The sequence below is a fragment of the Hyperolius riggenbachi genome, chromosome 7 (assembly GCF_040937935.1).
Source record: "Hyperolius riggenbachi isolate aHypRig1 chromosome 7, aHypRig1.pri, whole genome shotgun sequence".
Taxonomy (NCBI): Eukaryota; Metazoa; Chordata; class Amphibia; order Anura; family Hyperoliidae; genus Hyperolius; species Hyperolius riggenbachi.
In genome coordinates this window covers 61,590,170-61,878,527 of record NC_090652.1, presented here as the reverse complement: position 1 = coordinate 61,878,527, position 288,358 = coordinate 61,590,170, and the positions used below count along the sequence as shown (strand labels likewise).

The 288,358-nt window shown below is 45.4% G+C and overlaps 3 protein-coding genes and 1 long non-coding RNA gene across 14 annotated transcripts; 2 read left to right on the top strand and 2 right to left on the bottom strand.

The window, feature by feature from the left end:
- Nucleotides 1-54,736: 54,736 nt before the first annotated feature.
- Nucleotides 54,737-115,622, bottom strand: LOC137524322 (3-oxoacyl-[acyl-carrier-protein] reductase FabG-like). 3 transcript variants are annotated; one of them, XM_068244053.1, is made up of 8 exons: nt 115,589-115,622; nt 96,062-96,232; nt 95,381-95,559; nt 74,702-74,795; nt 62,981-63,050; nt 58,993-59,029; nt 56,560-56,623; nt 54,737-54,935 (listed from the first exon to the last, which is right to left on the bottom strand). In XM_068244053.1, exons 1-8 carry the CDS (start codon nt 115,610-115,612, stop codon nt 54,777-54,779), a joined length of 798 nt encoding a protein of 265 aa, XP_068100154.1. In that variant the 5' UTR covers nt 115,613-115,622; the 3' UTR covers nt 54,737-54,776. The 3 variants fall into 3 exon arrangements, with proteins under 3 accessions (XP_068100154.1, XP_068100155.1, XP_068100153.1); XM_068244054.1 differs by lacking the exon at nt 115,589-115,622 and adding an exon at nt 111,874-111,916; XM_068244052.1 differs by lacking the exon at nt 115,589-115,622 and adding an exon at nt 98,679-98,729.
- Nucleotides 111,879-126,013, top strand: LOC137524325 (uncharacterized). The gene is made up of 3 exons (XR_011022657.1): nt 111,879-112,108; nt 121,231-121,414; nt 125,822-126,013. It is a non-coding gene; the product is annotated as an uncharacterized lncRNA (long non-coding RNA).
- On the bottom strand, nt 121,192-155,822 carry LOC137524324 (3-oxoacyl-[acyl-carrier-protein] reductase FabG-like). 2 transcript variants are annotated; one of them, XM_068244055.1, is made up of 8 exons: nt 155,708-155,822; nt 137,170-137,340; nt 132,140-132,318; nt 127,608-127,701; nt 125,838-125,907; nt 123,437-123,473; nt 122,489-122,552; nt 121,192-121,391 (listed from the first exon to the last, which is right to left on the bottom strand). In XM_068244055.1, exons 1-8 carry the CDS (start codon nt 155,726-155,728, stop codon nt 121,236-121,238), a joined length of 792 nt encoding a protein of 263 aa, XP_068100156.1. In that variant the 5' UTR covers nt 155,729-155,822; the 3' UTR covers nt 121,192-121,235. The 2 variants fall into 2 exon arrangements, with proteins under 2 accessions (XP_068100156.1, XP_068100157.1); XM_068244056.1 differs by lacking the exon at nt 155,708-155,822 and adding an exon at nt 139,525-139,547.
- Nucleotides 155,823-155,954: 132 nt separating this feature from the next.
- On the top strand, nt 155,955-279,894 carry LOC137524320 (uncharacterized). Of its 8 annotated transcripts, none has more exons than XM_068244045.1 (23): nt 155,955-155,973; nt 160,951-161,166; nt 169,034-169,074; nt 174,160-174,188; nt 177,109-177,177; nt 178,392-178,457; nt 186,862-186,957; nt 187,040-187,117; nt 188,486-188,735; nt 191,035-191,226; nt 215,794-215,822; nt 222,198-222,254; nt 231,586-231,657; nt 232,543-232,611; nt 237,925-238,008; nt 238,088-238,153; nt 240,502-240,585; nt 240,665-240,730; nt 245,859-245,942; nt 246,022-246,087; nt 262,888-262,971; nt 263,051-263,116; nt 278,511-279,894. In XM_068244045.1, exons 3-23 carry the CDS (start codon nt 169,056-169,058, stop codon nt 278,574-278,576), a joined length of 1,692 nt encoding a protein of 563 aa, XP_068100146.1. In that variant the 5' UTR covers nt 155,955-155,973; nt 160,951-161,166; nt 169,034-169,055; the 3' UTR covers nt 278,577-279,894. The 8 variants fall into 8 exon arrangements, with proteins under 8 accessions (XP_068100146.1, XP_068100145.1, XP_068100147.1 ...); XM_068244044.1 differs by lacking the exon at nt 155,955-155,973 and adding an exon at nt 160,203-160,227; XM_068244046.1 differs by lacking the exon at nt 155,955-155,973 and adding an exon at nt 161,326-161,565 and having other exon boundaries at nt 160,798-161,166.
- Nucleotides 279,895-288,358: the final 8,464 nt, after the last annotated feature.

Sequence of the window (288,358 nt, the reverse complement as noted above, 5' to 3'; positions counted from 1 at the left end):
AGGTGCAAGTTGTGTGAAATTGGATTACTTACCATCCAATTGCGTTTTACTCGAGGAATGCATTCCGATGCCCACTTTATCAACATCCTGCCGCTTACGCTTGGACACTGGAACCTCCTTGCTTTTGGTAGCTGGTGGTGTGGTAAGACAGAGTATAAACATTACTACAAAATACAAGGTGTGTAGATACAGGTTGCACATGCGGGCAGAGGCTGGACATGCGGGCAGAGGCTGGACATGCGGGCAGAGGCTGCACATGCGGGCAGAGGCTGGACATGCGGGCAGAGGCTGGACATGCGGGCAGAGGCTGCACATGCGGGCAGAGGCTGGACATGCGGGCAGAGGCTGGACATGCGGGCAGAGGCTGGACATGCGGGCAGAGGCTGCACATGCGGGCAGAGGCTGGACATGCGGGCAGAGGCTGGACATGCGGGCAGAGGCTGGACATGCGGGCAGAGGCTGGACATGCGGGCAGAGTCTGCACATGCGGGCAGAGGCTGCACATGCGGGCAGAGGCTGGACATGCGGGCAGAGGCTGGACATGCGGGCAGAGGCTGGACATGCGGGCAGAGGCTGGACATGCGGGCAGAGGCTGGACATGCGGGCAGAGGCTGGACATGCGGGCAGAGCCTGGACATGCGGGCAGAGGCTGGACATGCGGGCAGAGGCTGGACATGCGGGCAGAGGCTGCACATGCGGGCAGAGGCTGCACATGCGGGCAGAGGCTGGACATGCGGACAGAGGCTGGACATGCGGGCAGAGGCAAATATAGAACAGGGATTGTCCAACAAACCACAACATACAGATTCTCACCTCCACTTGTATGCACAACAGAGACTTTGTCCTGTGTAGATGATACCCTCACACGTGTCTCTACCTGTTGTTTCCCTACAATGAAGTGGGTAAACAGAAAATTAAGAATTTGGTGCTGAAAGATAAAAAACAGCAATATACTTTTGTCACAACAAACATTATTATTGGTCACTGAATGATTGAACGCACCTTTCTTTATTTCCTTGCAAATTTCCTTCAGGCGCTCCTTCTCTCTTTTCAAATCAAACCAGCGTTTTTGCAACGCTTCTTTGCTCTTGTGCATACCAAACTTTGCATACAACTCCTGTTGTACTAGTTTTATGATGAGATTTTTATGGCTATTTGGGTGGGCAACCTGAGTGTACAGACAATCATAGTCCTCCATGTCAAACCTTTTCACCAACACCAACACCTGCTCCTTGGGCATGGCATCTGCCCGCCAACATGAAGACCACTCATCTGTAGAGTCGCTGGTGTCATTGTCTTGAGGATGACGTCTCGACTTGCGCCGCTGTGCGCGGACATCTTCAGAGCACACCGAGAGTACATCACTATCCTCCACTTCAACAGACTTTGCTTTCTTCTTGGAGGGACGTACCTTTGTGTGCCTTTCACTTGTTGGTGGTGCTTGCCCTGCTGCTGATGCCGTTCTACCAGCTCAAAGGGATGGTTCAGGCACAGTGTGTGCTGGAAGATTTCCTGCTTTTTCTTGAATTTCAGCAGCAGCACCTCCGTTCGTTGCTGCCTCCGTTGGTTCGGCCGGAGGACTTGTCACATGCAGACAGAGGCCAGGTGCGCTGGCAGGGTCTCCAGCGGGTGCAGGAGAGACCATATCTGGTGTGTGCTGCACGGATGGCAACGGATGCTCCATGTCCCCCTCAGACGCCATTTTGCCTCCTTTCCGCCTTCGTCCTCGAGCTGGGCTTTCACAGGAACTGGAAGTGACGTCACGCGTGACGCACGCTTGCATTACGATCGGATTGCCGGCCCACAAACACCCACATTTATGCAAAATGGTACAGGGACGGACTACGAATCGACGGCATAAACGAATATAGAATCGATCTGAACAGCCATCAAGCCTACCAATGGCTCGATTAGATGGATAAAGAGAGATAATATCAAACATGTTCGATCACTAGTCGTTCGTTTTTGGGGTCTATTAATCGAAACTATAATGAGATTATGACTATTTTCACATACGTTTTCAACACTCGATTCGTTTACCGAACGAATCGAAGGTTTAAACGAAGGCAAAAACGAACCGTGTATTCCCAGCATAAGAGCAGCTTCTATTTGCAATGGAACGGTGATACATATTTTCAATACATACAGTTAATTCAGGACAATGCAGTGGGTTTTAGGACCCGTTCCAGGGTAGGTTCTATACTTTTTGCTGCCTGAAGCAATACATTGTGAAGACGCCCCTCGACGTGTGTGTGCAAAGTCAGACCGGAGGGGAGAGACACATCAAACTGTGCATTTAAAGAGAAACCGTAACCAATAATTAAACTTCATCCCAATCAGTAGCTAATACCCCCTTTCCTATGAGAAATCTTTTCCTTTTCACAAACGGATCATCAGGGAGCTCTGCATGGCTGATATTGTGGTGAAACCCATCCCACAGTGTGATGTCAGGACCATGGTTCTCCTCTAGGCAGGGTCAGACTGGGCCACAGTAGTACAGTTTTTTCCCCCCGGTGGGCCCCGCCTCCAGGTCTTGGGTGGGGGTGGGCCCGTGGGGGTGGGGGGGGTGGGCCCGTGGGGGTGGGGGGGGTGGGCCCCCCCCTGGGCCCCCCCCCCCCCTCCTTGTCTGACAGAGCTCCAATTGCTGCCTGCAGCACAAAAATTCTCTTCTCAGTGCTGTAATCACTCATGCTGAGAGCAGTGGCGTAGCTAAGGAGCTGTAGGCCTCCATGCAAATTTTACATTGGGGCCCCCAAGCACTCTATACATAACAATTGATACGACGCACCAAACCCTGCCAATGGCAACTACCGTGTCAGAGGTGCAAGAAGGGAATGGGGAACAGCTTGTTAATGATTACCACTGTTCAAAGTATCTATAGAAGTGATTATTATGAGCACAGGACCAATAGAGAGGTAATACTGTAGTTGAGGGAGGGCCCTTCGGGGCCCCTTTGGCCCAAGGGCCCCGACTAGCAACCTCTGCAACCTCTGTGGTCGCAACCTCTGCAAAGTAGGACATTACTTTATATTGAAGGAGGGGACTCTATGCAAAGTTTTGCTGGGCAGCAGTGTCTCTGAATTACACTGCTGCTAAGATCATGTACATTTGGCCCTGTCCATAATACATCATGACCACGCCCACCTTCCGGTGCATGGTCACGCTCTTTTTTTTACCGCAATCATGGGATGTGTGGGCCCCAGGTTGAAATTTCTTTGGTGGGCCCCCAGTGTCCCAGTCTGACCCTGCCTCTAGGTTTCTCATTCCATGTTCATCACACCTCTAGGTTACTCATTCCATGTCCATCACTCCTCTAGGTGATTCTTTCCATGTCCATCACACCTCTAGGTTATTCACAGGGCCGGCCCTAGACTTTTTGCCGCCTGAGGCAAACTTCGAAAAAATTGCCGCCCCCCCAGCCTTGGGTGCGGGGGGCCGGCCTCTGAGCTAGAGGGGTAGTGGGCAGAAGGGGGGTATTAGGCCTAGCGGCACAATACAGTGGGCGGCGTTGCAGGAAGTGACGTCAGTGGAGCGCACTCTGGAACCGGAAGAGGTGAGTGATCCCCGCCCGTCCCTCTTACTTTCGGCTGCTATGTAACCATTTAAAGCTGGAGGTGGAGCGCAGATCGGGGGACCCAGGCGAGGGAGGGGGGGTCTGAGCCCCCTCCCCGCCACTAGGCCCAATACCCCCTTTCTGGCCGCTACCCCTCCAGCTCGGCGGCCGGCCCCCGCACCCATGGACGGGCGGTTGCCGCCCCTTAGAAGTTTGAACATGCTTCACTTTTTTATATGTTTCACTGCTAGATTAGTGGTTAGTTTCTCTCCTATGGGGCACGTCACCGCCGTTGGAGAGTCTATTAGGGATAATTTGTGCACAACTTATGCTGAAGCTAACGCCCCCCTTTACTGTACCTGTTTTGAATGCAAGGTGTGTAACCTGCCCGTTATTCGAGCTCTGCATACTTGTGCAGGTAGTCAATTCAGGTGCAGCGTCTGTTTGGAAGCGCTGCCATTTCCTTCTGCTGTACAAAATTTAAGTATACTTTAGGCTAGCTGCCTCCAGGGGTGTCAGCTTGCATTCAAATTTTAGAATTTAGATTAGTGTTAGCACATAATTTGCATCTGATTTGTATTCAAGGTGTGTATTTAGCCCCAAGGGGCTGGGCACATCTCTGGAGCTTTCACTTCACTTGCAGCCTGTGAGCGCTGCCCATTGCTTGCTGTCTTCTGAACAAATGTGTATACCATTTATGGCTAGCTGCACCAGGTAAGGATTATGATTTTAATTTTAGACTAGCTAGGGTTCACTGTTGGATATGTTTCACTGTTGACTATATTTCACTGTTACATTAGTTTGAGGTTTTAACCTTTTTTTTTTCTTTTCTTTTTTTTGGACAATTTTAATTGTTTGAACATGCTTCACTTTTTTATATGTTTCACTGCTAGATTAGTGGTTAGTTTCTCTCCTATGGGGCACGTCACCGCCGTTGGAGAGTCTATTAGGGATAATTTGTGCACAACTTATGCTGAAGCTAACGCCCCCCTTTACTGTACCTGTTTTGAATGCAAGGTGTGTAACCTGCCCGTTATTCGAGCTCTGCATACTTGTGCAGGTAGTCAATTCAGGTGCAGCGTCTGTTTGGAAGCGCTGCCATTTCCTTCTGCATCACACCTCTAGGTTACTCATTCCATGTCCATCACTCCTCTAGGTGATTCTTTCCATGTCCATCACACCTCTAGGTTATTCACAGGGCCGGCCCTAGACTTTTTGCCGCCTGAGGCAAACTTTGAAAAAATTGCCGCCCCCCCCAGCCTTGGGTGCGGGGGGCCGGCCTCTGAGCTAGAGGGGTAGTGGGCAGAAGGGGGGTATTAGGCCTAGCGGCACAATACAGTGGGCGGCGTTGCAGGAAGTGACGTCAGTGGAGCGCACTCTGGAACCGGAAGAGGTGAGTGATCCCCGCCCGTCCCTCTTACTTTCGGCTGCTATGTAACCATTTAAAGCTGGAGGTGGAGCGCAGATCGGGGGACCCAGGCGAGGGAGGGGGGGTCTGAGCCCCCTCCCCGCCACTAGGCCCAATACCCCCTTTCTGGCCGCTACCCCTCCAGCTCGGCGGCCGGCCCCCGCACCCATGGACGGGCGGTTGCCGCCCCTTAGAAGTGCCGCCTGAGGCAAAAGTTTCACCCCGCCTCATGAGCGGGCCGGCCCTGGTTAATCATTCCATGTCCATCACACCTCTAGGTTGCTCATTCCATGTTCATTACACCTCTAGGTGATTCTTTCCATGTCCATCACACCTCTAGGTTATTCATTCAATGTCCATCACACCTCTAGGTGATTCATTCAATGTCCATCACACCTCTAGGTGATTCATTGCATGTTCATCACACCTCTAGGTCATTCATTCCATATCCATCACACCTCTAGGTTACTCATTCCATGTTCATCACACCTCTAGGTCATTCATTCCATATCCAACTCACCTCTAGATGATCCATAAAATGTCCATCACACCTCTAGGTAATTCATTCTATATCCATCATACCTCTAGGTTACACATTCCATGTTCATCACACCTCTAGGTCATTCATCTAGGTCCTTCATTCCATGTCCATCACACCTCTAGGTTACTCATTCCATGTCTATCACACCTCTAGGTGATTCATTCCATGTCCATCACACCTCTAGGTTACTCATTCCATGTCCGTCACACCTCTAGGTAATTCATTCCATGTCCGTCACACCTCTAGGTAATTCATTCCATGTCCGTCACACCTCTAGGTTATCCATTCCATGTCCATCACACCTCTAGGTGGTTCATTCCATGTCCATCATACCTCTAGGTGGTTCATTCCATGTCAGTTACATCTCTTGGTTACTCATTCCATGTCCATCACACCTCTAGGTGATTCATTCCATGTCCATCACACCTCTAGGTTATCCATTCCATGTCCATCACACCTCTAGGTGGTTCATTCCATATCCATCATACTTCTAGGTGGTTCATTCCATGTCAGTTACATCTCTAGGTTAGTCATTTCATTTTCATCACACCTCTTGGTGACTCATTCTATCTATGCCCATCACACCGCTGTCAGGCTTGTCTTGTCAACTGCTTTAGGTCAGGCTGTATGCCCATATGCCTGACTTATAGCCCAGCCCATAACACCTGTGCAAACTCCTATCTAATATAATACTACAATACCCTGCAGGTAGATGTAGCATACAGACTGACAGATAGAATTCACTAAACAAAGCAGTATGAGAATACAAAGCACAATATACTCAAATATAGTCACCTGAGGCCTGAAGGTTGAAGCTGTCCAGATGACAGCCAGGTGATAACAGACTGTAGAGGATAAGTAGTAGGTAGATCAATCACTTTACAGATACGTAGTCAGTTCAAAGCCAGAGTCAGTCCAGGCAGTTCATGGAAGTGCTTTAAACATGCAGGGGTCGATCCAGGCGGCTATCAGGGAAGTCCAGGAACAAGCTGAGTTGGCAATAGGTAATCCAATCTAGAGGTAAGCTTGATCAGGATACAGGCAAAGTCGGCAACAAGATCAATGAGATGTGAGCGCAATCTCAGCAACAAGCCCAGCATAGGCTATCATGGGCCAAGACTGAGAGCGCTCACCAAACTTAAATACAAGGGCTAACCAATCAGAAAGTAAAGGAATCTAAAGTAACCAATAGACACTCAGCGTGTCAGCTAATCATCTGGCACGCAGTACACACACGTTGTCACTGTTTACATTGGCGGAGGGCGTACTGGGAACGCGTCCTCCGCCTGTCCAATGAGAGCTGTGCAGCCTCCTCCGCTCCAGTGAAATCAGCGGCCCGCCAAGACCCAAAAGTCGGAGCCGCAGCTCGGGTCTCGGCATTTCGCCGCTAACGTGCGTCGCTAACGTGCGCTGCTTACAACCTCTAGGTAACTTCATTCCATGTCCATCACACCTCTAGGTCATTCATTCCGTGTCCATCACACCTCTAGGTGATTTATTCTATGTCCATCACACCTCTAGGTGATTCATTCCATGTCCATCACACCTCTAGGTCATTCATTCCATGTCCATCACACCTCTAGGTGATTCATTCCATGTCCATCACACCTCTAGGTGGTTCATTCCTTGTCCATCACACCTCTAGGTGATTTATTCCTTGTCCATCAAACCTCTAGGTTACTCATTCCATGCCCATCTCACCTCTAGGTCATTCATTCCATGTCCATCACACCTCTAGGTGATTCAGTCCATGTCCATCACACCTCTAGGTGATTCATTCCTTGTCCATCACACCTCTAGGTCATTCATTCCATGTCCATCACACCTCTAGGTGATTCATTCCATGTCCATCACACCTCTAGGTGATTCATTCCATGTCCATCACACCTCTAGGTGATTCATTCCATGTCCATCACACCTCTAGGTGATTCATTCCATGTCCATTACACCTCTAGGTTACTCATTCGATGCCCATCACACCTCTAGGTGATTCATTCCTTGTCCATCACACCTCTAGGTGATTCATTCCTTGTCCATCACACCTCTAGGTGATTCATTCCATGTCCATCACACCTCTAGGTGATTCATTCCATGTCCATCACACCTCTAGGTGATTCATTCCATGTCCATCACACCTCTAGGTTACTCATTCCATGTCCATCACACCTATAGGTTATTGATTCCATGTCCATCACACCTCTAGGCCAGGGGTGTCTTGCAGTTTGATCACAAACATTGACATCTGTTTCTGCCTATTTGTCTTTAATTCATTGTTGCTGTGCGGTTTCTATTACCAATGCATATATTGCATTAAATTATCTGCTTTGACAAACTGAAATCTTCCTTTATCTGGCCTTATGTTTCCCTTTTACAACCTTCCCGTTTTGTTTGTACTTTGTACTCCCATGTTTATTTACCTTCTTAAATGGAGTTCTATAATCCTTTCCATTGTTTCAAATGACAGCTGTCTTGCGGGGGTCATATTTCCTGTCAAGTCAAGCAGCTGCATCAGTTCCTTGTGGGCCCTTTTCCACTGGCTACGATCGACTTCAAAAAGTGGATATCAGCTGTTTTGCCAATTGCTAGAGCAATTGCGGTGGTAATTTCCCACTACTGCGTGTTGCTTTTTCCCTGCAATTCTCGCCATAATCGTGCTCCTTTCCTTTCGCTATATGGTGCAGTAGCAGGTAGTAGAAATTGTGGGTTACGCGATCGCAAAGCAGGGTAATTGCAGTTGCGATTATGCTTCTCAGTGGAAAAGGGCCCTAAGTGTCTTTTAAAGTGCCTATACACCTAGAGATGATGGGTAGATCGACAAAGAGAAAGAACTCTTGGATCGAATCTGAGAGAGCTCTCTTGGCTGCCCATACAACACATGCCAATTCCCGATTCCAGCATGAAATATTTCCTTCCTGTCCCCAGCCACATCCCCCAAAATGTTTTATGTGCCTCCCGGTGCCCTTGCATTTAAATTTTACATCATGTTGTCTCTCTGTGTGTACGCTCTGTATTTCCACATTGGTGCCCCACGTGGATGTCGAGATTTTAGCAAGTGGGTAAATACAGCGTGGACATTCGGGGGCGGTGAGATAGATAAAGTATAAGTGCACAGACATCGGAGCACATAGAACATTTAAGGGGACAGCGGCAAGGGTTTCCGTCGTGTTCGTCGTTGGATATTATCGTACACTGGATATTACCGACCACGTCACCCCGAGATTTCCCAGCATGTCCATTTTAAACATTCAATGAACACTGACCCAAAATCAGTTGAATCGTCGATCAGACATGCTGGTGACGGGACCGATTTTCCCCCAGTTCAATAGTAATTATCAAATTGCATGGTCAATCGGCATCCAAGTCGCCTCCTATATAGCCACCATCAGGGTTGCTCTCCAAATTCGCGAATTTTAATTCTACCCATGATCACGGGTAGATTTTCATGGTTGCCAAATTCGAGTTCGAATAGCGATCCTGCTCCCAAATTCGAATTTTCCCGAATAGTGCCTCTCGAATTCGGCCGTGATCACGGGTTTTAACCTATGATCACGAATTCGGATTTAGCTACCGTCGCCCAAAACCCGCTGACTTTAAGGGTTAATTGCAAAGCCCCCTTAAATGCCAGAATCACCAAATTTGAAGGTTATGTTAAGAAGAAAAGTGGGAGCAAGGGGAAACATTTTTTTTTTCAAAAAGGCCTTATACTTTTTGATAAAATCGATTTTAAAAGTTCAAAGAAAAAAACGATACATTTAAATGCCAGTCAATGACAGATCGTGTGAAATATTTCCCAGCAGTTAATAGCATAGGCCCCTTACATCCTAGCAACACCACATTTGCAGGTTATATTAAAAAGATAGTGGGAAACAATATATTTTTTTTTTTTATTAACATTTTTATTTTTGGGGAATGTTCTGAGTGTGGGAAATCTGAAAAAAATGGTGTGGGGTCCCCCCTCCCAAGCCTCTGTAACCCCTTGTCTCCCATGCAGGCTGGGATAGCCAGAATGCGGAGCCCCGGCCGACTGGGGCTTCACACACTGAGCTATACCAGCCCACATGGTCCATGGTATGGGGGGGCTCCGGGGGTGAGTGGCGGCCAAGCCCCCCCTACCCCCCCCCCCAAGAACCCCTTGTCCAATCCATGGACAAGGGGCTCTTCCCCACTTCCAGTGCCCCAGGAGGAGGTGAGGGCGACGACTCCCGGTCATGGTGGCATCTGGGAGTACCCTTTAAGAAGGGGACCCCAGATGCCCACCGACCTCCCAGGAGAAATGAGAATAGGAGTACAAAGTACCCCTTACCCATTTCCACAAAGGGTTAAATGAAATAAAAACACAACCACGAGAAAAGTATTTTAGTAATCTTAATTAACCAGAAATACTTACCTGTACCTTTAAAAAAATGTTCCCACGGCAATATCCTCTGTAAATGATCCAACGTATAAAGTATCCTCTATCTTGCGATCTTCAATTAAGTTGATTGAAGATCTCCCACGGCAATTAGCTATACTATACCTTAGAATGTGTCCTGCCGACATATAGCACCAGCTCCCACTGTCCTCCCCGCCTCCTAACCTGTCACCCTCACCTAGGCTGGCACCCGGTGCACCCATGGGTGCCAGCCTAGGTGAGGGTGACAGGTGCAGGCAGGTGGGGAGAGACCGCGGGAGCTGGCAGCTACGCGTCTGCACAGCCCCGCATTCTAATTTATAGTAACCGGCTCATCAATGAGCTGGTTCTTTTTGTATTGAATCAAATTAATTGGTTCAGAGCTGATTCATTTGATTCAATACAAAAAGAACCGGCTCATTGATGAGCTGGTTACTATACCTTAGAATGCGGGGCTGTGCAGACGCGTAGCTGCCAGCTCCCGCGGTCTCTCCCCATCTGCCTGCACCTGTCACCCTCACCTAGGCTGGCACCCATGGGTGCACCGGGTGCCAGCCTAGGTGAGGGTGACAGGTAAGGAGGCGGGGAGGACAGCGGGAGCTGGCGCTATACGTCGGCAGGGCGCATTCAAGGATACTGTATACGTTGGATCAATTACCGAGGATATTGCCGTGGGAACATTTTTTTAAAGGTACAGGTAAGTATTTCTGGTTAATTAAGATTATTAAAATACTATTCTCGTGGTTTTGTTTTTATTTCATTTAACCCATTGTGGAAATAAATAAGGGGTACTTTGTACCCCTATACTCATTTCTCCTGGGAGGGGGGTGGGCATCTGGGGTTCCCTTCTTAAAGGGGACTCCCAGATGCCCCCATGAACCCCCCTCCTGGGAGTCATCGCCCCCACCTCCTCCTGGGGCACCAGAGGTGGGGAAGAGCCCCTTGTCCATGGATTGGACAAGGGGCTCTGGGGGGGAGGGGGAAGCTTGGCCGCCCCTCTCCCCCCGGAGCCCCCCCCCCATACCATGGACCATGCGGGCTGGTATAGCTCAGGGTGCAAAGCCCCAATCCGCCGGGGCTTCGCATTCTGGTTATCCAAGCCTGCATGGGGAAAAGGGGTTACAGAGACTCGGGAGGGGGGACCCCACACCCTTTTTTTTAGATTTCCAACACTTAGAACATTCCCCAAAAATAAAAATGTTTATTTTTTTTTTTTAAATATTGTTTCCCACTGTCTTTTTAACATAACCTGCAAATTTAGTGTTGCTAGGATCATAGGATGTAAGGGGCCTTTGCTATTAACTGCTGGGAAATATTTCCCACGATCTGTCATTGACCGGCATTTAAATGTATCATTTTTTTTCTTTGAACTTTTAAAATCGATTTTCTCAAAAAGTATAAGGTCTTTTGGAAAAAAAAAATGTTTCCCCTTGCTCCCACTTTTCTTCTTAACATAACCTGCAAATTTGGTGATTCTGGCATTTAAGGGGGCTTTGCAATTAACCCTTAAATTCGGCGGGTTTTGAATCACGAATTTGTGATCATGGCCAAAATTTCCCCTGACCCGGATCTGAATGAATGCACCCGAATCAAATTTGAGTCCATTCAAATCAGGCGAATCCGAATTTGACCCAGACCCGAATTCGAATGTACTCGAATAGAATTTGGGTACATTTGAGCATCACTGGCCACCATTAGCCCTCTTTCAGGCAGACAGCTGACAGGTGGTGAATTCACCACCTATCAGCAGCTCTCCTGCACTGGCCAGACACTTGTTAGTGCTCTGTACTGCCGCTAGACAGACAAGCCCCCCCCCTCCCCCGCCATAGAGTATGAGCACAACCATACTCATGTTGCAGTTCTGTGCCACTGGGTAACACCACTGCGTATCAGCACTTGACATGTGTGGTGTTAAAACCGCTGCAGTCAGCTGCAATGAAATTAGACCCGAATTGCACTGGCAAGAAAACAAGATCTACTTACCTGGTACTTCCTCCAGCCCCTGGCAGCCTATCTGACCCTTGCCGCAGCTCCGGTGTCTCGGGATCCCCTCCATTGCAGATGCCGACCTCTCCAGATCTGCATCTACTGCGCCTGCGTGAGCATGCAGCTGCGCCACTCATGATCATGTTCACTTGGTCAGGAGCGTTTTACACAGACGCAGAACACTCCAGAAGACGTGAGCACAATTACGAGCAGCACAGCTGCACGCTCACGCAGGCGCAGTAGATGCCGATCTGGAGAGGTCGGCATCTGCAACGGAGGAGATCCCAGGACACCAGAGCTGCGGCAAGGGTCAAATAGGCTACTATGGGCTAGAGGAAGCCACAGGTAAGTAGATCACATTTTTTATTTTAGGTCGGATGTATCCTTTAACTGCTCAGCAAACGTGCAGTCCAATCATCTGTCTGAAAGTGCTGTAATATGTACGAACAGAGGCGCCAAGCAGAGTAAAACAATGTTCTAAAAATGATAAAAAGAGGGAAGTCGAGGTGGACTTACCTCCCTCTGGTAGTGGACATATACTCAAATGCAGAGTAAAAAATATACAATTTATTCACAGCTCCATAAAATCGCAACGCGTTTCGCGGTCAACAATCCCGCTTCATCAGGCAGTACAGGAGCATATAAAACTGGTTCAGGTCCATAAAGCGTGTGAGGGCCTCAGAGGGGGCAGGGGCTGCTTCCCCTATTGTCCTTAGCTACTCCACTGAGTGTTGCTTTCCATGTGTTGCTGAATTGTGATGGCAGGAACTCTTTGCTAGTGAACAGTTCCTGTGTAGTGAGTGACCTTGAGGCTATTTCCAGGTCGGCGTGGTCCATCAGTACTGCGCAGGTGCCGGCCCAGCGGCACACATCCTTGATCATGCACCCATGGCCGGGTGCACTCTGCGCATGTGCACAACAATAGCCATTGTGCTCCCAACGATCAAGGATGTGTGCCAGTGCTGCTCAAAAGGATTCCAGATATCCGGGTAGATCCGGATATCCAAACTTTTTAGGCCTATCCGACCAGATCCGGATAGCTGTTCCAGTATCCGGATAGCTATCTGCGGATAGTTGGCTGGGCTATGCGGATATCCGCGGATATCTGGACCATTGAAATACTGTATGAAGTCCAGGACATCATGGGAGCCAACCAGAGGGCTCCCAGCAGAAGCACCAGCAACCAATCACTGAGGGGAACCCTGGCCAGCCCCACCTGACCTCATTGAGCCAATCAGAGGCCTCCCAGCCTAAGTCCTGGCACCCAATCACAGAAAGGAACACTGGCCAGCCCCCCTTGTATAATAAGGAGGGCTACCATGATGAGACAGATTGTCCTGGCTTGCTGAATGCTTCCTGAGAGACATGCTCCTGCTCCATTGCTGGTGCCCTACAAAGGGCCGTACACAGTTATAAACCTAAAGCTGTTCAGTGATTAACCTCTTCACTATTACTACAGTATTCTTAAATCATTCATTTGCTTGATTGATGTCATAAATGTGACATTTAGAGTGTGTGCTGCTAGCTTAGGAAGGGCTGTACACACAGTGATAAGCTGTTCAGTGATTAACCCCTTCACTATCACTACAGTATTCTTAAATCATTCATTTGCTTGATTGATGTCATAAATGTGACATTTAGAGTGTATGCTGCAGTGCTGCTGAAGCTGCTATGTGTTTGTGTGTGTGCTGTGCACACACCAGGCCAGCTGCTGCTTGCCACGTGCAAACACGTGCAAAGGGCAAACACGTGCAAACACGTGCAAAGTGCAAACATGTGCAAACACGTGCAAACACGTGCAAAGTGCAAACACGTGCAAACACGTGCAAACACGTGCAACACATGCAAGCACGTGCAAAGTGCAAACACGTGCAAACACGCGCAAAGTGCAAAAACGTGCAACGTGCAAACACGTGCAAACACGTGCAAAGTGCAAACACGTGCAAAGTGCAAACACGTGCAAACACGTGCAAAGTGCAAACAGGTGCATACACGTGTAAAGTGCAAACACGTGCAAACACGTGCAAGCTGCAAACACGTGCAAACACGTGCAAACTGCAAACACGTGCAAACACGTGCAAACTGCAAACACGTGCTAAGTGCAAACACGTGCAAAGTGCAAACACGTGCAAAGTGCAAACACGTGCAAACATGTGCAAAGTGCCACTTTGCACTTGGCACTTTGCACGTGTTTGCAGGTGTTTGCACTTTGCACGTGTTTGCACATTTTTGCACATGTTTGCATGTGTTGGCACTTCACACTTTGCACATGGCACTTTGCATTTGGCACTTGGCCCTTTGCATTTGGCACTTTGCACTTGGCCCTTTGCACTTGGAACTTTGCATTTGGCACTTTGCATTTGGCACTTGGCCCTTTGCATTTGGCCCTTTGCATTTAGCACTTGGCCCTTTGCACTTGGCCTTTTGCATTTGGCACTTGACCCTTTGCACTTGGCACCCTGCATTTGGCACTTGGCCCTTTGCACTTGGCACTTTGCATTTGGCACTTGGCCCTTTGCATTTGGCACTTGGCCCTTTGCATTTGGCACTTGGCCCTTTGCACTTGGCCCTTTGCATTTGGCACTTGGCCCTTTGCACTTGGCACTTTGCATTTGGCACTTGGCCCTTTGCGTTTGGCACTTGGCCCTTTGCACTTGGCACTTTGCATTTGGCACTTGGCCCTTTGCACTTTGACAGCCATTTTTTTTTTGGGGGGGGGGGATTTTAAGTCCCCACATCATCAATTAGTGTTTTCCTTTCAAAATTAATGATGCTACATGCCTCATATACCCTAAAAAACCCTTTTGCATTTGGCACTTGGCCCTTTGCATTTGGCACTTGGCCCTTTGCATATAGCACTTGGTCCTTTGCACTTGACCCTTTGCATTTGGCACTTGGCCCTTTGCATTTGGCACTTGGTCCTTTGCACTTGGCACCCTGCATTTGGCACTTGGCCCTTTGCACTTGGCACTTTGCCCTTTGCATTTGGCACTTGGCCCTTTGCACTTGGCCCTTTGCATTTGGCACTTGGCCCTTTGCACTTGGCACTTGGCCCTTTGCGTTTGGCACTTGGCCCTTTGCACTTGGCACTTGGCCCTTTGCACTTGGCCCTTTGCACTTTGACAGCCATTTTTTTTTTTGGGGGGGGGGATTTTAAGTCCCCACATCATCAATTAGTGTTTTCCTTTCAAAAATAATGATGCTACATGCCTCATATACCCTAAAAAACGCTTTTGCATTTGGCACTTGGCCCTTTGCATTTGGCACTTGGCCCTTTGCATTTAGCACTTTTCCCTTTGCACTTGACCCTTTGCATTTGGCACTTGGCCCTTTGCATTTGGCACTTGGCCCTTTGCACTTGGCCCTTTGCATTTGGCACTTGGCCCTTTGCGTTTGGCACTTGGACCTTTGCACTTGGCGCTTTGCATTTGGCACTTGGCCCTTTGCATTTGGCACTTGGCCCTTTGCATTTGGCACTTGGCCCTTTGCACTTGGCCCTTTGCATTTGGCACTTGGCCCTTTGCACTTGGCACTTTGCATTTGGCACTTGGCCCTTTGCGTTTGGCACTTGGCCCTTTGCACTTGGCACTTTGCATTTGGCACTTGGCCCTTTGCACTTTGACAGCCATTTTTTTTTGGGGGGGGGGGATTTTAAGTCCCCACATCATCAATTAGTGTTTTCCTTTCAAAATTAATGATGCTACATGCCTCATATACCCTAAAAAACCCTTTTGCATTTGGCACTTGGCCCTTTGCATTTGGCACTTGGCCCTTTGCATATAGCACTTGGTCCTTTGCACTTGACCCTTTGCATTTGGCACTTGGCCCTTTGCATTTGGCACCCTGCATTTGGCACTTGGCCCTTTGCACTTGGCACTTTGCCCTTTGCATTTGGCACTTGGCCCTTTGCACTTGGCCCTTTGCACTTGGCCCTTTGCATTTGGCACTTGGCCCTTTGCACTTGGCACTTGGCCCTTTGCGTTTGGCACTTGGCCCTTTGCACTTGGCACTTGGCCCTTTGCACTTGGCCCTTTGCACTTTGACAGCCATTTTTTTGGGGGGGGGATTTTAAGTCCCCACATCATCAATTAGTGTTTTCCTTTCAAAAATAATGATGCTACATGCCTCATATACCCTAAAAAACGCTTTTGCATTTGGCACTTGGCCCTTTGCATTTGGCACTTGGCCCTTTGCATTTAGCACTTTTCCCTTTGCACTTGACCCTTTGCATTTGGCACTTGGCCCTTTGCATTTGGCACTTGGCCCTTTGCACTTGGCCCTTTGCATTTGGCACTTGGCCCTTTGCGTTTGGCACTTGGACCTTTGCACTTGGCGCTTTGCATTTGGCACTTGGCCCTTTGCACTTTGACAGCCATTTTTTTTTGGGAGGGGGGGATTTTAAGTCCCCACATCATCAATTAGTGCTTTCCTTTCAAAAATAATGATGCTACATGTCTCATATACCCTAAAAAACTTTTTTAAAGCAATTTAAAGGCCACTACCGGTTTTCCATCCGGATATCCGAATTCGGTGGATACTAAGGTCAGATTTTCGACCCGGATGGGAAAATTTTATATCCAGATATCCGACCTGGATTGGATAGAGGGGTATCCGGATCCGAATTAGTTCCAGATAGTGAAAAGTGGTATCCGAGCAGCACTGATGTGTGCAACTGAGCCAGAGCCTGCGCACTACTGATGGACCTCGCCGACCCAGAAGTAGCCCCGAGGTCACAACACAGGGACTGTTCACCAGTGAACAGTGTTTGCCATCACTATTACTGAACACCGGCAACTGGAAAGTAGAGATGTCGTGAACATCACATTTTGGGTTCGGGAACGCCGAACTCGAACTTCCATAAAAGGTGGAGTTAGCGCACACCGCCATAGACTTCAATGGGCAGGCAAATTTTAGAACCTACAGGGATTCTTTCTGGCCACAAAAGTGATGGAAAAGTTGTTTCAAGGGATCTAACACCTGGACTGTGGCATGCCAGAGGGGGATCCATGGCAAAAGTCCCACCAAAAATTACAGAGTTGATGCTGAGTTGTGTTTAAAGGACAGAAATCACAGTACATTACTAAATTTGAGGAATAAAGGGCTGCTTTAAAATGTCCGGAGTATGGGCTGTGGAGTGTCACACACACAGAGATATGCAATAGTACTATCAGAATACAATAAAAAATAATGCACTGGAGTAGTACTGTGCCTGCAACTTAATGAGGCTAGCAACAGCAGTAGTGTGATGTTGTGGACACAGCTCTGTGTGTCAGTGTAGGTTGTGGAGTGTCTCACACACACACACACACACACACACACACACACACACACACACACACACAAAACACAACAGGAGAACGCACACACACACACACACACACACACACACAAAACACAACAGGAGAACGATGTAGCAGCTCTCAAAATGGCTATTTGGGGTTCTTTCACAGCAAATCAGTCAGCGAGGAACAAGAAAACAGGCCTAGATAACTTTCCCTATCTGCTGCAGCAATGCTCTGTCCCTTCCTCTCACTACAGCAGCCACAGACTAAATCCAAAATGCATTTTTAAAAGGAAGTGGGGGATCCAGGAGGGGGTGCTAGCTGATTGGCTGCCATGTGTCTGCTGACTGTGAGGTAAGGGGTCAAAGTTTAGCTCAATGATGATGTATAGGGAGCAGGTCAAACACGCCACGTGTTCGCCGTCCGACGAGGGCACAAACAGCTGATATGCGACGGGAACTGTCCGCCGGCGAACTGCTTGGGCCATCTCTATTGGCAAGGCATTATGACAGTGAGATCTTGTGAGGGTGATTCCACTACAGTGCTTTCCGTTTGAAGAAATATCAACTGCACTGCCTGCAGCAACTTCGGAGCAAATGGAGGAATTCAGGCAGGTAAAAGAAATAATAATAATGATATCTTCAAATCGCTGCTAAAAATTAGTTTGAAAAGGTTTAAAAAAATGTCAAATGTTTAGTGTTTGCAATTTGTGATGGCTAGTGGATTCTGTCCCTAAAACTCTGAATCCCACATATAAATATCCCCCCAAAAAACATGTCAGAAATGTTTACTGTAACACAAGATTGTTTGGTAGAAACGTATTAACATCAGGTAAGAGATCAAAGATTATCGTTATTAAAGGACCACTATCGCAAAAAACATAACATTTAAAATGCATGTAAACACATACAAATAAGAAGTACTGTATATACTCAAGTATAAGTCTAGAAATGTAGGTCTTATTTTCTTCATAAAAGTATAAGGATACACAAGTCACGGGCAGCACTGAGCACACTGAGTAATGTGTGTACTAGTGACATTCCTATTCGCAGCACTTTACCCAATGGTAAGTGATACTTTGAGGAAAGGAAATGCCAAGAAAACACAGGTCTGAAAGTCCTGGCCGCAACAATTAACAAGGAAAGGGGCGGGAGGGGGGGAGCTTTAGTTATTGGCTGCACTTAAAGGGCAGGAGGGATTAATAACTGCAATACTGTATGCAGTGCACTAATAACCCCTCCTGAGCCTTAAGTGCAGCCACTAACTTTGCTGGGTAGACTTATACTTGAGTCAATTAAAAATTCCAGCTTAAGAGGGTTGAAAATTTAGGTTGACTTATACACGAGGTCAACTTGTATTCGAGTATTTAAGGAACATTTCTTTCAGAATAAAATGAGCTATAAATTACTTTTCTCCTATGTTGCTGTAACTTACAGTAGGTAGTAGAAATCTGACCAAACTGACAGGTTTTGGACTAGACCATCTCCTCATGGGGATTCTTAGGGTTTTGGTTAGTTTCAAAAGCACTCAGTGAATGAGTAAATGGCATTTGCACTGTCCAACTGACAAAAAAGAGTGCAGTGAGCAGGGAGGCTGGCCATCATCATCATATAAATCCTTTTCAGGGAATGTCTTGATAAAGAACCAATGCCTTGCTGAGAATTCCCCATGAGGAGATGGACTAGTCCAAAACAGGTCGGTTCTGTCAGACTTCTTTTACCTGTCGTAAGTAACAGCAACACAGGAAAAAAGTAATTTATGGCTCATTTCACTCTGGAAGAAACAGACTTCTTATTTTTATATGTTTGCATATATTTAAAATTTTACAGTTTTTTCATGATAGTGGTCCTTTAAATTTTATTTATAAAGCCCTAACATATTACACAGTGCTGTACAATAGATAGGGGAGAAATTTAGACGTTAAACAATGCTATGCAGAGATATTGCAGCATTAAACAATGGTACACAAAATAGTGGGGACAATAAACAATGGTGTGCAGATTGCAAGGTATGGATAAATATAGAACACAAATCACTAAGTCCATATGGTGGAGGAGAAGAGCACACGGGGAGGAGGGCTGTTAAGCTTGGAGGTGTATTCTCCACAGTCAGCATGCAACACATAAGCTGACGTGAAGGAGGTACACACACTAGCACAAGGAATCAGGATATCCCCAGTTTAGTGGAGGAGAGGACTGACTCCAATAGGAGATTGTGGTGCACAGAGCCGGTGCAGATCCGAACAGCCACAAACAACACTTTCGTAATAACGTCTCAGCGCAAAGTAGCGCTGAGCGCATAAACCAGGACTGAGGAGATCAGGACAGGTAGACAGAATGAACGCTTGCTTAACTAGCCACTACTTAGTGACAGCAAGCGTCCACAATAAAACAGACTGGAATGAGGTAGCCAATGCGTTTGCAGCGATGGCGTGCCTCACCAAGACAGGACAGGATAGTCAGGAAATAGCAGGATCAAGATAGATGAACGTAACACAGATAAATATACAATAAGTATGATTTCCTAGCGTATTACAATTACAGCTATCAATGAAACTATTTGTAACGTCTGACTAACATATGTATATATCGGCAATGAACCGATATATGACATAAGCAGGAACTCTGACTAAGACTGGAGTAATACAGGGAACAGGACTCAGAAGGATTCGCTATCTCTTCGCAGAGATGAACGCAATCCACAAACAGGACCAGAAACAGGATATCTAGCTCAGCGTGCTGTAACGCTGACTAACGGAACACAGGATATAAACAGTTCGTGTACGTATATATCAGCGACACTGATGTATTAACGTAACACGAATACAAGGAAAATAATAAACGTGCAAGTATGTGTATATATTGGCGATGAACCAATATATGACACAAGACAAGCAAAGTAACAACTTCTAGAAACAAGAGCAGAACTAGGAGGACTCGCTGACCCCTTCGCAGGAGTCAGCGCAGTCCACACGGACTAGGAACGAGGTGGGGCACGGGCAGAGTAACAGACAGGATCTGAGACTATGGTAGCCCATGAGGCATTGCAGGAAGCAGTTCTTTATACTGAGGTCATCCAATGGGAGCAGACCTGCAGATTCCCACACAAGTGAATGGTAATTAATCACAGGCTGATAGCAGGAAAAGGCAGACAATGATATGCAGCCTGCAGGAAAGGGATTGCCCCTCCATTGCAGCAGACAATGTTTGTTTACACAAAAGCATATTAAACTGTCATTAACTTCAGAGCGACTGCAGATGGAATCAGCAACTAGTTTAAGTGCAAACCAAACTATGCAAGCAAATGCATGTAATGACATTAGAACTGCTTGGTTTGCAATACCACTGCAGTCGGCAGTAAACGCTGCAGAAGCGATCATAACAGTACCCCCTCCCTTAAACGCGGCCTCTGGACGCCTATAAAAACTGACATATTTCTCCTGAACCACCCAAACCAAAAAATCAGAAGTGGGAAATCCAGCAAACTGATCTGACTGAAAATTCATGAAGGTCGGATCAGCCCGACAAAACCAAATTCCCGAATCAGTCTCACCAAAACTAGACCAATTGGAACCAGAACCTACCGAACCATGCCCGTCAGCACTACAAGCCTCAGTGTGACACCCATCAGAACCACGACTTCCAGAAAATAACCCCAAGAAACTCTCTGAGCGATACCCACCGCCTTCCAAGGACTGTCCAAAAACGCCAAAGCCTTTGCAATGCCCACCGGAACTGTCCTTACCAACACAAAACCCACTGTTGAACCAGACCAAGGTACCAGGACAAGTTTCCTCAGAGATCTCCCAGAACACTTGGAAGCTCCAAAGAGATCCCCACAGGTCAGAACGCCCCTTAGGCTCACATGGAGAACTATCAAGAACCCCTATGGAACCCAGGGCAACTCCAGAGTCAGGGTCACAAGGACAAACATCAAGATCAGGGCTTTTAGGGACCAGAACCATCTCCGGGCATGCAGGCCAACCGGCAACATCAGAACATGTCTCCACTAGGGAAGCACGTGAGCACGCTAACACAGACACATCTGGGCACTCTGGCATATGAAGCACATCTGGGCACACCGGCACAAGAGAAACCTCTGGGCATGTCAAGGAACTGCGAACCTCAAAGTCAGTCAAGACAGGACCGAAACCAGAACTGGGCAAAAAAAATTCATCATGACTAGACTTCACAGTTACTGGATTCTCACTAAAAACTGCAGGATCAGACTTAGATGTCGCTGATTCCAGCAGGGTTATTAACAAATCATGTTCAGGGGCATTTACAAGACAGGGCAAATCTTCTGATGTATGCACTGAACTAGACAGGGTCCCCATAGCTTCTTCTGGACTAGACAGAGACTCATCAAATACACTGGATTGGAGCTCATGAAGGGCTGCAAAACAAGTCAGTATTGCAGCAATCCCCACTGAACTAGGCAAAACTGAGAAACTCACTGGACAGGAAGGGGACTCTGGAACTACTGCCACACCGGGCAGAAAACCAGAATTTTCCAGGATACAGGGCTGGGTTTCAGAAACACTCATTAACCCGGACTGAAATTCTGAGATTTCTACTATTTTTTCCAGCGAGTCAGAATTATCCATGTTACAGGGCAAGACTTCTGAAACATTCAGAGGACAGGGCTGGAGTTCCTCACTGTTACAACACTGGAGAGGGACTCAACAATATTGGTTAAATCAGACTGTGTACAGGGCAAGGTATCTAACACACTTGCTGACGAGGACAATATTTCAATGGCTTCTGCTTTGCTGGGCAGAAATTCATCAAGTTTTATTAGAGCAGACTGTAATTCCAAAACAGCTGCTAGACAAGTGAATATTACTGCAACACCAACTGAGGTAAGCAGTGCCTCAGACTCCTCTGCTAGAGGGTTTGAAGTATCCAAAGTACTGGGTGAAGCATAAGACTCTGCAACCACAGCTTCACTGGACAGGATCACTGAACAGTCCATATTGCAGGGCAAAACCATGGAAGCACCTGCTGGACAGCATAATGATTCTGTGACCTGAGTTTTATTGGAGAAATCTACTGCACAATTCATGGTACAGGGCAAATTTACTGGAACATTTTCTGAACAAGGTAATAATTCTACGATTTCAGGTTCACATAGCAGATGCTCTGAGCTATTCACGAAACTAGAGCGAGGTGTAGAGACAGGAAGATCAAGACACAACGTTTGTGCATCTGAAGCACTATTCAATTGTAAAATTGGAAAATTCAGATGCTGGGGTTCTGAGGTTTCTAGACAGGATTGCTGGGACTCAGAAACTAATGTAGTGCATCTATTGGCATCTGCTGGATCAGACAGGAGTTGAACTTTATTAACACAGGTAAATTCTACAGAAGTGTTTGCAGAGGCAGGCAAAGATTTTCTAATATCTGTTTCACTGAACAAAGACTCATGAGTACTGGCTATGCTGGACTCAGAAGTCAGCAGGACCTCTGGATTCTCTGCTGAGAAATTTGTGCAGGGCAAAGTTAAGAAAGTATCAGTGGCTTCTGTTTTACTGGGAAGTAACACTGAGTTATCCATGGTACAGGGTGGAGTTACAGGAACATTCACAAGACATGGCAGGGACTCAGTAACTGGAGAAGTGGGACAGTCTCCAATTGACAGTGTGTCTTCCCTGGTATCAACTGATTGAATCGCATAAAAATCGTCCAAAATCATCTTCCACACATCGATCAATGGAGCCACAAAGTCATACCCACACACACCAGTTTTTATTAGGTTATAGGCAGACTTAATGCATGCATTCAATACTAATTCACTTTTTGCACTGTAAAACTGACAAAATGAACTTGCATCTTTCTTCCATTCATAGACCAGGGCTTCCATCTCTCCTTTCTCAAATGGAGGATCCCATGCATATTTAACAGCTGAGCATTCCGGCTGATCATAGTTTGCAAATGTGTTAGTGGCAGAAACATACATTGGGTTATTTAGCAGGTGATTGGCCGATTTCTTATTCCTAAGGATCTCCAATACCTGTAGCAAGTGTTGAACTGTAGTGTATGCAAATTTCCCTTGCTGCACCAATAAATTGATCTGTTCAATACTCTGTAATATATCTTCATAATCATATTCAGATAATTCATTTAAACAAGAACTTTTATTTTCCCTGGCTAGCAATGAAAGTTCATTAGTAGTTTCATAGGTCCATTTGACTCCCCTGAATGGTGACTGAATTTCATTATCTGCTACTGGCGGAGTCTCATTACAGATCTGATGCGCAGTCGCCAAGGGCAACGACTCCGCTGATTGTAACGCTTTTCTTTTGGAGCGTTTACGTTTGGCTTTAGACCCTGCTGCCTTAGCAGAAGAAAAGTTATCAGAACAATTATCTGCTTGCTGATTATTTTTGTAGGCAGTAGAAGGAGCAGCTGATTGACAAGCTGCCAGGAGCTTATCAAAAGGGCTAGGCAAATCGGTTTTGCGCAGCCAGTTATGGATCACAAATGCTAGAAATTCCAGTGGTCTCTCTTTTAAATTGGTATGATCCAAGACATCGTAGGCCCACTGAAACAATCTTCCCTTAAATAAAACATAAACTAGCTGGGGGGCCCACGTTGAAACAGGAGTAGCCTGGAGCTCGGGATTGGCCAGGAACCTGGTACATTCAGAAAAAAACTCATTTTCTGTTTCAGAATTGAGTTTCTCAAATTTCTTAAAGGAACAGGAACCATAACAAACAGTGTCATTTTTGCTGGGAACCCCCCCCCCCCCCCCCCCCACAATGGGGATTGGTAATGGGGCTACCATAATGTTAAGCTTGGAGGTGTATTCTCCACAGTCAGCATGCAACACATAAGCTGACGTGAAGGAGGTACACACACTAGCACAAGGAATCAGGATATCCCCAGTTTAGTGGAGGAGAGGACTGACTCCAATAGGAGATTGTGGTGCACAGAGCCGGTGCAGATCCGAACAGCCACAAACAACACTTTCGTAATAACGTCTCAGCGCAAAGTAGCGCTGAGCGCATAAACCAGGACTGAGGAGATCAGGACAGGTAGACAGAATGAACGCTTGCTTAACTAGCCACTACTTAGTGACAGCAAGCGTCCACAATAAAACAGACTGGAATGAGGTAGCCAATGCGTTTGCAGCGATGGCGTGCCTCACCAAGACAGGACAGGATAGTCAGGAAATAGCAGGATCAAGATAGATGAACGTAACACAGATAAATATACAAAAAGTATGATTTCCTAGCGTATTACAATTACAGCTATCAATGAAACTATTTGTAACGTCTGACTAACATATGTATATATCGGCAATGAACCGATATATGACATAAGCAGGAACTCTGACTAAGACTGGAGTAATACAGGGAACAGGACTCAGAAGGATTCGCTATCTCTTCGCAGAGATGAACGCAATCCACAAACAGGACCAGAAACAGGATAACTAGCTCAGCGTGCTGGAACGCTGACTAACGGAACACAGGATATAAACAGTTCGTGTACGTATATATCAGCGACACTGATGTATCAACGTAACACGAATACAAGGAAAATAATAAACGTGCAAGTATGCGTATATATTGGCGATGAACCAATATATGACACAAGACAAGCAAAGTAACAACTTCTAGAAACAAGAGCAGAACTAGGAGGACTCGCTGACCCCTTCGCAGGAGTCAGCGCAGTCCACACGGACTAGGAATGAGGTGGGGCACGGGCAGAGTAACAGACAGGATCTGAGACTATGGTAGCCCATGAGGCATTGCAGGAAGCAGTTCTTTATACTGAGGTCATCCAATGGGAGCAGACCTGCAGATTCCCACACAAGTGAATGGTAATTAATCACAGGCTGATAGCAGGAAAAGGCAGACAATGATATGCAGCCTGCAGGAAAGGGATTGCCCCTCCATTGCAGCAGACAGTGTTTGTTTACACAAAAGCATATTAAACTGTCATTAACTTCAGAGCGACTGCAGATGGAATCAGCAACTAGTTTAAGTGCAAACCAAACTATGCAAGCAAATGCATGTTGTCACGGACGGTTGCGGGGCCGCAGGCGCGTCCTGGAACCGCCCGTGAAGAAAAAGCAATCGCACTTGATTCCCTGCATCGATTGCGCTTCAAATCGGTACAATCTGGGTTGAGTGTGTAGGGACAGCTGAAGTCCTTTTCTTAGCAAAGAGAGCACCATCCTAAAGGCTGGATGGCTCTTTTGATATGCTAATGAGCCTGAGCCTAATCTGCCCCAGAGAGTCCCTGGCTTCAAGCTGTGCTGATGGCCCATCCATCAGGTATAAGGTGACAAGCACCATGGCAGAAGCAATCTAGTTGGGCTAAAAGCCAGACCCACTGGCTCATTCCCAGCAGGGGAGGCGACACCTCGCTGGCTGCTCCAAACTTCAAAGAGCCTTTGCCTGGGAATAACCTGAGTCTCATAGCAAATCCATAACTTCCCAGATCTGTCATATTTCTGGGGCTCCTGAGATGGCAGCTTCGCCAAACGTGGGGGAAGTGTAGCATGAGCCCCGGTGCTGGTTCTGAGGAAGTTTCAGAACATTCTGAGGTAAGGACTGCCAGTTAGGCAGTTTGAAAGTGCCTGATGATACCACAGGGGTCCCACCCCTCATGTCTGGTATCAGGGCGCTGGGTAAATCGAGACAGACCTGAAAATGTTAATAAATCTGCCCTGACCTGTACGGTTCTGTGAGATAGAGCCCATATATGGGTAGATATGATTTCTAGCCCCAGTACAAGGGGAGGGCTCATCTCATCTTCTAAGGGGGTGTATGGCTCCCCGCCCTCACTCCCTCCTACTGAAGCAGGGGCATAAGAATGGCTGAGGACCCAAACTCAGGGTCCTCCACACTGAAACATCTTGAGCTCATCAGATGCCAGCTTGAGGATATGCTGGCATCCACCTGGTCTGAACTCTGAACTTTGATTGAAATCCAGAACTGATTTTTCCCACCAAAAGGACATCTTTCCAGGAACTAAGTATTTTTCTCCCTTCTTTTATTTTTCATACTGGCTATTACTGTTTTAATAATTGTTGATTTTAATAATCGTCTGTATATATTAATTATTTATATTGCGTGAATAAACGACTTTCTCCAAGTCATTCACTGTCTGCTACCCTGCTTATCAGCACACACAGAACTGATCCCGGGTCTCTGAAGATACGCTACTGTTTGTTTGTTGTTGGCTAGACAGAATATCGTGTGTTTAACCGTTTTATTCGCAGGACTAGTCAGTTAGTGGGCTCCACGGTCCCATGATAACCGCGGTGGTGGCAGTTTACTCTGAACCAGTGGGTGACGTTGTAATTACCCGTGTCTCACAGGCTCCCTTCTGAGTTGTCTGCGGCTAAGTCTTAACGGTTCCTGCGCATTGACTGCGACCAGAGTTCGCACGATCTGTGCGCTGGCACCGTTTAGAAGGCTAAGGGCGGTCAGCCACTAGGGCTCCTGTGACAGTGTTAGGCAGCGGTTGGGACCTGTGTTGTGCTGAAAGTATCTGCGATAGCGCTAGCGCTATCGAGAAATGAACTAATTCGTTGGTGTAGCTGGAAGGCAATATATTTTTTATATATACAGAGAGACTGTGTAGCCAGTACCCCTCCCCAAAAGTTTTATTTTATTTGGTGTGGAAATGTCCGGGAACTACAAGAAAATGTGCCTGGCGGACCTGCAAAATCTTTGCCAAGAGAGAGGCATTGATGTCGGCCGCAAGAAACAAGGGGACCTGGTAACGGAATTGTTTCAATGGGATAACCAGCAACTGCAGGAGCTGGATGTGTCTGCTGAGGTAGACGCTGACCCATCTGACTCAAGGCAAGGGGAACCAGAGACTGAGACTCCTGACCGTACAGAGGTTGTGCATCCTGAGGGCCCTGCATCAACAGTTACGCAGGAGAATGTCAGTGTGGACCCCAATCCCAGAGTTTCTGAAAGTACTCGCCTGGAACCGGCCAGTACTGGACTGTCCGTTTGTACTGATCCGCTAATGCAGCAGGCATTACAAAAGCTGATGGACACTGACCTGGACAAGTACCTGCAGTACATGCGTGAAGAGCGCCAAATGCGGGAGGAACGGGAGCGGCAAGCTGCTGCTGCTGCTGAACGCCACGCAGAGAGGGATGCCGCTGAGCGAGAGCGGGAGCGCCAACGACAGCATGAGCTAAACATGGCAAAAGTGCAACAGGCCAGCCGGAGTTCACCGCCCAGCCTCCCTGCTGAAGGAGCTGCACCACCCGTAAGTGCAAAATTTAAATTTGCTAATATCGAGAAAGACACAGACATTGACTTGTTTTTGCGATCTTTCGAAAAAGCATGCCGTCAGTATCGTCTGTCCCAAGACCAGTGGGCCAGACATCTGACACCTTTGCTGCGCTACAAAGCGCTTGATGCTTTCGCAGAATTGCCTGCGGAAAAGGATAATGATTATGCTGCTATAAAAGACGCTATCATTACTAAGTACCAGCTGACGCCAGAAGCCTATCGGAAAAAGTTCAGGGCCTGGCAGAAAAAGTCTTCTGATTCGTACCGAGATGTGGTCAGCAGCTTGCTCACCACACTCCGCCAGTGGACGCTAGGCCTCACCAAAGGGTCTTATGGCGTCCTGGAGGACTTGATAGTCCTCGAACAATTTCTGAACATTTGCCCTGCTGATGTACGACAGTTTGTGTTAGAACGCAGGCCGGCTTCAGCCACTGTCGCTGCAGACCTTGCTGAGACTTTTGCAACTACCCGGGTGGCTGATACCCGCAGAACTGTCCCATCCAGCTGGAGAGGAGGTCAGCCCAATGCCTCGGCAGACCCTCCTGCCCCTGTGAGCCGTCCGCCACAGAGGCCACCCAGCGCAGCTGCTGCACCCAGGCCTGCAGCGCCTGGAGAGGTCACCTGTCACTACTGCCGCCAGCCCGGACACATGAAATTCGACTGTCCGGAGCGGAGACAGACACCACCAGCACCTGGATCATCTGCATCACCTGCACCTCACCCACAGCAGAGGGAACCCGCCAGCGAACCACAGCCTGGATCATCAGATTTTGTCCTGTTTGCCCGCGGAAAGGAAATCCGCGACCGAACCGACCAGCAGCAACTTGTTAGAGTGAACGGCAAAGTTGTCACCGGATTTCGAGACACCGGAGCTGACATCACGTTAGTTCACTCACATCTTGTGCCAAAGGAGAGCATCAGCTCCAGCCGATCCCTTGCCCTTACTGGAGTAGAGGGCACCCTTTTTCACATAGCCCACGCGACAGTGAAGCTGGATTGGGGATTAGGGATCCACGAAAGGGTTGTTGGGGTTATGAAGGATCTCCCAGTCCCTGTGTTGCTGGGGACTGATTTGGGCAAGCTTGTGCCCTACTATGAACCTGCCACGACCGCCTTGTCGCTCACGGGAGGAGACGGACTCTCCACCCACCACCAGGTACTTTATACACTTGGGGGAGCACCAGGGGGAGGCGGGTTGAATGTGCCCAGTTCAAGGGTACCAGGTTCAATAGTGCCTGCTTCAAAGGCACCTGAGTTTGATGTACAGACTGTCTGTTGTAATGATGCTGTAACTGTACCTGAGTTTACTGTACAACCTGTCTGTAATGAAAAAATGTCTATACCTGTCAATGTCATTACTGCATGCAATGATGATTTGAGTAATGTCCGTCTGTGCCATTCTGACAGTGTACCTGTGCTAGCAGTACCGCGCAGCTGCACTGCTCAGAACCCGAGCTCAGAACAGGTGGAGGGGGTTCCGGCCTCCTCCCCCTCCTCTGACCACAGGGATGAGACCTTTCAGCCGCTGGCCTCGTGTGACATGAGCCAGTTGGCTGAAACTGACAGCGCCGTATTCTCAGCCGCACTACAAAGTGACCCAAGCCTGAAGGTGCTCAGGCAGCAAGCCGCTGAGCCCCTCGCAGACGGGGCCGCTTTCAAGGTGTACTGGGAAGGTGGGAGACTGTACAGTGAGTCTGTACAGCCCCCTACAGGTAGATCCCACGCGAATACCAAATGGCTTGTGGTCCCGAGTGCGTTCAGGGGACATGTGCTGAAATCCGCACATGGTAATCCTCTGACAGGGCACTCAGGGGTCCGCAAGACACTTGCCGGTATTCGGAAACAGTTTTATTGGCCCCGGATGAACAGGGATGTAGCAAACTACTGCAGAGCATGTGCCGTCTGTCAGGAGCTGGGAAGGTCCAGGGATCCCCGCGGGGTTCCCTTAGGTCCACAGCCACTTAGCAGGGGAACCCCGCGTGGACTGGCTGTTGACCTAACCAACCCACTGCCCGTTGTCAGCAGTCCCGGCAGGCACCACGTCCGACTGCAGTGGCGCAAACGCCCTGTCCAGAACGGTCCATGTCGGGTCAACCCTGAGGGTAGCAGACCGCGCCCGGTCCCGGGAAACCGAGCCACAGGCTCCAATAGGTTTTCCCGCCGCACCGGCAACCCGAGACCCGTCAGCCAGGTTGGCCGACACGCAGCGGGCAGCCGACCCCAGAACGCCAACGGGGAACTAGATCAGATCTCGCAGGTTAGCGGCAACGACACACATCTTGCTGATGAATGTCTATCTGCCTTCTCCCCAGGGAGGGCTGTCACGGACGGTTGCGGGGCCGCAGGCGCGTCCTGGAACCGCCCGTGAAGAAAAAGCAATCGCACTCGATTCCCTGCATCGATTGCGCTTCAAATCGGTACAATCTGGGTTGAGTGTGTAGGGACAGCTGAAGTCCTTTTCTTAGCAAAGAGAGCACCATCCTAAAGGCTGGATGGCTCTTTTGATATGCTAATGAGCCTGAGCCTAATCTGCCCCAGAGAGTCCCTGGCTTCAAGCTGTGCTGATGGCCCATCCATCAGGTATAAGGTGACAAGCACCATGGCAGAAGCAATCTAGTTGGGCTAAAAGCCAGACCCACTGGCTCATTCCCAGCAGGGGAGGCGACACCTCGCTGGCTGCTCCAAACTTCAAAGAGCCTTTGCCTGGGAATAACCTGAGTCTCATAGCAAATCCATAACTTCCCAGATCTGTCATATTTCTGGGGCTCCTGAGATGGCAGCTTCGCCAAACGTGGGGGAAGTGTAGCATGAGCCCCGGTGCTGGTTCTGAGGAAGTTTCAGAACATTCTGAGGTAAGGACTGCCAGTTAGGCAGTTTGAAAGTGCCTGATGATACCACAGGGGTCCCACCCCTCATGTCTGGTATCAGGGCGCTGGGTAAATCGAGACAGACCTGAAAATGTTAATAAATCTGCCCTGACCTGTACGGTTCTGTGAGATAGAGCCCATATATGGGTAGATATGATTTCTAGCCCCAGTACAAGGGGAGGGCTCATCTCATCTTCTAAGGGGGTGTATGGCTCCCCGCCCTCACTCCCTCCTACTGAAGCAGGGGCATAAGAATGGCTGAGGACCCAAACTCAGGGTCCTCCACACTGAAACATCTTGAGCTCATCAGATGCCAGCTTGAGGATATGCTGGCATCCACCTGGTCTGAACTCTGAACTTTGATTGAAATCCAGAACTGATTTTTCCCACCAAAAGGACATCTTTCCAGGAACTAAGTATTTTTCTCCCTTCTTTTATTTTTCATACTGGCTATTACTGTTTTAATAATTGTTGATTTTAATAATCGTCTGTATATATTAATTATTTATATTGCGTGAATAAACGACTTTCTCCAAGTCATTCACTGTCTGCTACCCTGCTTATCAGCACACACAGAACTGATCCCGGGTCTCTGAAGATACGCTACTGTTTGTTTGTTGTTGGCTAGACAGAATATCGTGTGTTTAACCGTTTTATTCGCAGGACTAGTCAGTTAGTGGGCTCCACGGTCCCATGATAACCACGGTGGTGGCAGTTTACTCTGAACCAGTGGGTGACGTTGTAATTACCCGTGTCTCACAGGCTCCCTTCTGAGTTGTCTGCGGCTAAGTCTTAACGGTTCCTGCGCATTGACTGCGACCAGAGTTCGCACGATCTGTGCGCTGGCACCGTTTAGAAGGCTAAGGGCGGTCAGCCACTAGGGCTCCTGTGACACATGTAATGACATCAGAACTGCTTGGTTTGCAATACCACTGCAGTCGGCAGTAAACGCTGCAGAAGCGATCATAACAAGGGCCCTGCCAATAGACTTACAATCTAATGTGACTTCCTGAACTACAAAACATAGCTGCAGGCCTTCCACATGGCCCTGTCCACTGCCATATAAAACTACTGCTTTGCTTTCAGGCTTCCAACCCTTGTCACTTTTCTGCCAGTTTTTTACTTCCTCCTCAACCCTATCACTACCCCCCCCCCCCCCCCATGAGAAAAGTTTTTCCATTAGACGCGACATCCCTCTTCTTCCCTCCCCTTCTACCTCTCTCTCTGCCCTCCCACCACCCACCAGACTCTTCCCTCAGCACCGCCACATAAGATGCAGTTGCCACTCTGCTCTTCTCTCATGTTCACCTGCCAAAACCTCCCCATTCCACCTCTTCCCCTCAGACATGCTCCACACCTTCTCCTCTGCTCTGGCCCGGCACTACCCACTCTGTTCAAGCTTGACTGCCATCCAAATGATAGTGCTTGATGAAGGTATTAAATGAAGACCATGTGGCTGCTTTACATATCTGAGAGACTAAAGTGGAGGCTTTCTCTGCCCAGGAAGAAGATATTGTTCTTGTGGAATGAGATGACTAAATTTGATCTAGCATAAGCGAAAGCAATTTCTGTGTTACCAATTCTGCTGCATCTGTCAGAATTCTAGCGATTTTATTTATGCAGGAAAAGCTGTCATATGTGTATGGTTTAAATTTTAACGTGCTATGCAAAATTTCATTGTAAACTGTAAAGTTAGAGTACTTTTTTTAAAATATTGCTCGCTGACATCTCAGCAAATTCCAAGCAGTGAATCTCAGAATTGGATTATTCTAGTTACAAAAAGCCAGAACATTCTTGTTTATGTTAGTGCATGGCCTTGACATTTGAAAAGAGGCTTCTGTGTAAAGACTGGGATCAAGTTAAACTCACATTACTGCAGTAATAATATATGCACATTTTCTTAATTATTACACATAGATTTATTAATCTAAATATTAATAATCAATACAGTCCTTCTAAAGAAAGAAATAATTATTGTTAAACCCTATATATTAGAATTTAATATTTTGAAATATATTTTAAAAAGCTGGATTCTGCAGTGAAAGTTTCAAAATACATTAGCTGTTTTCCACAAAGTTGCTTAGACTATAATTGTTCTTTGGAATGTCAATAATAAGTTCTAAAGTTTTTGTGTTGTCCTGTATTTAGGACAAATGATGCCACCTGGCGCTTTAATAGTCTTATAAAATTAATTTTATTTGTTATGAAATGCTGACCTCTGCCGGTGGACATTATTATATTTATTTTATAAGAAAGACAAATATATAGAACATGATTTTATATTATTGAGATTTAATATGCAATTATTTCTTATATGATTGTTTTAAGAATAATTATATAATAAGCTTTATTTTTAAATAAGTATATTAGAAGCCCTTTATGTTTCAATAAGTCTTAAATTGCTGAAGGCTCTTACAGATCTGTGTACAGTGTTATAGGGTCAACTTGACCTTGGAAAGTACAGACACATTCCAAAAACTAATTAGCAGAAGGGGATATTATCAGAAAAGCATCATGAATGACATTGTTTAGTCTCATTGTCTGGGGCAGCCAGAAGACAAGATGGCTGGTGACGTCCATTTTTCATTAACTGCGTCAGAAATGACCCGATTAGAATTTGTAAACATTGCAAACCTATGTAGATTCTCACAGTTAAGATAATTAAGGTATTGAAAACAAAAAAAAAAGTGTTATGGGTATTTTTTAAATGTCAAAGATAGCGAGCTACGCATGGAAGCTTTAGCCAATCAGAACCTGGGATTCAGGGAAATTCCAGATTAGGCAGCCATATTGCTTCCTATCCCGATAAAAGTAGAAGCTGAAAGCTCATAGTTTGCAGAAGCCCAACAATCTCCTGAGAAGACACATGAGGCAAAGCTACCTTCCCACACGTGGTTCTAGATGCTGAAGAGATGACAGAGAAGGGGTAATGTGCTTAATATTCTGGTGATTTACTTTATTAATTTTTCAGCATTAAGTTTTGTTAAGATGTTAGCAAGAAATTTTTTTAGAAGCTATTTTTTATGCTATTTTTTTTAAGAAGATTACTACAAGTTTTACACAGCTACTACATACATAGCTATTGATACAGATGAGACTACTTTTGATCTTATTCTACATAACACAACTGTTCTATTCTTTTTTGAATGTACTTAGAAGATTGATGATCGCTTGGCTCTAAAGCCTTGATGAGATGGAATACTGTTAGAAGGAAACACTACTTGGAACTGTTCATTTTTTGTATATATGCTATATGATAAGCAAATACAATTTTTTATATAAAATCGCGTACTGAGTGCTCTGATTCATTTCAAGGTACACCGTCAATCTATAATTACTGTTATAGATGGTTCAGACCCCACTATGCCGGATTTATGTGATAGCAACGCTTTAACCTCCTTGCCGGTCTAAAAAATCCGGCAAGGAGGCAGCGCCGCACATTTTTTTTTTTTTTTTTTTTAAATCATGTAGCGAGCCAAGGGCTCGCTACATGATAGCCGCTAAGCGGCGGCATCCCCCCACCCACTCCGATCGCCTTCGGCGATCAGAGTATGCAGGGAATCCCGTTGAGAACGGGATTTCCTGCAGGGCTTCCCCGGTCGCCATGGCGACGGGGCGGGATGACGTCACCGACGTCATGGACGTCGGGACGTCATAGGGAATCCCGATCCGCCCCTCAACGCTGCCTGGCACTGATTGGCCAGGCAGCGCAGGGCTCTGGGGCGGGGGGGAGCGACTCGGCGCGGCGGATTGGCGGCGAGCGGCGGCGATCGGAAGTTACAAGCAGCTAGCAAAGTGCTAGCTGCTTGTAACAAAAAAAAATTATGCAAATCGGCCCAGCGGGGCCTGAGATATCCTCCTGCGCAGGTTACCCCGAGCTGAGCTCGGGATAACCGGCAAGGAGGTTAAGGGCTGGTCCTATACTGAGTTAGCAATCATGAAAAAGGCAAGAACCGCTCAGGTTTTTGACACATCCTTCCCTGGAAGAACACTGAGGTCTGCATGTGTGAGTGAACAATTTAATTTATTGCTGCACTCCCGGTCCCTTTTAGGTTGGGGGCAGCACTGGCCAACCTATACTGAGGGTACTGACCGCAGTGGCCAACCTACCTATACTGTGGGCAACTGTACCTGGTTGACCGATACTGGGGCAACTGTACCTAGCTACCAATACTGGGGGCACCTATACCTGGCTACCTACCTAAACTGTTTTTGGGGGGGCTCACCACAGCTATAACGATCATTCCAATCCGAGGGGGGGGGTATTCTCACAAGTTTGCCTCAGGCAGCAAAAAGTCTACAACCTAGAGCCCTGGTGCAGGTGCAGCAAGGCTGTGCTCCTGCCAGAAGAGGAGCATGGCCCTGATGTGCAGGAGGGTCCCAGGCAATAGCAAAAGACCAGATCCAGGATTCAGAGGCTTCCCTCTCCATGGGTAAGTATTTACTTTTTTCTTCATTTCTACTCCTCGGGTTCTTTAATTGGCCAGTGAGTATATAATGCAAGTGCTTCCATCACATCCCCTGAAATCCCAATATCTAAAATAATGAATGTGCTGTCGCTCAATTAGGGGTCATGAGGGCAGCCTGACACCATCCCTCTGGGCCTTTTTGCTGACACCATTTCTGCAGCCCCTACAGACATTCTCTGCCACCATATGCTCTTAAAGGGAAGATCTGAGCAAAAAAATTAAAAAAAAAGTTTCACTTACCTGGGGCTTCCTCCAGCCACTGGCAGCCAATATGTCCCTTGCCTCAGTTCTGGTGTCCCCTGATCCACCCTGTTGCAGATGCCGACTGCGCCACGCTGCCTTGGATTATTCTCACGTGGTATGGAGTGTGCTGTGCAGGTGCAGTACTTCAATGCCAGACCACATGAGCCCAACCACGAGCCGTGCTCATGCAGGCACAGAAGGTGCCAAACTGGTGGGGGCATCTGCAATGGAGGGGACCCCGGGACACCAGAGCTGCGGCGAGGGACATATCGGCTGCCAGGGCTGGAGGAAGCCCCGGGTAAGTAGAACTTGTTTTTTGTTTTGTCCCGGATCTTCCCTTTAAGCCTCGTACACGTATGAGGCATGTCACTTGGTAGGGACTTAGACTCGATCACTCGAGCAACACTGCATGGCCGACACTGTACAGGGGGATGGGGAAGAAAGCTGATGCAGCAGCCTCAGTGCTTGGCAGAATTGATTCACTAGCAGTGTTGCTTGCAAATTTTTGCATCGAGGTGGAAAAAGTAAACAAATCTGTAATTTTACCATGAAAAGTCGTGAAAAGCATCTTCCGAATCCCCTGCTCTTCCATTAGCGGTATACATGCCGCTGGCAGAAACAACGCCACTTTATACACACACCATGCTGGTGGCGTGTCTACTGCTAATGGAATAGTGGTGGATTCGGAAGACAAATGGGCACCCCAACACAGGACAGGTAATATTAAATTGCACGCACGGGGGGTACATTTATACACGAGGGGGGCAGCAGTGAGGCGGCAGATGAGGCAGACTCAGCCTGCAGTGTATGGCAGTAGAGATGGCCCAAACTGTTCGCCGGTGAGCAGTATTCTGCGAACATCCGTTTGCATTTGCAGTGAATAGTGAAGATTTGGCATGTTCGATTTGCCCCCTATACATCATCATTGAGTTAAACTTTGACCCCTTACCTCACAGTCAGCAGACACATTATAGCCAATCAGATTACACCCCCTCCTGCATCCTCCACACCCGTACCAAAAAGCAGTTGCGGTGGCCATATAGGATTAATTCTCTGCTGGCTGCTGACTGTTAGTGAGAGCAGGGAGATACTTGCTGCAGATAGGTAGGGAAAGCATTAGGTAGGCCTGTGTTCTTGTTCCTCACTTGCTGGGAAAGCACTCCAAACAGCCCTATTGAGGATTAACACATCGGTCTCCTGTGATTTTTTTGTGTGTGTGACACTCCACAGCCCACTGACACCCAGAGCTGTGTGCACACTACTGCTGTTGCCTCATTAAGTTGCCGGCACAGAACCACTCCAATGCATTATTATATCACTGTATTCTGATAGTACTATTGCATTTCTCTGTGTGAGACACTCCCACAGCCCACTGACACCCAGAGCCGTGCATAATGTGATTCCTGCCCTATAGGGATTAAAACCCAACTTTGCGTCAACTCTGTAATATATGGTGGGACTTTTGGTGTGGATACCCCTCCGGCATGCCACAGTCCAGCTGTTAGACCTCTTGAAACAACATTTTCATCACTTTTGTGGCCAGAAACAGTCTTTGTAGGTTTTAAAATTCGCCTGCCCATTGAAGTCTATGGCGGTTGGCCAGATTCCCCTTCTGGTATCAAACATTTTCGGTAGTTCGCGTTCGCTGTTCGCGAGCGGAAAATTCTGTTTGCGACATCTCTAATGGGCAGATGACATTTCTCTGTCTAATCATATTCAATTAGAGAGAGATTTGTCTCTTGGTCAAATCTGCCCATCATCGCTAGATGTATGGCTAGCTTTATTTTCCTGTACTCTGGTAGGAAGTGCATGAATAGAATGTATTATTATTTGAGCACCCACTCGCACTGTCCAGCTGGACCAGTGTCTCCTAGCTGGCTACGCAAAGGGAGATGCAAGGGGAGATCCCTTCTGGCATTTTGTATAGATTGTATATATACGTTTCTCCTAATAACCATCTATAGGCAGTCAGAAAAAAAAATATTCAGTAGGTAGGACAAAGATTCTTATATGTCACACTTATACTGTTGGTAATATTTTAACTATGTTCTAAGTACACACAATTCCTTCGGAACCTGGTGTACATTTATAGACATCCATTTAGCAGGGAGTGGTTAAAGCATAAATGTTTCTATGTCTGTTAAAAAAAATATATTGGCCAAAACTATCGTAAAACCATACAGCAGATGGTTTACAAGCTCAGTTGGTTGTCAGGAGGTACATGATCGATGTATGCACTGATCCCATCCCTGGAGCTATCTGAGCTTTTTCTAAAACCAGATGAAGAATCTCAGATAAAGAAACTCAGATAGAGAGCCTTAGATGGATTCTTCCTCCATGGAATTTGTTTTATATTTTTGAGAACTGACGATCTCTCTTCAGTTCATCAAAGCAGGTAGAAAATACTCATAGAAAAGCTCTATTTACCGACACTAACCCCCCCCCCCCCCCCCCCCCAAAAAAAAAAAATATATATATATATTTTTGATGGGAGGGTTTACTTGTTGGGGAGTTGAGTGTCGCTGCAAGTTGTGGGAGATTTTTTTTAGCAAAAAGAGTTGTCAGGATGTGGACGAATCTAACCAATATGGAACTCTGTACTCTATACAGTGCTGCAGAAGATGTCAGTGCCACTGGCTTCTGCAACAGCAGACTGTCCTGCATGATTGATTAATGACTCTAATCAGGATAAATAATCAATAGTCTAGGGCACTCTGGTATTACAGCAGCCAGTGCACATGGCTACTAATGACAGGCAACTTCTGAAGCACTAAACACATCCTGCCACCTCTCCCTGCTAATGTCCCAGCTGCCGCACAGCAATCATTCTCTCTACTCGCCCTGCTGCTCTGCACATTCACTCCCTGCAGGCTGTGTGTAGAGAGCAAGGAGACAGGTTGCCCATGGGACAGGAAGGGGAGGGTTGCTACATCTAGTGCAGGAAGTAGTACAGTCCTCTGCACTGCCTGCTGCTATTTTACCGAATGTTGCTAAACTATGAGAAAAGGTCCCAAGTGGAAAAACACAGTAAGACCTGAAACCCACTGCAAATCGCAATCGCTAGCGTTTCGTATGAGCAGTTTGTAAGTGATTCCTTGAGCGTTTTAGGGGGCAATTTTAAAAAGTGTATCAACTTGCCAGCGGTTGTGTAGCGATTAGCGTTTTAAAGTCTGATTGGTCTTTTATATCAATTTTAATTTTGTTACAGTGTACATTATCAAAACGCTAGCGAACTCGCTCTGTGCAAGTTGTGATGAGCGATTACGCCAGCGATTATATACTTTACATTGAAGCGCAAACACTAACAAAATGCTGCATGTCCTGCATTTACGATTTTGCTAATCGCAATCGCTTCTGTGGAATTTGCACCGTCCATTTACATTGGCAGAGCGTTTTGGGAAATCGCTAGTGATTTCTCACGCTCCCTAAACGCTCAGAAAATCGCTCTAGTGGGTTCCAGCCCTAACTGAGCACCACAGTGGCACCCCTAGCCATGGCAACACCCGGTGCTATGAGCACCCGCAGCCTTATGGTAGGTACGCCACTGGTCACCCTACAACATCGCAAAGGCTGAGTGAGCCTGAGTGAACTTTTGACCTTTTTAATAATGTGAATATCTCAAAACAGTTTCATGTCTGTAAGTTGTTGTACGGGGGCTGGGTGATGGTATTGTTTTGGAAATAATAAGTGCTATTATCTTCAAAATAAAAGCAGCAATCTTAATTTTTGCAGCACAAATGGGCACAAACTTAGCACTAACCAAGCATGATGGAATTTTTATTTGTGCTGATTGTCGGGAAGACATCTTTACAAAGCCTCATAGGAACTGGGAGATCGGTGGGAGAAAGCTCTCAAATGTTAGATAGTTTGAGGGACTAAATAGTTCACTGTCCTCGAAGCCACTGCCGAAAAATGTGAGTGCTCTAAATCTGTAATTATAATAGTGTCTTCCTTATTAAGATTTTGTAATGAAAATTATATTTTATTGGGTTAGGGAGTTTTTTTTTTGTTTCATTAGTGTTTTGCAATAGTTGATCTTGCACAATAAAATCAGATATTCATCCTAATAATTAATCTTATACAGTAAAAACAAATAGTTTTTGTGCTTATTTATGCATTCATTTACTTTGTATGTGTTTTATTATGCATTTATACAATGGTGACATTTCCTGGATGTCACATGCCTCTCATAGTGCCACCGTTACCGCAGAATTCTGCTAATTTTTTTGCCTGCTATAAATAATTTCAGCAGGTGATTTCAAACCAAATCACTATCTCACAAGATCACTATCTCAATTTTTATTTTGTGTAGAGCACTTAATAGCTGACCCAATCTCTGCCCCTTCCTTGCACATGGGGATTGTCAACCAAATGCAAATAATTACACATTGATGCAGGATTAAGGATTTTTTTATGCAGCTTGAAAATGGACCAATCAGATTAAGTTGAGGTGAGATTTGACTGCGCCATTTTCAAGCTCCATAAATCTTTCTATATTCCTTCCTATACCATGTCAGAGCAGGGCTAACATTGCAATCCGTATTGACACACACACACTCGCACGCACGCACGCACGCACACACACTATGTTTCATAAGTAGTGAAGGCAAAGTCTCCTTCCTGTAACCTGGTAGCTGTTTCACCCAGTTGCTAGGACAGTGTCTGATTTGTCTTTTGCTAGTTCCTATATACTAACATTGCCTATCGTCAGTGAATAGAAGTTAGGATTTCTGTGAATGAGCAGAGCTTATGCATTCCTAACAGTTGGGTAAAAGTCTTAATAGTTCGGAGGAGGCCTCACCTTCCCTATCTAAAAGCATAGTACCCGGGTAAAGGGGAGTGGTAAGAGCTGCAGAGCATTACTGAAAAAGTCAGCACTAGCTGTTTTTTAATGACTTTGGTTGGTGGCAACTTAGAGATTAACCACTTCAGCCTGTGGGTCTTTTTACCTTAAGAACGGAAGCAATTTTCCCCATACATTCACCAACAACTTTATCACTACTCATCACACCAAAATTAACTATAAATATAGTTATAAATATAATATTTGAAATAATGGTGTATCAATAATCACAAGCCCTTTATTGACAAAATAATAGTAATATACCCTAATTGCATACATATAACAAATGCTCAGACCCAAAAGGTAACTAGTTATTTGTTCACTTTTTTTCTTAATTTTTTTTTGTAGCGATGGGGAGGGTGGGGGTTAATTAGGTTTTATTTAAATATGTAATGTCTTTATTTTATTTATTTTGTTTTACTTTTAGGCCATTAGGTGGCAATAAGCACTATCCTGGTTATTGCCAGGAGGTGCTCAATCTTTTTTTTTTTTTTTACAACATCTTACTTTTAGTTATGAATCAACATGCCTGGTGATTGAATTGGGGCTTCGATTGGCTCAGGGGAACACTCGTTCCCCTTCTCCAATCAATCCCCTGTAATAGCCATCGGGAATGAGCTGCGTGCGATGGACTAATATATCCGTCCAGATTGCCATGAAGCAGCTCCTGCTAAACAGATATATTAGTCCAGTTGTCTTTATGTGATTAAAAGTAGCAATTGCTTTTTCTTTTTTTTTGGTTGGGAGGTTTGACACAGGGGTTCATCAGGTCTTTTCACAATACAGAATAGTATGCCTGCAAAACTTTATTTACTCACACTTTGTCCATATATTTGAAACCTGAAACTAGCAAATCCCTAAACATCCCCATTACTGATAAAGAAATAACTAAAATATCACAAAACCTAAAGTGAAACTAAGCTCTGAGAACTTCCTGTCTACTCTACAAGACTAGCCACAGCATGATAACCTTTGTGAACAAAAAAAAAATATTACATTACATGGAAGTCCTAAAAAAAATTGAAGTTTTACTAGGTTTCACTTTTGCAGAATCTAGGATAAAGACAAGAAATAGAGCGCACTACCAGTGGTAGGAAAGGCAGTGATGCCTGGAGTAATCTCACCTTAGAATGTTGCTGGCAAACCTGTACAGGTTTGTCCAGTGGCTGCACATGTGTCCCTCTGGCTGGGGACCAGCCTTGGCAGTGTCCAGATTCTGCCCCATAGGAAGGCGGGGTGTAAATCTGCAGTTGTGTCTTTGCAGGTCACTGGATGGTGTGTGTGCAAGTTCTGCACTATGTGGCCACACCACAGACTATGGCAGGTTGCACTATTGAAAAATGTTATGCAGTAATGGGGATGTCCAAAGCTCCCTGTTGCGCTGCGTGACTGTATAAACAGCTCACAGCAGGCAATTGGGAGTAGTGATTAACACTTGCCAATGTAGCAGTGCATGTAAGAAAGGATATGGTGGCTGCCATGTTGTATAACAAGGTAACAAGCTTGTTCCACATTCCAAACTTGTATTATTATCTTTGTATTTATTTTTTACATAGCTTTCCTACACAATGTGAGAGTTATTCAAAAACAGTAGAGTCCCGATTAACTCAACAAACGAGCCGTCTCAACCAACCAGCACAAATCAGTGACAGGCTCGGTCTTAATATGGACGAATGGGGGGGAAGGGTCATGGGAATCTGCCCCCCCTATTCGGTCGTACGGCGGTGGCCATGTTTCTGAAGACTGCCAAAGCTCTTTGGAAACCCCCACCTGCATGGCCGTGGTCGCACCCAACTTGGCAGCCACCAATCAGGCCAAAGCTGGGGGTAGGTCATGGCCATGAAGGCGGGCATGGCTCGAGATTTTCAAGGCATGGGACAAATTATCAGCTCCTCTCCCAGCCTGACTTAAGGTGCTCATATATCTAGGTATGTATGGGGCAGATCGACCAAGAGACAGATCTCTCTCTGATCTAATTTGATCAGAGAGAATTCAATGGCTCCCCATACACCATAGGCCGATTTCTGATCAGTTTCAGCATGAAATCTATCAGGTATCAGTTAATGTGTCCACCCACCTGGTTTACATTCAATTCTCACCTGTTCCAGCTGCTGCTGCTGTACAGCTGCTCCCAGTCTTGTCTTGTCTGCTGCTTCCCCATGAGTACACCCCATGATTTCCATGTATAGCACTGGCAGCAGAGAAGCAGTGAAGAACAGGAACAGCTAGACAGACGCAGCAGCTGGAGCAGTTGAGCTGTAAATGTATGGGTACCTGGGGGGGGGGGGGGACACTAACATTTGGGGGGACAGTGGCCTGGGGCTCCATCGCGTTTGTTGGTTGCCACGGTATTGCACTCCATTACCTCCACACACCCGATCAACCACGTCAGTCCATGAATTCACAGCATGTTCGATCAATACATTTGACCAATTTCTGCCCAAAATCAGCCAAAATCCTTGATCTTTGCTTGTTGCCGCACCTACTTGATAAAATTATATATATATACTAGCTGATGTCTTGGCGTTGCCCGGGTATGTATTTGGCTGGTGTTGGCTCTGTCCACTTTTTCTAACCCCTAACACACATTTACTCAATGACCTAGTTTGTGAGCTTAGCGGTCTTTGGCATCAATAATTCGCATTGAAATGAAACAAATCTGAAAAGGGGCTCTGTCCCCTTTTCTGAATTAGACCCCAGTCACCCAATGACCAACTGTTCCAGGTTTGAGGCTTGTGCCAGTAACAGTGCAAGAATGAAATATCCCCCTTGAAAAGCAATAGGTGAATTTTGATCAGCTTTTTTGGTTATGGGGATAAAAAGTATCTTATATGTTGTTCCAGGTAATTTGTTGCGTGATTGAGTAACAAACATCCAAACTTTCACATTTATAATATTAGTGAAATATATACAGTGGTTTGCAACAGTATTCGGCCCCCTTGAAGTTTGCCACATTTTGTCACATTACTGCCACAAACATGCATCAATTTTATTGGAATTCCATGTGAAAGACCAATACAAAGTGGTGTACATGTGAGAGGTGGATCGAAAATCATACATTATTCCAAACATTTTTTGCAAATAAATAACTGCAAAGTGGGGTGTGCGTAATTTTTTGGCCCCCTGAGTCAATACTTTGTAGAACCACCTTTTGCTGCAATTACAGCTGCCAGTCTTTTAGGGTATGTCTCTACCAGCTTTGTACATCTAGAGACTGAAATCCTTGCCCATTCTTCTTTTCAAAACAGCTCCAGCTCAGTCAGATTAGATGGACAGCGTTTGTGAACAGCAGTTTTCAGATCTTGCCACAGATTCTCGATTGGATTTAGATCTGGACTTTGACTGGGCTATTCTAACACATAGATATGTTTTGTTTTAAACCATTCCATTGTTGCCCTGGCATTATGTTTAGGGTCATTGTCCTGCTGGAAGGTGAACCTCCGCCCCAGTTTCAAGTCTTTTGCAGTCTCTAAGAGGTTTTCTTCCAAGTTTGCCCTGTATTTGGCTCCATCCATCTTCCCATCAACTCTGACCAGCTTCCCTGTACCTGCTGAAGAGATGCACCCCCCAAGCATGATGCTGCCACCACCATATTTGACAGTGGGGATGGTGTGTTCAGAGTGATGTGCAGTGTTAGTTTTCTGCCACACATAGCGTTTTGCATTTTGGCCAAAAAGTTCCATTTTGCTCTCATCTGACCAGAGCACCTTCTTCCACATGGTTGCTGTGTCCCCCACATGGCTTGTGGCAAACTGCAAACAGGACTTCTTATGCTTTCTGTTAACAATGCCTTTCTTCTTGCCACTCTTCCATAAAGGCCAACTTTGTACAGTGCATGACTAATAGTTGTCCTATGGACAGAGTCTCCCACCTGAGCTTTAGATCTCTGCAGCTCGTCCAGAGTCACCATGGGCCTCTTGACTGCATTTCTGATCAGCGCTCTCCTTGTTCGGCCTGTGAGTTTAGGTGGATGGCCTTGTCTTGGTAGGTGTACAGTTGTGCCATACTCCTTCCATTTCTGAATGATCGCTTGAACAGTGCTCCGTGGGATGTTCAAGGCTTTGGAAATCTTTTTGTAGCCTAAGCCTGTGTAGCAGGTAGAAAGAGGGGGGATCTATTTATTTTTATTTTTATATTATTACCTGGTCAGCAGCTTTAAATAGAGGCGCTGCTGACACAGGTTTGTTAAGTAAGGGCATTTTTCCCTTAGTTGTAATGTGTAATGTGTGGGTAGGCAGAGCTGATGGCTGAGGGAAGGTTGCTAAGCAACCAGACACACAAGCAGGGGAGCCGTTAGGAAAGATATAACAGCTTTCTGAGGGGTTGAGTGGGCAGTTGGAGCGGACAGGAGAAGGGGAAAGATGCAGCAGGCACAGCTTAGGAGAAGCAGGCCAGACACTGCATCAGACGACATTTTGGGAAGAAAATAATGCGCTTAGATGATTCTTCCATCCTCCACAGACAGCCATCAGTCCTGTAAAGCTGACAAGGAGTGGGAAAGCCAGGAGAGAGATTTCAGACAGAGGAAAGAGAGCCAGACAGATGATAGCCAGTGATTCTTGACACTGAAGTGCTGGAAAAGAAATCGTTCAAGATGACACGTATGAAATATGATCAATGTGTTGACAAATCAACATGTCACAAGAAAGATTTGTAAACATTTTTAATTACAGTAAATTTGGCTCTGGTAATATCCCCCACTTCTGAAGCGTAGTGTTAGGAGGCTGAGAATTCAGAATTATCCTCCCTACTGTGATGAATATAATCTCACTTGTATTTTATTTTGATTTTTATAAGTGGCCTTAATGGTTGCTGTAATGGGAAAACAGTTGTGTTATGGAAGGCAGAAACTGCATATTACCCATATACTAGGCCTGAGACTAAGATAGTGAGATTGAGAGGAAAATGAATCTGCTTAAGGAAATGAGCTACTGTCCTGTCCGCTAGAGGCTTATCTTAACCTTTTATAGCTTACTGACTTTACCAAAGTAATAAATGCAAGAAGCCATTTTGTTTTGGTTATTTTATGTGTGGTGCACAAGATAGTGCGAAGTTATATTGGAAGAAATACTTACCTATGGGAAGAGTGGTCCGACTAGATTCCTGTAAAAGAAAGGAGAAATGATTAATATGTCCATTTACCAGTAGTGTTAAAAGATTTAGAAGAAGTACCTGTTAATAGACTGTTTTTCTGGCAATAGACTGGTCCTGCAAAAGAACAGAAGAGATTACATACAGGAGCGGCAGAAGCTGAGATTTATAAAGAAACTGTTGTGTTTTTATTTTTCTGCTGTTTTTTGGGCAAGCATATTGAGTAGTTTTGCTCATAGGAACAAGTGACGGAGTTATTTTCTTATTATTTAATTCTAGTAACCTTATTAATTTACTAAGAATTTAGTAATTCACTAACCAATTTTATTTCTTTTATTATTTATTATTCACTTATTAACCAACCAATTTATTAACTTCTAAACATCTAACTTATACATTTATTATTCTGGCTTTTCCTAAGAAACGGCTGAACTATTGAATAAGAAAAATAGCCAGAATAATTGATCAGACTGAGAACAAAAAAAACAAGAGTACTCTATTTACTATTGAGTTATCAAAGATTTTGCTGATCAGCAAACTTAGAGGTTAAAGTACTATATAATGGTTTTGTCAGTGAAGCATTAAACTGAAATTACTTTAGTACTCAGGGTTTAGGAAATCCAAATAAGGTCCATTTTTCATTAAAGTGGGTGGGAACGCTGAGAAAATACTTACCGGGTGGGAAGGTTATGTGTTATTGTTAACCAGTTGTTTTCCTCCTAGCTTCCGGAAGTGTTCTATAGAAAGAAGACCAGAAGATAATAAGAAGACCGTGATATTAGAGATTGTGTTGTTTGTAATTCTCATTGGTTACATGGAGTAGAAAATGTATTTTTATCTTTTATTTTGAATAAAACTTTTGAATTTTACAACCTGCATTGGTGTTTGTGGAGTTCTCCTTCAGTTGGCGGTTTGAAACCGTTTACACCTGCTTTAAATTTCTTAATAACTTAATCCCTGACCTGTCTTGTGTGTTCTTTGGACTTCACGGCATTGTTGCTCCCAATATTCTCTTAGACAACCTCTGAGGCCCTCACAGAGCAGCTGTATTTGTACTGACATTAGATTACACACAGGTGCTCTTTATTTCGTCATTAGCACTCATCAGGCAATGTCTATAGGCAACTGACTGACTATGACAAAATGTGGAAAACTTCAAGGATGCCGAATACTTTTGCAACCCACTGTATACACACACACACACACACACACACACATATATATATATATCAGCTTTTATTTACATTTGAGCAAAAAGTGTCCAGTCCAAAATTAGTCATACCCCTCTCAATAATCAATACAAAAGCCTTTATTGGCTTTTGCCGCAATCAAACAATTCCTATAATTGCAGGCCAGCTTTTTGCATGTCCCCACAGGTATTTTTGCCCATTCATCTTTTGCAATGAGCTCCAAATATTTCAGGTTGGAGGGTCTTCTTGCCATCACCCTGATCTCTAGCTCTGCCTCTTTCCACAGATTCTCAATTGGATTCAAGTCAGTGGCTGGGCCTCTCCAAAACGTTAATGTTGTTGTCTGATAAACATTTCATCACCACGTTTGCTGTGCGTTTCGGGTCATTGTCAAGCTGAAATGTCCACTGGTGCCCAAGGCCAAGTTTCTCTGCTGACTGCCGAATGTTCTCATTGAGAATTCTCATGTATTGCTCTTTTTTCATGGTGCCGTTTTCTGTGATTAGGTTCCCTGGTGAGGAAGGTTAGGTTAGGTTCCCTGGTGAGGAGGGTTAGGTTAGGTTTCCTGGTGAGGAAATGTGTTCTTTGCATTGTGCTTGTGTTGTAGTATGGGAATTATGCAATGCACATGCACAGAATTAGTTAGCTTCAAGTGCACACATTTTCCCATGTTAAAAAACATTTAATCACTGCTACCGACTCGAGTAACACACTCAGTTCTAACGTGTGAAGGAGAATCTAGCGAATGTTCTAATTGCAGGCAATTCACTTCGGACCAAACAAATAGTCTAATTATTATTATTGTAAGTGCATACATAAAGGTGTGATATTGTTACCGGGATAGTTTAGATTATTACAACCAACACCCTCTGTAACTTGTTTTAGCTCAGAATGTGATCGTATAACAAATAAAAAAAATAGAAAATTGTGTGCTGGTGCTGAAGTCTTTGGGCACTTCCATACAGTGAACATTTAAAACAGGGGTGAAGGTGCCCAATGCATAAAAAAATGATCTCAAACAGAGAAGTAATTATACCTCTCTTGAAGAATTTGGACCACTTTATAGAAAAAATGTATTTTATTTGAGCACATTAAACTGACAATGCGTTTTGCTGGTGCTTGCCTACTTCCTCGGGTAAGTGAAAAAACAGGTGCCTTAACTGCTATGGCTGTGTAGCAATGTAGTTTAGAATTTGCTTTTCTGAATCTTACACGATTCTGCACCATTGGGCTTCTGGAGTCCTTTTGTTTTTCAGATGATAAAGTCCTGGCACAGTGGTTTGCAGGAGAATCGCGTGTGCCCATGATCGCGCATCCCAGCTTGGATCGCCGCTGGGAGACTGTTAGATGGCGAAACCGCCGTCTTTTAACAGGGTACAGCGCTGGGATCTATGGCAGCGCTGTACAGGGGACAGCCGTGTGACACTGGGTGGCACAAAAGTGATCCGCTGTCATAGCCTGAAGCCTATGGCAGCCGATCACGCTGATTGGCTGGCTGTAGGAGGGGGGGGATGGCAAAATAAAAAAAAAATAGTAAAAAAATTACAAAATAAAATAAAAAATATTTATTAAAAAAAAATTAAACATCTGGGGAGTAATCAGACCCCACCAATAGAGAACTCTGTTGGTGAGGAGAAAAGTAAGGGGGGGGGGGGGGGGGGGGGGGGGGGAGGAATCACTTATGTGCTGAGTTGTACGGCCCTTAAGGCTGCAGTGGCCCTTTTTGTGATAAATAGCCTGCTCTTTAGGGGGGGGGGGGGGGGGGTTATAAGCATGTGCTCCTCAAGAGGTTAAAAACACTTAAAAAAAAAAATCACACATAGCATTACATTAGTGAGAGATTTTCAAATCACTGGCACTTAGAAAAAGCACTTGAAGTGTAAACCAACCCTTAAGAAGGGTTAAAGTGTAATTGAACTAGAGCTTGGGTGTAAAAACACATATTTACCTAAGAAATGATTATCTTAAAGAGACTCTGAAGCGAGAATAAATCTCGCTTCAGAGCTCATAGTTAGCAGGGGCATGTGTGCCCCTGCTAAACCGCCGCATACGTGCCGCTAAACGGGGGTCGCTTCACCCCCAAACCCCCCCACTGCGACACTTGGTCGCAGGCTTGGTCGCTCCTGGAGGCAGGGCTAACGGCTGCAGCCCTGCCTCCAGTCGCGTCTGTCAGCGGCGCATCGCCGCCTCTCCCCCGCCCCTCTCAGTGAAGGAAGATTGAGAGGGGCGGGGGAGAGGCGGAGATACGCGCTGACAGACGCGCGTGGGGCAGGGCTGCGGCAGTTAGCCCTGCCCCAACCAGGAAGCGCTCCCCCGCATTACGGAGGGGATTTGGGGGGGACAGGGACCCTCGTTAAGCCGTGGGATATCGGCGGTTTAGCAGGGGCACACGTGCCCCTGTATATATGAGGTCTGAAGCGAGATTTATTCTCGCTTCAGACTCTCTTTAAATATTATTTAGTATTTATATAGCGTCAACATCTTCCGCAGCGCTGCACAGAGCCTATATATTGTCTTGTCACTAACTGTCCCTCAGAGGACCTCACAATCTAATGAGAAGCCCCACCGCAAGCACTGTCACCGTGCCTGCATCACTCTTCCCTCTAAGGTCCTGGAATGCAGAGCGGCAGCGGAGCAATCTGATCCCACACTGAGCCCAGCTGGTATTGAGTGCTGAGATGATGTGGAGTGATACACACTCCAACCGCATCATCCAGAACTACATTTACTAGTCGGCTTGGTCGGGAGTGGGAGATTTGTATTGTAACCGTATCTGCTGCACTACAGACTGGAGATCGGAACTGGAGATCGGGACTGGACTGTCCTTTTGACCTATACATTTTATCCCACTATTGGCACCTCGGTACCCCATTTACTGTAGTCGGCCCTTCACCATGTAGTCTGAAAAAAGTGGCCCTGCATTACCATGAAGTTGGACATCACTGATCTACATCAATCCTTCAGATTTTAAGCCTCTGGCAGGGCCCTCCCTCTAGTGTGTTTCCACTACAAAGGACTGAAGCAGAGTATTTTAACCAAATACATTGAACTACTGTTACCAAATACATTTGCATGATCTTGTTTTGTGTTGTTGTGAGTTCCTTGATGTCCTACCTTGTATGTAAACCCCATGTATTTATTGTGCAGCGCTGCATAATATGTTGGAGCTCTATAAAAACAATAACATAACTCATACAGACAGGCTGTAAAATCACACTCACATCACACCCCTGTTCCTTCTCACATTCCTTGCTCCAGTCAACCAGTGTCAATGTTTGTATAGGTGTAGATTACACACTTTGTAGCAAGCTACTGTTACAACTAACTAGCGGTAACACCTAATGAAGTTGCGTAAACCAACTAAAATGTTTTAGTGCTCAATAAATACTTCAAATGAGGTCAAATAGTTTCTCATACATAATTTATTAGAAACGGTTTACTGGTTTTTATTACAGTTAGGAATGTGAGCTACCGTAGGATGCAATAAAAGTCCAGCAACCTAAAGATAGAAATACATCTAGCGATGATGGGCAGCTTAAGAGACAGGTCTAGTTCTCATCAAATCTTATCTGTCAGCTGCCTATACACCGCAGGCCAATTCCAGATCCATTGCGGGATTCAGCCTAGTGACACAACCTTGTCGCTCTCCCCTTAATGTAATATGTGTCCCACCCCCTCAGTGCCCCTGTGTGAATACGGGCACCGTAGGGAATATTACATGGGGGTTCCGTCACGTTCATCTCAATGTCACAAGCCGCTACCACTGAACGCCTGATCGAGGATGCCAGCCCAAACATCTTGCCGCATGTCTGACAGTTACATGCGACCAATTTCAGCTCAAAATTGGTTGCATCATTGATTGGGAATGCTCTTGGCAGCACCGATTGTAATCCAATTTGATTATAATAACCAAATCAGATGGTCGATTGGCCACCAAGTCCTTTGATATATGGCAACCTTAAAGCAGTCCTAAATGTCCGCTCTAAAAGATACGCAACAGCATAATAACATTTAACCTCCTTGGCGGTTATCCTGAGCTAGGGACGGGGTGGAAAACCACAGCTAAGAGCGGTAATCCTGACCTCTGCTCGAGGTAGCTGCCGGAGGCTCTATGCAGAGCAATGGCGCACCGGGAGCATTTCTACATACCTCCCAGGGATCCTGACGTCGGCCGGCATTCTTCTTCCTCTCCTCCAGGGCTCTGCTTCCTGCTGGTGAGATTGCCGGCTGACGTCATGACGACAGCTGGCAATCTCACTTTAGAGTTGCAGTGCCACCCGGAGGATGGAGGCATAACTGCAGCGCTGGAGCCAGGGAGGCGAGTGGTTACTGGAACAGCTGCAGATCTCGCTGGCAGCATGATTTTTTCCAGGTTTTAGGGTCTGAAAGGATGCAAAAAAATTGCACTGCTTTTAGACCCTAAAATCCAGAAAGAATCATAACGCCAAGGGGGTTAAACAAAAACATTTCTTTGTTACGGCTGAAACAAACCCTGCACTGTTTCTACTTCCTGCTTTCATGGAGGCAGACATATTGTTAATATCCTGTGCTTCCAAATTGGCTTATCTGCCATCTCTGCCACAGCACTCATGTGAAACAGGCGAGAGATCACATTACAACTTGTGATTATGCACAGATTAGGGGAAATTAGACAGGCTAAACCCTCTAAATAAATACAGGGTACCTTTATATCTGTTTCCTTCTGTCCTGTGGAAGAGTTCAGGTCCCCTTTAAGACAGATCATTTTCTCTACCTGCCAATAGAGATGGCCCAAATGGTTCGCCGGCGAACAGTTTCCAAGGAACATCAGCTGTTCGCGGGCGCTGCGGGTAGCGAACAGATAGGGCTGTTCAATCTGACCCCTATGCCTCGTCATTGGACTAAACTTTGACCCCCTACATCATAGTCAGCAGACACATGGCAGCCAATCAGACTACACTCACCCACGGACTCCCCCCCCCCCCCCTATAAAAACGCAGCAGCGCTTGCCTTGTTCTCAGTCTGGTGCTGCTGCTGTAGTGAGTGGAAGGGAGAGACATTGCTGTAGAGACGGGGTCGGTAACTAGGCGCTTCTGTTTATTGCTGAAAGCACCCTAGATCAAAAGTGAGTGTGTGTGTGTGTGTGTGTGTGTGTGTGTGTGTGTGTGCTTGCGCGCGCGCGCGTGTGTGTGTGTGTGTGTGTGTAGGAGTTACTCACACGTTTGTAGTGACTTTACTGATCCACAACCATTATTGTTACAAGATGAAGGTGCTAAGGATGTTACACCAACACCATAACATATGTCTGAGTTAGGCATCACTGCACATATGGACGTAAGGTGTGAGGATGATGATGAACTACCTGTGGTTGGTGCAGTTTTGGAAGTGTCTGATACAAGCAAAGCTATGGATGATGATGATGTGTGCAATGTGCAGGGATGTCACGTGGAGCCCGGAAAACAAGACGAACAGGGGGGACAGTTCAGAGGGGGAGACAGAGATGAGGAGGAGATGAGTTGATGTAAGCAGCAGGGGGAGCTCGTCACAAACAGCTTGTAGCAGTGTCCGACAACATGTATTGCCACCTAGGGTAAGCCAGCCAACACACCCTTCAACACCAGTTGCTACTGTCACCACCAAAATGCCATCATCCCAGAGCTCACCAGTGTGGCATTTTTTTGTGTCTCTGCCTCAGATTACAGCGATGCCATCAGTAATCTCTGCCACCAAAAACTGAGTTGTGGAAAAAGCAACACCCAATTAGGGACAAGTGCCTTATGAAGGCACTTAATGTCCCATCATAAACATCAATGGGATGAGCACATGCGGAAAAAGCAGCACACAAACGCAAAGTCACTCTCCGCCTCCTCTTCCTCCTCCGGGTGCAGCATCCTGAGCTATACCAGCCCGCATAATCCATGGTATGGGGGGGGGGGGGGGGGCTCCAGGAGAGAGGGGCAGCCAAGCGGTGACCATCCCTACTAGAGAGAGAGAGAGAGAGAGAGAGAGATATGAATCTACCTGGCTATCTGGGGTTCTCTTTGGACAACTGTTGAACACAAAATACAAGGCCATGTCTTTCTACATATCTGTAAGCAGTGGCTGCATGGTGTGATGGTTAAGGGCGCTGCCTCTGACACAGGAGACCAGAGTTTGAATCTTGTCTCTGTCTGTTCAGTAAGCCAGCACCTATTCAGTAGGAGACCTTAGGCAAGTCTTCCTAACGCTGCTATCTTGTCTAATTTTTCTCTTGGATTGAGCATAAATGGTAAATGCTAGGCCAGTTTCAGTTAGTACTGTTGTGGTACAGCGGTTAAGGTACTTGCCCACCACAAAGTGAGATCTGGGTTCAATTCTCAGCTATGGTATGTAAACTGGCTTTTGAAATAATATAATTCTCTGGCAGATGAGACCCTCCTCCCTCTGGTAGGAGGGTGGAGGGAGTCCTAAAATAGGGATCTGTGTGAAACCTAGATGTTAGCCTGGGACATTTGATATGTATTTCACTCAATCAGGTGTGCCTCCAGGTATTAGAGCCTTCGAAACAGGTTTTCTATCATTTTTCTAGGCGTTAGAATTTTTTCTATTTTTCAAAGTTCGCCTCAGCATTGAAGTCTATTGCGGTTCGCAAACTTTTTCGCGAACTGAACCTTTCGCGGAGGTTCGATAACCGAAAATCGGAGGTTTGCGACATCTCTATTGTTGTGTCATTGAACTACCTCAGCCCGACCGTATGGGCTGGAAAACCGCCATCGCCTGCACTCTCGCCAACGTGTATACGAGCACGGCCATTACTACACAAACATTGCCGCTGAGAGGACTGACATTTTATGTCCTGAGAGTGTCAACTAATGACAACCCTATGCGGCTGTTTGCGGCGGTGCATTAAACAGTCAGTTTGATGTGTCAGTGTGAAGCAGTACACTACTTACACTACCTGATTGATATATATACACACGCAAGATGTTTTAAAGCATTTTATGCCTCCAATTTAGCATTGCAATGTGATTTCTGCCCTTTAGTGATTGTAACCTTACTCTACGTCAAATACGTAATTTTCTGAGGGACTTTTGTTGTGTATCCCACTCCGGCATGCCCCCCTCCAGGTTTTAGACCCCTTGAAACAACTTTTCCATCACTTTTGTGGCTAGAAATAGTCCCTGTATGTTTTAAAATTCGCCTGCCCATTGAAGTCTATGGTGGTTCACCTGGTTCGCGCAAACTTGAACTTTTGCTGAAGTTCACATTCGCACTTCGCGAACCCAAAATCTGAAGTTTGAGCCATCTCTCCCTGCCGACACAGTGATGGTCTTACAAGCAACTCAATTTTTTTGAGTATAACAACTTGTAACATAAATTTGCGTCACCAGCTAATGGATGTAGCAACGGTTCCATTGTAAGCAAAAGTCTAATTACTGTATGCTCTACTGTATGCGTTGCATCGCACTGTAATGTGGGATATGACTTTTCAACACCATTGGTGTGCGATTTTATTTTTCAGGATGACCACTGCAACGGGTATAGTGAGAAAGTACCCTAAAAGATCAGAATTTAGTGTGAGTTTAGAAGCAAGGTTACTAGCTTCCATCTGCTGCAGCGGCCATTATGCTGCCTTCGCTCTTCCACTAAAAGTTGTTGCCAAGTCTATGGTGACTTTACGCTTTTACGCACCATGGCAGCATGTTAAATTGGAAACTGGAAGACTAACACCACCTCCACCCAGAGAAAAGTTCAGCAGCGACCATTCTTCCTCTGCCAAATGAAGAAGTTTGAAATGGTCCAGGAACTGCAGACAAGTTTCCCCACTGCCACCGTTCAATCTGTCCTCTATTCCTCCATCCTGGTCTGGTACACCAACTCCTCCACCAGGGACAAATACAAACTACACAGGGTCATCAGGTCAGCCGAGAAGATCATTGGGAGACCTGTCCCCTTTCTTGACCTCCTTCAAAACTCAAAACTGCGCTCCAGAGCTTTGAGGATTGCCATCGACCCCTCACACCCTGGCCTCCGCTTCTTCAGTTGGCTGCCATTAGGCTGCATGTTTTGCGCTATCTCCACCAGAACTTCAAGGCACAGGGACTCCTTTTTTCCGCTTTGCTGTCAACCTGTTGAACTCCCTCCATGCCCTCCCACCTCCAGCGCCAACCCCCCTCACTTTCTCCCCACCAAAGCTGCAGCCGACAGACTGTTAGACGGTCTAGTGAAATTTAGTTGTTTTTGTAATGCATCTTGTTTTCACTGCCGTTTGTTGTTAATCGTGCTTTGTGGCATTACCTATCTATATGCCTACTTCATTCTGAGCTATTGCAGTGCCAAACCCAATGTCGGGCACAACATTGGTAAATAAGAATGATTCTGAATCTGAAACACAAATATGTCCTAACTGCTTTAACCTAATACCATCCTACAGTGCCCCTTAGGGGCTCCCCGCCTCTATAATTTATAAATAGTCTACCACTCCTTACAATGTAACATCTTCCCTCATTTCACATTCCTTTATTAGAGTTCGGCTACATATTTCATATGACTGCCCAAACTGAAAACTGAACCAATATTTGTAAATCAATTATGCAGCCAAATAACCAACACCCCCTCTCAGAAAGAAAAACAAAATATACAGATAGTCAACAGATTAAAATGTCTTTACTAGGGGGTAGGGCAGAGTTATCGTGGACACATGGCATGGCGGCCCCCATCCACAGGCATGGCGACCCCGGTGATGAAGGAAGCAGCGTCTGATGCCAGGAAAGCAATGGTTTTGGCCACTTCATCCACATTGCCGGGACGTCCCAGAGCATGGGTCTCCTTGCAGTGCTCCAGGAACTGGAAGAGGAGAGAATAGAGCTAAACCAACAATGATGAGATAACACACTATGGCCTCAATTCACTAAGCTTATCTCCTGTCTTTAATAACTCTTCTAGAGCTGTTACCATGGTGATAAGGCATGTAGTATTCAGGAAACATTTTACCTCAGGCAAGCCTAAAGTTAACTCTTCTGTCTTTAAATTAACTCTCCAATACTTAAAATAACTCCAGAGTTAAAGACAGGCTGTTAATTAACTGCGTGTGAAAATAACTACAGCGGAGGTAAATTAACTACAGAGGAGGTAAATTAACTACAGAGGAGGTAAATTAACTACAGGAGAGGTAACTTAAGGAATGAAGAGGTAAGATAACTCTCTCACGTGTGGAGGTAAGTTTTCTCTTGCTTTATTATCTCTAGCATGATCTTAGTGAATTGAGGCCAAAGTTTCACGAAATACAAAAAGGGGGCACAGCCCTGAAGCTCAAAAAACTTCACGCAGATTTTGCAAAAAAAAAAAAAAAATTAAGAAGATACTTGCTACATAAATTCATAGCCTCCTTATGCTGGGTACACACTATGCGTTTTTTCGGTCGACTTTCCATCCGAACAATTTCCAATTCGATTCTGTTATCTTTTCTTATTTATTTCCATTCACTTCTATGAAAAATCGATCAGAAAAACGATCGACAACAAGATCGGACATGTCGGAAATGATCTATCTAACCATCTAACACAACATTGTATGGTGTGTACCTAACATTAGAAACCTCCAGCAGTATCAAGGCTCCTTTCTAATCAGTCTGAAGCCAAAATAAGCCATCAGTAGTAAGGTGTGGATTCCCCTGACAGAGCAATCAGTTTTTTCCATCAACATTTTTGGATCCATTTAATTCATCTTAATCTTTAGACCGTAAACTCGCAAGGGCAGGGCTCTCTCCCCTTTTGTGTCTAGGAAATCATTATACATTTTATTCATCATGTTACGTTTATCACTGTCATTACCAATTCTGAATCTTGGATTCTGTATAGTTTTTGTATTTTGTCACCAACTATGTATTTTGTATATTGGTGTACACCATTATTGTATTATAATGTACCCCATGTTCGTTTCTTACTTTGTACTGCGCCACAGAATATGTTGGCGCTTTATAAATCAATAATGATAAAAAATATGATTGCATTGGTTGGTTAGTAGATTTTCTGTCCATTAGTGGTCGCAAATGATCATTTCCGGTCGTTTATACGAAGAATCGTTGATAAACAAACATTCAGCAAATTGTATAGTTACTGGCCACGTTTAGACTGGTGTTCTTTTGAAAGCATTTAATCTTACCCATCATGGCATAATTTACAATCTCTCTCCTCCCTGCTGCCTTGAGCACTAGCATGAATACATGGGAGTGAGGAGAGAAATGGAGACCAAGGAAACCAGCAGACACTGCAATTTGTGCCATGACATGTAAATCTAAACACTCCGCCAGGTGCTTCTCTGCACCACTCTACATGGGGTCTCAGGCAATAGTGGGAGGAGGGGGCGTTTGTGAGAATATATGGGTGGGAAAGAAGAGGTAGAAGTTTTATAAGTACTCTAGGTCCAGTTAATTCATTCACAGACCAGTAACCTTCTGTGAGTGACCCACCTCTTGGTATTTTTCTTCGCTCATACCAGCCCTTTTATGGACCTCTGTGATGATCACCCCTGGGCTGCAAGTGGAAAAAAAATGTCATGAACTAGAATACTCCAAGAAATACACATTTGTATTGGTGACTCAAAAGTTACTTGTAGGCTTGGCCAAGGCAATCTCTTCTAACTGCCGCCCCACCCTGTTTGAATTTAACACTGAGCAGGAGACAGAAGCCATTCTTACAGGAAGAGGTTGTGTCATGTGACATTTTAAGCTACAGCAGCTCCTATTCTCTTTCATTGCTGGTCACATCATACAATTACTTCCTGTGGGAATATCAGTGTGCAAACTCAGCATCAGTCAGCTTGGCAGTTCTATTGGCTGCAAAACATGCAGCTCTACAAGAAGCAAAGAGAGATAGGAGGCAAACAAATCTTGTGATGGCTGCAGCTTTTAAAATGATATATATTACAAATGTATATTTATAAATTTATGAAACTGTGGAAGATCCAGGTGGACTGGTGATCTCATTGGCTCCAGTAATATCTGGATAACGCACCTGAAACAAGGATATGGCTAATCCACTGTTTGTTCCCAAACCCACTTCAATCCCCATCCCTAATTGTGCCCATCTCAGGGGTTTCTCCTACAATCCCTACAAAGGCATACATTTTTTTATATGTCTTCTTTACCCAGAAAGTTTACTTATAGCCTATTTACAGGCCAATCTTTCCTAAGGAAGTGAAGTTTGTCTTCACACAACGTGCCAAGCCCAACTGCTCGACCTTGCAGTTTACTGTATTGAATTACTAGTGTATTGCATTTTGTGTGCCTAGGCATCTGTTTTATAGTGTTTACCACAACAGGTTTTGTAACACTGTCTCACACAAAGAGGTCTGCAAAATATTGTTGATCTATGCAATCTTATACATTATGGACCAGACAATTTGGTTCCTTTAAGGATAAAAGTCATTTTGTATTGTGGTTTGTTGATTTTTTTTTTTTACAAGATAATAAAATTGAGATGTTATGCTTGACTGTTATATGATCATTTTATGGGTGGGGCGGGTCTCTGTCCCAGGCACAGCAGCAAGTGGATCGGTAACCCAACTCTTCGAGAACCACATATCTTCTTCCTCCTTTCCATTGCATTGGTAACAGCACCCCTTGTGGTGACATGCATTTATCTCAGAAAGGCGAGTTACTCCTGCTGAGAAGGGGAGGGAAAGAAAACATTTCTTGCTACCTATACTGTGGGAGGAGAGTGGTGGGCAAATACTGGCTGGCTAGTGTACTGGTTAAGGGCTCTGCCTCTGACACAGGAGACCAGGGTTCGAATCTCGGCTCTCCTGTTCAGTAACTTAACACCTCTTCAGTAGGAGACCTTTGGCAAATCTCCTTAACACTATAGAGCACATCCTAGTGGCTGCAGCTCTGGTGCTTTGAGTCCACCAGGAGAAAAGTGTGATATAAATGTTTTGTGTCTGTCTTTGTCTTCTATACAGAGGGATGGGAGAGGGGGGGGGGACTAACTGGCTACCTATGCAGTAGGAGGGGAGAGGCACCCTGGCTACCTATATGGAATCACAGGTTACCTATACTGTGGGAGGGGAGGGGTTCTCTGGCTGCCTATACAATGGAGAAGGTGGCTCTTTCGCTGCACATACATAAGGGAGGGGGACTCTGTGGCTACCTATATGAGGGGGCTATCTGACTCGCTATATGAGGGGTCGGCTGTCAGGCTACATATGCTGGGAGATGGGGTGGCATCTGCATCTAGCTACTTAATACTGGAGGCTTCTCTGGCTACCTATACTGGGGGGGCTGCATCTGGCTGCCGCATTGCAGTGTACTCGAGTCTATGGGGGGCAATTTTTATATCCTCACCTTGGGAGCTACTGTATGTAGCCTAGAATCTGCCCTGCATATGATTCAGTGGTTAGCACGGTGGCATAGTGGTTAGTTCTCTAACCTTGCAGAGGTGGGTTCCTGGTTCAAATGTCAGCCTTGGCACCATCTGCACAGAGTTTGTATGTTCTCCCCGTGTCTGTGTCTGCTAAATAAATAAATACAATTGAATATGCTAACAATAACCTGTCCCCTGTAAACTCCCATAGACCGCCCTATTTGTCTACTATTTTTGAACGGGAGGAGAGGAAATTTACAAAAGCATACATATTAAAATCTAGGTGAGACCCTATTAGGTCAAACAAAAGAATATGCGGCCAATCCAATCAGACTTCAGTCAGTACCATCTGTTCTCCATGCTTGATCAGGGTCTATGGCTAAACGTATTAGAGGCAGAGGATCAACAGGACAGCCAGGCAATTTGCATTGTTTAAATGGATAAAAATATGTCATCCTCTTATTCGCAGTCATTTCAGGTCCTATTTAATTTTTTGAGGTCCTATCAGATTTAATTACTACAGGTGAAGTCACTGTACTCACCAGACAGCATTGACCCGAACCTGTTTACTGGCCAGTTCTAAAAAGGAAAAGTATACAGAAACATGAGTGTTATTGATAAAGTATGGAATCCTAAAAACAGACCAAATGCAGAACTTGGCATCAAGAGTTGATCATTAAAATGATTTGATTGCTGCATATGGTACTTGTAAAGAGTTTAATACACATCCCAATCAATGGCTTTGCCCAGGTTGGAATTAATGACTTTATTAATCTCTAATTGTATAAAAATACTTTCTGTGGGAGATGGCAAAGGTGGGACCCCAAGTCAGCTCACAGGAACCTGTACTGAAAGCCTGGCAGTATTGCATATGTTCTTCCATTTCCCTAGTGCCAAGCAAGGTGGAATCAACTCTTAGAATGAAAATTAGAAATAACCAGAATGCCAGCACTGGAATTTGGGGACCTTGAGGGCTGGGAGACAAAGGTGTGGAAAGTAAATGGGAAAAGCAACATTATCCTCCAAGGCAAGAGCATTCTGTCGAATGTAGCTGGATTTCTAAAACTGAATTCTAAGTATCAGCCATGAACATGTGACATAAAATAGCTTTTATTCAGCTGCAAAGCAAAATAAACAGCTTTTGAACTTTGCTGCCTAGTCTTATCAGGATTGTGTACACTTATGTTTACTCTTCAGGAGGGCAAGGGCTGAATTCAACTGCTCTGTGGCTGTCTCACCATGCACGAATAATTATCATTTTTTTTTAACCCTTGCAATGTTAAAAATAAAAAGGGACCTCTGACAACAAGTTATTAATAAGACTGGTTCTTTATGTACATATGTCTAGCTCATCATGTCTCATGTCAGTTTGAGTACCATTTAACAAAAGAGGGATTAAGAGACAGAGTACATGAGTGAGGATAGATAGATAGATAGATAGATAGATAGATAGATAGATAGATAGATAGATAGTTTGATACTTTGGGCTTGATTCAGTAAACCGTGCTAAGTGTTAGCACGCCTGTGAAAAGCCCTATATCACGCCTAAAGTTAGTTTAGGCATGATAAATTTACATGTAAAGACTTTGGGCGTGATAACTAGGGTGCTAACTGGGTTAGCACCCTTTACTAAATTCACATCACGCGCAAAGTCCCGTGCGCAAAACTGTGCGCGCGCACCGCAAAAACAGTGCACCCAATGCGCCTATAAGGTCGCATATAACGTCGCACCATGTGACGTTAAAGTCGCACCCAATGCAACATTATAGGCGCATCGGGTGCACCGTTTTCGTCGCACCGCGATGCGACATTTCGCGCAAACCGCGCTGTGCGCACGCAAAGTTTTCAGTGTGGGACTTTGCGTGCGATGTGAATTTAGTAAACGGTGCTAACCCAGTTAGCACCCTAGTTATCACGCCCAAAGTCTTTAGGTGTGCTAACTGGGTTAGCACCGTTTACTGAATCAAGCCCTTTGTTTTCATATTATAAAGCACCAAAGTTCATGTGTTAAACATTTGAGTTTACCCATTTCTAATTTTTTGTTTGCATGTTCGTTTTTTTTCCTGCGAAAGAATGTAATAAATCATTTTCTGTCTTGTCCATTTTTTCTGTCCTGTCCATTTCTCTAACCTAATACAAACATACATCCATATCAATATATGCAACATGGCCATCTTATCAGGCTGGTTTCACACTGTACATTGGCGTTAGAGATGCGGTGCGTTGCGTTGCGCCCACCACACCGCCAAAAACAAGCCTTCAAGGAACACCCAGTTCCTTGCTTGCGGTCACTTCCTACTTCGGGTATGTGGAAGTGCGCAGAAGCATACTGTGAAAATACACATATGCACATGCGCATTGCCAACATTTAAAAAAAACCTGCGCTGCCATAGACTACCATGACTTCTGGGCTGCCACAGATCGCCACAGGAGCTGCGCCGTAACGTAGGCTTGCGCTAGCGTTAAATCGGGCACTTCCGGTGCAGTGTACTGCAATGTGGGATGTATGAACTTCCCCATAGACTTTCATTAGGCTGCGGTAGCAGTGCGGCAATTTGCCACAACGCACCACGCCACTGTGAAAGGCCCCTCACATTGAGGCTACTTTTACACTGCAAATTGCAATTCCGATTTGCGATTCCAGTATTCACTGGATGCTAGCAACACAAGAAGAAAAACACAGAAAAAATACAGCATGCAGGACTTTCTTTTTTATCGCATCAAAAATCAGAATTGCATGAAAAATTAGCTCGGAATCACATGTAGTGTAAATGAGCCCGAAAGATGGGTTATCGCGCACTTACTCTGATGCGACTTTGACCCAGTTCCTGCATCACAGTACCTGGATAACCTGAGTGGAAATGGGCATCTCCCTGCATGCTCTGATGGTAGTTGCCATTCTTGTACCCCAACTTTGTAAACATAACATTCAAAGCATTAACCGGTACTTATCCGTTAGCCGGGAGCATCCGGCAGGTGGCGCTAATTACTATTCCCCCTCCATGCCGACATGGATAGTAGGGAAAGATGTAACTCTGGTGGAGTTTTGTCGCCACCTAGAGGATGCGCCCTGCTAATGGATAAGTACCCATTAACCTCCCTGGCGGTTTGTTAAAATCCGCCAGGGGGCAGCAAATACCTTTTTTTTTAATTTTTTTTTTTTCATGTAGCGAGACAATGTCTCGCTACATGATCCCCCCAGCCCCTCCGATCGCCGCCGGCGAACGGAGATCAAGAGATCCCGTTCAAAGAACGGGATCTCTTGGAGGGCTTCCCCCGTCGCCATGGTGACGGGCGGGATGACGTCACCGACGTCGTGACATCAAAGGGGAATCCGATCCACCCCACAGCGCTGCCTGGCACTGATTGGCCAGGCAGCGCACGGGGTCTGGGGGGGGGGGGGGCGGCTGCGGCGACGGGTATAGCGGCGAATCGGCGGGTAGCGGCGGCAATCGGAGGCTACACGCAGCTAGCAAAGTGCTAGCTGCGTGTAACAAAAAAAAAAAAATTATGCAAATCGGCAAAGCAAGGCCTGAGCGGTGCCTCCCGGCGGCATAGCCCGAGCTCAGCTCGGGCTTACCGCCAGGGAGGTTAACCATATCTAATCATTCAGCTATATATCACCATTCAGCTCCTGGTTTGTGCTGAAAAGTTCAAAGGATCATTACTTCTGTTTGCTTTTCAGCGCAACTAAGCAGATTTGTCAATGCTGCTGTTTCTAATTCAGTCTTAAAATTAAGTCCCTAAACTGAAAATAAAAATATGAGATTCAGTTCTATGTTCCATTTAACCTTAATAAAACACATACAATTAATTATCTCATAGGTTTATTTTCAGGTTTGCCTCAATCCATTTTGATTATATCCTTTGCTAAACCCTCTCATAGCTGAGCAGGCCTTCGACAAGCGCCAGAGAATACCATTCATTTTCAGGAGGGTCCCAGCGCTGGAAAGTAGCGCTGCTCCTTACGAGTAGCTACATCCTCTTGGCCACTCGTAATCAATATTTTAATTAGATTGGACTGCCTGTGGCCGAGGGGGAGGGGTTAACTTACCCAGGCGCGGATGGAAGGATGCATGGAAGTGACGTGGAGTGCAATGAGGGACGCAAATGGAGCGCATCGGTGCCTGGGTACGTTAACCCCCCTCAACGGCGGGCAGCCTGATCTAATTTACATTTCGATTACAAGTGGCTACAAGGATGTAACTACTCGTAATGAGCAACCCTACTGGAAAAGATGGACGGGGGACGAGGACGAGGGAAACCTCTTTAAGATCCAGAGGCATCCTCCTCCTTGGGTAAGTACCCCCTAGGGGCACTTTTTTCCCCTACAGGTGTACTTCAATCTCTTTAGACCACATCCTCTCTTATTACACACATACACAACACCTGATATGCTTAAATCCAATTAGCTTTCAAGTTTATATAGCTTGGAGGTAGAATCTGTGCATGAAACTAATGATACTCACTTTATAATTGTGCACACAGTGTAATGGTTTGGCGTTGGATCACCAACTGTATATGGCTTACCTAGGGCAGCACATCTAGTCATGTGATCTACAGCAGCCTTGGACATGCAGTACGCCATGACACCCGGAAACTGCAAGACAAAAGGGGAGCTTTTAGACAACTTTCAGGGGAATCCTGCCTAATGTTCTTCAACGATGTTCTTTACGTAACAAATAGACTTGACTGGCAACTCTACAAACATTAGCACAAGTGTGACAAAAGGACTATCAGGAATGAGTCTGGTGTAGTATGTCTGAAAAAAAAATCAAAAATCAAAAGGCAAATATAAAAAAATTACAGATGCATATAGGTCCTGCAATGGGGAAGAGTCTGTTCAGGGGCTTATCTGGGTAATAAAGAACCTATGGCAAAAACTGAACTTGTGCCCCCCCAGTCAGAGCCATCTTCCCCTCTAAAAACAGCCTCCTTTCCTGTGTACATGTGTTATGGTTGCAGTGTGTTGGCTCGGGATATTGCTGAAATTACTTTTTTCTTCTTATTCCCTCTGTCCTCTTTTCTAACACAAAGCCAAGTGAGCTCTACATGCATAAAAAGTAGCCATGTTCCCCATATAACAGAATTAATCTGATCTGAGTGATGGGGAGACACAGGGGCAGGCATGGCGGTGCAGCACAGGAGGAGACGTGGCACCCATGTTGCTGCGGCACCCATGGCATGAGCCATGCTTGCACCCCTCTAGATACGCCTCTGAGTCTGTTTTAGAAGGGACAGAACTGTACTGTTTCAGTTGGTTTATGCAGTAATAAATTATTGCAACTTTTTTGCATAAGTGGTCAATTATAATTATTTTTTAAGTTTCTGTATATACAAAGGTTGCTCAAAAAGTCATATGAAGGATTTAACCCATTTTCATGCAAGACCTACAAGAGATCTTAAAGGGGAACTTCAGCCTAAACAAACGTACTGTCATTAAGTTACATTAGTTATGTTAATTACAATAGATAGGTAATATAATTTTTTACCCACCCGGTTTTAAAAGAACAGGCAAATGTTTGTGATTCATGGGGGCTGCCATCTTTGTCATGGGGGCAGCCATCTTTTTGGTTGAAAGGAGGTGACGAGGAGCATAGGACACAGTTCCAACTGTCCTTTGTCCTGATAACCCCTCCCAGCTGCATGTGCTAGGCTTCAAATGTCAAATTAAAAATGTAAAAAAAAAAATAATTGCACCAAAACAGCAGAACGAGAACAACAACATCAGAAATCCCATCATGCTTTGCACAGCATCAGGGGAAAAAAGCCCGGGCAGTTTTCTTCTGTGCAGCTAAAAATGAGGCTTGTATAAGAGAAACAAAGTTCTGATGCTGTGAAACTGTTAAAGAAACACCAGGCCTTTTCAGTACTGCTGAGTCGATTTTTAGTCTGGACGTTCACTTTAAAGAAAAGATTGTGCCTCCCTCCCAAAAAGCCCAAAACCATATTCTGACAACCAGGCCTAACAATAAATGTGCCACTAAATGTCCAAAAGGTTTACAATAAAAAAGCATATAAATAATTATTATAACAGCACCAAACAACACATTTGTGGGCGTAACCCTCTTCTTCGGTAGAAAAGAATGATAAAACCAAGAGCCAATATGGTGTAAGTGCAAGTATTGGACACCATAACGACGATAAATGTATAGGCAGGTGGGGAGGATAAACCCAACCCCATTTGGATGAAAGAAATGCTCTCAGTAGTGTTAATAGGTAGCACCCCTCCACCAAGAGTGGCAAGGTATTTTCAACGAAGCATAACAAAGGCATCAATTAAAGCATAAAAACTGTTTAAAATGGGAGGTAAGGGAAGGCATCCGGTTTGCAATTAGCATCTCAAAGTATAATTCATATCTTGCTATTAACTGATGAAGCAGGTCAGTCCGATGAAACATGTTGCAGTATCCTTCATCTGGTGAGGTAAGTCCACCCTTACCTTCCTTTAAGCAGTTTTTAACCTTTTGGGCACCTCTGTTATCCTTCATGAATATACTCTTTTCTTAAGTGTGCTTCAATTCTTTAGTTTTGGCTTTCCATACATCTCCATGTACCGGTACTTGAAATAGAGTTAATTAAGCCTAGGAACTCTTATTATGTTACCTAATGCTTCTTATTATTTTACCTGATTAACTGCATATCAGAAGAGCCAAAACACACCTAAGAAAGTACTTGTTTTGCTCTCTAGGTAACTCTAGGTATGCTTTAATGTATTGTGAAACTTTCAGATGGTAACTGATAATGTGTGCCCTGTTAAAATTGTAATCCTGTTACAGCTGTGGGTGTTATCACTTCTACCTGTCTAGTTTATACAAGTGTTCATATACTCTAGCTCTGTTAATACTTCCACATTCTAAAAGCCTACGTATTTCTCCAATATCTCGAATAACAAGTCAGGATATTTTTTCTTAAAAGTGTCACCCAGTTATATCATTTGGGTACATGAAAAAAAGGGCGCCAGGAAAAAAAAGGGCCCAGCTGGATAACGAATTGGTGCTGGTGGATAATTAAATCTGAAGAACGATAAACATCGCTAACGTAATTGGTTAACGATATATATCATTTTAAAACAGATGGGAGAGAATAACAAAAATATATTAACGTTAAAAATTGTTACGTAATTCAACAATACAGCTTATCCCAACCCTACTCTCACACAGAACCTTCCCCTGGTGATGCCTAACCACCCCTCTCCCGGTGGTGCCCAACCCCCCCGGTAGTGCCTAAACCTAACCACCCCCCCGCGTGGTGCCTAACCCCCCCCCCCGCGTGGTGCCTAACCCTAACCACCCCCCTGCAGCGACCCCCTTACACACATAGAAACAATAATAGCTATGATAACGTAAAATTTGTACATACAAATGAAATAATATGATAAAAACTATAATGTTGCAAGCTTCTAAATTGATAACATATTTCAAAGACTTAAATGTTCTAATGTTGTTAACAATATTTATCTGGCACCCTTTTTTCCCGCTTTGGGCGCCGTATTAACAATGAATGCATAAGAGTCCATGGCGGCGCCCTTTTCGTCCACTAGCCACCAGCACCCTTTTTTCCTGCTTCCTATCATTTCTTTTTTTTTCCCCAATTGTCCCTTGTTTACAGTGCCCTGGGAGGAAATGTACAAGCAAATCCACTCTGCGTAACATTATCTATAACACTAACACACAGGACATAACTTTTGGACAAAAGAAAGTAGGATAACTATATGGGTGACAATGATTAGGGAACCATTTTTATTTATTAAATGTTATGATAGTCAAGTTGCAATAGAGCAAATGTGGTCCATGTGTAAGATGGTGAAACATAAATAGGTTTATTGCTATATGACCCAATTTAAAGGGAACCTAAAGTGAGAGAAATAGGGAGGCTGCGGCCATCTTCATTCCTTAAAGTGAGTCTAAAGCGGATTTAAAACAAAAAACAGACACTTACCCAAGGAGAGGGAAGGCTCTGGGTTCTACAGAGCCTTCCTTGTCTCCTGACGGTGTCCTCATTCCCCCTCAGGTTTCCTTATTTGAATCTCCCACCGCGGGAGACTTCAGCAGTCTTCAGAAGCACTCGGGCTCCTGAAGACTCTGTACTGCGCACACACACAAGTGCTCGAGAGAGGGCCCTCACACATGCACAGTAAGGAGCAGCCAGTTTTTGGGAGCCCGAGTGCTTCCCCTCATGTGTACATAGTTAGTTTGGTTGACAAAAGACATCCGTCTATCACCTTCTACCAGGAAAACAAAACATTCCTGTCCTGAACCTGCACATATTCCACCTCTCATCAATCTCTTAGTTGAACAGGTTTTGGCAGTTCTTGGAAAAGATAGTTGGCCCAAGTTAGTTAGAAAGACTGGTCTGACTGAATGGTGAACAGAAGCAGCTACAGAGGAGGAAGTAGTGATTGATGTACAGCCTATTGTGAAATTAATTTGTTATGTAATCATAATTAGAATATGCAGTTTCACATTGATTTGTGATTGTGAAATACTTGTCTGTTTCTCATGTCCTTTGACATCAATGCATTTGGAAAAAAATAAATAATCAAATGCATGCCCATAGATGTTCAAACGCATGCTAAACAATGCGAAAATGTGTTCAAAATAAATTGAAAATTCTGCAAACATAATTTTAATTGATTGCGAAAATTACATGAATTCAAGATTACATGCAAAACTGTAATTACGACCAAGAAGGAGGATTGAGACAGAGTAAATATTCATCATGATCAACACTATACAGTAAATGTAAAGTCATGCACCTTGGACGTACCAAGGGTAGAGAACCATTAACTCCTGAAAACTAAACATTAGCTTACCTGGTAATTTAATTTTAAGTAACCCTCCAGGACAGGTATACATCGAGATTTGGCCCCTCCCAGGAAACAGGAAACATCCACAAGCCTCTCTATAAATAAAAAACTTTGTCAGGTATCCGGCAGTATTAAATAAAGAAACATTCCAACAGGTCTTAACTACCTGACACCTAACCATTAACATAGTGTCCCACATACATTTATATATATAATTCATATCTCTACATTTTAACACTATTTATCATACAGAAAAAAGTTGGGGTGGGTTACCCCACCTGTCCTGGAGGGTTACTTAAAATTAAATTACCAGGTAAGCTAATGTTTAGTTTTTTCCATTAACCCTCCAGGACAGGTATACATCGAGATGATTCTCAAGTAAACACTAACCTTAGGGTGGGCTGACTGCCTCCAAGACTTTTCTTCCAAAGTCTTGGTCTGATGAAGATATCCGATCCAATCTGTAATGCCGCATGAACGTTCCCAAGTTCTTCCACGTTGCTGCCTTACAGATTTCCAGAGGAGAAGCACCAGCTCTGAAGGCCCAAGTTGTTGCTGTCCCTCTAGTAGAATGAGCTTTTAGATCTTTCGGAGGAGCCGTTTCCATTACTTTATAGGCTTCCATAATACACAATTTGATCCAGTTAGCTATCGTTCTTTTCGAAGCCCTCTGCCCCACTAGTTTTCCCGTGAAATTTACAAAAAGGGCTTCAGTTTTCCTTAAACTCTCTACTCTCTGCAGATAATCTTTAAGTATTTGTCTTACATCCAATAAGTGTCGTTGTTTCTCATTATCATTTGTTGGATTCGGATAAAAAGATGGTAGTATAATTTCCTGTGACCGGTAGAAAATATCACCCACTTTCGGAATAAATTCTGAACTGGTTCTAAGGACTACCCTATCGTTATAAAAAATACAATAGGGCTCCCTACAGGATAAGGCCTCAAGTTCACTCACCCTCCTTGCTGAGGTGATTGCTACTAAAAAAATAGTTTTGAAAGTTAACAAACGTAAATTCATGTTACTGGCACAGTCAAAAGGAGGCTTCGTTAAAGCCTTCAAAACCAAAGATAGATCCCACTTCGGGAATGGTTTAACAGCAATTGGTCTATTCCTCTCTATTGATTTGACAAAACGAGCGATCAAAGGATGGCCAGCCAATTGTCTGTCCAAAAAAACAGAAAGTGCTGAAATTTGTACCTTAATCGTACTTAAGGCCAATTTCTTATCAACTCCATTCTGGAGAAATTCTAAAACAGTAGCAACTTCATTAGACCTAAATCCTGACTGTTCCTTCCATAAATTATAAGTTTTCCAATATTTCAAGTATATTGCTCTAGTGTTCTTTTTACGACTCTTGATCAGAGTATCTACTACCTTATTTGAAAGTCCGTAGGTTTTTAGAATGCGCTCTTCAGTAACCAGGCTGTTAACTTCCATTTGTTGATGTCTGGAACAACCTGTTTCTGAATCAAAATTAAATTGTCTAGAAAAGGAAGTAGTATCGGCTCCGCCACTTTTAATTTCAGAAGCAGAGGATACCACGACCTTCGTGGCCAGTTTGGAGCAATAAGAATCACCTTTGTTCTGGATATTGCTTTCTCAATACCAACGGTAACAGATTCAGAGGAGGGAATGCAAATGCTAGATTGAAATCCCACGTCTGTGACAAAGCATCCACTGCCGTTGGATTGTCTTTGGCGTTCAGGGAAAAAAACTGACGACACTTTGTATTTTCCCTGTTGGCAAACAGATCTATGACAGGCGTCCCCCACACAGATGTTATCCACTGATATACTTCGGGGTTCAATTGCCATTCTGCATTCGACAGCTGTTTTCGACTTAGTAGATCTGCTAGTATATTCATGGACCCCTTCAAGTGAATTGCTGTAATTGACAACAGCGTCTGTTCCGCTATGTCCAGTATTTCTAATGCCAGGGTCAATAGCTTGTGTGACCTCGTTCCCCCCTGGCGATTTATATACGCCACAACTGTGGAATTGTCCGTCCTTATCTGAACATGTTTGAATGCTATTAAGTGTTGAGATGCTATCAGAGCCAACTTCACTGCCATCAATTCCCTGTAGTTTGAAGACTGATTTTTCATATGATGTTGCCAAAGACCCTGTGTTTTGAAATTCTGAACATGGGCCCCCCAACCTAATAGGCTTGCATCTGTGGTCAAAACTACCTGTGTTGGAAACTGCCAAGGTCTGCCCTGTGATAGCGAGTGGGGAACAGTCCACCAATCTAGACTTTCCTTTACTGGCACTGGAATCTGTACCAACTGATCCAAAGTCTCGACTGTCTTGCTCCAATTTTTCAAGACCCAACTTTGTAGGATTCGTGAATGCTTCATTGCCCATTGTACTGCTGGTGCCACTGAGTTTAACAGTCCCAGGAGTCTCATTGCATCCCTTATCGAGATGACATCCAATTTTTTGAAATTTTCCACCTGCTGTATTACCTTCGCAAGCTTTTGCTCTGGTAAGAACATCTTCTGTTCTATTGAGTTTATCATAAATCCCAGAAAAAGAATATTCTGAGTGGGCTCTAACTGTGATTTTTCCAAGCTTACAATCCATCCTGCTTGCTGGAGTTCCCTCACCACTATTTCTCTGTGGAGCAATAATGTTTGCTTTGATTCTGCCATCACCAGAAGATCGTCCAAATAGGGAACAATCATAATACCCCTTTTGTGCAGATGTGAGATCAGCTCGGCAATCACCTTGGTGAAAATTCTCGGAGCGGACTTTATGCCAAAGGGGAGGCAACGGAATTGGTAATGAGTCACCATGGAGTTTTCTTTCACTGCGAACCTTAGAAATCTTTGGGATTTCAGTTCGATTGGGACATGCCAATAGGCGTCCTTGAGATCGATACTGAGCATGAAGCAATTGGCTGTCAGCAGATTTCTCAGTGAATAAATTGATTCCATTCTGAATGTCTGATGCTTTATAAAAGGATTGAGTGGCTTGAGATTCAGAATAAGACGATACTTGCCCGACGGTTTTTTCACTAGGAAGATTTTTGAATAAAACCCCTTTCCCTGCTCCAGAACTGGCACCAGAGTGACCACCTCTCTTGCTAACATATCTTGTAGAATGCAAGATATGGCTCTCTGTTCTTCGTTTGACCTTAACTGTTTTGTCACTATGAACTTTGATGGAGGTCTTTGTTGGAATACAATATGGTATCCCAACTCGATCAGATTGAGAATGAATGGACTGGTCGCAAATTTCTGCCACTGCGGAAGGAAGGAGCCCAACCTTCCTCCCACAGCTTCTTCGCTGTCACTGCTGCTTTCTTGTAGTGGAGTCTGAACCGCCAAACAATGCATTTGGCTTGTTCTGCTCGCGCGAGAAGGACCAGGGTTTACGTCTGTTTTGGGGTCTAGTTTTATTCTCTTGTCGGTTCTTTCGAAAAAACTGTTTCCCCTGTCTAAATTGCCTTTTCTTAGGGAATCCCTTCTTTTTATCTGATGTCCTTTCAAGGATTTCATCCAACTGGGGACCAAACAACAGGTCACCTGAGAATGGAATGGTACATAACTTGTTTTTAGAAACATTACTCCCCTCCCAGGTTTTGACCCAGATGTTTCTTCTAGCCACGTTAGACAATGCTGCCGCTCTTGCGGTCAAACGGATAGACTCCGTTGCCGCATCTATAATGAAGTTTATAGCTTTAAACATTACGGTAAATGAATTTAAAATAATTTCTTTACTTGACCCCATTTTAATATGATGCATTACTTGATGCATCCATAAATCTAGTGTACGGCCTACACATGCAGTAGCAGCAGCAGGACGGAAATTTGCGCAGATAGCTGACCAGGTCTTCTTTAAAGCAAACTCAGCTTTTTTATCTGATTGCTCTTTTAGAAAACCTAGATCCTCAAAGGACAACTCATTCTCCTTGTGGACCTGCGAAAAGGCTGCATCCAACTTAGGGCATTTATCCCACTGTTTACAGTCCTCTTCTGCAAAAGGGAACCTTCTTTTAAAGCATCTTGACAAAAAGACCTTCCTATCGGGGTTCTTCCACTGACTATTAATCAATTGTTTAGTAGATGAATGTACTGGAAAAACCATCGGTTTCTCCCCTTCCATGCCCGCATATAATGCATCATGCGTGGACACTGAAGAAGGAGCGTCATCCTTCAAACCTAAAGAATCGTAAATTGCTTTTAATAATTCGTCTGTCTCATTAGCAGAAAATCTAAATTTAGACATTTTAATCTGATCTTTTCCAGACAAGTCCTCATCAGAGTCACACTGACAAAACAGGACGATTTGTTTTAGCGGATGCTTTCCTATGTCCTGTTACAGGTGGTGTAGATTCTTCCATAGGTCTATCAGCAGCTCCGTCAGCAGGCACTGCTGTTTGATCTATGGGATAGTTAGGCAAAGCAGTAGGTGACTGAGTAATGACTACTGGTTGCTGTACAATTGGCTGTGGCACCGTAGCAGCTGACGATATGGTCCCAGAAGCAGACGGTACTTGTGCAATAACAATAGGTGGAGGGTTAACAGAAGATTGAGCCGACATGGATTCTCTAAATACTTTCATTGACTCTGCCATCTCTTTGCGAACCATTCTAAGGAAATCTTTATAAGCCACAGCCGACTCTTCATTTAAAACACGAGTTGCACACTGCTGACATAATAACTTATTCCACGGCACTGGCAGCTTCACATTACAAGAGGGACAGCGTTTTTTAGGCCTGGCAGTATCTGATGCTTCAGTAGCAGTAGCAGATGGAGCCGAGGATGAAGCTGCAGTGCTCTGTAATACAATAACACAATACAGATATTGTTTTAACTGCCCTGCAGCCAAAGTAATCATAATTCACCACAGTGTGAGGCAACTTCCCACAAGAAGCTATTCACCAAACAATTCCCCATAACACAGCCAGTACAGTGAGCCTTAGAAGAGAAGCCTTCACACAAACAACAGTTTTACATGTGATACCATAAGATACCTTAGTATCCGGCTTAGGCTCATGTGCCCTGGGATCCTCCTGAGCAGCCTGCTGGCCTCCGCTCGTCCCAGATGCTGGCTGTGCCTCCATGCTGCGTCTGTACGAGTGCCCAGACGCGGGGAACGCTGCGCATTCTTCACTCCGGCGGGCGGAAATGACGACACAGGCGGAAGTAACCCATCCGCCATGTTGGATACTGGCACGCTGCGCCCACTCGGCCTCCGCCTTCCCCGCAGCGTGCTCTCATCATTCCAGCCGGCGGCGCCTGCCAAACCAGAAGCTACCACAGCCATCTCTCTCCCCAGACCCTCCACAGCGGCTTATAGAGAGAGGTAAGCGGCTGGCAGCAGATAACATTGCCTAATGATCCTCACCTGCCCCCGCAGCACCAACAGTCCCTAGCCCCCCAGGCTCTCCAGGACATGCAGCGCAGGTATAGAGAGACCTGTCCCTGGAACAGGAAACATCCATACTGCCGGATACCTGACAAAGTTTTTTATTTATAGAGAGGCTTGTGGATGTTTCCTGTTTCCTGGGAGGGGCCAAATCTCGATGTATACCTGTCCTGGAGGGTTAATGGAAAAAAATCAATACCGGTTTATACATTTTTAATGACTGCCACCTGTAGCGATCGGATGCGATTGCTAGGGTGAAAGTTTTGGGCCCCAATGCTCTACAGATGTAACTCTCTGCCTTTGCCTAGCGATGCATCTGTACAGCTCTATGGCCCAAGAACTGTCACCCTAACGAACACATCCGATCGCTACGGACACGCAGGCGGGGGATAACGGTCCGCCACATGCTTAGCTATAGGTAAAATATGGCATATGGGGTATTGTTTTAACGGGAAGGGCCAAAAAAATCACTTTTATGTGTTTTATAACTGTGGGAGGTGTCATGTGAAAATTAAGAAGGGGGAAACATGGAAAAAAATTGTATTTTTTGCATTTACACCTAATTTTTTCTCATAAAATGACTATAAAATAAAATAGATTTCAGAGAAAAATATTACCTAAAGAAAGCCAATATATATCACTAAAATGGCATAAGTAATTAAAAAGTTACAGCTGTATCAAATTACACATTTGGGGTTGGAGGCACCCAAATATAATGAAAACGCTCTATGCAAGTAGAAAGTATTAAAAATAATTTTAAAAACAGAGGTGCCTTACCTCTTATATAGTAAAATATTGTTATTGTAGTACTATTGTACTGACGACAATGCATTTCAAGGGCCTCTGCCTGCTTCCTCTGGTCAGTTAAAAAAAAATTAAAGTTCAAGTTTCAGTAGCAAAGTTGGTCTATTGCAGGACCTGATAGAGACAAGCTTCCAACATTTCCCCCCAGCCAGGGGCGTAACTAGTTCCCACCGGGCCCTTCCTGCAGGAATTCTGAGCGCCCCCTCTTAACCCCCCTCCCCCCGGGGCCCACTGGGGGCCATTTAGTGGGGCTGGAGGGATCTCAGCATGAGGGGAAAGCCATGCTGCACTTCGGCGGGGAGGGGGGACGGTCCCCCCCCTCCCTCACCTCGGGCTCTTCCCTCCAGCATTGAATACTGGGGATGCAGGCGGCGGGGCAGTGGCAGATACATACCTTCTGTGCACTCCAGCGTTTACACAGGAAGTCTCGTCAAAGGCTAGAGAGAGGAATCTCTAGCCTTTGACGCGACTTCCTGTGTAAACAGAAGTCGCATCAGACACTAGAGGGAGAAATGTCCACGCTGGAGCGCACGGAAGGTATGTATAAGTTGTATGGTGTGTGTTAAGCCCAATCTACACGATACAATTCTTTATACGATCCGATTAAATCCGTCATGTCCGATTGGGATTCGATTCGATTCAATTTAGATTTGCCATTGTTTTGCAATGGCAAATCGAATTGAATCAAATCGAATCCTGATCGGACATGTTGGATTAAATCGGATCGTAAATAGAATCGAAATCGAATCGTATAAAGAATCGTATCGTGTAGATTGGGATTTAGAGTGACAATTTAATAATATACACCTTAGCAATTTTCCCAGAGTTTCCAATCAATTTTATCATAATTGGGGACAGATTGAACATAGGTGTGTGGTACATTGGTCATATTTTTTAAATGTTACAATCAGAAAAATTGACTGCAATTCTTGAATTGAACAGATATTTTAAAAAAATGTATGGTGTGTGGCCACCTTTAGACTTTATATTGGTAGACCTACAACTGTGAAGGATTTGAGTAGAGAGACTGCCCAGTTCCCTGAACCATCCCCTGGAGCGGGGACGGCACATACGTTGGTTTCGAGGATTTACAACCCAATTTTGTGAGTATTCTTACAATTTATTCTGTCACCATTTGAATTACCCAATGATACTGCACCATTTGGCTCCTGGTTCTTCCTTACTGTATAGGCAACAGGAGCTAATCTGATGAGGGAACCTCAGGGACCTACCACAATTGGAGGAAGGACATGTCACTCACCGATCTCTGGCCAGTTATGCTGGAGACATTCACAATGTTTCCCTTTGTCTTGATGAGATGAGGTGTTGCCAACTGAGAGAGGTAAAACAGGGACCTGAACAATAAAGAGAAATCGTATTTTTTGTTAGTATTCATTTATCCTGCACTATAAAAGAGAACTTACTTCACAGCTGCACTAATGTCCTTGTTGTTTTTTATATTTACATTATAAGACAAATGCTTATAGGATAGCTGAACCCCGGCAAAGCAACCGGAGGTACGCACAGAGGCAGTGGTGTAGAGTCATAAAACAAGTGAGGCCATCATGATCTTCATACCCATAAGTGAATACCTCCCAACTTTTTTAGATGAGAAAGAGGGACACTTAAGCCACACCTCTAATCACACCCCCTGTCACACCCCTAGTCACGCATACCATAAAGATTCCATAAGAAAAATATGTTTTATAATTCAAACCACACTGGTCCTTTCTATTCTGGTTCATTTTCCTTCATATTAACATTTTACAATTAGTAATATATCAATTTAAAGGATGGGAATAAAGTTTAGAGTCAGGGCCTGTTTCCACTACACGCAGATTCTGAGTGCAGAAAAACTGACTCCAATGAATGCCTATGGGCCTGTATCCACTAAACGCAATTTTTCTGATGCAGATTTCCCATAGGTATTCATTGGAGTCAGTTTTCTGCATCCAGAATCCGCATGTAGTGGAAATAAGCCCTAAATCAAACACATACATAGAAAGAGGTACAAAGTCCTAAAAGAGGGACAAATGAGGACAGAGGGACAGGGTTCCCAAAGAGGGACTGTCTCTCCAAAAGAGGGACAGTTGCAGGGATGTAACTAGAAATCACTGGGGCCCCCTGCAAAACTTTGGATGGGGCCCCCCAGCTGTCGATGATGGAAGGGGGGGGGGGGCGCTGATGGTAGTCCGAGAAAAGGGATGGGGCAGTCGGGCCCCCATCCCCGCTGCTATCTGTGCCTGCTGCTACCTCTTCCTGCACTGTGCCCCCTCCTACACCTAAAAATGGCCCTGAAGGGCCCTAGAGCCAGCCCCCCCCCCCCCCTCAGTCTTCCTCCCCCCCTAGGGCCCCCCTGCAGCTGCATCCCTTGCAGGGGCTATTGTTACGTCCCTGGACAGTTGGGAGCTATGCAAGTGTAGCCACAAAAACACCATATCTGAAGTGTAATCCCCTGTATCGCAGGAAGGGAAAGTTAAAGGGAATCCGAGGTGAGAGGGGTATGGAGGCTGCCATATTTATTGCCTTTTCAACAATACCAGTTGCCTAGCAACCCTGCTTATTCTGTGTCTCTAATACTTTTAGCCACAGACCCTGAACAAGCATGCAGATCAGGTGCTCTGACTCGGCTGACTCAGGTTTCACTGGATGACTCATATGTAGGGATGGTCAGAAATGCTGATTTCTAATTCTGCAGAAATTCCGATTTCCACCAATGCCGATTAATGATACCGCAGATTTCCGATCGGTCTCCAATTTCTGAGTTCCAATTTCCAGGCAGTGGTTTTTTTTGGGTCATTTGTTTACCAATTCTTTAAATGGCCAAATACTTTCTGCATTCTCTGATTGGTCCAGTGCTTCCGAGTTCTGTGACTGGGCTAAAATTATTGCATTGCAGTAATGCGGTATTTCGGCAGAAATTCATTTTCTGTGCTCCATTCCCGATCGGAAATTTGGGTTTCCGAACGGAAATTCGGAAATTTCAATTTCGCAAAATCCGAATGAGCATCCCAACTCATATGCTTGTTCCAGGGTTTTGACTCAGATACTACTTATGCCAGAAGACTAACAGGGGTGCCAGGCAACTGGCATTGTTTACAAGGAAATATATATGGCGGCCCCCATATCCCTCTCACCTCGCATTCCCTTTAATAGTTAGGGCCCCAAAACAGCTCAGCCCCCTCCGCCCGTCTGCGATCTCCTGGGCTCCTCCCCTCTAGTTATGCCCCCTGCACAGAGGTATGTTCATGCTTTATCCACATACCTTTAGGCAGGGTCAGTTCCTCTTCCCTTAGGGCCCGTTTCCACTATCGCGAATTCGCATGCGTTTGCCGCATAGCCAATACAAGTGGATGGGACTGTTTCCACTTGTCAGGACTTCTGAGCGTTTTCTTCCGAGGGTAAAAATTCGCATGGCAGAGCCATCAGAATTCGCATACCGCATACCGCTATGCAGGTGTATGCGAATTTTCATGTGAATTCACGTGGAATCAATGGAATAGCACACAGGCACTGCCATGGTTATATTCGCATACAGCGTCATTCATGCGAATTCGCATGAAAATTCGCATACACCCGCATGTGAAATTCGCATCCGCATGCAAATTTTTACCACGGCAATTCGCACCGCACAAGTGGAAATGGGCCCTTAAAGCAAATTCCCATGTCCTCCTCGCCCTTTACCACCGCTGCCCGGGACCCACGCTCCTCTTCATATTTATTTCCTTTTAAACAATACCAGTTGCCTGGCAGCACCGCTGATCTTACATGCATCGGTAGTGTCTGAATCACACACCTGAAAAAAGCATGTGGCAAATGCAGTTAGACTTCAGTCAAAAACATCTGATCTGCATACTTGTTCAGGGTATATGGCTGTATATATTAAAGGCAGAGGATCCGCAGGACAGCCAGGCAGTTCGTATTGTTTAATCACTTCACCCCATAGGGGTTTTCACCCTAACGGACAAAAGCAATTTTTACCTGTCAGTGCTCCTCCCTTTTATTCGCCAATAACATTATTACTACTTATCACAACAAAATGATCTATATCTTGTTTTTTTCGCCACCAATTAGGCTTTCTGTGGGTAGTACATTTTGCTAAGAATTTTTTTTATTGTAAATGCATTTTAACGGGAAAAAATAAGAAATGTATAGTTTTAAAATAAAATGTTCTCCTGTGGATAAAATCTACACATTCCATTTGCCCAATTGTCCCGATTATGAAACCGTTTAAATTATGTCCTTATCACAATGTATGGCGACAATATATTATTTGGAAATATAAGTGTTATTTTTCTGGCTTTTTTCTTGTTTTTGTTTTTTTGTCCGGTCCATAATTACAAACCCCTATGTAGTAAAGTTATAGTAATATTCGCTCATGAAATATAGATTAAAAAAGCGTCCCTAAGGCAACTATTTATGTAATTTTGTTTTTAAACTGATTTTTTGTTAAGTGTTTTTTTTTTGGGGGGGGGGGCTTTGGAAGTGTAAGTTATTAATTAATAATGTGTATAAGTGTATGCGTATGTATGTGCTTGTACGTGTAATTTAACTTTTTGGTGTTTTTTTTGACGCTAGCGAACACTCCTGTTTTATAGGAAGTGTTCACTTTTTTTACATTTAACTAAACCGTGACTCTTTCCTGTTTTATGAATGGTCGTGGCCGCTGATCGCGGTCATGTCCATTCATTCCAGGCATTGCGATTGGGTAGAGGACCGCTCTGTCCTTTTCCCCAATTTCAGATCGCGGTGTCCTGGCAGTTAACAGTGGCGGGGGATGCGCGTACACGTGCAGAGCGGTGGTGGGAGCAATCGACTTATTAAAAAGTCCTGGAACCGTTAACAGGCTTAAACAGGACGTTTTAATAATAAAGCCCGTCATAAAGTGGTTCAAAAGGAATAAATATGGCAGCCTGCATATCCCTCTCACTTCTGGTGTCCTTTAATATGAAGAATGGCTTTGAATGTAATGGAAGGTGGTGGACTGTTTTGATGAATCAGCATATTCTAAAGAAGATACGTTCATGCCAATTAACAGCTCACACAGCACAGGAGTTTCATAAACACGCCACTCCCTAGTCTAAAAGTAGTTATATAATTCTTGCCCATGGCACTTTCAAGACTTTTTGGCAAGGTACAAAGCAATGTTTTACAGTGAGACTTACAGTAATTGAAAACTAAGTAGATGAAACAATTTTATCTGTCCTCCTACCTCTAAAAATGACTGTTAGATATCCCACCACCATTTTATGTTATGTTTACAAAAGCACATTTAAAGGATACCCGAAGTGACATGTGACATGATGAGATAGACATGTGTATGTACAGTGCAGGGGCGTAGCAATAGGGGGTGCAGAGGTAGCGACCGCATCGGGGCCCTTGGGCCAGAGGGGCCCTCCCTCAACTACAGTATTAGCTGTCTATTGATCCTGTGCTCATAAAAATCACTTCTAAAGATACTTTGAATAGTGGTAATCATTAACAAACTGTTCCCCATCCCCTTCTTGCACCTCTGACACTGTAGTTGCCATTGGCATGTTTTGGTGCGCCGTATTAATTAATTGTTATGTATAGAGTGCTTGGGGGGGTCCCATTGTAAAACTTGCATCGGGGCCCAAAGCTCCTTAGCTACGCCACTGGACAGTGCCTAGCACACAAATAACTATGTTGTGTTCCTTTTTTTCTTTCTCTGTCTGAAAGAGTTAAATACCACCTCCCCCCCTCCCCCGTCTTGCTGCTTTGGCACTGACTGAGACCAGCTGGACCCAAGGAACATATGCAATCAGCTTTGCATGCTGCCATGCAAAATTCAGAAATGCATATGCCCAGAAAAATCTTGGCAACAGCTGCTAAAAACAGCCACACGAGCCATACAGAGAGCGTGGACTGACAGGTGTGTATCTGGGTAATACAGCACCTAGGCTATGGCAAAAACTGAAATTACCCCTCTCTAATACCACTGTCCTCCCACTCCGATCCTAACCTTCCCCTCTCCACTCCTAACACTAACCTCCCACTCCGATCCTAACCTTCCCATCTCCACTCCTAACACTATCCTCCCACTGCGATCCTAACCTTCCCTCTCCACTCCTAACACTAACCTCCCACTGTGATCCTAACCTTCCCCTCTCCACTCCTACCCTCCTAACAACAACCTCCCACTCAAATCCTAACCTTCCCCTCTCCACTCCTAACACTATCCTCCCACTGCGATCCTAACCTTTCCATCTCCACTCCTAACACTATCCTCCCACTGCGATCCTAACCTTCCCTCTCCACTCCTAACACTAACCTCCCACTGTGATCCTAACCTTCCCCTCTCCACTCCTACCCTCCTAACAACAACCTCCCACTCAAATCCTAACCTTCCCCTCTCCACTCCTAACACTATCCTCCCACTGCGATCCTAACCTTCCCATCTCCACTCCTAACACTATCCTCCCACTGCGATCCTAACCTTCCCTCTCCACTCTTAACACTAACCTCCCACTGCGATCCTAATCTTCCCCTCTCCACTCCTACCCTCCTAACAACAACCTCCCACTCAAATCCTAACCTTCCCCTCTCCACTCCTAACACTAACCTCCTACTCCGACCCTAACCTTCCCCTCTTCACTCCTAGCATTAACCTCCCAGTCCGATCCTAACCTTACCCTCTCCACTCCTAACACTAACCTCCCACTCCGATCCTAACCTCCCCCTCTCCACTACTAACACTAACCTCCCCCTCTCCACTACTAACACTAACCTCCCACTCTGATCCTAACCTTCCCCTCTCCACTCCTAACATTGACCTTCCACTCAGATCCTAACCTTCCCCTCTCCACTCCTAACACTAACCTCCCACTCTGATCCTAACCTTACCTTCTCTACTCCTAACACTAACCTCCCACTCCAATCCTAACCTTCCCCTCCTAACACTAACCTCCCACTCTGATCCTAATCTTACCTTCTCTACTCCTAACACTAACCTCCCACTCCGATCCTAACCTTCCCCTCCTAACACTAACCTCCCACTGTGATCCTAACCTTCCCCTCTTCACCCCTAGCACTAACCTCCCACTCTGATCCTAACCTTCCCCTCTCCACTCCTAACACTAACCTCCCACTGCGATCCTAACCTTCCCCTCTCCACTCCTAACACTAACCTCCTACTCCAATTCAAACCTTCCCCTCTCCACTCCTAACACTAACCTCCCACTCCGATCCTAACCTTCCCCTCTTCACTCCTAGCACTAACCTCCCACTCCAATCCTAACCTTCCCTCTCCACTCCTAACACTAACCTCCCACTGTGATCCTAACTTTCCCCTCTTCACTCCTAGCACTAACCTCCCACTCAGATCCTAATCTTACCCTCTCCACTCCTAACACTAACCTCCCACTCTGATCCTAACCTTCCCCTCTCCACTCCTAACACTAACCTCCCACTCCGATCCTAACTTCCCCTCTCCACTCCTAACACTAACCTCCCACTCCGATCCTAATCTTCCCCTCTCCACTCCTAACACTAACCTCCCACTCCGATCCTAATCTTCCCCTCTCCACTCCTAGCACTAACCCACTCTGATCCTAACCTTCCCCTCTCCACTCCTCCTACCCTCCTAACAACAACCTCCCACTCTGATCCTAACTTCCCCTCTCCACTCCTAACACTAACCTCCCACTCCGATCCTAATCTTCCCCTCTAGACTCCTAACACTAACCTCCCACTCCGATCCTAATCTTCCCCTCTCCACTCCTAACACTAACCTCCCACTCCGATCCTAACCTTCCCATCTTCACTCCTAACATTAACCTCCCACTGCGATCCTAACCTTCCCTCTCCACTCCTAACACTAACTTCTGACTGCCATTCTAACCTTTCCCTCTCCACTCCTAACATTAACCTCTGACTGCCATTCTAACCTTCCCTTCTCCACTCCTAATACTAACCTCCTACTGCAATCCTAACCTTTCCCTCTCCACTCCTACCCTCCTAACACTAACCTCCCACTCCGATCCTAACCTTCCCCTCTCCACTCCTACCCTCCTAACACTAACCTCCCACTCCGATCCTAACCTTCCCCTCTCTACTCCTACCCTCCTAACACTAACCTCCCACTCCGATCCTAACCTTCCCCTCTCCACTCCTAACACTAACCTCCTACTCCGATCCTAACCTTCCCCTCCTAACACTAACCTCCCACTCTGATCCTAACCTTACCTTCTCTACTCCTAACACTAACCTCCCACTCCAATCCTAACCTTCCCCTCCTAATACTAACCTCCCACTCTGATCCTAATCTTACCTTCTCTACTCCTAACACTAACCTCCCACTCTGATCCTAACCTTCCCCTCCTAATACTAACCTCCCACTCTGATCCTAACCTTACCTTCTCTACTTCTAACACTAACCTCCCACTCCAATCCTAACCTTCCCCTCCTAACACTAACCTCCCACTCTGATCCTAACCTTACCTTCTCTACTCCTAACACTAACCGTTACCCTCACTATTACAGCTAATTCATTTAAGCACCTAATATGGATTAAGACCATACAGGGCCCTAGGAAGACCAATTAATTTGCTAGGTTCCTCAGGATAAACAAATAGTAAGGTGTGTCAAGATAAAATAATCAAATAGCCAAGTATGTCTAATATACATAAATTAGGTAGCCATGTCTGTCCAAATATCAGAATAATCTGATCTGAGGTCCAAGTGACAGGGAGTCACATGGGCAGGCATGGCAGCACAGCATGGGGCAGACATGCTGTGGTTCCCATGGTACGAGCCACACCTGCGCCCCTCTAGATACGCCACCTTGCACAGATGGACTTTGCATGAGTCCTGGAGCCCGGAAAAGTAACTGTACATGTTTTACTTTGGACAGGTTGAAAGAAAATAATTTTAAAGAGACACTGAAGCAAAAAAAAATTCGTTGTATAATGGATTTGTACGTGTAACACAGCTAAGAAATAAAACATTAAGAGCAGAGACATGAGTCTAATATTGTTTCCAGTACAGGAAGAGTTAAACTCCACTTGTTATCTATGCAAAACAGCTATTGAGCTCCACAACTTTCAAAGTCGCAGAGAGCTCTGTCTTTTGAAGCTTGTTATTTCAAATGTCAGTCAATGTATTTTCTTTTTCTCTCCAGAGGACAGTTGAAAAGTTCACTGGCCTGCTCTGTAAAATCATTTAGAATGCTGAATTGTGTGTAAACTGCAAATATTAGAAAATGATGCAATGTTATAAAAAACATTATATGACTGAAAATAAAAATATGATAATATGTTCTTTGCTACTAATGTTCAAGTAATTATCCATACTACACAACCAATTCATTATATCATATTTTTTTTTGTTTTGTTTCAGTGTCTCTTTAACCATTTCAGCCCGCAGACATTTTTCACCTTATGCATCAGAGCAATTTTCACTTCCCATTCATTCGCTAATAACTTTATCACTACTTATCACAATGTATTGATCTATATCTTGTTTTTTCCGCCACTAATTAGGCTTTCTTTGGGTGGTACATTTTGCTAAAAATTTTTTCTTTTAAATGCATTTTAACAGGATTAATAAGAAAAAAATGGAAAAAAATCATTATTTCTCAGTTTTCAGCCATATAGCTTTATAGCTTTAAAATAATCCATGCTACCATCCTACTAATATAATAAATGGGAAAGTTCGGATGTTTGGATGTTTGTTACTCGATCACGCAAAAACGGCTGAACGGATTTGAATGAAATTTGGCACACACATAGTACATTACCTGGAATAAAGTATAGGATACTTTTTATTCCCATAACCAAAAAAAGACAAATACAAATTTCACTAGAACTGCAGACATTCTTACACTGTTACACTGGAGGTGTGTTTAGCTTCTAAGGGTAACAAATGGTTAATTTGCATATATTCAGCAGTGATGCACTGGGAGACATCTCAAGCTCACTCCAACCTGAATTATCGCAAATTATTTCTGTTTTAAAGAGAGTCTGAAGTGAAAATAAATCTCGCTTCAGACCTCATAGATAGCAGGGGCATGTGTGCCCCTGCTAAACCGCCGCTATCCCGCGGCTTAACGGGGGTCTCTTCACGTAAAGCGGGGGAGCGCTTCTGCATTGGGGCAGGGCTAACTGCCTCAGCCCTGCCCCATGCGCGTCTGTCAGACGCGTATCTCCGCCTCTCCCCCGCCCCTCTCAGTCTTCCTTCACTGAGAGGGGCGGGGGAGAGGCGGCGATGCACGTCTGATAGACGCGACTGGAGGCAGGGCTGCAGCCGTTAGCCCTGCCTCCAGGAAGGGAAGATTTACGACCAAGACTACGACCAAGTCTTGGAGGGGTGGGTTTGGAGGTGAAGGGACCCCCGTTTAGCGGCGCGATAGCGGCGGTTTAGCAGGGGCACACATGCCCCTGCTAAGTATGAGCTCTGAAGCGAGATTTATTCTCGCTTCAGAGTCTCTTTAAGAAAGCAAACTTTTGTTTTTCATAACATCTTAGTAAGGGGGCTTTTAGGACCATTATAGTCCCTTACACACTTCAATGAGTTCTGGGTCACCATGAGCTTGCTGGTTAATCTGTACCTCTCGGTGTTACAAGCCCTACTGCATAGAGCCAAATATATGCCATGCACTGATGAGAATCAAACAATCCAAAACAGTCTGTATGCTTGTTGGATTATTATGGCTCTGTACAAATTAACAAGCTGACACATCATTGCATTCCAGCGGTTCTGGAGGTGTGTTTAGCTTCTAAGTGTAATAATGGTTAATTTGCATATATTCAGCAGTGATGCACTGGGAGACATCTCAAACTCACTCCAACCTGAATTATTGCACATTCTTTCTGTTTTAAGAAAGCAAACTTTTGTTTTTCTTACACTGTTAGTGGTAGGGTTCTCAAACTTTGCACAGTTGGTCGTTGAGTGACTAGGATTATTATTCAGAAAAGTGGTTGGAGCCTATAAAAGCCAATCAAAATTCACCTATTGATTTTCAAGGGGAATATTTACATTTCTGCCATTCTTGCACTGTTAATGGCACAAGCCTCAAACCTGGTATAGTTGATCATTGGGTGACTGGGGTTCAATTTCAGAAAGGGGGTGGAGCCACAAATAGCCAATCAGATTTGTTTCATTCCAATGAAAATTATTCATGCCAAAGACCACAAAGCTCACAAACTTGGTCATTGAGTAATTGAGTAATTGTGTGTTAGGGTTAGGAAAAGTGGGCGCAGCCAACACCAGCCAAATACATAATCGGGCAATGCTGGGTCATCAGTAGGCGGAGACAAATACAAATTTCACTGAGAAAATGTAAACTGCAGCAATTCTTACACTATTAATTGTAGGGTTCTAAAACTTTGCACAGTTGGTCACTGGGTGACTGGGATTAATATTCAGAAAAGTGGGTGGGGCCTACAAAAACCAATCACAATTCACCTATTAATCTTTAAGGGGAATATTTAATTGATGCCATTCTTGCACTGTTAATCACCTGTACCTGGTACAGTTGGCCATTGGGTGATTGGGGTTCAAATTCAGAAAAAGGGGTGGAGCCACAGCCAATCAGATTTATTTTATTTCAATGCAAATTATTGATGCCAAAGACTGCAAAGTTTACAAACTTGGTCATTAAGTAATTTTGTGTTAGGGTTAGAAAAAGTGGGCGGCGCCAACACCAGCCAAATACATACCTGGGCAATGCCGAGTCATCAGTGGGCGGAGACAAACACAAATTTCACTGGGAAAATGTAAACTGCAGCCATTCTTAAACTATTAATTGTAGGGTTCTAAAACTTTGCACAGTTGGTCACTGGGTGACTGGGATTAATATTCAGAAAAGTGGGTGAGCCTACAAAAACCAATCACAATTCACCTATTGATTTTCAAGGCAAATATTTAATTGCTGCCATTTTTGCACTGTTAATGGCACAAGCCTCAAACCTGGTACAGTTGATCATTGGGTGACTGGGGTTAAATATTTAGAAAAGGGGTGGGGCCACAAACAGTGAATCAGATGTGTTTCATTTCCATGAAAATTATTCATGCCAAAGACCACAAATCTCACAAACTTGGGCATTGACTATTGACAATTGTGTGTTAGGGTTAGAAAAAGTGGCCACAGCCAACAGCAGCCAAATACATACCCGGGAAACATTAGTGGGTGGAGAAAAATACAAATTTCACTGCCAGAATGTAAACTGCAGCCATTCTTACACTGTCTGTCAATGGCAGGGTTCTTAAACTTTGCACAGTTGGTCACTGGGTGACTGGGATTAATATTCAGAAAAGTGGGTGGAGCCTACAAAAGCTAATCAAAATTCACCTATTGATTTTCAAAGGAGTGGAGCCACAGCCAGTTAGATTTATTTCATTTCAATGCCAATTATTGATGCCAAAGACCGCAAAGCTCACAAACTAGGTCATCATTGAGTAATTGTGTGTTAGGATTAGAAAAAGTGGGCAGAGCTAACACTAGCCAATCACATACCTGGGCAACGCCGGGCGACCAGCTAGTAATTAAATACTATGTCTTTTATTTGCCCGTTTGTCTCGGTTATGACACCATTTAAATTTTGTCCCTATCACAATGTATGGCGCCAATATTTTATTTGGAAATAAAGGTGCATTTTTTTCCATTTTGCATCCATCCCTATTTACAAGCTTATAATTTAAAAAATGTTTAAAGTATACCCCCTTCAAATGCATATTTAAAAAGTTCAGACCCTTAGGTAACTATTTATGTCTTTTTTTTTGTCATTTTTTTCCCATTAAAAATTTTATTTGGGTAATATTTTGGTGTGGGAAATAAACAGTTAATTTTTAATGTAATTTTTACGTGTAGAAAGACTAAAGCCTCTTGTAAGAGCGCTTCGGTTTTTGTGCTGGGGACACAAATCGGTGATCGGGAACCATGTTCCCGTTCACTGATCCCAGGGCTACCGGGGGACACCACGGGGGCACGTCCACGGCGAAGCGTGGCACCGCAGCAGAGCAGCCGCCTGGACGTGAGCATACGTCCGGGCGGCAGAAATGGTTAAATTAGGCCCCAGAGTTGTACTATAAAAAAATCTTACACACATCACCTACAGTGGGTTGCAAAAGTATCCAGCCCCCTTGAAGTTTTCCACATTTTGTCATTTTACTGCCACAAACATGAATCAATTTTATTGGAATTCCACATGAAAGACCAACATAAAGTGGTGTACACGTGAGAGGTGGAACGAAAATCATACATGATCCCAAATTTTTTTTACAAATAAATAACTGCAAAGTGATGTGTGCATAATTCTTCGGCCCCCTTTGATCTGAGTGCAGTCAGTTGCCTCTAGACATTGCCTGATGAGTGCTAATGACTAAATAGAGTGCGCCTGTGTGTAATCTAATGTCAGTACAAATACAGCTGCTCTGTGAGGGCCTCAGAGGTTGTCTAAGAGAATATTGGGAACGACAACACAGTGAAGTCCAAAGAACACACAAGACAGGTCAGGGATCAAGTTATTGAGAAATTTAAAGCAGGCTTAGGCTACAAAAAGATTTCCAAAGCCTTGAACATCCCACGGAGCACTGTTAAAGCGATCATTCAGAAATGGAAGGAGTATGGCACAACTGTAAACCTACCAAGACAAGGCCATCCACCTAAACTCACAGGCCGAGCAAGGAGAGCGCTGATCAGAAATGCAGTCAAGAGGCCCATGGTGACTCTGGACGAGCTGCAGAGATCTACAGCTCAGGTGGGAGACTCTGTCCATAGGACAACTATTAGTCATGCACTGTACAAAGTTGGCCTTTATGGAAGAGTGGCAAGAAGAAAGGCATTGTTAACAGAAAAGCATAAGAAGTCCCGTTTGCAGTTTGCCACAAGCCATGTGGGGGACACAGCAACCATGTGGAAGAAGGTGCTCTGGCCAGATGAGTCCAAAATGGAACTTTTTGGCCAAAATGCAAAACGCTATGTGTGGCGGAAAACTAACACTGCACATCACTCTGAACACACCATCCCCACTGTCAAATATGGTGGTGGCAGCATCATGCTCGGGGGGTGCAGCTCTTCAGCAGGGACAGGGAAGCTGGTCAGAGTTGATGGGAAGATGAATGGAGCCAAATACAGGGCAAACTTGGAAGAAAACCTATTGGAAACTGCAAAAGCACTTGAGACTGGGGCAGAGGTTCACCTTCCAGCAAGACAATGACCCTAAACATAAAGCCAGGGCAACAATGGAATGGTTTAAAACAAAACATATCCATGTACGTTCACACTTGCGGTTTTGCAAAAACCGCACCGGATGTCCGGACCGCACCGGAGCCGGATCGGACCTGAACCGTACGGTTCCTGTCCGGATCCGGTCCGGATCCGGTCCGGTTGCATACGGTTTCCGTGCGGTATGAACACGGTTGCGGTCCGGATCTGGATTCTTAAAGAGATAACAACCTGTATAAATACCTGGGGTTCTGGGAGGTCAGCAGAAGCTCTGGGGTCATTGTTGGAGACAGCTGGACGTGTGGAGACCATCCTTGGATACAGAGACAGCAGTTGGGACCATGGATCCAGTCATTTTTTACGCTTATTACCTGGGAATTCTCTCCTTCCTGTTGTTTACCTACTACTATGTGGGGAGAAGGCGTGCTCCTCGCAGGAGATGGTGGGTGCACCCTCTACTAGCCAGGAGGCAGAGGAAGGGAGAGTTCCAGGCCCTCTACCGGGACCTCAGACGACACCCACAGAAGTTCTACAGCTACACTCGGATGTCTATTCCCCTGTAAGTATATAGGCCTAAATACACCAACCCCCACCATTCCTAAACACCCCACCCTCACCCCCACAACACCTCATCCCTGTATACCTAGCTAAACACACCACCCTGACCCCCACACCCCTGTATACCTAGCTATACACTACACCCCCACCCTCCACAACACTCCCAAACCTCTGTAAACACACCTCCCCCATCCTCCACCCAACACCTTGTCCCACAACATACTTTACAGCTTCTTCCTTTACATCTCCTGACAGGTTTGATACCCTTTTGGAGATGGTGAAGGATGACCTTAGGAAGAAGGATACCACGTTCAGGAGAGCAGTCACACCACAAGAACAACTACTCATCACACTGAGGTATGTAAAAACAAATTTTTTTATTGCAAAAACAACCACTTTCCAACATGGAAACATTCTTCCAACATGGAAGACAAAAAAATAACATATCTATGGTATAGCCCGGTCTGTTTTAAGGAACACCAACCACCAACTTTGTGCTGGAAGAGTTGCAGGGCATAGCTGCCCAAGTGTCTTTCGGGGACACCAGTCCCTAATATTAAAGTGCTTCAAAAACCTAACCACTGGCACAGGACCCTCTGAGCCATGGATGAAGGACACAGGTCAGTGAAAAGGCTAGGCCTCTCACCGACCAGTCAAGGTGTCCTTCATCCATGGCTCCAAGGGTCTTGTGCAAGTGATTAGGAACAAGAACAAAGTGAGGAGCAAGAGGAACCGATGGCAGAGGTGCATGACTACAGGTGCAGTGCAACAGGCACAAGGTTGTGACCCAGGTAGTGTCTTTCGGGGACACCAGGCCCTAATAAATTGAAGTGCTTTAAAAACCTAACCACTGGCACATGACCCTCTGAGCCATGGATGAAGGACACAGGGCAGTGAAAAGGCTAGGCCTCTCACCGACCAGTCAAGGTGTCCTTCATCCATGGCTCCAAGGGTCTTGTGCAAGTGGTTAGGAACAAGAACAAAGTGAGGAGCAAGGGGAACCGATGGCAGAGGTGCATGACTACAGGTGCAGTGCAACAGGCACAAGGTTGTGACCCAGGTAGTGTCTTTCGGGGACACCAGGCCCTAATAAATTGAAGTGCTTTAAAAACCTAACCACTGGCACATGACCCTCTGAGCCATGGATGAAGGACACAGGGCAGTGAAAAGGCTAGGCCTCTCACCGACCAGTCAAGGTGTCCTTCATCCATGGCTCCAAGGGTCTTGTGCAAGTGGTTAGGAACAAGAACAAAGTGAGGAGCAAGAGGAACCGATGGCAGAGGTGCATGACTACAGGTGCAGTGCAACAGGCACAAGGTTGTGACCCAGGTAGTGTCTTTCGGGGACACCAGGCCCTAAAATTGAAGTGCTTCAAAAACCTAACCACTGGCACATGACCCTCTGAGCCATGGATGAAGGACACAGGGCAGTGAAAAGGCTAGGCCTCTCACCGACCAGTCAAGGTGTCCTTCATCCATGGCTCCAAGGGTCTTGTGCAAGTGGTTAGGAACAAGAACAAAGTGAGGAGCAAGAGGAACCGATGGCAGAGGTGCATGACTACAGGTGCAGTGCAACAGGCACAAGGTTGTGACCCAGGTAGTGTCTTTCGGGGACACCAGGCCCTAAATTATTAGTGCTTCTAAAACCTAACGACTGGCACAGGACCCTCTGAGCCATGGATGAAGGACACAGGTCAGTGAAAAGGCTAGGCCTCTCACCGACCAGTGAAGGTGTCCTTCACCCATGGCTCCAAGGGTCTTGTGCAAGTGATTAGGATCAACAAAGTAAGGAACAAGAGGAATCAAAGGCACAGGTGCAGGACTACAGGTGCAGTGCAACAGGCACAAGGTTGTGACCCAGGTAGTGTCTTTCGGGGACACCAGGCCCTAAATTATTAGTGCTTCTAAAACCTAACGACTGGCACAGGACCCTCTGAGCCATGGATGAAGGACACAGGTCAGTGAAAAGGCTAGGCCTCTCACCGACCAGTGAAGGTGTCCTTCACCCATGGCTCCAAGGGTCTTGTGCAAGTGATTAGGATCAACAAAGTAAGGAACAAGAGGAATCAAAGGCACAGGTGCAGGACTACAGGTGCAGTGCAACAGGCACAAGGTTGTGACCCAGGTAGTGTCTTTCGGGGACACCAGGCCCTAAAGTTCAAGTCCAGCAAAACCAAAAGTTAAAAAGCCCTGTGATGGTATCCTTCCTCCGAGGATCGGAGGTATTCAGAGGAGCATGTCCAGGAACAATTTGACTTTTTTTTTCAAATTGTATCGGCACCACTACTAGAAAAGGTGGGAGTTGCTGCCTGGAAATCTGGACTCTCTTGGGTGCTGGTCGTGGATGAGCTGGACCCTGACAGCGGTGGCCCATATTGACTGCCTCTGTAGCCGGTGTACATCTGTGATGATTGCCAGGTGGGCACCGCTGTTGGTTGTGGGGGTCTAAAAATTGGTGGTTGCAATAATGGCGTGTCCATGTGCTGTTTAATCACCTCCAGCAAATTGGAATGGCACGCCATCAGGTTTTGTGAAGGCACCTTTTCAAGATATGGTATTAGAGACATCACAGTGTGAAAACACGGGTGTGCCTGCAATTTCAGTAGTTCCTTGCTTTGTTGATGCATTTGCTGCATCATGTTCTGCAGCTGGCCCACCGACTGATGATGCTGCGCACGCAGTTGGTCGATTTCTCCTCTGTGCATCTCATGCATCATTTTAAGCTCGTCCCTGTAGTGCCCATGTACAGCGTCGAGCTCACATTGCAGTGTAGTGATGTGGGACTTGTACTGCTCCATGATATGGCCCCTGTCCTCATCTTGCAACTGCCGGGTTATGAGAGTTTGGTGGCTCTGAAGAATCCCGAGAAGTCCGGAGACAGCCCCGGACATCTCGGACTCTGTCTCTCTCCTTGTTGGGGGGAGGGTACCTCGACGCCTCACTGGTGTGGTGGTCCTCACTGGTGGTGTGGCAGCATCTTCCCGTCCTCTGGCCTGTGTCGGGGTTGCCCTGCGCGCTGGTTGTGCTGCAGTCTCTCGGTGCTCCTCACTTTGTTCTTGTTCCCCTGGAGCTTCCATAGCGGTCGATTGTGGAGGTTCAGCTTCTTCCACACTCGGTCCTGCAACCTCAACATCCAAGCTCTCTTCTGCCAAGTCATCATCAAAGGACGGAGTTGTGATTAAGGACTCCCTCCTCCTACTCCTCGCCTCGGGGCAATAGGTTACATCGGCGACGTCATCATCCACCAAGCTCTCCTCACTGCTGAACCGTGCCTCCTGGGTCGGTTCCTCTTGCTCCAAATTGTCTTCAGTCCTGTAGATAAAAAAAATATTTATTGGTGTGCCAAACAGCATGTGGCGTCAATTCACAGAGCTAGCAAACACTAGCAATCACTTTATCACCCGTTTCTACCCAACATTTGATAAAGCTTGTGAGAAAAGTTCGCTAGCCATGAGAATTGAGGCCATAGCAATACATGGCCGAAGTCATGGTAAATGAGCTCTCAGTTCCTGCCCACAGTAGTGGTACTTACAGTCTAGGTTCCAGGCTTGCATTGATGAAAGACAATTGCTTGGCAAATTGGTAGTCTTTTTGTCGCCTTCCCCCGCCACTGCCACTTCGTTCGGCAAGTTTTTTCTTCCGTAGCCATTTCACATATGCATCCCGTATATTGCGCCACCTTGTCTTGTACCTTTCTCCTGTAACGACATGAAAAATTGATTTCGATTATTTCTCTTGTAGGTACATCGCAACTGGACAAACATATACATCGCTACATGTCACATTTCGTATTGGGAAGAGCACGGTGGCAGGCATCGTCGTGAGGACTTCGAGGATCCTTTGGACGCGACTGAGGGCCAGATACATGCCTGTGCCGGACACCACGAAATGGGAGGAGATCGCCCAGGGCTTCTGGACCGAGTGCAAGTTTCCTAATTGTGTTGGCGCACTGGATGGGAAACACATCCGGATTCAGAAACCCGTGGGGAGTGGCAGCCATTATTTCAACTATAAAAAATACTTCAGCATTGTTCTAATGGCAGTGGCAGATGCGGACTACAAGTTTGTGTACGTGGATGTGGGGTCGTACGGTAGTTCCAATGACTCTGGAATTTTCCAGCGTACGACCCTTTGCCGGCTGATGGAGGAAGGCAGACTGCGTCTCCCCCGTGATAGACCCTGGCCTGGGACAAGGGCACCGGCCTACCCCTATGTGTTTGTGGGGGACGAGGCCTTCGCCCTGTCCGACCATGTAATGCGTCCGTACCCAGACAGGGGACTTGATGCCAGCCAGCTACACTTCAATGCTCGGTTGAGCCGTGCAAGGAGAATGGTGGAGTGCACATTTGGGATCCTGGTGTCAAAGTGGAGGGTGTTCCACACGCCCATGCTGCTGAAACCGGGCAACGCAGTTGTCGTGGTGAAGGCAGCATGCATCCTCCACAACTTTGTGCGGCAGGAGGAAAGAGAGACTCCGGAACCCCCGAATGTGCTTCCACTAATGCCCCTGCGGAGGTATGCAACCAGGCCAAGGGTAGTGTCACTGCGGAACAGGGACCAACTGAGACTTTATTTTACCACACCACCTGGACGAGGGTGAATGTTTGGTTTTTAATATGTTTTGTTGAAATGTGTTTATTTTGGAGTTTCAAGTTTGAGTGATTTTAAATGTATTAATTTTTTACAATAAATTGATGTATAATAATTGGTCATTGTGTATGTTTTATGTGCACAGGTGGGGTACATCGCAGGTGGGTGGGATACATCACAGGTGGGTGGGATACATCACAGGTGGGTGGGATACAGCACAGGTGGGTGGGATACAGCACAGGTGGGGTACAGGTGGGTGGGATACATCACAGGTGGGATACATCACAGGTGGGGTAGAGGTGGGTGGGATACATCACAGGTGGGGTAGAGGTGGGTGGGATACATCACAGGTGGGGTAGAGGTGGGTGGGATACATCACAGGTGGGGTACAGGTGGGTGGGATACATCACAGGTGGGGTAGAGGTGGGTGGGATACATCACAGGTGGGGTACAGGTGGGTGGGATACATCACAGGTGGGGTAGAGGTGGGTGGGATACATCACAGGTGGGGTACAGGTGGGTGGGATACATCACAGGTGGGGTAGAGGTGGGTGGGATACATCACAGGTGGGGTACAGGTGGGTGGGATACATCACAGGTGGGGTACAGGTGGGTGGGATACATCACAGGTGGGTGGGATACATCACAGGTGGGTGGGATACATCACAGGTGGGATACATCACAGGTGGGATACATCACAGGTGGGGTACAGGTGGGTGGGATACATCACAGGTGGGGTAGAGGTGGGTGGGATACATCACAGGTGGGGTACAGGTGGGTGTGATACATCACAGGTGGGGTAGAGGTGGGTGGGATACATCACAGGTGGGTGGGATACATCACAGGTGGGTGGGATACATCACAGGTGGGATACATCACAGGTGGGATACATCACAGGTGGGATACATCACAGGTGGGATACATCACAGGTGGGGTACAGGTGGGTGGGATACATCACAGGTGGGTGGGATACAGCACAGGTGGGGTACAGGTGGGTGGGATACATCACAGGTGGGGTAGAGGTGGGTGGGATACATCACAGGTGGGTGGGATACATCACAGGTGGGATACATCACAGGTGGGATACATCACAGGTGGGATACATCACAGGTGGGATACATCACAGGTGGGGTACAGGTGGGTGGGATACATCACAGGTGGGTGGGATACAGCACAGGTGGGGTACAGGTGGGTGGGATACATCACAGGTGGGGTAGAGGTGGGTGGGATACATCACAGGTGGGGTACTGGTGGGTGGGATACATCACAGGTGGGATACATCACAGGTGGGGTACAGGTGGGTGTGATACATCACAGGTGGGGTACAGGTGGGTGGGGAACAGGTGGGTGGGCCACGGGTGGGTGGGCAACACGTGGGTGACACAAATCCATAGCAAAAGTTGAATACATCACAAGCTTAAACCACAAGCCCCCCCCCCAAAAAACTTCTAGTCAACATACCCTCTGTGCCTTGCTGTCTCTTGCTCAAGTTCTCAAAGTCCTCCACATACAGCTTGGCAATTTTTTTCCACAGGCCTCTGCATTTTTTGATGTTGCTGTGGTCCGCATCCCCCTTGTCCCACAGGGCTGGTACCTGCTGCACCTGTAGGATGAGGTCTTCTGATGTGTAGGGCCTCACCCCCTCGCTATCAGACAGATCCTGCTCCATATTGCTGCCAAAGAGCTCCAGCATGAAGTCACTGCTGCTCCACTCTGTGAACGCTGGTGCCATGTGGTCCCCATCCAAAATGGCCACCATACCATAGAGTCTGCATAGGAAGTGTGGTACAACATCCGTTTTTTATAGCCAGTGTGTTATGCGCTCTCCGGTTCTCATTGGTTTCCATTGGCCGGATGCAACATTCCGGCTCCGGTCCGGATACGTCAGCCGGACCAGCCGGACCAAAAAATAGCGCATGTTGGAACGGACGCCGGAGTCCGGATCCGGTCCGGCTCCGGTCCGGACGAAACGGACGCATGTGAACGGTCGCATAGACTTTCATTGCTATGCCGTGCGTCCGTTTCGTCCGGTCCGCATGCGGTCCGGCTCCGGCACGGCTCCGGCACGGCGATTCCGGATAGCAACCGCTAATGTGAACCGGGCCGAATGGCCCAGTCAAAGTCCAGATCTAAATCCAATCGAGAATCTGTGGCAAGATCTGAAAACTGCTGTTCACAAACGCTGTCCATCTAATCTGACTGAGCTGGAGCTGTTTTGCAAAGAAGAATGGGCAAGGATTTCAGTCTCTAGATGTGCAAAGCTGGTAGAGACATACCCTAAAAGACTGGCAGCTGTAATTGCAGCAAAAGGTGGTTCTACAAAGTATTGACTCAGGGGGTCGAATAATTACGCACACCCCACTGATTTGTAAAACATGTTTGGAATCATGTATGATTTTCGTTCCACATCTCACGTGTACACCACTTTGTATTGGTCTTGCACGTGGAATTCCAATAAAATTGATGCATGTTTGTGGCAGTAATGTGACAAAATGTGGAAAACTTTAAGGGGGCCGAATACTTTTGCAACCCACTGTATGTTCTCTGGAAAACCAATCCTAGCTGCACAGTGCAGGTGACAGTTACCTCCCCCCCACCTCTTACTCACCGAACATTAACATTCATCTGGTGGTCATAGTCCTTTAGCGTGGTTCCCTCCAGTGTTCCATTTACTAGGATACCCCCACTATTCACCAGAACATCCAGCTGTCCATAGTGTCCAACCGTCTCCTCTACTATGCGCTGGAGGACCGCCTCATCTGTCAGCTCGCCGGGAACCAAGAGGGGCTGCAGGGAGGAGACACCATATCAAGATCAATTGACAGATTCCCAAAGTACAGTTTATTTGTTCTGAAAGCTGCTATTGCATTTTATTGCACAGCTGCTGTATTTATATATCAAAATCTATCTAGTGATCACGTCTCAGCTTTTTCTGCTTCAGCTCAGTACAGCTCAGTTTTGTCAGTTTGCTAATGTCTACTAAATGTATCTGACAAAGGAATGTGAACAAAAGATAATGTTATCACATATTTGGATGCAACCAGAAGCTTTCCACTGAAGAAGTAAGTGCTGTGTTTAACTGTTTGAATGCTGTTCTGCTACAATTTGTTTGTGGTAGTAGATTTTATGCTGTAAATAATCTTTTAGAGCAGAGAGGCAATGCTGAGTTTCACACCACTTTCACAAACAAACACAGAGACGTTGAGCAGCCTCCACTGACTGAGCCACACACAGAAGATGAGAGGCCACAAATGGCTGGATAAACAGAGAACCAATTTGTAGGCATCACCTTTTGACCAGAGGCCTCCTCGCAGCGCTGCGCCGTCTCCTGCAGCTTCTCCAGGTTTCTTCCATTCAGAGCCAGTCGGGCACCGAGGCGGGAGAAGAGAATAGCAGTGCCGGCCCCAATCCCAGAACTGGCCCCGGTCACCAGGCACACCTTCCCCTGCAGAGCCACCACCTAAGAGATGAGAACAGTCATGTGACATTGCAGAAAAACAAACACAGCCAATATAAAGTAGTATGTTCATAGTAAAGGTTGGTGTGAAGCGCAGAATAAAGGTTGTAATTATAAATCAGGGTCACCCACAACTGGCGTCTACTGTATAGGCAGGTGAGGAGACCCGGGTTTTGCTTTTTAGGGGAGGAGGGATCTCCCCAGTTTACACGCAGCTTATCAACTGACTACTGGTTGATCTTACACTTCTTGTGCTTGGTTGCCTTTTTATATAATGTAAAATCTTCCTTCAACCTGATTTACATTCTTACATTTACCCCAGGTGGCAACATCTTTAATCTTGCCAGGTGATCTCTGCCGAATGTTTGTTTACTGAAAGCTCTTAAGCCGTCAGAACACATAACCGGTCTCCCAGAATGCTTTGGGAGTTGGCATAAGACTTCCACATAGCTAAAGATCTGAGGCCACTGGAAGGGCGAGGTTACATACCAATTTATAGCATTATATAGATATAGGAAGTGCTTTGGATGCTAAACCCAATGATTGTTACCCCAAAAGTGGGTATCCTAAATCATTTTCTGCATCCTACTATTCCTCACTACAGTGCCTCATTAAAATTGAGAGGTAAAGGTGGACTTGCCTCTCAAAAATGAGACTACTGACAGTGGTTCTCACACACATTTTTATTTTTAACAACAACTTGCAAGCATTTCAGTTGTCTAACCGCCACTTCATCAGGCAAAAGTGCAAAAAAAAGGGGTATCTACAATGCATTAGTACTGGGCCCAGCGTCTCTACGCTGCCATATTCAACATAGGGGTGGGGCTAGCTGCCAGAACCTGACTGAGGCCTAGTGCACACCAGAGCGGTTCGGTTGCATTTTTCGGAACGCTTGCGGTTGAGGAAACGCTTGGGTAATGTATTTTAATGGGCTGGTGCACACCAGAGCGGGTCGGTTTTAGCTGAAATGCAAACTCCCAGGCTGCAGCATTTTTTTGGGTTTCTTAGGCGTTTCTGCCTCCAATGTTAAGTATAGAAAAAAACGCAAAATGCTTGATAAAACGCCAGATCAGAGGGGTTTTCCAGGCGTTTTTGTTACAGTAGCTGTTCAGTAGCAGCTTTACTGTAACAATATCTGTAATCTGCTACACAAAAACGCTACCAAAAATGCTTCACTTTAGGTACAAAACGCTACACAAAACCGCAAAACGCTTCATAATAATAAGAAAAAAACGTTTCAAAATCCGCTAGCATTTGCGGATCTGCGGTTTTTGGTGTGCACTAGGCTTGAGTCCGGGCTCTGGTGAATTATTTCACAGATGTGTGCCAGGACACGGTGACAAGGGGTGACCCTTCTTTATCTCTCCTCACAAGGAACCTACCCTAGATAGGAATAATTCTGATATACAGACTATGCTATGATCTGTTTTTTCTTTTTCTTTCAATCATTGGTTCCCCTCCGGAGCGGAGTTGATTTTATGGGTAAAGCTCTGGTCTATCTGGACGTGTATGCACGTTCAGTGTTTCCGCGGCGAGGGGGCGCGCCCGCCGCTCGTTACCAGCGGCCTTCACACAGTGGAGATTAGGGAAAGGAAAAAAAAAAAAAAATGAACTACTCCGGCAAACTCTGGATAGTGATATTAGTGATATCTAGGGTGGCCATCCGTCCGGATTTCCGCCGGACAGTCCGGTTTTTGGACCTGTGGTACCTGCCAATAAGAAATCTGCCAATAAGATTGCATTTGTGGGGAAATCTTCTGCCAATAACATTGCATTTGTGGGGAAATCTTCTGCCAATAACATTGCATTTGTGGGGAAATCTGATGCCAATAAGATTGCATTTTGTAGGGAAATCTGCCAGTGAGATTGCATTTGCGGGGAAATCTGCCAGTGAGATTGCATTTGTGGGGAAATCTGACAGTGAGATTGCATTTGTGGGGAAATCTGCCAGTGAGATTGCATTTGTGGGGAAATCTGACAGTGAGATTGCATTTGTGGGGAAATCTGCCAGTGAGATTGCATTTGTGGGGAAATCTGCCAGTGAGATTGCATTTGTGGGGAAATCTGCCAGTGAGATTGCATTTGTGGGGAAATCTGCCAGTGAGATTGCATTTGCGGGGAAATCTGCCAATGAGATTGCATTTTGTGGGGAAATCTGCCAGTGAGATTGCATTTGTGGGGAAATCTGCCAATGAGATTGCATTTGTGGGGAAATCTGCCAATGAGATTGCATTTGTGGGGAATTCTGCCAATGAGATTGCATTTTGTGGGGAAATCTGCCAATGAGATTGCATTTGCGGGGAAATCTGCCAATGAGACTGCATTTGCGGGGAAATCTGCCAACGAGATTGCATTTGTGGGGAAATCTTCTGCCAATGAGATTGCATTTGCGGGGAAATCTGCCAATGAGATTGCATTTTGTGGGGAAATCTTCTGCCAACGAGATTACATTTTGTAGGGAAATCTTCCGCCAACGAGATTGCATTTTGTGGTCGGCCGGCCCTCCACCATGTGGACTATTGTGCGCCACTGTCCTCGGTAAGATGTCCTTTTTAGGGTGTGATGTCCTCCTTTTTGGGGTTCTGCAAGTGGCCACCCTAGTGAGATCTAGTGGCAAAATAGTAAAAACACACTAAAGGCAAATATTAATTAAAAATTAATAAAATGAATCCCTTCATGGGTGGGTTTTATTTATACTTTTTTTCTTGCGTTTCCTTAAAAAATGCATAGAAAATAAAGTAAATCGATAAAAAAAAAAAACGATTAGAAAATCGATGGCCAGTAAATCTGTAGCAAAAATTAATTGTGTATTCCCAGCATTAGAGGTAGAGGATCAGCAGGATCAGCATGCCTAAGGCCTCTTTTCCACAGGCAGTTGAACTGAGTACTTAGCAAGCAGTTACCAGGCAACAGTTAGGGCCTGTTTCCACTACACGCAGGTTCTGCATGCAGAAAACTGACTCCAATGAATGCCTATGGGAAATCTGCATCAGAAAAATCGCGTTCAGTGGAAACAGTCCCATAGGCATTCATTGGAGTCAGTTTTCTGCAAGCAGAATCTGTGTGTAGTGGAAACAGGCCCTTAGCTGTTACCAGGCTGCAGTAAGCAGTTGCCAGGCAGCAGCAGGCAGTTGTGAGAGTTTGTGAGGCATTTCACTGCCTATCAACTGCGTGTGGAAAAGAGGCCTAAAGGCCACTAGTTTCCACTAGGAGCAGTGCAATGCGGCTACATAGCTGCATCGCCGCAGGAAGTGACGTCAGTGGAGCACACGTTGGAACGAGGAAGAGGTGAGTGATCCCCGCCCGTTGCCTCTTATAGCTGCAGCCAGCGACGTAACTTTTTAAAGCTGGAGGGGAGCGGAGGACGGGGGACCCAGGCGAGGGAGGGGGGGGGGTCCGACCCCCCTCCCTGCCGCTAGGCCCAATACCCCCTTCCTGCCCGCTATCCCCTCCAGCTCGGGCGGCCCCCCACACCCACGGACCGGCGGGTGCCGCCCCCCCCAGAAGTGCCACCTGAGGCAAAAGTTTCACCCCGCCTCATGGGCGGGCCGGCCCTGGATGCGGCTAGGTTGCCCCATTCACATAACTTTAGTAGTGGAAACCGGCCCTAAGAATGATCAATAAGATGCAAATAATCAGTGGCGTAGCCATAGGGATTGCAGGGGTTGCGGCCACACTGGGGCCTTTGAGCCAGAGGGGCCCCATAGGGTTCCTCCCTCAACAGCAGTTTTAGCTCTTTATTGGTCCTGTGCTGCTAATAATCAATTTCATAGATGGTTTGAATGATAGTGATCATTAGCAAACCGATCCCCATCCCCTTCTTGCACCTCTGGCACTGTGGTTGTCCTTGGCAGGTTTTGGTGCGTCGTATCAATTGTTATGTACAGAGTGCTTGTGGGGCCCAATGTAAAATTTGTATGGGGCCCATTTGTCCTTAGCTACGCCACTGCAAATAATGTCTCCTTGCATTCAAATTTTATGTAAATCATATGCAGCTTGATATTAGAACAATTGAGAATAATTTAAGGCCTCCTTTCCATGGACTGTTGAACTGTGTGCTCAGCAAGCAGGTACCAGGCAGCAGTGAGCAGTTATCAAGCAGCAGTGAGCAGTTGCCAGGCAGCAGTGAGAAGTTGTGAGAGTTTGAGAGGCATTTTACTGCCTACAGGGTTTGTACTCTTTACTGCCCAAGGCCACTGTCACCAGCCCCCTCCCTCCCCCCTTCAGTATAGGTAACGAGATGACCCCTTATCTCCTTTCCCCCCCAGTACAGTTAACCAGAGGACTCCCTTAATCCCTCCTTTTCCCACCCCCCTTTCAGTATAGGTAGCCAGCAGCCAACAGTTTCACTCATTTCTCTGCTTGTCTCCAGTACAGAAGCTTCCTCTTCCTTTCCGTCTCCAATGCTGCCCAGGTCCATAGCCACCAGCCACAATGCAAACATGCACAGAGAGCAAGATGGCTGCTGCACAGGAGGCTAGCTGCAGAGTCCTGCGTTCAGGCGCTCACCTGATCTCCCTGCATTGCAGCATTTACAAGCTTGCATATGCTGCACCAGTTTAGCCTGCTGCTTTGGTGCCCTTACTCCTGTGGTGCACTAGACCATGGCCTAAATCCGGCCCTGACTGCCTATCAACAGTCCGTGGAAAAGAGGCCTTATTGGGTCAAGCTGCATAACATTTACAAGAAATTTGAATGCAAGGCAAATTATTTCCTTTGCATTCATCATCCCTATACACCACAGTGTCCCCTATCTGGTGCGTCCTGATCCATCATGGAAACATCGCCTAGTATTTGTATACTCTTTTTACTTCCAACATAAAATAGTGCAATAGGTAATACTGCACTACTATTTCTTTCCCACAGGTTTTTTTTTGTAAAGTTAATTTTTACAACATCTATTGATGTGTATGCGTGTGTCCATTTCCACAATGCAAGCAGGGCCGGAGCTACCATAGGAAAAAATGGGCAATTGCCCCAGGACCCCAGAGCCTGTAGGAGCCCCCATGGTGCCCCTCCCCCATCTCAACTGTTGCTCCCCAGAGACTCTGCAGAGTCTGTTAAGTTGGGAGTTGATTGGGGGAGGGACAGCAGCCAGCTCAGGAGCCCAGGAGGGAGATTTGGCTGCAACAAAGGGCCTCTAATGATGTTTTTTTGTCGGGCGTGCCTGTTGGGGGGCCCCCAGGCTAATCTTGCCCTAGGGCCCAATTGTTACTTGAACCGGCCCTGAATGCAAGGACATCTGCACAATAATAGGAAATACAGGAACTCTTAAAGAGAACCTGTACTGAGTAAAAATATTTAAAATAAACACATGAGGTAACTTCAAATGAACATTACATAGTTACCTTGCCATCAGTTCCTCTCAGAAGCTCACCAATTTCTTCTGACAATAATCCCTTCCAGTTCTGACAATATTTTGTCAGATCTGAAATATATCAGTTGCTGTCAATAAAATATCAGTTGCTGTCAGTTATAGCTGAGAGGAAAACTCATGTACCAGGTAATGTCCATGTTTCCCTATGGCTCAAGTGGGCGATGTTACAGTTTAACTGTGTGCTGACCAGAAAGCTGTTATGGGTAATGGCCATTTTCAAAATGGAGGACGGAGAATTACCTTGATCACAGTGAACAAACAGGAAGCGGGAGAGGAGAAAGACACTGAGGAGTAGACACTGAGGAGTAGACTACATAGAAGGTAAGTATGACTTGTGTATGCTTATTTTGACTTTTCATTTTCAGTTCAGGTTTTCTTTAAGCTAGGAGCACACATGTATAATATGTATAATAATAATAATAATAATAATAATAATCCTAACATTTGCTTTTCTCCTGTCGGATTCAAAGCGCTCAAGAGATGCAGCCACTAAGGGAGCGTTCAAGAGGCCACCCTGCAGTGTTAGGTAGTCTTGCCCAAGGAATACTTACTGGATAGGTACTGATTCAAACCCTGGTCTCCCATATCAAAGGCAGAGCCCTTAATCAGTAGTACTGAATTGAGTTGCACTTTACACACATTCAGAATAACACATGCGCAACCCTACCTGATGACAGTCTATGGGCGACACTGTAAAATGCAGCTATTTGGGATTTGCAATGTAACATTTTTAAAATGCAGAGATGAAAGCTATTAAAGATGTTTACTTACCCGGGGCTTCCTCCAGGCCCCATAAGCATGGATGTGTCCCTCGTCCTCCTCTCCTGTGCCTCTTTAAAGAGACTCCGTAACAAAGATTGCATCCTGTTTTTTATCATCCTACAAGTTCCAAAAGCTATTCTAATGTGTTCTGACTTACTGCAGCACGTTCTACTATCACCATCTCTGTAATAAATCAACTTATATCTCTCTTGTCAGACTTGTCAGCCTGTGTCTGGAAGGCTGCCAAGTTCTTCAGTGTTGTGGTTCTGTGATGCATCTCCCCCCTCCAGGCCCCTCTCTGCACACTGCTGTGTATTATTTAGATTAGGGCAGATTCTCTCTGCTCTATTATCTTTTACAAGCTGGATAAATCCTCCTCTGAGCTGGCTGGGCTTTCACATACTGAGGAATTACATACAGGCAGAGCTGTCTGCACTCTGTAGGAAGAAACAGCCTGACACTTTAGTGGAAGATAGCTGCAGGGGGAAAGAAACACACAAATGATCTCTTGAGATTCAAAAGGAAGGATGTATACAGCCTGCTTGTGTATGAATGTATTTTCTATGTGTGGACATACTGTACATCAACCTACTTCCTGTTTTGGTGGCCATTTTCTTTGTTTATAAACAAACTTTTTAAAACTGTTTTTAACCACTTTTAATGCGGCGGGGAGCGGCGAAATTGTGACAGAGGGTAATAGGAGATGTCCCCTAACGCACTGGTATGTTTACTTTTGTGCGATTTTAACAATACAGATTCTCTTTAAGCCTCAATCTTTTCTGGTATTCATCTCAGTCGAGCCCAGTCTTGTTAAGGGGTTATGCTGCCACCTAGTGGCCAGACCAGATATTATCACAGGAAATGTTTATAGAGGTCATCACAGGAAGTACTTTGTTGTTGTAACCTCTTTGCGTCTTACAAGACTAGCAGCATGAATAAAGCAGCTCCGAGTTGATTTACAATCTGCACCTTCTCTGCATTATTGAACTAACAGAAACATGGTGTCAGAAGTCTGAAACACACACACCATCCAATCATCCAGCTGGAAAAGAAACCTTCAGTATACAGAATAGAACTCAGTATTCAAGCAACCATGTATGCAAACACAATACCTCCACCATCTGAGATGAAGATGTCTGGTGACCTGGCTACCAAGTGGGAAACTTTCAAAGCTGAATTTCAGGACTTTATGTTAGCTTCCGGACTGCATGAGAAACCGGCAGAGGTACAGGCAGCCACTTTGAGGCGTGCAATGGGAAGTGAGTGCAGACACATATCGCTTTAATCTGAATTTGAATGAGGAACAGCAAAAGAGCGCTACTGCTATCTTGGATGCCCTGGAGGGGCATTTTAAGCCAAGAAAAATTGTCATCTTTGAGTGCTTTGTTTTTGGATCCCTCAAGCAGGAAGAAGGTGAGACAATTGACGGTTTTGTAACTAGATTAAGGGAGAAAGCAGCCACATGTGATTATGGACAGTTAAAAGATGACTTGATGAGAGACAGGCTGGTGTTAGGTATTGCTGATGAAAACACACACCGTCGCTTGTTAAGAGAAAGGACACTTACTCTGGCATCTGCCATTGATATTTGCCGAGCTGAAGAGCAAACAAACTTGCGAATGAAAGTGCTGACGCAGGCCAGAGTGGATGACAGTATTAATGCTACCGTTTCCCAAAAGCCAGTGCGTCAAAGCAACACAAAGCCAAGCACAGCACGATATCCTAACTGGAGCAAATTGCAGATGATATAAAAATAGTGGGTTGTGGAGACTCACTAGAGAAGGCCACTCGCGACCTTGATGCTAACATGATTGCTCTTATGAACCGCTGCAGAGAAGTGAAGCTTAGACTGAGCATCAAGAAGCTACAGTTTAAACTAAATTAAGTTTGCTTTCATGGTCACATTCTATCAGCAGAGGGGTTGAAGCCAGATCCTGAGAAGGTAAGGGCAATAAAAGACATGCCTGCTCCAACCGATTCCAAGGGAGTACAAAGGTTTATCGGATTTGTCACCTACCTGTCAAAATTCATGCCACGTCTCTCTGAGGTTTGTGAGCCTTTGCGCAGGCTTGTGAATAAAGACACGCTATGGCACTGGCTGCCAAAGCACTAGGAAGCAATTGATGAAATCAAGCGACTAGTCTCCACAGTGCCAGTACTAAGATACTATGACATTAGCAAGCCAATTACAGTTTAAAGTGACTCCAGTCAGAATGGCCTCGGCTGCTGCCTATTGCAGGATGGACAACCGGTAGCATTTGCTTCCAGAGCTCTCACCCCAACCGAGCAGAATTATGCTCAGATCGAGAAAGAATGCCTAAGCATTGTGTTTGCTTGACACCATTTCCATAGCTACTTGTACGGTCGGGAAAAGATCACTGTTGCAACCGATCACAAACCACTAGGCGCAATATTCAACAAACCTTTGCTTAGCGCTCCAAAACAACTTCAAAGCATGCTACTCTCACTTCAAAAGTAGGCTCTGGCGGTAACCTACAAACCAGGCCCATATATGTATGTGAGTGACACTCTGAGCAGAGCCACACCACGCTTGCATCCAGCAGACGCACCTCATGTTCAGCATTCAGTCTGCAGCTTGCACAGTGAAGAACTTGACATAGAGTGCATAAACCAGGCTGACCATTTGTCACGCATCAGCGTCTGTCACAGATCAGAGAGTCCACCGAGCAAGATGAAAACCTCAAGATCCTTAAATCAGTTGTGCTCAATGAATGGCCTGATACAAGGGCAGAGACACCTGTTGCTATCAGAGAGTATTGGGCCTACCGGGATAAAATAAGCCTACAGGATGGAGTGTTCTTCAAGGGGCAACATATTATCATCCCAAAGCAACTACATGTAGAGATGCTACAACGCATTCATTGGAGCCACATTGGTGGCAAGGCATGCTTCAGACAGGCTCGAGAAACACTGTTTTGGCCGAATATGCATGGGGAGATTAAAGACTATGTAGGGCAGTGCACTGTATGCAACGAATATGCACACAAACAACAAAAAGAGACTATGATGTCACATCCCCTCCCTACACGGCCATGGCAAATTTTGAGCATGGAAATATTCAACTACGCTGGCAAGGATTTTCTGCTGATCGTTGACCACTATTCAGACTTTTGGGAAATAGAACTATTGCCAGACCTGTCAGCAGGCACAACCATTAAAAAGATGTAAGGATCAACTTGCCAGATATGGCCAACCTGACCGAGTTTGCTTGTGCTATGTTCGCCAGGTTCGCTCAGGAATGGGGTTTTGAGCATGTTACATCGTCTCCAATGTACCCTAAAGCTAATGGCAAAGCAGAATCGGCAGTGAAGATTGTCAAAAGCCTGTGCAGGCGAGCGAAACGTGCAGGGGATGACCCATGGAAATCGATCTTACTTTGGAGGAATACACCAACAGCTGGCATGGACACTAGCCCTGCACAACGTCTAATGGCCCGCAGGCTGAAAACTATCCCAGTGACTGATGCACTGCTGGAGCCATGTGTTGCTGTAGAGGTACCCAGAAAAACAAAAGACAAGTGGCAAAACATACCTATGATAAAACAGCCAGGGACCTTCCTGCACTAAATGTGGGACAAAACATAAGATTGAAGCCTCTTCCAGGTGACAGGACCAGACTATGGAGATTAGGAACTTGTCTCTAACAAACAGCTCCTCGCTCTTATCTGGTTGAGGTGGAGGGTACACTGTACAGGCGCAACCGAGTAGACCTCAGACCAGCAGAGTCTAGTCCTACTAAGCTTACAGGAACAGAGCCCAGTGAAACGCCAAGACCAGAAATGCCAATGGAGGCCACAGAGGAGGCAACAGTGGAAGTTCAGCCGGAACGTTTGCCTGAAACTGACTGCACATTGGCCTCTCAGTCTGAGGGCACACCTGAGATCCCACGCTACACACGTAGCGGCAGGCGAATCCGGCCACCGACAAGACTTGACCTTTAAACAATTGTAAACAGTCATGTTTAGCTACCGTTGAGCATTTACATACTGTACATGCATATTGGTATGTACAGTGGACTAAATAACCTTCCTATTTGAATGCTTAAAAGTTTGTTTTAAAGTATGATAGATATATATATATAGATATATATATATATATATATATATAGATATATATATATATATATATATATAGATATATATATATATATATATATATATATATATATATATATATATATATATATATATATATATATATATATATATATAGTTAGAAAAGGGGGATGTTAAGGGGTTATGCTGCCACCTAGTGGCAGACCAGATATCACAGGAAATGTTTATAGATGTCATCACAGGAAGCACATTGCTGTTGTAACCAGAGTCGGGACAAGGTCCTCCAGCACCCAAGGCTGAGACACCAACGTGCGCCCCTCCATCCCTCCACCCCAGCCATCACACACTGATTGCTATTAGACTAAGAGGCGCCACAGGGCCCCCAACACCTTAATCTCTAGTTATCTGGCTTGCAGTCACTTCCATGTATCTCCTTTTCTTATTTCTTTCTGCTTCAAACACAATTAGGAATGACAGCTGAATGAATTGTGCACCCCTTCCTACACTGCGCCCTGAGGCTGGAGCCTCTCCAGCCTATGCCTCGGCCCGGCCCTGGTTGTAACCTCTTTGCTTCTTACAAGACTAGCAGCATGAATAAAGCAACTCTGAGTTCATTTACAATCTGCACCATCTCTGCATTATTGAACTAACAGAAACAAGTCTGACTCAGTGACGTCAGCCGGGGTCTTCTGCGCTTGCGCAAAAAGGTTTGTGCATGCGCAGAAGGCCCCCCGCTGACGTCACTGGGCCAAATACCGGAGCTGATTGCTGCTTAACGGAGGCACTCAGGAGGACGGCAAGGGACGCATCGGTGCTTATAGGGCTGGAGGAAACCCAAGGTAAGTAAAAATCTTTAATATTTGTGGTCTCTGGCATGGGCATAACAATAGGGGACGCAGCCCCTGCTCTCGCAGGGGGGGGGCCCAGCCCCTCTGGGCCCGCTCAGGGCCATTTTTGTGAGCTGGAGGGGTCGCAGCATGAGGAGAGAGCTTAAATAGTGCGTATACAGGCGGCGGGCAGATACATACCTTCCTTGCATTCCAGCGCGGATGTTTCTCCCTCTAGTGTCTGACTCTACTTCCTGTTTATACAGGAAGTCACGTCAGAAGCTACAGAGAGGAGCATCCGTGGAACGGAAGGAAGGTATGTATCTGCCGCTGCCCCGCCTCCTGCATACACACCGTTCAATGCTGGAGGTGAGTACAGAGCCCGAGGTGAGGCAACCCCTCCAGCCCCCAAAACTGCCCTGAGCGGGCCTGGGGGAGGGGGGCCCGCTCAGAATTTCTGCAGGGGGGCCTGGCGATTCCTAGTTACACCCCTGGTCTCTGGTACACGTTAACTGCTTGCCGACCGCTCCACACCAATTGGCGTGAACGCAGCGGCAGCCCTAGGACCACTCCACGATTGGCGTGAATGGCTGCGGGCTGAGATAGCAGGCAATCATGCATGCATTCCCCACTGGCATGATGGAGCTACGCACGCCGCCAGTCTCCCAATGGCTATCGCCGCTTGGAGACTGTTAGATGGCGAAAAGATCTATGGCTGTGTGACACGGCTGCCCCTCTGGGAGACAGGAGAGTGATCTGCTCTCATAGGGTGAAGCCTGTGGCAGCCGATCGCTGTCATTGGCTGGCTGGGGGAGGGAGTATAAAAAAAAATATATATGGAGAGCTCTGTTGGTGGGCAGAAAAGGAGGGGGTAATCACTTGTGTGCTGCTGAATTGTACCAGCCCTGCAGGAAGCCCTTAAAGCTGCAGTGGCCTTATTTGTAAAAAAATGGCCTGGTCAGGTCACTAGGGAGGTTTAACGCCGTGGTGAGGTTAAGCTTATTTCTGCGTACTTTATAAGAATTTGTATACACTGCTTTCATATGGTTGAAGAAAAAAAAAAGATGCACGCATTTCGGATGTGTTTTTTACAAAATAAATAGGATACTGTATTTTTCTCCATTGAAAATACTTCAAACGCATCAAAAACGCATGAAAAATGAAATCGCAAAACAAGATCTCATACAAAAATGCAGAACCAAAATAGCAGAAACCCACATGGCAGAACACTGTTGTATGCCGCACAGACAAGTGTGCTCGTAGTCAAAAGCCACGTATACACATTAGATAAATATCAGTCTGAACCCCGGTAAGCAACGTCACATGACAGATGCCAACAAACTACCGATATCGGAAGTTGGTCATGATCCATCCTGTTGGAGTTTTTCGACCGACAATTGTTCATCAAAGGTAGTGTGTACAGTTAATTAACCAATGTATAATGATCTTGTTGTGTACAGCGCACGCACCACAGCTCATGTTTGTACAGATATCGATCATTTCAATTAACCTCCCTGACGGTAAGCCGCCGGATAGCTCTATGCAGAGTATAGCACACAGCGGCCATTTTTACTCACCTCCCGGGGATCCAGACTTCAGTAGCCGTTCTCCTTTCTGTCCTTCGAGGCTCTGAATCACTCTGATGAGATCACCGTCAGTGAGCTCATTACAAAGTTACAGCGCCACCTGGAGGACAGAGGGAAAATTGCCGCGCTGAAGCTCAGGGAGATGAGTGAGTGCTGGGGCTGCTGCTGGCTTGTCTGAAACGTGCTGAAAAGACCCTAAAATCTAGAAATAATCATATCATCAGGGAGGTTAAAACACAAATGAAGTGAACTGGATATGAAGGTTGCCATATTTGATTCCTTTTAAAACAATACCAGTTGCCTGGCAGCCCTGCTGGACTATTTGGCAGCAGTAGTGTCTGAATCACACCAGAAACAAGCTTATCTTGTCAGATATAACAATAATGTCAGAAACACATGTTTTCTCAAAGTCTATGGCTAAAAGGATTAGAGGCAGAGGATTAGCGGGATAGCCAGGCAACTGGTATTGCTTAAAAGGAAATAAATATGGCAGCCTCCATATAACTCTCCCCTTCCACATTATCTGTCAGTTTCTTCTTTCTTGGATCGTTCATGTGTGTATACAGGTCGGCTGTTTAACCACCCTGGCGTTCTGATTAAATCGCCAGGGTGGCTGCGGGAGGGTTTTTTTTAAATAAAAAAAAAACTATTTCATGCAGCCAACTGAAAGTTGGCTGCATGAAAGCCCACTAGAGGGCGCTCCGGAGGCGATCTTCCGATCGCCTCCGGTGGCAAGAGATAACACGGAAGGCCGCAATGAGCGGCCCTCCGTGTTTCGCTTCCCTCGTCGCCATGGCGACGAGCGGAGTGACGTCATGGACGTCAGCCGACGTCCTGACGTCAGCCGCCTCCGATCCAGCCCTTAGCGCTGGCCGGAACTGTTTGTTCCGGCTACGCTGGGCTCGGGCGGCTGGGGGGACCCTCTTTCGCCGCTGCACGCGGCGGATCGCCGCGCTGCAGCGGCGATCAGGCAGCACACGCGGCTGGCAAAGTGCCGGCTGCGTGTGCTGCTTTTTATTTGGTTAAAATCGGCCCAGCAGGGCCTGAGCGGCAGCCTCTGGCGGTGTTGGACGAGCTGAGCTCGTCCAGACCGCTCAGCAGGTTAAGACTGTGAATTTTTGCCAATCGATCACATGATATGTGATACGTACCAATAGACCCTGAACAAGCATGCAGATCAGATGTCTATGACAAATCTGACAAAATTAGCTGCATGCATGTTTCAGGTGTGTGCATCTTGCATGCAACATTTTTTTGAGCGTTCCTAGCAGCATCCAGAGACAAATCTCAAATACAATAGCAGAAAAATTAAGCCACACTGGCACAAATACGATTTGTGATTTGCAGTGTAAAATAGCCTTAAAGAGAACCCGAGGTGGCCTTGTATTACGTTAGTGGGGCACAGAGGCTGGTTGGGCACACTAACACCAGCCTCTGTTTCCCCATCGTGTGTCTCAAAGACCCCCCTGCTCGCCGCTATACTCCCCGCAGTGCTGGCAACACGCAGCGTGTCGCCAGCACAATGTTTACTCTAGCGCTGTCTGTCAGCGCCGCTCCCACGCCTCCTCCGCATTGCCGCTACCCGCCCTCGTCCCTTCCCTCCAATCAGCGGGAGGGAAGGGACGAGGGCGGGTAGCGGCGATGCGGAGGAGGCGGCGGAGCGGCGCTGACAGACAGCGCTAGAGTAAACATTGTGCTGGCGACACGCTGCGTGTCGCCAGTACTGCGGGGGTATAGCGGCGAGCAGGGGGGTCTTTGAGACACACGATGGGGCAACAGAGACTGGTGTTAGTGTGACCAACCAGCCTCTGTGCCCCACTTACGTAATACAATGCCACCTCGGGTTCTCTTTAAAAAGGAACCCCAGAACCTATGGAAGCTGCCATATTTATTTCCTTTTAAACAATACCAGTTGCCTGGCAGCCCTGCTGATCTTTCTGGTCAGTGGGCTCTAAATCACACACCTGAAACATGCATGCAGCTAATCTTGTCAGATTTGTCATAGACATCTGATCTGCATGCTTGTTCAGGGTCTATTGGTACGTAGACACTTGCGACTATGGTCGTTTGAAACAGCAGCTTAACAATCAGTCTGCCGACAATCGGGGAAAGAACTTTCCCAAATGATCATTAAGTACAACGACGAACAAACGATAACAGCACGATGAGACAATCCAACAGGACAGATCATATTGAACGACAACCGTTACAAAACTATAGAGTGTACAGTTATCTGCCGAGAACTATCGTTACAAAGGCCAATGCGCCTGCGTTGGGTTTTGGCCAGCTTCCATACTTCCTGTGTAGTGCGTCCTGTAAAGATTGTTACATTACAAATTTCAAATAAACTTTATTTACAAGTTAACTATCATATATTTGTTTCTATTGTAACCTCATGTTAGTGCTTCTTTTTTATATATAAATATGTACGCAACATTTCCCTCTGATCGTTCTTTTCTGCAAGAACAATCGTTAAAATGCGTATGATGATTGCTGCATCCCATTGTTGCATTGCAATCGTTCCAATATTGTTCGTCTGGTAACTATCGTTCCTTGTAAACGATCGTTATCGCAAGTGTGTACGTAGCATACGACTTATAGTATTAGAGGCAGAATATAAAGCAGGACAGCCAGGCAACTGGTATTGCTTTAAAGGAAATAAACATGTCAGCCTCCATATCTCTCTTACCTCCGGTTGTTTTACTTGCACACATGCCTGAGCAGATGCAATGCCTGAGGGGGGAAGACAGTGACGTTGCTGTCAGCCTCCCCGCTGGAGGATCCTGTCCCAGCCCTGGCCGTCAGTGTGTGACCCATATGGATTATACAGCGCCTGTGTATAATGAAGGGAGCCCTTGTGTGTGCCTGTCTTGTAGCACACTGTGCAGTATATCCCGTATACAGCAGAGCACAGGGGTAATGAGGCTGCTGTGTCTGTACATTGCAGCAGAGTATATGCAGACTCGCACACTATTACACATCACACACGTATATCGTTACACACGCTCGCTGCTCACTTGCTCCTGCTGTGCTGCCATGTTTGCTTGGCTGAAGTCCACTCCAGGCTTTTTTTTTTCCATAAAACTTTATTGACAGAAGGCAAACACACAAGCACATTGTTAACTCTTCCAGTTCTGAAACGTGTCCAGGCAGAGACATTTTTCATATCATGAGAGATATTTACTTTTTCCTCAGCAATCCGCCCCCTCTATCTCTATATTTGTTGTGGTACTGAAACGACACTTGTGAGAGGTAAGGCCTAGCGCAAACCAAAACCGCTAGCAGATCTGCAAAACGCTAGAGGTTTTTGAAGCAGATTTCAGAGCGATTCTAGGCAAGTTTAGGTTCTATTCACACCTGCGTTTTCAAAACACCGGCAATTTTTGGCAGTGTTTTGCAGGAGTGATTTTTCTGCGATTTCACGCAGAAAAATCACTGAACAAGTGCTGCAATTTTGGCGCAATCGCGATTTGTGCTTCTATAGCACTGAAATGCGATCGCCGGGAAATCGCCTGAAAATGGTGCAGGCTACGCGTTTGCGTTTGGCGTTTTAGCCCGTTTTTGGACGATTTGCGGCGATTAGCGCAAATCGCCCAAGTAACGGGCCCATAGGGTTTCATCACTTTTAAAAAGCGCTAGCGTTTGAGCGTTTTGCCGAAATCGCGGGAAAACGCTCTAGTGTGAATGGGGCCTTAGAGACGTTTTCTAAACATGCCTATCGGTTTTTGGAGTGTTTTTGTGTAGCAGATTGCAAATATTGTTACAGTAAAAGCTGTTACTGAACAGCTCCTGTAACCAAAAACGCCTGGAAAACCGCTCTGATCTGGCGTTTTCCAGAGTGGTTTGAGCTTTCCCTATACTTTATATTGAGGCAGAAACGCTTCTGCAAACCGCAAAAGTGCTGCAGGACCCACGTTTGCGGTTTGCTAAAAACCTCAAACCGCTGGTGTGCACCATCCCTTTTAGATACATTAGCCAAGCGTTTTCCAAGGTGGAAGCAGTTTGCGGATCGCTTCAAAAACCGCTCTGTGTGCACTGGGCCTGAGAGTGATATGGAGACTGTCATATTTATTTCCAGTTGCCTGGCAGTGCTGCTGATCCTCTGTCTCTAAGGCTGGGTGCACGCATAACAGAGCGTGAAAGGTCGCGTTTTCTGTCATGTGCGTTTTTGTTTTTCTTGGTGTGTGTGGGTGCGATTTTAGTGTTTTGTTTTTTTTTTGTTTGTGCTTTTGCATTTGCGTTTTTTTTTCTCACATATGCGTTTTATTTATTTATTGTATTTATAAAGCGCCAACATATTATGCAGGGCTGGACATTAGTTTAGGTTACAGACAATATTTCTTTTTCTAGCCTTTTTACGCATTTGCGGTTCGCATATATAAAATGCATATGAGTATTGTATGCATTTTCCATGCATTTTTGAATTGTGTTTTACGAAAAAACATTAAGAAGACAACAAGAAGCGGAAATACATCAGAAAACATTTTTTTTAAACGCATATAAAAACGCATGAAAAAACGGAACGCAGTACATTGCGTTCCCATTGACTTTCATTATGTGCGTTTTTGATGCATGCATTTGAACACTATGCAACAAAACCAACGTTTTCAAAAATGCATGTTTCAAAAGGAAATACAAAATGCATTTTTGCGTTTTTCATATGCGTTTTTTCATGCGGCTCATAGACTTATTTAGCGGCATTAGCCCATTAATGGCAAAAACGCAGCATTTTCCGGAACGCTAGCGTTTCTGCTAAGTGTGCACCTAGCCTAATACTTTTAGCCATAGACCCTGAACAAGCATGCAGCAGATCATGTACTCTGGCATTAATGTGCGCTGTGGAAGATGCCGGTAAGATGCTATATCGGTACTAAATAATAACAAATAATGAGGGCCCATTTCCACTATCGCGAATTCGCATGCGTTTTCCGCATGCAAATTCGCATAGCAATACAAGTGAATGGGACTGTTTCCACTTGTCAGGATTCCTTTGCGTTTTTCTGTGCAGAAAAAAATTTGCATGGCAGAGCCATCAGAATTCGCATACCACATACCGCTATGCGAATCACATACAATGTATTTAATAGGAAATTCGCATGAGGTTTGGGTATGCGAATTTTCATGTGAATTCGCATGCGAATTTGCATAGAAACAATGGAAAAGCACACCAGCACTGCCATGGTTAAATTCGCATACATCGTCATCCATGCGAATTCGCATGAAAATTTGCGTGAAAATCCGCATGCAGCCTGAGTCAGCTGTTGCATAATCAGTGATTAGCTTTATAAACTCACTTAAGGCTCATACACACATCAGACCATAGTCTTTGAAAAATTAAAGATCACAGACCAATCTTACCCCCTTCCATGTAGTATGAGATCCATACTATACACAGTCTTTTCTATGGAGCTGAACTCCTCATCAGACAGAAATCTTTGCAAGATGCTGCACACACAGATGCTGTACAGACACAAAAGATCAGTATCTGCAAAAGATCTGTTCCTGCCAAAAATCCATTCCTGCAAAATGCATTCAAAGCCTATGATATCTGCAGATCTCATACACACCTTGTTTAATGGACCATCATCTGCAGATCAGACAATTATCTGCCGAACTGAAGATCCATTCTGGTGGATCTGATCTGCAGATAATTGTCCGTTAAACAAGGTGTGTATGAGATCTGCAGATATCATAGCCTATGAATGCATTTTGCAGGAAAGGATCTTTTGCAGGAAAGGATCTTTTGCAGGAACTGATCTTTTGCAGATACTGATCTGTTGAATGTGTACAGTATCTTTGTGTGCAGCATCTTGCAAAGATTTTTATCTGATGGAGAGTTCAGCTCCATAGAATAGACTGTGTAGGTATGGCTCTCATACTACATGGAAGGGGGTAAAATTGGTCTGTGATCTTTCATTTTCCAAAGACTTTTATCTGACGTGTGTACCCACCTTTAGGCTTCTTGCACACAGGGACGTTACAGGCGCACGTTAGTGCAGCCTGTAACGCTCCCCCAATGCACAGCAATGTAACACAAGTGGGCTGTTCACACTGCCCACGTTGCGTTACATTGTAACGCAGCAAAGTGCTGCATGCTGTGCGTTCTACGCGGCTAAGCCGCGTTAGACTGTTTGCACATGCTCAGTCATGTTGGGGAGGAGGGGAGAGCGGCCGGGCACATGGCTAATTAATATTCACTGCACTCAGTGACGTGCAGTGTTTACTTCCTGGAGCGGCCGCTCTGTGCGGCGATTGGCCGGGCGGGACCATGTGATGCCGCATGCGTCCAAGAGTGCGCATCACGGACGCCAGAGTGAGCTGCACAACGCGGCTCGCTCCGACGTCCACACCAGAGAGCACCAGGCATTGCATTAGGGGCACGTTATGTGCCCTATAACGTCCCCTAAGCGTAACGTCCTGGTGTGTAACTAGCCTTAGCCCTGTGCTAAATTTCAGTTCAGCTCCTACCAAAAAATAAAGGAGGAAGTTGAATTATAAGCCTGTCTTAGTACTTTTCCCTTTTGAAAGCGCAGCCTATAGTGATTATTCAGCTATGAATTAGCTCTTGTTGGCGCCTGTCCTATCACACACACTGTGCAGTATATACCATATACAGCAGAGCACAGGGATAATGAGGCTGTTGTGTGTATACATTGCAGTAGAGTATATGCAATCTCGCACAGTTATATATCACACACATACAGTATATCGTTACATACGGTCGCTGCTCACTTGCTCCTGCTGCTGTGCTGCCATGTTTGCTCGGCTGTTGCCCGCTCTAGTTTTTTTTTTTTTTCCTGCTTTATTAATAGGCAGCAAAACGAACAAGCAGTTAGTTAACTTTTCTATTTAGTTCCGAAGGGGTCATTGTTACACAAGTCTTTTGGGCAGTGAACACATTATTATGGTAGGGAATACACTTGCAGGGTCATTTTCCCCTGCGCTTTCCAGGTCTCCGTAGGCTTTTGCGTTCGCTTTTTCCACTAACGTTTTTATGTAATCGTTTGCGTGTTTGCGGCAGCATGTACTGTATGCAATGTGAGCGTTGTGTGGGATAAAGCAGAAAGCTGTGAGATGTATGTGTGGAAGAACACAAAAGTAAAATGCGAACGAACCAAGGGCGTAGGGCCCGTGGTCGCAGCGGTCGCCTTGGCGACCGGGCCCGGCTCCTGAGGAGGCGGGGGAGGGGCCCGGGGGGCCCATCTCCGTTTGGAGGGCCATGCGGCCCGTGCGCGCTGGTAGGGGGGAGCCGCAGCCGCGGGGAGGGCAGCCCGACCTCTCCCTCCCTTCCTCTCCCCGGGCCCCCCCCCCCCCCTCAGATGCAGAGTGAGCGGCTCACGGAAGCGCTGTAGGCAGAACTCACCTCCCTGCGTTCCACTCGCCGCTGATCTCCTCTCTGGCTGGCTCTGCATAGATGTTGTTACACACGCAGCTTCCGGCTAAACAGGAAGCTGCGTGTGTAAGCATCTATGCAGAGCCAGCCAGAGAGGAGATCAGCGGCGATTGGAACCAGGGACGGAGGTGAGTTCTGCTTACAGCGCTTCCGTGAACCGCTCACTCTGCATCTGGGGGGGGGGGGGGGGCCCGGGGAGAGGAAGGGAGGGAGAGGTCGGGCTGCCCTCCCCGCGGCCCCCCCTCCATTATGGGGACGGGGCACCTACCTACCTGCCCTATCCTGGGGGGCAGCTACCTAATCTATCCTGGGGGGCAGCTACCTAATCTATCCTGGGGGGCACCTACCTAATCTAACCTATACTGGGGGGCACCTACCTAATCTATCCTGGGGGGCAGCTACCTAATCTAACCTAATCCTGGGGGGCAGCTACCTAATCTATCCTGGGGGGCAGCTACCTAATCTATCCTGGGGGGCACCTACCTAATCTATTCTGGGGGGCACCTACCTAATCTAACCTATACTGGGGGGCACCTACCTAATCTATCCTGGGGGGCAGCTACCTAATCTATCCTGGGGGGCAGCTACCTAATCTAACCTATACTGGGGGGCACCTACCTAATCTATCCTGGGGGCAGCTACCTAATCTATCCTGGGGGGCAGCTACCTAATCCTGGGGGGCAGCTAGCTAATCTATCCTGGGGGGCAGCTACCTAATCTATCCTGGGGGGCAGCTACCTAATCTATCCTGGGGGGCAGCAACCTAATCTATCCTGGGGGGCAGCTACCTAATCTAACCTATACTGGGGGGCACCTACCTAATCTAACCTATACTGGGGGGCACCTACCTAATCTATCCTGGGGGGCAGCTACCTAATCTATCCTGGGGGGCAGCTACCTAATCTATCCTGGGGGGAAGCTACCTAATCTATCCTGGGGGGCAGCTACCTAATCTAACCTATACTGGGGGGCACCTACCTAATCTATCCTGGGGGCAGCTACCTAATCTATCCTGGGGGGCAGCTACCTAATCTATCCTGGGGGGCAGCTACCTAATCTAACCTAATCCTGGGGGGCAGCTACCTAATCTATCCTGGGGGGCAGCTACCTAATCTATCCTGGGGGGAAGCTACCTAATCTATCCTGGGGGGCAGCTACCTAATCTAACCTATACTGGGGGGCACCTACCTAATCTATCCTGGGGGCAGCTACCTAATCTATCCTGGGGGGCAGCTACCTAATCTAACCTATACTGGGGGGCACCTACCTAATCTAACCTATACTGGGGGGCACCGACCTAATCTAATTTATACTGGGGGCACCTACCTATCTAACCTATACTGGGGGCACTTACTTATCTAACCTGTATTGGGGGCACCTAGCTAGCCTATACAGGTGGCAACTAAACTGGCTACCTATATTGGAGGCACCTACCTAACTAACCTATACTGGGGGCACCTACCTATCTAACCTATGCTGGGGGCAACTATTCTGGCTACCTATATTAGAGGCACCCACCTAGCTAACCTGTACTGGGGGCACCTATCTATCTAACTTATACCGGCGGCGCCTGCCTATCTCACCTATACCGGGGGCAACTATACTGGCTTACCTATGCCTGACTACCTATACTGGGGGTACCTATAGCTGGCTATAGGGATTTTGATATGTGTGTGCATCCGTCGGGTGTTGCCGGGGGAGGGGGGGCTGTTGTTGCCGGGGGGGGGGGGGGGGCACATCCAGATTCCGCATCGGGGCCCAGAGGTTTGTAGCTACGCCACTGGAACGAACGGTCAAGCGTTTCCCGCGTGAGGCTATTGACTTCTATTGACGCTGTCAGGAAGAGCAGCATGGCTGGATTTACTGCAGTTTACAGCCTTACAAGTGGGGGATGAAGGGGGCTAACATAAACATGATGCATAGATACTGTAAGTCAGTTACTACAGATGTTTCCCTACAAGATACATGGGCTGCTCGGCTGGTATGTCCTTTAGTTCAGAAGTGATGGAATGAGTATGGCCGCAATGAATAATTATAGGCCATACATGAGAATTGTGGCAACCTGAGCTAAAAGTATGGCGGGTTGTTTGATTGTCCCTCTGTGAGGTAGAGGGGATGCTGATTGGTCAAGGAATTACTGCATAAAGGTGGTATTGTGAGGTGGGTGCTAATTGGTCGGCACAGGTGTGAGGAGAATTCTGCCAGGTGTTGCTGGGGTCAAACATTGTTGCAGCAGCCAATAGCAGACAACTAAGATGTATAGAAGTAGGTCCGTCGGCAGGCTGAGCTGCCTTTGTTCCAGAAGCGGGCTGGGTGAACACTGCGCCCGCCATTCCCTGTGCGATAAGCAGATTTTGTTGTGGTCAAATCTTTACTGGTCGATATCACGCCCGGAAGGTGTGGACGATTTTTATGTTGGGGTCCTTCTGGAGTTGTTTTCGTTTTAGGTGGTCCGAACCGTAGTGGTGGATCATATGATGAGTTGTTTTATGTTTGTTTATAATAAAGTTATCTTTTATTGAGTCATTTATGGACCTCAACTATTTTAATAAGTTAAACAATAAAGATGGCCACGGTCATAAAATGCCAGCCTGGGGTGTCCTGTGTCCTTTATTAGTGTTGCTTTCAGTTCCATGGCAAAAGATAATGTAAGTGAAGAAAGACCTCTGCTTGTTTTCCTAAAGGCTGGTTTCACACCAGGATGTTGCGTTTTAGGGGACGTTATGGTCGCACAACGTGCCCCTAACGCAACGCCTGGTGCTCTCTGCTTTGGACGTCAGAGTGAGCTGCGTTGTGCAGCTCACTCTGGCGTCCGTGATGCCATGATGTGCACTCTTGGACGCATGCGGCATCACATGGTCCCGCCGGCCAATCGCCGTACAGAGCGGCCTCTCCAGGAAATAAACACTGCACGTCACTGAGTGCAGTGAATATTAATTAGCCATGTGCCCGGCCTCTCTCCGCTCCTCCCCAACGTTACTGAGCATGTGCAAACAGTCTAACGCGGCTCTGCCGCCTACAAACTACTGCATGCAGTACGTTATATTATGGCGCAGCGTTACACTGTAACGCAACGTGGGCACTGTGAACAGCCCATTGATTTTTCATTGCTGTACGGTGGGGTGCGTTACAGGCTGCTCTAACGTGCGCCTGTAACGTCCCACTGTGAAACCAGCCTAAAGGAATACTGTAGGGGGGGTCGGGGGAAAATGAGTTGAACTTACCCAGGGCTTCTACTGGTCCCTCGCAGACATCCTGTGCCCGCGCAGCCACTCACCGGTGCTCCGGCCCCGCCTCTGGTTCACTCCTAGAATTTCAGACTTTAAAGTCTGAAAACCACTGCGCCTGTGTTGCCGTGTCCTCGCTCCCGCTGCTGTCACCAGGAGCGCACTGCGCAGACACAGACCATACTGGGCATGCGCAGTACCCTTCTAGTGACATCAGCGGGAGCGAGGACATGGCAACGTAGGCGCAGTGGTTTTCAGACATTCAGGAAATGCTGTTGAAAACAAAGAAAATCCTGAGTATCTCCCATGAGGAGATAGACTAGTCCAAATCCTACTGATTCTGTCAGTTTGTAACTGCTTACTTTTTTTGCTGGAGTGGCCCTTTTGTAAAAAAAAAAAAAAAAAAACAACAGAAAAAGAAAAAACAGTTTAACTTATCCGGGGCTTCTTGCAGCCCCCTACAGTCATCCTGTGCCTGCGCCATCTAGTGTCGCTACTGCACCTGCATGGCCTACTGTTGCGCCCATCCTGATTGTGTTCCTGTTACCGGGAGCATTCTGAGCATGCGTGGAAGCGATTACCCCATACTGAGCATGCACAGACCGCTGCCATGCACAGAGACACGACAAGGAGGTGCGTGGCCGGCAAGCTTTTAGGGGGTCACCACTGCTGACGCGACACATGAACTGCAGGGGGTTACAAGAAGCCCCATGTAAGTTGCTGTATTTTTCACCTTATAAGACGCACCAAAAAACGCTCCTTTTATATGCATTTCTGTGTTGAGAACGTGTAAACATGTAGGCACATTTTTTGATATCAATCCAAAAACTGCATGGGCTTTATTCCTCCACTTTTGGGAGGGAAAAAGTACATCTTATAAGGTGAAAAATATGGTAAAATGCTTTTTTTCCCCCAAGGCTTTAGAGTTCCTTTAACGTATTAGAGGCAAAGGACCAGCCGGATAGCCAGGCAGTGTGCATTTTTTAAAAGGAAACAAACATGTCAGCCTCCATATCCCTTTCACCCCGAGTTCTCTTTAAAGTCATTGGGAGTCGTTAATAAAAGAAAGACCCGGGTGAGTAATCTCTCATTTACACTCTGCTCGTGACTCTGCATATGTAAGATAGGAGGGAGGCACTTGAGGAGGGGAGCGAGCTGCCTTTCCATCATCAGGCGCCTGTAAGCACATGCCTACACTGCCTTCTGGTAAATCCGGCCCTGCTGTAGAAGCTCCCTGGGTCCTCCTCGCCCCTTCCAGTGCTCTCGGGGACCCCCTGGAAGATCCCGGTCCTGGTCTTTTTCATGCACAAATGCGGCAGCACTTGACATGGGTTGTCCTGTTGCATTGTATTTAATTGAGCAGGACACAATGGTGGATTGTTTGTGATGTTTGCACTTTTCTGATGAAGGGGACCCTGCGTGGCCCCCGAAACAATTGTCATTTCGTGTTTGACACATGCACTGCCGAACAAATAGCTTGAACTTGCAAAGGGTGTGCTAACGGTTAGCTAACCAGCTTCTGGACTTTCTCGAACCCTAGATGTGAGTCCAAAGTGGCCTGTCTGACATTTGTGAATACAAACCTTTTTCCCTTGTAGCACCTCCCCATGCTGCACCTGCAACTCTGATATGTAGGTGCTTTAAGTCCCATGGGGGGGGGGGGGCGACGACACTTTACAAATATTATTATTATTACATATAATGGAGATGAAACGTTCTTGATCGGACAATCTATTTTATTGTCATAACAACAGATCCACTACGGGCTCATGGCATGGCGGCCCCCATCCACTGGCAGAGTGACCCCGGTGATGAACGAGGCAGCATCGGACGCCAAGAATGCGATGGCTTGGGCCACTTCCTCCACGGTTCCCACACGTCCCAGGGCATGTGAGCGCTGTGCACTCTCCAGCATCTGGAAGAGGAATACACTAGAGTGTGAGCTGTCCATTATACATTATCATTTGTCACATAAGCACCATTACCAGCTGGTCTCACATGGCCCTTGCCCCATCATCCAAGTTTCCCCTCTTTAGCCCTGATTCAATAAACTTTCTCCTAACTTTACTCATGGAGGACGTTCACTTATCATATCTACAAAATACATTAGCCCCTATTTGATTAAAGAGGACCTGAAATCTTGCACAGGACACAGGGGAAACAGACAGAGATGCACCCTGTGTGTTTTTAGAGAGAAGAGCCTGTCTAATCCCCCCTCCTCTTCAAGTAGTCACAAGTGTAATTTGATCTCTCAGCTATGTCAGCACAGAATTTCAGCAGTCCTCAGCAGACACAGCTAATATGTAAACGCAGGATGCCAACCCTTTTGATAGTACTTTCCCACCTACTTTTTGGTGCTTTTTCAATTGCAAAGTTATTTTAAAGAGACAATGAAAGATAATCTTCTAAGTGAAAACTCTGAATACAGCAGGGATGACCAACTCCACATCCAGGGGCATAACTAGAAATCACGGGGTGCAGTGGCATAGCAATAGGGGGTGCAGAGGTTGCAATTGCATCAGGGCCAATGGGCCAGAGGGGCCCTCCCTCAACCACAGTATTAGCTCTTTATTGATCCTGTCCTGATAATAATCACATCTAGAGATGCTTTGAATATTAGGTATTATTAATACACTGCTCCCCATGTCCTTATTGCACCTCTGACACTGTGGCTGTCCTTGATTGGTTTTGGTGAGCCGTATTAATTGTTATGTATATAGCACTTGGGGGGCCCCATGTAAAACTTGCACCGGGGCCCACAGCTTCTTAGCTACGCCACTGACTGGGTGAACACTTTGGGTAAGCCTCCCCCACCCCTCACAAAGCCACTTGCCCCCATCCCTCCCCCCTCCCCAGTCCAGCTGCCTATGGCGTCCCATGCCTTTCTGCAGTGGCACCCAAGCTTCAGAAATGTCCTGCCTCTCACTCACTCACAACAAATATACCATAAGCAGAAAGACGAGGTCCCCGTTTCACCAATCATAAACAAGGACCATCCTCCATCCAACCCACCTTCTGGTACTGCTCTTCATTCAAACCAGCCCGTTTCTGCAGCTCTGTGATGATCAGCCCTGGGCTGCAAGAGAACAACGTATGTCAACTGGTCAGTAATAACACATATTGGGGGAGGGAGGTTCTAAGAGCCCAAGGCCCATATGCAGTAAACTTTTTTCTCCTGAGTTTTCTCCTAGGTGATATTTTTAGTCAATATCCCCATCCCCCAATGTATAGGATCAGGTTGTGAGCCATTGGGAGGGACAGTTAAGTGACAAGGCTGTCCCCTGTACATTGTTTATTGTGTTTTTTCCCTTTATTTCAGCCTGCCAGCTCCGATCGCAGCTGGCGACGGATCCCAGCTCTGTTTATCCGCAGGCAACACACGAGTGAGAGAATCCTGCCCGTCGCACTTTGATGCCAGTCGGCGTTAGGCGGTCCCCAGAGAGCCATGCTCCGACCGCCAATCTGGGTTAGGTGGTTGGGAGCTGGTTAAACCACCAGCAAGCAAACAAATAATCAAAATAATTTTGATAGTACTATTTCACCTTCTTTTTGATACTTTTTCCATTGAAAACTGCTAAAAAAAATATTTTAAATTGAAGATGAAAAAGTATGTCCTAGGAGAAAGCTCAGGAGAAAAGGGGAATTGAATAAGGGCCCATGGGCCATTTGTAATTGACTTTTTCTCCTGAGTTTTCTCCTAGGAGATTATTGTTCATCTTAGATTTAAAATAACTTTTTTTATCACTTGGAAAAAGAACCGAAAAGTAGATGAAAAAGTACTCTCAAAATTATTTTGAGTATTTGTTTGCTTGCTGGTGGCTTAAAGGGTATTTTATTGCAGAGTCAAAAATTATCATCTAGGAGAAAATTCAGGAGAAGAAGTGAATTGCATATGGGCCTTTTGTCTATTGTCTCAGTTTGCTAAATGGTGCAGCTAATAATATGGTTCTAGAGACTCACCAGACAGCATTGACCCGAACCTGCTTACCGCCCAGCTCTGGAAGACAGACACAAGAATGAAGGTTAGTATATTTCACCTGCCTGGGGGAATATATATTTTTCCTTCTAATCATCAAATCTATATAAACCTCTTTTTATTGTTTATTTCCTGAACAAATATATTTTTAACAGCCCTTGCTGTGTACGTGTTAAAGGAATACTGTAGGGGTCGGGGAAAATGAGTTGAACTTACCCGGGGCTTCTAATGGTCCCCCGCAGACATCCTGTGCCCGCGCAGCCACTCACCGATGCTCCGGCCCGCCTCTGGTTCACTTCTGGAATTTCAGACTTCAAAGTCGGAAAACCACTGTGCCTGCGTTGCCGTGTCCTCCCTCCCACTGACGTCACCAGGAGTGCATATCACAAGCCCAGTATGGTCTGTGTCTGCGCAGTACGCTCCTGGTGACATCAGCAGAACGAGGACACGGCAACGTAGGCGCAGTGGTTTTCAGACTTTAAAGTCTGAAATTCCAGAAGTGAACCGGAGGCGGGGCCGGAGCATCGGTGAGTGGCTGCGCAGGCACAGGATGTCTGCGGGGGACCATTAGAAGCCCCAGGTAAGTTCAACTCATTTCCCCGATACCCCTACAGTATTCCTTTAAATCCACTAAAATTTACTATGGTGATACACTATATTTAACGGTAAAACAAAAAGGAGACTACTGAATTCTGAACACTAATTCTCAGCTAAGTTTTTAGAAAATATAATCCGACTTGGCAATGTGTTTTGTTTAAAAACAAGAATGAAAATGTGAATTTAGCTGCAATGGTTCTGTATCATTTTAGTGCTGGAGCTATCAGTACAATACAGTACAGTATACTAAGAGCTGCCAAAAGTTTATTATTTTACTAAGCCCTCCCACCCCTAACCCAGAACTCTCAAATATAGAGTACAATGTCCTACCAACCCCCCAACATAACTCTTTCACCCCTGCACAAAAATAAAATATCCTTGTCTAGTAGTAGCAAATAAACCCGACCCCACCAGAAAATGATATATACACACATATATACCCCACATTCAAAAATAAGTAATTTATACTCTACTACTTATTACCACCTCTGGAACCTAACCTTAAAGCGGAACTGAAAATCCTAAAAAAAAAACAAAGCGTTTCACTTACCTGGGGCTTCCCCAAGCCCCCAGCAGCCGTCCAGTTCCGCGCTGGTCCTCCATGATCCTCCATTCTCCCACCGCCAGCTAGTTTCGTTAACGTCGACTTGTAAGTCGACGGCAACTGTGCCTGCATGCCCCAGGCTACGCGTAGCTAACTTTACCTGCTATAGCGTCCTGCGCTACTAGTGCTAATAGCGCAGGACGTTATACCTGGCGGGAGCGTAAAGAAAGCTACGCGTAGCCCGGGGCACCCAGACACAGTTGCTGTCAACTTACATGTCGACGGTTACAAAACTGATGGTGGGAGAACGAAGGATCGTAGAGGACCAGCTTGGGACAGGGCGGCTGTTGGGGGCTTGGGGAAGACCCAGGTAAGTGAAACGGTTTGGTTTTTTAGGATCTTCAGTTCCGCTTTAAGGGTTCCACTTCTGACACAGGAGACCAGGGTTCAAATCTTGGCTCTTCCTGTTCAAGTAAGCCAGCATTCAGTAAGGAGACCTTGGGCAAGACTCCATAACACTAGAATTGCCTATAGAGTGCACCCTAGTAGCTGCAGCTCTAGCATTTTAAGTCAGTCAATCATGATTTTCTCAATATAATTATTCTGAAGATCGATGTTTACATTAAAAAAAAAAAGCTCAGTGAAGAATTAAGCATGGTGGTATGGTAATGGTGATCATTCATTCAAAGTGTGCATCAAAGACACTGTTACCAACACAAACTATATTATTATGGTTTGGCTTTTTTAATGCCGTAAAGGTATGGAACGCCTTTAAAGAAAACCAGAGACATTAAAAAAGAAAGATTTGATACTTACCCTGGGCTTCCTCCAGACCCATAAGCACACTGGAGTCCCTCACCGTTTTCCCGCGTGTCTCTGTTCAGCGGCAATCAGCTCCGGTAACTGGCTAAGTCGCGTCCTTCTGCGCATGTCCCGACCTCCGCAAGAGGACAGCAAGGGACTCGGCGGTACTTATGGGGCTGTAGGAAACCCTGGGTAAGCATCAAATTTTTCTTTATTTTAATGTCTGATACACTTTAACCAAACACAGATCCAGTGCCGAAATACCCCAATGCCAGATCTAACCGCTGAGCTTTTATACACATATCCCTTTGCAACAAGTGCCAGGAAAGATACGTGCTTCTTACAACAGGTAGGTAATCTTTTTTATGGGCACACTTGTGCAATGTATGTGCAGCCTTGAAGTGTATTGTTATTTTTATCTTAGGCCACAGCATGCTTACCAAGGGAGACACATCTTGTCAGGTGATCTACTGCGGATTTGGAGATGCAATAGGCCAAAGCTCCTGGTATCTGGAGAAGAAATGAGGAGAATATAGACTGTTACACAAGACTATCCTTACAATAGCTCCCAACTATCTCTTTTTCAGAGGGACAGTCCCTGTTTCTACCCCTGCTGTATCCTTATTTGTCTTTCTATTATGATTGATGTGCAGAAAAATGCAAATTGTAATTTACACTTGGAAAAAAGTATAATTGATTCAAAACTTTATTTCCATCCTTTAAATTGGTATATTTCTTAATTTCAAATGTTAAAGAGTACTTCCAGCGTATAACAGAGAGCCTGTGCAATGAAATGCTTTCTATTGTTGCTGCAAGGATTGGCGGGTGGTAGGGTCAGTCTCTCACCTGCTCACCCGTAATTCATTTATGATAGAAACTCCACCCCCTCCAGCAGTAAGACAGCCGCAGCCATGTTTCCTGAAGTCTTCTTCCACCCACCTGCTTGCCATGCGTTGCCCCTAGCTCAGCAGCAGGGCCGGGCCGAGGCATAGGCTGGAGAGGCTCCAGCCTCAGGGCGCAGTGTAGGAAGGGGCGCAGAATTCATTCAGCTGTCATTCCTAATTGTGTTTGAAGCAGAAAGAAATAAAAAAAGGGGCTAGATAGCAGTGACTGCAAGCCAGATAACTAGATATTAAGGTGTTGGGGAGGTTGTGGGCCCTGTGGCCCTCTTAGTCTAATAGCAATCAGTGTGTGACGGTTGGGGTGGGAGGGATGGAGGGGCGCACTTTGCTGTCTCAGCCTTGGGTGCTGGAGGACCTTGTCCCAGCTCTGCTCAGCAGCTACCAATTAGGCCACAACTGATGGGCTGGGCAGGGCCACGGCAGGCAGGTGGGGGTGGCCACAGAGCTTTAGAAGACTTCAGAAAAATAATGCCATGCCGGCTTTGCTGAGGAGGGAGCAGGGTTTTTGTCATAGATGAATTACGGCCAGCAGACCCTCACAACAAAGGTCCGTGATTGCCTTGAGGGTTTAGGCACCCTCCTACCACCTACAGCTCTCACTCTGCCCATTCAGCAACAGCCCTTACAGCAGGGGCCAGATAGAGGTCTCCTTCACCTATTGGCAACCTTCAGCATTTACTACATGGGCTCCGTATGCTCACTGACAGCCCTTATTACAGGGGCTGGATGTATATGCAGCCTAGTTATTCTCCAGCAGTTCTCATCCTCACTTTCCCCTCATGCAAAAACACATAATGCTTCTCATAGCATAATACAGTTTATTCAAAATGTTAACTGGTTAAAACACTTACAAACTTGTGGCTAGACACAAAGCTCAGAATATTAGAATGGTCTCTCCCCAGTGTGCTGCTCTGGATCAGCGCTCTAGCATTCGCCTCCGCTCGTATCCTCCTTGCTCCTTTCTCCACACTGCCACCACCAGACTCCTCCTACTAGTGCACATAGGACCTACCTACGCGTTTCGTGCATCAGTACTTGTCAGGTGCTCTGAACTAGTGCTTGAACCTCCCCCCCTATATTACCCCTCTCCCTACAATTCTTCCAAAAGGAAAAATATCCATCATCCCAAGTGAGGCTACGGGAGAGCTCCAGCTTCACAGTAATCATAAGACATACTTTATTTATGGCACAGTTATGCATTACCAAATCTACTTTTTGCTCAAAAAAGCTGAATACTTGAAAATATCTTACCCTGTTTTAGTAAGGAAAAGAACTGTACTCCACAATGGCAGACTAAGTCTCACTCACCGATCTCATGCCCACAACGCTGGACACATTAACAATGTTTCCTTTGGTCTTGACAAGATGAGGTATGCACAGCTGAGATAGGTGAAGGAGGGACCTACAGAAAAAACAAATGGGGGAGTTATTTTACTGCTGCACCCATTCCCTCTCCCTGAGCGTTTTAACTACTTAACGACCACTCCACGCCAATTGCCGTGAACGCGGCGGCAGCCCCAGGACCGCCTAACGCCGATTGGCGTGCAGTACTGGGGGCGTGTTTTGCAGGAGATTGCGCATGCCGCTGCGCACACTTCTCCGCTTGAATGACGGAGCTTCAGTCCGCCATCAGTCTCCCAGCGGCCATCGCTGCTAGGAGACTGTTAGATGGTTAAACCGCCATCTATTTACTCGGTACAGTGCTGCAATCTATGGCAGCGCTGTACTAGGGACAGCCGTGTGGCGGCTGTCCCCCTGGGCGGCAGGGAAATGATCTGCTGTCATAGGCTGAAGCCTATGACAGCCGATCGCACTGATTGGCTGGCGGGGGGAGAGAGGAATACAAAATCAAAACAAAAATGTTATTTAAAAAAAAAAAAAAATGAAGACATAAATATTTATAAAAAAATAAAAATAAACATCCTGGGAGCGATCATAGCCCACCAACAGAGAGCTCTGTTGGTGGGCAGAAAAGGATGGGGGGGAAATCACATGTGTGCTGAGTTGTGCGGCCCTGCAGCGAGCCCTTTAAGCTGCAGTGGCCTTAATTTAAAAAAATAGCCTGGTCACTAGGGGGTTTCAGACCGTGGTCCTCAAATGGTTAATCACTTAGCCTGAGTGTATATTCCGCTTCTAAAACTAAAATATAAAAATAATTAAAAAAAACAGGAAGGGACCATTAGACGTTTGGATCTTAAGAGACGCTCAGTCCTGTGGAAAACTTCTTAATCTCCTCACACTCTTAAATCCTCCTTACTTTTCATCTCATGAGAAAGAACCCCTCACAGCATGATACAGTTAAAAGCAATAAATGTTATACAAAAAATTGCAATCACGTGCCAGTAGGAAAGTTTTCCACATAGGGTTTTATGTTGGGCCCTCCCTCATGCATTTCCTGGGTTAGGCATCTTAGTGGCGTCCGCCCTCACCTCTCTTTAAAACTTCCTCTGTGAAGCAATGTTACTTCCTGATAGCCACATTAACTCCACAGAGGTGGAGGGGTGCACCTTCTGTAGGCCTGCCTCCTCTTGGCTATTCTGTGCCCCACTGTAAGGCCCGCTTCACATTAACTTTTGCCAACGGAACCGCACAAAAAATGCTTCAGGCCCTAATCTCCCAAACCGTTTTGCTCAGCGGAATGGAAACGGAAGGTTTTGCACCGCAATAAGAACCAATGAAAACAAGCGTTTTACAACACACTGGCTGTAAAATGGACCGTTTTCACCGGATCCAGATGGCCGGATCCGTATGGCCGGTTCCATTGAAAAGGGCAAATGAGAACTGAGCCTTACTCTCCCGTCCTTATGGACTGCCTAACTATAACCTCATGCCTAGTGGCTATCTGTAGCCCTGCCGTAAATTCCACAGACATGCCATCTATGAAATGACCTGAGCCATGCCCAAAAGGCATACTTTTACAGATATTCAGCCTCATGCAGAAAGGGAAAAAAACAACAGATTCATGAAAAATCCTCATTTTTTCTTCATAAAATGACTCACAAATACAGTGGAACCTTGGTTTGCAAGCATTATTCATTCCAGAAACATGCTTGTAATCCAAAGCACTCTTATGTCAAAGCGAATTTCCCCATAAGAATTAATGGAAACTCAGCTGATTCGTTCCACGATCCAAAAACAGTTATAGTAAAATAGTATAAAATAAAAATGTTACTAGGTATAACTAACAGCATCATTGCCATCTGTTGGGCTCACCCCAGCATTTTTTAGGGGAGAAGCTTTACCAAGGAACTTATCCAATGACACTTACTTTTGGCGATTTCATGGAAATGTGACATTGTACAGTCCCTACACTCAGATTAAGTACAATCCTGCAGTGCCAAGGAGAGAAGAACCGCCGGCTCAGTTGTGATGATGTGACACATGGATATTTTTTTTTTTGCTTGTATAGTATATCAAGTCAAAATTTCACAATATTTTTTGCTTGTATTGCAAAGTACTACATTGTACTACTACCAATGCAGGGCCGGGCCGAGGCATAGGCTGGAGAGGCTCCAGCCTCAGGGCGCAGTGTAAGAGGGGCGCAGAATTCATTCAGCTGTCATTCCTAATTGTGTTTGAAGCAGAAAGAAATAAGGAAAGGGGATACATAGCAGTGACTGCAAGCCAGATAACTAGATATTAAGGTGTTGGGGAGGTTGTGGGCCCTGTGGTGCCTCTTAGTCTAATAGCAATCAGTGTGTGACGGCTGGGGTGGGAGGGATGGAGGGGCGCACTTTGGTGTCTCAGCCTTGGGTGCTGGAGGACCTTGTCCCTGCTCTGTACCAATGTATTTCATTCTGAAATCTGTTCCTAGTGTGTGGCACACATCAGATACATTCCTATCAGATTTGACCTGACAGGCATCTGACAGAAATCTATCTGATGGTCAAATCTGCTGCAATTCTATAAGTGTATGGCCACCTTAACTTTACTCTTCTTATGATTGCCTATGAACTCCTGGATCACCCCTGATCAATGTACTGTATAATAGCAAATGAGTTTTCTTGTGATGAGTCGCCATCTTGTGGTGATATGGTGATAAAGACAGAAGAAAAAAAAGGACTTCGGACTGTGATGTTCTTTAACACAAGTAATTTTGCTAACTGTTAATAAAGATTAACAAATTTGCACATTTTTGCCCAATAGTAAAAATAAACTCTTTTGAGCAAATAATAAAAACAAAATCAAACAGACGGTTTTTCAATTCATTGGCAGCTGTATGGCAATTTGTGGTTTTGAATTTGCCATTGAGTCCATATCCATTTTATGTTCAGAAGAAAGCTGCATATCAGTATTTAGCAATTTTTCTGTTCCATTGTAATTATTATTGCCTCAAGATGTACAGCCCTCATTTGGTATTTATTTCAGGGTCATCCAGTATGGTGTCTTTGGGCTTTCTTACCTTGCCTGTGGGGTCACTCTGGGATCCATTGCCATAGTGACTGTCCATCTTCTGCTACCAAAATAGTTTTGACCCATTGAGGCATGGCCTCCGCAAGACCTCTAAATTTGTTTTGCACCAAGACACTTGCAGAAAGATCCTTATATGTCTAGGTGGGAGGTAGGGTCTCCATGATTCAGACATGTTGTTCCGCAGATATTTGTTCAGATTAAGATTCAACTCTGAGAAATCAGAGGTAAAAATTATGTGGTTCATTAGATCAGGCCACATTGTTTGATGGGCCAGTTCTGAAGTTTGCATGCATTTTGTAGGTGTTTTTAGCAGTGGTCAGCATGGGCAATCTGAAGGCAATATGCAATTCACATTTTTCACCTGAGTTTTCTCCTTGGTAATATTTTCACAGCATGTCAATAAAATGCCCTTTAAACCACCAGCAAGCAACACAATGCTAAAAATTATTCTGAGATTACATTTTTGTATATTTTTCAATTACAAAGTGCTGAAAAGTTATTTTGAAGAGAAGATGAAAAATTATCTCCTATGAGAAAAATATAATTGCATATGGGCCTGGATCTCTTTACCAAGGCAGAATAAGATCATTGGGTTGTCCTTCCTTGGGCCACTTCTGGCAGGTACTAATTGCTATATGCTGGGGATACCTTCTTCCCTTCCCCAAGATTTAAAGTGGGACTCTACTCCCAAAACTAAAATTTTAGTTAGTATTGTAAAGGTGCATAGAACATTTAAAAGCATTCCCTGTATGTAAAAATGTTTACTTTCACTGCAGAGAGCAGTACAGACTTGCCTATCTCTAGTCAATTAGCAAATGTAATTATTGCCAGCTAGGAGACACTCTCTGTCTGTGTCTTCACACTGCCCTCTCCTTCATCCTTCTGCTGAATAGACAGGCCCTGGCAACAGCCGAATCAGCAGAAAAAGAGAGGGGCAGAGTGAAGACACATGCAGAGAGGTTCTTGCCAACAATTATCACATTTTCCAATTAGCCAGAGGTCTGGAAGCCTGTACTGCTTTCTGCAGCGACAATACATGTTTTTACATACAGGAAATGATTGGGAATGTTTTCAAATGTTCTTTTATGTACCTAATGGTAGTAATTAGAATTTTAGTTTTGTGAGTATAATCCCATTTTAATATTTTGGAAACCCAGTGATTTAGTCATCACAATTTGGCTTCTATTAAAGTTGCTCAGATCCTGAGGCTTGACCAGTTTCCTAGTTCGTAACCAGAATATTAATGACTTTCATGAAGTGACTATTCCTTTACCACCTACAATATTCCACCCACTCATTTTAGAGGTGCCATTGTAACAAGATACATTAATTAAAGTTATTAACTATTTGTCAGGGGTTTTAGAAGTTGTGACTGACCAGTGCACATTGCAAGCCTCCTCTAAGTTTAGATGTGCCCTTCTCCTTACCGTACATTAGTGTTCATTAAACGGTCATAATCCTGCAGTGTGGTGTTCTCCAAGGTCCCTATGGACAACATGCCACTGTTGTTTACTAGCACATCCAGTTGTCCATAATGTTCTACAGTCTTCTTTACTATTTGTTGGACTACAGCTTCATCTGTCAGATCTCCAGGGACCAAGAGGGGCTGTGAGATGGATAGACCACATCAGAATTAGTTTCAGATAATAGAGAAGGAAATACAGAAGATGAGACAGCATGCATACACTGGATTTATTCTGATATCTGCTCTAGATGGCCCGAACCTCTGATTTTAGGTTCGCCAACCTACCGCAAAAGTTCGGTTCGCGCGAACTTTTGCGAACTGCCATAGACTTCAATGGGGAGGCGAACTTGAAAAATTAGAAAAAATTATGGGGAGGGGAGGAGGATAAGGAAGTCTGTCGAGCAGAAATACCTATTTTTAGGCAGGAATTCGTTTGGTGAGGAAAAACAAATTGCATTCCATAGAATTCTGCGGCATTCCACATTTTTCCGTGGAAATTCCGCCATAGTGGTATAGCAATCACCAAATTCCGTCCGGAATCACAGAATTTTTAATTCCACGGACGGAATCCAGCGACCATCCCTAGCAGGAATGGTTGCATAGCCACCTAGCTTTTCATCCTTCCCAGGCCATGTAGTTGAAGAGATGAGTGAACTGTGACACCACACTTAAAAAACAAACAAAAAAACAGCAAACAGAGAAGCTTCCCCATATTGGAGCATTGGATTTGGTAGTTGTAAGACACAAGTAAGCTTTAGGTTAGCAGGAATGGTTGCATGGCCACCTAGCTTTTCATCCTTCCCAGGCCAACTAGGCTGGATTCAGCCTGTAGTGTTGGTAGTATAGTGGTGAGCATAGCTGCCCTCCAAGCAGTTGACCTGGGTTTGATTCCTGGCCAAGGTATGTTACCGTGCTTTTGACATCCTACACATCCCTGGAAGACAAGATCCTCCGGAGGAGGAGGGAGAAGCTATTGTGGGGTGCTATATAAGGTATAACAAAGAGCAAGCTAACAAGCCTACAACAGCCTAACTAAGCTTTCCCTAGCAGAGTCTGTCAGCAGCTGTCCCTTAACTAATTACTGTAGGCAGACGAGTGAGTAAAACAGCCGGAGAACCTTGCCTTTTATAACGCAGGGTGGGGCTCTAGGAGTGAGTGTAGCCTGATTGGCTACAATGTGCCTGCTGACTGTGATGTAGAGGGTCAAAGTTGACTCTAATGGAGCATTGTGGTGGCGAACCGAACTTTCGCAAAAGTTCGCCTTCACTGGCGAACGCGAACCACCTAAAGTTCGCCTGGAACCGTTCGCGGGAGAACCGTTTGGGCCATCTCTAATCTGCTCCACCTATGGTTTTTATCATAATACACAAAATATTTGTGGATTCTATTGGGCTCCTTCAGGGTTCCTAAAAAGAGTTAGGCCTCTTTCCCACCAGGACGTTGCGTTTTAGGGGACATTATGGTCGCATAACGTGCCCCTAACGCAACGCCTGGTGGTGTGTTGGAGGAGGACGCCAGAGTGAGCCGCGTGGTCTCCGTGGCGCTGATTGGCTGGCGGGACCACGTGATGCGACAGCCAATCAGCGACCGCTCCAGGAAGACAACACTGCAAGTGCAGTGAATATTAAGTAGCCATGTGCCTGGCTACATTAGCGGACTCTCCCCACCTCCTCTCCGGCAGCATATATATAAAAAAAAAACATTACTGAGCATGTGCACACAGTCTAATGTGGCTAAAGCCGCATAGAACGTACTGCATGCTGCACTTTCCCAGAACGTGCATCGTTACACTGTAACGCAACTTGGGCACTGTGAACAGCCCGTTGATTTTTCATGACTGTGAGTTGGGCTGCGTTACAGGCTGCTCTAACGTGCGCCTGTAACGTCCCACTGTGAAAGCAGCCTAAAAGAACAAAAGATCAAAACAGTTTACTTTACAGATAAAAATGATATTAGAAAATGGAAGTCTACAGAACATAAGGGTATAGGCCCATTTGCATTTAACTTTCTCTTTCTAAGTTTTCTCCCAGGTGATATTTTTAAACTTGTCAATAAAATGCCTTTTAAGCCACCAAAAAGCGATAAAATACTTTTAAATAAATTATTTTATAAATAAATAAATACAATTATTTTAGTAGTACTTTTTCACTTAATTTTTGTTACTTTTTCAGTTGAAATGTGTTAGAGAGTTATTTTAAATATAAGATGAAAAATTATCTCCCAGGAGAAAAAGTGAATTGCATATGGGCCTGTATTGATGGATTAAAGAGAGTCTGAAGCGAGAATAAATCTCGCTTCAGCTCATATATATAGCAGGGGCATGTGTGCCCCTGCTAAAACGCCGCTATCCCGCAGCTTAAAGAGAATCTGTACTCTAATATTCTTACAATAAAAAGCATACCATTCTATTCATTATTTTCTCCTGGGCCCCTCTGTGCTGTTTCTGCCACTCTCTGCTGCAATCCTGGCTTGTAATTAACAGTTTTAGGCAGTGTTTACAAACAAACTAACCAGCTTCTAATAGGCTCAGCTAAGCATAGTGTGTGAGTCATTCACAGTGTGCAGGGGGCCTGCAGAGGGTGTGTATCGCTTCTACCAATCACAAGCAGCCCTGCACATTCCACACAATCAAGCCTTAGCCCACAAACAGGACAGAGGAAAGATACATTGATTTATTACAGAGACAGTGCAGTTAGGAAAGACTGCAGTAAGCCAGAGCAGATAAGAACAGGCATAGGAACTTATAGGATAGAAGAACTAAGGCTGACAAATTTGTTACAGAGTCTCTTTAACGGGGGTCCCTTCACCCCCAAATCCCCTCCGTACAGCGGGGGAGCGCTTCCGCATTGGGGCAGGGCTAACCGCCGCAGCCCTGCCCCACGCGCGTCTATCAGACGCGTATCTCCACTTCTCCCCCGCCCCTCTCAGTCTTCCTTCACTGAGAGGGGCGAGGGAGAGGCGGTGATGCGCCGCTGATAGACGCGACTGGAGGCAGGGCTGCGGCCGTTAGCTCTGCCTCCAGGAGGAGCAAAATCTACGACCAAGTTGGTCGTAGATTTTGCAGGGGTGGGTTTGGGGGTGAAGGGACCCCCATTTAGCCGTGGGATAGCGGCGTTTTAGCAGGGGCTATAAGCTCTGAAGCGAGATTTATTCTCGCTTCAGAGTCTCTTTAAGAGGAAGTGAAAAGGAGGCAAATGAAAATAGGAAAGCACAAGTAAAAAAGAAGAAGAAAGATGTGTTTATTTTACACTTTATTATAAATAGGTAGGGGGTTAAAAGTTACCCTTTTGTCTATTTAGCTTGGAAGAGGTGGACATCGGGTCTCTTTATCATACCAGATTGCAGCATAAGGCTACCATCAAGGCCTACACCAGCAGTAACCTCCCATATCATGAGGTGGGATTGATCTCAGCATCCTTTTATTGGATAAGGGTAAATTTCGAAGTGGGTAGAGGAATTCTTGTTCCCTTTTTGAGATTGTCCCAAAATATTATGGACTCTTTGGGTTGGTATTGCTCAGCGAGCGGTGACTCATGTGGATGATCTTAACAATCCTTGGATTTTAAAAGCCTGCATTGGAGACAACGGGCTAATGGTGTTTGGGTGCGGGTTTATGCACTGTTTTCTTTTTTACTTAAAGAGTAACTGTCAGGCTGCAAAAGCTAATTTAAACCTCTATTCTCCTGTGTTAAACAGTTTAGAAGGAAGCCAAAAAGGCAATACTGAAGTTAAAAATCTCTCTTACTTTGATGTTTGCTGAATAGCAATCCTCTTTATTCCCAAGCTCCTAAGGAGGCCGGCAGGCCGCATAACAGATACTGCAGAGCATGCTGGGTCGGCTTCTTCTCCCTACTGCACTCCCTTGGTCCTCCCCTTCATTTCCCTATCCCACCCTAAGGCCTGGAACCCACTGAAAACCGCAAACGCAAAACGCAACCGCTAGCGTTTTGTCTGAGCGGTTTGCAAGCGGATTCATGCGTGTTTTTGGTTGTGTTTTGCAACATTGTATTTTTTTCCCCAGCGGGTGCCTAGCGTTTTGCGTTTTTATCCTGATTGGTCCTGTGAATTATTTTTCATTTTGTTACAGTGTGCTGAACCGCAAAACGCTAGCAAAACCGCTCAGTTTAGGTTTTGCTGAGCGTTTCCGCTAGCGGTTCAATACTTTACATTGAAGCGCTAACGCTCCCAAAATGCTGCACGTCCTGCGTTTGCGTTTCTGAGAAACGCAAACGCTCCTGTGGAAGTTGCCCCATCCATTAACATTAGCCCAGCGTTTTGGCAAACTGCTAGCGTATCGCAGTGCTGCCAAAACGCTGCCAAAAGCGCTCCTGTGGGTTCCAGCCCTAAGGCTGCTTTCACAGTGGGAAGTTACAGGCTCATGTTACAGCAGCTTGTAACTTGCAACCTAACTCACAGCACTGAAAAATCAATGTGCTGTTCACAGTGCACATGTTCCATTAGAGTATACTGCACGAGTCCGCTATTGTTCCTAGCCACATGACTAATTAATATTCACTGCACATTAGTGTTGTCTGGATCATGAACAATTAGGATCTTTGATCCAGATCTTTTTTGAGAGTCGAATCATCAGGAAGCAGGGTAAGGGAGGATATTACGTCACAATTGGCTTCATACAAGACAGTCAAACATGGAACCTGCCATGAGCTGTCAGGAGAATCAATCCCTGCAAATACTATATAAAAATTCTATGAAATCCAAACGTGGACAGTGAAATGCATATGTAATGTAAGTACAGCCAATATTTAGCTACTGATATGTGGTTTTTTTTCTCTGAGACCTTATACCTAACAGCTCCTCTTTAAGTAAAAAAAAATTCTCATCCCTCTTTTTTCACTTCTATCCATGCCCATGGCTACACACTAACAAACTGCTGTCAAAACTTACACCACTGACCCGTTCACTGCTGGGCCTCCACATATATTCACAGCATTTTTAAATGTCTATGGAAACCGGGTTAAAGTCAGACCCTACCTTCTTGCCTGAGGCCTCCTCGCAGCGCTGTGCCGTCTCTTGCAGCTTCTCCAGGTTTCTTCCATTCAGAGCAAGTCGGGCGTCAAGGCGGGAGAAGAGAAAAGCAGTGCCGGCCCCAATCCCAGAGCTGGCCCCTGTCACCAGGCACACCTTCCCAAGCAAAGCCACCATCTGGGAGAGAACAGAGATGCCCACATTACTCCAGCCCAGCATCAGTCATGGGGTTTCTCAGTCCCCAAATAGTTTCAAAGCTTGCCGGAAGTACTCAAATCCCAGAGTACTTCTGAAGATGGGTTTATCCATGCTGTGGATGAATGAGCCCGGACTTGCATGTGGGCAGTTCCTGAAGCTTGCCAGAAGTACTCAGGTCTCAGAGTACCTCTGAGGTATCCATACTGTGAGTACCTCCGAGGTATTCATACTGTGGATACATGAGCCCAGACTCGCATGTGGGCAGTTCCCGAGGTTGCCAGAAGTACTCAGGTCTCAGACTACCTCCGAGGTTGGGTGTATCCATACTGTGGATGCATGAGCCCAGACTCACATATGGGCAGTTCCCGAAGGTTGCCAGAAGTACTCAGGTCTCAGACTACCTCCGAGGTTGGGTGTATCCATACTGTGGATGCATGAGCCCAGACTCGAATATGCGCAGTTCCCGCAGGTTGCTAGAAGTACTCAGGTCTCAGACTACCTCCGAGGTTGGGTGTATCCATACTGTGGATGCATGAGCCCAGACTCGCATATGGGCAGTTCCTGAGGTTGTCAGAAGTACTCAGGTTTCAGACTACCGCCGAGGTTGGGTGTATCCATACTGTGCATATGCGAGCCGAATATTTATACATTACCTGTCCTGTCCTGTGTCGCAGTGATGTCACACGGGTGCCAGTGTGCTATGCGTCAGCAATGTTATGGGAACAGTGGTGGTTTCGAAAGAGGACGGGTAACGCGACACAGGACAGGTAATGTATAAATGCACATACACATACTGTACATAATATACATACATAAACAGCACTGGGAGTTTCGTCATTTGTCCCGATATTGTTTGCCGATACCTCCACACACGCAACCGACCATGATGGTCCGACATCTTCCAGCATGTCTGACCAAATAATGCAACCAATCTCATCCCGAAATTGGTTGCATTGTCGGTTGTGCATGCACTTGGCGGCACCGATTTTTTTCCGATTATGATATTCGGAATAAGATGGTTGATCGGCTGCCAAGTCGCTTGATGTATAAATCATATTTGATGTACAATCATATTTGAAACTGTATACCAGGCGTTAGGCAGGGTCACACTTGCAGAATAACAAACGTATGGGTTTTTCTGCTGCTGCGTTTGTGCGGTTTTAAATGTGTTTGCATTTTTCGATGCATTTTTAATGCGTTCTGTACCATTTGAATGCATTATTAGCAAATGTCATATTGTTCATAAACCCATGCGATAAAGAAGTGCAAGTACTGAATGCAAAGAAAGCGCACTGCAAAAACACACAAATGCAGTGGCCCCATAGAGATACATTATGTGCATTTTTGCATTTAAATATTTATATAGCGCCAACATATTACGCAGCGCTGTACAGAATATATTGTCTTGTCACTAACTGTCCCTCAGAGGAGCTCACAATCTAATCCCCACCATAGTCCTATGTCTATGTATGTATCGTGTAGTGTATGTGTCATAGTGTAGGGCCAATTTTAGGGGGGGGGGATTAACGTATCGGTATGTTTTTGGGGTGTAGGAGGAAACCAGAGTGCCCGGAGGAAACCCACACAGACACGGGGAGAACATACAAACTCCTTGCAGATGTTGACCTGGCTGGGATTCGAACTGGGGACCCAGCTCTGCAAGGCAAGAGCGCTAACCACTACGCCACCGTGCTGCCCAAAATGCATGCATTTTTCCCAAGTGTGACCCTGTCTTGTGTATTTGGGCTCATTGCTGGAAATGGGCAATAAGATGTAAACAGGTTTGGCTTGCAAGCAGAATTTATGTAAAGACGTAGCTTGAAATTTGTCCAATCAGGTTCACTTCCTGGTGCAACTGACTGGCCCAGTTAGGCCTCTTTTCCACGAACTGTTGATAGGCAGTGAAATGCCTCTCAAACTCTCACAACTGCTCACTGCTGCCTGGTAACTGCTTGTTGCTGCATGATAACTGCTTACTTCTGCCTGGTAACTGCTTGCTGAGCACACAGCTCAACAGTTTGAGGAAAAGAGGCCTTAAAATCTGCACACAATTTGCATGAAATTTACATGCAATCCAGAATTATTTGCCTCTCACTGACCATCTTTCCTGTTTGCACAAGGTAGGGAAATCTGATGAGTAAACAGGAGAATATAATAAAACACCTGTGTCTGATTAAGATCTCTTTTCCACAGACAGTTGAACTGTGTGCTCAGCAAGCAGTTACCAGGCAGCAGTGAGCAGTTACCTGGCAGCACTGAGCAGTTACCAGGCCGCAGTGAACATCAGTAGCAAGCAGTTGTGAGAAATGGAGAGGCATTTCACTGCCCATCAACTGCCCATTGAAAAGAGGCCAAAAAAAGATCAGGAGACAAGACAGCAGCAAAGTTCAGCTCTCACCATTTCTTATGTAGTGTAGGTATAAAGAGAACCACCCTCCTCGGTTAGGTCTCCCCAATTCCCTTTTTCCATCAGCACACAGATCGTTTAATGTACTCTGTGGGTTTCCTTCCAATACAAATAGCTGAGATGTGGCCAGTTGCAGAGTGAGAGCACATGACCACTGCACACAGATTTGGCATCACAAGTGTGTTTATATACGCTGACCATAAGTCCCGCTTTACCCGGGATAGGTCCCGGATTCGAGGTCCCCTGTCCCAGGCTGCATGAGGTTCCCGGAAACGTCCCACTTTTAGCCGCGGGATGTCCTGGCCTCGGGACTCTGGCCACCTTCCATTGCATTAACTGGCCGCGGCATCTATTGGACAGTTCATCGCCCGCAGCCCCGCTCCAGCCTGCATAGTCTTCTGGCAGGCAGAGCGGGGCTACGGGAAGATGGCGCCTGAAGCCCTGTACTGGAGACTATTTGTGTCTCCCGTACAGGGCTTCGGGCGCCATCTTCCCATAGCCCTGCTATTCCATTCAGCTTGGGAGATATGCAGGAGCAAGATCGTCTGGGGAGCTGCACACCAGAGGCAGGCCGGGAGAGGAGACTTCTGTCAGGTGAGTAAATTCCTTTTTTTGCAGGTAAAATGTTGCCTACATTGCGTTATTTTCTGCTGAAATGTTGCCCAAATTGCGTTATTTTCTGCTGAAATGTTGCCCAAATTGCGTTTGTTTTCTGCTGAAATGTTGCCCAAATTGCGTTTACTTTCTGGTGAAATGTTGCCCACATTGCGTTTTTTTTCTGGTGAAATGTTGCCCACATTGCGTTTTATTTTCTGGTGTCTGGGGTAACTGTTGCTGCATTTATTATTTAATGGTTATTTAATGGTCATAGTTGGCTATATTTCTTGCTTTGGGATTACGGTTAAGCTCCGCCCATACAATGTCATGGTCACGCCCCCCAATCCCCTACGCCCATTTTTCGGCCCCCCCGCCCCCCAGTCCCACCTTCCCGCCCCAGGTTGGACCCAGCAAAATCTGGTCACTGTAGGTTAACATTGATGTGTTGGTTTCGTAACTTTGCACCTGTTTGTTATAGTTAGGGATTACTTACAAGGGAGTGTTGTGCTGGATTTCTTTGTAGTGCTGTTTATTAGGCTATCAGGTCTTGTATCTGTTTTGTACAGTACTATGGAAGATGCAAATCAAAATAATAACAGTAATAACACTTGTGGTTTCTATGCTGTTTATTCTGGTGACACTCTCAAGCATTTGTTCACTACAATAATGGTCGTCTGGCTTTGGCCCGGTGCACACCAAAACCCGCTAGCAGATTCGCAAAATGCTAGCAGATTTTGAAACGCTTTTTCTTATTTTTCTGTAGCGTTTCAGCTAGCATTTTGCGGTTTTGTGTAGCAGTTTTGGTGTAGTAGATTTCATATATTGTTACAGTAAAGCTGTTACTGAACAGCTTCTGTAACAAAAACGCCTGCAAAACCGCTCTGAACTGCCATTTTTCAGAGCGGTTTGCGGTTTTCCTATACTTTACATTGGAGGCAGAAACGCCTCCGCAATCCAAAAAATGCCTCACCCCGGGAGTATGCGTTTCAGTAAAACGCCTCCCGCTCTGGTGTGAACCACCCCATTGAGATACATTGACCAGGCGTATCCGCAGCCGCAAACGGCTGCAAAAACGCCACAAAATTACGCTCGGTGTGCACCAGCCCTTTGTGTGCATTTTCTGCATTGTGTACTCCTGTGTCACGGCTTGGGTTCCTATTGGAGGAAGCTAACAGAGGCGGGGAGCGGCAGGGGGAGCCTGGAATCCAGGCGGAGATGCTATGAGGCTGACTGACAGACTCACATAAATAACGCCAGCTAGCGACAAGCAGATTGTCTTGTCGCTAGGCTTGCAATCTTTTAAGGGAGACAGCAGAAGGGAGGGGCTGGCAGCAGTGATGCAATGACCCTGAGGCATGTCATTGGGCACATGACATGCCTCTGGGACTTAGGCCTCCTTCCTACGGACCGCTGATAGGCAGTGAAATGCCTCTCAAACTCTCTCAACTGCTCACTTCTGCCTAGTAACTGCTCACAGCTGCCTGGTAACTGCTTGCTGAGCACACCGTTCAGCAGTACGTGGAAAGGAGGCCTTATTAGGATTGTCCTATGCCACCTCAGGTTCTGAGAAACTATGTTACTCAATGGGTTAGTTCACACTTAAAGGGGAACTGAAGAGAGAGGTATATGGAGGCTGCCATGTTTATTTCCTTTTAATCAATACCAGTTGCCTGGCAGCCCTGCTGATCCTCTGCCTCTAATACTATTAGCCATAGCCTGTGAACAAGCATGCACCAGATCAGGTGTTTCAGACTTTAACCACTTGAGGACCTAGGGCTTTCTACCCCTTAAGGACCGGCCACTTTTTTTCCATTCAGACCACTGCAGCTTTCACGGTTTATTGCTCGCTCATACAACCTACCACCTAAATGAATTTTGGCTCCTTTTCTTGTCACTAATACAGCTTTCTTTTGGGGCTATTTGATTGCTCCTGCGATTTTTACTTTTTATTATATTCATCAAAAAAGACATGAATTTTGGCAAAAAAATGATTTTTTTAACTTTCTGTGCTGACATTTTTCAAATAAAGTAAAATTTCTGTATACATGCAGCGCGAAAAATGTGGACAAACATGTTTTTGATTAAAAAAAACCCATTCAGTGTATATTTATTGGTTTGGGTAAAAGTTATAGCGTTTACAAACTATGGTGCAAAAAGTGAATTTTCCCATTTTCAAGCATCTATGACTTTTCTGACCCCCTGTCATGTTTCATGAGGGGCTAGAATTCCAGGATAGTATAAATACCCCCCAAATGACCCCATTTTGGAAAGAAGACATCCCAAAGTATTCACTGAGAGGCATAGTGAGTTCATAGAAGATATTATTTTTTGTCACAAGTAAGCGGAAAATGACACTTTGTGAGAAAAAAAAAAAAAAAAAAAGTTTCCATTTCTTCTAACTTGCGACAAAAAAAAAATGAAATCTGCCACGGACTCACCATGCCCCTCTCTGAATACCTTGAAGGGTCTACTTTCCAAAATGGGATCATTTGTGGGGTGTGTTTACTGTCCTGACATTTTGGGGGGTGCTAAATTGTAAGCACCCCTGTAAAGCCTAAAGGTGCTCATTGGACTTTGGACCCCTTAGCGCAGTTAGGCTGCAAAAAAGTGCCACACATGTGGTATTGCCGTACTCAGGAGAAGTAGTATAATGTGTTTTGGGGTGTATTTTTACACATACCCATGCTGGGTGGGAGAAATATCTCTGTAAATGACAATTTGTTAATTTTTTTTACACACAATTGTCCATTTACAGAGATATTTCTCCCACTCAGCATGGGTATGTGTAAAAATACACCACAAAACACATTATACTACTTCTCCTGAGTACGGCGATACCACATGTGTGGCACTTTTTTGCACCCTAACTGCGCTAAAGGGCCCAAAGTCCAATGAGTACCTTTAGGATTTCACAGGTCATTTTGAGAAATTTCGTTTCAAGACTACTCCTCGCGGTTTAGGGCCCCTAAAATGCCAGGGCAGTATAGGAACCCCACAAATGACCCCATTTTAGAAAGAAGACACCCCAAGGTATTCCGTTAGTAGTATGGCGAGTTCATAGAAGATTTTATTTTTTGTCACAAGTTAGCGGAAAATGACACTTTGTGAAAAAACACAATTAAAATCAATTTCCGCTAACTTTTGACAAAAAATAAAATCTTCTATGAACTCACCATACTCCTAACGGAATACCTTGGGGTGTCTTCTTTCTAAAATGGGGTCATTTGTGGGGTTCCTATACTGCATTTTAGGGGCCCTAAACCGTGAGGAGTAGTCTTGAAACGAAATTTCTCAAAATGACCTGTGAAATCCTAAAGGTACTCATTGGACTTTGGGCCCTTTAGCGCAGTTAGGGTGCAAAAAAGTGCCACACATGTGGTATCGCCATACTCGGGAGAAGTAGTACAATGTGTTTTGAGGTGTATTTTTACACATACCCATGCTGGGTGGGAGAAATACCTCTGTAAATGGACAATTGTGTGTAAAAAAATCAAAAGATTGTCATTTACAGAGGTATTTCTCCCACCCAGCATGGGTATGTGTAAAAATACACCCCAAAACACATTGTACTACTTCTCCCGAGTACGGCGATACCACATGTGTGGCACTTTTTTGCACCCTAACTGCACTAAGGGGCATAAAGTCCAATGAGTACCTTTAGGATTTCACAGGTCATTTTTGTTTCAAGACTACTCCTCACGGTTTAGGGCCCCTAAAATGCCAGGGCAGTATAGGAACCCCACTAATGACCCCATTTTAGAAAGAAGACACCCCAAGGTATTCCGTTAGGAGTATGGTGAGTTCATAGAAGTTTTTATTTTTTTGTCACAAGTTAGCGGAAATTGATTTTAATAGTTTTTTTTCACAAAGTGTCATTTTCCGCTAACTTGTGACAAAAAATAAAATCTTCTATGAACTCACCATACTCCGTACGGAATACCTTTGGGTGTCTTCTTTCTAGAATGGGGTCATTTGTGGGGTTCCTATACTGCCCTGGCATTTTAGGGGCCCTAAACCGTAAAGAGTAGTCTTGAAACCAAATGTCGCAAAATGACCTGTGAAATCCTAAAGTTACTCATTGGACTTTGGGCCCCTTAGCGTACTTAGGGTGTAAAAAAGTGCCACACATGTGGTACTGCTGTACTCAGGAGAAGTAGTATAATGCGTTTTGGGGTGTATTTTTACACATACCCATGCTAAGTGGGAGAAATATCTCTGTAAATGACAATTGTTTGATTTTTTTACACACAATTGTCCATTTACATAGAAATTTCTCCCACCCAGCATGGGTATGTGTAAAAATACACCCTCAAAACACATTATACTACTTTTCCTGAGTACGGCGGTACCACATGTGTGACACTTTTTTGCAGCCTAGGTGCGCTAAGGGGCCCAACGTCCTATTCACAGGTCATTTTGAAGCATTTGTTTTCTAGACTACTCCTCGCGGTTTAGGGCCCCTAAAATGCCAGGGCAGTATAGGAACCCCACAAGTGACCCCATTTTAGAAAGAAGACACCCCAAGGTATTCCGTTAGGTGTATGGCGAGTTCATAGAAGATTTTATTTTTTGTCACAAGTTAGTGAAAAATGACACTTTGTGAAAAAAAAACAATAAAAATTAATTTCCGCTAACTTTTGACAAAAAATAAAATCTTCTATGAACTCGTCATACACCTAACAGAATACCTTGGGGTGTCTTTTTTTTCTAAAATGGGGTCACTTGTGGGGTTCCTATACCGCCCTGGCATTTTACAGGCCCAAAACCGTGAGTAGTCTGGAAACCAAATGTCTCAAAATGACTGTTCAGGGGTATAAGCATCTGCAAATTTTGATGACAGGTGGTCTATGAGGGGGCGAATTTTGTGGAACCGGTCATAAGCAGGGTGGCCTTTTAGATGACAGGTTGTATTGGGCCTGATCTGATGGATAGGAGTGCTAGGGGGGTGACAGGAGGTGATTGATGGGTGTCTCAGGGGGTGGTTAGAGGGGAAAATAGATGCAATCAATGCACTGGGGAGGTGATCGGAAGGGGGTCTGAGGGTTTGGCCGAGTGATCAGGAGCCCACACGGGGCAAATTGGGGCCTGATCTGATGGGTAGGTGTGCTAGGGGGTGACAGGAGGTGATTGATGGGTGTCTCAAGGTGTGATTAGAGGGGGGAATAGATGCAAGCAATGCACTGGCGAGGTGATCAGGGCTGGGGTCTGAGGGCATTCTGAGGGTGTGGGCGGGTGATTGAGTGCCCTAGGGGCAGATAGGGGTCTAATTTGATAGGTAGCAGTGACAGGGGGTGATTGATGGGTAATTAGTGGGTGTTTAGGGTAGAGAATAGATGGAAACACTGCGCTTGGGTGGTGATCTGATGTCGGATCTGCGGGCGATCTATTGGTGTGGGTGGGTGATCAGTTTGCCCGCAAGGGGCAGGTTAGGGGCTGATTGATGGGTGGCAGTGACAGCGGGTGATTGATGGGTGGCAGTGACAGGGGGTGATTGATGGGTGGCAGTGACAGGGGGTGATTGATGGGTGATTGATAGGTGATTGACAGGTAATCAGTGGGTTATTACAGGGGAGAACAGATGTAAATATTGCACTGGCGAATTGATAAGGGGGGGTCTGAGGGCAATCTGAGCGTGTAGGCGGGCGATTGGGTGCCCGCAAGGGGCAGATTAGGGTCTGATCTGATGGGTAACAGTGACAGGTGGTGATAGGGGGTGATTGATGGGTAATTAGTGGGTGTTTAGAGGAGAGAATAGATAGAATCACTGCGCTTGGGTGGTGATCTGATGTCGGATCTGCGGGCGATCTATTGGTGTGGGTGGGTGATCAGTTTGCCCGCAAGGGGCAGGTTAGGGGCTGATTGTTGGGTGGCAGTGACAGGGGGTGATTGATGGGTGATAGGTGATTGGCAGGTGATTGACAGGTGATCAGTGGGTTATTACAGGGAAGGACAGATGTAAATATTGCACTGGCGAATTGATAAGGGGGGGTCTGAGGGCAATCTGAGCGTGTAGGCGGGCGATTGGGTGCCCGCAAGGGGCAGATTAGGGTCTGATCTGATGGGTAACAGTGACAGGTGGTGATAGGGGGTGATTGATGAGTGATTGATGGGTAATTAGTGGGTGTTTCGAGGAGAGAATAGATGGAAACACTGCGCTTGGGTGGTGATCTGATGTCGGATCTGCGGGCGATCTATTGGTGTGGGTGGGTGATCAGATTGCCCGCAAGGGGCAGGTTAGGGGCTGATTGTTGGGTGGCAGTGACAGGGGGTGATTGATGGGTGATAGGTGATTGGCAGGTGATTGACAGGTGATCAGTGGGTTATTACAGGGAAGGACAGATGTAATTAATGCACTGGCGAATTGATAAGGGGGGGGGGGGGTCAGAGGGCAATCTGAGCGTGTAGGCGGGTGATTGGGTGCCCGCAAGGGGCAGATTAGGGTCTGATCTGATAGGTAACAGTGACAGGTGGTGATAGGGGGTGATTGATGGGTGATTGATGGGTAATTAGTGGGTGTTTAGAGGAGAGAATAGATGTAAACAATGGATTTGGGAGGTGATCTGATGTCGGATCTGTGGGCGATCTATTGGTGTGGGGGGGTGATCAGATTGCCCGCAAGGGGCAGGTTAGGGGCTGATTGATGGGTGGCAGTGAAAGGGGGTGATTGACGGGTGATTGACGGGTGATTGACAGGTGATTGACAGGTGATCAGGGGGATAGATGCATACAGTAAACAGGGGGGGGTGGTCTGGGGGGGGTGGTCTGGGGAGAATCTGAGGGGTGGGGGGTGATCAGGAGGGGGCAGGGAGCAGGGGGGGGGGGGATAAAAAAAAAATAGCGTTGACAGATAGTGACAGGGAGTGATTGATGGGTGATTAGGGGGGTGATTGGGTGCAAACAGGGGTCTGGGGGGTGGGCAGGGGGGGGGGGGGGGTCTGATGGGTGCTGTGGGCGATCTGGGGCAGGGGGGGGAGAAATCAGTGTGCTTGGGTGCAGACTAGGGTGGCAGCAGCCTGCCCTGGTGGTCCCTCGGACACTGGGATCACCAGGGCAGGAGGCAGCCTGTATAATACACTTTGTAAACATTACAAAGTGTATTATACACTTTGTATGCGGCGATCGCGGGGTTAACATCCCGCCGGCGCTTCCGTATAGCCGGCGGGATGTTGCGGCGAGCGAGCGGTGACAGGCGCCGGCGGAGGATCGCGTCACGGATGACGCGATCGCTCCGCCCATGCCCTTAAATGGACCGCCGCCTCTGTGGGTGAGCTGGTCCTTAAGGGCTCCACTTCCCGGCCGCCTCTGTGCGTTAGGCGGTCGGGAAGTGGTTAAAGTCAGATCTGACAAGACTAGCTGCATGCTTGTTTCTGGTGTTATTAAGATACTACTGCAGAGAAATAGACCAGCAGGACTGCCAGGCAACTGGTATTGATGAAAAGGAAATAAATATGGCAGCCTCCGTATACCTCTTACTTCAGTTCCCCTTTAAAGGATAACTGAAGTGAGAATGATATGGAGGCTGCCATTTCCTTTTAGACCTCTTTTCAACTGACTGTTAATAGGCAGTGAAATACCTATCAAACTCTCACTGCTGCCTGGTAACTGCTTGCTGAGCACACAGCTCAACAGTCCGTGGAAAAGAGGCCTTAAAGGGAACCAAAACTGAGGAGGATATGGATTTTTTTCCTTTTAAAATAATACCAGTTGCCTGAATCGCCGGCTGATCCTGTGTCTCGAATACTTTCAGCCACAGCCCCTGAACAAGCATGCAGATCAGGTGCTTTGACTGAAGTCAGATGGGATTAGCTGCATGCTTGTTTCAGGTGTGTGATTCAGCCACTGCTGTAGCTAAAGAGATCAGCAGGACTGCCAGGCAACTGGTATTGATTAACAGGAAACATTCATATCCCTCTCAGTTTAGGTTTCCTTTAACCAATACCAGTTGCTTCGTTGTCCTGCTGATGCTCTGCCTCTCAAGGCCCATTTCCACTTGTGCGGTGGGAATCGCCGCAGAAAAAATTTGCATGCGGATACAAATTTCGCATGCGGTTGTATGCGAATTTTCATGGGAATTCGCATACGATTTCACATGGATGACTATGTATGTGAATTTAACCATGGCAGTGCCTGTGTGCTTTTCCATTGTTTTTATGCAAAATCGTATGTGAATTTGCATGAATATTCACATACTAAAACCGCATGCAAATTTCCTATTAAATACATTGTATGCGAATCGCATAGCGGTATGCAGTATGCAAATTCTGATGGCTCTGCCATGCAGATTTGTTCTGCACAGAAAAACGCTCAGAAATCCTGACAAGTGGAAACAGTCCCATTCACTTGTATTGTCTATGCGAATCTGCATGCAGATTCGCTCTAGTGGAAACTGGCCCTAATACTTTTAAGCCTCCTTTCCACGAACTGTTGAGCTGTGTGCTCAGCAAGCAGTTACCAGGCAGAAGTAAGCAGCTATCATGCAGCAAGAAGCAGTTAGCAGGCAGCAGTGAGCGTTTGAGAGGCATTTCACTGCCTATCGACAGTTCTTGGAAAGGAGGCCTTAGCCATAGACCCTGAACAAGCATGCAGCAGATCAGGTGTTTCTGATGTTATTGTCAGATCTGATAAGATTAGCTGCATGCTTGTTTCTGTTATTCAGACACTACTGCAGTCAAATAGACTAACAGGGCTGCCAGGCAACCTTGTATAGTTAAGAGGAAATAAATATGGCAACCTCCATATTCTTCTCACAACAGATGTGTCTGCAGGGGGGGGGGGGGGGGGGGGGGGAACTGACAGCAGTGCAGCATTATTCCACACACTGGGCTCTATTCACAATAAGCAGTTTGGTAAAACATTTTTGGAGGTAAAATACCTCATGCGGTATTTTAAACTTTTTTTTTTCCAAATTCACAAAAGACAAAAAACAAATTGCCTCAATTCACTGAGCCCTGCTCGGTAAGTGTCACTTACCAGCCTTCTAGCAGGGCAGCAGGCAGGGAGCTGTGTGTGTGACTCACAGGTTTTCCAGACTGTGCATACTGTCATCCCTTTAGGTGTGCTGCAGCCACCAGCGGAAGCTCTTCTGTATGCTAGAATACAAATATGCACATCTAAAGGGATGCAGGGATGCCGGCAGAGTAGTAGCTTGTCTCTGCATTGATACACTGAAAGTCCCACCGGCATCCCGATCGCATCCAATCAGTGTGAGAAGCAGGCTGTGTGGCTCTCCCTATTGGCTGCCAGGCTCTCCCCAAAGGCTGTCTGTCAAGTTACCGCACAGAGACAGCAGGGGGAGTGCAGGTTATCGGCTGCTGTGGGCTGGAGAAATTTACTGAACACTTTTGGCTGGTAAATGAAGTGTACAAATCTTTGTGAATTGACATTTCTTGCCATTTCCCAACGTAATTACCGCATAAGTCAGTAATTTACCTCACTAGTCGGAAACTGATTTTTTTTTATTTTTTATTTTTTTTTATTTTATTTTTTTGTGGTAACAAGTATAGTGAATTGTAACTTGGGAAGGTGATCAGAAAAATCAGCTGTTTTGAGCATTACACTGTGCCTTATTTACACTCTGCTCAAGACTTTACATAGGTAAGGCAGGAGGGAGGCACTTTAGAAAGGGAGCGAGCCGCCTTTCCATAATCGGGCACCTGTAGGCATGTGCCTTATGGTAAATCCAGCCTTGCACACATCCAATTTTGATTGACCAATTTTACCAAATCCATGTAGTATGAGGGCCAGCAGACTTTAAATAATATGAACAGAAGGGGCTCTATTCACAATAAGCAGTTTGGTAAAATGCCTCATGCGGTATTTTACACTTTTTTTTCCCAAATTCACAAACGTTTTCTCCCATTAGGCATTAGTTCGGTAATTTACTGAACAAACATGCCTCAATTCACTAAGCCCTGGTTGGTAAGTGTCACCAGCGTGCAGCAGGGCAGCAGCAGGCAGGGAGCTGTGTGTGTGACTCGGAAATTTTCCAGGTTGTGCATACTGTCATCCCTTTAGACGTGCTGCAGCCACCAGGGGGAGCTCTTCTGTGTGGTACAATACAAATATGCACATCTAAAGTGGTGCAGGGAAGCCGGCAGAGTTGTCAGCTTGTCTCTGCATTGATACACTGAAAGACCCATCGGCATCCCTATGGCATCCAATCAAAGGCTGCCTGGCTCTCCCCAGAGGCTGTCTGTCAGGTTACCACACAGAGACAGCAGGGGAAGAGCCAGTTATTGGCTGCTGTGGGCTGGAGAAAATACCGAACACTTTTGGCCGGTAAATGACGTGGAAATATTTGTGAATGGTAATTAACGCACAAGTCGGTAATTTACCTCACTAGTCTGGAACTGTAATTTTTTTTGCAGTAACAGGTTTAGTGAATTGTAACTTGGGAAGGTGATCGGTAAAATCAGCTATTTTGAGGATTACCAAATGCGGTAATGCTTTGTAAATAGAGCCCGAAGTGTTGGTAAATGCTTGTGTTACATGGAGGTGGTAAAATTGGTCAGTGATTGGCCAATCATAATTGAAAGGGTGCACCAGGCTTTAGCCTCCCATGTGAGAGAGGCCTTGAGCCACAGGTTTCGAACTCCAGGCCTGGAGGGCCAGATCATTGCCAGTGTTTAGGAAGGATGGACTGAGAGAGGAATGGGTTCTACCTGATGGACCACAACTGTCCTGATTCAGACCCATCAATTCATTTGAACTGTATCAAAAATATGAGGACCTCGGCAAGCGAAAGACCGGTTTGACATCCCTGCCTTAAGCCAAGTACACACATGTGAGGACTGTCACCCATTGGGGATCAGGAAACAATCCCTTGGGTGACCATTGGGGGGGAAAGATGCTTTACAGACACACCCCTAGACTTGAGGCTAGTGATGTTTTCTGTTGCTAAGGGGGGGAAGGAGGGGCAGAACAGCTTCAATTGAGTTGTGTGGTTAATATAGCATCGCTACTGGATGGATCCTTAATGATGCCCAAGTAATATTTATCGGTAGACACATAACAATCGTCATCTTAAACTGTAGTTATCGTCCGTTTCAGCCTCCGGTTATCACGTGTGTACGTAGCATTACTTCGCTATCAGCAGCTACAGAGATAATGATGCCAGCTGATGTGTACACTGGGGATAGTCAATGAGATGCACATCATTTGGAGTTGATGTGGCATTATGCCAATTTTTTATGCAAATTTATGCAGCTTTAAAATGGACCAATCAAATTTTACCTCAGCAGGATTTGATTGGTTCATCTTAAAGCTGCATGCATATTCCTGCATTGCTCAAAATGATCTGCGTCTCATTGACCATCACTAGTGTACACATCCCCAGCATACAGCCAGACTTTGATTGGCCAAGTTTACCTCTTCCAAGTATTATGAGATCTCACCTGCACAATCTGTTTGCAGTATTCAAAATCTGTTGGTCCTTCTGGTACATGACGGTTGTACAATTGTCAGTGATTGGCCAATCAAAATTGTGTGTATGCACCTTAATCATGCAGCTTCCAAGCTGCATGAAATTTACATTAAAAATGTTGTTGTTGTTGTTTTTTAATCTCATTGATGAACCCCACTCAACACAAAAGAAGGGAATATTTTTTAAGGAGACGCTGCACAAGAGAAGAGCTTGAATTCCAACTTTCTATGGAAATTTTAACTGACTTGAAACTGAGCCAATGAAGCCCAGTAGCAGGTGAATAATGAGCTGGCAAATTAACCAGCAGATGCTGAGCTTGATGGACACAGCAATGTAACTGAATGATGGGTTCAAGATGTCCACTCAGATGCATGGAAACAATAAACAGGTAATTTCTCAGCCCCTGATTGGATGTTTGGCCTTGGTGATACAATGCTCCTCTGCTTTCTGTTCACGTTAAAGGATACCTGAGCATTTGTAAATTGTAAAAACGGGAGGAGCAGGCATGTGCAGGAAGCAGTCCTCATGCCCACTGCACCCCCCGTTCTCCTCTGTCACTCTCCGTTATCTCCTAGAAGCTATTTCCGTGTCGGCCAGGTTGGTGAGCAGTATGCAGACACGTGTCCTTGCACGTGTGCACCATGTAGTCGTGCACATGGGCAAAGCACTCCCGGCCACAGGCGTGCTATCAAGGATGAGTGACATATCTGGAGGGATGCAGGCGTGGCTTGTGCCATGGGTGCCACAGCACCCATGGGTGCCATACATGCCACCCCTGTCACCATTGCACAGCCACTTGTACCTCCCTGTGGTCTCCGACGCCTTTCTTTTAATCAGACCTTAGATCAATGGCAAACGTAGAGAGGCAGAGCAGTGCACACATTGTGGGCTAGGCATTTCAAATGCGGAAATGATGTCATTGGTCACTTCCTGCATGTGAAGTGTATGGGTCCGGATGCCCTGTTCCGCCTCTCTCCGGTCGCTAAGATGCTACAAAACAGTGCATTGTGGGGATTTTCCATCTGCACCTGGCAATTGTATTGATTCTGGCTTCCATGTACATTTCATGCAGCATGTCACTTGGCCAACAAATTCATTTCCTGTGATCTAAACAGGCCTAGTTCCAATCTGCATACAATTTGTATTCCGGTATAGTTAGCATCTCACTCACCATCTGCTCTTTGGATCTGCATCAGAAAGACGTTTTGCTGATTGCAATGCACACAGCTATAACATGTAAATCGCGGTGCTCATTTCCCACCAGCGTGTTTTGTTTTTTACAGAATCACAATTGTGAGCTGCGCAATTCTCACTGCGATCGCGCTCCATTCCTGGCAGCTATACGGCGCAATCATGGGTAATGGAAATTGTGGGTTGCGCAACAGCAGTGCGATTGTGGTTGTGATTGCGCTTCCCAGTGGAAAAAGGCCCTTAGGCTATGTTCACTGTGGTGTGTTATAATAGCTTGCCGCACTGCAATGTACCACCTATGCGGTGTTCACAGTGCAGTTTGTTGCAGTTGGGCCCTAGGGCAAAATTAGCCTGGGGGCCCCCCAACAGATACTTCCTGACCAAAAAGCGTCATTAGAGGCCCTTTGTTGCAGCCAAATTTCCCTCCTGGGCCCAAGAGCTGGCTGCTGACCCTCCCCCAATCACCTCCCAACTTAACAGACTCTGCAGAGTCCCTGGGGAGCAACAGTTAAGATGGGGGAGGGACACCTTGGGGGCCCCTACAGGCTCTGGGGCCCTGGGGCAATTGCCCATTTTTTCCTATGGTAGCTCCGGCCCCGAGTAGCACGTGCAGCATCATAACACACTACAAGCTTGCAGAATGTTCCCACAAAACACATTAACAGTGAAACATATTTCACGCAAAACAGAGCCCCAGGACTTTATGCCGATCGGCGTTAGGCGGTCCTGGGGCTGCCGCCACGCCCACATTGGCATGACGCGGTCAGCTACAGGTTAAAGAGAACCCGAGGTGTGTTTAAAGGGAACCAGAGAGGATGACACATACATACCTGGGGCTTTCTCCAGCCCCATACGCACGGATCGCTCCCACGCCGCCGTCCTCCGCTGCCTGGATCCGCCTCCACCGGGTCCCGTCATTGCCGCGAGTCGGCGAGTCGACCGGCGGACGCGGCCGATTCTCCGCATCACAGGGTGCTCTCTCCATACAGGTACGCATGTGGCTGCTTACTGCGCAGCCGCATGCGTACGTGTATGGAGGGAGCCCCTGTGATGCGGACAATTGGCCGCGTCCGCCGGAAGTGACGGGCCCGGTACCGGCGGATCCAGGAAGCTGAGGACGGCGGCGTGGGAGCGATTCAGGCTTATGGGGCTGGAAGAAGCCCCAGGTATGTATGAAATGTTTTCCTTTTTTCACCCCCCGTTCCTCTCTGGTTCCCTTTAAAGAATGTTATCTGCATACAGAGGCTGGATCTGCCTATACAGCCCAGCCTCTGTTGCTATCCCAAACCCCACTAAGGTCCCCCTGCACTCTGCAATCCTCATAAATCACAGCCATGCTGTGATGCTTTGTTTACATCTGTAGTGTCAGTCTCAGCTGCTCCCCGCCTCCTGCATAGCTCCGGTCCCTGCCCCTGTCCCTTCCCTCCAATCAGCAGGGAGGGAAGGGATGCAGGCGGGGACCGGAGTTCTGCAGGAGGCGGGGAGAGCAGCAGACTGACACTATAGAGATAAACACAACCAGCTCTGACAAGCTGTTTGTCAGCAGCGTGGCTGTGATTTATGAGGGATTGCAGAGTGCAGGGGGAGCTTAGGGGGGTTTGGTATAGCAACAGAGGCTGGGCTGTATAGGCAGATCCAGCCTCTGTATGCAGATAATATACTTCAAACCCACCTCGGGTTCTCTTTAAGACATGCCCCTGACACACACCCCTAGTCATGCCCCACTACACCCCTAGTCACACATACCATAAAGAATGTATAAGCAAAATATGTTGTTTTATAATTCAAATAACACTGGTGATTTTTATCATCACTGCTAGCAGATCCGCAAACGCTAGCAGTTTTTGAAGCAGATTTTCAGAGCGATTCTAGGCATGTTTAGAGAGATTTTGTAAACATGCCTAGCGTTTTTAGAGCATTTTTGTGTAGATTTTATATTTTGTTACAGAAGCTGTTCAGTTAGAGCTTTACTGTAACAAAAACGCTTGGAAAACCGCTCTGAACTAGCGGTTTTCACAGCAGTTTTCCACTTTCCTATATTTAGGCCTCTTTCACAGTGTGACGTTAAAGCCGCACATTACAAAATGTTTCAACGCCGACTAACGCACAGTCTTTTTGACCTTCACAGTGCACACGTTGCGTTTGTGTGTAACGTGTAGTGTTATTAGAAAGTGCTGCCTGCTGTGCGTTATACACGTTATTAGCTGCGTTGGACTGTTTGCACATGTTCAGTAATGACTTGGAAGCCTACTTTTCATTGCCTGCTGTATGCTCTACTGTATGCGACAATAACGGGGCATGAAATTGCGTTGCACCTTTGAGGCGGCTGCATCAAACTGTAACGTCCTACCATGAAAGAGGCCTTAACATTGAGGCAGAAACGTCTCAGAAATCTAAAAAATTTTGCACTTGGGGGAAAAACGAACCGCTCTGGTGTGCACCAGCCCATTGACATACATTAGCCAAGCAGTTTCCCATCCGCAAGCGTATTAAAAAACGCTCTGAACTGTCTTGGTGTGCACCAGCTCTAAGATATACTGTATATAAAATATATCAATTTAAAGGCCAAGATTAAAGTTTAGAGTGAGTTAAATACATTTGTCAACAGACAAATGCAAATATTTATATACATCTTTGCATCAGTCCTGAAAGAGGGACAAAAAAGAGGAAGAAAGAGGGACAGAGGGATTGGGTTCCAAAAGAGGGACAGTTAGGAGCTATGATCTCACTTGTTCCTGGTGTGCAGCCATGTGGATTCCTGCCCAGTGTAACCTCTGAGTTCTCACAAATGCTACAAGCAGAACTTTTTGGCTGTGCTTCCTCTGTGAGTCAGGATCTGACAGAAGAAAGTTCATAGTTCAGCCACCACCCAGTGCTTGCTGCATGGAGGTCATGTGACTACGTCTCTGCTCAAACAATGACAACAAGCCCAGCATTATACAACTGGGGCAGGCTTCACACGACTGTGAAATAAACATTGGATTTTACAACCAGTGTAAGAGCCCTTCTCCACTGCACAGCTGAATCGCAAAACGCTAGTGACTTTTAAATCGCTAGGGTTGCTACTTTATCATAGAAATCATGAGAAATATTTTCCACTATAGTGATTCGATTTGCAAATCACAATTGCTTTGTGGAGCGATTTTTAAGGGCCCCTTTCCACTAGCAATCGCTAGCAATTGCGCTAAATGATAGCGATTGCGATTCAGCAAGTCCCTAATTTTTTTTACGCGGTTGCAATTTTGCTATGCTTAGCAAAATTGCAGTAAAAATCGCTCCTCAGAGCGATTACGCTTTTGTAAAAATCGAATTGCGGTACTGTAAAATACCTACAGCGATTCCTATGTTATTTAGTAGCAAACAATTTCTGTACCGTGTTAGCCAAACTAATTATATAGGTAGAAAAAACAATGTTTTGTAAAAAATACCCTTTTAATGGCTAACTGATAGAGTTAAATAATGCAAGCTTTCTGGGATCTAGTCCCCTTCTTCAGGCATATTTCCGGATGTTAGCTGTAGTAAAACACTGATGCTGTTTGTGGGGAGTCTGCTGGATACAGTGTGCACTGTGCAGAGAGGAGGCCACCAATCCTCCCAGCCAGTGATGTGTGCTGTGTGACAGCTGGGAACAGTGTGCAGAGAGGAGGAGGCCACCAACCCTCCCAGCCAGAGATGTGTGCTGTGTGACCGCTGGGAATTAGTGTTGTCCGGATCATGAACGATTCGGATCTTTGAGCCGAATCTATTTTGTGAGTCGAATCATCCGAATCATCAAAATGAGTGATTCGGATCGCAGAGGGGGCGGGGCCAGGAGCGACACGCCCCCTCTCAGCGGGCAGCGGGGTCCTGGAAGCAAAGCAGAGATGGATCGCTCTGTTGAAGGGGAGGCAGCCTTGCACAGCCACAGGTAGATGAGAGAGAGGGGACATGGGTGCTACTGCCAGATATGTGTAGAGCACATGACACATACTGAATATAATGTGCTGCTCAGTGCAGTTTCTAGGCTAAAATGCACCCAGGGCGAGGGTGTAAAAATTGTGCCCCCCCCCGGTATAGGAAGCCAGCTATAGCCCCCCCCCCCCCCCTTCCCCGAGTATAGGTGGCCAGGCATAAGTAAGCCAGTAAAGTTGCCCCCAGTATAGGATAGCCAGGTAGTTGCCTCCAGTATAGGTAGCCAGTATAGTTTCCTCCAGTATATGTTAGATAGGCAGGCACCCCCCCCTACCCGGTATAAGTTAGATAAGTAGGTGCCCCCAGTACAGGTTAGCTAGGTAGGTGCCTCCAATATAGGTAGCCAGTATAGTTGCCCCCAGCATAGGTTAGATAGGTAGGTACCCCCAGTATAGGTTAGTTAGGTAGGTGCCCCCAGTATAGGTAGCCAGTATAGTTGCCACCTGTGTAGGCTAGCTAGGTAGGTAGGTGCCCCCAATACAGGTTAGATAAGTGCCCCCAATACAGGTTAGACAGGTAGCTTCCCCCCAGTATAGGTTAGATTAGGTAGCTGCCCCTTAGTATAGGTTAGATTAGGTAGGTGCCCCCAGTATAGGTTAGGTTAGGTAGGTGCCCCCAGTATAGATTAGATAGGTAGCTGCCCCCCAGCATAGGTTAGATAGGTAGCTGCCCCCCAGCATAGGTTAGATAGGTAGCTGCCCCCCAGTATAGGTTAGACAGGTAGCTGCCCCCCAGTGTAGATTAGATAGGTAGCTGCCCCCCAGCATAGGTTAGATAGGTAGCTGCCCCCCAGTATAGGTTAGACAGGTAGCTGCCCCCCAGTACAGGTTAGATTAGGTAGGTGCCCCCCAGTATAGGTTAGATAGGTAGCTGCCCCCCAGTACAGGTTAGATAGGTAGCTGCCCCCAGTACAGGTTAGATTAGGTAGGTGCCCCCCAGTATAGGATAGATAGGTAGCTTGCCCAGTATAGGTTAAGTAGGTAGGTGCCCCCTCATAATGGCGGAGGGGGGAGCCAGAGCCGCGGTGAGGGCAGCCCGACCTCTCCCTCCCTCTCCCCGGGCCGCCCTCCATGCTCCCCCCTCGGACTGCAAGCAGCAGAGTTAGCACGCAGGGAAGAGCTGCTGTACACAGTTGTTATTCACCTCCCTGGATCCGATCGCCGCTCCCGCCCTGCTGGTCTCCTCTCTGCCTAGCCGCTGATACACACGCGGCTGCTTCCTGTGTAAACAGGACGCAGCGACAGCGTGTGTATCAGCGGCTACATTGCAGAGAGGAGACCAGCAGGGCGGGAGCGGCGATCGGATCCAGGGAGGTGAGTAACAACTGTGTACAGCAGCGCTTCCCTGCGCGCTAACTCTGCTGCCTGCAGTCCGAGGGGGGAGCATGGAGGGGGGCCCGGGGAGAGGGAGGGAGAGGTCGTAGTGTTGTCCGGATCATGAACGATTCAGATCTTTGAGCCGAATCTATTTTGTGAGTCAAATCATCCGAATCATCAAAATGAGTGATTCGGATCGCAAAAGGGGCGGGGCCAGGAGCAACGCGCCCCCCTCTCAGCGGGCAGCGGGGTCCTGGAAGCAGAGCAGAGATGGATCGCTCTGTTGGAGGGGAGCCAGCCTTGCAGGGACAGGTAGATGAGAGAGAAGAGACATGGGTGCCACTGCCAGATATGTGTAGAGCACACGTACTGGCTGTAATGTGCTGCTCATTATAGGCTGTCTGTTCGTAGTTGTGCACAGTGAACACATGGGAAGCTTTTGGCTCAGCTTAGCACAGCTCAGTAACTTTGCAGGTACTGTGATTGCTGTGCAATATGATCCTCCTGCACTCGGCTCTAAACAGCTGCACTTCTGGGAATGCTTTGGGGAATGCTTTCTTTCACTGTGCGAGGTTTGCTTTCAAAGTATACAGATGAAAATATAGGTGAAATATATGTAAAGCATATGATTGCAGCATGTGGGTATTGTGTGCAAACAAACATTTCTGCTCTCTGCTCGTCCCTCCTCCCTTCTCTGTCCACTCCCTGCCCTCTGTCCATCTTCTCCCCTTCTCTGTGTGTCCACCCCCTTTCCCTTCTCCTGTCCAGCTAGTCATTTCACCCCCAATGCTTCCCTTGTAAAATGATCCGAGATTCGGATCAAAGATCCGGATCTTTTCAATGATCCGATTCGAATCATCCGGATCATTGAAAAGATCCGAACTTCGCATCTCTAAGAGGTCGGGCTGCCCTCACCGCGGCTCTGGCTCCCACGCTATCACAGCGCTCCCCTCCCCCCCCTTCCTCTGCGCCCAGGGCAGCGGCACGGGCCGCACGGCCCTAGAAACGGCCCTGGTGCTGCTCATTATAGGCTGTTCCGTAGTTGAGCACAGTGAACACATTGGAAACTTTTGGCACAGCTCAGTAACGTTACAGGCAGCATGCTGGGCTAGGACAGGGGCACTGTGATTGCTGTGCAATATGATCCTCCTGCACTGCTCTAAACAGCTGCACTTTACTTCTGGGAATGCTTTGGGGAATGAGAGTTGGGAGAATACAGATGCACATATAGGTGAAATATATGTAAAGCATATGATTGCAGCATGTGGGTATTACGTGCAAACATTTCTGCTCTCTGCTCGTTCCTCCTCCCTTCTCTGTCCACTCCCTGCCCTCTGTCCATCTTCTCCCCTTCTCTGAGGCAGGGAACACACTTGCAGGGCCGTTTTCCCCTGCGTTTCCCAGGTTTCCGTCGGGTTTTGCGGTCGCGTCTAACGCGTGCGTTTTTCCGCGTGCGTTTCTGCGTTTGCATGGCATGTAGTGTCATGCGATGTGCAGAAAAAAGCAGAAAACTGTGCGGGTACAGAACGCGGAAAAAAAACGCGAACGCAAACGCGCACAAACGCATGCGGCGCAGCGTTTCCCGAGCTAGGCTATTATTTTCAATAGGCTTTAAAATCGCGCAAAAACGCATGTAGTGTGTTACCTGCCGGAGTGTCCACCCCCTTCTCCTGTCCTGCTAGTCATTTCACCCCCAAATGCTTCCTTTGTCAAATGATCCGAGATTCGAATCAAAGATCCGGATCTTTTCAATGATCCGATTCGAATTATCCGGATCATTGAAAAGATCCGAACTTCGCATCTCTACAGGGAATCTTTGATCCGAATCTATTTTATGAGTCGATCATCCGAATCATCAAAATGAACGATTCGGATCGCAAAAGGGGCGGGGCCAGGAGCGACACGCCCCCTCTCAGCGGGCAGCGGGGTCCTGGAAGCAGGGATCGCTCTGTTGCAGGGGAGGCAGCCTTGCAGGGAGACAGGTAGATGAGAGAGAGGGGACATGGGTGCCACTGCCAGATATGTGTAGAGCACACATACTGGCTATAACGTGCTGCCCATTATAGGCTGGCTGTTCCGTAGTGCTGCACAGTGAACACATTGGAAGCTTTTGGCACAGCTCAGTAACTTTGCAGACAGTGTGATTGAAAGGCAATATAATCCTCCTGCACTCGGCACTAAACAGCTGCACTTATCTTCTGGGAATGCTTTCTTTCACTGTGCGACCTTTTCTTTCAAAGTGTACAGATTAACATATAGGTGAAATATATGTAAAGCATATGACTTCAGCATGTGGGTATTACGTGCAAACATTTCTGCTCTCTGCTCGTCCCTCCTCCCTTCTCTGTCCACTCCCTGCCCTCTGTCCATCTTCTCCCCTTCTCTGTGTGTCCACTCCCTCCCCTTCTCCTGTCCACAGACCTGTCCTGCTGTTCATTTCACCCCCGAATGCTTCCGGTAGTAAAATGATCCGAGATTCGGATCAAAGATCCGGATCTCTTCAATGATCCGATTCGAATCATCCGGATCATTGAAAAGATCCGAACTTCCCATCTCTAGTGCTGTGTGACTGTTTGCTGGGAATAGTGTGCAGAGAAGAAGGAAGGGGAGGAGGAGGAGGGAGGTTCTTTCTCTATCTCTCTGTCTTTAGATCTCCTTTCACTTTCTGTATCAGTCACTCTGCTGCACCCTTTCCTCCCCTGCAGGAGACACAGTGACAGCACCTCTGGCTGCAGCATGGACATAGAAGTGACACAGAGTAACATACTTGTCACCCTTCCTGCCCCCTGCATCGCCTGAAAGTGAAACCGACCGTAGACGTCCAGCTACAACCAGACGAGCGACATCCAGTAACCGAGGGACAGCACAGAAGCAGTTTATAGTCACAGAGCAGCTGCCAGCCTAGGAAGGACATCCTGCAGGTGAGAAACCACATCCTGCAATTAAGAGATATTAGAGATACAAAGAGGTGACATCCTGCAAGCAAGAGACTGCAGAGAGACAGCTATAGTGTGACAGATATAGAGTGAGAGGTGACATCTTTTAGGTGATTGCAGAAACACTAATGTGACATTATACAGTTATACAGCAGGAGCAAGACTGAGAAGTAACAGAGGCAACAGAGTAACATCCTGCAGTTAAGAGACAAGAAAAGTGACATCCTGCAAACAAAAGACCGCAGAGAGAACCAGTGACACCCTGCAAGTAGTGACCTCAGAGACACAGAAGTGACACCCTACACGTAAGAGACAGCAGACACACAGAAGTGACATCCTGCCAACAAAAGACCGCAGAGAGAGCCAGTGACACCCTGGATGCTGGTAAGAGACCACAGAAGAGAAGTGACACCCTGCAGGTAAGAGACTGCAGAGACACAGAAGTGACACCCTGCAGGTAAGAGACTGCAGAGACACAGAAGTGACACACTACAGGTAAGAGACTGCAGAGACACCGAAGTGACACCCTGCAGGTAAGAGACTGCAGAGACACAGAAGTGACACACTACAGGTAAGAGACTGCAGAGACACAGAAGTGACACCCTGCAGGTAAGAGACTGCAGAGACACAGAAGTGACACACTACAGGTAAGAGACTCCAGAGGTGACATCCTGCAGGTAAGCCCAGTGGCGTAACTAGAAATCGCTGCCCCCTCAAGCAAACATTTGGTTTGTCCTCTCTGTGCCCCCCCCCCCCCCTATACTGTGTGGTGTGTGTGTGTGTGTATATATATATATATATATATATATATATATATATATATATATATATATATATATATATATATATATATATATATATATATATATATATAACGTAGTGTTGCAGCACACAGCTCTTCTTTATTTAGAGCAAAAAGCACAATGTACAAGCAGACAGTTTTGGTCATCCCCGACCTTTCTCAATGCTAACACAAAATAAATGAACCAAATCAATATATACCTGACAGGCAGGGAGTGACATGTTAATATGGGGCTACGCCCAATAACAAGAAAATCACATATAATAGTGTGGGACCACGCCCAATAACAAACAAAGTGTTATGTTCCACACTTAGCTCAAAAAAATGATAAAGTCCATAGTCCAATCCAGCATCTGTGTCCAATCGTTCCATCACATGATCTGAAATTTACAGAAACAAGTGGAGGTCAAAATCTTTATTTAGACCCTCAGGGTGTAAACATTTTAATTTATGAATCCACATAACCTCCCTTTGTCTAAGGAGGAGAACTCTGTCTCCCCCACGTCTCGGTTTAGGTTGATGGTCAATGACCATGAATCTTATGTCAGTGTCACGATGAACTGCATTACGCCAATGTTTGGCTACTGGCAGGTCAGAGGTCTTACTCCGGACAGAACTCCTATGTTGTGAGATACGATCACGTACCTTCTGTGTGGTTTCACCCACATAAAACAAGCCACAAGGGCAAATCAATAGATACACAACATAGGAGCTCTGGCAGGTCAAGAAATGTCTTATCTTAAAATCTCCACCAAACTAGTGCCCTTGATGAGATAGATACATTCACTGCATGATAAGCAAGGATAGCAACCCACACGTTTAATGGCAGTGAGTGAAGTGGTGTGTTTAGGAGGAAAAGACCAATCCGCTCTGACCAATTCGCTGCCTATAGTCGCGTTGCGCCTATATGCAGGGATCGGTGGGGAGCGGAATTCAGGAATCTCAGGATAAGTGCTACTCAAAATGTGCTAGTGTCTTTTTATGCATGAAAGTACTTTATTGGACAATCCATGATATTGGCACACAAAAGGTAACCGAGGACCCAAATCACACACTTGGTCAGTCACAGATTCAGATGGACATGAAATCCTTTGTAATTCGTTCTGTATCAGTGTGGAGGGATACCCCCGCTGTGAGAGTTTTCCAACCATCTGCTGTCTTCTGTGCTCAATAATGTTAGAATCCGACACAATGCGGTTAACCCTCAATAATTGACTCCGGGTAACCGAGCGGAAGACAGCGGGTGGGTGGAAGCTCTCATAGCGGAGAAGTTGGTTGCGGTCAGTGGACTTCTGGTAGAAATCTGAGACCAAGGTATTGTTTTGTACTTTGTAGTATCGAGGAAATTGATCTCCAACGGATCATATGTCAAATCAAATTTGATGTTCTCGTGTGACCGATTAAGATCATCACCAAAGGTCAGCAGGGATCCAATGTCGCCCCGCCAAACGGCAAAAATGTCATCAATGAAGCGCCACCACACACCACAGTGTGTGGTGAATGCCACATTGTTGTAGACATACGTATTTTCAAAATGGTGCATGAACACACCTGCAAACGACGGAGCGACATTGGATCCCATAGCTGTACCTCGTCGTAGGAGAAAAAAAAGTCCTCTTTAAAAAGAAAATAATTATTGTCAAGAACAAAGTGGAGAAGAGTCTCAAAGTCTTTTTGCTGTTCAGTGTATTCACCACTAGTTCTGACAAGGTCAATGCATGCCTCGATCCCCTCCCTTTGTGGAATGGATGTGTATAAAGACCGTACATCCCAACTGACTAACCATATTTGCTCAGCAGGGTTCAAAGTTAAATTGGACACCTTGTGGAGAAAATCAGAGGTGTCCCTAAGATAAGACCTTGTTTGTTTGACCAAGGGGGACAACACTCGATCCAATAGGGTGGCACAGGGTGTGAAGACAGACCCTATGCCAGCCACTATCGGTCGACCAGGGGGCTGTGTAGGATGTTTATGTACTTTTGGCAAAGTATATAAAACCGGTACAATAGGATGTTGTACAAAGAGGTAATCGCTTAAATCTCTGGTGATTACCTGACTATACACTGCCTTATCTAAAATCGCTCTTAACATCGTTTTAAGCCGAGGGGCGGGGTCACCTGGTAATTTACTATAGACATTTGTATCCGCAAGTTGTGACAAAATTTCTGTCTCATAGTCCTTAGTGTTCATAATTACCAGGGCCCCGCCCTTATCAGCAGGTTTCAAAACAATGTCTCTCCGTTCTTTTAAACCATGTAAAGCAGATCTTTCTCCAGTAGTTAAATTATTGCAAGTATAGTCACTGCGTTCAGAGTGTAACAAACGTTCAAGATCCTTAGTGGTTTTATCAATAAACATTTCCACCCCAGTATAGGTGGTAGGCGGCACAAAACGACTCTTGGGAAATATATTAAACTGCTTGCAATTCAAACTACAACTGGAGACAGTCTTAGTGACACCAGGACGGAGTAGAAAGTGTGCTTTGAGTCTCACTTGTCTAAAAAGTCTGTAAATGTCCTGTTTCAGTGTAAAAGTATCCATAGTGGCCTTAGGGGCGAACCCCAGCCCTTTATTTAGGACACATACCTCGTCCTGGGTCAACTCGGCATCGGAGAGATTCATGATGGCGTCTATCGGCGTTGACTCCGTGTCACCCGGCGGTCTGGCAACTGCTGTGACGGTGGTGGGGCGGAAGCGACCTCTCCGGTGTTTCCCGCCCGGCACGGTGGATATGTCGCGTCCTCTGCGGCGGCGGTGGCTTTGACGTGGACCCCGGCCTAAAAAATGACTCGGTGCTGGCGAGGAAGATCCTGAGGACGGGACGGAAGGCGAGGATGGAGCGCGCTCTGCTCGTGACGTGCGCCAGTAACGCCCACCTGATGCGGTCCAATAGTAAACCTCGTTCCTCCGATAGTCTTCCTGGTCACGTTCAAGTTTACTGCGTTTGCGTTCTTGGATGGTAGCACGTAGCTCCTTTAGAGTTTTATCCAAGCGCTCTTTAGTAGTTGTAAACTCCTCAGCAGGTAACGAGTCACAGAGTTCCGCTTCAATAGTGATAGCGCGGTCGTGTAGTACAGGTAACTCCTTTTGTATATGAGATATGGTGAGCGTCATTAAATCAAATGAGCATTTATTAAGGATCTGGGCAAAGCGTAACTGATATTCCTCGGATTCAGCACACAAAGTAGGAACAAGTCTTACCCGGAGACCCCGTGGGATCTGTTTCACCCGGTGATATTCAGCTAACGTGATGCTGTGTAGTTCCAGAGCCAGTTCACGTTTCAACACTTTCTCCCAAGCACGGGTATTAACCGTAGGGGTCTTTTGTGTTAGAAAGTCCCGAGATCCTAATACTTCGCCATGTATCTTAGATGTCTCCTCATCAGTATAGGAGAATACACCGGTGATAGGAACGGTGGAGGCGGTATCCATGTATCACACTTGCAGCACGCTGTCCTGGGACAAAGTAATGTAAAGTCCAATGGAGGTCAGCAGCTGTCACAGTGAACCCTCAAAAGGGTGGGTGTGCACGCAGCCAGGGGTGCCCAATCCCCTCAAGTATATAGAAAAAAGACGTAGGGTTGCAGCACACAACTCTTCTTTATTTAGACAGAGCAAAAAGCACAATGTACAAGCAGACAGTTTCGGTCGTCCCCGACCTTTCTCAATGCTAACACAAAATAAATGAACCAATTCAATATATACCTGACAGGCAGGAAGTGACATGTTAATATGGGGCTACGCCCAATAACAAGGAAATCACATATAATAGTGTGAGACCACGCCCAATAACAAACAGAAAGTGTTATGTTCCACACTTAGCTCAAAAAAATGATAGTCCATAGTCCAATCCAGCATCTGTGTCCAATCGTTCCATCACATGATCTGAAATTTACAGAAACAAGTGGAGGTCAAAATCTTTATTTAGACCCTCAGGGTGTAAACATTTTAATTTATGAATCCACATAACCTCCCTTTGTCTAAGGAGGAGAACGAGGCAAGTGTGATACATGGATACCGCCTCCACCGTTCCTATCACCGGTGTATTCTCCTATACTGATGAGGAGACATCTAAGATACATGGCGAAGTATTAGGATCTCGGGACTTTCTAACACAAAAGACCCCTACGGTTAATACCCGTGCTTGGGAGAAAGTGTTGAAACGTGAACTGGCTCTGGAACTACACAGCATCACGTTAGCTGAATATCACCGGGTGAAACAGATCCCACGGGGTCTCCGGGTGAGACTTGTTCCTACTTTGTGTGCTGAATCCGAGGAGTATAAGTCACGCTTTGCCCAGATCCTTAATAAATGCTCATTTGATTTAATGACGCTCACCATATCTCATATACAAAAGGAGTTACCTGTACTACACGACCGCGCTATCACTATTGAAGCGGAACTCCGTGACTCCTTACCTGCTGAGGAGTTTACAACTACTAAAGAGCGCTTGGATAAAACTCTAAAGGAGCTACGTGCTACCATCCAAGAACGCAAACGCAGTAAACTTGAACGTGACCAGGAAGACTATCGGAGGAACGAGGTTTACTATTGGACCGCATCAGGTGGGCGTTACTGGCGCACGTCATATATATATATATATGTATATATATATATTCTCTTACAGTATAGGTAGTCAGGTATTGGTGCACCCAGGAAAGGTAGCAAGTTATAGGTGCCCCAGTATAGGTTAGCCAGATATAGATGCCCCCAGTATAGGTTAGTCAGATATAGGTGCCTCCAGTATAGGTTTGTCAGATATAGGTGCCTCCAGTATAGGTTAGCCAGGCATAAGTGCCCCAGTATAGGTTAGCCAGCTATAGGTGCCCCCAGAATAGCTAAGCCAGCTATCGGTGCCCCAGTATAGGTAGCCTGGAGGGGGGAGCAGCAGGCACACAGCGGCGAGGAGGGGGGGACCTGATTCCCCCCCCCCCCCCCTCTCACCTAGGGCCCCCACTTTAGCGCTCCTGGCTCCCCCCTCCAGAAATGAGCTCAGCAGCATTAAGCTACTCACCTCTTCCTGGTTCCAGACAATGGAGCCCTGCATGACGCTGGTCTTCTACATCTCCAATTCCACTAACTCTACTTCCACATCAGCGGCACTGGAGACGTAGAAGACCGGCATCACACAGAGCTACGTCACCTGGAACCAGAAAGAAATGAGTTCCCTGCCCGCTGCTGCTGGGGGGGGGGGGGGGGGGGGGGGACATGTAGTGCTGAAAGGGGGCTCTAGGTGGGGGTGGTGGGGGGGGGGGGGGTCAGGCCCCACTCTCCCCTGCTGTGTTCCTCCTGCCCCTAAAAAGGGCCCTGGGTGGGCCCCCCTCAGACTTCTTCCCCCACAGGCCCCCCAGTAGCTGCATCCACTGCAGGGGCGATTGTTACGCCCCTGGGTAAGGCCTTTTTTCCACAGGTAGCTGAGGATGGTCTCCTGCTCCCGTTAACCAGCTGGGGCTTGCTACTGCTTGCAACAGGCAGGGGGCATGCAGTCCCCCCCATGTAGTTGCATCTGCCTATGCTCAGACACGACACTAGTCTCTCTCTTTTTTTTTTTTTTTGCTGCCAGTTAATACTGCCACATGTTAAATGTGACACGCACTGTTACCAAACACTGCTATTGGGCTGCATGTAATTGCAGATGAATGAAACTTGTGGCCAGCATAAGGGGAGGGGGTGAACTGCTCAATAAATGTGCAGTTCAGCCATCCATGGAAAAGAGGTCTAAATGCTCCTACCCACGTCGCAAATTTTTGCACATTTTCTCTGATGGCATTTTTTTTTTGGCTTTGTTTTTTTGAGCGAAGAGTGATCGTTCCATCATCTGGTGACTTGGGTACGTGAGCGTGATTACATGAACGACATATTGTAACATTCAGCGATGACCGTCACGACGGATTGGATCTTTAAAGTGTACCAGAGCTGAAGAACATACAAAGATTTATACAAACCTGGGGCTTCCTCCAGCCTCATCCACTCGGATTGCTCCCAGGCCGCCATCCTCCGCTGCCCACAGCTTCGGTAACTGGGTCCCCTCACTTCTGTCAGTCAGCTCCAGTCTACGCCGGAGAAGTGCGCCCTCTACGTATCTCTGTTGGAGAGATATGCAAACAGCGCACTTCTTCTGCGTAGACTGGAGCCAACTGATGTAAGTGACGTGACCCGGTTCCCTGGGCTGCGGGCAGGGGAGGATGGCGGCGTGGGAGCAATCTGAGCGGTTGGGGCTGGAGGAAGCCCCAGGTTTGTATAAAACTTTTTTTTATGTTGTGCAGCTCTGAGTCCCTTTTAAGATTCCAATGACTCCCACACAAAGTACCGCAATCGTCAGGAGTGCTGATAGGCCCAGACAATCAAAGCAGCTGCTTGGGGCCTCACCCATAGCGGGGTTCTCCCATGCTGCCAGGGTAAGCCTATCTGTGACATGTATGGCTGTCGATGCCTATGCTACTATGGCTACCAATATTGGAACAGCAGACAGGAAATGACAGTTCATGATTCTTAAAGCACGATTGTCACCATAAAAATGACTCTGAGGAGGAAGGCGGGTAATGAATACACAATTAGCAAGAGGAGAAAAAAAAGTGAGGGAGGAAATGTCAGGATTAGCTTTATTCAAAGGTGGCCAGGATGGAAAGTCTAGAATAGTATTCTCTTTCCTTCATAAAATTCACAGGAATCATAAGGTGGACGGCACAATACATTTGTTATGTAAGTAGAACTAGTATACTATTTATCTACTTGTATTTGTGTTTTTTTTTTTTTTATTTCTAGGTTAGCATGGGTGTCACTTATTCAGATCTTTAACAGCCTTCACGGTCAGTTTGTATGTCCTCCCTGTGTGGGAATTTTCACATCCCAAAAACTTACCGTTGTCATTTTTGTTTACTCCAACATTGGCTGATAAGAAGAGTAGATTGTGACCATGTCGAGGGACAGTTGGTGACCTGAACTGTTCATTGTATTCTGAAAGGTGAAGCAGAACAGTGTTCAGTGCTATAATAAGAATGGTAATGGTAGCCTGTTCATGTGAGTCTTCTGTGTTTCATTACTGACAGCGTCACTTCTGGAGCTTAGGAGATGGAGAAGGCTGAAAAAGGTCAGTGATTGTCTCCTGTCTGTGAACTCTTATCAGTATTTCTAAACATGACAGTATAGCTGGCCATACACTAGGCCGATTCCCCGCTGAATGACAGCAGATTCGATCACTGGGATCGAATCTGCTGTCAAATCGTTAACGTTAACGCTAAATTTCGATCTATTTCTTCCCGAAATAGATCGGTCCCGTCGATTGCTCCATGCGGGAAATTACCGTCGATCGCCCGCGGGTAGGGAGCGCGTCGCTAGCGGTGGTCGAGTGCCCGACAACCGACACAATACAGCTGCAATACATTACCTGATCCGCTGGCGCGACTCCCCAGGTCTCCGCTGTCTTCTTCTCCGCGCTGGTCTCCGAGTCCGGCAGGCTTCACTTCCTCCTGTCCCGGCAGGAAGTTTAAACAGTAGAGGGCACTCTACTGTTTAAACTTCCCCCAGAAGTGAATCCTGCCGGACCCGGAGACCAGAGCGGAGAAGAAGACAGCAGAGACTGGGGGGAGTCGTGCCGGCCGGAGCAGGTAATGTATGCGGGGGGGGGGGGGGGGGAGCAGCGGCAGCACCAACACCACCACAGATTGTGAACGGTTTCAGGCTGAATTCGATTCACAATCTGTTTGCAGTAAAGGCAGCCATACGATCCCTCTCTGATCAGATTCGATCAGAGAGGGATCTATCTGTTGGTCGAATCTGATGGCAAATCGACAAGTGTATGGCTACCTTTAGTGTCCCTTTTGTTTAGCCTTTTACACATGCTAAATAATCATTGGCTAACCACTTCAGCCCACGGGTTGTTTTCACCTTATGGGCGAGAGGAGTTTTCCCATTTCAGCGCTCCTCCCTTTCATTCCCAAATAACTTTATCACCACTTATCACAAAATGATTTATACCTTATTTTTTTCGCCGCCAATTAGGCTTTCTTTGGGTGGTACATTATGCTAAGAATTTGTATTTTTATTTTATTCTAAATGCATTTTAATGGGAATAAGGGGAAAAAATCATTATTTCTCAGTTTTCTCAGGCCATTATAGTTTTAAAATAAAACGTAAAAGTGGGGATAAAAGCCACACATTTTATTTGCCCATTTGTCCCAATTATTGCAACGTTTAAAGGGATACTGTAAGGGGTCAGGGGAAAATGAGCTGAACTTACCCGGGTCTTCTAATGGTCCCCCACAGACATCCTGTGCCCGCGCAGCCACTCACAGATGCTCCGGCCCCGCCTCCGGTTCACTTCTGGAATTTCTGACTTTAAAGTCAGAAAACCACTGCGCCTGCGTTGCCGTGTCCTCGATCCCACTGATGTCATCAAGAGCGCACAGCGCAGGCCCAGTATGGCCTGTGTCTGCGCAGTACACTCCTGGTGACATCAGCGGGAGCGAGGACACGGCAACGCAGGCAAGTGGTTTTCTGACTTTAAAGTCAGAAATTCCAGAAGTGAACCGGAGGCGGGGCTGGAGCATTGGGAAGTGGCTGCGCCAACACAGGATGTCTACGGGGGACCATTAGAAGCCCCGGGTAAGTTCAGCTCATTTTCCCCTGACCCCCCCTACAGTATCCCTTTAAATTATATCCATAGTACAATGTATGGTGACAATATTTTTTTATTTGGAAATAAAGGTGCATTTTTTTCAGTTTTACATCCATCACTAATCACAAGCCCATAATTTAATAATAATATAGTCGCTTGACATGCATATGAAAAAAAAAATTATTCCCTTTCGTATGTAGGTGTAATTGTCATATTTGGCCACAAGATGTCCTCACGCATTATTTCCTATAAGCCCGCTGTGTGCCTATGTATGTATGTATGTATGTATGTATGTATGTATGTATGTACTTATCTATCTATCCTCTACTTGAGCTATGTATTGTGCCAAAAACAATTCCAGGCATGACCCATGCTTGGCAAAATAAAGTTAAGCTAAATAGGAAGTATTGCGTATTACTTCAGAAGTGACGCAGGTGTCTCATTGATGCCAGCGATCACGGGGGCCCATTCATTAATCTAATGATCGGCTACAGGAACGAGCGGGCGGGAGGCATCGCGGCTCACTATTTGAGAATGATCATTGTTTTTGAACAAAAATAGTGATCATTTTCGCCGCTGGACAAGAATGGATTGGCTCAGGGGACTTTTGTCACCTGCCACCAATCTCCCCCCCCCCCGTTGCCGGGACCATCGTGATTGCGGGCTTCCGCCTGCACGATCGTGCACGCAGCACCCCAAACTGCAGGGACGTTTAGTCTCGCGTCCCTGTGACTGTAACCCCAGCAGCCACGGACGTGAGACTCGCGGCCAAAGTGCCTAAGACTATTGTTTTTAACCCTCTGATGTGTGTACAGCTGCTCCCCTATGTCATTTAGTGATGGAATGTGGCTGATGGCTGAATGATGAATGAGTGCATAGCCTTGTCTTCTTTCTTCTCCCACAGTTGCTGCCCATTGTGCTTCCTCCCCTCTCCATACAGCAGCACATGCTGATCAGCTTGGCTATACAATGCTCAGAACTGTCACTCTAATTAACGATTCTAAAGGGCAACTTTAAAGTGCCACTATCAGGAAAAATAGTTACATTTAAAATATATGAAAATACATAAAAATATTCCATGTGAAAAAAAAAAAAAAAAACACATACAGAAAGTACTTTTCTTCCAGAGTAAAATGTGCTATAAATTACTTTTCTGCTATGTTGCTGTCACTTAAAATGGGAAGTAGAAATCTGACAGAACTGGCAGGTTTTGGACTAGCCCATCTCCTCATGGGGGATACTTTGGCCCCTTTTACACTTAATCATTTGATCTCAGTTATAACTGAAAGAAAAGCGATTTTTTTTTTTTTAAAGTAATGCCCATGTTCTTATGGCAAGGTTCACAATATATGCGGTTTAACTGAAATTTTTGCCCAATGCTCTGCAATGGAAAAAACACGTACCAACGCATACTAACACATACCAATGTATTAAGCGTAAAAAGGTCCCTGGGTTTTTGTTTTATGTTTTCTAAAGCACTTAGTGAACGGCAGTTGCTCAGTCCAACTGCCAGAATAGTGTGCAAAAAGGTAGGGAAGGTAGCCTGCATCTTTGTGTAGATCCTTTCCAGGGACAATGTCCCATGAAGAGATGGACTAGTCGAAAACTTGTCAGTTCTGTCAGATTTCTGCTAACTGTTGTAAGTGAAAGCAACATAGAAAAGTAATTTATAGCTCATTTTACTCTGTAAGAAACATACTTCTTATTTGTATGTGTTTACATGTATTTTACATTAAAAAATTTTTTTGCGATAATGGTCTTTTAACTGAGCATGTGTACAAGCCCACGTAGACCACATTTATTGGTAGTCCCCGAGCTTTTGAAAATTGATTTTAAAAAAATTCAAAGGAAAACAAATGGCTTTTAAACTGGTAAAATTACATTTTGCTGCAATACACTGAGGGCACAGTAGGGACAGTGGTGATACAGTGGGGAGGGGCAGAGGTGGCACAGAGGGAGACAAAGGCACGGGAACAGTAGTGACACAAAGGGGGACACTGAAGGCACAAAGGAGGACACTGGAGGCACAGAGGTGACACAGAGGAGGACACTGGGGACACAGAGGAGGACACTGGAGATACAGAGATGACACTGGAGGCACAAAGGAGGACACTGGAGGCGTAGAGATGACACAGGGGACACTGGAGGCACAGAGATGACAGGGGACACTGGAGGCACAGGGGTGACACAGAGGAAGACACTGGAGATACAGAGATGACACTGGAGGCACACAGGTGACACAGAGGACACTGGAGGCATAGAGATGACACGGGACACTGGAGGCATAGAAATGACACAGGGGACACTGGAGGCACTGAAGTGACATAATGTAGGACATTGGAGGCACAGAGGTGACACAGTGGAGGACACTGGAGGCACAGATGTAACACAGGACACTGGAGGAACAGAGGGGACACAGAGGAAGACACTGGAGGCACACTGGTAGCACAGAGGACACTGGAGGCATAGAGATGACACGGGACACTGGAGGCATAGAAATGACACAGGGGACACTGGAGGCACTGAAGTGACATAATGTAGGACATTGGAGGCACAGAGGTGACACAGAGGAGGACACTGGAGGCACAGATGTGACATGGGACACTGGAGGAACAGAGGGGACACAGAGGAAGACACTGGAGGCACAGTGGTAGCACAGAGAACACTGGAGGCACAGAGGTGACACGAGACACTGGGGGCGCAGCAGAGGCACAGAGGTGACACAGGAAACACTGGAGGCACAGAGGTGACACAGTGGAGGACACTGGAGGCACAGATGTGACACAGGACACTGGAGGAACAGAGGTGACACAGTGGAGGACACTGGAGGCACAGATGTGACACGGGACACTGGAGGAACAGAGGGGACACAGGACGACACTGGAGGCACAGTGGTAACACAGGGAACACTGGAGGCACAGAGGTGACACGAGACACTGGAGGCGCAGCAGAGGCACAGGTGACACAGGGAACACTGGAGGCACAGAGGTGATACAGTGGAGGACACTGGAGGCAAAGAGGTGACACAGGGAACACTGGAGGCACAGAGGTGACAAGGGACACTGGAGGTGCAGAGGTGACACAGTGGAGGAGACTGGAGGCACAGAGGAGGACACTAAAGGCACAGGGGGGTATAGAGGAAGTACAGGGGACAGACATGACACAGTGTTTCAACTTATGGACATATTCAGGTTAAGAACAAACCTACAGTCCCTATCTCGTTTGTTAACTGGGGAGTACCTGTACGTTGTACCAGTCATTCCCTACTGTGGATAACAACATTGCAGCACCCTATCACAGACACACTGTATATATGTGTTCTGTTTGAGTACTCCATAGTTGTTTAAATGCTTTCCAAACAGTACCTAAAAATACTTCTTTTAGTTTGTCTATGTGATTTAGCATTTCTACAAACTTTCTAATCCCAAAACTTTACTTTAACACATTGACTGTAACTATCTGTGTATCCTCTGAGGTTCAAATATCATATACTCAGAACCTAGGCCCTTATTATACATTCTAAATTATAATTGTTTCTTTCTTTATATTCCATTGCAGGAAGACCGGGCCCGAACCCACTTCCCTACGTGAGTACCTGTCTCTGCATACATTGTGCAGGCCCTGTGCTGCAGCTAGGTGTAAACAATGTGCTCTTGTGTTATTTTTCACCTTCTAGGCCTCAGGTGTCAACACAAGGCCCTTGGGCCAAATGCAGCTGTCCTTGACAATTTATGTGGCCCGTCAGAGCTTCCAATGTCCATCATTGTATGCCACAAGAGAAAGGCAGCATACTATCTTCCCATAAAAATGAGCTCACCGTTGACAAGGTTTCTGACTGAAACATTGTCAGTTTAAGCCGAGGTGCAGCAATAACCTTCGGCATACTGTAGGTGGAAATAGCTGATCCCAGTCGGGTGTGTTTTACTGCGCAGGCGCAAGTCGCCTGTGCCTGCTCAGTAGAGTGGACCCGCCTGGGAGGGGCTAATCGGGCTATTTCCTCCTACTTTCGAGCCGAGAGCCTCAACAGCGCCCCTGCTGGAACCAGAAAAGGTAAATATTGCACAGCCTGACATTGTGGGCTGCATCAAGACCGCCGTGGGGCAGAGGAGAACGGGGGAAGCCTTGATAGGATCCAGAGGCTTTCCCCTACCGAGGCGAGTACCCCCCCGGGTCTTTTTTTTTTTTTTTTTTTTTTTTAGTACAGAGTCTCTTTAATTATTCATGTATTATAATAATAATAATTTAGTCCGTGTTTGTCCTTTTTTAAAATCTTTCCTCCTGAAAATAATGCCTGGTCTCCCAGAATGCTCTGGAAGGAGAATTCCACCTAACTAAACAGCCTAGGATAAGCATCACTAGAAGGGAGGGGCTACATACCAATCTATAGCTATAGGAAGAGTTTCTGATGCTGAAACCAGGATAATGAATTTAAAAGTGGTTATCCGGAATAATTTACTGCATTGTACTATGTGTCACTACAGTGCCTTCTTAATGTGAAGTTTATTGTAAATATGGGTTATTCTCAAAATGTTATTTGCAGGTATGAACAGGACACTGATGCATAGATATACAGGAATGCAGCATTGACTTGCTTTCACAGCAGCTTACACAAGTACATCTCAAGGTGGCCACATACGATACAATAAAATCATCCGATTTCCCATTTTTATTCGCTAAAAGTTGATTGGGAATGGTGGATTTTTCTGATCACTTTTTATGAAAATTGAGTGTTGTGTGGTAGATTGTCAATTTATTAATATACACACCCTAGCAATTCTCTCAGTTCCCAATCATTTTTATCATAATTGGGGAACAATTGAACGTAGGTGTGTGGTACATTGGTCATATTTTTGAAATGTTACAATCAGTCAGAAAAATTGATTGCAGTTCTTGAATTGAAGAGAGATTTAAAAAATTGTATGGTGTGTGGCCACCTTAAAGGGAACCTGAGACAAAGCACCCTCATGTATTTTACCATATATATCAGTGGGAACATTAAAGAAAACACCTACCCTGCTCTCTGTTTTATTCTGCACTGCACAGCTTGTTTCTTATCAGACCTGATAAAATCCCTGACTGAGCATTCAGTCTGGCTTTGCTCAGGAATATTTATAGCTCAGTCTGTCTTCTCTAGTGTCTTTTCAAGTCCAAGCCTGTGCCCTGCTGGCTCTGCTCAGGAATCATTATAGCTGAGTCATTATAGCAAAGCCAGACTGAATGCTCAGTCGGGGATTTTATCAGGTCTGATAAGAAACAAGCTGTGCAGTGCAGAATGAAACAGAGAGCAGGATAGGCGTTTTCTCTAATGTTCCCACTGATATATATGGTAAAATACATGAGGGTGCTTCGTCTCTGGTTCACTTTAACAGTTCACAGTACAAATTGTCCCATGTTTGGGAAAACAGTCTAATGATCCTGCCCCAGTCTAGGGTCATTTATTCAAGCCATTAACTTTCTAGTGATGTGGACAGGGTTGTAACTAGAGGGGAGCAGCACCTGCGATCACAGGGGGGCCCAGAGCTGTGGGGGCCCTAACTACTAACCTTCCCCTTCTCCCATACAGGGGACTATACTCCAGACAGGCCTGGATTTTCATCACAGGAGCCTATAGGCGCAGATGTCCAGGCATCTTAGACTCCGCCCTCCATGAATCTATAAACCCCACCTAACCGCACTGCAACTGTGCTGGCTGGCCCAGCTGTCACTTCTCCTTTATTTCCCTTGCCTTTTATAGGTAGCTACAGGCGCCCCTTAGTATTAGACAGCCAGAAGTACCCTCAGTATTAAGTAGATAGAGGTGCCCCTAAGTATTGGGTAGCTAGAGGAACCTCCGTATTAAGTAGCCAGAGGTGCCCCTGACTGAATGGAGATCTCATCTGTGGAAAGAGCAGGGTCAGTAACCTCTCATTTAAACTCTCAGCAGGACTCTGCATAGGGAAGGAGAGAGGGAGACGCTCAGAGAGGAGAGTTAGACGCCTTTCCACCATCAGGCGCCTGTAGGCACATGCCTACAGTGCCTTATAGTAAATCCGGCTTTGACTTCAGATCAGGTGTTTTGTGGCAACACTTATTATGGGTGTGAAGATCATAAAGGCCACACTTGTTTTATGACTCCTGTGAGATGGGCCCCCAGGCCGTGAAGGTTGGGAAGGGGATGTGACCATTAGGGGCCCCATCAAAGTTTTGCTGGGGGCCCCATGAACTATAGTTACGCTGCTGGATGTGGGAGTAAGCAAGCAGTACACAAACACGGGGAAAACCTATACACTCCACACAGATCTAGTGCCCTGCTGGGGGTTCCCAACCTGAGACTTCTGAGCCATAAGGATGAACTGTTCACCTCTTAGCCGCTGTGCTGAACATGGGTAATATTAACATGAGACCTATAAATATCTGAGAAGAGCTAAGAACATTAGCCATTTTAATGTTGTTTATGTATCTTTCTATGTTCTTTTTTTGTTTGTTTGTTTTTTTTTTAACCTCGATTTCTGTTTTTTTGTTCTGTAGATCTGCATCATAGTTCTGTTTCCAGTCTGGTTTTTCTACTTTAACAATGAGAACACCCTGCTGTATTCTGTGAGTATTGCCAGACGGTTCGGAGCAAATATACACCGTACACAGAATAGTAAACCCAATCTGTTCTTATAGGGTTTTATCCCCATACTGCTCCTTCAGCAACGTGGGGAAGCCTGAATGGAGGTGGCCACTAATGGTCCAATATCTAGCAAAAAATTATTTGTATTAGATAAATAATCTCTGTTGATGGGCACAATCATATCTATCTATCTATCTATCTATCTATCTATCTATCTATCTATCTATATATATATATATATATATATATATTATATATAATATTTTTTTTTTTCTTGTTGGTTGTGACAGATAGGAGGCAAAGATTGCTTCGTTGATGGTGTAGTGAACAATTTCACTTCCGATCAGGATTATATGATTGCTCAAACGATTTTTCGCTAGACATTGGATCGTTAGTGGCCACCTTTAGGGCCCGTTTCCACTACAGCGAATCTGCGTTTCCTGCATGCAGATTCGCATAACCAATACAAGTGGATGGGACTGTTTCCACTTGTCAGGATTTCTGAGCGTTTTTCTGTGCAGAAAAAATCTGCACGGCAGAGCCCTCAGAATTCGCATACCGGATACCGTTATGCGATTCGCATACAATGTATTTAATAGGAAATTTGTATGCGGTTTTGCATAGAAACAATGTAAAAGCACACAGACACTGCCATGGTTAAATTCACATATATAGTCATCCATGTGAAATTGTATGCAAATTCGCAGGAAAATTTGCATACAACCGCATGCGAAATTCGCATCCTCATGCATATTTTTTCGGCGACGATTCCCACCGCACAAGTGGAAACGGGCCCCTGGCAACTAAACTCCAAACTGAGCACACAGAGTACTGTTGGTAGGCTGCAATTTCATTTTAATCTGACGGGGCGTAAGTCCTCTCTGATCAATGTGTTAGACTTTCGATCCCCTTTAGCACTACGCTGCACCACATAATTTCGTTTGCGTTTGTGCATTGTGGCCCGCAGATAAAGCATGAAAGCCAGCGCAGCCCCCCTCTGATGGGTCGAGGAGGAGGTGACCCCACCAGTACAGCCTGCAGTGATGATGCACGTCCATTACCCCCCCCCCCACCCCCTTTTCCTGTGCACAGGGGATTTTAGTTAGTGAAAAATTCCCTTTTTAAAGTTTTAACACACACACACTTCCTCCTCTATGTCACACTGACTAATACACTGTTCTCTTCTTACCTACAGATTAGTGTGGTAACTGTGTCTGTCCTGGAAGGGGCACTGTTCTGTGAATGGATTCACCACAGATTTGTAAGTATATCTTCATAGTGATGGTAGCCCCAGAGTAAGTGCACCCAAATATAGAGATACAACTCTAAAGGTAGCCATACACTGGTCGATTTGCCATCAGATCGACCAACAGATAGATCCCTCTCTGATCGAATCTGATCAGAGAGGGATCGTATGGCTGCCCTTACTGCAAACAGGTTGTGAATAGATTTCAGCAAGAAACTGATCACAATCTGTGAAGCTGCCGCTGCCGCCGCCTCCTGCATACATTACCTGATCCGGCCGGCATGACTCCCCCGGTCTTCGCTGTCTTCTTCTCCGCGCTGATCTCCGGGTCCGGCTGGCTTCACTGAACTTCCTGCCGGGGGAAGTTTAAACAGCAGAGGGCGCTCTACTGTTTAAACTTCCTGCCGGGACAGGAAGTTCAGTGAAGCCAGCCGGACCCGGAGATCAGCGCGGAGAAGAAGACAGCGAAGACCGGGGGAGTCGCGCCGGCCGGAGCAGGTAATGTATTGACACTAGCGTTGGTCTTCGGGCATTCGAACGCCGCTATCGATGCACTCCCGACCCGCCGGCGATCGAGCAAAATGTTCCGCACGGACGGATCGACGGGAATGCATGGGAACGATTGATTTCGGACGGAAATCGATTGTTCTGTCAGCATTTGCGCAACGATTTCACAGCAGATTCGATCACAGTGATCGAATCTGCTGTATATCGGCAGGAAAATCGTTAGGTGTAGGGGCCCCTTTAGACAATCAACAAAAGGTGTCATGATATGACATGAGGACTGTCCATGAACAGGGAGCAGACATGGAATCCAATGATGAACACTTTATTCTAAAGCATTTGTCTGCAAAGTTACATCCCGCAGAGTAGCATACAGCTTTCACCCAGCTGTCTCACACCAAACTGACTTTTTCTCCCTCTCTACCAGACAATAAATTAGGATTGTCAACAAACACACCTCAAATGTAATCAAGTGATAAGGACAAGGCCAGTCTGCTAACACACAACAGAACAATAGTATATCCCCCACCCGACTCCAGTAACACAATCAATGCAGAGTCTAATCACAGCAAACAAACAATGCAGGAACAAAATACATTAAACAAAAAAATACAGTTATTACATATCATACATCACATTTCTCCCTGCATACACTACTGGACCCCCAGGTGAACCCATTAGTTGGGCGAGACTGAGGTACAGGTACGTGGCAAATCTGTCCACCCGCTCCTTCTCAATCTAGGTGGGAGTTCATAATTAATTGTTCTCGCTTTTGTATATGCCAGTTCAACTTTGACTCGATGTCCACATACAATTTGTCTATTCAATCCAACTACAGCCCTTGCTGCATCTTCTGGATTCTCAAACTCCACGAAAGCGAATCCAGGTGGACTCCTCGCAACCCAGATATTGCGCACAGGTCCATAGCAGCCAAACACTCGCCCCAACTCCCACTTGCTGCTTTGTCTTCCTAAGTGTCCAATGTACACTTTGGAATTAAACAAAAATTACAGTTATTGCATATCATACATCACACAAGGCACCCAGAAAATAAACTGTATAAGACTTGTCACAAAATCCCCCTTGGTCTAAAAGGTTTCTATACCCTGTTCCTGAGTTCTTGCCCAGGATTGTAGCTCCTACCACTTGAGTCAGTGGGGTATCATCTAGAGAGTGACCAACCGCTATGACCATCCGCTATGACCAACATTATAGGGGAGAGGAAAGATGGGCTTCCACCCTTAAGTCCAAGAAGGCAGCCTGAATAGGGTGAGTATAATATAATTCATCCTTATACCATCTGAGGTACCAGGACCAGCTCCTGGGGCATTTCACAGTTTCCTTTCCTCCAATATAGAGATGTCACTTTCGGAAGCTTAGGACGTGCTGCAAACTTTGTGGAGATTTGTGGACATTTGAGGAGCTCATCATTTTGGCCTTGACGAACATTTGCAATGGAGCTGGTCTCCCCTTTTGCTGCTATAACAACCCTCCCTCTACAGGGAGAGCTTCTCCTAAATCGCGACATCCCGATTCTCAAAAGAACACCACAACTGCAGCAGTAAACTGCTACCCACACTAAGCCACCACCCACAACTGCACCGGGCTCACCAAGCCACGATGCGCAGGCAGTGCTGCTCATCCAGATTCCGGATATCTGGGTAACCCGGATGTCTGACCATTTTTCAGCTATCTGATTCGGATTCAGATACCGAATTTCTGTAGAAATCCGGATAGCTATCTGCAGATAGTTGACAGGCAATGCGGATAGCCACAAAAATCCGACTATTGAGATAGCAGATGACGTCCTGGAGCCAATCGGAGGGCTCCCAGGGGCTCTCAGCAAAAGCCCTAGCAACCAATCACAGAAGGGAACCCTGGCCAGCCCCAGCTGACCTCATTGAGCCAATCAGAGGGCTCCCAGACTAAACCCTGGCACCCAATCACAGAAAGGAACCCTGGCCAGGCCCCCCTGTATTATAAGGACTAGGAGGGCTGCTATTATGAGAAATATCATCCCTTGCTTGTGAATGCTCACTGGGAGACATGCTCCAGTGCTGCTGGCCTAGCAAGTGCTGTATACAGAGATAAACCTAAAGCTGTTCAGTGATTAACCCCTTCACTATCACTACACTATTGTTATTTTGTTAATTAGCTTGATTTCATTGTGTGACAGAGTGTGTGCTGCATGGCTGCTGCTGCAGCTGCTATGTGTCTGTGTGAGCTGTGCACAGACCAGGCCAGCTGCTGCCTGCTGGCCAGCTAGCCTTAGCTACAGTATAGATTAGGTTAGGTTAGGGAATAGGATTACTGTGTTATTGTGTAGTTAGTACTGCAGTCAGTGCTAGTAGTTGTTAGAGTAGTAGTACTACTGTGTTAGATTACTACAGAACTGCTGTGCTGCTGAGCAGTGCCAGTGTGACAGTTAGTGTCTTCTCCTCTGCTGTCTGACTGTCACTTGGCACGTGGCACTTTGCATGTGCAAAGTGCCACGTGTCGAGTGCCAAGTGCCACTTTGCACGTGCCACGTCCGGCATGCTCCTGGCAGATGTTACACCTGCTGCATTGCCCTGCTCCTGTTGCCTTTGCTGCTCCCACCACCGCCAGGGTGCCACAGGCCACTGATGCTGTGCTAATACCACCTATATTTAAAGGGAACCTTAAGTCAGGGGGAAAAATGAGTTTAACTCACCTGGGGCTTCCCTCAGCCCCCTACAGCTGATCGGTGCCCACGCAGCCCCGCTCCGATGCTCCTAGACACGCCGGCGGCGACTTCCGGTTTCGCCGGCACCAGCCGACAGGCATGGGAACGCGAGTGATTCTTCGCATTCCCAGCCACAATAGCACCCTCTATACTGCTATTGCGGCCTTCATGCCGCAATAGCAGCATAGGGGGTGCTATTGTGGCTGGGAACGCGAAGAGTCACAAGCGTTCCTATGCCTGTCGGCTGGTGCCGGCGAAACCGGAAGTCGCCGCCTGCGGGTCCAGGAGCATCGGAGCGGGGCTGCGAGGGCACCGATGAGCTGCAGGGGGCTGAGGGAAGCCCCAGGTGACTTAAACTCATTTTTTCCCCTGACTTAAAGAGAACCCGAGGTGGCTTTGTATAACGTTAGTGGGGCACAGAGGCTGGTTGGGCACACTAACACCAGCCTCTGTTGCCCCATGGTGTGTGTCAAAGACCCCCCTGCTCGCCGCTATCCTTCCCGCAGTGCTGGCGACACGCAGCGCGTCGCCAGCACAATGTTTACCCTAGCGCTGTCTGTCAGCGCCGCTCCCCCGCCTCCTCCGCATCGCCGCTACCCGCCCTCGTCCCTTCCCTCCAATCAGCGTGAGGGAAGGGACGAGGGCGGGTAGCGGCGATGCGGAGGAGGCGGCGGAGCGGCGCTGACAGACAGCGCTAGGGTAAACATTGTGCTGGCGACACGCTGCGTGTCGCCAGCATTGCGGGGGTATAGCGGCGAGCAGGGGGGTCTTTGACACACACCATGGGGCAACAGAGGCTGGTGTTAGTGTGACCAACCAGCCTCTGTGCCCCACTAACGTTATACAAAGCCACCTCGGGTTCTCTTTAAGTATCCCTTTAACCCAAAACACAATTGCTGCGTAATTTTTTGGAGGTGTCTGGGCTGAAAACTGCCATGTCCCAGTTGTGCGGTTGTACTTTGGACACAATGTGGGCTGCACGACCACTGTCTGGAACCTAGTCCTGATGTTAATTGACAGCCATTTTTTGGGGGGGGATTTTAAGTCCCCACATCATCAATTAATGTTCCCCTTTAAAAATAATGATGCTACATGCCTCATTTACCCTAAAAAAACATTTTTAAAGCAATTTAAAGGCCACTTCCAGTTTTTCTATCCAGATATCCGAATTTGCCCGGATATCCCGGATACTGGGGTCAGATATCTGATTCAGATTCTGTTTGGAAAATTTTGAACTCTGATATCCGACCTGGATCGGATATCTGGGTATCCGGATTTTGAAAAGGGGTATCCTAGCAGCACTGCCCGCAGGTTCTTCCAGGTCTGAGCATAGTTACTAGAGGTGGGACGAATCCATGTTTTCTTTGAATCAGAATCTATATCTCGAATCTAATATCTTGAACCTTTCGAATCTCAGGAATCCTGTACATAAGAATTGTGTGATCCGTGGTATAGTCTCCACCAGTATAGGTAGCCTGGCATAGATGTGCACAGTATAGGTAGCTTTGTAAAGGTGCCTTCAGTATAGGTAGCTAGGTAAAGGTGCCTTCAGTATAGGTAGCTAGGTAAAGGTGCCTTCAGTATAGGTAGTTAGGTAAAGGTGCCTTCAGTATAGGTAGTTAGGTAAAGGTGCCTTCAGTATAGGTAGTTAGGTAAAGGTGCCTTCAGTATAGGTAGTTAGGTAAAGGTGCCTTCAGTATAGGTAGTTAGGTAAAGGTGCCTTCAGTATAGGTAGTTAGGTAAAGATGCCTTCAGTATAGGTAGTTAGGTAAAGGTGCCTTCAGTATAGGTAGTTAGGTAAAGGTGCCTTCAGTATAGGTAGTTAGGTAAAGGTGCCTTCAGTATAGGTAGTTAGGTAAAGGTGCCTTCAGTATAGGTAGCTAGGTAAAGGTGCCTTCAGTATAGGTAGCTAGGTATAGGTGCCTTCAGTACAAGTACCCCCGCTGGGCTCCTGCACTTCCTCCCCCCCCAATAGATAAAAGCATTGGCTCACCTGTCCAGCGTGGAGCGCAGACCTCTCTCTCACTACTCTGTTCCCCTAGCGACCAGATTTTTCTGATGAAGCGATTAGCAAAAACCGATCACTAGGGTAACAGAGGAGTAAGAGAGCTCCACGCTGGATGTGTGAGCCAATGTTTTTATCTATGCGGAGGAGAGGTGGGGGAGCCGCGGATGGGCGGGGATGCAGCGTCGGGATTCAGCTAGCAGCAAATGGATTCAAATCCACAAATCTCAAATATTTTAATATGAGGGATTTGTGGATTTGACAGATTCGTCGTCACCCCTCTAATAGTTACAATTTTCGGTTAGTATATAGGAGGTGTTGCTGTTCAAATCTAGGTTTCCTTGTTCAGAAAACCAGATAGTGCCGTGCCAACAGTACTTCAGAATCATCACTTGCAGAGAGAGTCATGGAGCTGCATTTCACATCGGCTTCGCATGAATGTAATACTTCCTCCTTCCAAGCCGCAAGGAGGAAGTATCAGGATCATGTGACGTGTGACGTGGAATGAACCTCCGTGACGCCCTCTGCATGTGGTGGTTCTGGGTTCTGAAGTATTGTAGGCACGGCACTATCTCTGGGGTTCTGAATTTGAAACGCACACGCACACACACGCTGCTTGCTAACTGTGCATGTCAGCTGGCCACAGTGTGTCTATGCCATTCATAATTCTATCCTTTGTTTAGTACCGTATATAAGATCATAACTTATGACTGTTGAAGTTCCCTCAACTGTCAGGTTAAGTGAATGGATGTCCACACTATAGATAGATGGGCCTAGAAGGGGCCATACCTGCTTTTCCAATTACAAGGGGCTCTCCCACCTCTTGTAGGATTCTTCCATTCTCTGACTGTAGAATGCAGCAAAAGCATAAAGAATCCACCAAGCCCAGAGGTGAGACACATGCAATCCACTTTCTCCTAGTTGATATTTCCACACCATGTTATAAAATGTCTTTTAATTAAGCACCTTAGCGGTATGGACGAGCTCAGCTCGTCCATTACCGCCAGACGGTGCCGCTCAGGCCCTGCTGGGCCGATTTTGATAAAATAAAAAGCAGCACACACAGCCGGCACTTTGCCAGCCGAGTGTGCTGCCTGATCGCCGCCGCTCTGCGGTGATCCGCCGCGAGCAGCGGCGAAAGAGGGTCCCCCCAGCCGCCCGAGCCCTGCGCAGCCGGAACAAATAGTTCCGGCCAGCGCTAAGGGCTGGATCAGAGGCGGCTGACGTCAGGACGTCGAGGAAAGCCAAACAAGGAAGGCTGCTCATTGCAGCCTTCCTTGTTACTTATGCTTGCCGGAGGCGATCGGAAGAACGCCTCCGGAGCGCCCTCTAGTGGGCTTTCATGCAGCCAACTTTCAGTTGGCTGCATGAAATAGTTTTTTTTTTAAATTAAAAAAAACCCTCCCACAGCCGCCCTGGCGATCTCAATAGAACGCCAGGGCCACCAGCAAGCAAGGAAAGGACTTTTCACCAACATTTGGGTACTTTTTTCAGTTGTAAAATTAAAAAAAAATTATCTTACAGAGAACATGAAAATTATCCCCTAGGAGATAAATCAGGAGAAAAAGATAATTGCATATGGGCCCAAAAGTGTCAAAATGACTTGGCCACCAGGATTTCCGCCTGTCTCAAGCCTTAGACTAAGTGCACACATAACAGAAACGATAGCGCTGCGGAAAACGCTGCATTTTTGCCGCTAATGGAAGTCTATGGGCCGCAGGAAAAAAAGCATATAAAAATGCAAATGCGTTTTCAAGCCTGCGTTTTTAAAAACGCAGGTTTTGCTGCATAATCATAAATGCACATAATGAAAGTCAATAGGAATGCAATGGTATGCGTTTTTCATGCGTTTTTATTTGCGTTTTTCCCCCAAAATATATATTTTTTTTTTTTGCTGTATTTCCACTTCCTGTTGTCTTCTTAGTGATTTGCATAAATGGAAATATAAAAACACATGGAAAACGCATATATTTAAACCGCAAATGCATTAAACCGCATGCAAAACACTCGGAAAACGCATTACAAACACACCAAAAACGGACAATAAACGCACACAACACTAACTATGGACCGAGGTGATTGAAATCTACGCCCTGCTTTGGTGGTTACCTGGCTGGCAGGTAGTGCGCATCCGTCGTTTTCGTCGCACTCACCGCTGAATCCCTGCCGTGTTGCGTCGCAGCTCACTTGTGAGCCGGTCAGGAGCCGATATCATTGGCTCCTGGCTGTGTTTATCAATGTAGGCAACTCCCATTGGCTTACATTGATAGACCTGGTCAGGAGCCAATGAAAGCGGCTCCTGACCGGCTCACATGACTCTGCCGTCATGAGAAACCCCAGCGTATGGCGGTTGCAGCGGGTATATGCGGCGATTCGTCAGGATTCCGTCAGTATTGTACCAGCGGTCTCTGGTCCTTAAGGGGGCAGAGACCGTTGGTACTTAAGTGGTTGACATAAAACACAGCCTTTCAGGTTATGTTATGTGTGCACCCAGCCAAAAGGTGAATCGGCCCTCTGGAATATCAGTTGTGTGCATACTATTTAAAGAAAATCTGTAATGAAAAAAACTCCCCTAGGGGGTACTCACCTCGGGTGGGGGAAGCCTCCGGATCCTATTGAGGCTTCCCCCGTCCTCCTCGGTCCCACGGCGACGGCGAAAATCCTCCTGGAGCGGCAACGATGTAAATATTTACCTCCCAGGCTCCAGCACAGGCGCAGTATCCGCTCTTCCCACGGAGATAGGCGAAAATAGCCAATCTCCATCGGGCCGCTCTACTGCACAGGCGCAAGTCTCCTGCGCAGTAGAGTAGACCCGATGGAGATAGGCTATTTTCACCTATCTCCGTAAGAAGAGCCGCAACAGCGCCCCCGCTGGAGCCTGGAAAGGTAAATATTGAACAGGCTGTCGGATTTGTCGCCTGTGCGCTCCGGGGGCTGCAGTGAGACCTCCGTGGGACACAGGAGGACGGGGGAAGCCTCAATAGGGTCCAGAGGCTTCCCCCTACTGAGGTGAGTGCCCCCCAGGGGAACTTTTTTTCAGTACAGGTTTTCTTTAACATTTTATTATCATGTTGTAGTATGGTGATATGCCTAGTGATGGGGGTACTACTATTCATGTTTTTTGTGTCTGTATTTGTTCATAGGACCTTGTAATGTTGGCTGCAGTATTCAGTACTCTGAGTAATAATCATGTTGTTTTATTGCAGACGTCCTTCCTTTACTTGGCGTTCGGTGGGGTCCTGGTGATTGCATTAGAAATAGGCTTTGTACATGAAAATATGCAGATCTCAGTACTTGTATTGGTAAGTGTATGTTGTATAACACTGTAGTCATAGCCTGTATAACCTGTATACTTATCCCAGCCTCCTCTGTGTCACTGGACAGGTGATTTTGGTCCCATTATCCACCGGAAGTGTCATCTACATATTACACCTCAACATCCAAACAGAAAAGAGCAGCTCTGTGAGTACACTGTGTGGGAAAATATGGCAGATCTTTCTAAATTGTTGAAAACATCTATTGATCAAAGGTGAGGGGGGTAGGAGCAGTGCTGCTCGGATACCCCTTTTCAAAATCCGGATTGGATTCGGATCCGGATACCCAGATATCCGATCCGGCTCGGATATCCGAGTTCAAACTTTTCTGATCCGAATCGGATATCCGACCTCAGTATACGGGGTATCCGGGCGGATTCGGATATCTGGATAGAAAAACCGGAAGTGCCCTTTAAATTGTTTTAAAAACGTGTTTTAGGGTAAATGAGGCATGTAGCATCATTCTTTTTTAAAGGGAAACACTAATTGATGATGTGGGGACTTATAGTCCCCCCCCCCCCAAAAAAAAAATGGCTGTCAATTAACATCAGGACTAGGTTCCAGACAGTGGTCGTGCAGTCCACATTGTGACCAAAGTCCAACCGCACAACTGGTACATGGCAGTTTTCAGCCCAGACACCTCCAAAAAATTACGCAGCAATTGTGTTTTGGGTTAAATATAGATGGTATCAGCACAGCAGCAGTGGCCTGTGGCACCCTGGCAGTGGGAGCAGCAAAGGCAGCAGGAGCAGGGTAATGCAGCAGCAGGTATAACGTCTGCCAGGAGCATGCCGGACGTGGCACTTGGCAGTGGCACTTTGCATGTAGCACTTTGCACGTGGCACTTTGCAGGTGGCACTTTGCACGTGGCAGGTGGCACTTTGCACGTGGTTATTGGCCAGGTCTTCTAAATCCAAGTGGAAAGGGCTCATGAAAAGACTATCTAGTAATAGATCAGCATGATCCACTCGGTGAATCTTGTTTTTGAAGGTGCTGGGCGTTCAGCCTGGTTCACATCAATGTAGAAAGTGTAGCAGGCCTCTGTACTGTCAAGGGGCCTATCACCAATGGTACTTCAAGGTGATGTGCTGGAACCGTCCCCTGGAGTGCATGGGGAGATTTCAATGCAATCGCCAAAGGGTTCCGCACCATCAAGGTATAAAATAGCTCTTTATTCATATCTTCACATAAAACAATTAAAAGAACATCAAAAGTGCCGGGTCTTAACACATCATGATGCACAGTGTTTCAGACTGTCAAGCTTGAAGAAGGCCGGTCAGTCCGAAACGCCGTGCGTCGCGATGTGTTAAGACCCAGCACTTTTGATGTCCTTTTTAATTGTTTTTATGTGAAGATTTGAATAAAGAGCTATTTTATACCTTGATGGTGCGGAACCCTTTGGCGATAACAGTAGCAAGCCTGTAAGATGTAAAAGCCAGATATGAAATAGTGACTTGTTATTTGCGTTTCTTCTGCGGCTTTCCATTAACGGGCTTGTTTTCCTGACACTGGGCAGTCTCAGGTGATCGGGATCTTCTCGCGGAGCTGGAAGGATGAGTATGATTGGTTGATGGTGGAGCTCAGTAAAGTCGGGAAGGTGCTTCCATTCTACATCTCCAACTCTAACTACCGGGACTTTCAAACACTGGTCTCTCAATGCACCTTCGCCATCTTGTATCACTCCAAGACCCGGGGGCGGGTGAACGTCACTGACGTCACTGATTCTTTGTATGATGAGGAGGTCAACTACTTGTCGGAAGCACTAGGTAAGAGCGCATATACAAGATTATTCCATGCAAGATCACTACATGGTTATCTAGGTATAAAAAAAACTTACATCTATAGAGTACAACCTCTTTAGGCTTCCCTTGTGGCTTTTATCTTTCTAACTGGATCAAAGTATCACCTTCCTACACCTAGCAATCATACAGTACCTATAATTGTCCTTCAAAGTAAGGAAGTCACCCAAACCCTTTTAAATGCAAGTATGGAGATTTGCCATATTAACATCCAATGGTAAGATATTCTACATCTTAACCATTCTTACTGTAGAAAACTCCTTCTTTTTTTATACAGATATTAAAATCTCCTCTCCACCATACATAGTTCCCATTATTTTCTCCTATGTACAGACCTAGGGATAATTAAGTCAACTCAAAAAACCTTGTACACACACTAGATTGAATTCAGTCCATCTCGGCTAAGAGTCTAGCATGTGAACAGGTGCCCCTCCCACCCATCTAAGAGGTCACTTAAAGTGAACCTTAAGCCGGAAAAAAAATGAGTTTTACTCACCTGGGGCTTCCCTCAGCCCCCTGCAGCTGATCGGTGCCCTTGCCGTGTCCCTCTGATCCTCCCGTCCCCGCCGGCGGCTACTTCCAGTTTCGCCGTCACCGTCCATCAGGCTGGGAACGCGAGTGATTCTTCGCGTTCCCAGCAACAATATCTCCCCCTATGCTGCTATTGCGGCAAGGAAGGCCGCAATAGCAGCATAGGGGGCAGTATTGTGACTGGGAACGCGAAGAATCACTCGCGTTCCCAGCCTGACGGCCGGTGACGGCGAAACCGGTAGTGGCCGCCGGCGGGGACGGGAGGATCGAAGGGACACGGCAGGGGCTGAGGGAAGCCCCAGGTGAGTAAAACTTTTTTTTTCCGGCTTAAGGTTCACTTTGAAGCTCTAACGCACTGGGTCTTTAAACAGCAGAAATGGTATTGGAGTCCTTTGATCCACTACTGCACTCCAAACACAAAACAGGAGCAGCACTCAAATGGCCAGGGTGTAGAAGCATGCAGGGATTCACCTGTGTATCAGCAGGTCAGACAGAATCCACTTCAATCCAGCACAGCTCTTTTACAAAGCCACTTTATAATATATATACTATAAATGCTGCACGAGTGGCAGCATTTTAATGGAACGTTGTACTCTGGTTTGCCTGAGCAACATGCCTTGATCTTTATCCATCCAAAGTGCTATGAGATACCCTATGCTGTAGTAGAGAAGGGTAGACAACTTATGAATGGTTTCCCAAATGTACAGAAATAAGTAAACTTTGCCTCTGTCACAAAGTTATCTAAAAGACATGTCTATAAAGTGATGTCACTGAATTGATGACTTATCCCATCAACCTCTTATGCTCCTCAAGTTTTACTGCTATTTGTCAGTCCCTCCACTGGCTGCCAATAACATAACATCCCTATCTTATAAACTATTCTAAATGCATCCCTTCCTCACAACATAAATAGGAGGTTGGAGTATGCCCCAACCCGATCCTGGTTTTATTAATGTTAAATCCTCTTGGCTAAAAGCTAGACTCACTTATTGTTTACACTTTCTACCCTTATGAGCTGGGGGCAGGGCTCTCTCCCTTTTTTTACCATTGTTGTAGGTTTTCTTGACCACTTCCGGACCAGCCTAATTTAAATATACACCGTTTGGGACCTGTTAACCCTGCCAAGGCATAGATTTCGATCTCCGCACCACGTGCTCCCACCCCTACCCGTCGCTGAAGCCCACTCGCCCCCCCTGTTGCTATGATAGATTTCGATCTCTGCACCACGCGCTCCCACCCCTACCCTTCCCTGAAGCCCACTCGTCCCCCTGTTGCTATGACGGCAGAGCTCAGTGAGCCGGTCAGGAGCGGATTTCATTGGCTCCTGACCCTGTGATCACTGGAAGCCAATCACATTGGCTCACAGTGATCACAGGGTCAGGAGCCAATGACATAGGCTCCTGACCTGCTCACGGAGCTCTGCTGTCATAGCAACTGCAGGCTGGGTGGGCTTCAGCGACGGGAGAGAGATGGGTTCCGGAAGTGATGTTGGTGAGCCCCGTTATTTGTGCCAGCAGTGTCTGTTCCTTAAGGGGCCAGAGACTGCTGGTACTCAAGTGGTTAAACAATTGTCTTTGTCAGCCATTGTCATATGTTTGTTTTATCTGTGTATGATGCTTCCATGTTTGTAACTTTGTATAATAATTGAACCAGGGAAGATATCAGACTATATAAAATACTAATAATAAGTACAGTAGAACGTATGCTGGAAATCTCTTTGGCATCTCCTCCTCAGGTCAGGAGAAGGTGCTGGTTGTGGTAGATGACTTGGATGACAGCAGTCATGGAACAAAGAACAACATCCTTCAAAGCCAACCCACCATTCGGAACAAAACTCGAGACCTCTATCTTTTCACCAGAGACCAGAAGCAAGACAAGCAGCGGGTAACAGAGAAGCTGCAGCCCATCCTCCAGTCATTAAACAGAGGTACTGCAAAGTCTCTACCTAGTGCCAGCCTAAAGTACATACTTTAAATTGCTGTCATCAAAAATGATTGTAAGAGCCTGAGCCCACTGACGCAGTTGTCCACTTTTTAGTTACACATGTTACAGATGCTGAAAAGCGGACAGAAGCGGACACAACTGCGTTAGTGGGCTCAGGCCCTTAGAGATTATTTGGGGTGATCATTTGGGAGTGAGTGCTGCACTGATACGTTGCTCAGTTCCTGGCCAAGCACTAGCAGCATGTTCTGTGAAGGAGGAGGGATGATGCAAGTGGCACCACACTTTGAGAACGTCAAAAGAACAATTGATATCTAACATAATGGTTTACTAGTGATCTTGTCAGTAAGGTTAGGGGCCACCTGTGCAGACTCCAGATCTTCAGCCAAGATGATCACAAAACAAGAAAATCCTGAGCAATTACTTCTCAATAAGATATCAGTTGGTGAGCAGCAATCATTTAATCACTGTTACTATCCAAAGGATTCCAGCAGAAATATGAAAAACCTATTAATTTACAGCTAAAATTAAACATTACGTGGGTTCTCTTCTGGTAAAAAGTTTTAACCATTTGTTGGGTCTTTAACTTCCAAGTCTTCCCCCCCCAAGACCCAGAAGCTGGCGCTTCCAGCACATAGCCCTGCCCTGCCCTGTTATAGCTGAGCACCATGGCGTTCTCTGTATTGTACAGAGTGCCACAGAAGCACCACGGCACTCGCCAGCGAGAAGGTGGGGCTACACGTCTGAAGCTTCTGGGGCTCGTGGGGAGACTTGTAAGCTAAATACTCAGCAAGTGTCTTTAAAGCAGCAGTGTCAGCCATATTATGCAAGGAAAAAAACACATATATAAGTAGATAACTACTTGCTCTACTGACATAACATATGTATTGTACTGTCCACATTTTGATTCCAGAGAATTTTACATAGTAAATAAAGAGAATTTGGTTCCTGGCATTTGCCATATTGTTTCCACCGTCTGAAGCCAAACCTGATGTCATTTTCTCCCCCTTTTTTTCCTCCTTGAATCTGCTCTGTCATAGCTAGCTCGCTTTGTAAACATGTGAGCACAGGCATGGATCAGATTTCAGCAGCTTCACACTGAACTGCCCTCAGTCAATCGGTGAGGAGCAGAAATGTGGGAGGGGTGATATGACGCTTCCTTCTCGTTGGCACTGTACCACATGCTCTATCTGTCCGGCTGACAGATGAGATTTATTACAGCAGAATCATTTCTGATTAGGTTGGAGTGCTTGCAATGCAGGTAAGGTTGCAGGCTGCATAATGAACACAGAGCAGTGGGTAAATGGAATTTGATTTTGTTGCAGACAATACCTCTTTATGTATCAGTTGTACGACTCCCCTTGCTAATCTTTGTTGTTATACAAAGCTATGCAGCGGTCAGTCCCTGGCTGCTCCTTCTGAACCAAATTGATAAAAATCGCTTTCTTACCCAATCCACATCTGATGAAAAGGACAACAGACATGGGAGGGATCCATATCCAAAGGCTGCCATACTTATTTCCTTTTATACAATACCAGTTACCTGGCAGCCCTGCTGATCCTCTGCCTTTTATAAAATACCAGTTTCCTGGCTGTCCTGCTGATCCTCCGTCTCTAATAGTTTAGCCTAATAGTTTAGCCATAGACCCTAAACAAGTAGGCAGATGTTTGGCTGGATATGTTGCATGCTTGTTTCAGGTGTGTGTTTGACACTTCTGATGCAGTATTCCCTCCCTTATTTCCTCACAGGAGAGATGATGGGATGGGGAGGAGTCTGGACAGCTCATAGACTGACTGTTCTGTCAGCCAAGCATCATCCATCTTTGATACAGGAATATGGAAAACTGTGCTTTGCAAATTTTATCCAAAATGCAAGAAACAAAATATGAAGCTGAAGAGAGTCTGAAGCCATCTAAAAATCATGTTTTTATTACACATTTATCTTTAGCAATATCACCATTGCTAAAACACCGCATTCCCGTGGCAGAAAGATGTAATTAAACCCCCAAATCCCCGGGGCAAAATGCGGGGAGCGCTTCCTTGTAGAAGCAGAGCTTTGTGCAGTAGCTCTGCCTCTACTCGCGTCAATCTCCGCCCCTTTTAGTCTTCTTTCACTGAGAGGGGCGGGGGAGAGGCAGCAATCAGTGGGAATTGACGCTAATGGAGGCAGAGCTACAGCGCTGCCTTCCCGGGCAGCAAAATCCACGACTTGGAAAGTCGTGAAATTTTGCCCCGGTATTTTGGGGGTTTAATGACATTGTTCTGCTGCGGGAATGCGACATTTTAGCACTGCTGATAATTGCTAACAGGGGTGCTCATCCTGGTTCCGGATATCCGGGTGACCCCGGATATCCGAACATTTTTTACGCTCTCCGGATTCTGGATTTCTACAGAAATCCGGATAGCTATCTGCGGATATTTGGCCGCATAACCCGGATATCCGTGGATATCCGGATCCGAAATACTGTAACTAAGGAGATGACGTCCTGGAGCCAATCAGAGGGCTCCCAGCCTAAACCCTGGCACCCAATCACAGAAAGGAACACTGGCCAGCCCCCCTGTATATAAGGAGGGCTGCCACGATGAGACATATCGTCTTAGCTTGCTGACTGCTCACTGAAAGAAATGCTCCAGTGCTGGTGGTCTAGCAAGGGGGCTGTACACAGTTATAAACCTAAAGCTGTTCAGTGATTAACCCCTTCACTACTATCACTACACTATTGTTAAATCGGTAATTAGCTTGATTGATGTCATACTGTGACAGTCAGTGTGTGTTCCAGTGCTGCTGGGCCAAGGGCTGTACACAGTGATAAGCTGTTCAGTGATTAACCCCTTCACTATCACTACCAGGGGCAAATGCAGGATTTTTAAGGGGGGGATTCCTGAAAGGTCCAGAAGCACTTATGTCCTCGAGTGCTTCCGAATACATGTGGTTCCATACTGCCCATGCATAAAAGTGCGCTGGCGTATTACGGAGCTGCCTATCTTTGGAAGTACTCAAGGACACGAGTATTTCTGAGGGCTTCTGGTAGCAGCAAATTTGAACGGGGTACAGCGCTGGAACAACTCCCCGAGAGAGGAACGGCAGATAGACTTAGTTTGGACAATTCAGTGGAATATGCCACATAGTGTCACATAGTGCAAGCGATACCCATATGATGCAGGGATATATGCATCTGCGGAAGATGGCAGCGCTATATAAATACTAAATAATCATATTTTGCCTCACCAGGATTGCACTTTTATTTAGCTTTCCTGTATGACAAGAAGACACAGCCAGCACTAGGGGAAGAGGGAAACAAAGGTGAATGAAGGAGGCTGGTGCCCACCAAGAGTGCTTCTGAGCGTTTTTCAAATCAACAGTGATTTGAAAAGCGCTTGGCTAATGTTACCCTATGACAGTGTTCTCACAGCAGCGTTGTGACTTTTTTAAAATCGCACGTATACTGCATGTAGCATGTTTTTGAGCGATTCATTCAAAAATCGCTCTGAAAATCGCTTCACAAAATCACACTCACAAATTGCTAGCGATTGCTATTGTCATTTTGGCGTTGCACTAGCCCAGAGAGAGGAGTGGAGAAATTGAGAATAGCCTGAGATGGAGCAAAGAACTTATCTGTATTGCAGTCCCACATCAGACAGGTTACTTGCCTGTAATCGGACTCCTGTCCCTGCCAGTCTCCCACACAAGTCAGAAAGAAGCCCTCCTGGAGTCTAGGGACTGTCAAAAACTTTTCAACCTGTTTAACACCTTATCCACACATGGTGTCATTATAACAATGGGGAGAGACCAGACAGATGTTTGCCCACAGACCCTGAGTCCAGGCAAGCTCTGCATCATGCTGTGCATATTTACCAGCTTGCCTGCCCTCTTATTGCATCATGTCTGACACTTCTGTGCTGTGGAGAGTCTGGGACTCCAGAATCAACATTCTCTCACTGCAGGCTGTATCTTCTTGTAGGGGAAGCTCGGCTGCCTCTCTCATTCTATTAGCTGGAGGGAGGCACCAGAAGTAAGAAGGGAGGGAGAATGAGGCTGTTTACATTATGGCTCGCTTCCCTGGCTGAATACGCAGCTCAGTGCAGGGGGGGTGTTCCAGACACCCGGAATAGCCCCCTCCGTTCGCCAGTGACTACACTATTGTTAAATCGTTAATTAGCTTGATTGATGTCACTGTATGTTAGTCAGTGTGTGCTGCAAGCAGCTGCTATGTATCTGTGTGGGCTTTGCACAGACCAAGCCAGCTGCTGCCTGCTGGCCAGCTATTAGCCTTAGGTATAGGTTAGATAGGTTAGGGATTAGGGGATAGGAGGATTACTGTGTTATTGTGTAGTTAGTACTGTAGTACTGCAGTCAGTGTGCTAGTAGTTGTTAGAGTAGTAGTACTACTGTGTTAGCTTTCTACAGAACTGCTGTGCTGTGAGCAGTGCCAGTGTGACAGTTAGTGTGCACTAGTGTCTTCTCCTCTGCTGTCTGACTGTCACTCAGCACGTGGCACTTGGCATGTGTCACGTGGCACTTGTCATGTGACACTTGGCAAGTGCCACGTGACACTTGGCAAGTGACACGTGCTAAGTGCCAATTGCCACGTGCCACGTCCGGCATGCTCCTGGCACACGTTACACCTGCTGCTGCTGCAATGCCCTGCTCCTGCTGCCTGTGCAGCTCCCACCACCAGGCCAGGGTGCCACAGGCCACTGATACCACCTATATTTAACCCAAAACACAATTGCTGCATAATTTTTTGGAGGTGTCTTGGCTGAAAACTGTCATGTCCCAGTTGTGCGGTTGGACCGCTGTCTGGAACCTAGGCCTAATGTTAATTGACAGCCTTTTTGGGGGGGGGGGGATTTTAAGTCCCCACATCATCCAATTAGTGTTTCCCTTTAAAAAATAATGATGCTACATGCCTCATTTACCTTAAAAACATTTTTAAAGCAATTTAAAGGGCACTTCGGGCGAATCCGGCCGGTTAGCCCGGATAATGTGTTCGGATATCCGCATCAACGCGGATATCTAAACGTTAGGATTTGGATATCCGGATCCGGATATCTGGGTATCCGGATCCGGATCAATTCGGATTTTAAAAAGTGGTATCCGAGCACCCCTGATTGCTAAAGATAAATGTCTAATAAAAAGATGATTTTTAGAAGGCTTCAGACTCTCTTTAAAGCGGTATCGTCACCATAAAAATCAAATTTCAACAGCAACTGGTCTGAGTGTATTCTATATATATATATATATATATATATATATATATATATATATATATATATATATATATATATATATATATATATATATATATATATATATATATATATAAAATCGTGTGTGTGTGCGTGCGTGCGTGCGTGCGTGCGTGCGCCGCGATCACGCGAAAGCGGCTTGACCGATTTGAACGAAACTTGGTACACAGATCCCTTACTACCTGGGATGATATGTTCTGGGGGTCTCGTGGCCTCCCTGCACACCTGGGCGGAGCTACAAACAGCAAATCAGATTCCACCCATTCAAGTCAATGGAAAAAATGTAAAAGGCTGCCATTCTCACAGTAATCGAGCCACAGTCCCCACACTTTGCACAGTTGGTCACTTGGTGACCGAGGTTACAAATCCTGGAAAAGTGGGCGGAGCATAAAACAGCCGATCAAATTTCAGCCGTTCATTTTAATTGGGAAAATGTAAACTGCAGCCATTCTTACACTGTTAATTGCAGGGTTCTCAAACTTGCCACAGTTGGTCACTGGGTGAATGAGATTAAGATTCAAGAAAGTGGGTGGAGCCTACAACAGCCAATCAAAATTCACCTATTGATTTTCAAGGGGAATATTTAAACTGCTGCTATTCTTACACTTTTAATGGCAGAGGCTTCAAACTTGCTACAGTCGGTCATTGGGTGACTGGGGTCAAAGTTCACTAAAGGGGCGGGGCCACATACAGCCAATCAGATTTCCTTGGTTGATAAACTGCTTCCATTCACACATTTTTGATGCCTAGAACCTGACAGCTCACAAACTTGGTCATTGAGTGACTCTGTGTCAAGGTTACAAAAAGTGGGCGGAGCCAAAATAACTTTTACTGGGAAAATATAAACGGCAGCCATTCTTACACCGTTAATGGCAGGGTTCTCAAACTTTGCACAGTTGGTCATTGGGTCACAGATTAAGATTTTGGAAGGTGGGTGGAGCCTACAACAGCCAATAAAAATTCCCCCTTCGATTTTCAAAGGGAATATTTCATCTGCTACCATTCTCTTATACTGGTAAAAGCAGATGCCTCAAACCTGGTATAGTTGGTCACTGGGTGACTAGGGTCCAAATTCAGGAAGGGGGCGGAGCCACAAACAGCCAGATTTGTTTATTTTTCAATGGGAATATACAAAGTATTGATACCAAGGACCCCAAAGCTGATAAACTTGATAACTGAGTGACTGTATGTCAAGGTTAGAAAAAGTGGGCGGTGCCAACAACTAAATTTTTAACATGGCAGGGTTCCCAAACTTTACACAATTGGCCACTGGGATTTTCAAGGGGAATATTCACATTGCTACCATTCTTACACTGTTAGTGGCAGAGGCCTCAAACCTGATACAGTCAGTCATTGGGTGACTGGGGTCCAAACTAAAGGGGTGACTAAAAGTCACTAAAGGGGGTGGAGCCAAAAACAGCCAATCAGATTTGTTAGATTGCTATCAGCCATTCTGTTATTGGCAGGGTTCTCAAACTTGACACAGTTGGCCACTGGGTGACTGAGACTAATATTCAGGAAAGTAGGTGGAGCCTACAGCAGCCAATCAAAATTCACCTTTTGATTTTCAAGGGGAATATTTACTTTGCTGCCATTCATGCACTCTTAATGGCAGAGGCCTAACATCTGCTACAGTCAGTCACTGAGAGACTGAAATTTAAATTCTGAAGGGAGCTGGCCAAAAACAGCCAATCAGATTTGTTTAATTTCAATGGTAAAATGCAACTTATTGATGCCAAGAACCCCAAAGCTCATAAACTTGGTCATTAAGTGACTGTATGTCAAAATTAGAAATAGTGGGCAGAGCCAAAAACAACTAACTTTTTACATGGGGAAATGTAAACTGCAGCTTTTCTTACACTGTTAATGGCAGGGTTCTCAAACTTCACACAGTTGGTCACTGGGTGACTAGGATTAATATTCGGAAAAGTAGGTGGAGCCTACAAGAGCCAATCAAAATTCACCTATTGATTTTCAAGGGGAATATTGAAACTGCAGCCATTCTCACACTGTTAATAGCAGAGGCCTCAAACCTGCTACAGTCAGTCGTTAGGTGTTTGGGGTTCAAATTCAGTAAAGGGACGTAGCCAAAAACAGCCAGATTTCTTTGCTGGACAAACTGCTTCCATTAGCACAATTTTGATGCCAGGAACCCAAAAGCTCACAAACTTGGTCATTGAGTAGTGACTGTGTGTTAAGGCTACAAAAAGTGGGTGGAGTTAAAAACAGATTTTTCTGGGAAATTGTAAACTGCAGCCCTTCTTCACTGTTAATGGCAGGGTTCTCAAACTTAGCATAGCTGGTTACTGGGTGACTGGGATTAATAATCAGGAAAGTGGGTGGAGCCTAAAAATGCCAAATTAAAAATCACATGTCGCTTTTCAAGGAGAATATTAAAATTGCTGCCATTGTTGCACTGTTAATGGCACAAGCCTCAAACCTGGTACAGTTGGTCATTGGGTCACTGAGGTTCAAATTCAGAAAAGGGGACAGAGCCACAAACAGTGAATCAGATTTGTTTCATTTCATGGGAAAATACAAATTATTGATGCCAAGGACCCCAAAACTCACAAACTTGGGCATTGAGTAGTGACTTTGTGTCCAGGTTACAAAAAGTGGGCAGAGCCAAAAACAAATTTCACTGGGAAAGTGTAAACTGCAGCCCTTCTTACACTGTTTATTTCAGGGTTCCCAATCTTTGCCCAGATGGTCACTGACTGAGATATTCAGGTAAGTGGGTGGAGCCTATAATAGCCAATCAAAATTCACCTGTTGATTTTCAAGTGAAATATTTAAATTGCTGCCATTTTTACACTGTTAATAGCAGATGCCTCAAACCTGCTACAGTTGGTCATTGGGTGACTGGGGTTCAAATGCTGGAGAGGGGTGGAGCCACAAACAGCCTATCTGATTTGTTTAATTTCTATGGGAATATACAAATTATTGATGCCAAGGACTCCAAAGCTCACAAACTTGGTCATTGAGTGTTTGTGTGTTAGGATTAGAAAGTAGGCGGAGCCAACACCAGTCAAATACATACCCGGGCAACGCCGGGTCATCAGTGGGTGGAGACATACAAATTTCACTGGGAAAATGTACACTGCAGCCATTCTGTTAATGGCAGGGTTTTTAAACTTTGCACAGTTGGTCACTGGGTGACTGGGATTAATATTCAGAAAAGTGGGTGGAGCCTACAAAAGTGAATCAAACTTCACCTTGTCGGGCGTTTTGTCAATGTTTGTATAACTTGTTTAAAAATAAATATAAAATCAAAAATGTAAATGTAACGCTCCTGGGAAAATAGGAGGAGCTAAAATACAAACATACGCCTAACTGTGTGAGCTTGTTTTCCGAGGTTTTACAGTACTGGTTTAAACATGCAAATAAATGTGGACCAATTTATAAAAATATCAATTTAATATCGAATAAATATTACAATATCAAAACAATATAATATTGCACTTTTGATATAAAACAAAACTCATAAGGTCATTCTTATAATAAGCAATGAGCTGGATAATAATTTCAGTAAAACATAAAAATGTTATTATACTTATTCACCAATACAAAAGGCTTAAACCAATTAGCAGTCAACTCAAATACAGTGCAGAGATAGGACTCATCAAATATGGCCGTCGGCCCTGTTACTCCATTTACCACAGGGTCTCTGGAGACAAAATGGATGAATTGAACGACAACAAAATGGCTGTTATCAAAATCAAAATGGCTGCTATCAAAAACAAAATGGTGGCTATCAAAAACAAAATGGTGGCTATCAAAAACAAAATGGTGGCTATCAAAAATCAAAATTGCGCAGTCCAAAATCAAAAATGCGCTATCCAAAATAAACTGGCTGATGTCAGCTATACCATTCAATATAACAAATTTAGGATGACTCAGTGGATCTGACGACTGGGCGTTGCCCCACAATCGCTATGCAATCAACTATAAATGACAGGAATTTTCCCTCTGTCTACACTTTAACCTCCGCTGGCCTGTGTTACTACACAGAGCAGGCGGGTAAAATACATATAATTTTGGAATAAAATATCTATTGAGTCGTCCTAAACTTGGTTAGGTGTGGCTTGCACATGCTGCGGCAAAGTATCAAAATATCTAGAGGAGGTAGCTTGAAAGGTCTAGTTTTTTTATCCAAGACTGAGTTAAACAGCCAGTTATCAATGAACATATGGTAGAACTTAGGTGAGTTGTTTCCAACTTGCAACTTTGGAAAAGCTCACCCCTTTTTAAAATATCAACCAATGAAATTCAATCAATACATCATATGTTCAGATATTCTGCGCTGTAATAAGCCGTCTAACTAACAAGAAAATCAGAACTGGGTTCAAGTATAGTCACCAAGATGGCCTCTGGGCGTGTTCCTCTTAGGCGTGGCTGTGTTCAGATGGCATGAATCCTCTATGTCCTGGTCTGCTCAGATCTCTTGATGGTCTGATTCCTTTTCTCATTGAATGACCCCTCTCTTCTTATTCCCCTCACTACCTATGATCCTGCCCAGGAGATTAAATCTTCCAACCTATCACAAGGCAGTAGGAGTGATCAGTGGGAGTGATCAGTCACTAATCTTTAACTCAAGTGTAATGTTGGATTTCACCCTCTGGAGGTGCTGTTGGCTAACTAATCACCTTATTAATGGGATATGTGGCAAAATTAAAGACATTTTGATTGTGTTTTATTATAGCCCAACAGTGAATAAATCAATGTTATAATTCCTCTATGGATAGCTGATCTGGATGGGATCACTGGTTATTATTTATTATACAGTGACCTTTTCTACCATATTTAAGATAGATTGGATTTGATCCAAAAATCATTGGCATGCTTAAAACCACCATGGATCTCTCATTATAACACATTGTGCTTGTTAGCAGGGTTTTATATCTCTAACATTATTGTTTAACATACAACACTGGTAAACATATAGCATTTCTATATCATTCTGGATATATTCATTCAAATAATCTTTATATTAATACATATACAATGCCATAACCTTTTTTATATTCATTCTTAATTGTTATGCAATGATGCATACATGTGCTGTCTGTTTTCTTAACCTAGATGGGGAATTGTAATATAACTTTATGCTTTTTAATATGAACTATTGCTGACAGCACAGTCAATATATTTCCCAAGCTCTGTTTTTGTGTCTGAACCTTGGAAACACATACATTGTGCAAGGAAAACAACCCCCATCCAAGGCTTCTATGCATTAAATACAGCCAGGTCTGAGCCATTGTTTACAAAAACTGGTTCATTTACCGACAAAAGCTAGTTAAGGTCTGGTCTGTCTCTTTCATTGTCCTAAGACTCTTCTTGTTGGGCAATTGTTTGGTCAAACAAGGTACTTGTCTGCTTCCATTGTTCAAGTAAGGTGAATGAGATTACCTATTGCAAATAGCACCTCAGCTGACTGCCTGTTGTTCAACATCTGACCTTCCTTTAGAGACACATACAAGTCAGCTTTGTAGGGCAATATTACATCGCCATATTAAAATAATCTATACATTTCTAAATAATCAATGCACCTATATTAATCTATAATAACCCTGATCATCAGAAAGTCTTTGTCTCCTGTACCTTAGGGGAAGGAAATTAATTAGGTTTTATTTGTATTTGATCATGTACAATTCAGTTTATTGGGAAAATGATATTCCGCCATATGGAAATCTCGACACATCCCCCTTTTCTTTTGGAATGTTCCAGGGTGTGACCATTTCAAAAGAACAACAAGGATTATTAAACGTTTTACGTTTTCTTCATTCCTGTGGGAACGCGTTGTGAATAACCTTTGTTTTGTATTGGTAATCCAAGTATGAAAGGGAAAAATGGACTTTAAACATTGTCTTCATCACATTGAAGTTTATGTTTCACGCCTCAAGAAAAATAAACTTGGCAAATGATACTCTTGCTGTAAACAAACAGGTTTCCTCTTGCTGCAAAGGTAGCAAACAGCAACTGTAACAGTGATGAACTGCTTTGGGCTTTGGTTCAAATAAAAGGATTTTCCGGATCTGTTTCAAGATTTGAACAACTCACTCCTGTGAGTATCTGGTGTGCAACAGGTATCAGACTTGCATCTCCATCAAATGGACCTCGGATACATCAGCTCGTCATTCAACGACACATCGCGGGTTTAGGCTCATCTGGACCCTCTAGGATAGGAACATCTATCTGGTCATGATGAACTCCGCGGCATCCGGTAACATCATGGATGCTGGATCTGGCACCACATTTGGCTCGGCACTCTTCCCCAAGATTAGGATTGCGTAAAGGATGGCAATCATCAGGTGGGACATCTTTGCGCCGGTATGAATCTTTGTGTCTAGTAGATATTAAATGCATCATTAGGTATACCTGTCAGGAGAAAAATAATTTATTAGCATACATTTCCAGATTGCTCAATTCTCCGCAACTGTGAGCTAGGGTGACATATACGCAACTGATTAATATGCACCCATTTTTCAACAAAGTCATCCCCCTTAGGGATCTTAACCTTGTACACTACAGGAGACAACTTATCGGTGATTGGATATGGGCCCTTCCATGAAGGTAGGAACTTCTTCTCCTTTACCTGGTCTCTGGCGAAATTATATAGATAAACTTTGTCATCAACCTGATACTCCTTTTGTGTAGTTTTGAGGTCATAGTACGTTTTCGTACTGACTGCGGCTTTTCCGATGTTTCTTTGAGCAAATGCAAAGGCATGCTGGAGGTGCTTTCGTAAGTTCTCCACGTATTGATGTGCAGTAGTTGCATTCATCAAGTTGTGATCTGTGGTTTTGTAAAGCAAATGCTGGGGTAACACCATCTTTCTACCTGTGAGCATCTCAAATGGGGAAAGTTTGGTTGCTGCGCTTGGAGTAGCTCTAATAGCCATAAGAACTAGTGGCAGCTTGACATCCCAGTCTTTACCTGATTCGCTAACAAATTTTTTCAGGATATTTACAATGGATTGATTGTAACGCTCCACTCCACCACTAGAGGCTGGTCGGTAAGCTATGTGTAGCTTCCGTTTTACCCCTAGGATTTCCCACATTTTGGTCATTACTTCACTGGTGAAGTGACTTCCACGATCAGATTCGATGCGCTGTGGAAGACCAAATCGGGAAAATATGTGGTTAATGAGCAGTGATGCGCACACACTGGAACTGCATGTTTTACTTGGTAGACATTCTACCCATTTAGTGAACAGGCATGTTACGGTTAACATATACCGGTTTCCTTTTGAGGACGTTGTTACTGGACCAATAAAATCGATCTGGATGTCTGACCATGGCATAGCTATGCCTCTTTTCATCAGCGGTGCCCTGTGAGTGGGACCTTGTGGCTGGAATTGAGGGCATATCAAGCACCCTTGACAATATGTCCTGACATCCTGTAACATGTGTGGCCAGTAAGCGTAGTCTCTTAATAACTCATACGTTATTTTCTCTCCTCGATGACCAGCTGTCGGGGCATCATGAGCATGTTGCAACATCAAACCCCGATATGCTGCGGGTACTACCCATTGCGTAATACCATTTTTCGAGGTTCGTATCAGCAATCCATCCTGTAATGAAAATTGTGACACACCTTTCATCAGAATACGTAATTCTTCGTTGTCACTGCAGTCTTCCACGGTGATGGGATAATCATGTGGACTTCCAATATGTTTATAAAACAAACCAATAACGGGATCCCCCTTTTGGCTCGCAATGAGATCCTCATTAGGAGAATCTTGACTCCACATTGCTACACTGGGTTGAGACTCCTTTTGGGCCTGCCCCCTAGTGGTGACATTTACTTCGATAGTTCCCATGAGGTCATTGATATCGAAGATTTCACCATCAATGGCTGCTTTCTTAGCGAGGGAATCTGCTAGATCGTTCCCATCTTTATCAGCGCCAGGGTGTTTCGAATGACCCCTTACCTTTTTCCAATAAATGGTAAGGTCGTGGGTATTAACCAGTTCATCAATTTTACAAAACAATTTACCATGTTTGACTGGCTTTTTGTTACTCCTTGTCATGCTAGTCCTTTTCCAACTGGGAAAATATTCCACAAAACTGTTCCGAACATACTCAGAATCTGTTATCAAAACAAATTCCTTAAGGTCATGTTCGATAGCCATTTGTATAGCTTTATACACGGCAGCGAGTTCTGCGACCTGGCTACTTTTGGGACCAATTTTGTATCCCGCAGATATCTCTGGAAATATGTTATTCCATACGATACCGATACCTGCAACCAGCATCTTTTCATCTCCTTCTGTGTGAAAAGAACAGCCGTCAACATATGCACATGGTAGTGATTTGCAGTACTCCTCTTCATAGGATTTATATGGAGATAGAGATTGCTCTTCCAGAAAATCGTTTTCTGGTGGCTCATCTTTATGTTCCACATGAGAGCAATCATGGAGTTCAGCTAATCCTTGAGCAACTGGATTTTTAGTATCCTGTTTATATTTGATTTCCAGTGGCCATCCCATTAGGGACATTGTCCATGCAGTTATCCTGCTGTTTGACAGGTTACCTTCTTTTATTTGGTCACTTTGTAAATATTGTAGTGATTGGTGTGCAGTTTCCACAATGATCTTTTCACCTTGAATAAAACTTCTGAAATATTGCAAAGCCCACACAGTTGCTAATAATGCCTTCTCGCAATTATTAAATTTGACTTCAACTGGTGATAATGATTTGCTGGCATAAGCAATTATTTTATTCAGTCTTTCTTGCTTTTGGAAAAGAACTGCACTTACACTCTTGTCGGTAAAACCTGTTTCAACATAGAAGGGTTTACCACCTTCTGGATAAGCAAGGCATGGGGCCTGTATGAGTTTTGTTTTAAGCTCAGATACAGCTTGTTCATGGCACTCATTCCATTCCCATTGTACTCCTTTCTTTAGCAGCTGCAATAGCGGCTTTGTAATCTCAGCATAGTTATCTATGAACTTGCGAGAATAATTCATCATCCCCAGGAATGATCTCAGTTCCTTGAGATTTGTGGGGGACTTCGTATTTTTGATTGCTTCCACTTTCTTTTTCTGTGGATTAATTCCTTCTGCAGTAATTTCATGTCCCAGGAAATTTACCTTGGATCGGCACCATTGAGCTTTCTGTAGGGAAAGTTTAACACCTGCTTCTCTTAGTTGATTTAATACATATCTCAACTCTGAAATATGTTCCTCAAAGACTGTACTTTTGATAAGGATATCATCGACATAAGTTAGTGTACCTCGTTCTGCTGCATCAGGCATTGCTTTGTGCATAAACACAGCAAATTCGTGGCCTGCGTTGATGTATCCGAAAGGCGTCCGGGTCCACGCAAATTGTCTATTACCGAATGTGAACGCCAGTTTGTATTGATCCCTTTCATCCACTTTAATTGTCCAATATCCTTGTGCGCAGTCAAGGGCTGTGAATATTTTAGACCCTTGGATTTGCGCCAAGCATTGGTCAATGTATGGTACGGGCCAACCAGACATGTAGACACGTTTGTTTAGTTGTCTCAAGTCTGAGCATAGACGGAATTGCCCATTCGGTTTGAGGACTCCGAGTACTGGATGATTGAAGGAACTGTGTACTGGTCGGATAATACCTTTCTTTTCCAGGTTCTTAACTATTTCCGATAGTGACTCGTAGGCTGCTAGCGGAAGTCGATATTGTTTGATAAACACAGGGGGTGCGTCTGGATCAGTCAGGATTCTCGTAACATGCAGGTTAGTTTCCCCACAGTCATAAGAGTCCTTGGCAAACATATCCTGGAAATCCCAGAACAGTTGCCTTAGCTGCTGTCGTTCTGATTCACTAGAACATCCATCAGATATAGAGAGCTGTTCTTCCACCCGTTCCTGAAATTCTGGGAAAATCTCAGGTTGACCTACCTCATAAGCTTCTTCAAGCCTATTAGTTAAGTCATTTGGGGTGTAACATGCTTGATCCTTACCCTGCTGGAGTGATTGATACTCACTTTCATTGATCTCATGGTTGAAAATCAATGATGTTTCCTCGACATGACATGTACCTTCCTCAGGACTGAAAGGATAAACAGAGTATATGCTGAACAATCCTTCAGGTGTTGAGAAATATTGTTGGTCCACTATTTGTTCTTCTGTCAAATATTCATCAGGTATTATTCCAATGACTTCATTTTGGAATCCAAAAGTGTAATATTCTGAGTCAATGGCTAAGCCAATCATTGTATCCTCCTGTAACGTGATACTATGAGGGCTCATGTTTTGCATGACCATATATAATGGTTCCTGATGAATATTTATTAGGGGAATTGGTTTTTACCTTCAACCCCAATTGTTGCATCCGATTGGATAAACAAATCAATGCATCTGCATTTCTCATCTTTTGCCCCTTCTTTACTTGAATGGGTAAAAGAAATGATTTGCAACCTTCAGGGATTTTTACTTTTTCAGCGACAGTGATATCCACTGCATATGGTATCCGCTGTCCCCATCTCAGGGCTTGTTCTCTATCCTGGAATTCCTCTGGGTTTCCGGATAATTTGGACCACAGAACATTATTAACCAGATCAACCTGTATGGCAAATCGGTGAATAATGTCGTTTCCTAAGTACATTTGGTACTGTGGTTCCTTTAACACACTGAAGACATGTTTTGTAGATTTGTTTCCCAGAGACACAGATAAGATGCATTTTGCAATTACATGATGACTCTGGTTATCGTTATCCAGATCGTGGATCCATTCCTGTGTGGAGATAAATTTGATTACCTGAGAGTCGGTAACCTGCTTCAGCAATCCTAGGCTTATGTAGCTGGCCTCAGATTTGAGATCCAACTTGGCATATTTTATCCGAGCAATATTATTTACCTGCACGGGAACCAGCACATTATCATTGATTTTCTCGATTTCAACCAATGCCTGTGTATGCTTGGTTATGCCTGCCACTTCCTGGTTTCCCCCTTTAAAGGAAATAGTTAACACATCCTCTTCAAGGACTATCTTTTCAATCTTATCCTTTCGGATATTTATGATGTGAAAAGCAGTGTTAGCATTTTCCTCGGGTTTACCGTTTTTCAGGATCGTGACTTCTGGTATCTGACTGTTCCGGAAATGGATTTCAACAGAGTTAGGCCTTTCCTCAATCGTATGGCAGCTGCGTTGCGATTGTGCATTGCTGGAGCGCTCAAAATCAATTGGAGTATTGACTTGAGCCCATATTGCTTCATTTATGAAGTCAATTATGGAATTTAGTCGTTTGAGCAAATCGATTCCAATGATCAATCTATCATATGGAAGATCAACAATCAAAGTTGGATGTTTAATGATCTTTTTACCGATCTTATATGTCAGCCAGGATGTGCCTTTTACTTGTAAACTATTACCACCAACGCTTATCAGCGCACCGTCAAAGGCTTTTAATCTTGGCTTCCTTTGTGATGAATCCAAGATCTGCTGGTAATAGTTAAAAGACAGAATAGTAACCTGGGAACCGGTATCCAGTAAACCTGGGATCGGTCCGATACATCCATCTTGTAGATGGGTATCGATAAAATACCGGCCATCTACCTGTTCAAGATTGCAAAGAAAATTGGAATGTTTTTCCATTTGTTGCTTCAGAGAATGATCTCTCTGTAGCGTCAGGGTATTAGGAACTTGTTCCTCCTGATTCTGCCTGCAAGGCATTTGGGTTCCCATGGATTCTACCAATGGGACAATCTGAACAGAGGGTACTTCACGCTCTGGCTCAAATGACATAATATCACCCATTTGTGGTGAAATATCAAGAACATTAGACTTCCCTTCCTCGACCTGGGGTAGGTCGGTACATTGCACATCATTTTCATTACTCGTATTTAGTATTGCCATATCCATTTCCGTATAGTGATTTGTCTCGGTTTCCTTTAGTTGGCAGAGCTGGGCCCTGCCTCCCCAGCTAAAAAATCCTCATGCTGTCTTCCTGCAGATCCCTGAGCCAACTTACCCATCATGTCACTCAATTTGTTCACTTGATCAACAAGCTGATCAAACCTATTAGGTCGGCGAGGGTTCTGGTTCCTGGGATCATATCTGTTCCCTGCGGGTGATCCACTCCTAGGTGAGTTAGGTGGTGATCTACCCCTAGGTGAATTAGGTGGGTGCTGTCTCCTTTCCCACTGCTGCCTGGGTCGGTTATCCCATTGTCTATATCTTTGGGGTCGTCTGTACCCCTGGGGTTCTCTATATCCCTGGTAACCTCTATACCTTTGACTACCCTGGTTTCCTTGGTAACCCTGGTATCCTTGATACCTGCGATTGAACCGAGGACGGTAGACCTGGTTCTCAGAACCTGAGCTATCCCTATCTGACCCTTTAGGATTTTGTGGTCTGTTTTGATTAGGGTTTTGTTGCTGTCTTTGGCCCTGCTGGATAGGTACTTTTGCAGGAGGTATTTTCTTCTGTTGGGATTCAAGGTTTAGGTCCGCTTTCACTTTGGTTTCTTCTACTCTGTGCTCTGGGTACTTTCTGTTGTTCCTCCCACTTACGTTGGAACTCCCACTGATGTTGAACAGCAGTGTCGCTGAGGTAACCATTTTCTCTAGGGAGTTTCCGAAGTCTAACTCATTGGCCATGCTTAACTTTATTTGGGTAGGCAATGCATCATAATATGCCTGTTTAAAATCAAGAGACTCCCAGTTAGGATTCCGATATGCCAAACTGTAAGAGTTTTTTAGCACAGAAAGGAATTCTCGGGGGCTCTGATCGGGTCGACAAGTAAGTCGATACACATCTCGTTTTGCTTCTGAGATAGTGCGATACGGCCCAAACTCCAGCTTCACTTCGTGTGAAACTGCTTGCCATCTAATGATACCTCGCTCCTTAAATGAGGTGAAATGGTGGCGGTATCTGTCATCAAAAACCCATGGGAGAAATCTGATTTTGTCTGCTTCAGACAGATTTAAAGAGTCCATAGTGGATTCATACAACTCCATGTGGGATGCTATTTGCGCTGAACCCTTTTTAGTGAACTTTGGCACAGCGGTGTTTAAGAATTTTATGATGCTGGCCGAGCTCTGTTTTTCTTGGGGGTACTGATTATTTCCCCTATTTGACTCCCCCCTATACGTACCTTTCCCCCTTCTTGGGATAGGGCTGGATTCTCGCTTTCTCTCATCAGCCTCCAATTCATCTGAATCAATATCAGCAAGGGAGTCGTGACCTTTATGGGAATCATCATACCTAGGGGCCCTCATTTGCATATCTCTCTCTGGAGAGGAATCCAAATGTTGATCTTTAGGGACCCTTGTACTGTCATCGATTATGGTATTCATAGTCTTACATACCGTCTCCATACGATCCAACATGCCTTGCCATTTTAGGTCATATGGAGTGAGTATTGGCGGGCAAGGGCTGGATGATCTATCGAGTCTACCTGCCTGTTGGATTTTGAAGTACTGCTGTTGTAGTTCTTCAAAATCCTGTTTAAGTCTGCGATGCGCTTCACGATTCCGTTCGGCGTCTCTTTCCAGACTTTTGATCGCTACCTCCCTGTCTGAAATATCAATCATTAATTGGTCTCTATCAGCCCTTATAATTTGAAGATCTGATTCCACATCCCGTAACTGGGAGTTCAATGATTGGACGTTTCCCTCTGTTCCTTGCAATTGGGATCTCAACTGTACAATCTCTTTTTTCCTAGATTGTGCAAGAATATCTACCTCTAATAACCCATATAACACAGAGGGTAGGGCGCCTAACAACCTCTTCTTCAGTTCGGAATCCGAGGTTATTGTGATCATACATGAAAGATAGTGATCCACCATACCTTTAGATTGAAATATACAATCAGCTTCCTGTTTTACACTTTTCCTCATTCTGCCTATCCATTCATCTACTTCCTCATTATATTTTAGTTGTATAAATATAAATTCCACAATTTTTCGGAACGTCTGTTCCAAATGCAGTTCTGAATCACTACCTGTAGCACTCATGATTCAATAGCCAATGCAATAAAACCAGCTCAATAAAACGTTTTTACACTGTTTAAACCAGTAATGGAAAGTAAACGGATCTCGCTGGGGCCTCCAATTCTATGTCGGGCGTTTTGTCAATGTTTGTATAACTTGTTTAAAAATAAATATAAAATCAAAAATGTAAATGTAACGCTCCTGGGAAAATAGGAGGAGCTAAAATACAAACATACGCCTAACTGTGTGAGCTTGTTTTCCGAGGTTTTACAGTACTGGTTTAAACATGCAAATAAATGTGGACCAATTTATAAAAATATCAATTTAATATCGAATAAATATTACAATATCAAAACAATATAATATTGCACTTTTGATATAAAACAAAACTCATAAGGTCATTCTTATAATAAGCAATGAGCTGGATAATAATTTCAGTAAAACATAAAAATGTTATTATACTTATTCACCAATACAAAAGGCTTAAACCAATTAGCAGTCAACTCAAATACAGTGCAGAGATAGGACTCATCAAATATGGCCGTCGGCCCTGTTACTCAATTTACCACAGGGTCTCTGGAGACAAAATGGATGAATTGAACGACAACAAAATGGCTGTTATCAAAATCAAAATGGCTGCTATCAAAAACAAAATGGTGGCTATCAAAAACAAAATGGTGGCTATCAAAAACAAAATGGTGGCTATCAAAAATCAAAATTGCGCAGTCCAAAATCAAAAATGCGCTATCCAAAATAAACTGGCTGATGTCAGCTATACCATTCAATATAACAGATTTAGGATGACTCAGTGGATCTGACGACTGGGCGTTGCCCCACAATCGCTATGCAATCAACTATAAATGACAGGAATTTTCCCTCTGTCTACACTTTAACCTCCGCTGGCCTGTGTTACTACACAGAGCAGGCGGGTAAAATACATATAATTTTGGAATAAAATATCTATTGAGTCGTCCTAAACTTGGTTAGGTGTGGCTTGCACATGCTGCGGCAAAGTATCAAAATATCTAGAGGAGGTAGCTTGAAAGGTCTAGTTTTTTTATCCAAGACTGAGTTAAACAGCCAGTTATCAATGAACATATGGTAGAACTTAGGTGAGTTGTTTCCAACTTGCAACTTTGGAAAAGCTCACCCCTTTTTAAAATATCAACCAATGAAATTCAATCAATACATCATATGTTCAGATATTCTGCGCTGTAATAAGCCGTCTAACTAACAAGAAAATCAGAACTGGGTTCAAGTATAGTCACCAAGATGGCCTCTGGGCGTGTTCCTCTTAGGCGTGGCTGTGTTCAGATGGCATGAATCCTCTATGTCCTGGTCTGCTCAGATCTCTTGATGGTCTGATTCCTTTTCTCATTGAATGACCCCTCTCTTCTTATTCCCCTCACTACCTATGATCCTGCCCAGGAGATTAAATCTTCCAACCTATCACAAGGCAGTAGGAGTGATCAGTGGGAGTGATCAGTCACTAATCTTTAACTCAAGTGTAATGTTGGATTTCACCCTCTGGAGGTGCTGTTGGCTAACTAATCACCTTATTAATGGGATATGTGGCAAAATTAAAGACATTTTGATTGTGTTTTATTATAGCCCAACAGTGAATAAATCAATGTTATAATTCCTCTATGGATAGCTGATCTGGATGGGATCACTGGTTATTATTTATTATACAGTGACCTTTTCTACCATATTTAAGATAGATTGGATTTGATCCAAAAATCATTGGCATGCTTAAAACCACCATGGATCTCTCATTATAACACATTGTGCTTGTTAGCAGGGTTTTATATCTCTAACATTATTGTTTAACATACAACACTGGTAAACATATAGCATTTCTATATCATTCTGGATATATTCATTCAAATAATCTTTATATTAATACATATACAATGCCATAACCTTTTTTATATTCATTCTTAATTGTTATGCAATGATGCATACATGTGCTGTCTGTTTTCTTAACCTAGATGGGGAATTGTAATATAACTTTATGCTTTTTAATATGAACTATTGCTGACAGCACAGTCAATATATTTCCCAAGCTCTGTTTTTGTGTCTGAACCTTGGAAACACATACATTGTGCAAGGAAAACAACCCCCATCCAAGGCTTCTATGCATTAAATACAGCCAGGTCTGAGCCATTGTTTACAAAAACTGGTTCATTTACCGACAAAAGCTAGTTAAGGTCTGGTCTGTCTCTTTCATTGTCCTAAGACTCTTCTTGTTGGGCAATTGTTTGGTCAAACAAGGTACTTGTCTGCTTCCATTGTTCAAGTAAGGTGAATGAGATTACCTATTGCAAATAGCACCTCAGCTGACTGCCTGTTGTTCAACATCTGACCTTCCTTTAGAGACACATACAAGTCAGCTTTGTAGGGCAATATTACATCGCCATATTAAAATAATCTATACATTTCTAAATAATCAATGCACCTATATTAATCTATAATAACCCTGATCATCAGAAAGTCTTTGTCTCCTGTACCTTAGGGGAAGGAAATTAATTAGGTTTTATTTGTATTTGATCATGTACAATTCAGTTTATCGGGAAAACGATATTCCGCCATATGGAAATCTCGACAACCTGTTGCTTTTCAAGGGGAATATTTAATTGCTACCATTCTTAAACTGTTAATGGCACAGGCCTCAAACCTGGTACAGTTGGTTATTGGGTGACTGGGGTTCAAATTCTTAAAAGGGGGTGGAGCCACACAAACTCAACAGATTTGTTTCATTTCAATGCAGATTATTGATACCAAGACCGCAAAGCTCACAAACTTGGTCAGTGAGTAATTGTGTGTTAGGGTTAGAAAAAGTAGGCGGAGCCAACACCAGCCAAATACATACCCGGGCAACGCCGGGCAATCAGCTAGTAAGTGATAAAGATGCTAAGCCTACATTCAAAACTTTTTCTGCTGTTATGATTTGGAGTTATCACATACTTAAGGAAACACTGGCCCTTTAGTAGTCGTGCCAAAGAATTGCATGCTGGGGGCTCTTTTTATCTATAATCTATTCCTCCTCTTCCCTTTATTTCCCTGACAGTTCCTTATCTGAAACCTAATGCACTACTCACTTGTGTTTACAAGCAAGGCTGAGGTGACTCAGCGATTGGAGGAGACAAGAAAAAAAATAAAGGGCAGAAATGACATCACGAGTTAGCCTTAACTGTGGGCAAAAGACATGGCCCCCACTAGGAACAGAATTCTCGTAATTTACTATATAACATTCACTGAAATAAAAATGTGGACAGTATAATACATGTGTTATGTAAGTAGATCAAGTATTTATCTACTTATGTATGTGTTTTTTTTTTCCCTGGCATAGTATGGCTGATCCTACTGCTTTAAAGCGAAATTGTGGCCAAGAATTGAACTTCATTCCAATCAGTGCTGATACCCCCCTTTTACATTATTATTATTATTATTATTATTATTATTATTATTATTTATTGTATTTATATAGCGCCAACATATTACGCAGCGCTGCACAATAGATAAAAGGGTTAACATACAAGGTAGGACATACAGGAAACTCACAACAAAACAAGATCATGCAAATGATTTGATAATACAGTGTCATAGGTCAAAATAGAGACTGTTCTAGTCCACAAGAGGGGTGATTGTCAGTAAGATTGCATAATCAAGCTGGAAACACTAAGGGAGATGGCCCTGCCAGAGGCTTACAATCTAAAGGGTGGGGGTGGAGACAATAGGTGTATCTGTTGAGAGGGTGTCTAACAGAACATATTATGGTGCTGGTGTAGGGGGGTATACGAGCATGAAAGGGTGAGTCTTGAGAGCTTGTGTGAAGGTATTAAAGGTGGGGGTGAGTCTGGTGGCTGGAGGGAGCGAGTTCCAGAGAGCAGCTTATTGCGGGTGGACCTGGCATTCCAGAGGCCACAGGAAACACGGAGTGAATGCCTAGGGGTAGGATTGATAGGAATAAGGTTATGCCGAGGGGGTGTGTGGGTAGAGTTTGGGGGGGAGGGAAGGGAGGTGCTTGGGGGTTGAGGGCCAAAAGGGAGTCTAAGGACAAAAGGGGAGAGGGTGCGGGGAAACAGAAGGGGGACAAGGTGTAGAAGGAGGTGGAGGTAGAGCATGTGGTGATGGGGGAGAGCGAGATGGGGAGGGAGATAGCTTGGAAATGGTGGAGGGGTAAGGGAGTGAATAGGAGGGAACATTTTGTACTGATGGGATAAGGTAGAATGGGGTGTGGAGAGTGGAAGCATAGACAGGGGGACAGCAGTTAGACCAAGATGAGATAAATGTCACCAATGATGTGGCTGAAGGGGTTCAGCAAAGTTGCATCAGTAATCAATCTGGTAAGAAGCAGTCCACAGGAGATCATCAGTGAAGTTGGCAGAACATCAAGGATGGCCCAAAAAAAAAATTAAAAAAAAAATCCAGCTGTGTGTGATTGGTAGATGGGGTGTCTGGTTGGTAATGACGTAGCTTGTCTGGAGGTCGGCGATGGATCAGCTGATAGGGAGTTCAGCAGTGGAGCAGTTAGCGAAGATCAGCAGAGGTGTGGTTGGTGAGGCACGGTGAAACCATCAGTAGTTTGGTAAGTGGGTGTGCAGTGCTTAAATTTAGCTGGCTGTATGTTTAGCTGGTGTATGTTCAATATGGTATTGAAGGTACTTCTATGCAGGGTGTAGAAAATCAGTAGATGAACAACAGGCCCAGAGTTCTGTGCTAGTTCACTTCTGTTCCCTTCTGGCTCAATTCTGGTATAATTCGGTTTGTCTAAAGTACCCTTAAAATTAATACCCTTTAAATTTATACCCTGCTGACCAAGGTCATGCTGACTATATGATCTACTAATATACCCCTGACTAGATTGATGCTAACAAGCAGACATGAGAAATCTATTCCTTTTCACAAACGGATCATCAAGGAGCTCTATATGGCTGATCTCGTGGTGAAGCCCCTCCAACAGGAGACTGTGAGGACCATTTTCCTGGCAGCTTCCTGTCTGTGATCCTTGTTGCATTGTGGGAAATAGCTGTTTACAGCTGTTTCCAACTGCCAAAAAAGCATGCAGCATCACCTGCCAGCAGAAAAAATGTTACCATGTGATAAGTGTGAGAATGTAAATCAAGGAGAGGAAAGCTTTTACAATGGGCAAACACTGACTAAATCATTTATACATAATTATTGTAAAAATGAAGCACTTTTTATTTTTACTACATAATTTTCACTGGAGTTCCTCTTTAGGGCTCTAATAGTTTATTTTAAAGTTTTGGACAGGATAGTTTTAAAATTGGAGTAATTATACAATAAGAGCCTGTTCAACATATTTCACAGCATTAGGAACATTAATATGAAAACGTAAACTTTATCTCTCTTCTCCAGGGTCCATGGTTCCTCGGCCAGCAGATCTGGTGAGTAGGTAGAGAACACTGTCTGTGGTGGGGTAATAATCTCATGTAGTGGGCATTCTGTAGAGTATATGTGTGTCGGGTGTGGGCTGCCCCTCTATACACAAATTTTTATCCAAAACATTACTTATCGGCATTGCTTGCATTTTATCTGTGTGGAAGCTCCTTTGTGAAATAATGTCAAATAATTCGCCTTCGAAGTGGCATTACATTTTAAATTACATTTTTGCATTCAACACAGTAAAAAAATTAATAGGAAAACAAGACTGTTCTGATGCCATTTAAATGCATAATTACACCTCGCTGATATCATTGCGGCTGCAGGACAAATGATCTGACTGACTCCTAAGTAACTGGTGAGAAAATAAAGGAGATAAAGTTATCTGCTTCCCCCCTGGATACAGCACAAATTTTTATACCTTCTTTACACAGTTTATTATACAGTTTATTATACCTACCAAACAATCTTTAAGTGTGGTGTCACAGTTAAAGCCAACCTAGCATGTACCATTATGATCAACCCGAGAGAAAAAGTAGCATGCTTAAGGATTTGTACTTTTTCAAAAGACAGCTTACATACTATGGCTGGGAATTGAACCCAGGTCTCAGTGTGTAGTAGGTATCTGACTTACTCCCTATACCACCAACCACACTACATGGTACATGCTAGGCTGGCTTTAGCATGCAGTGTGGTTGGTGGTATAGAGGGTAAGTCAGATACCTACTACACACTGAGACCTGGGTGTTGTAAGGGCCTTGCCATAACATAGATATTATGGTAGCTAAGACTACTCCTGGGCTTTTCTTGTGGTTGAAGAGATGAGTGAACTGTGACACCACACTTAAAAAAAAAAAAAAAAAAACAGCAAACCGTGAAGCTTCCCCATATTGGAGCATTTGATTTGGTAAAGTCTTAAGCCAATGTGTTGACTCACCACACAGCCCTGCACCCAGCATGTGTCTCGTATGACTGTCTATAAGTACGCTTTAGGTTAGCAGGAATGGTTGCATGGCCACCTAGCTTTTCATCCTTCCCACCCTTGCCCTGGAATCTTCTAGACTTCAAAGTGCTGTCCTTTGCTGTGTGTGGTTGTTGGTATAGTGGTGAGCATAGCTGCCCTCCATGCAGTGGACCTGGGTTCAATTCCCAGCCAAGGCATGTGAGCTTGCTTTTGACATAATACAATGTCTGCAAGAAAAATCACTGCAAAACGAGAGAGAGAGATTGATTGATTTTGTGTTTCAATTCCAGATTCCGCGGAAATTAAAATTTTTCTGCAGAATTCCGTTTGAGAGGTATAGCAATTCCGTTCCGACCGGCGAAATCGGAATTGAGCTAATTCCAGCCACAATTACGGAATTAAGAATTCCGCGGAAAGCGGCGAGCATCCCTAGCCTGTACCTATGTTTGGGGGGGGGGGGGGGGGTAAGGGGAAAGTTGCAAGGATGTTTTGGAACAAGGGTAGGAGACGCCCAATGCAAAAACCAATAATAGATATAGGGTATAATGCCTAGTACACACCATACAATTTTCAGTAAGATTTTCTGTTAGATTTACCTGCCAGATAGATAATTTCCAACATGTTGGAAATTATCTATCTAACCATCTATCTGCCTAGCAATTAAGCATTGTTCTGCTCAGCAGGAGATAACCAGAAGACAGTGCACCAGAGATGACCAGTCTCTACCAGAACTTTACAGAAAATGATCTAATTACAGTAAAATCTAACAGAAAATTGTATGGTGTGTACTAGGCATAAGGTAGAAGGATCATAGGGATGTAATGGGTGGCCAGAGGCTTGTGGTGAAAATGAGAGTAGCTTAGCTGAGCTGCCTAAGTAGGCAGTGCGGTTGAATTGGGGAACCTTACCTGGTTGATCCAGATCTTACTCCTACTCCTGGCAAAGAGAAGGTTGCTGGGCATTCTTAGAGGGTAGAAGGGGGGAAGCTTAAACTCATTTTTTTTGTACCTAATCAATCAAACCTTTTCTAGTGGAAGTTTCATCCCACTCTCAGTGTATGTATTAGTACGCCGCCCGGTCAGTTGGTTGCAGGGCGAGCCAAATGACAGCTCACCCTGCTACTGCTGAATCACAAGGCGGCATTGAATCCTAATCGCCCTCTGAGTCATAGCAACTCGGAGGAAGAAATCATTTGGGGTCCGGCAATCGCTGGCACCCTGAATTACCTTTATGTGGGGCGGGGAGTATAGCACTGCAGCTATAGCCACAACCTCATCTGACGCTTCACACCTTCGTGCGTGCACCTAGATTGCTTCGCCACTTTCATGCATTTTAGTTCTAATTTAACTAACAGGTGCTTTGTGCTGGGGTGCATCAAGCAAGACATATCTGTTCCAAAAGACACATAGAGCTTAATGCATGAAGTAGTGTTAAATCTACCATACACATGCACAGCGCAGGTTACTATAAGTGCGCACGGTCCTGTCAGCATAGCATGTTCTCCTAACTGCTGCGCCATGCACTCATAGCGTAACCATGATACTGCACTAGTGCTTTCGTTTCTACTGTAATTACCATAGTAGCGGCCACACTAGAGGAGTTACACAGTCACACTACGAGAGCATGACGCTGCAGGACTGCGCGTTGTGTCCGTGCGCTAATAGTAACCCGCGCTGTGTGTGCACAGTAGATTTAACGCTACTTCATGCATCGAGGCCATAGAGACAAACTACTATAGTAAATATAGAAAAGTGAAGAGTAATTATAGGTTGGGTACTCACAAAGAGTGGCCACCAGAGAGGCAACCATCCACAAGGCAGGTAAAGACAACAAGACTCTCCTCTCTGGTCTGCGAGTTGCTTCAGTATTGTTACACTCTGTAGAAAACTACACCCAACCTTCTTCTACCAGAGTGGACTAGATAAATGTACTAGGAGATGCCGAAACAAGAATTCAAGTGTACCTGTAGGGAACACAATTGCCCAATTTACATACCCTGGTTGCCTCAGTAGAGGAAAGCCTCTACTGGGACGCCCCAAACCATTCTGACAAGGTCTTGTAGAAGAGGTTTGCACGCTCTTGATTGTGGATGACCGCAAGGCAGCTTTTGCCTGCGCATTAACACAGAGATGGTCGGGCATGACATTTTCATGCTCTTTTACGTACTTCCAGAGCATTCTGGCATCCAGTGGTGGTCTCGAGGAGCACATGGGAAGCCCTGGAAGATCCAGAGGCCCCCCCTCTATTGAGGTGAGTATCTGACTTTTACCTTGTGCAAAGTTACAGATTTGTTTTGTAGTGAGCCTGAAGCCATTTTGAAATTAAAAACAAAAAACGATACTTACAGAAGCAGGGGAAAGTGAGAGGAACAAAGGCCCTATAGGACCCAGAGCCTTCTCGCTCCTTATGTATGTTTATTTATTTGTTTTTGTTTCTTGTTTTTTTCAAAATCACTTCAAGTCTGCTTTGAATAAATAAAAACAATTTAAAAGGAAGTAAGATATTGTCCTCAGAGATGCTCAAATCCGGATTCAGATGAAATCCGGATGGTTGTTATCCAGCTTTCATCCAGTTAAATGAAATCACCTGTGTGAAGGGGGGGGGGTTTGGGGGATGGTTTAATCTTACCATCATTACGTCTTCTTAGGTCCGTCCCTCGGCGCCTCCCATGATGCAGTCCAAGCGGCGGTCACGTGATTACAAACGCTTTCTCCTTCCGGTTTGAAGGCGATAGGTAAGATTAACCTTCACCCCGCCACAGGTGATTTCATTTAACTGGATGAAATCCGGATAACAACTATCCGGATTTCATCTGAGTCCGGATTTGAACATCTCTAATTGTCCTTACCTCAATAATCAATCCAAATGTAACTTTGTTAATGAATGTATTGGACTCTAAAATCAAACAATGCATTTCAATAGCTACAGTGGCTTGCAAAAGTATTCAACCCCCTTGATGTTTTCCACATTTTGTCACATTACTGCCACAAACATGAATCAATTTTATTGGAATGCCACGTGAAAGACCAATACAAAGTGGTGTACACATGAGCAGTGGAACGAAAATCATACGTGATTCCAAACATTTTTTACAAATAAATAACTGCAAAGTGGGGTGTGCGTAATTATTCAGCCCCCTGAGTCAATACTTTGTTGAACCACCTTTTGCTGCAATTACAGCAGCCAGTCTTTTAGGGTATGTCTCTACCAGCTTTTCACATCTACAGACTGAAATCCTTGCCCATTCTTCTTTGCAAAACAGCTCCAGCTCAGTTAGATTAGATGGGCAGAGTTTGTGAACAGCAGTTTTCAGATCTTGCCACAGATTCTCGATTGGATTTAGATCTGGACTTTGACTGGGCCATTCTAACACATGGATATGTTTTGTTTTAAGCCATTCCATTGTTGCCCTGGCTTTATGTTTAGGGTCATTGTTCTGCTGGAAGGTGAACCTCCACCCCAGTCTCAAGTCTTTTGCAGACTCCAAGAGGTTTTCTTCCAAGATTGCCCTGTATTTGGCTCCATCCATATTCCCATCAACTCTGACCAGCTTCCCTGTCCCTGCTGAAGAGAAGCACCCCCAGAGCATGATGCTACCACCACCATATTTGACAGTGGGGATCGTGTGTTCTGAGTGATGTGCAGTGTTAGTTTTCCGCCACACATAGCGTTTTGCATTTTGGCCAAAAAGTTCCATTTTGGTCTCATCTGACCAGAGCACCTTCTTCCACATGTTTGCTGTGTCCCCCAAATGGCTTGTGGCAAACTGCAAACAGGACTTCTTATGCTTTTCTGTTAACAATGGCTTTCTTCTTGCCACTCTTCCATAAAGGCCAACTTTGTGCAGTGCACCACTAATAGTTGTCCTATGGACAGATTCCCCCACCTGAGCCGTAGATCTCTGCAGCTCGTCCAGAGTCTCCATGGGCCTCTTGACTGCATTTCTGATCAGCGCTCTCCTTGTCCGGCCTGTGAGTTTAGGTGGATGGCCTTGTCTTGGTAGGTTTACAGTTGTGCCATACTCCTTCCATTTCTGAATGATCGCTTGAACAGTGCTCTGTGGGATGTTCAAGGCTTTGGAAATCTTTTTGTAGCCTAAGCCTGCTTTAAATGTCTCAATAACTTATCCCTGACCTGTCTGGTGTGTTCTTTGGACTTCATGGTGTTGTTGCTCCCAATATTCTCTTAGACAACCTCTGAGGCCGTCACAGAGCAGCTGTATTTGTAGTGACATTAGATTACACACAGGTGCACTCTATTTAGTCATTAGCACTCATCAGGCAATGTCTATGGGCAACTGACTGCACTCAGACCAAAGGGGGCTGAATAATTATGCACACCCCACTTTGCAGTTATTGATTTGTAAAAAATGTTTGGAATCATGTATGATTTTCGTTCCACTTCTCACATGTACACTACTTTGTATTGGTCTGTCACGTGTAATTCCAATAAAATTGATTCATGTTTGTGGCAGTAATGTGACAAAATGTGGAAAACTTCAAGGGGGCTGAATACTTTTGCAAGCCACTGTATTTCAATGGGTATTTCAATCTTCTTTAGGTCAATACAAAAAGGCCTTAAATACAAATGCAGCTTGATTGAGTGCTTAAATATGGGCTTTACAAATCACCTGGATAATTCACACTTTTACAAACCCTCCATACATTTCCATACACTTGACAACTGTGTTGTGTAGATGTGGCTTAAGGTGGCCATTAACGGTCCAATTTCTAGCAAAAAATTGTTTAAGCGATCATAAATTCTGATCGGATTGGTTGTAAATAATCTCAGTTGATGGGCACAATCGATTACAAACGATTATAAAAATAGTCGTCTGATTGGATTTTCGTCAAACCAAAATTTGGATTTTCTTGTTGGTTGTGATAGATAGGAAGCAAAGATTGGTTGGTTGATGGTGTAGTGAACGATTTTTCTTTCAGAATTCCTGATTGCTCGAACTATTTTTCACTAGAAATTGGACCATTAGTGGCCACCTTTAGGCTACATTCACAGTGGGATGTTGCGGAGCTGCATAATAAAGACTTGTAATGCAGCTTACCGCACTGCACTGATAATCCTATGGGACGTTCACAGTGCAACATTAGGGTGGAATTGTAACGTGTAGCGTTATGGTAACACACTGCTGCAGTGCATTACCTCTAAACACACACGTTACCATGTAGAGGAAAGCATTCTTTTCATTGCCTATATGTTTTACTGTACCTACTGTATGCGACGGTAACGCAGCATTAATGCTCATTACCACCTTTTTTTACATTGTAACGCAACGTCCCACTGTGAATAAGCCCTTAGTCTACAGTCAAGCAATAAGAGGAAGAGAATGGGCTTATTGAAGAGCAGTGCCTCCATCCTCTCCTCCATGTGAATAATTAATGTCACTGTCCTTCTCTTATAGGCCGCTGTTCTTATCGTATCTGTTCCCTGGATTCATTTTTTCGTTTACTCTTATGATGTGAGTAATTATCTTTTTTTTTTTTTTTTTTTTCTGTGCTCAGTATGACTTTTACAAACACTAGCCACATAATGACTGTCAAACAGCCAGTAGTCACCTGATTATATCTTCCTGCAGTCTGGCAAATATCTGTGCCATCCCCACTCTGGTAAAGGTCAGCAACATGCCCAAGTCTAATGTCCATCTGCACCACCCACCAGTCTAACATTCATCTGCACCACCCACCAGTCTAACATTCATCTGCACCACCCACCAGTCTAATATTCATCTGCACCACCCACCAGTCTAATATTTATCTGCACCACCCACCAGTCTAACATTCATCTGCACCGCCCACCAGTCTAATATTCATCTGCACCACCCACCAGTCTAATATTTATCTGCACCGTCCACCAGACTAACATTCATCTGCACCGCCCACCAGACTAACATTCATCTGCACCACCCACCAGACTAACATTCATCTGCACCGCCCACCAGACTAACATTCATCTGCACCACCCACCAGACTAACATTCATCTGCACCACCCACCAGTCTAACATTCATCTGCACCACCCACCAGTCTAACATTCATCTGCACCGCCCACCAGTCTAACATTCATCGCGTCCAGTGAAAAATGGTGCCGGTTAAATAATGGCGCCCCCTTCTGCCCGATATTTGTTTAAAATGATATTTATCGTTTTAACGGCGCCAACCTTGTGAACGTAATTTATCATTTTAAAACCTGCTTTTTTTGTCCTGCCTGAACGATAATTATCGTTTTAAGCCCTGCTTTGCTGCCATTTGGAAAATGTCTGCCCGTCGACTTTAACGTTTAATAGCAAAGCCCCTTAAAAGATAGAAGCACCAAGTTTGCAGGGAATGTTAAGAAGAACAGTGGGAACAAGAGGAAAACATTTTTTTCAAAAAGACCTTATAGTTTTTGAGAAAATCGATACAGACGCATTATCGCTAGCTCCCGCTGCCCTCCCTGCCTCTCTCACACCTGTCACCCTCACCCATGCTGGCACCCATGGGTGCATTGGGTGCCAGCATGGGTGAGAGTGACAGGTGGGGGGAGGCAGGTAGGGCAGCGGGAGCTAGCGCTAATGCGTCTGTATAGACGCGCTCTCAGCTATACTGCATAGCTGAGAGCAGTACGGTGGGGGCGGCGTGTGTGGCGTCGGGGCGGCGGAAATCTTCAATCAACTTTAACAGAAGATTGCAAGATAAAGAATACTGTCGTGGGACCTAATTGGCATGGGATTTTTTCTTAAAGGTACAGGTAAGTATTTATGGTTAATTTAGATTAATAAAATACTTTTCTCGTTGTTGCGTTTTTATTTCATTTAACCCTTTATGGAAATGGGTAAGGGGTACTTTGCACCCCTATAATCATTTCTCCTGGGAGGTGGGCAGGCATCTGGGTCCCCCTTCTTAAAGGGGACTCCCAGATGCCACCATAAACCCCCCCCCCCAGGGAGTCGTCGCCCCCACCTCCTCCTGGGGCACCGGAGGTGGGAAAGAGCCCCTTGTCCATGGATTGGACAAGGGCTCGGGGGGAGAGGGAAAGGCTTAAGGAAGTCGGCCGGCCTGCATGGGAGACAAGGGGTTAAAGAGGCTCGGGAGGGGGGACCCCACGTCATTTTTTTTTCAAAAAATTTCCCACACTCAGAACATTAAAAAATTGTATTTTTTTTTTAAATATTCTTTCCCAGTATCTTTTTAACATATCCTGCAAATTAGGTGTTGCTAGGATTTAAGGTGCCTTTGCTATTACCGTATATACTCGAATACAAGTCGACCTTGTGTATAAGTCGACCCCAATATTTGACCCTCTTAAGCTGGCATTTTTTAATGTCTCGAATATAAGTCTATCCAGCAAAGTTGTAGTTAAGTCCAAACCTTCTGTCTTTGGAAGAAATCATAAATAAGGTTAAGGGCAGCATGATGGCAAGGTAGTTCTCACTCTCGCCTTGCAGTGCTGGGTTCCCGGGTTAAAATCCCAGACAGGTCAACATCTGTATGCAATGTAACAATGTATACTCTGCCTGTGTCTGTGTGGGCTTCCTCCAGGCACTATGGTTTCCTCTCACATCCCACAACATACAGATAAGTTAACTGGCTTCCCCCTAACTTGGCCCAAGACTATAATACATACACTACATGATACATAGACATATGGCTAAGGTAGGGATTAGATTGTGAGCCCCTCTGAGGGACAGTTAGTGACAAGACAGTATACTCTGTACAGCACTGCAGAAGATGTCACTGCTATATAAATACTAAATAATAATAACAGTGGGCATGTATGATACTGATACCAGGAGCAACCCTGCATGATCTCCATGCATCTTCCTCACACTGTGCTGCTGATATGTTAATACAGAACATTAAAAGCAGCACAGTGTTGGAAACATGCTTGCAGATCACAAGGGGTTAATCACTTCAAGTATCTTGCCTCAGTTAGAAAAGCAACGATAAGCAACAATGCACACAGGAGCTGAGTGCTGACAGGGAAGATGAGCCCAATCCTGGGATTCAAAGAAACATGTTAGAGAATTACCCAGACTCTGGATGCATCTAAACTTCCTCTCAATGCCTCCACAATATCCTCCACAGATCACTGAAATGCTGGCTTCAGCTCCCATCCAACATGTCTCGCTACTCTGATCCCCTCCCCCACTTCCTCATGTCACTAGGAAGCAGGACGGGGATACCTAATGCTAATTGCATCAATGCTGATAGATAACGCTGCTCTCCCCAGCCCTGCACAATAAGGGCCGGTTCACACGGACGCTTGGCGGTGTCTACCGTCAAGTGTTCGGGACCCATCGGCTAAACTCTCCCATTCAAGTGAATGGGAGCGTTTAGCATTGCACGGTTAGCGTCGATTGCCGTCGATTGCATAAACGCGGCGTTCTGATCCCGATTTAACGCATCGTTTAGGCGGTCCCTAGAAGCCGCATGCAACGTCCAGGGACGGCTAGCCGGCGCGGCTTCATGTCCCCCTGCGGGGACGAGAAACGCCGATCGCGACGATCTCCGTACTGCCGCCACCGAACGAGACGTCACAGGACAACGCAACTTCCTGGCCGCCCCAACGCTGCCTGCCGCCCGTGTGAACCGGCCCTGAAGGTGTCACTGTTATCAGCAGTGCTGACACTTCAGTGATTGAAGATTCAACAGAGCTCCAGCTTCAATGGAGGAATTAAGCGGCTCCTGCCCCACTGGCTGTACGAGAGTCACGTGTTATCAGAGCGGAGGTTAGTCTATTATGCAGCTTGCAGGGGGAGGTGGATTATGGTGACCAGGCATTTTAAGGAAAGCAGGGGGACACAATCTGGCTGGCTAGCAGCACAAGGGGAAAAGAATGCAGCAAATGTAGAGCAGAGGGAATGCTTTATACTCTGCTACAAGTCAGAAATTTAGGTCTGATGCAAGTATAAGTCGACCCCCCTACTTTACTAAAGTAGATCAGACCTAAATTTCTCGACTTGTAGACGAGTATATACGGTAACTGCTAAATTCGGCGGGAATTGTTTCCCTAAGAACTGTCATTACGGGATTTAAATGTATCCGTTTTTTTTTGTTTTTTTTTTGAACTTTTAAAATTGATTTTCTCAAAAAGTATAAGGTCTTTTTGAAAAAAAAAATGTCCCTCTTGTTCCCACTGTTCTTAAAGTGGACACAAATTAAAAATACAAGATTTCAGAAATAAAATCTATTTTCTAACTTATAATAATAAATAGCAGCCTTTTTTCAGCTGCATGATGACAAATATAATTTTTTTTACATTTATTGGAGGGATCCCTCCCTTCCTTTTATATTGCCAGGACAGAATCCGGCAAACTGGTTGAGTAGGAGGTGCTTGGTAAAGGAGGAATTGCTAATGGCTGGCTGCCACCTGTATAACCCTAGTTATGAAAAGAGAAGGGTGAAAAGCAGGCACTGAAATGTTCATAGGCTTGAAGGAGTGTTTATATATCTTTGTATGTGTCAGAGTGGGGCAACTAAATATTTTGAATTTAAAAATGTTTGGTTTGGGTCCGCTTTAACATTCCCTGCAAATTTGGTGTTTCTGGCATTTAAGGGGGCTTTGCTATTAACCTGTTGCCGCCCGCGTCACGCCGATGGGCGTGGCCGCGGCGGCAGCCCCAGGACCGCCTAACTCCGATTGGCGTAAAGTCCTGGGGCTTACATTTGCAGGAGATCACGCGCAGGCTGCGCGCGCATCTCCTGCTTGGGGGGGGGCGGAGCTCTGTCCCGCCTTCAGTCTCCGAGCGGCTATTGCAGCTCGGGAGACTGTTAGACGGCGATCACGCCGTCTATTTATATGGTGCAGCACTGCGATCAGCAGCAGCGCTGCACTGGGGACAGCCGTGTGACACCTATGAGAGCTGATCGCCGTGATTGGCTGGCTGGGGGGAGGGAGAGAGGGAATGGGTTTAAAGGAACAGTTTTTTTGTTTTTTTTTTTAAACACAAACAAAAATATTTATTTAAAAAAAAATAAACATGGGGGAAGTGATCAGACCCCACCAACAGAGAGCTCTGTTGGTGGGGAGAAAAGGGGGGGGGGGTATCACTTGTGTGCTATGATGTGCGGCCCTGCAGCTATGCCTTAAAGCTGCAGTGGCCTTCTTTTTTTTTTTTTTTTTTACTAAAAATGGCCTGGTCACTAGGGGGGTTTAGCCCTGCAGTCCTCAAGAGGTTAACCGAAAAATTCGTCGGGGGCGTTTAATTTTCCCATGGTCTGAGAAAATCGATTTTAAAGTTCTTCTTCTAAGTATATAAGATCTTTTTGAAAAAAAAAATGTTTTCCTCTTGTTCCCACTGTTCTTCTTAACCTGCAAACTTGGTGTTTCTAGCTTTTAAGGGGGCATTGCTATTAAACGTTAAAGTCGGCGGGCAGACATTTTCCAAACGGCAGCAAAGCAGGGCTTAAAACATTAAAGTTCAGCAGGACAAAAAAAAAAGTTTTAAAACGATAAATTATGTTCAAAAGGTTGGTGCCATTTTTTAACATTTAAAACGATAAATATCGTTTTATAATGTAAGTGAATGGTGCGCCATTTTTATCTATCGGCGCTGGGCGCCATTTTTCACTGGCCCACATTCATCTGCATGTTTTGCATTTGCAGTGGATAGTCACATGCTGATTGCTACACATAAAACTCTCAGCAGCTAATGGCCATGTATTCTGATCTGATGCATAAACCCCATGCTCATAGCAGCTGATGGCCACACGTCACACTCTCAGCAGCTAATGGCCATGTCTTGTATTCAGGGCTGGAGTTCTGGAAAGGCCTTGGGTGGCTGCATCATAGAGGGGCACCTGAACATTTAGTGGTTGCTACATATGAAAGAGTGGCCTGAAAATGGAGAGCATGTAAAAAGTAATGACTCACACACCAGCCACAATAAGTTGCATAAAGATATGTATTAAAGTGGATACACAAAGCCCCAGAGGGCAGATAAGCTCATATACATCAGATAAACATCAAAAACAGCAGTATACAAAATGACATACAGTGGGGTGGAACAACAAAATTCCCCTGGGAACAAACAGCCTCCTTAGGCAGCGTAATGCTCAAGATTGCTGGCAGTGAACAAAATAGCTTAGTATCGATCTGAACATAAACACAGCAAAGTAATGTCCCATGGGGATTAGTAATACCCTGACAGCGCCGTTTTGGGATGTCCCTTCGTCAGAGGGTATCAGTCAGAGGCTCCTTAGGCTGCTGTTCAGATCCAGAGGCGTCTGAGCCATCAGGCAGGTATAAATTCTTGCCTAGAGCGACAGGAGGAGGGAAGGGCGCTGCTGCACTGAGTAGTGAGAGAAGAAATGCCTCTCAGCTCACTCAGGTATCAGTTTACACAGCAGCAGCTAACAGCAGCGCCTGACTCGACTCATAACTGATTCACTGACTGATTCATTCATTTCCTTCAGCTCAATTATGCAAAGAACCACAGTAATGAATTAGTCAGTGAGAGAAGGCACTCATCCTAGTCAGGGATCCGAGTACAGCATCAGCTCCTGAGTCCTGAGATTCATTCTGTCCCTCTCTCTCTGCTACTGGTAACTGCGTTGATGTAGAGACTGTGTAGCAGCCAGGCATGGACTGCCCCCCAGGCCCCCTTTCATTCAGTGATTTAGGGTTGGTCCTGTGTCTGGTGTATTCAGGTTTGTTGATGTAAGGCAATGTGAAACACTAGGCTAGCTGATAAAAGTGCAATTAGAGGGCAGGCAAGCTGGTAAATATACACAGCATGATGCAGAGGAGGGTCCCTGGGAAAAAATCTGTCTGGTCTCTCCCCATTGTTAAAATGACTGCATGTGCAGATAAGGTGTTAAACAGGTTGAAAAGTTTTGACAGTCCCTAGACTCCAGGAGGGCTGATTTCTGACTTGTGTGAGAGACTGGCAGGGACAGCATTCCTATTACCGGCAACTAGCCTCTGTGTAATGTGGGACTGCAATACAGATTAGCTCTCTGCTCCATCTCAGGCTATTCTCAATCTCACTCCTCTCCAATCTCTGGGCTAGTGCACGACAAAATTACAATAGCAATCGCTAGCTATTCACGAATGCGACTTTGTGAAGCGATTTTTGAAAGAATCGCTCCAATAAATGCTACCTGCAGCATGTTTGCGATTTTAAAAAATCACAACACTGCTGTGGGAACACCCTCATAGGGTAACATTAGCCCAGCGCTTTTCAAATCGCTGTAAATTTGAAAAGCGCTCTGAAGCTCTCTTGGTGTGCACCAGCCTCCTTCATTCACCTTTGTTTCCCTCTTTCCCTAGTGCTGGCTGTGTCTTCTTGTCATACAGGAAAGCTAAATAAAAGTGCAATCCTGGTGAGGCAAATATCTTCTTCCCTCTCTTTCAGCTTTTCTCTCCTCATTATTTCTCTGCATAAGGGATCAGACAAACTATAAGGTAGTGAAAACCGGGATTAGTAGAGATGGTGGTTAAGGGGAGGACATAGGTAGGTGTAGGTGGGCGGGGGGAGACGTGGGGGGATTGGCCTTGAGGGAATTACAGTGGCCATACTTCTGTTGACTCAACAGCCGATCGACTAACCGTTTTGATATTAGCAAATCGGATAAAAAATTTTGGGTGGAAATTGGTTGAATGTATCAATCTGAGATGTTGGGAAATCTTGGGCCAATGTGGTTGTCAGGTGCGATAATCATGGCGTGCGATAACCACGAATTATGGACATGGACAAGACGGAAACCCCGGCCGTTGTCCCTCAAAATGTATTGTGCCCCCTGATGCCTGTACTTTACCTGTCGCACTGTTCACAGAGTGTCCTTGCTGTATTTCCGCATTGGCGCTCCACGTGATTACTGGCATATACGACATGGGGTGAGTGTGTGACATAATTTGGGCTGAGGCTGCCATGATAACGGGCCTCTAGTCTGTGTTTCCCCCAGGCCAAAAGGTCCCAGTCCTCCCCTGGTAGCAGCATAGTGTGTATGTGTGTATGGTGTATGTCTACTGTGTGCTGTGTATAGTGTGCTCTGTGTGTGCGTCTGTATAGTGTGTGTGTTTATAGTGTGTGTGTGTATGTGTGTGTCTACTGTGCGTGTCTATAGTGTGTGTGTGTGTAATGTGTATAGTGTGTATGTTGTGTGCAGTGTTTGTGTGCAGTGTGTGTGTGTATAGTGTGTGTGTGTGTATAGTGTGTGCGTGTGTATAGTGTGTGCGTGTGTATAGTGTGTGTGTGTGTGTGTGTGTGTGTGTGTGTGTGTGTGTGTGTGTGCGCGTGTGTGTATAGTGTGTGTGGTGTGTGTGTACTGTGTGAGGTGTGTGTGTGAGTGCATGCAGCAATAAGTATATTTTATGGTGAAACGCTCTGCTGCATTACAACTATTTTCTGGTTAACCCATGCCGCAATAAGTGTATTTTCTGGTTAAACGCTGATGCATTATGATTTTCAGGGGTCTTGGGGGTGGGGTTCACCCCAGGAGTGGTGTTCACCGCGAGGGGTGGGGGGTATGGGGCTGGGAGCAATCATGGGGAGGGGGGCGCCACAGGATTTCTCGTCTGGAGTGACAAAATGGCTAGAGACGCCCCTGTTCAGATCGATACTAAGCTATTTTGTTCACTGCCAGCAATCTTGAGCATTACGCTGCCTAAGGAGGCTGTTTGTTCCCAGGGGAATTTTGTTGTTCCACCCCACTGTATGTCATTTTGTATACTGCTGTTTTTGATGTTTATCTGATGTATATGAGCTTATCTGCCCTCTGGGGCTTTGTGTATCCACTTTAATACATATCTTTATGCAACTTATTGTGGCTGGTGTGCGAGTCATTACTTTTTACATGTTTATGTAGGGCTGTCTTTACAGTCCGTTTTACAGACTCAGCACCTATTTTTGTGTACTATGTTCTATGAATGAATTAGGTGTGCAAACCTTCATGATTCAATTTGAAAATGGAGAGCACCCATAAAATAGGGAAACTGATGCTCAAGGGAGCCTCAGAAAACAAAGTGGCTGCTGTATATGGTTGATAAACATAAAAGAGGAGGTTGCACATGGAATGGGAGGAGTGCTGCTGAGCAAGAAAGGTGAGCCACAACATACTTAGCATAGGGGCACAAAAAGTCTAAATCCAGCCTTGTATTTTCATTTGATGCATATATACCATAGTAGCTCATAGTAGCTGAAGGCCGCATGTCTCAACCTCAGCAGCTGAAGGCCACGCCTCGCAACCTCAGCAGCTGGAGGCCACGCCTCGCAACCTCAGCAGCTGAAGGCCACGCCTCGCAACCTCAGCAACTGGAGGCCACGCCTCGCAACCTCAGCAGCTGAAGGCCACGCCTCGCAACCTCAGCAGCTGAAGGCCACGCCTCGCAACCTCAGCAGCTGAAGGCCACGCCTCGCAACCTCAGCAGCTGAAGGCCACGCCTCGCAACCTCAGCAGCTGAAGGCCACGCCTCGCAACCTCAGCAGCTGAAGGCCACGCCTCGCAACCTCAGCAGCTGAAGGCCACGCCTCGCAACCTCAGCAGCTGAAGGCCACGCCTCGCAACCTCAGCAGCTGAAGGCCACGCCTCGCAACCTCAGCAGCTGAAGGCCACGCCTCGCAACCTCAGCAGCTGAAGGTCACGCCTCGCAACCTCAGCAGCTCATGGCCTAATTTTGAAATCTCTCGCCAACTAATATGTTATCATTAATTTCGTTTTTTTTTTTTTAGTACATCACTTTTTCTACAACAAGACACCGTTTTAGACTTTTAATGGTTCAACAAATGAGCAGGTGCATTTTTGCAAATCAATAGAAAAATAATTGTTATTGTTGTTTTCTAAAATTTTCTTTTGCTTTCTCTTTCGGCAGGAAATAGTATTGATCTTATCCAGTGTCTCTGGCTCATTGGTGCTCTATAACCTCTTGTCTCCTTCCAGCATGGTGAGTTTTGTTTTTTTCTTCTCGCTCTCTTCTTCTTCCTCCTTCTCTGATCCTACTTCATTATCCTATTTTTCCACCACCTAATCTTGTTCTTTGTCTTCCTTTGTCCTCTATGCTCTCCTTCTTTTCCCCCTACCTTTTTTGCCTTTTTCTGCCCCCTTTTCATCTTTTGCTGCTTTTTTCTCTTCCTCCTCATCTTTTTTTTTTATCCTGCTTGCCTTTCTCTATGTTGTTGTTTTCCCCACTTTAACTTTTAATTTGTCTCCTCTTTCTTTTTATCATTATAAACCTCTTCCTCCATTCCTTCCTTATTTCCCCCTTTTCCTTCTCCAGCTTCTTACCTCTCACCTCCTACATCTCCGTTCCTCCACTCCTCCATCTTTTATGACTCTTTCTTCCTTCACTCCCCTTCCACTTCTTCCTTCTCTTATTTTCCCTCCTACCTATTTTCCTTCCCCCCCCCCCCCCCTTCTTTTCCATCTCTCCATCTCTCCCTCTCTTGTCCTTCCCTCTTGTATTTTGTTTCCTCTCACCTTCTTTCTCTTCCTCTATCTTTCTGTCCTTTTTCTTCTCCCTGCTCTTCCCTGTCTTTAACCCTCTTCTCCTTCCCTCTCCTCTTCTCTCGATTCTTCTTTGCAGATTTTTCTTCCCCCCAGTCCCTTCTCCATCTCCTCTCTCCTTCCTCTACTAATAGTAATGATTGATCCTTCCCTTCCTGGTTAAGCAAACAGGAAGTAATCCACGTATTTATTTATTTTTTAACTAGCAAACAAGTTAATTTGTATAACCAAAATTATAATCTCTGTAAAGTGATTGAGAATAAGTAGCAGCCTGATTTAGAGGGAACACAACTATTGTAATTTGTGGCACAATTGTGACTCTCAGGCCAGCACTGTGCTCCCGTTGACGTACCCCATACATCGCCAGAAGCGGGCAGCCCGGGGCACAGGGAAGGTAGGTTGTCAGGGTTTTATCTTTAACATATTCTATAGAGGTACGGGGAAGAATCTGTTGGCAATCGCTGTTCATGCGGTGTCTAGAGCAGTGCTGTCCAACTTTATTGGCAGTGGGCGTGGCTAGCACCAGATTTTTCTGCTGGAGGATGGCAGAGCATTAATGTCCCAGTTTTGGGGGTGGAGCCAAGCTTAAACAAAAGGTGGGCTTGCCAGAGGAGGGGGACTGAGATTAAAAAATAGTCCGGGCAAACGTGTGTGGCAGGCCACCAGTTGGACAGCACTGGTCTAGAGCATAAAGACGACTAATAAGGACAATCTTTTTATACGTAGATTTTATTAAATGTGTAATCTGTTAAACACAACTAAAGGTGCCCATACACTATTCGATTTACCCTGGCAGGTTTGATCACCGTGATCATCGAATCCGCCAAAAATCCATGCCCCATTATGGCTGCCTGATCATAATTTAAAATCGATTTTGGGTCTAAATTGAAATTCTAGATCCAACGAGGTGAAAGGGGGCATGTGTGCAGTGGTATATGTGCCCGAGGCTTAGAGCCAGTGACAGGCCCCCAGGTCTTCTCTTAGCTTAAAGTGCTCCCCTGGGCCCCTGCAGAGTATTGGCGGCCACGCAATGCAGTCACTACTAACCTGTCCGGCTGCCATACTCCCTCCTGTACTCTACCTTCTTCATCTCCCTGGTGCCCACACTTTGTGACCCAGTGGTGTTGCGCACATGCCACCAGGTCACGGATGATGAGTACCACGGAGTTGAAGACAGAAGGAAACATGATGGAGTGCGCTGGCTGGACAGTGGACAGGTGAGTTGTGAGTGTGCGCTGCTGCTGCTGCAGGGGAGCTGGGAGATTAATAAAGCTTGGGGAAACCCTGTGGGCCCTTTACCAGCTCCTGGAGAGTGAAAGTCTAATAGATTGTATTCATGATAAAATCTATTCAAAATTGATGTTTAGTCCGTGGCAGTAATACAGCCCTTTCTGATCTTATGTCAATCAGAGAGGGATCTATCTGTTGGTCTAAACCAGTGGCCAACTGGCAGTGAATGACCTCCGTAACGGTGTATGCTTACCTTAAAGGGTATCCAAAGTGACATGTGACATGATGAGATAGACATGGGTATGTACAGTGCCTAGCACACAAATAACTTTTGTGTTCCCATTTTCTTTCTCTGCCTGAAAGAGTTAAATATCAGGTATGTAAGTGCCTGACTCGGACAGGAAGTGACTACAGTGTGACCCACACTGATAAATTCCAACTATAAAACACTTTCCTAGCAGAAAATGGCTTCTGAGAGGAGGAAAGAGATAACAAGGGTCAATAGTTCACAGATTTTAGCCCTGGCATACTTCAATGAATGTGTCATTGAGCAAAAACAATAAAACAGTTAAAACTTAAAAAGATTTAAATGTAAAATAAAATTGGACTATCTTAAAAAGTCATTTTTAGGAGAAGGAAGATGGATACAATAGTTTATTCCATTAGTTTATTTTTGCTTTGGGTGTCCTTTAACCTCCTTGCCGGTTATCCCGAGCTCAGCTCGGGGTAACCTGCGCAGGAGGATTTCTCAGGCCCCGCTGGGCCGGTTTGCATAATTTTTTTTTCTTACACGCAGCTAGCACTTTGCTAGCTGCGTGTAGTACGCGATCGCCGCCGCTACCCGCCGATTCGCCGCTACCTGCCGCGCCGAACCGCCTCCCCCGCCCCAGACCCCTGCGCAGCCTGGCCAATCAGTGGCAGGCAGCGCTGAGGGGTGGATCGGGATTCCCTATGACGTCCCGACATCCATGACGTCGGTGACGTCATCCCGCCCCGTCGCCATGGCGACCGGGGAAGCCCTGCAGGAAATCCCGTTCTGAACGGGATTTCCTGCTTACTCTGATCGCCGAAGGCGATCGGAGTGGGTGGGGGGGATGCCGCCGCTCAGCGGCTATCATGTAGCGAGCCCTGGGCTCGCTACATGATTTGAAGAAAAAAAAAAAAAGTGCTGCGCTGCCTCCTTGCCGGCGAGAATTAGACTGGCAAGGAGGTTAATACAGACATAGAGAGAGGATCAGTGTATATAGAGCTAAAATATCTGCAAGCTAGAACCTCTTCTAATGAAATTGCTGAAGGTTACAAAGTCCTCCATTTCCAGCATATATTAGGTTAATCAGTGGCGGCCAGCGAGCAGTTTCGGCAGCAATATACATTCTTTCTTCTATCTACAAGAGACAAAGGTCTGGGCTCTGTGAAAGTGAAAGTAGCAGTAGACAGTTCACCGGCCATCTGTGTCATGGGTCAAAAAGATTGGGATAGAGGAGCACTTGATAAACAGTTCAGTTATTCTATAGTGGTGCAAAAGGAAGGTAAAGTTGGCCATGTACTTAAAGATTTACAGCAGATTCGACCATCCGATAGATGCCTGTCAAGTTTATTCTGACAGGAATCTATCTGATGTGTGCCACACACTAGGAACGGATTTCCAATAGATTTCAGAATTAAATCTATTGAAAATAGATCTAAATGCATTATTGGACCATTAGATACAATGCAACTCTATGGGCCATCGTGGTGGCGTGTTTTGTGTGTGTAGAACCCACTTCTTCAGGTATCCGTGCCCTATGATAGTAGCATATGGGGGCTTCTATTGTGGTAAATATTAGACCTGGCCTGTTTTATCTAAAGAACAGTAGTGCATAGCCCCCAACCGTCCCGTATTTGTCTGGATGGTCCTGATTTTGGGGAGCCCTCCCGCTATCCCGCGCGCCCCCCCCCCCCCCCCCCCCCTTGGTCCCGGCCGCTGGGGAGAGAGGGGGAAAAAAGCGATCGAGGCACCAGCCCGGGGATGCGGTATGCGGCATGGATGGCTGCCGCCATTAAATTTCTCCCTCCCTCCTAATGTGCCCCCAGTGTCCCCCCCCCCCCTGCCGAGTAAAATGCGCAGCGGAGCGGGCTGTAAATCTTACCATTGCCTCTCCGTGCGTACCGGGATCTGGCTCTTCTAGGCTTCCTGCTTCCTGTGACTTCACAGGAAGCGAGAAGACCAGATGAGATCCAAGTACGCACGGAGAGGCAATGGTAAGATTTACAGCCCGCTCCGCTGAGCATTTTACTCTGTGGGGGGAAGGGGACACTGGGGGGCATATTAGGAGGGAGGGAGAAATTTAATGGCGGCAGCCATCCATACCGCATCCCCGGCTGGTTCCTCGATCGCTTTTTTTCCCCTCTCTGCCCACCCACGGCCACCCTCACCCTCCTCCCCTCCCACTGGCACCCTCACGCGCCTCCCCTTTCGGGAGTAATTAATATTATTTATTAATTAAAAATATTTATTTAAAAACGTTTTAGTGGGCGTGACTATGGGGTTGGGGGTGTGGCCAGGGGTGTGGCCTAAGTGTCCCGCTTTCAATAATTCAAATGTTGGGAGGTATGGTAGTGAAGTAATCTGCAGGAGTCCTTGATGAAAATGAGCAAAGGTTAGCTAGCCTATCTGACTGAGTCCCCCAGGAGAGCTATTGTAGCACAGAGTGCTAAACGTGGCAAGCCCTATTGACTTTAATGGGAGGTGAACTCATAAACCTTCAGGGCCCTTTCACACTACTGCAGTGCAGTAGTGCCCTATCTAACGCATGCTTCAATACCTACCTTACCGCGCGGCGATCTACATCAGGCCGGAATTAATGTAAGTCTATGGTAATGCGCGCACTTTAAAATAAACGCTGCAGCTATCTGCATTGCGCACGTCATCGATTGCTGAAAAGGAAGTGAGCAGCTCTTCCTGCTTGGCCGGATGCCAGATGGGGAATACTACATAGTAACGTGGTATTCGGAGGGGGTTGCCAGTGGGTGGAGAGGAAGGAGCTAGTGGGTAGGAGGGGGTTGCCATTGGGTAGGGAGGAGTGTGCCACTGGGTAGGAGAAGGGTGCCTTTAGGTGGGGAGGTGGGTGCCAGTGGGTAGAACGGGTTGCCAGTGGGTGGGAAGGAGGGTGCCAGTTTAAACACGGGAGGAAGATGCCCTGGGCAGAGAGGAGGCAAAACAATGATCGAGGTGCTAGCCGCGCCAATGCGGGAAATGGGGCCTGCATCATTCCTCCCTCTGAATGGGCCCCCTACTGCACCTTCCCCTTGCTTGCAGAGATTTGCAGCAGAGCGGGCGGTCATCTTACTGTCCTTACATGCGTACCGACAGCCAGCTCCTCTCTGCTTCCTGTTTCTTATGACGTCATAGGAACCTGCGGGGCTCCCTCACACCTCCCCCACCCCCCCTCCTTAATAAACCCTGCAAATTCTGTGATTCTAGCATGTATGGGGGCTTTGCTATTAACTTCTAAAATCAGCAGCCCTTGACTTAAATGTTAGGCGCAAACTTTTGGATGCAAACATTTGTGGTAAACGCGAATGGCGAACTGTCCACTGGCAAACATTTTCATCTATCACTACTGGACATACTTGGTCTTCAGATTTGTGTGAATGCCAGTCTGAATCCTATTGGTGGTTGTTGTGAGACCTCATGAGTTATGGGACTGTAGGCCACACTTGTTGAGAAAAACTTATCTAATAATAAAAACACAACTCCAACACTGCGCTTTTAAAGGCCGTGGTCAACTTTATTGGTTTAAATCTTTAATCTATGAGGTCCATACATTTTTTCTAATTGAACTTTACTAAGACATAAACCATTTGAAATAGCATAACTTCCTGTTCTTTTTTGATCCACCACCACGGTTCAGACCAAACATAAGCATAACAAATTCCATTTGGACCCCACAGACCTGCTTCGTCCTCTTCACCAATAAAGTGCTTGACCACGACGAAATATCTTGTACATCAGGGAGCGGTGGGTGGGGAGCTTGTCCCTGCCATGCTGGAAATAAAGGCCCAATACAACGGAACGGGCTGCTTAAATATATACCCTACTTGTTCCTGATTTGTTAGTGCAACAATGTTGTACCCCAGCAACACCTAGGCAGAAAAGCACCTCCACCTGTAGTGACCAATCCCCATCCTAGCTACAGTTTTCTCCCTGCCAACCTGTCCCAGAGCAGTCCGACCAATCAGACAGCCGGACACCTCAGAGAGAGGGAAAATGAGTCCTCTCATAACAAAAACCTATTTCACAGGTAGCCACAATCCCATGCAGGGCCAATTTTATGCAATGTGGCCCTTTTCATTCTTATTGCAGAAGACTTGGTAAAACAGGCCCTCAGAAGTCCATACATCGGTGTCAGAACCACTGGGGAGGCTTTTATAACGAGGATGTGTTTATCTGGTTCGTGTTTCCACCACTCTGATAAAACTAATAACTGTCTTTCAGCTGTCTCCTCAGTTGCCGATCTTTCTGATAGTGATGATGTTGGAACTGCTCGCTGTGTATTGGTATCATTCTGGCCTGCAAGCGGTGAGTGTGTGAATGTCCCAGTGTCTTCCAGATATTGCAGATTCCTTCCATCGCTAACCTTCTCCTCTCCTTACTAAAGGTCCTCCTTGTTGGTCAGTCGGTGGTCATCACGCTTTATGATGTGGCTAAGCTGCCATCCTCCCGCGTAAGTTATTAAAGTGGACCCAAATTAGGAATACAAGATTTCAGAAATAAAATCTATTTTCTAAATTATAATAATAAATAGCAGCCTTTTTTCAGCTGCATGATGACAAATATAAAATATTTTACATTTATTGGAGGAAGCCCTCTCTTCCTTTCAAATTGCCGGGATTTTTCCGGCAAACTGGCGGAGTAGATGGTGTCTGGCAATGGAGGAATTGCTAATGGCTGCCACCTGTATAGCCCTAGCTATAAAAAGAGAAGGGTGAAAAGCATGCACTGAAATGATCATAGGTTTGTGTATGTGTCAGAGTGGTGCAACTAAATATTTTTAATTAAAAAAATGTTTGGTTTGGGTCCGCTTCAACTCTTTGCACAGATTAATAAAATGTTGTTCTAAGTTGCCATTACCGAGACTGCAGTTCCAAGAGGGCAGAAACCACACTGAGGCCATATAGTGAAAGGTCCAAGTCCATCCCTCCCAACAATGTGAGATTAGAAAGAGTGAAACCTTTAAAGCAGACTTGAACTCAGAACTTCTTCTCTGCTCTAGATAAGCAACAGCATAGTAACATTTTAAGAAACCATTTCTTTGTTACTGCTGATACAAATCCTGCAACAAATCTGCAGTGTGTCTACTTCCTGCTTTCATGGAAGCAGACATAGGGTTAAAATCCTGTGTGTACAGATTAGCTGCTTTGCCGAGGCAGCTAGCTGGCACAGCTGAAAGATCCATTTACAATCTGTGATTAGTCACAGATGAGGGGGGTTAGAAAGGCTAAGCTCTCTAAAATACATACAGGGTGCATTTCTCACTGTTTTTCCTGCTGTCTTGTGCAAGAGTTCAGGTCCACTTTAAAGCAAACTGAGCACCTGGGATAGGCATTTTTTTAAAAGGAACCTTCTTAATGGAGTGTGGCATATAAGGATTGGAGCCAATATTATCTGATCATGCATGGGTTATGGATATCCAATCAAATGTTTTATGCCAGAAAGCCAGCGTGAAGTGGACAAACAAAATCATGCAAATAACATGCAAAGTTGTACAAGATCTAAAGGTGGCCATACATGCATCAACTTGGCAGCCGGTCGACTATCCAATTCGATAATTATTGAATAGGATGAAAATCTGTGCCGACAAGAACAGGTTGAACGACGATGTGAGGCCCGAAAATGGTTGCATGTATCGATCGGACATCCTGCAAGATGTCAGGCCGTCATGGTCGATCTAATGCACTGCAGAAACAGTGAGTGATATCGGGATGAGCAAAAAAACGACAAAAACTCCCGGTGCTGCCCCTCAATGTAAAATGTGCTAGATGTATGGCTACCTTATAGGTACTGTCAATATGTTAATGTGTTAATTTAGATTGATAAGCTTATCAATCTGAATTCAAGCATTGACAATACCCACACCTCCCAATTTTTTGAGATGAGAAAGAGAGACACTTAAGCCACGCCCCTGCCACACCCCTGATCACGCCCCATCACACCCCTAGTCACGACTCACACATAACATAAAGATTTCATAAGAAAAATACATTGTTTTATAATTCAAACCACACTGGTTCCTGCTATCCTGGTTCATTTTCCTTCACATTAACATTTTAAAATTAGTAATATAGTACAGGTAGTCCCCGGTTCACGGAAGGGATAGGGACTGTAGGTTTGTTCTTAACCTGAATCTGTTCTTAAGTCAGAACATTGTGCCATCTCTGTCCCCTGTACCTCCTCTGTGCCTCCAGTGTCCCCCTCTGTGTCACCTCTGACCTTTGTACCTGTTTATACAAGTTTAAAACCCATTTTTTTAACCTCCTCTCTGCCCCGCTAGTCAGGACACAAGGGGGGGGGGGGGGAGGGTGGCACAGGATAGCCCCAACCCGGGACAGTCCTGCAGGATCTGGGGGGCTTGCATAATAGGAACCTGCGGAATTCTCTCACCCATCCCCCCCCCCTCCTCCTTAATTAACCCTGCAAATTCTGTGATTCTAGCATGTATGGGGGCTTTGCTATTAACTTCTAAAATCAGCAGCCATTGACTTAAATGTTAGGCGCAAACTTTTGGATACAAACATTTGCGGTAAACACGAATGGCGAACTGTCCACTGGCAAACATTTTCATCTATCACTACTGGACATACTTGGTCTTCAGATTTGTGTGAATGCCAGTCTGAATACAATTGGTGGCTGTGAGACCTCATGGGTTATTCTTATTGCAGAAGCCTTGGTAAAAAAAGACCCTCAGAAGTCCATACAGAGGTGTCAGAACCACTGGGGAGGCTTTTACAGCGAGGATGTGTTTATCTGGTTCGTGTTTCCACCACTCTGATGAAACTAATAACTGTCTTTCAGCTGTCTCCTCAGTGGCCGATCTTTCTGATAGTGATGGTGCCTGAACTGCTTGTTGTGTATTGGTATCATTCTGGCCTGCAAACGGTGAGTGTGTGAATGTCCCAGTGTCTTCCAGATATTGCAGGTTCCTTCCATCGCTAACCTTCTCCTCTCCTCACTAAAGGTCCTCCTTGTTGGTCTGTCGGTGGTCATCACGCTTTATGGTGTGGCTAAGCTGCCATCCTCCCGCGTAAGTGATTAACTCTTTGCACTGATTAATAAAATGTTGTTCTAAGTTGCCATTACCGAGGCTGCAGTTCCAAGAGGGCAGAAACCACACTGAGGCCAGATAGTGAAAGGTCCAAGTCCATCCCTCCCAACAATGTGAGATAAGAAAGAGTGAAACCTTTAAGGGGCCCATACACTCAGCCGATTTTCTGGCCGATCGATCCAAATCGATTGATCGATTGCAAATCGGTTGCCCAATCGACCGATCGACGGCCGATTTCGATGGATTTCCATCGAACTGGCAGGGTGGAAAATCTAGGTCGATCTGTTGAGATTGCTTATCATTTTGCATTGGCCCTAATGGAAATCTGATGGCAAAAAAATGCCATCAGATCGTTTTTCAATAGATTTCAAACTGAAATCTATTGGAATTCTATTCTAGTAAAAAATGTTAATTTTACACATCAGATAGTTAAGAATTCCATCTGATGATCTATCTGCTGCTAATCTGACGAGTGTATGGGTACCATTACAGTAGACCTGAACTCAGAATGTCTTCTCTGCTCTAGATAAGCAACAGCATAGTAACCTTTTAAGAAAACCATTTCTTTGTTACTGCTGATACAAATCCTGCAATAAATCTGCAGTGTGTCTACTTCCTGCTTTCATGGAAGCAGACATGTGGTTAAAATCCTGTGTGTACAGATTAGCTGCTCTGCCGAGGCAGTTAGCTAGCACAGCTGAGAGATCCATTTACAATCTGTGATTAGTCACAGATGAGGGGGGTTAGAAAGGCTAAGCTCTCTAAAATACATACAGGGTGCATTTCTCACTGTTTTTCCTGCTGTCTTGTGCAAGAGTTCAGGTCCACTTTAAAGCAAACTGAGCACCTGGGAAAGGCATTTTTTTAAAAGGAACCTTCTTAATGGAGTGTGGCATATAAAGATTGGAGCCAATATTATCTTATCATGCATGGGTTATGGATATCCAATCAAATGTTTTATATAAGAAAGCCACCGTGAAGTGGACAAACAAAATCATGCAAATAATATGCAAATAACATGCAAAGTTGTACAAGATCTAAAGATGGCCATACATGTATCGACTTGGCAGCCGGTCGACTATCCAATTCGATAATTATTGAATGGGATGAAAATCTGTGCCGAGAAGAACAGGTTGAACGACAATGTGACGCCCGAAATTGGTTGCATGTATCAATCGGACATGCCAGCTCCTACACATTAGGTAGGATTATTAACAGAAAGAAGTGCAACTCTTCATTTAGCGTTACTACTTTAATCTGTTAATATCAATGGGTATTAAGCCACTGAAAGCTTGCATATATTTGTTTTAGCATATCCCAGGTTGAAATAAACAGAACACACAGACAAGAGAATTATCATTAAATATAATGTATTCTTGTGATAATGTACAGAGAATATACAAGAATTACATATAAAAAGGATATGATTAAGATGCCTATTGCTAAGATATCTGCTAACATATTATTATGTCCACCAAAAAATATTGCATGAGATACATTACCAGTTCCTAGAAACCGTTTAACCATTTTAGGACCGCAGTGATTGAGATCTACGCCCTGTATTGGTGGGCTCCGGGCTGGCAGGGTGTAGATCTCAATCACTGTCCGCAGCGCGCATCCGCCGTTTCCGCTGCTCCGCGCCGCTCAAACCCGGCGAGTCTCACCTCATCTCACTGGCTATGCCTGTCTCTATGACGGCAGAGTCATGTGATCCGGCCAGGAGACGCTTTCATTGGCTCCTGGCCCTGTCTTTCAATGTAAACCGTTCCCATTGGCTTACATTGAAAAACAGTGTCAGGAGCCAATGAAAGCGGCTCCTGACCGGCTCACATGAGTCTATGTCCTGGGGGTCTCGGCGAGCGGCGATGACGGCATTTGCGGCGATTCGTCGGGATTTTGTCGGGATTGGACGAGCGGTCTCTGGTCTTTAAGTGCACAGAGACTGCTGGTCCTTAAATGGTTAAGCAAGAGCAGCAGCAGCCTAAAAATCTCTCTCTCGTTACCTATTTTTATAATGTTAGAACAAAGCAAGAAATCTAACTCCTCCTGCTGATTAACATACGCGTATGTCATAGCATATTACATCACCAGAAATAATTTCTGGAATGCAATTTGCTTTCACTTTCTCTTTCTAACCTATGAGTCCTACTATGAGACCTCTGCCAAGTATTAGCTAATGTGCTTGCTAAAATATTTCAGTTATTGGTTAGGTCATTCTCAGCGTGGGAATAAATGAGAATAATTTCACATCATTACACTTTAAGCCAGATACACAAACTGGTTATACAAGAACTGATTATTAATCATTTCAACAGTAATTTAGAGTCTATGATCTAAAAGAAAATCAAAAGATAAAAAATTAATGAAATAGGGAAAGAATGCAATGTTATATATTTGACAGACATCCTGCAAGATTTCAGGCCGTCATGGTCGATCTAATGCACTGCAGAAACAGTGAGTGATATCGGGATGAGCAAAAAAACGACGAAAACTCCCGGTGCTGCCCCTCAATGTAAAATGTGCTAGATGTATGGCTACCTTATAGGTACTGTCAATATGTTAATGTATTAATTTAGATTGATAAGCTTGATTGATCAATCTGAATTCAAGCATTGACAATACCCACACCTCCCAACTTTTTGAGATGAGAAAGAGAGACACTTAAGCCACGCCCCTGCCACACCCCTGATCACGCCCCCATCACACCCCTAGTCACGATTCACGCATAACATAAAGATTTCATAAGAAAAATACATTGTTTTATAATTCAAACCACACTGGTTCTTGCTATCCTGGTTCATTTTCCTTCACATTAACATTTTAAAATTAGTAATATAGTACAGGTAGTCCCCGGTTCACGAAAGGGATAGGGACTGTAGGTTCGTTCTTAACCTGAATCTGTCCTTAAGTCGGAACATTGTGCCATCTCTGTCCCCTGTACCTACTCTGTGCCTCCAGTGTCCCCCTCTGTGTACCTGTTTATACAAGTTTTAAAAGCCATTTTTTTACCACCTCTCTGCCCAGCTAGCCAGGACACAAGGGGGAGGGTGGCACAGAATAGCCCCCAACCCGGGACAATCCTGCAGGATCTGGGGGGCTTGCATAATAGGAACCTGCAGAATTCCCTCACCCCCCCCCCCCCTCCTTAATAAACCCTGCAAATTCTGTGATTCTAGCATGTATGGGGGCTTTGCTATTAACTTTTAAAATCAGAATTAATATTAATACTGGTGAACAAATTCTTAAAGAGGCACAGACCCCTATAGGGGGAGCAGCTGAACCAATAAGGCTTGTACAAAAATTGGAGGAAACAACTTCTCAAAGTTCATATAATTTTATTTGAATCCAAAGTACATATGGAGATCCACAGCATTGGCACTGAGGAAGCCCACGTGACGTTGTGGGCGTAACGCGTATGCAGGCGTGGTTACAAGCCGTCTCAGAGAGAGCATGTAAGTATGGCGTCCTCTCACCCGCTCATGCAGCTAAGTCTGGCCGGCCAGAGAAGATCAAATGATCCGCATTACCAGAAAGTGTGGCAGCATATACCGCGGATATAAGCCTGACTGGAGCTCCAATGTGGAGAGATATGAGAAATAAAGATTCGGTGAGTGCTGTCTGACAGCGTTGATTTAATGGACAATTATTGAAGCACAGACACAAGCGACATACCTTGTATGCAGTAATAAGAAGCAGGCTTCACGTGAAGAGTTGTCGTTTTAAATAGCATTGCACAGAGTTGGCTGCTTAGTGGTGCTGTTTGTGGAGGACTGGTTCTCACATGGGGGAACTGTGGTTTCATTCAGTCGCGTTGTTCTCAGCAAGTCTCATCACTTTAGTTCCTGGCCAGGACAGTGTGTGCATGGATGTGGAGTGAGTGTATGCAGGGAGCGCTCCTCTTGAAGTAGGCATTGTTTTTAGGGGGGATGGAGTAGGGTATGGGGGTTTTTCATATGTACTTTGGATTCAAATAAAATTATATGCACTTTGAGAAGTTGTTTCCTCCAATTTTTGTACAATAACTTCTAAAATCAGCAGCCATTGACTTAAATGTTAGGCGCAAACTTTTGGAAGCAAAAATTTGCGGTAAACGCGAATGGCAGACTGTTCACTGGCAAACATTTTCATCTATCTCACCAGGGGCCCCAACCGTCCCGTTTTCGCCGGGACGGTCACGGGTTGGGGGAGGGGTCCCGCTGTCCCGGGATACCCCCCTTGTGTCCCGGCAGGCCGGCAGGCAGCGGAGGGAAAAAAAGGATCGAGGCGCCAGCCGCGGCTTCTGTGTGCGGGATGCGGCGGTCTGGGATAAGTTTGTCCCTCCCTCCCTCCGAATGTGCCCCCCAGTATGCAGAGATAACAGCGCAGCGGAGCGGGCAGTCTTACCATCTTCCTCGCGTACCAGGCATCTCTCGTCTCTTGCTTCCATCTACTTCCTGTGACGTCACAGGAAGCAGGAAGCGGAGAAGACGAGAGATGCCCGGTATGCAAGGAAGATGGTAAGACTGCCCGCTCCGCTGCGCTGTTATCTCTGCATACAGGGGGACACTGGGGGACACATTCGGAGGGAGGGAGGGACACTATTATCCCAGACCTCATCCCGCACACAGAAGCCGCGGCTGGCGCCTCGATCCTTTTTTTCCCTCCGCTGCCATGGGCACCCTCCCCTTCTCCCCACTCCCTGACAATTGCAGATATATATATATATATATATATATATATATATATATATATATATATATATATATATATATATATATATATATATATATATATATATATATATATATTACTAGGGGTGTGTCAGGGGGTGTGGTTGGGGGTGTGTCAGGGGTGTGGCTTAAGTGTCCCGGTTTCCCATCTCAAAAAGTTGGGAGGTATGATCTCACTACTGGACATACTTGGTCTTCAGATTTGTGTGAATGCCAGTCTGAATACAATTGGTGGCTGTGAGACCTCATGGGTTATTCTTATTGCACAAGCCTTGGTAAAACAGGCCCTCAGAGTCCATACAGAGGTGTCAGAACCACTGGGGAGGCTTTTACAGCGAGGATGTGTTTATCTGGTTCGTGTTTCCACCACTCTGATGAAACTAATAACTGTCTTTCAGCTGTCTCCTCAGTGGCAGATCTTTCTGATAGTGATGATGTTGGAACTGCTCGCTGTGTATTGGTATCATTCTGGCCTGCAAACGGTGAGTGTGTGAATGTCCCAGTGTCTTCCAGATATTGCAGATTCCTTCCATCGCTAACCTTCTCCTCTCCTTACTAAAGGTCCTCCTTGTTGGTCAGTCGGTGGTCATCACGCTTTATGATGTGACTATGCTGTCATCCTCCCGCGTAAGTGATCAACTCTTTGCACTGATTAATAAAATGATGTTATAAATTGCCATTACCGATACTGCAGTTCCAAGAGGGCAAAAATCACACTGAGGCCAGATAGTGAAAGGTCCAAGTCCATCTCTCCCAACAATGTGAGATTAGAAAGAGTGAAACCTTTAAAGCAGACTTGAACTTGGAACTTCTTCTCTGCTCTAGATAAGCAACAGCATAGTAACATTTTAAGAAAACCATTTCTTTGTTACTGCTGATACAAATCCTGCAATAAATCTGCAGCGTGTCTACTTCTTGCTTTCATGGAAGCAGACATGGGGTTAAAATCCTGTGTATACAGATTAGCTGCTCTGCCGAGGCAGCTAGCTGGCACAGCTGAGAGATCCATTTACAATCTGTGATTAGTCACAGATGAGGGGGGTTAGAAAGGCTAAGCTCTCTAAAATACATACAGGGTGCATTTCTCACTGTTTTTCCTGCTGTCTTGTGCAAGAGTTCAGGTCCACTTTAAAGCAAACTGAGCACCTGGGAAAAACTTTTTTTTTTTAAAGGAACCTTCTTAATGGAGTGTGGCATATAAGGATTGGTGCAAATATTATCTTTTACTTTCAAAAGAGTTTATTAACTAAAATACATAACATAACAATCAATGTGAAGCATTAACCAACATCCGTACACATAGCAGTGATAGTGACATTTTACAATCAGGGAAATCCAAATTCTTCCCCTTAGGTAGGGTTTAACAATCAGTCACATTTAGTGAACTTCACTGTATACAGAAATGACATATGATTAATCTAAAGTTTATAACCAGATTAGAACTAATTACCTCCAACTAATTACATTAAGAACGAAGTGTATTGGGAAGGGATTTTAAGTGGTGATATATGTATCCTGTTGTTAACCAAACCGATTCAGAAATGAGTACTAGGACTTTACTTTTAGTATACATTTTAGGAATTGTCTAGGTCTATCTGCGTCTGAGTTGACTTAATCATAACCAGTTATAATAGTTTGTATGTGATAACCATAGGAGGAGGCTAACCAGTCCTGCCAAATGGAGAGAAATGTGGGGGTATCCCCTTTTGTTAGAGCCATGCTATATTCATTTAAGCAAATATTATTAATTTTTTGTACAACTTTCTCCCAGAGAGCAGAGAGCCAGGATTGGGCAATATGTGATCTGGTGGCCCCTAACCTCTTTGTAAAGAGTAATTTTTCCCACTTGGTAAAATTTGTTGTGTTGAGGTTGAGAAGAGCATATAGCGGGTCTAAGGGGATAGGCTTATTCCATAGCTCAGAGGATAAATTGAAGGTTTTGCTCCATAATGACTGTGCTATGGGGCAATGCCACGATATGTGTATATAATCCCCTGTGCTTGAGCATTCCCTAAAGCAATTACTAGAAAATTGTTTTTTTATATTTGCTTATTCTAGTTGGGGTAAATATGTGCGAAATATAAGCGTAAAGAGACACTGTAACATCAAAAAGATCCCCTGGGGGGTACTCACCTCGGATGGGGGACGCCTCAGGATCCTAATGAGGCTTCCCACGCTGTCCTCTGTCCCACGGGGGTCTTGCTGCAGCCCTGCGAACAGCCGCCAACAGACCCGACTGTTGATTCAATATTTACCTTTGCAGGCTCCAGCGGGGGCACAGCGCTTTGTGGCTGCTTTCGGCTCCGAAGTAGACGGAAATACCCGATCTCAGTCGGGTCCGCTCTACTGCGCAGGTGCCAGAGTAGAGCCGGGAAGGTAAATATCTACGTCGCCGCTGTACGGAGGGCTGCAGCGAGACCCCCGAGGGACGGAGGACGGCGTGGGGAGCCTCATTAGGATCCTGAGGCTTCCCCCTCCCGAGGTGAGTACCCCCCAGGGGACGTTTTGACGTTACATATTCTCTTTAAGGGAAGTTTTCATCATTGTTATGTTGCTTGAGCATTTGGCTGTGTTTCTCCATATTAGTGACCACTGGGTATCTGAGATTTTTGAATTTGAGTCGCTGGACCATTTTGTTTGATAACTTTTTTTTCTCTGAAATCAGAAGGAATAAGAGCATTTTATAGATTACAGATGTGGATTTTGATGTCCCCCCATCTTTAATTAAAGATTTTTCTAGTGTGGTCATTGACAAGACAAGACAAATAACATTTATATTGCACTTTTCTCCTTGTGGACTCAAAGCGCCAGAGCAGAGCAGCAGCCACTAGGGCACGCTCTATTGGCAGTAGCAGTGTAAGGGAGACTTGCCAAAAGTCTCCTACTGAATTAGTGCTGGCTTACTGAACAGGCAGAGCCGAGATTCAAACCCTGGTCTCCTGTGTCAGAGGCAGAGCCCTTAACCATTACACCATCAGCCAACTGCTGCATTGGTGGGATATGATTATTTCTCCAGTGCTGTGATATATAATGTTGCAGTTTTATAGAGCGAAATACTTCAGAAGGTGGAGGATTTATTGTAGATTGTATAGTACCTCTGCCTCTCTGTAAAATGTCGAGGAAGCAGTTGAATTTATTCTCCGTCCACCAGGAGTAGTACCGTGGGTCAGTTCCTGGACTGAAGTCAGGATTTCTAGTTATAGTAGCTAGGGGAGAATTTACGGAGATTAACTTAAACTTGAAACGCAACATGTTTCAAAGTTTAAATGCATAGGATATGATTGGGTTGGTAGAATGCATAATGGATTTTGGTATCTCTTTAAACCAAATTACATCTTGTATTCTAAAGGGAGTTATGAATGTATTCTCTATTTACCTCCATTGTGAGGAGCGATCTTTAAATGTCACACTTAAAAGTTGGGAAATCCTGGTTGCCTTAAAGAATATATGTAAGTGGGGTACTCCTAACCCTCCATCTAATCTATGTCTATACATAATAGATGATGCAATACGTGGTTTTCGCTTATTCCAGATGAATCTCGTAATATCTGATTGCAACCTCTAAGTGGGAGGTAGGGATTTCAATTGGTAAGGATCTAAACAAATAGAGCAGTTTGGGTAGGATTATCATTTTGATGGAAGTTATCGTGCCTAACCAAGATATATTCAAATTTTCCCTAGATAGGAGTCTGGCTCTTAATTTCTTTAATAAGGGTATGTAATTCTGGTCATAAAGGGCTTTTATTGAATCCGTGATCTGAATTCCTAGATATTTTAGTTTACTATTTTTCCATATGAATTGAAAGTTTTCTTTGATCTGAAGTTCTAATTTAGAAGTGAAGTTTAATGCTAAGGCCTTTGTTTTATCTTGATTACCTATAAGGCCAGATGCCAAGCGAAAGGTTTTAAGGGTATGGAGAACATTGGGTAGGGATATAATAGGGTCTGTCACAGTCAGTAAGAGATCGTCTGCGAAGGCACTACATTTATACATATTTGTGCCTATCTGAATTCCTTTTATTGAAGGGTTTATTCTTTTTTTTTTTTAACACTGTTTTTATTAAACAAATATTGTACCATACAAACATTTGAAATTGTCAGCAAATGTCCATTTCAACAAAAAGGCATATATTCTGTCTATAATACAATAAAATTGGAGATATGAAAAATGGGTTATCGTGTGAGTTTGTACTGTCCTACATTTCCATTTATCCATGAGACAATAAAAACAAAAGCAAAAAAGAAAAAGAAAAAGAAATAACATGCTGTTACAATAGAAGTTAAGTTAAAACCTGAGTATTTGTTCCTGTGGTCTGTTGTTCATCAATTTGGAAAGGAAAGCGTAACATTACTAGCATGAGCTGTGCCCCACTAAGGAGGAGTAGAAAGAAAAAATCATGGATCATTATGATGTATGTTAGTTAGGCCATTCATGGTAATCTGTGGGATCCCAATAAGAATTTGTTTCCCGTCTGGTATCCCTTAGGTCATTTCAATGAAAGTTAGAAGGTGAAGACACATATCAGGGAGGGAAGTAGTTGAGAAAGTACGTCTCCCATGGGTCCCATATTTGTTTAAATCTCTCTTCCGTATCTCTCAGAAGAGAAGTGAGATATTCCATCACCTTAGTCCAATTAATTTTTGCAGTAACTTCAGAAATTGTAGGAGAGAGGGGTTTACGCCAATGGGATGCTATAGATAGTCTAGTAGCTGTTAGTATATGTGTAATCAGTCTCATCACATGTTTCTTTATTCCTGGTATCGGTTTACTTAGGATCATATAGAGGGGGTCTAAAGGGATATTAGTATTTGTTACCCTTGCTATTAATGATTGAATCTCTACCCATAGTGGTTGAAGAATTGGACAATACCAGAATATATGCTCTAGAGAGCCTATCTGATTACATCCCCTCCAGCATTGATTGGGTACATCCGGATATATTTTTGATAATACTTCCGGTGTTCTATACCACCGAAAAATCAACTTATAAATGTTTTCCTTTACTTGTGTGCATATTGATGTTTTTTTCGCATTCTCCCATATTGAAACCCAGTCTTCCAATTCTAAGGATTGTCCAAGAGCTTGTTCCCACTTGGTCATATATGAATGTTTAAGTTTGAGGGTACCAGAATTGTCTAGAAGTAGCACATAAATAGCCGAGATAAGCCCTTTTTGGTGACCTTTGTTGTGGCACAATCTTTCAAAAGGAGTAAACATGGGAAGGAGATCTGTTCCCTTAGTGAGAGTTCTAAGGAAATGACTAATTTGATTGTATTCCATAGACAATTGTGGCGTGAAGGTTATTTTTTCCTCTAGTGCAGTTTTGGGGAGGAGTTTTCTGGTGAGAACATTCGTCCAATTAATGGAGATTGGTATAATTAAGACTGAACCATCTGCCCATGAATCTTTCTGTCATACCTGGAGCAAAAGCAGGGTTACCTAGTATAGGATATAATGGAGATATTGAGGATCTGAGATTAGCTTTCAGAACTGTTGAGTGCCATACTTGAAGAGTAAATTTAATCGTGGGGAGAAGTTTAATATGGGGTAGCTTGGGAGGAGATGGAGACCAAATCAGAGAAGCTAGGGAGATTGGGTAAATACTGAACGCCTCTATGAGGCCCCACTTAGTGTATGTCTTTAGATCCGACCATTCAGGGAGTTGGCGTAGGTGGGTGGCCTGATAGTATAGTTTCAAATTAGGTAGACCCAAGCCCCCCAGTTCTCTAGAGGTTAATAAAACAGAGGAGTGGATCCGTGGTTTAGAATTGTTCCAGACAAATTTTAAGAAGGCTCGCTGTAAGATTTTAAACTGTAGAGAGGGAACTTGGATAGGTAGTGTCTCGAATAAATATAGTAAACGTGGGAGTATATTCATTTTTAAGGAGTAGATCCTACCTATCCATGAGATTTTGTAAGCTGTCCATTTATGTAAATCTTGTAAGATAGATTGTATTAATGAGGGGAAGTTAGCTTTGTATAGAGTAGCGTAATTAGTTGTTAACTGAATCCCCAAATATTTAATAGAGTGAGTCTTCCATTTATAGGGAAAGGATTGTTTTAAGTTAAGGAGCATTGTCGGTGGCATCTTAATAGGAAGTGCTTCAGACTTGTCTTGGTTAAGTTTGAAGCCTGAGATGGCTTCAAATTCTCTTAAAATTGAGTGTAGCACTGGGAGAGAGGTGAGAGGGTTAGTTAACGTTAACAAGATATCATCTGCGAAAAGCGATATTTTATATTCCTGAGTGTTTTGTTTGACTCCAGTTATATCCTGATTTTGTCTGATGGCACACGCCAGGGGTTCAATACTTATAGCAAACAAGAGTGGGGATAGAGGACACCCCTGTCGTGTGCCATTTGTTATGGGGAAGGGAGATGCCGAAGCAAAGGGAAGTTTAACCGTTGTAGATGGAGAAGAGTATAAGTAGCGAATTAAAGTCAAAAAGGTTCCACAAAAGCCCTGACGTTCCATGACCCTAAGCAAAAAAGGCCATGACAACCTATCGAAAGCCTTCTCTGCATCCAAACTTAGTAGCAGAGAAGGCTTCCCAGATCTGTTCATCAATTCTATCAGATCGATAGCTTTCCTAGTGTTGTCTCCCGCCTGACGGCCTAAAATGAAACCTACTTGATCGTTATTAATCATAGAAGTAAGGATTGGGTTTAAGCGGTTTGCCATTACTTTTGTGATAATTTTTAAATCCGAATTAAGTAAAGATATAGGCCGGAAGTTCTGTGGAAGTTGTGGATCCTTGCCCTCTTTAGGGATCATAGTAATCAGGGAGTTCAGAAATGAGTTAGGTGCTACATTCCCCTTCATAAGTGCATTTGCTAGTTTAGTCAAGTAAGGGATCAGAGTGGATTGAAGTTTTTTATAGTAAGAGTACGGTAGGCCATCTGGACCAGGGGCCTTTGTGGAAGGAAGATGTTTTATAACCTCTGTGATTTCTTCATCTGTTATAGGGGCATTAAGTGAGTTAATGTTTACTTCAGTTAGAGAAGGCATATTTAATTGATCTAGGAACGCATCTATTTTAGATAGATGTGTAGAGAGATTGGGATATTTTGGTAAGTTATAGAGAGTCTTATAATAGTCTGTAGAAATTTGTGCCACCTTTCGTGGGTGGTAGTGGACAGTTCCGTGGGTATCTTTCATAGAGTATATGGAATGGTTGGAAGATTTTGGGTTTAATTTACGGGCCAGAATAGTATGTGGCTTATTGCCTCTTTCATAAAAAAGTTGTCTCGTCCATCTCAAGCTTTTCTCCAGTTGTGTGCATTGAAGGGTTTGTATTTCCTGTTTGAGGGTTTGTACTGCAGAGTAATGTATCTGGGTTGGGTTAGATTTATATAGTTTTTGGGCCGAGTCTAAATCTGAGTAGAGCTTGGAAAGTCTTGAGGAAGACATTCTTTTACGTTTAGTAGCCTCTGATATAAACAGACCCCTGATGAAGGCCTTGTGTGCCTCCCATACCATCCCATAAGGGAGGCCTGATTCAGTATTAACTGTGAAATAAGATTGCAATTCATCTGCAAGCCTAGATAGGATCTTTTTGTCTTGTAATAGAGTTTCATTTAATCTCCAGAAAATCGGTTTGTGAGTATGGGAGAGTAAGTCAATTTCTGTGATGACTGCTTGGTGGTCTGACCATGCAATTGGAAGTATTTCAGCTCCCTTCAGTGATGACAGAAGACTAGATGTTGAGAAGAAATAATCAAGGCGGGAGTGAGATGCATGTGGGGGAGAGAAGAAGGTATACTCAATAGAGGTAGGGTTAGAGATCCTCCATAAATCAAGCAGTTTATATTGTCTCATAAGGATTCTAAACTTGCGGGAGTTGCGTTCGTGAGTAGCCGTTGTAATGGTGCTGGGGGGGACATATCGATCTTTAAGGTCAGAGAACGCCAGGTTAAAATCCCCTCCTAACAATAAACTACCCTTTGTATTTTTGAATAGTTTCTTAAGAAATAAAGTAAGGAAAGATAACTGATTGTTGTTGGGGACATAAACATTAGCCAATGTGATTTCCTTACCAGCTAGTGATCCCTGTAATATTAGGTAGTGACCTTTAGGATCAGAAATAGTTTTAGAGATTTGTAAAGGGAAACTCTTTTTATATATGATTGCTACTCCTGCCTTTTTTGTAGGGCCGGCGGCCAAACACACCTCAGAATATAATCTGTTATATAAACGTATGTTATCAGTTTTGCGGAAGTGAGTTTCCTGAAGAAAAGCTAAATCAATATCCAGCCTCTTCATATCTCGAAATAATGAAAATCTCTTCTGAGGTGTGTTTAGACCTTTAGTATTTAGTGTCAAGAATTTAACCATTTTTGAGTTGTAAATGAGATAGTGTAGATATTTGATGAACAGACCATGTAAGGCTCATATGTAATATAGAGAGAGAAAAAAGAAGAACAAAAATAGAAAAACAATAAAGAAAGAAAAGGTATAACCGTGTTTAAAGGTATAACAATATATACTGTATTAAAGGTAACATATTGTAGTATATCGTTTCGGTCGTCTGAGGACCAGCCATATTTAAACCAATGGCTAATCATATGGGCAGCATAAAACTGCTGCCTAGATGGAAATCGTCCTAGATTGGCCGGCTGCCGTAGTAACCAGACAATTCGAAGGAGGATCTCCCTGAGGTGCATACCGAATCCCAAGAATAAGAACATTAGAATGAACATATAGATGAACATGTCATAAACCGTTGGTGGATATTGAGATAGGCTCCATCCCGCCACTCTTTTGAATACATCCCAGAAGGGGGGAATTATGCTATATATCAGAATATGGTTGAAAATATTTCTCTGCTAGGCCAGCTTGAGATCAGAAAAATATATATTCAGCTATCAGTCCTGATAAGAAGAAAAAAAGATAGAAAAAATGGGTGTGTGGAAGCTGTAATAAATTTCCAAGATTTTTATGGAGAACTATAGCTTTGTGAGGATATAGTCAAGCGGGGTGATCATCCATGTCTTCCGTTCTTTCTGAGAACGTGAGGCTCCTCAGCGGTTGTTTAGTCCATTCAGAGATGTGTCGAATTTTCCTCGGTGGGGAGGAGGTTATCGCAGGGCGAGTAAGGGATGCGGAAGTAGGTGGAAGTTTGAGGCCTAGTTGTTTTAAGAACATGGGAGCATCATCTACATCAGATAATGTTAGGATAAGGCCTTGTTTGTTAACAATTAGGCGAAAGGGGAAGCCCCACTTATATAAAATGCCAGCATCCCTAAGTAATTGCGTAACTGGTCTAAGGATCCTGCGTTTTGTTAGAGTTATTAGAGACAAGTCATTGTAGATGGCAATATCGTCTCCCTTATATGGAATGTTTGATGTGTTCCGCAGCGCTTTAAAAAGAGCATCCTTTGCCTCAAAATAGTGCAGCCTAGCGATAATGTCTTTAGGTGACTTAGTACCTGGTTTCCTTTCCCCTAGAGATCTGTGTGCTCTGTCAATTCTCCACATCTCATCTGGCAGATCTGGAACAATAGTGTGGAACAGTTCTTTCAAATAGGAAACGATCTGATCATTCTTAAGAGACATAGAGACCCCTTTAATGCGCACATTTTGTCTCCTTTCCCTGTTTTCCATATCTTCTTGGGCTAAACGCATTGATTTTATATCAGATTGTATAAGTTGTTGATCTTCTGCTAAGTCAGCCTGTTTTATAACAATTGCATCAACCCTTTCTTCCAGGGCCTGTGTGCGCTCCCCCAGCCCTGCCATGTCAGCACGTATTTCCCCCACTGCAGCCATGATAACTTTTTGCAGAGAGTCTTGTAAGCTGTGGTAATGTTTGTCCAAAGATAGTTCTAATAGCGCTGCAGTAAGTGGCTGTGTAGCGTGGTTATCACTTGCCTGGTCAGAGGAAGGAGCGTCTGGGTGCGCTGCGTGGTCGGCGCCATCTTGGCTGGGGGAGGGACAGAGGAATTTGTCCATAGTGCCCGGTGGGGACGAAGACTTGGGGCCCCCTTTAGTCGCCATTCTGGTCAGGGGGGTTTGCGGAGGCTGTTCCCAGCAAAACCGCCGGCTGCTGTTGTTCCTGGGGCGGAGGAGGCGGCTGTAAAGAGCAGGGGGTGAGCGGAGCGTATCTCCTAAGCGGCCATCTTGGGTGGTTCGCGCATGCGCCCTCGAAGGGTTTATTCTTATAGACTCTAATAGTGTTTCAAATGCTAATACAAAGAGGGCGGGGGACAGGGGACAACCCTGTCTCGTACCTCTTTTGATGAGAAAGGGATCTGAGAAGCATCCTGATGCTACGTACACACATGCGACAACGATCGTTCGTTGAGAACGACGAACGAACTTTTAATTGATGAAAGAACGACCTAAGTAAAGATAATTTTAAAAGGTGTGTAACGATCTGATCGTTAGAACAAACGTTACATCATATAAAGCAACTATTGCGCCTGCGCATAAAAATGAGAAGTTTCACAGAGAAATAGTGAAATGCGCATGTCAAGCCTAGTACGAACGACCGTTTTCAACGATGTACTACTTTTGCAAACGATCGTCGTTGGTTAAAATCCGCCGAGACAGAACTTTCTTTGGTAGCGATTTGGCTCGTTCGTCGTTTGCCTTAATAGTCGGTGGTTCGTTTTTTGTAACGATCGTCGTTGGTAAAGATCTGGGAACGATCGTTACAAACGACTATAGTCGCATGTGTGTACGCACCTTGAGGCTAATGAGAAGCTGATGGGTTAGAGTATAAGTTATTGAGGATATTGATAAAAGGGCCCTGAAATCCATATTTTTCTAAAACAGCGTAGAGGAAGTCCCAATTCAATGAGTCGAAGGCCTTCTCTATGTCCACTGCAAGCAGAAGCATAGGAAGGCTCTTATGATTGGCTAAATGAACAATATTACAAATTTTCCTTATGTTGTCCGTGCCTTGTCTGGTTCTCACATAGCCCACTTGATCTGACTCAATCAGAGATGGAAGAAAGTTATTTATTCTGTCAGCCAGTAGCTTTGTTAGGATTTTATGATCTAAATTTATGAGCGATATGGGTCTAAAATTTTTACACAGTGTGTGGTCCCTACCTTCCTTGGGTATAACCGTGATTGTCGCATTATTTGAGTTCTGGGAGATTTGTTTGCCCTCTCCGATTGAGGAAATGTAAGTAAGGAGCTGGGGCGCAATGATTGTTTGGAAATTCTTGTAATATTGTCCATTCAAACCGTCTGGGCCTGGTGCCTTTAGTGGTTTTAACCACTTTGTCCTCCTTGACATATAAAAACATCAAGGAGGACATGCACGCTCCTGCGGCCGATCGCGCGTGTGCACGCGCACTCCTGGCCACGGATTCGTTAGCCCAGGAATCAATGAATCGGGCTATGGTGCCCGATCACTGATTCCTCTCCCCGCAGAAAAAGCGACAGCTTCCGAGAGAAGCTTCGCTTTTTCTGATCCTATGTCCCTCTAAGCGTACATTGTACGCTTAGAGTGACGTCATGTAAACAAACTCAAGGTTGCCATCTTGTGGCCAAAAAGTAAAACTACAACTAAAAGTAAATCACAATACACAAATATTTCCCCAAATCAAACACTTTTTACATCCCACCCTCCCAAAAATACCCACATCAAATGTTTAATAAAAAAAAAAACATTGCAATAAAAAAAAATAAAAAACACATAAATATTTACCTAAGGGTCTAAACTTTTTAAATATCTATGTAAAGATGAAATATTTCAATTTTTTGTTTTAATAAGCTTGTAAATAGTGATGAATGCAAAACTGAAAAAATGCTCTTTTATTTCCAAATAAAATATTGTCGCCATACATTGTGATAGGGACATAATTTAAATGGTGAAATAACCGTGACAAATGGGCAAATACAATACGTGGGTTTTCATTATGGAGGCATGTATTATTTTGAAACTATAATGGCCGAAAACTGAGAAATAATGAATTTTTTCAGTTTCTTTCTTATTCTTACTGTTAAAATGCATTTACAGTAAGGTAGCTCTTAGCAAAATACAAGATATAGATCAGTTCATTGTGATAAGTAGTGATAAAGTTATAGGCTAATGAATGGGAGGTGAACATTGCTCGGATGCATGAAGTGAAAACGACTGAGGGCTTAAGTGGTTAAGTTATTGATAACTTTCATGAATTCCTGTAGGGTAATGGGGGCATTAAGTAATTCTAGCCATTGATGGGTTACTTTTGGAAGATTAATCTGTTTGAGGAAACCACGTATTGCATCTGGAGTGGAGGATTTGTTATTGGTATAAAGTTTGGTATAGAATTCTCGGAATAATTCCGCAATTTTAGCTGGGTTATGGGTTACTCTTCCCCCCGGGATTTTAAGTGGCTTAAATCTAGATGCTCTGTTTTTACCTGCTAGAAGTCTAGCTAGTCTTGTGTTAGCCTTATTGGCTAAGTGATACCTATTGCTTCCAAGCCATCTGAATGACCTGGCGACCTCTTCTGATCTTACTGCATCCAGTTGTTCTTTTACTATATTTATCTGTTTTAAGAGAGTTATAGAGTTATTTAAATAGTAAGACTCCCACAACTGTTGCAATTGGTACTCCAAGGCCACCTTATTAGCCTCTTTATCTTTTTTAATAGCTTTGGAGAGGCTGATAAAGTGGCCCCTAATGAATGCCTTGTGTGCGTCCCACCAACTGCTAACTGCAGTGTCTTCTGGCTTGTTAATCTGGAATTATTCAGTAAGATGAGTGGAGATTCTGTTTACCCATTTAGGATTGGAGAGCAAGAAAGGCGGGATCCTCCATCTAGGAGAATTATGGGAATGGCAGGAAGTATAGAAAAGGGTGCTTATAATAGAGTGACCTGATAGATCCATATGAATTATCGAGGACCCTCAAATTTTGGTTATGAGTGTTTTGGAGGAGAAGATGTAATCTAGTCTCGAGGAACTGTGATGTGGATGAGAAAAGAACGAAAAATCTTTTTTTTTGGGATGAAATTCTCTCCAAGAGTAAATTAGATTGAATTCTTTTAGGAGTCTTATAAAGGATTTCGGAGGTTTCGATCTTTCTGAGTGTGTAACTACAGATTGATAATCTAGTTTAGGGTTTATAACTAAGTTCATATCTCCCCCTATAATAATATTTTGATTGTCAAATTTGTGTAACGTTTCTATAATTTCCTTAAAGAAGGCTCCATTTTTAGTCGAAGGTGCATAGATATTCACCAGTAATATTGGGGATCCCGCCATTTCACCCTCCAAAAACAAGTATCTCCCTTCCTTATCGGTTATTTTCTTTCTTAAGGTAAAAGCAGTGTTTTTGTGGAATAAGATAGCAACTCCATTCTTTTTCGCTGTTTGGTGACTAGATAGGTAGAATTCAGGAAATGTTTTATGAAGAAATTTGGGATAGGATTTCCTGGTAAAATGGGTCTCTTGCAACATAACAGACTAAAAGAGCTAAATTTATGAAATTTTACGAAACAAGGAACCCCACAATAGTTAATTCCTTGTGTATTATGCGAGAATATTTTCATATTAAGGGGATCTGGGAGATAGAGTTGCTATCTGATTCGCCCATTGTAAAGTGCGAAGTAAAGAGCATTCCTTTGGAAAACCGACATACTCAAATCTGTCTGTATACATAATCGATACTGTAAAAACTTGTGATAGTCTAGTCTCATCAATTCCCAAATTGCACTTCTTTTGTGGTCTTCAAAAAACCTTATAGGGCCTGAACGTGTGTCTAAGCAAAACCCATACAAATAAGATTATAACTAAGAAAACCTGACTGGACAATCTACTACCAGGATTGTCTGCCACCAAATCAGGCTCTGAATAGTAATGCATTGGTGGGGAAGTGAGGAGCTGCAATTCATGCAGCCCGATCAGTGCTCTCATTTATGCTTAAAATAGACTCCTGAACCTTGGAAAGATAACTGAAACTTGAATAAGATAGCTAAACATGAGTAAGATAACTGGAACTTGAGCTAGTAACACTAGACAACTAGTGTAAGCCTTATATACTTTCTATATCCGGAATGAGTTGCCTCAAATGTTCAGTACTGAGAGGGAAGAGAGGATATCACCCGTAGTTAGACCATCTGTGGGACTCATGTTGTATCAAGTACGAGAAGTAGAGGTCTTGACCCCTTCAGTTAAGATGAAGGTAGCCTATGGCTGTAGTTGTTCAGTCAGTGTTCAGTTCGGACCTGTGGGCTCTGGGAATCTTAGAAGGAGTAAGGTGGCTCTCTCTGGATCTCTTGTAGTTAGGGTATTGCGCATCACGCCAATCCCTTGAGAGTTTTTTGGCTTTCAGTGATGAGTCCATCGGCGTTTCTTCCTCTAGGTCCAGGAAACCATTCTCTTTCAGTGCTTTAAAATCTTCCTGTAGCGTATGGATTTGATATTTCTTAGGGCCCAGGTTGAAATATAACATAAATGGAAATCCCCATTTATAAAGAACTGCTCTCTTCTGCAATGCTGCTGTGATAGGTCTCAGCGATCTGCGCTTAGCCAGTGTGATGGGAGATAGGTCCGAGTAAATTTGTACCTTGTGTTCTCCTATGCCATTCGGGCCCATGTCCCGTGCTGCTTTCATTACTGCTTCCTTCGCTTCTGAATAGTGCATTTTTAAAATAATATCCCTGGACCATTTGGTATTCTTGGGGGCTTTAAGGACTCTATGGATCCTATCGAATCTAAGCATCTAATCTGGGATATCAGGTAGAAGGGTCTTGAAAAGGGCAGTCACAAAAGGTTTACCATCCGTGATAGATTCTGGTACCGACCTTATTCTGATGTTCTCTCTTCTTCCTCTGTTATCCATGTCCTCCAGTCAGGGCCGGATTTGTACTCTTTACCGCCCAAGGCCAATTTCACCAGCCGCCCCCCTTTAGTATAGGTAACGAGATGACCCCTCCCCCCTTCCCTCCAGTATAGGTAGCAAGATGACCCCTCCCCCTTCCCTCCAGTATAGGTAGCGAGATGACCCCTCCCCCTTCCCTCCAGGATAGGTAGCCAGATGACTCCTCCATCCTTTCCTCTAGTATAAATAGCCTTAGGACCCCCTCCAGTATAGGTAGCCAGATGACCCGTCCCCTCTTTCCCTCTAGTATAGGTAGCCTGATGACCCCTTCCTCTCCCCCTCCAGTTTAGGTAGCCAGATGACTCCCTTAATACCTCCCTTTCCCACTCCCCCCTTTCAGTACAGCTTGCCTCCACACCGCAGCAGCCATCAGCGTCACTCACTTCTCTGCTCGTCTCCAGTGCAGAAGCTTCCTCTTCCTTTCTGTCTCCAATGCTGCCCAAGTCCGTAGCCACACGCCACAACGCCAACGTGCACAGAGAGCAAGGTGGCTGCTGTACAGGTGGCTGGCAGCAGGGAGATTAGGCACTCACTTGATCTCCCTGCATTGCAGCATTTGCAGTCTTGCAAATACTGCACCAGTTTAGTTTGCTGCTTTGGTGCCCTTGCTCCTGTGGTGCCCTAGACCATGGCCTAGGTGGCCTAGGCCTAAATCCGGCCCTGCCTCCAGTTTGTTTTCTATGAAGTCCAGTCGTTCTTCCTGTGCTTTATTAGCTTTCTGCAGGCTTGTGATGATGTCTACCGCTTCATCCATTCTGTATTCGAGCTTGCTTGTTCGTTCTCCCAATTCATCTAGCTGTGCTGTTATGGTGGAGACTGCCGCTCTGATCTCGCTCTTGAATGAGATTTTCAAATCAGTGAGGAGGTCTGTTATATCTTTTAAGGAGAAATCCGTGCGGTAGATTGTGTCTGTCTCCTTCTCGGCCTGCGTCTCAGCTTGCTTGTCGGCGGCCATCTTAGCTGTGCCCGTACCTCGCGGCCTAAAAAAGTCCAACGGTCTAGCCGTGGAGTCTTTAGTTTTATTCGCTGCCGAAGACATGCGGGGGTTCGAGGAGACCTTTCCCTTACAGCTCGTTCTCTCTCGAGACGTCTAGAGTCCGCAGTTCAGGAGTTTATCCGCTTTAGATCCAGGCTGCGATCGGAGCTCACGGAACTAGCTACTGCATCGCGCCGCGCATGCGCCCCCGGTGCAAATATTATCTTATCATGCATGGGTTATGGATATCCAATCAAATGTTTTATGCCAGAAAGCTAGCGTGAAGCGGACAAACAAAATAATGCAAATAACATGCAAAGTTGTACAAGATCTAAAGGTGGCCATACATGTATCAACTTGGCAGCCGGTCGACTATCCAATTCGATAACTATTGAATGGGATGAAAATCTGTGCCGACAAGAACAGGTTGAGCAACTATGTGACGCCCGAAAATGGGTGCATGTATCGATCAGACATGCCGCAAGATTTCAGGCCATCATGGTTGATCTACTGCACTGCAGAAACAGTGAGTGATATCGGGATGAACAAAAAAACAGACGAAAACTCCCGGTGCTGCCCCTCAATGTAAAATGTGCTAGATGTATGGCTACCTTATAGGTACTGTCAATATGTTAATGTGTTAATTTAGATTGATAAGCTTATCAATCTAAATTCAAGCATTGACAATACCCACACCTCCCAATTTTTTGAGATGAGAAAGAGAGACACTTAAGCCACGCCCCTGCCACACCCCTGATCACGCCCCCACCACACCCCTAGTCACGACTCACACATAACATAAAGATTTCATAAGAAAAATACATTGTTTTATAATTCAAACCACACTGGTTCTTGCTATCCTGGTTCATTTTCCTTCACATTAACATTTTAAAATTAGTAATATAGTACAGGTAGTCCCCGGTTCACGGAAGGGATAGGGACTGTAGGTTCGTTCTTAACCTGAATCTGTTCTTAAGTCAGAACATTGTGCCATCTCTGTCCCCTGTACCTCCTCTGTGCCTCCAGTGTCCCCCTCTGTGTCACCTCTGACCTTTGTACCTGTTTATACAAGTTTAAAAGCCATTATTTTTTACCTCCTCTCTGCCCCGCTAGTCAGGACACAAGGGAGGGGGGAGGGTGGCACAGGATAGCTCCGAACCCGGGACAGTCCTGCAGGATCTGGGTGACTTGCATAATAGGAACCTGTGCGGGCTCCCTCACTCCCCCCCCCCCCCCCTCCTTAATAAACCCTGCAAATTCTGTGATTCTAGCATGTATGGGGGCTTTGCTATTAACTTCTAAAATCGCCAGCCATTTACTTAAATGTTAGACGCAAACTTTTGGATGCAAACATTTGCGGTAAACACGAATGGCGGACTGTCCACTGGCAAACATTTTCATCTATCTCACTACTGGACATACTTGGTCTGCAGATTCGTGTGAATGCCAGTCTGAATACAATTGGTGGGTCTGAGACCTCATGAGTTATTCTTATTGCAGAAGACTTGGTAAAACAGGCCCTCAGAGTCCATACAGAGGTGTCAGAGCCACTGGGGAGGCTTTTATAGCGAGGATGTGTTTATCTGGTTCGTGTTTCCACCACTCTGATGAAACTAATAACTGTCTTTCAGCTGTCTCCTCAGTTGCCGATCTTTCTGATAGTGATGATGTTGGAACTGCTCGCTGTGTATTGGTATTATTCTGGCCTGCAAGCGGTGAGTGTGTGAATGTCCCAGTGTCTTCCAGATATTGCAGATTCCTTCCATCGCTAACCTTCTCCTCTCCTTACTAAAGGTCCTTTTTGTTGGTCAGTCGGTGGTCATCACGCTTTATGATGTGGCTAAGCTGCCATCCTCCCGCGTAAGTGATTAACTCTTTGCACTGATTAATAAAATGATGTTATAAATTGCCATTACCGAGGCTGCAGTTCCAAGAGGGCAGAAACCACACTGAGGCCAGATAGTGAAAGGTCCAAGTCCATCTCTCCCAACAATGTGAGATAAGAAAGAGTGAAACCTTTAAAGCAGACTTGAACTCGGAACTTCTTTTCTGCTCTAGATAAGCAACAGCATAGTAACCTTTTAAGAAAACCATTTCTTTGTTACTGCTGATACAAATCCTGCAATAAATCTGCAGTGTGTCTACTTCCTGCTTTCATGGAAGCAGACATGTGGTTAAAATCCTGTGTGTACAGATTAGCTGCTCTGCCGAGGCAGCTAGCTTGCACAGCTGAGAGATCCATTTACAATATGTGATTAGTCACAGATGAGGGGGGTTAGAAAGGCTAAGCTCTCTAAAATACATACAGGGTGCATTTCTCACTGTTTTTCCTGCTGTCTTGTGCAAGAGTTCAGGTCCACTTTAAAGCAAACTGAGCACCTGGGAAAGGCATTTTTTTAAAAGGAACCTTCTTAATGGAGTGTGGCATATAAGGATTGGAGCCAATATTATCTTATCATGCATGGGTTATGGATATCCAATCAAATGTTTTATGCCAGAAAGCCAGCGTGAAGCGGACAAACAAAATCATGCAAATAACATGCAAAGTTGTACAAGATCTAAAGGTGGCCATACATGTATTGACTTGGCAGCCGGTCGACTATCCAATTTGACAATTATTGAATGGGATGAAAATCTGTGCCGACAAGAACAGGTTGAACGACGATGTGAGGCCCGAAAATGGTTGCATGTATCGATCGGACATCCTGCAAGATGTCAGGCCGTCATGGTCGATCTAATGCACTGCAGAAACAGTGAGTGATATCGGGATGAGCAAAAAAAACGACGAAAACTCCCGGTGCTGCCCCCCAATGTAAAATGTGCTAGATGTATGGCTACCTTATAGGTACTGTCAATATGTTAATGTGTTAATTTAGATTGATAAGCTTATCGATCTGAATTCAAGCATTGACAATACCCACACCTCCCAACTTTTTGAGATGAGAAAGAGACAATTAAGCCACGCCCCTGATCACGCCCCCATCACACCCCTAGTCACGACTCACACATAACATAAAGATTTCATAAGAAAAATACGTTGTTTTATAATTCAAACCACACTGGTTCTTGCTATCCTGGTTCATTTTCCTTCACATTAACATTTTAAAATTAGTAATATAGTACAGGTAGTCCCCGGTTCACGAAAGGGATAGGGACTGTAGGTTCGTTCTTAACCTGAATCTGTCCTTAAGTCGGAACATTGTGCCATCTCTGTCCTCTGTGCCTCCAGTGTCCTCCTCTGTGTCACCTCTGACCTTTGTACCTGTTTATACAAGTTTAAAAGCCTTTTTTTTTTTTTTTTTTTTTAATCGATTTTCTCAAAAATTACAAGTCAAATTAGATTTTTTTTTTACTTGTTCCCATGGAAACAGAGAATCCATGCCTTTCTTTCAAAAATACACACTGCGCGCTGGCTCTTAACCCACTGGTTCGCCTCCTCTGTATATATAATAATTGTATGTGCCCAGAGGCTGGCGCTCACAGCACTAAATGATGTCAGATATTATCCAACCCTGTAAAAAAACCTAAAACAGCAGCACCTAATACATATATAATTAGCAATGTCCATAAAAGTCCCAGCCACAGTTCCAGCAACTTCAAGGAGTATCACTATAGATGTCACGATCACAACCGTTTCCCATACAATTCCTCAAATCCAAATGACACTGGATAGGAAAGCCTTCACCACACCCTAGTGAGAGCACTCACCGTGTGGCAAGACCTTCTGATAGGTCTATTGGCGCTTTTGGGACCGTTTGCTGGTCGTCCCCCACCACCTCCGCTATGTCACAGATCCTTTCTCCTTCCTGATTTCTTCTCAGTAACACCTCAATGAAAAGGCTTATGATAGTGTAATACTGTCGCTTTTATTTAAAAGTAATAAAAAATTGCACTTACAATTTCCAGTTAAAAACAAGGCGTAGAGTTTACCACGGGCTCTCCCCCGTTAGGTGGCCGGCTGGCATAGATATCACCCGATGACTGAGGAAATTCTGACCGCCGCGCGCTCGGTCATCCAATCACTCCCGCAGCCCCGGATCACGCCGTCACCCTCGTGCGTACTGTAGTCTCTTCCGCGTCCTGGCCCCGCCTTACATGTTTCGTCATACGTGACTCATCAGAAGCGTGGCCAGGACGCCATCAGAGACTCATCTTATGCTGAATTCCTATTGCGTGCGCATCTACGGGTCCACCCCCTTACCACGCCATCCTCTTTACTACCCGCCGTGTGATCTCTATTAGATGCGCAATTCCTACGCACCACTATTATCACTATGCCAGACAGTTCCCTTCAAACATAATTAAAATCATACTCTACAGTCATCTTACATATTAATACCCCCAATGCGGAATTGTATTCTGTCGCCCCCCGGTTACCACATAAAGTATATACTCCTCAACCTTTCCCCCCCACATCCACCCCTCCATTCTCACCCCTTATATCTATCTCTACCAGACTGTCCACACAATACATCCCCGCATCAGGGTAGCCTCATCCCTATCCATTAGATAAACATTATCAGTACACCATATACCTGTTTATATTAAAATCCTACCAGATAAAATCTATTTGCATACATCATAAACCTTTTCCAGTACAACTTCCACTAAGGACCCCAACATGGGTACCCCCAAACCTCCCCTCATTCCCCCAAAAAACACACTAGATCTATATCAATATTCAATCCGTGCGGTCTCATACTGCCCATATTATAAATCCACCTTGTCTCAGCCTGAGATACCTGTTTGGTCCTATTGGATCCTCTCCAGTGGGGGACAATTTTTTGCAGCGCACAAAATGAAAGCTCCCCAGGGTCACATCTATGTGAGGTTCCAAAGTGTGAGGACAGGCTATGATTTACATACCCTTTTCTTATATTCCTAACATGCTCCCCCATCCTTTCTTTTAGGGTTCTAGTGGTCCTCCCCACATACTGCCACCCACAACTACACCACGCTAGGTAAACCACATATCTGTCATTGCAAGTGACAAATTGCCTGATGGGAAATTCCCTTCCATTGCTAAATGACACCACTTTTGACGTTTTTACCCCCTTCGCCTCCCTGCAAGCCTTACATGCTCTGCAGGGAAAAAAACCCGGGGTCTGCCAACCCTGCATTTTCTGTTGTCTTTTTGGTTCAACACAACTCGGGGCCAGTATCTGCTTGAGGTTCGTGGCCTTCCTATATATGAATTTTGGTCTTTCTGGGATTATTGGTCTCAACACATAATCCGTGGCAAGTATGGCCCAATGTCTCTTAATTATATTCTGCACTTCTCTATACTGCGCATTATAACCTGTAATAAATGCCAGGCCATACTCACCTTCTGTGTCATCCTTTCTTTTTTCTTCCAGTAACTGTTTTCTCTCCACCCCCCTCACCCTATGCATTTCCTCCTCCAAAAACACCGGGTTGTAGCCTTTCTCCATGAACCTATCCCTGATAACTCCTGCCTGTTCATCATAATCTTTTAGGTTGCTACAGTTCCTCCTCATCCTCATAAACTGCCCCTTTGGTATTCCTTTGATCCACGCCGGGTGGTGACAACTCAGCACTGATATGTAACCATTTCTATCCGTATCCTTGAAATAACTTTTTGTTTTCAACCCCTCATTACTCTTTAATATTTCCAAGTCCAAAAAATGTATTTTCTCTGAACTTGTTTCTACTGATAGGGAAATTCCAAGGGTGTTCTCATTAAGCATTTTCAGGAAATTACTTAAACTTTCTTGCCCTTCCCCCCAAACGAAAAACAAATCATCTATAAAGCGACTCCATAATCTGATGGGTGCCCCCCCTCCCACAATTGTTTCCTCCCATTTACCCATAAATAAATTTGCTAGGCTTGGGGCATAGCTCGCCAGCAAACGGTCCCAAAAGCGCCAATAGACCTATCAGAAGGTCTTGCCACACGGTGAGTGCTCTCACTAGGGTGTGGTGAAGGCTTTCCTATCCAGTGTCATTTGGATTTGAGGAATTGTATGGGAAACGGTTGTGATCGTGACATCTATAGTGATACTCCTTGAAGTTGCTGGAACTGTGGCTGGGACTTTTATGGACATTGCTAATTATATATGTATTAGGTGCTGCTGTTTTAGGTTTTTTTACAGGGTTGGATAATATCTGACATCATTTAGTGCTGTGAGCGCCAGCCTCTGGGCACATACAAAGAGAATCCATGCCGTTCGGGTCGTTAGTAAATCGGCGTTCGTAAGTCGGGGACTACCTGTATATCAATTTAATGGATGAGAATGAAGTTTAGTGTCGAACAGATTTTTCAGTAAAGAAATATATATATTTACATAGAGGAACAAAGTCCTGAAAGAGGGACAAATGAAGAGGAAAAAGGGACAGAGAGACAGGGCTCCCAAAGAGGGACTGTCCCTCCAAAAGAGGGATACTTGGGAGCTATGACCATACCTTTAGATTTTGCACAACTTTGCATGTTATGTGTATGGTGACATGATTTGATCTTTAATATTTTTGATCCATTTTTTGTAAGCATTATGAATGCCTATACAGAATATTTATAGACATCTATGGGCCTTTTTTATATATACCCCAGTTTTTTATAAACCACAGCGTACCAGAAGCTGTTCCTCGCACCTGTCGGAAGCTGTGTGCAGAGTATGTTGTTTGATTTGTAAGCTCTGCTGCTCATACACAGGATGTGATCAGGCTTCTTTCTAGACGTAGCAGTGATGCTTGATCTCACTTCATCTTCTATCACAGTCCACCCAGTGTTTGATGGAGACAGGAGAATTAACTCCTGCAATGGTGTCTCCTATTTCATAGGCTTAGGGTACGTACAGACATACGATAACGATAGTTCGTTCTGAACGACGAACGATGTTAAAGGAGGTATCGGCCGATGATCGTTTGAAGAAAGGCTACTTAGAACATCGTTCGTGTACGAACGATCTTGGAACGAGCGTTGCGTGCGCAACATGATGTATAAACTGATTTCAAACACAAGTGTCAAAAAGAACTGTTTGAGCATGTGCAAAGCTTTGAGAACGAACGATCAACGACCGATCGTTGTACAGACATTACTTTTTGAACAATGGTCGTTGGAAAAGATCTGGCAGAATGGATCGTTCTTTACCAACGACATATCTCGTTGGTCGGTCGTTTTAATGATCGTTCGTGCACTTTTTACGAACGATCGTCGGGCAATGCCGTCGGTAACGATCGTTTTAAACGACTATAGTCGCATGTCTGTACGCACCCTTACTTGTTGCTCGCTAGGAATGGTCAATTAGATGCTAATCATTTAGTATTTATGCAAATGGTATGCTTATTTTATGTACATTTATGATGTTTGCAAACTGAGAAAAAGTATGCACTTGCTGCATTGGCTTCATCCATTTCCAGCTATATAAATTTGAATAAAATTTGCATTAACTCACAATTATTAGCATCTCATTTACCTTTCCTGCTATTTACATTACCAAGGGCTCCTTCTCACTCTTATAGAGTTCATGGTAGCTGTATGAATCGGCGGGTACACGTATGAGCCATGGCATTCCTAATAAACTTGTGTGTTCCCAGCCCCGACTCTAATCCTACCACATACTACGTCATGCAATTAACGGTGAAGCAAGAAGGGATCCGCAGACAAACGAGGTCGGTACAAAAAGCTGGTTTACTTTATTGGAAACTCCACATACAGAGTGCAATAAAACGACAGGAACAATTAATGCAATTCATCAACTAATTCATGCAATGAACGCATGTGTCTTTTAACGCGTGCATGAAAAAAGGGCCCAGCTAGCTAAAAAAATAGCACCAGTGGATAACACAATCCCAATAACGATAAACATTGTTGATGAAATTAGTTACCGATAAGTACAGTTTTAAAACAGACGGGAGTTGATAACGTAAATATATTAACTTTAAAAATAGTAACATAATTCAACAATACAGCTTAACCCAACTCTCCCTTCACACAGAACCCTCTCCTGGTGGTGCCTAAAACTAAGCACTCCCCTGGTGGTCCCTAACCACCCCCTGTGGTGCTTAACCCTTACCATCCGCTGGAGGTGCCCAACTCTAACCCCCCTGGTGGTGCCTAACCCTAACCACCCCCCTCCACCCCGTGTTGCCTAACCCTAACCACTCCCCCTGTAGAAACACCCTTTTACACATAGAATAATGATCATGTAAAATCTGTACATACAAACGAAATAAGACAAAAACTATAACGTTGCTAGCTTCTAAAATGATAGCATACTTAAAAAAACTTTAATGTTCTAATGTTGTTAACGATATTTATCGGGCAGCCTTTTTTTCTGCTTTTTTCGCCATATTAACGATACTTGCATTAGAGTCTATGGCGACAACCTTTTCGTCCACTAGCCACCAGCGCCCTTTTTTCCTGCTTCCCTTTTAAAGAGGAACTGTAACGGCAAAACGTCCCCTGGGGGGTACTCACCTCGGGTGGGGGAAGCCTCAGGATCCTAATGAGGCTTCCCACGCCGTCCTCTGTCCCACGGGGGTCTCGCTGCAGCCCTCCGTACAGCCGTGACGTAATATTTACCTTCCTGGCTCCTGCGCAGGCGCTCTGACGGCTGTCGGCTCCGAAGTAGGCGGAAATACCCGATCGCCGTCGGGTCCACTGTACTGCGCAGGCGCAAGTCTCCGGCGCCTGCGCAGTAGAGCGGACCCGACGGAGATCGAGTATTTCCGTCTATTTCCGAGCCGAAAGCAGCCACAGCGCCCCTGCTGGAGCCAGCAAAGGTAAATATTGAAATTACAGTCGGGCCTGTCGCCGGCTGTTCAGAGGGCTGCAGCGAGACCCCCGTGGGACGGAGGATGGCGTGGGAAGCCTCATTAGGATCCGGAGGCTTCCCCCACCCGAGGTGAGTACCCCCCAGGGGATCTTTTTGAAGTTACAGAGTCTCTTTAACACTGTTAGTGGCAGGATTAGTTGTAATCAGCTGGGGGCACTCTAGAGGTTTTTTCTTTGGTGTGTTTGATGCTCTCCACAGATGCCTGCTCTGGGTGTAGCATCCAGCATGGTACATACAATAAGTATGCTGGGAGGTTGCTGTGGTTGCAATTTATGTCTTGGAGTTTGCAGCCAGACGTGGGACAGCTGGTTTCCAATTTTTTGTTTGCTGTTGGGCCGCCTCCTGCTAATTCTTGGAATGCTTATTTGAAACACAGATCCTGTTTTTAAGGATACCAAGGTACGATTAGAGTTAGTATTGTGGGAACACACAAGAAGTTTTTTTAAGAACTTATGACTCAAAAACTGATTCATGCAGGTTGTGTTTGGATGGTCTAGGGAATAGATGTCACACTCTGGCCCACATCTGTCATCAAATTTGGCCCACAAGTGCTTTCTCCACTTTGCATTATGTTTGGCCTGCGAGCACCTGAACACTAAACCTACCGTATTTTCTCTAATTGGCATCCGGGACAACACGAGATCCGGTCCCGCCCAGGATCTGGGGAAACATAACCCCAAGAAGATTAAAAGCCCCCGCCCTCCCTCCAACCTCAGTTCATCTGTGTTTCCGTGTCGGAAACACCCGAGAAGACAAGCTCCTGTTTGTTATTTTTATGCACTCACCAGTGGGTGAGTTCGTTCTTGCGGGGACAGCCTGGCCTGGGCAAAGCAGGAGGTGACGCCGGCTGCGGTCCTCTGGTGACGGGTATGCGGCCTCTATGTAGCGTTTGGCCGTCGTACTGCTTGTCCCCCCCCGTCAGATGCCGGCTCTGCAAGACGCATCCGCGCTCTGACCGGCGCCTGGAAATGACGTCAGCGGGCAGGCGGCTGGAAGAGGGGCGGACTTAGGAGAGCCAAGAAGGGTGAAAGCGTGCTCCTGGCGTCTCCATCGCGCTTGCAGATCTTCCGCAGTGGCAGCAGCAGGTGCATACTGTGAGGAGAGAGGATGTCACAGCAGAAGGGGGAACAGCCGCAGCAGGCACAGCAGCGTGAATCGGAGGCTGCGGGCTCGGCTTCCAAATCCTCTGGGCAAGCGCAGCCATTTGGTGCAAGTTTGGTAAGCCCTCCAGTGGAGGACAGGCTTTTACTCTCATACTGCATACGGATGGCTTATCAGTTCTGTTGTCTTTTTTCTGTTTTATTTATAGACAAAGACTGATCCTAAAACAGCTGGCCAAGTTAAAACTTACAAGAGATGTGGCTTGTGTAACAGCAAAATAGCATTAGAGGCCCCAAGGAATTTGTGTCAGGGTTGTACTGATGCTATTGTAGCCTCACATTCATCTGGTATACTAAAGGGAGTAATGGAGGCTGTCAATAAGAACATGCAGGAGACTTTGGATAAGTTCAAGGAGTCTTTTATTCCACAAGCTCCTGAATCCCTTCCAGGCCCCTCTTCTGGTCTTTTATCTCAATCTTCCACCCGTTCTGATGTTTTAGGAGTTGGAGAGGAGGAGGAAGAGGAGGAGGAGGGGGTGTCTGTTTCTCAAAAAGAAGGGGAACAGCCTAATTCAGAGGGTTCTGAGAGCTCCCAGATTTCTTTTTTCTCCCGATGAATCTTCTGAGTTGCTTAAAGCAGTTTATACTACGGAACAGATTAACAGATTAAGGAAGCGGTTCCTGAGTTAACCCCCCAGGACCAAGTTTATTCTGGTTTAGGTCAGTCTAAGGGTAGAGTGTTTCCTATCCATAGAACTCTCCAGGATATTATTACCTCTCAATGGCAAGATCCTGAAAGACCTTTATTTGTACCTAAATCAGCCAAAAGAAAATATCCCTTTGAACAATCAGAGATTGATAAATGGACAAAATGCCCAAAATTGGATGCATCTCTGTCCAAATATTCTAAAGACTCTGATTTATCCTTTGAGGACACAGGAGTTCTCAAGGACGTAATGGATAAAAAGGTCGATGCCCTCCTTAAGAAGGCATGGGAATCGGCTGCGTTTGGTTTTATCCCGGGGGTTTCAGCCACATGTATCGCACGTAACCTTAGAATTTGGATGGATAATTTATTCAAACAAATTTCTAAGGGGGTTCCGCTTAAAGATTACTCTGCCTCTCTTCCGGTGGTTCTGAGAGCAGTCACCTTTTTAGCAGATGCGGTTACCGAGCTTATTCGCGTCTCTGCGCGTACCACGGCTCTCGTTAATTCGGCTCGGAGAGCAGTATGGCTGAAGACCTGGGAAGGAGACCAGACGTCAAAGAATAGGTTATGCTCAATTCCGTTTGAGGGTAATCTTTTGTTTGGCTCAGGTTTGGATGAAGTTTTGTCTCGTTCAGCTGAAAAGGGCAAACAGTTTCCAAACAAAAAGAGAAATATTAGAGGAAAAAGGCCTTTTGTCCCTAATAAACAATCTTCTGATCAAACGAAAAATAGGAATGTGCAGAGGAAGTGGTCCTTTCCCAAGGGGAGAGGTAGAGGGGGATTCACTCTCGGTAAAACTGAACCCCCCAAGTCCAATAAATGACTTACCGGTGGGAGGGAGGCTGATGTTTTTTCTTTCAGATGGGAAAAGTTAAATCCCGATCCTTTCGTTTTCCAAATTATAAAGCGGGGTTACCTCCTTCAGTTTTCGAGTCAGCCCCCTCTCAGAAGGTTTGTGAATCCTTTTCCAAGGGACCCAGGAAAAAGCCAAGGGTCTGGAAATAGAGATTCAGAAACTTTTAGCAAAGAGAGTAATTTTGCCAGTTCCCCGGGAAGAAGTATTCCAGGGGTATTATTCCCACATTTTTCTGGTAAAGAAATCCAACGGGGAATTCAGATTCATCCTGAACCTAAAATCTCTCAATCCATTTTGAATTTACAAAAAGTTCAGGATGGAAAACATTTATTCAGTGAGAGCTCTATCTCAATAGATCTCCGAGGTGCCTACCTGCACATACCCATTTTTCCCAACCATCAAAGATTTTTGAGGTTTGCAATCAAGACTCACTCTCAGATTCATCATTTTCAGTTCCAGGCTCTGCCTTTCGGGATAGCATCCGCTCCACGGATCTTTACAAAGGTTTTAGCAGAGGTTATGAAGGAACTGAGAATCCAGGGGATTTCGATCGTTCCGTATCTAGACGACCTCTTAATTTTTGCAGAGTCAAGAGAGTTGGTGTTGTGTCACAGGGACATTGTGATCAACACCTTGACTCGGGTAGGTTGGTTAATAAACTACGAAAAGTCGAATCTCACTCCGGTCCAGGAGATCACCTTTCTGGGGTACAGGATAAACTCCATAGACAGGAAAATTGATTTACCCTTGGAAAAAATTGTAAGGATTCAGTCCGAAGTGAACAGATTGCTTTCTCAGGAAATTTGTTCAATTCATCAGATCATGAGAGTGCTAGGTCTGTTTTCCTCTTCAATTACAGCAGTCACCTGGGCACAATCCCACGGCAGGGATCTTCAAACCCTTCTACTCCTCTACTGGGACAAATCTCAGGGGTCTCTAGACCTTTCAATCACCATGCCCGATACAGCCAGAGACAGTCTAGCCTGGTGGCTGGATTCCCAGAATCTAGAGAGAGGAAGACTTTGGAGACAGTGCGATCCGATAAAGATTTTTACGGACGCGAGGGGCTGGGGCGCCACAACAGTAGGTCAGCATGCCCAGGGAGATTGGGCCGACCCGATAAGAAAGAAGTCGTCAAATTTCAGAGAGCTGCTGGCGGTTCAGAAAGCACTGCTATCTTTTCAATCCCTAATAAGGGGAAGACACGTTCTGATTTTTTCGGACAATGTCACTACGGTGGCGTATCTTGTGAAACAGGGTGGCACGAGATCCAGAGATCTGATGCTTCTCTCGTCAGAGATTTTCAATTGGATAGAACCTCAGATTCTATCTTTGGCGGCAATTCATATAAAAGGCACCCTCAATGTGGAAGCAGACTTTTTGAGCCGCCAGCAGATCAGTCAAGCAGAGTGGGAACTACATCCAGAAGTTTTCAGGTTGATAACAGAAAGATTCGGAATCCCGGAGGTAGATCTCTTTGCTTCCCCAACAAACACGAAAGTAAAGAGATTTTTCTCCCTTCACAAAGATCAGGGCTCTTTGGGTCTGGATGCCCTAAGTCTACCATGGGGGTTCGAGTTAAGTTACGCCTTCCCCCCGTTAACTCTTCTTCCACAAGTCCTAGTGAAATTTCAAAGGGAATCAGGGAGGCTGATTCTCATAGCTCCTCTTTGGCCAAAGAGGCCATGGTGTGCAGCTTTGTTAAGGATGGCAGTTAGCCCACCTTTTCTGCTACCAGTTCGTCCGGACTTACTAATTCAGGGACCGCTAGTTCATCCCAAGCCCCACTTATTCAATCTGGCCGCATGGATCCTGAGAGGGTCATACTGAGAAATAAGGGTCTTCCGGACAATGTTATTGAGACCCTTCTTAAGTGTAGGAAACCAGTGACTCAGAAGATCTATCGGAGGGTATGGAAGCTTTATATAGCCTGGTGTATCTCTCACACCAGGGATCAGGTTCTGACTAGAGCGGTGTTAGAATTTTTGCAGAATGGATTTGATATGAAACTAGCACCCAGTACTCTAAAGGTACAATGCTCAGCATTATCTATACTTTTAGATAGACACTTGGCACAGGAGGATCTAGTAAAAAGTTTATTTAAGGCTTTACAAAGATCTACACCGATTAAGTACAAGATATTTCCACAATGGGATCTTTCCCTTGTCCTTAATGGCCTCACTGAGGCACCCTTCGAGCCTATCGAAGACATTGACATAAAATTTCTTACGCTCAAATTGGCCTTTCTGATCGCAGTCACGTCTGCGAGACGTTTAAGTGATCTACAGGCTCTATCAGTAAAAGATCCTTTCCTGATCATATGTCCCGATAGTGTCAGACTAAGATTGGATCCGGCCTATTTACCTAAGGTAGCATCAGAATTCCATAGGTCTCAGGAGATTATCCTGCCTTCTTTCTGTTCCAATCCCTCAGGGGAAAGAGAGGAAAGATTTCACTTTTTAGATGTCAGAAGATCCCTGTTAGTTTATCTAAAAAGAGCATGGGAATTCCGGAGATCCAGTAGTCTTCTGGTTTTATTTTCAGGGAAGAATAAGGGTCTCCAGGCATCAAGACAAACAATTGCCAGATGGGTTAAACAGGTTATTTCATTAACATATGAGAAACATGATTGTCCATTACCAGGGAATATTAAAGAGAGTCTGAAGCGAGAATAGATCTCGCTTCAGACCTCAAATATAGCAGGGGCATGTGTGCCCCTGCTAAAACGCCGCTATCCCGCGGCTTAACGGGGGTACCTGTCCCCCCAAATCCCCTCCGTAATGCGGGGGAGCGCTTCCGCATTGGGGCAGGGCTAACCGCCACAGCCCTGCCCCACGCTGTCTGTCAGCGCGTATCTCCGCCTCTTCCCCGCCCCTCTCAGTCTTCCTTCACTGAGAGGGGCGGGGGAGAGGCGGCGATGCGCGTCTGATAGACGCGACTGGAGGCAGGGCTGCAGCTGTTAGCCTTGCCTCCAGGAAGACAAATCCTACGACCAACTTTCCGACCAACTTTTTGCGGGGGGTGGGTTGGGGGTGAAGGGACCCTCGTGCAGCCGCGGGATAGCGGCGTTTTAGCAGGGGCACACGTGCCCCTGCTATATATGAGAGCTGAAGCGAGATTTAAATAATTATGAGTTTGGCCGTGGAATAAGACCGTGAGACATACGCAGCCCAGTCAATAATTACTGAAAAACACACACAAAAAAACTAATAAATGTTTCAAATAACATATCAAAATTTATTAAAGAGAGTTAAACTAACATATAAAGTTTACCATTAAAAAGCACATGGGATGGCCACCCCGTCACGACTCATCCATCCCATCACACACACCACAAATCGCAAGCATCCGCCGGCATCTAACATTGAGCTATGATATATAATCTATGTTGGTACTGGAGAGCTGATCACCAGATTGGCATTAGATGATGTCAAAGCCAGACTCCCAAACCGGAGATAGCATAAAGCATAGTTCTGTTGTATGTAGCTTGGGGGCAGCAAGCCAGTGCACGAGGGTTGGGACACAGGACCATAGAAACATGCAGGACAAGCAAGCTTGGCAGAGCAAATATAGCATCAGCATAAAGGCATTATTCATGCGCATGGCAGCGCCTCAGCATTGCAGCAAAGAGCATCACACAAGACTTGTCTCACCATGTCCATGGAATCCGGATGCGTACTCAAAGTTTGTGCATCTTACCACATGGATGTCAAGAATGGTCTCCGTGTGTCCTAAAGCTGTGGCAAGTGTCCATCCAAGCCAACCATAGTCAGTAATATGGGGTTCAGCAGTCCATGCGGAGACTGACTTTGTCAGCTCAAGCGATCAGCGTGCACGGTGGTGGGCCCTGTTGCAGACCTGCGGCGTGCGGGAAGTGGAGGTCGGAACGGTGTGGCGTCCCATGCAGGAGGCGTGCAGCTCCCCCGACGTTTCGCCGTCCTCCGGCTTTCTCAAGGGGGCGTGGAGATTTAGTCTCGCTTCAGTGTCTCTTTAAGGCACATTCTACCCGATCATTATCCACTTCATGGGCAGAGAGAGCAGGAGCCACCATCCAGCAAATATGCCAAGCTGCAACGTGGTCAAGTGCATCAACCTTCATCAAACATTACAGGGTGGATGTGCTGTCTCAACAAGACCAGTCGTTTGGCAGAAAGGTGCTACAGACGGTGGTCCCTCCCTAGGTGAGTCTTTGAGTTTCTTAAAGACTTACTTGTCTATCTCTCGTGTTGTCCCGGATGCTAATTAGAGAAAGACTCCTATTAGACCTACCGGTAATGGAGTTTCTGATTGGCATCCGGGACAAAGGCTATAGCCCTTCCCTTTCCTATCTGACACCTTTCCTTTCAGATTTAATACCACAGGGGATTTATGATAGTCACTGATTGATATCTATTTTTCTTCCTTCATCTTGGTGTTTTGACCTAGTTACTTTCAGACGCACTGAGGTTGGAGGGAGGGCGGGGGCTTTTAATCTTCTTGGGGTTATCTTTCCCCAGATCCTGGGTGGGACCGGATCTCGTGTTGTCCCGGATGCCAATCAGAAACTCCATTACCGGTAGGTCTAATAGGAGTCTTTTTGCATCACAAGACACACCTGACCATAAGAATCGGCTAGGTTTGAGGACAAAAACCAGGGGAAAGAAATCTACTAAACCTCTTACAGTACACCCCCCAGGTTACAGTAAACCCCCCACGAACATTGTCCCCCCCCCCCCTACAGTACTCCCACTCCACTTACAGTAATCCCCCACCTCAGTTACAGAAAGTACAGAATAGTGGATTCTGCACCTACACTCTCTCATCCCCTGGTTCAATGCTTCTGCAGACAGGTCCGTCCTCATGCTAGTCAGCAGGGTCTCAAAGTATTTTCAGGGTACCAGTAATAGCATCCTGCTGGTAAGCGTGCATACAGAGCACTCCGCTACTCACACACTGTTATGCACTCAGCGCCTCTCTGCCTTTGTCAAGATTTAGCTGGTCTCTACTCCCTCTCCTTCCCCTGTCCTCTTGTATAGCCCGAACCAGTGCTGGCTCTCCCCAAAAACCCATCAAGCTTGTGCGCCTGCAGCACGCAGCAATATTTACCTTGGGATAGTGTCCGGTCTACTGTGCAGGCGTCTAGCGCCTGTGCAGTATAGCGGACCCAATCAGGCTCGGCTATTTACGCTGGAGCCCGATGGGGGAAGCTGGTACTGTGCCTGCGCTGGATCCCTAAGGTAAACATTGCCATATGCTGCTGTTTGGGGTCCCAGCGCTGGATCCATACTGCACAAGAGGAAGGGGAAAGCCTCATTAGGATCCAGAGACTTCCCCCCTTTCAAGTTAAGTACCCCCCAGTAGTGATGTATGCAAGCAGCTTGCCTATGCAGGCGAACTGACCGCCGTGAAGCTATGGGCAGCCTGGCCCTGTACTTCTTCCGGGTCGCAATGTCCCGCAGTAGTAGGCATACCCTAGCCCAGACACATTCATTAGTACGCATGCCCTGGCCCGGCGATGCGTCCTTGATTTTGCCCCTGTGGCCGGGCTCCCTTCGTGACATCATGCACAAAGCGTGACGTCAAAAAGGGTGCCCAACCACAGGGGCGCATCCAGGCCACGGCATGCGTACTACTACTGGACATTGCAACCCAGTAGTAGTACAGGGCTGGGCTGCCCACAGATGTTCGCCGGCAAGCAGTTCGCCACCATCTCTACCCCAGGAACAGGTGGAGGTGTACGTTTTGGTGCCTGTAGATTAGAAATAATGTATTCTTTTAGTTATAAAAGTAAACATGTTCTTTTTCTCCCAGGCAGCTCCATGAAACTCCAGCAGACAGCGAGACTTCCATTGTCAGTGTATTGGAAGAGGCCAGTGTGTGATTGAATGCCAGAAGTTGTGTACCAGCACGGGAGACCTGATTGGTGCCCCTACCCCAGCATGCTGCGTATGCCATGCAAAGGAGGACACTTTGATGAGTTTATAATGTTTCTGTGGACCAATTCAAAGTATCTTCTCTCCACCCACGAGGAGCCTTACACTCCACCTACAAATGTCTGTCCCACCTCTGAAGAATCTCTCTACTACCTTCCCTCAACATTCCCGAAGTACTGCCATATTTCACCTTTATACCGGAGCTGGATCATCCACAAGGCAGGCCTAGACAGTTGTCTAGGGCCTGGGGAGAGTATAGAGGCTTGATAGATGCTATCCCCCACCAAATCTTACTTAAAAAGCCAGGTGATCATCAGTGGTGGGCAAAAACAGCTAACTTGCCTAGAGCCCGATATAATCGTAATCCATATTTGCTTTATACTGCTCATACGATGCTCCACCTATACCTCCACCCCCAAATACATAAATGGTTTTGATTTAGTCTATAATTGTACTGTATTCTATAAAGGGAAAGGCATATATGCCAAATGGGACTCAATGTTTTTATTACATGATGATAATAAAAAAAATGAAGAAATAACATGTCTGTTTTACAGTGTTCGCTTCAACTATTGTGTCTACAGCCACAGTGACAAGGAACACTGAGGCCAATTTATAGAGGTCAAAGCAGAGGACTGTGTAGTCGGTACAAAAATCATCCAACTCCTTAGTTTATGATTCCATCGACTCCAACTCCTGAAATTTACATATTACAATCCTGTTGATTAAAAGTATGTAACATAAAAGACATTTCATTTCTGCTAAAGCTTAGGAATTTCGCAATGTTAACTGATTCCGGACCGACGCAGTTTAACCGGTTCAGCACCGCAGTGCCGAAAATCTCATGCATCTGAGCAACGTTCACCTCCCATTCATTCGCCTATAACTTTATTGCTACTTATCACAATGAATTGATCTATATCTTGTTTTTTCCGCCACTAATTAGGCTTTCTTTGGGTACTACATTTTGTTAAGAATTATTTTTTTCTAAATCCATTTTAACAGGAAGATTAAGAAAGAAATGAAAAAAATTCATTATTTCTCAGTTTTTGGCCATTATAGTTTGAAATTAATATAAGCTACTGTAATTAAAACTCATGTATTTTATTTGCCCATCTGTCCCGGTTATTACACCATTTAAACGATGTCCCTATCACAATTTATGGTGCCGATATTTCATTTAGAAATAAAGGTGCATTTTTTCAATTTGCGACCATCACTATTTATAAGCTTATAATTTTAAATAATATAATAACATACTCTCTTGACATGCATATTTAAAAAGTTCAGACCCTTGGGTAACTATTTATGTTGTTTTTGTTTTTTTTTATTGTATTTTTTTCTTTTGTTTTTTTAATAAAATATGTATGTGGGTAATTTTTGGTGTGGGAGGGAAACTCCTAATTTTAATTGTAAAATAAAATAATTGTTTTATTAAAAATGTATGTGGGTGCAGTTTACTATTTGGCCACAAGATGGCCACAGTAAAAAAAAATCCTGGATGCTAACGATCTCGCATCCAGGAACTAAAGTACACAGAGAAGTTTCCTCGGGGGCAGAAATACCGCGCTCTCTCACTAGAAAGCATCGTTTTTTTCTGCGGGGAAGTTAGATCGGTGAATGGGAATTATATTCCCATTCACTGATCGGGGGGCTAGCGGCGGGTGCGCGCGCGGGAGCGCGCCCGATCGCGTGCACCATGCGGCAGAAGCAGCAGTGCCTATCTGGACGAGGAAGCGATAGGCCGAACTGGATAAATCTATGTCGGGCAGGGGGCGCTGTGGTTCTGACAGGACGTAAGATCTACGCCCGACACCGCAGCTCTGTCCCCGCCGCAATGTGCTGCCCTGTCACCTCTATGACGGCAGAGCACTGTGAGCCGGGCAGGAGCGGTTTTTTATTGGTTCCTGGCCCTGTCATTCCTGTAAGCCGTTCCCATTGGCTTACATTGAGTGACAGGGTCAGGAGCCAATGAAAGCGGCTCCTGACCGGCGCACAGCGCTCTGCCGTCATAGAGACGGCAGATAGAGCAGCCTGCGGCAGGTACAGAGTGGCGGGAGCGGTGGATTTTTGCGGCGATTCGTCGGTATGCGCGTTTTAGTGTACCAGCAGCCTCTGGTCCTTAAGGGGGAAGTGGTTAAGATGGAATCTGTTTTCGGTAAAAACAAATTTCCTGGCCAGGAAGCTAACACTCTATCCTCTTGGCTATCCCGGCCTGTCATTGCCAACATAAATTCCTTGACACATTGCCTGTATATTAAGATTTGCCTGAGCCCCATATCAGCCGGGTTCTGGTGTGTAGCCCTGCCACCTTACAGAAAAAGGCCTCTGCCTTTCTGTATTTGATATAGAAAAGGCCAGGGCTATTTTCTGCAAGGGGGTAGAGCTATGCTGCTTCCAAATTTGTGTGCAGGGGAAATAATGGAAGGTTGACAGCATGTTTTTTTCATATTACACACGTAAATCCCCTTAGCCATGCAAGCCACAGCTAAAGGGATTTGGAGGATGCATTTTTGCATTCATGTGCATCTTGTAGAAAGACACTGGCACAATTTGAAATGGGCCCTTTGGAAAGGGTATGATCTGTATGTACAACCACTTTCACCTCAGTTTTTCCTCTAAGACTTAAAGCTTCTCTCGGATGGGAACAGTGTCTGATTTATTTATCCCCTTTTGGGACAGCATGGCTTTGGCCCCTTAACCTCTTAAAGAGAGACTGAAGCGAAAAAAATTTGCAATTTTTACCTTTAATTTTGCTTCAGTACTCTCAGCAGGAGTAAACCGCTGCGTCCCTGCCGCAAAACGAGCGCTTTAGTCCCCCCAAATTCCCGGGGGGCAATCCGGCCGGCATTTCCTCAAAGAGGCAGAGCTTTCAGCTTCAGCTCTGCCTCTCCTGATGTCAATCGCGGCGCATCGCCACCTCTCCCCACCCCTCTCCGTCTTCCTTCATAGAGAGAGGCGGAGATCCGTGCGGCGATTGACGTCAGGAGAGGCAGAACTAAAGCAGAAAGCTCTGCCTCTCAGCACAGCAAAATCCACGACCAAGTTGGTCGTATATGTTTGCACAGGGATTTGGGGGGTCTAAACCCCTCCTTTTACGGCGGGGATGCATCGGTTTACATCTGATGAGACTCCCGAAGTGAGTAATAAGGTAACAATGGCAAATTGTATTTGCTTCAGAGTCTCTTAAGGACCACGGGCTTAAACCCAAGTAAAGACCAGTCCATTTTTTTTTTTCAATATGGGCCACTCCAGCTTTAACACCTCGCTGCAGGGCCGCACAACTCAGCACACAAATGATCCCCTCACCCCCTTTTTCTGGCAAAAAATGGCAACATTTATTTATAAAATAAAGCTATAAATATTTATAAAAAACAATAAACACTGGGGAAGCGATCATTGTCCACCAACAGAGAGCCACAATGTTTATTTATTTTTTAATAAATATGTATAGCTTTATTTTATAAATACATTTTGCCTTTTTTTTATATTTTATTCTACCCAGCCCTCCCACCGTCCCTCCCCCCACCAGCCAATCACTGTGAGAGGCTGTCACACAGCTGTCCCCAGTACAGTGCTGTCTAAGATCGCAGCGCTGTATGGACTAAAAAGATGGCAGTTTGCCATCTAACAGTCTCCTCGTGGCGGTCGCCGCTGGGAGACTGATGGCTGAGCTCCGCCATCCAAGGGGAGATGCGCGCGCGGTCTCATGCAAACCACGCCCCAAGGACTTTACGCCGATCAGTGTTAGGCGGTCCTGGGGCTGGCAATACGTCCATGCCCATTGGCGTGACGCAGTTGCCTAGTGGTTAAAGTGTAACTGTCGGGCATAAAATAAAAAAATCAATTCTTTATTTTTATCTGGTAAACAAGTAATAAGGATGCTAACCAGGCAATTCAAAAGTTAAAAATCACTATTAATTTTCTTGTTGATAAATGATCATTCCCCAGTTTACCTGACTTTTATTTAGTACATCTGCTGCACGAAGGAAGTTGCAGGGCATGCTGGGTTGTCCTTTTTTTGCTTCTCTACTTTCCCCTCAGACATAACTAATGCAGCCTGATTGGCTCTGTTCCCCTCTGATTGGCCAATATTTCTCATGCATGGAGACTAAGGGATGAAATGACATCAGGATTGGCTTTAAAATACACAGTTAAGAAGGAAAATCCTAAGAAGGATTTTCTCTTTTTTTTTAACTATAGAAACATCACTAAAATCAAAACGTGGACAGTACAATACATATGTAAGTAGAGCAAGTATGTATCTACTCATTTATGTGGGTTTTTTTGTGATATAGTATGGCTGACAACTCCTCTTTAAGGACCCAAGCCTTTTTACCTATTTCATTCCTGACATCACTTTGATTGGCTCACAGTGATAACAGAATGAGTAGCCAATGAACTCAAGGAATAGATTACCTTATCTGAGAAGTCTGATGCTGCTCAATGTCTTTGGGTTCTTCCATTCCCAATCCTCTTGCTCCCAGGGACAAGCAATTCTAAACTGTGCATGTGTGCGTTCCAGACAGCACATGCGCCGTGACAGAAGGTACTTGTGGATGAGTGCATCCTTTTGCTGCGTACAAATGGTTCATAACTCTCGCACATGCGCAATTCTGAATCACTCAAATCACTCAAACACTCCTAAGTGTTTTACATACTGGCATGAGCCACAGTTTGAACCCAGGTTAAAGGATCAAATCCCACTTCAAAGGCAACAGCCTTACCAGTATGCTAACTAGCTGACCCTATTGAGAGGGACCCCCAAACACAATGAGCTGCACCAGGCTTCTCAGGATTAGGTAACCTAGCCCTCTATGGGCTTGATATTTTTCCACACCCCACATTCAGGGGTAAGTTAGATGTGTCATGTCCTATGTCATGTGGAAATAGAAGAAAGTCATGATGACTAATGAAAAAGGGGCTTCCTAAAGGTTCAGTTTTCTAACTAGACGAATACAGCTGCGGCCATGCGTGTTTTCGATGTGAGCGGGAGCGAGGATGCGTGCGGCCGCAGTTGTATTCGTCTAGATAGATGAATAATTGACCAGTGATGGCGGCAGGGAATGATGGATCGTAGAGGACGGTGCGGGCACATGACAGCTGCAGGGGGCTGGTAGAAGCGCCAGGTAAGTGTCCGTTTTTCTTTTCAAAACCCTCCACAGAACCCCTTTAAAGAGGAACTGTAACGACAAAACGTCCCCTGGGGGGTACTCACCTCGGGTGGGGGGAGCCTCCGGATCCTAATGAGGCTTCCAACGCCGTCCTCCATCCGTCAGGGGTCTCGCTGCAGCCCTCCGTGCAGCGGTGACGTAATATTTACCTTCCTGGCTCCTGCGCAGGCGCTCTGACGGCTGTCGGCTCCGAAGTAGGCGGAAATATCCGATAGCCGTCGGGTCTGCTCTACTGCGCAGGCGCAAGTTTCCGGCGCCTGCGCAGTAGAGCGGACCCGACGGAGATCGGGTATTTCCGTCTATTTCCGTGCCGAAAGCCGCCACAGCGCCCCCGCTGGAGCCAGCAAAGGTAAATATTGAAGCTACAGTCGGCTCTGTCGCCGGCTGTTCGGAGGGCTGCAGCGAGACCCCCGTGGGACGGAGGACGGCGTGGGAAGCCTCATTAGGATCCGGAGGCTTCCCCCACCCGAGGTGAGTACCCCCCAGGGGAGGTTTTTGTTGTTACAGAGTCTCTTTAAAGTACAGCACCATTTTAGCTAAATATAGCCACAATATAGCTATTCAGTCCTGTAGTCTAAAAGTGGGAGTTTGTGGTGGAGAAGTATGTAGGGCAACGGAAGATGATGTCAGAGGGAGTTGCTTTTGAAAAGGGATTGACATGCCCTCCCTCTTGGCACCAATCCCTGGGTGTATTCTCAAGGGACTGCACAGCCCACGGGTGTGTGCAAGAGGGGAGGTGACATCAGCTCCTCCGACATACCCTACTCCAAACAGTACAAAGATAGATCTGCAAACACAGACGCAACCACACACACATACTAGCAGGGTCAGACTGGGGCACTGAGGGCCCACCAGAGAAATGTCAGCTTGGGGCCCACGGTCCAAGGATTGGGAGTTTGTATACTTATGTAGTCTGTAAAGTACTGCAGAAGATGTGTTAAGTAAATACACAATAATATGGTAGGCCATTAGACTATGGTAAGGATTAAATTGTGAGCTCCTCAGATGACAGTCAAGGACATAACAATGCAAGGCTGGAGTGTCATGTAACCCAAAGCAAGTCACGTAACGGCGTATCTATTAACCACCTGGGCGGTATGGACGAGCTCAGCTCGTCCATCACCGCCGGAGGCTGCCGCTCAGGCCCTGCTGGGCCGATTTGCGCCAAATAAAGAGCAGCACACGCAGCCGGCACTTTGCCAGCCGCGTGTGCTGCCCGATCGCCGCCGCTCTGCGGCGATTCGCCGCGAGCAGCGGCGAAAGAGGGTCCCCCCAGCCGCCTGAGCCCTGCGCAGCCGGAACAAAAAGTTCCGGCCAGCGCTAAGGGCTGGATCGGAGGCGTCTGACGTCAGGACGTCCATGACGTCACTCCGCTCGTCGCTATGGCGACGGTGTAAGCAAAACAAGGAAGGCCGCTCATTGCGGCCTTCCTTGTTTATTCTGGGCGCCGGAGGCGATCGGAAGAACGCCTCCGGAGCGCCCTCTAGTGGGCTTTCATGCAGCCAACTTTCAGTTGGCTGCATGAAATAGTTTTTTTTTAATTTAAAAAAAACCCTCCCGCAGCCTCCCTGGCGATCTTATCAGAACGCCAGGGTGGTTAAACAGCCGCAGGGAGGATTGGGCACACGGTAAAGCCGATATACGGCATACCCTGCTCCTGCTCAAGTCCCGTCGACTGTCATTACTATTTACTCTCCAGGCCACCGTGGATAGTGGTGAAAGATGTAATTTGGCATCCAGCTATTGCTGGCGGCCGAATTACACTGTTTCTGTAGTAATTTGTGTTCAGTCTTTTGGTGGTGCCTAATTGCTCACTAAGCGTTGCTGTAGCCGTAATTCCTGTTACGGCCTATGGTGGGGCCGGCTGAACCCAAATTTTCTGTGCTGTGTGTACAGCGCACACACATAACATGCCAGGGCCCATACATGGACACGGAAGCCACTGGAAGCTGCAGAAGTGTAAAAGTTGGCGCCCAGAGGACTGGAAGGTTGCTTCTGCTGCACAAAACCTCTGCACATAACAAAAGTACAGCCCCCATTGTCCACCTCAGGCATGTCAGTTAGTTGAGAGTTCTGGGTGCCTGAGTTCCGAATAATGGGGACTCAAAAAATACTTTATAAATGTATATCGTGCCGTCACTACAAGGGCACAAAGGCCATATCTCTTAAGAGGCACCCGTGGGCCGGTGCCATAGGTGGCCCCTCGGGGGGGCGGCCACCTATTGCCAATGTATTTTAATTTTATTTTTTATCTTTTCATAATTTTATTGGAATTTTTTTTTGGGGGGGGGGGGGGGGGCAGCGGCAGCGGAGAGCACACACACACACACACATGGAGGGGAACTCGCCCCCCTCTAGCAGAGTGGCAGCGGCTGGGAACATGATCCTAAACTCTGCATGCCGCTAGTGTGGTCTAGTCAGTGACGTCACTAGACCAGGCAGCAGTGGAAGAGGTAAGATGTTTGCCGGCTGCTGCCACTCTGCACTGGGGGGACAGCTAAGAAGGGGGAGCCAGAGCCCCAGGTGAGGGAGGGGGGGAAACATCCCCCCTTCCCCACTGTTGTGTGTGCTCGCTCCGGTGCTCCCCCTTCCAGGCTACCTAAACTGGGGACACCTCTACCTACTACCTAAACTGGGAGACGCCTATATACCTAAACTGGGGGACACCTAGGGCTCGATTCACTAAGCGGTGCTAACCCAGTTAGAGACTTTAGGCATGATAACCATTGCACCACGCTGGTGAAAAGCCAGTTTAGGCGTGATTGTAACGATCGGTGGGCGCAGAGAGTATCTGATTACCGGTGATCTGCAGTATCACCGGAAATACAGATATATACCAGATTATAAGTGATCTGCAGTCTCACCGATAATCCGATATACAAACTAACCTCTGTTCACCTGAGTAGAGTGTAGTGTTTGGTGTAACAGTAACACTTAGAGGACAAGGCCTCAATGCAGCAAGGAGTACTGCACAGATTCCTTCCGCAGACCTGAGCTCTCCAAGACGGGAGGAGTCAGACTGACAGTAGGAAGGTATATCTGAAAGTGACCCTCAGGAGGAAGGATCGCTAACAGAGCGAGGAACCGCCTCTAACGGTAAGGTCGGTTCTCGAGGTCGGACAAGCCAGGTCGTACACACACGGACAGATAAAGTACAAGATCAGAAGGCAAAGGCGGAGTCAAAGTACAGGCAGGGTACAGCAACGGGGTATCAGATATATCGGGGTACAAAATCAGGAGGCAGAAGCAGAGTCAAGGAGCGAGCCGGGGTTTCGGCAACAGAGTATCAGAAATATCGAGGTGCAAGATCAGAGTTCAGGAGGATAGTCAAGGCAGGCAAGAGTCATAGCAGATAATCACAATCAAACTAGTACTTTAGCTATCAACAGAATCTAGCTAAGTGTAGGATTACAGCTCCAGCTGGTCCCGGCACACTTGCGGATCTGACTACGGATCTGGGTGCTCCCACGTATGTGATCGCACGCCAGACAAAGAGCAAGTGAACAACCAGCAGTATATATACTCTAGGACCTTTCCAGGACCTCCCTAATTGCTGGTCCAATGAGAGCAGTGGAATTTGTCAGCTGACCCAGCTGGTCAGCCGACACCCTTCTAACTGCTATTTAAACTCTGCCTCTGTGCTCGCGCGCGTGTAAGTCTGAATCTTGGTGGACTATCAGTCCCAGCCACACCAGTACTGTCATGCAATGTATCTAATGCGGGGGCCGCCTCTGATGCGGATTCCACCGTTACCAATGCGGATTCCGCCGCTCTGCCTGGACGGCTTGCGGCGGTTTTTCCGCGTTGAGACGCGCTGCTGGATGCGGAAACAGCCGCCTCACCTCGAGAGACGGCGGCTTTTCCGCGTTTCCTCACAGTACCCCCCCCCTCGAGGAGTGGACTCCGGACAACTCTCACCAGGTTTCTCGGGATGTAAGGCATGAAATTCCCTTCTTAACTCGTCCGCATGCATACACGTCCCTGGTACCAATTGCCTCTCCTCAATGCCGTACCCTTTCCAATGTACGAGATACTGTACCGAGTTTTGTACAGTACGTGAATCTACAATCTTCTCCACCTCGTATTCGGGTTGGGCATCTACGAAGACAGGAGGAGGTGGAGTGGGACCCACCTGGACTGCTGGTTTGAGAAGAGATACGTGGAATGATCTCACCCCACGCATGCTGGCGGGGAGATCAACGGTATAAGTGACGTTGTTAATCTTTTTCGCTACCGGAAATGGACCGACAAACCTGGGGCCCAATTTGTCTGAGGGCTGCTTCAGGACTAAATGACGCGTGGACACCCAAACCAAGTCTCCTGGCTGGAAGCTCCACTCCACCGAACGTCTTTTGTCAGCTTGACCCTTCTGACTTAAAAACGCCTTTTGTAAACTATCTCTCACCGTGCGCCAAATGTCTTTAAAAGACCTCTGCCAGGCCTCCAGAGCTGGAAACGGGGTGGAGGCCACTGGAAATGGTGAGAACTTGGGCAATTTTCCAGACACAACCTGGAACGGAGAGAATCCGGTGGAAGAGCTTTTCAAATTATTTTGT

Coding starts and splice junctions, on each gene's coding strand:
- LOC137524320 (XM_068244045.1), top strand. Junction 178,458..186,861: donor AATGGATTCACCACAGATTT/GTAAGTATATCT, acceptor GTTTTATTGCAG/ACGTCCTTCCTTTACTTGGC. Junction 238,154..240,501: donor CTAAGCTGCCATCCTCCCGC/GTAAGTTATTAA, acceptor ACTGTCTTTCAG/CTGTCTCCTCAGTGGCCGAT.
- LOC137524322 (XM_068244052.1), bottom strand. CDS start 98,714: ATGCAATCTCGTTGGCGGAAGATTTCCCTACAAAAT. Junction 63,051..74,701: donor GCATAACTGGCCAGAGATCG/GTGAGTGACATG, acceptor TTTGTCTTGCAG/TTTCCGGGTGTCATGGCGTA. Junction 54,936..56,559: donor GCGAAGAAAAATACCAAGAG/GTGGGTCACTCA, acceptor CTCCTCTTCCAG/TTCCTGGAGCACTGCAAGGA.
- LOC137524324 (XM_068244055.1), bottom strand. CDS start 155,728: ATGGCTGCACACCAGGAACAA. Junction 137,341..155,707: donor TGGCTGCACACCAGGAACAA/GTGAGATCATAG, acceptor GTTCTCTCCCAG/ATGGTGGCTTTGCTTGGGAA. Junction 122,553..123,436: donor GTTCGGGTCAATGCTGTCTG/GTGAGTCTCTAG, acceptor GTTCTCTTGCAG/CCCAGGGCTGATCATCACAG.